At 39.3% G+C, this 230576-nt stretch overlaps 7 protein-coding genes and 3 gene segments (V, D, J or C); 5 read left to right on the top strand and 5 right to left on the bottom strand.

The window, feature by feature from the left end:
- The first annotated feature begins 2062 nt into the window (after positions 1-2062).
- LOC133396606 (potassium voltage-gated channel subfamily G member 3-like) lies at positions 2063-4350 on the top strand. Its single transcript, XM_061666629.1, has 2 exons — positions 2063-2634; positions 3723-4350. Exons 1-2 carry the CDS (start codon positions 2063-2065, stop codon positions 4348-4350), a joined length of 1200 nt encoding a protein of 399 aa, XP_061522613.1.
- Positions 4351-31564: 27214 nt separating this feature from the next.
- On the top strand, positions 31565-74107 carry tgfbr1b (transforming growth factor, beta receptor 1 b). Its single transcript, XM_061666107.1, has 9 exons — positions 31565-31661; positions 53852-54103; positions 58490-58759; positions 60430-60660; positions 62731-62898; positions 64994-65150; positions 66602-66726; positions 66973-67103; positions 68225-74107. The coding sequence occupies exons 1-9, from the start codon at positions 31598-31600 to the stop codon at positions 68348-68350; spliced, it is 1524 nt and encodes a 507-aa protein (XP_061522091.1). The 5' UTR covers positions 31565-31597; the 3' UTR covers positions 68351-74107.
- Positions 74108-77034: 2927 nt separating this feature from the next.
- Positions 77035-86899, top strand: lancl2 (LanC lantibiotic synthetase component C-like 2 (bacterial)). The gene is made up of 10 exons (XM_061666944.1): positions 77035-77247; positions 78465-78668; positions 79011-79128; positions 79233-79440; positions 79535-79682; positions 80778-80924; positions 80989-81171; positions 83949-84125; positions 84445-84517; positions 85568-86899. The coding sequence occupies exons 2-10, from the start codon at positions 78504-78506 to the stop codon at positions 85642-85644; spliced, it is 1296 nt and encodes a 431-aa protein (XP_061522928.1). The 5' UTR covers positions 77035-77247; positions 78465-78503; the 3' UTR covers positions 85645-86899.
- A 695-nt stretch (positions 86900-87594) lies between these two features.
- Positions 87595-100364, bottom strand: vopp1b (VOPP1 WW domain binding protein b). The gene is made up of 6 exons (XM_061666776.1): positions 100326-100364; positions 98108-98460; positions 89799-89857; positions 89128-89205; positions 88499-88632; positions 87595-88099 (listed from the first exon to the last, which is right to left on the bottom strand). The coding sequence occupies exons 2-6, from the start codon at positions 98450-98452 to the stop codon at positions 87894-87896; spliced, it is 822 nt and encodes a 273-aa protein (XP_061522760.1). The 5' UTR covers positions 98453-98460; positions 100326-100364; the 3' UTR covers positions 87595-87893.
- Positions 100365-102486: 2122 nt separating this feature from the next.
- On the bottom strand, positions 102487-116939 carry stk17a (serine/threonine kinase 17a). Its single transcript, XM_061666244.1, is given in 8 exon segments — positions 102487-104479; positions 104606-104782; positions 105153-105201; positions 105274-105400; positions 105551-105698; positions 110988-111200; positions 116552-116640; positions 116642-116939. Coding segments are annotated over 8 exon segments (1245 nt in total). The 5' UTR covers positions 116732-116939; the 3' UTR covers positions 102487-104127.
- A 732-nt stretch (positions 116940-117671) lies between these two features.
- On the bottom strand, positions 117672-153533 carry reck (reversion-inducing-cysteine-rich protein with kazal motifs). Its single transcript, XM_061666562.1, has 21 exons — positions 153318-153533; positions 139064-139122; positions 135828-135902; positions 134713-134749; positions 134342-134427; positions 134202-134249; positions 133977-134010; positions 133567-133764; positions 132996-133260; positions 132575-132748; positions 132053-132265; positions 131510-131646; positions 130977-131120; positions 130696-130884; positions 129214-129336; positions 127914-128085; positions 125279-125468; positions 124033-124243; positions 123482-123555; positions 122447-122602; positions 117672-122323 (listed from the first exon to the last, which is right to left on the bottom strand). Exons 1-21 carry the CDS (start codon positions 153388-153390, stop codon positions 122102-122104), a joined length of 2880 nt encoding a protein of 959 aa, XP_061522546.1. The 5' UTR covers positions 153391-153533; the 3' UTR covers positions 117672-122101.
- Positions 153534-159865: 6332 nt separating this feature from the next.
- Positions 159866-164791, top strand: LOC133396483 (holocytochrome c-type synthase). Of its 2 annotated transcripts, none has more exons than XM_061666379.1 (7): positions 159866-159946; positions 160907-161025; positions 161247-161380; positions 162224-162372; positions 162708-162827; positions 162913-162999; positions 164201-164791. In XM_061666379.1, the coding sequence occupies exons 2-7, from the start codon at positions 160917-160919 to the stop codon at positions 164397-164399; spliced, it is 798 nt and encodes a 265-aa protein (XP_061522363.1). In that variant the 5' UTR covers positions 159866-159946; positions 160907-160916; the 3' UTR covers positions 164400-164791. The 2 variants fall into 2 exon arrangements, with proteins under 2 accessions (XP_061522363.1, XP_061522362.1); XM_061666378.1 differs by having other exon boundaries at positions 159886-159991.
- A 9743-nt stretch (positions 164792-174534) lies between these two features.
- On the bottom strand, positions 174535-175292 carry LOC133396539 (immunoglobulin kappa variable 1D-13-like). The segment is given in 2 exon segments: positions 174535-175043; positions 175214-175292. Coding segments are annotated over 2 exon segments (360 nt in total).
- A 910-nt stretch (positions 175293-176202) lies between these two features.
- Positions 176203-177821, top strand: LOC133396822 (Ig kappa-b4 chain C region-like). The segment is given in 3 exon segments: positions 176203-176241; positions 176360-176567; positions 177413-177821. Coding segments are annotated over 3 exon segments (573 nt in total).
- A 1673-nt stretch (positions 177822-179494) lies between these two features.
- LOC133396466 (Ig kappa chain V region 3547-like) lies at positions 179495-180899 on the bottom strand. The segment is given in 2 exon segments: positions 179495-180120; positions 180343-180899. Coding segments are annotated over 2 exon segments (351 nt in total).
- Positions 180900-230576: the final 49677 nt, after the last annotated feature.

The raw sequence follows: 230576 nt of genomic DNA, 5'->3' as shown, positions 1-230576 counted from the left end.
GATGTAATATAATGAAATAATGAAATAGACACAATCCATCATTAATTTGAGGGATCGTGAGGTCTGATGAGGGAGGAGGATGGAGAGGGTGAAACATGAGCATGGAGAGGGAGGACTGAAGAAGGGCGATGGACAGGAGAAGCCCAAGATGGACATGGAAGTGGATGAGGGAGGTGTAGGAGCACAAGTGCCTCACAACAGTCACAGAGTAGCATTTATGACAATTCATCTGCTCAAAGTGACAATTTTTCTTTTTGTGTGTGTGTGATTACCATGGGACACTCATCCTCTTCCTCTAAAAAACAGGAGCTAGGGGGAGATAGATGAGCTAGGGGAAGCTTGCTGGGATTCAGTCTTATAGATTCAATCGAAGTTCATCCGGTTGGCTGCTAGAGGAGTGAGAAGTTTTTTAAAAAAAAATCCCTGATGCACTTTTGTCAAGAGGTGAAGTTGTTTTGAGGTGAGTTTGAAAATAATCATCATCGTTGAAACTGGTCTGTAGATTCCCATCATTTAAACAGGTCATTTCATTATGTATTTGTTCATTGTACAGTATGTGTTTGTACCTGTACTCGTGAACACAACTTGGGCCAACGATTGTATCTTTTCCATTTTGCTCACTGGTTATCATTCAATTCAGTTGTATTAGCGCTGACCTAATTATTTGAACCTGAATGTTTGGTTGTACTACAATGTTTACGACACCTGTAGAGTATCAGTACCAGTACTGTGGTCGTATACATCCATACAGTTGTAGTTTTTAACATTCCTTCTCTGTTTGAATACTTTCATAAAGGCAAAGAAAAGAGATATTCAATCTGCATTCAAAGTAGGAATAATGGGCATCATAATTGATTAATAGGTGAATTGTGGGCAATTGTGTGGAAGTGATTGTTGATTGTTTCATAAAGCAATGGAGGCAAAATGGAATTCATTATTTGGCTGCAACCACTGTTGATGCGGTTTCAACTAGTTTGCATGATGTCAGCTATATGGGACTTCTGCTACTGCTAACTCCTGTGGCCAGGATTATTTTTGCTCAATACGAAAACAGTTCCAAATATTAAGAGATTCAAAGACTGTCCTATTACCTTCAAATTCAGAAACATCTTTTATCCTTGTCGTCAAGTTGACCCCAGCAACTTTAAACCTCCAGAAATAGATTATAATTCAAATTGTTGCCAAAGTTAACATGTCAGATACTTTGTTTGTTGGCTATGTAAATAGCCCATGAAATAAAATAACCCCTAACCACCGACTCCCCTGTACATCCAGAATACCTGTTATGTGACGATTGAGAAATATGCACATCACCAGAAAATCTCAATGATTGACCTAAAATTGGGACCAGATATTTTTTTAGTCTTCTAATGTATTTATATTATACCTGTTTGTGCTATCTAAAACCCGTTTCTGTTATCAAGATGTATTCAGGGCTTAATTTGACCCCAGTAAAAAAAAAAAAAAGAACACAAGGTTTGAAGGATTTCAAGGCAGCACAGTGCACTGGTGGTTAGCATGTCTGCCTTACAGTTCTGAGGTTCGGGTTCGACTCTTGGCTCCCACCTTCCTGTGTGGAGTTTGTATATTCTCCCAGTGCTTGTGTGGCTTTTTTGGGCACTCCAGCTTCCTCCCACATGATAGAAACATGCATGGAAGACTCCAAATTGGCCACGCGTGTAAATGCAAGTATGAATGGCGGTTTGTTTATTTGTCAATGATTGCGATTGACTGGTAACAAGCTGAGGGTGTACGCTACCTGTCGGTCAAAGTCAGCTGGGATAGACTCCAGCTCACCCGCAACTCTGTATTTGTTTCTTATTTAAGTTTTTCTTCTTGTTCAAGCAAAAAAGAAGAATACTGACGGAGCAAATAATGGAGAAGAGTTCCAACAAGAAGCACACAACAGAATTGTTCCTGTGTGAGATAAAAGAAGGTCTGACAGATATGTTTTTATAGTTTTTTAAGAGCGAAGGACAACATTGGAACAGTGTGTCCAAAACAAATTGTATCAAGTATCAAGGACTAGAGGACACAGTTTGGACTCAGCATTTGACAGAAGATGAAGTTCGGAAGCAGTTTTTGCACCCTGAATGTTGGCGGTCGCAGGTTTCCCTTCTCGGTGGAGCTGATGAAGCACCTCCCACTGAGCAGACTCAGCCGCCTGTATCGATGTGTGTCAGAGAGCGAGTTGCTAGAGCTGTGTGATGACTACGACCGTGACAGAAACGAGTTTTTTTTCGACAGGCACTCTGAGGCCTTCAGCTTCATCATGCTGTACCTGCAGCATGGCAAGTTGCGCTTTGTCCCACACATGTGTGAACTGTCGTTCTATAACGAGATGCTCTACTGGGGCCTCGAGAGCGCCGACCTGCAACTGTGCTGCCAGCGGCGGCTGGATGAACGTCTGTCTGACTGCTTTGTCCACTTCTTCCCGGAAGAGGAGCCACAAGACCCTGAGGAACCGCCAGACCATTGGCTGGAGAAGATGAGGAGGACGTTTGAGGAGCCCACATCCTCGGTGGCGGCACAAATCCTGGCCTCTGTGTCTGTGCTGTTTGTTCTTATCTCTATGGTGATGTTGTGTGCCAGCACCTTGCCAGAGTGGAAAGCCGAGACACTGGATGAACACAGGTAGTCTTATAATACCAGAGTGGGACAGATACTGATCATTTGCACCACACTGTCACGTCAAGGTGAAATAAAATTTTGAATGAGGGAAAAATCTAAGAAATATTTGTGCTACATACACCCATGAACCCGCCATTTGTATGGCTGGGTCACGATCCACATCGAAAATCCACAAAAAAAGACCCCATTTTTACAAAGTTTTACCCTTCCCACATGCTTTAAACATATTTATTATACAAACTTCTCACTCTTTCAGTTATTTGAGTTATTTTTAACTCTTAACTCAAAGACAAACTCTCTTGCTCCCGCAATTCTCCAAGCTGTTTTGTTATTACTCCCTGTTGACGTTTACTGTAAAACTGACACAAAACAAAAGGTAATTAAACACACTATGTTTAAACACCAAAATGTTCAACTGAAACATGGAATTTCGTGCTAACAAATGCCATAGAGAGGCTAACGGAAATGAACATCGATGTTACGGTAATGATAAACCTTCAAACAACACATGCAATGCTCACAGGCCTTATTTTATCTGCTCTGTGTGTGTGTGTCTATTACTGGAGTCGGCAGGAGTACGTTCTCCTTCTCTGCCTCTTCCTGCTCTTCTTCTTCTGTTATGCTGCATTATCTTTCCGTAGACCTCAGTGTTGCTCTGCATGTTGCGACACAATGCACGACACTGAATGCACACAACTCTTTAAGTTCGAACTTGCCTGTATGTATACGGTAAATACCCATAGAAAAGTATTATCGCCTTTTCATCTGCAATATAATGGGGGTGCGAACAGTAAACCGCAATATAGTGGGGGTAACTGTCGTCTGTTCTCTCGCTAGCATGATTTGCCATATTGATTCCACCTCAGAACACTCAAAACAGTGCAAATCAGATTTAACTGAATAAAGCAATTACACTTTACAGTTTCCATCGCCAAAAGAACGGAAGTAAACGGAAGTTAAACCAAGGACCCCTTTATACAGTACTTATATGGTTTCCCAGGATGAGTTTATCTGTTTGATTTTGCATTGATCTTGCTTGCTCATTCTGATTTGAACCTTTGTCTCTTCTCTCTCTGATGGGTTATTTCCAGGATCATTGAGGCGGTATGCATTGGTTGGTTCACCGCCGAGTGCATTGTCCGCTTCATCGTGTCTCGAGACAAATGTGAGTTTGTGCGGCGTCCTCTGAACATCATTGACCTGCTGGCTATCACTCCTTATTACATCTCGGTTACCGCGACGGTGCTGACGGGAGAGAACTCTCAGCTGCAGCGAGCTGGCGTGACGCTGCGGGTGCTGCGCATCATGAGAATCTTCTGGGTGATCAAGCTGGCACGCCACTTCCTGGGCCTGCAAACCCTCGGCCTGACGCTGAGACGATGTTATCGCGAGATGGTCATGCTTCTGGTGTTCATCTTTGTTGCCATGGCCATCTTTAGTGCGCTGGCCCAGCTTTTAGAAGGAGGTAACCAAGACTATACTAGCATCCCTGCTGCCAGCTGGTGGGTCATCATCTCCATGACTACAGTAGGCTATGGAGACATGTACCCAGTGACTATGGCAGGTCGCATACTGGGCGGTGTCTGTGTCGTGAGTGGAATTGTGCTTCTCGCCCTGCCGATCACCTTCATTTACCACAGCTTTGTGCAGTGCTACCATGAGCTGAAGGTGCGTTCGGCACGCTGCATCCGCAGTTCGTCGACTGATTTCATTGACTGACGGACACATCATAGGAACACTACAGGAGGAAATATTATCCAAAGGACTGAGAGCAACTGGACATGCGTCAGGTGAATGCAGGTACCATAGATTATTAACCAATTTTTGAACTGCAGGAAAGGCTTCCATGTATGTGAAGTTTTTCAGTCCCTCACAGTTCAAACAGTCTAGTAGATTACAATAAGAGCCTGTTAACACGACAGTGCACAGTTTTGTGTTTTTACTGAAACCTGTATCAATTGGGGCATTTTTTACATGGCAGCATCTCTTAGGGATCAGAATGTTTAAATACCAGTTGTCAAAGCTCACGTTTCGAAAAATGGCACCATCATCATATCAATGTAAACATTGAAACATTGAAAATGTTCTGCATACACAAGTACATCAAAACCCTATTTGGGTTTGTGCTTTTAAGACTTCTCCAGCAAAGTGTACTACTTTACAACTTCACGCATCACATACAACAAATTCTAACTTGCATGTACAAATTAAGCCAATGAATATTAGTGAAACTATGCTATTGCGAGAACAAACAGTTGCATTGTTTCTCGCTCTTGTTTCTAAGTGACTTTGCAAACAACTTGTATGCCATATTATATTATATTATAATATATTCCAGCGTTTACAGTCATTTTTGTAAGGTTGTTATCTATTAACTTTTTAAAAACCCACTGGAAAAAAAAAATTGTACCCTAAAAACAACTAGACTTGGAACTGTAAACCACAAAGGCAGCACATTGCTGATTTATTCTTTGATTCATGTACTATATTAGTCTTAAGTAACGGTTATTCATCTTTTTATTTTCTATATTGTATATCCTGTCAGGGAAAAGTAGGGTGGAGCTGGAGAATCTCAGCTGGCTGAGATTGACTACTCCCTGGTTGCCAGTTGATCACAGGGAAAATGTGAAAAACACAGTGGGAATTGTTATCACAACAGCTGCATGAAAGTCAGCTATGTGAACTATTACACTACCAATACCATTAGTAACCTTTAGATCGTCAACATTGTAAAAACAAAGAATGTTTTTGAAATGGTGCTTTTTGTTGTCCCCACTCATTGCTTTCATTACTTCGCTACACAAGAAGGACAGTTATTCAATATCCTTGATAGTCAGTTTAAGGTCCAACTACTAGTATGCTTTTGTCCTCAAATGTAAGATAATTTGGCACACTAGTAGAACATCTGTGTCTTACTCGTACCATTTTTCCACTATTGTCTGCCACTACTGTATGATATTTCTGCACATTAGTAGGACAACTTTGTCATACTTGTAGAACAACTGCATGTTACTTACTAGTGAGGCAACACTGTGCACTACTTGACATTTGCGTGCTACTAGAACTACTAGTGAAGCGTTTGGATCTTCACTAGTAGAATTGTTTTAATGTTACTAATATTCCTATAGCATTTGCTTGATGTCATTGATTTTGAAGTCATTGGAGCATTTATTTGACAACCTAATAGGCCAAAAGTGGCACTAGTAGTGGAAAAAAAGATACCAGTTGTTGTAATAGTCATTCAACTCGTGTGCTGAATCGTCTTACTTGGAGAAGAACAGAGTTACAGTATATCAAGGATATAGAATCAATTCTCAAGGCTTAAAAATCTAGTCAATTGACAGCGGTGTGTTTTGCTCTACCTTTGACTGGTATGAATTATCTATGACTTCGGCCCCCCAACGAAAGGGGGGCTGACAGCTCCTGCAAACACACCTTTCCAATTCACATTCAAAATGCAGCACACCGCTGTTGTATAACAAATCCAAATCCGCCTTGGTGCAGTCTTTGAACTGCCTTGCTTCACTCTGCATAAAAAAAAAAAAGAAACGGGCACTTTCCTACAGCAGAAGAGCATCAGACTGTTGCTTTCTCAGGTACCAAACTAAGCTAACCTCCCTGATCTGGTTTTCTATGGTTGTGATCATGACTTGTTTCTCCATTTCTGTGAACTCTAAAATGCCTGAAACCTTTAATAAGAGGATAAACGTTATTAGACCTGGCTGGACCTGTGTTTGAGGTGACTTAGACTGTAGTCTTTTCTCGATAGCAATTTACACTCACATCACTTATGAACAATTTAGAGTCTTCAGTTAACCTAACACGTACAACAACCATTGAAGGGTTTGTGTAACATAAAACATTACGCATCACACGCAAACAGTGCATTTTGATCACAAATGACAAATACTGTACGTGGCGGTCATTCGGTCGGAGGCTAGCCAGCGAGCAGCGAACACAAGAAAATAACAGCAGTGTACTTCTGATCTCAGTGCTCCTTGTGTTTATATGGTTGCCACATAAACAGCAACTTTTCCAGGGAACCTACCTTTGGTTGCAGAATGCAGCATTACTTAATTTCAGCCTACTTCTCCCTTTGCACTTCAGAATGAGTCTGCAGTGATTCAATCCAGAACTCTCTGGAACACCAGGAGTTAAGCAGACGGTCTATAACTGAATACGTTGGACAGTTTGGACAGTATCGATAGTTGCCATGGAAACAGCATACTCAGACACGGGAAGATGAAGTGGCGGAAATGTCAGGCTCCTCGAGCTGCTGGAGTGTGAATGTCGATTATCTGACTCTTGTCCATCAAAAAAGTGTTGCGGGGCTTAAATCAAATCCCAACTATGCAGTTCGATCTTTTAAACCTTCGACCTACACTCAAGTGCAAATAAAAGCGCTTTGATTAATTTCCTGAAATAACAAATTCAAGGTCGTTTTAAACAAGGATATCTATAAATGTATTTGAGCTGTGTTAATCCATGTTGTTCACTGAATTTTTATTGATTTATTCCCAACAGTCTATTCTCTTCATTTTGTAGCATTTCTGGGGTTTTTTTGCGCACTACTTCCAGTACATGTGGATTTTATATCTTTTTTTTTGTCCAGTCAGATTTCAGCCTCTGTGTGCTGCCTTGTCAATCTAATCTGCCCAGGGCCTTCAGAATCAGTAGTGCTAGCCGATATAATTTAAACAATACAAACAATGGGACTGATTTCAAATTCATCCTCACAGGGCCAGAGCGCTGGCCCACGATGATGTCAGCATTTTCATATCCTCTGAATGGTTGGTCAGAAAAAGCGTGTTCCAGTCAACTTCAACTATTAAAACATGCCAATAGCAATCTACACACATTAATACTTTCAATAATCTGCATCTTTGGTAAGTATGATTGATTGATTGAAAGGTTTTATGCTTTTGTCATGTTATTAGATAAATATTGTTTCTGAACTTCTCCAGATGATGTACGTGGCACATGCTGTTATCTTGCATTTTTGTACAGTATTGATAGTTTGTATAACTGCGAGGTGATTCTTGATTGTTGAAGTCCCTTCTCAAGGCCCAGGTACCAAATGCACAGCCTGCCACTGGTCTTAATTCATTTTGTAAGCAGTGCTTTATAATAAGAATAATAATATATGATTGTTATTATTATTATAAGATTGAATGCAGTATTTACTGAAGTTAATATAGAATCATGCAGTGTGTCTTGTATAAAAGACTTTTCTAGCTTCTTTGTTTGGAAACTCAGCTTCATCGGCAGACAGCACCAATTGTAATCCCGCACACCAGATGGTCTGCTTCCCAAATATCCATCTGGGAAAATAACTTATACAGTTTGGAAAAGGGCACTCGGTGAAACTTGGGGAGGTGATCTCAGAAAAGTATTCTGTCTCTCACATCCATAGCAGGACAATTAAAGCTGAACAGATTGCTGGTGGAAAACATTTTTACCAGAATTTTACCAAAAATGTTTAGGAAAAAAACAGTATAGTCTAACAAAACCCCCAAGAAGTTAAACAAAAGTCTCTCAGCATAGACTTAAGTCTACACGTTTAGAATTATTTTTTTTAAATTATTACAAAGGTATCTGACAAAGAAGAAAATGTGATAATGACCAACCAACTAGAAATGTAAGTTATTGCTAAGAAGGACAGCAGGACACTTTTTGCTGTCCCCGCTGCTCAGTGCAATATGGCTATGTGACAATAATAATTTAACAAAATAACGGTATGTACACCGGAAAGTGTAAATGTGAGTGAAAACTTGAGGAGGACTCGCATTTTATTCTTCTTATTTTTTAAATATTAAATTACGTTTAACCTTATATAACAACTAAGAATGTTAAATTGTTGCAGAAAACTGCCTTAACAGTAAATAAAGATTGTATGATGGGACAATGGTGGTCCACTCGAGTGGAATATTTCCATTGCCATTATTTCATGGGTAAATTCTAAAACCAGACAAATTGGAGCTTGGTGATGATATAGAATATGTTGTGTGAATGTGAGTGTTGTTTTTGCATTTTAATATGATTAGTTTTTAACTTCAATATTGGTTATAACCTCTTGTACAATTAATAAAGCTTTTATAATGGCGACAGTTTGACAGAAGATGAATGAAAGCAACCGAGAATGTGATATTATTCGTAAGTCATTCGAGAGTGTGAAGTTGTCATATCAACACTGTCACACGTTACAAAATATTCCTAAGGCAGGACAACAGACAGGAAAGGCGTGAAGGATCAGATCGACAGAGATTCTTTTCACATATGAGTCACAAATTATTTGTCCTCTCTGATACAAGTTGTGTGGGGGAAGAGGGGGGGTTGCATAATTTAACCATGCTTGATAGTTGAATTCAATTTATTTATTTATTTATTTATTTATTTTCCTTGTACTTGTTTGGGCTGGAGTGAAAAGCAATGTAACATAAATTTTCTCCTTTGCTCTTAGCAGTTTTTAAAAAAAGACCTTGAATACCCACTCACATTCTTCACAGCTTCATCATGTCACTTCTCCTCCTCCTCCTCCTCCTCCTGTGTCTGTTAATTCTGCAGGCTGTCAATTTGTCGCAACAAGAAGACGACAGAGGAAATACTGTACATCTGTAAATGCATCAAAAAGATGTGTTGGTCAGTAATAATCATCCATCCATCCATTTTCTGGAAGTCCCGACTTGCAGAGACTCTTCCAGGTAAACTGTAATTGTGATGTCCTCAAGGAGTTTTCCAAACTCCTTCCAAGGGATACCTTTGTTTAGTTTGTACACATGTAAATTTACTGAAACACCCTGTATTCATTATTGCCTGCACAGTCCTCCAAATAAGAGGGAGTTCTTTATTTATTACTGCCAGTTGAAGTTTACTTTAAAACTGACACATAAAACGAAAGAGAACTAACCATTGCATATTTAAACACCAAAATATTGACTCAAACAACATAATTTCATTCAACAAAAGTCCCCTTGCTGAATGCTAATGTTCAATGCAAAATGTTACAGATTGGCTAACAGAATTAGCATAGATGTTATGGTAAATATAAACCGTCAAACAACTGCTACTTCGCCACAGATGGAGCAGCAACACATGCAAACACAGCAAGCAGTAATACAGGCATATATTCTCTCTGCTCTGTGGAAACAATGACTACTACTGGAGCTTAGTAGGGCACCTTCTCTGCCTCTTCTTCTTACTGAGAATTATGCTGTCGTTTTCTAGTATATCTCAGTGTTGTCTGGCATGTTGCGTCACATTTTGGTATTATACATAAGGCTTGTAACTCTAAATTCAGACTGTTCTGTATGCAGTGGACTTCCGATAATCCGCGACGAATTGATGCTTGTAACAATTGACATGAATTTTCTGCAAATATTGGGGGATAGGTCCCCACAAAAAAGATTACGCGAATAGGTGAATCTGCGAATGCCAAAACACAAATATGCAAGGGTCCTCTGCTTGGTGACCATATCGGTACGTATGCACATTGTCTGTCAGGCCTCTTCACGGGGTGAGTAGTTGTACTTTCCTTATACAGTGGTCAGATTTTCTTCCCAATAAAATGCCATCCATTTTCTGAGCCGCTTCTCCTCACTCGGGTCGCGGGCGTGCTGGAGCCTATCCCAGCTATCATCGGGCAGGAGGCGGGGTACACCCTGAACTGGTTGCCAGCCAATTGCAGGGCACATACAAACAAACAACCATTTGCACTCGCATTCACACCTACGGGCAATGTGGGAGGAAACTGGAGTCCAATAAAATGTCACTTGCAAGGTTTGTTCAGTTCATAAAGGTTTGATGATGGTGACCATTTGACCATTTAATGAATTAGTTTGACACTTTTCACTTTTGTTTTTGAACAAAAATTTGGAAGTCAACCAGCGTCACGGAACAAATTGTGTTCCACTTTGCTGTCGCACGAGTGTTTTTTGCCTCTGCGACTGCGGAGTTTAAAAAACATGCAGAAACCATCAAGAAGACCGTAAATTTTTTTCACCAACCAACAGAACACTGACTCTTGGTACTCTTGGCCACAGTGATGAAAATAAACCTTTGCTATTTTTCTTTCCGAAAAGACGATGTTTATCTTTGGTCTGTATTTAATCATCATAAATCAAAATAATCGTGTTATTTCCTTGTTTGAAAATGTATGGACTTGGAGCGCTGCCACTTGCAATCTGTTTCTCAACATTGTCCTTGAGCTCTTTAACTGAGCCTGTTGCTATGGTTTCATCTAAGGATGCACAGACACCATTTTTTTCTTAGATCGAGTACTAGTACTTAGATTTGAGTACACACTGATACCAAGTACTTGGATCATGTGACCTCTGTCATACGTATGAGAAACCCTCACCTTTTTAACAATGTTTTCAGTGGTCTGATGGGACGCCAGTCCACCTGAAGGGGGATCTGATTGTACAAGGTGCTCTACAGCACCACCATGGGCCTGAGCATTGGAGGGGCCCTTTCCTGCCTTGTAGCGCTCTACTTTGCTGCCCAGCCGAGCAACAAGTGATTCTACACAACTGGTTGCACTCTGATTGGATGGCACAATTGGCTTCTAATGGAAAGTCGGGGATTTCACGTAAAACGTTCAGCGCAACTTTTTGCACAGTAACATTTTTTTATTCAGAGATTATATTTTCAGGACAACCAATAAAGTTTCTTTTGTCAAAGCGTCGCTCGTTTTTACTTAACAGCTGTTTAAGTGCACAATGACAAGGTCTCACATCAGGTATAGTAATTGCATGCCCGTCCTGTTCCAAATGAGATTTTGAGCATCTATACAATATTGTATACAGTAGATGATTTGTGGAAGTGGGAAAAAAACATGTCATTCTACTAGTTTGCTGAATTTTCTTACTAATGAGGACAACATTTTTTTTACTAATACATGGACCTTAAGCTGGATATCAAGGTTATTGGAAAAAAATGCAGATAAGTGCACCTAATATAGGGACCAGTGCATACTGTATATGGAAGAATGCAAATCAACTTGCTGACCTTATTAGGCAAACCGTCACTTTTTCAAGCATCAATAAATGAGCTGATCCGATAACAAATTGATGAACAGACACCCAATTAAATAATATCACGCTAAATGAATGGAATATGGGAGAGGAAAAAAATAATTGTACTACTACATGATGATCAAGGAGTAATAAACTATAAACAACATGATTTCCTGACAACACTGTGTTATATTTAAACATTAATCCCATGATGATAGGGATGTGAGTTAAGAAGTGGATTTAATGATGTATAAGTAGAGGCATGAAAATATTTCAAAGCACCTGATTGGTTGATGTGAGGGTCAAAACACATATGTTAACACCGATCAAACTGCAGTGTTTGGATCCAGTCTTAACACTCGGATCGTAGTGGAATCGAATACAAATCAAATTTGCACCGACTCTTTGCCAGTTGATCCTCTCTTTATGAATTCTGAGCCTCCTAATTAATGTTTCTGAGCAGCTTCATATTGATGGATTAAATAGGATTTGCTGTTCTATCACTTATATAATGAGAACACTGAACCTATAGCGCTCCCTGGGTGCACCAGTCCAATATTGGTCCATTTGGACCTGCATTTTTTTCCTTCAATCTCCTGTTTGGCGAAGGAGAACTGAGCGTGTTTGAATCTTTCCTTTGACATCACATACTGCTTAAATTCACATTCATGGAAACATCAGACTGAGAAAGAAATAATTACTGCCGTCCAGACTTCATAACAGGCAATGACTATGAGGAACAGGGACTCTTAAACGGGTAACCGAATTTTTGTTTATACCATATACAGTGGTACCTCAATGTACTGAGTTTTTTATTCAGATACGAGCCTTTGCTTTTTTGCAATCATGGTGGCAGCAAACTTTACAACAAGCAGCAGTTTGGCAGAAAGTGAACAATTCTTCAAAAAGAGGCCAAGTGTTTACATCAAGCTGTTTCTTGCCATTCGCAGTTGAGGTTTACTGTAAAATTAAACATAAAGCAAGGAAAATTACATGTATGTTTAACCGAAGCACATTAACTTTGTCTTAAATAAGTCCACTCGCTAAAAGCTCACGCACAATGCAAAACGCCATAGACAGGCTAATGACACTATTATCAATGTAGCGGTAATTATAAACATTTTGCAACTTATTTTTGAACACAAGTGGTAGCAAAAAATGCAGACATAGCATAAAACAACACTTACAGGCATATATTCTTTATCATCAGCAAAAATCAACAATATTATTGAAGCGTAATCGAGACAGTCTTCTTCTGTGTATCATCTAAATCCTGTCCTATGTCTATGAATTATATTGCCCCCTGGTGGCCAAAGCCTGCACAGTAGAAGGAGCAGCACAATGGCCATTAAATTATCATGATGCACAAACTATTTAATTCTTAACATTATGTTCAATTATGTTATTATTGTATGTTCTTCAGTAAATACTGTTGAGTGCTATTTTTCCTTGTTAACATTACAAACGTTTTGTTGTGTTTTAGGGGTATCTGGAAGGGATATATGGGATTTACATTCATATCAATGAGGAGCAGTGTAAGAGATAAGAGTATTAGTGAGGCACAATGTGTAGTCACAAAAATTAAAGTCAAGGCACCACTGTATAGATATACAGATATACATATAGTTGCAGAAAAAAAGGGTATGAACCCTTTTGAAGTACGTGGATTTCTGCATAGATTAGTTATACAAAACGTGATCTGATCTTCATCTAAGTCACAACACTAGACAAACACATTCTTATTAAGCTAATACTGTACCAACCATGATGTTTCTATTGAACATTTTATATTTTTATTAGACACACCCTTTAAATACTCATAGTGAAGGTTGTCTGACCACCACCCCTCCTCCAGCCCAGTCAAATTATACTTGTGCAAGACATCAACCCCCCACTTTGTCCTGTGTATAAATGAGCCATTAATTTTGTCTCCATGACAACATAATTATGCCATCATCATTATTCATTTTGTTTTGTAAAAGAGCTTTGAGTAATGAAAGTAGAGTAGATGTGCCTATATAGCATTTTAATATCTATGGAAAGCCGTTTAAGCATTTATTAACATCCTTGATATCCATCTGAAAGTCCATTTAATAGTACGCTTGACAAGTCACTGCACTAGTTGAACAACTACGACGCACAAGCAGAATGATTGTATTACGAGCAATATTTTTTCCTTTAAACTAGTGACATTTTTGGCATTTAGTGCTATATCAAATATATCGGATATTGAATACTTTATGGAAAGTCTGTAATACCAAATAGCTCTTAATCACCCCCTAAAAGGGCTTTTTTTTCCTCCCACTTGATGACCAAATTACATATAAAATATTCAACAGATAAAATATGTTTTTATTGGTATGACTTTGTTGATGCCTTCTTTTTATTTGTTAAAACATTTTCTTAATCACAGGCATATTTAAAATAGTAGTAATTTTGCTGTGAAGTTGTGTCTCTCAACATACATGCAACCCTGTTACAAAGACTTTTTTGGCCATCTGGAGGAAGAGAAAAAAAAGTGCACTACGTGACTCAGCAGAAATTGCTCCGACCATGGGTGGACTTAATATAAGTCCTTGCCTCTATTTTTTCCACGCTGTTTTTTTTTCCATATTATGAGATGGACTGTGTCACTCTAACCAATGCAACCCTTTTACTCATATTATCAGAAAAAAATCATGTTGCTGTAAAACGTACTTGTTATTATATAGCCAATAATTGGAAATGGTTTATACGGCAATATTTTGTAAATAAAGTACACTGTATGTATCTGTAACAGTGTAATACTGTAACTCTTTTTTTTAAATGCACCATTGCTGGGTTGCGCTGTACGAATCAAAACCATCAAAACATTTTCTTGGTGGTTTGTTACCAATTTCTCTCATAAAAACATGGCCAAAAATGGTGCCTAAATTTTCCTGCAATTCTGCAATGATGCCTATAGTTTCAAACAATTAGCCCGTCAAACTGCAGTGCCATTACAAGATTGCTGGTGGTTCCTGAGGTGATATGCATATCAATGGGTCATGCTTCTTTTATGCAGGGCTGTGCAGATGGCACAACATGACGTAATCATCGAATAAAAGGTCACAGAATGAGACACTGAATTTAAAATGTGCTGCAAAAAGTTATATTTTGAGGAGTATAGTGATCATTTTTACACACAAATAGCATGCTCTTTGTGTTGTCAACTCTGCCTGCTGTGCAAAGCCTGGACATTTCAGAAGATAGGTGGAATAGCAGGTTGCAATAAAAAGGGAGCAAGTGTGCGCTCGGAATAGCGACACCCTGTGGTGACTCAGTGTCAACGCAGTCAACACTGATTTAGGTCAAAGTCAATCCAGTCATCGTGACGTACAAGAAGTACCTCTCAGTTTCTAAAAGGTTGGTGACTTTTTGTTTTTTAGTTAGTTATCAAGTCGAACTGTCAATCTGTTATCATGTTAGTTAATATTATCTTCCATTATCCATTCTGACTGCTGAATGCCGATGATCATTTTTTTAAACAGTACCTGACACAGCTTTCTGTTTATGTAATTTATACTGTAAACTGAATATACCTTTTGGTAAATTGCGCACATTTTTTAAAAATTTATTTAACAAGAAAGGCAAATGAGAGCAGATTCTCATTTACAATGCTGACTTGGCTGCAGACAGCAGAGTAAAACAAGGCAAAAATAAAAGCAAGTACAAACAAATGATATTCAGAGCATCACTCCAAGCTTTTCCTCTACCAGTTGCTGTGGTGGTGAAACAATGTTGGATCCACAGTGGCTTGTTTTAACTCATCATAAAAATGTGGCGCTGTTTGTGAAAATAACAAACGTGATTTATGAAGCTTCAAGTCAATAAACAGCTTCATTCATTAGTCAGTGCATTTAATTGCTCGCTCCATCAGTGTCATTTGTCACGTCCATTGAGAGTCCAAGACTCATGACACAGAATCTTTTAGGTGGTTTAATGTGGACAAAAACTATGCACTCTATGTCACGATTGCCGTTCTTGATGCAGATTACAGCTGTCATTCAAGAGAGAGAAACAGTTAAGTATCTTTCACCTTGCAGTGTGACTTGAGTTCGACACAGGACACATGACAATGAAGCAGTCACCATGACAACAGAGAATCCAATGGTGATGATAGGGTGATGCTCTCGGATGCTTGAAAATGGACGTGGAAGGGCAAATTTTTTTCACATTGTCACTAAAGATGTTTAAGGATATTTTAAATGATTTTTTTTTAAAAAGGAATCAAGAAACATGAATTTCTCTTTTTATATATTAGAAGCGAGATTAAGTCAGAGAGGGGGGATAGGATCCAACTCCCATTGAGCCTGAACATGATAAGCATTATAGAAATCGAAGGATGGACGCAAGATTATATTTACATATAATCTTGGTCTATGTATTTTAGAATATACTGCAATACAGTTTGTCCAACTGACATTTATGACCACAAGATGGAGATAAAATACCATAGCGTTGGCGTAGAGAGTGGACATTTAATAACAGGTGAAAACTAAAATGAAATTTTTAATAATAGTATTTTGGGTTTTAATTGGCTGAAGCAAACAAAGGCAGGTGAAATAAATATAATAATTACAAATATATATATATATATATATATATATATATATATATATATATATATATACATGCAGTTTCTTTGTTTGTTTGTGTCAACTTTGCGCTCACTCTTTATTTATTTTTATAAATGGTAAAGGGAATTCATGTCTAACAGTAAGATAAAAATGGAATTTACATTTTATATGGAATGAATGGAGAACTTGGTGCAGCTCTGTAACAGGTGTCATTGCACTCCTGAGTGATGAATTAATCCTTCCAAGAAAACCTTGATTTAATGACCCGCCAATGACTCCAGCGCTTGCAAAATGTCAGCAGAGCACACATGGAAACTATAGCAATAGTGAATCCTGCTATATTGCCTGGATTTAAGCTTTTTTTTATGTGCTTTTACAGTGCAGGCAAGTAGTCGAGTTGTTAGCACATCTGCCTCACAGGTCTGAGGTTCAATTTTTACAATAAATATCAACTCTGGCACTAGCGAACGTCACAGCAAGCAGCACTTTGGCAGATAGTGAACAATTCTTCAAAAAAAGTGGCCAAGTGCTTATTTCAAGTTGTTTATTGCCAAGTCTACTTTAAAATTACACATAAAACAAATAGAATTAAACATTGTGTATTTCACCAAAGCACAATAACTTTGTCTTATGAAAATATGAAAATAAATAATGGCATTTCCATTCATTTCAATGGGGAATGATGATTTGAGAGCATTGTCACTGAAAAAAATAAGCCCAATAGACCTGCTGTCCTGTGACAGCTTGAGATCTTTATATAAAGAAACCGTGTGAAAACCATCCATCCATCATCTGGCCGCTTTTCCTGAGCAGAGTCACGTGGAACTGGCGCCTTATCCCAGAGTGCATCAGAGAGGTGGTACTCACCCAGGACAGATGGCCTCCATTCACGCTCATCTTCACACCTACAAGCAATTTCGATTGTCCAGTTAATTAAACATACATGTTAGTTGGACTGTGGACATTACATTTTCATGAGAACATTTTGATGATGACTGTCTGCAGTCATTTGTGAGGCAGCACCCGTGCAATTAACTGCATTGTTGGCGTATTGTTGCCTGGCTGTGGCATATACAGTACATGCAGCCTACCATGATCCAATAAAACTAGTTGGTAAATGGTTGCTGCAGATGATAACTTATGATGTTTGATTTACAGTGAACCCCCGCTATATCGATATTGATCATTAGTTGGTATCTCTTCTTGCATCTCTTCTACAGAGGGCACCTCCACAACGGGGCTTCAATCCCTCATACAAACGTCAATGTTTTATATGTCACAATGCCAATAGAAAGCCATTACACTTAGCATTCACCTATCAGAGCTGCCTCGCTGTGCAGCCGCACATATTGCACATGCCAGAAACCACCACTGCCCTCACAGGGGTTCACTGTATCAGGATCAATATGTACATTGGTGTAAAAATGCCGAATGCAACCTATGGTGGAGTGAGTCATTGGTAATCACAACCACCCATGGGCAAAACCATTTGATTATCATGAGAGGGAAAAAAAACAAAAAAAACTTGGCAGTATTTGAGTAGTTCTTTAAACACACACCTTTAAGTCTATAGCCTCTTCTACACATCGATGCCTCAAAGTTTTCACAGCAGAGGCAACTCTGGCATTATACCCTTTACACTCAGATTGAATGGTTCCATTCAAACAGAACAACTACCCTGAAAAAAGTGGAAAATGAAGACTTTTGCAGTCAGTTTAAAAGGAGATCACGTCTCCGTTGTTGATATCTATGATCAATTCCTATGACAACAGAAAAATAAACTGTGTTTAGGTAGCAGCAGAAACACAATATGTAGCGGGTAGCCTCATCGATTATTTAAAGTTACAGTCACGCAAACGGAATATTCAGGATCTAAGGGTGATTAATAGCTCTGCGCTGTTTGCGTTCCAGTCAGGGCACACACACGCAGTCAAAGTTCAGTAGTCAGTGGTCAGGGCCAGCAAGATCTTTTTCTGTTGACATGAACACTATCAGATGGACTGACCCACATTTACAATCCAAAAACTGCTTTTTGTTTTATGCATTTGTAGTAATACATTCTCATCACTCAATTCTTTTTATTTCATAGTGTTTCTCTTAGCTGCACTGCTTCTAGCACATGTGCAGTATGTGGATGTTGTTGTTGTTGTTGTTGTTTGTTTTTGTTTGTTTTTTGACCAATCAGAATCAGTATTGCTAGCTGATGTGATTTCAATTCTATTAGCAATGGGAGTGTTTCTTTCCCAATCGGATTTCAAATTCATCACCACAAGGCCAGCAAACTGGCCTTCGTCCTCTGATTGGTTGGTCAGAGCACGCCAAGTTTGATGAGCAAAACTCACCAGTCTTTATCTGCACACATTAACACATTTAATAATTGGCATCTCCAGTGAATATAATAAAAAATAAAACATGTTGACATGTTTTTGTTTTTGTCATGTTATTAGATTAATATTGATTTTGAATTGCTCCCGGTGATGTACTTGGCACAGTTGCGTGCTGATTTCTTTTGTTTTTGAAAGTTTCTATCGTTTCTATCAGTGCGACGTTAGTGATTGCCACCGTCCATTGTTAGGACTGAATCAGCTGCCCTTCTTATACATCTTTTGTGCAAGATGTGTTCTTTCAGACAGAGTCTGAATCATCAGACGGCAGGTCGGCGTTAAAGTCAATGACAAGTGCAGCAGTGAGCAGCCAAACAGGAAAATGTATTCAATATGAACCTCACTGAGTTCTGCTACAGTTAAAGGCCTCGAGACTGTGAAAAAAAGGCCCGGTGGAGCCGTTGGCTTTATCAGACAACGTACTCAAATGTTCCTATAGAAATGAAAAGATGGACTGATTTACCCTTACCAACTGTTCAGGTCAATTTTGACCTGTTTTGATATTTAAAAGCCAACTAAATACAATAGTTGTCATTCTTTCTTGGCCCAAAAATTGACCCAGAACATACTACGTCTGCATGGAAAATGAACAGTTCAGTGTGTAAGGGTTAATCCATTAATTCTTCCAGCTGCTACCAGTTGTTCAAATGGCTGACACTTTCGCGATAGAATTTCTCTTAGGATGCATAAAAAAAGATGGCTCAAACTAAAACCAAATCACACCTTATAAATCATTCTGAGCTTATGAAACAGAACAAATTGGTCGACTTTCCAACTCTTGAATCATAAATAAGTGATTAATCTAGCGTGATGAAGGCCATAAAAATGAGCAATCCAAGAAATTCCCTCTGAGGATCATTAATATCTTTCATAAAGATGCTTAAGCCAAAGCCAAGTGATGATTCATCTGTCGCTAAAATACTATTGTCTATTAAACTACTAACTATAGTAGCACCCTCACTATATTTTACTTATTTAGTATCACACAGATTTCCAGAGATTTTTTTAGTTATTAGACAATGATGTCTTTCGATTTATTATTTTTAATCTGCTAGACAGACAAGTTTCTCAATGTCTTTGATGACTCATGATATGACACGTAGGTATTGTTTTGCAGTTTTGCTTACTGTAGATACTTTACACACCAATAAAACTAAATTATTCTGTCACATATTTAAACCCATTTCAATAAACAACAAAAACAATACTCTGACTATTTTTAAGGGTCAGCTCACACATTTGTGGTGGAGTTGTGGTGAACAGGTTTCACCCACAGTGGAGAGGTTCCGGGTTAGTCTTGGCTGGTCCTCCTGTGTGGAGTTTGTATGTTCTCTCCTGCTTATGTGTTCCCCCCCCCCCAAGTTTTCTTGCTCCCGCATTCCAAATACATACATGTTAGTTTAAATGAAGAATATAAATTGTCCATTGGTGTGATTATGAATGGTTGCTGCAACTGGCTGGTGACCAGTCAAGGGTGTAAGGACAAGTGGTTAGAAAACATGAATGGATGGATAACATAACTTTTTCTTCAATTAAAAAACAAAAACAAAATTAAATATATCCATAAAATAAATTTCAACAATAAATTAAGGAAGCACAATGTTGCATCTGTTAATAGTTGTATTATTGGCTGTGTTGATTGCATTATCAGAAATAAACACATATGTTAAATACTGTATATGCTACTGTTTTTTTTTTTTTAACTTAATTGTAATGAATAATCTTGGGAGCCCTTTTTTTGTCTTGAGCACCTGCACCCAGAAATGTCCTGTGCATGTGTGTGAATTTCAACTACCGTAATTTCTCATGTATAATGCGCATTCCCCCCCCCCCCCCCAAAAAAAATTTTTTTTTTGTCAAAAATCAATAGTGTGCATTATACATAGGAAAAGAGGAAAATGGAAAAAAACTTTCCCATTTTATAAATGTATACCACCATCTAGAGGTTATAAAAAAGCTGTAAACTTGATTTCGAAAATACCACCACCCCTAGAGGTTATGAGAAAGATGTACACTTTCATTCTCATATGCCACCGCCACCTCGTTGATATAAAAAAGGTGTAGCATACAATTTCATTCCAGTTCCAGAACTGTGAGGCAGACGCGCTAACCAGTCATGTTGTCTTTAAAGATTTGTACCCATCTTACAAATCCTGCTTGGGTAGTCAAACATATGAGCACAACTGTGTGTTATCTCATTTCCTAAATTAAAGTAGGGCTGTGAACTTTCAAAATAAGAGCAAGTAAATAAAAAGAAAGTATTACATGTTCAAATAAAGTGCTTCACTTTAGGATTATTCTTTGAAAAAAACCTTTAAAAATACAGGTACTACTTCATGTTTCTATCTTATGGGTAGAAGCAAAATCATGCATTGTAAAAATGCATTATACATAGGTAGAATGAATTCCAGAATTTTGAGGTCAACTTTGGGGGTGCGTATTGTACATGGGTGTGCATTATACATGAGACATAACTGTAGATACTGTATTTATCGTTAGAGAAAATATTTTCTGATGGCAGAGTCCCTGGATATAGAGAAACCACATCAAATAGAAACTCTATCGGGAAAATATTTGCCGCAAAAGTTGAAAGAGCTCGTGCCAAAAAGGTAACAATACTGAACAAGACCAAAAATGTGGAATGTGAAAATTATTTCCCTCAATGCATCCACATGGTCTCTAACATGCAGATGAGTTAGTGGTGTCCTCAATCTGTTTTATTCAAATTTAGCACTTCCAATCAAAGCAAGTCAAGCAACAAGCAGAAATGGAGTGAGTCCACACCAATGTAATAAACATAGAAAAGCAACCACGCTAATCTTGCCCTTCAGCATTTCCCTCCCACCAGCCAAAACATGCATGTTAAGTTCATTACAGACTCTAAATTGCTAGTATGTGTGTATGTTATTTTTAATATTTGTCCCAAGTTGTGATGAGGGGGTTTAGGAGGCGATGCCTTGAGTTGTACTGTTCAACTTTTCTGTATGGGTTAGTGCTTTTGTGTATTTTGTTTCTCATAGGTTTTAGTAATGAAGTGATCAGTTTACTTATTAAACCCAGTTTCACTATTGGTATGCGAAGAATTATGTTTGAATTACTGTAAATGTTTTAACGGTGCATGTTACAATGGGTTAAATTTGTTGTTTTTTTCATCGAGTACAGTACATTTGTTAAGTATTTTACTTTTAAGTACAATACATTTGCATGTAATCTTTTACTGTCTGTTATCAAACTTTTTTAGGTACTTATTTCTGTTTTCCTATATTTAAGCAGTGCTAATCTTCTAACTGTGACAAATTTTAGATTGCTAACCATAAGACTTTTTAGGAATACAATCTCTTTTCTCATTTATTTAATGACCACCTAGGGCTGTACTGTATTTCAATATTGGTATGATGGTGGTACTTGGAGAATTAAGTATTATTTTAGGTGGCACTTGGTGTAAAAAGGGTTGATAACCACCGGTTTAATGAATATAGCCCTTAAGACTGCCCCATTAAAAACGAGAGAGAGAGGGGAGAGAGAAAGAGAGAGAGAGAGAGAGAGAGAGGAGAGAGAGAGAGAGTGAGCTGTAGAGAGACATCTGTGGATTTGACTTTCAGGCTCGTCAATGTTATGTGACCAACCAATTAATGCATTTTGTTGCAAACTCTTGCTTGGGGTTTAAGTACTGCTCACCCTCAATTTAGTGGTTTGACTTAGAGGATGAGTACAACCATCACCACCTTTGCAACCACTGTGCCGCTCTAATGACACTGTGTTGGATGAGCACTTTTGAAAATGGATAAGTGAATGGATGGCTATTTGTCAAGACAAATGTATCTTGTGCAAATGGAAAGGATTACCTTGTAAATAAAATATCTCCACTGAGAACCAACAGTCTTTTGATAAATCCAGCACTTTTACAGAAAAACATGAACTCTCATTATAGATGGAACTCATTTAAACATTAATGAAGCAAAGCCGTATGTGTACGCATTGACGTTTTGCTCACAGAATGACTGTATTTTGGAATCAAAGCTGAGGTCATTTGCATTTCCTACCCATGCTTCTTCACTATATACCTTTTTAAATTGCCACAGTATTGGAAAGCTATGGATAATTTATAAGGATAGCTTTTCCAATGACGACAGACTGATTTCTCCCACCATCGTCTCATTGCACGAAGCCACTTTTAGCTTTGGAGGAGAATTACATCTGGAGGCTGTTGCTCTGCCTCATTCTTCTGCCCCCCATGACCTCTATTTCTATTAAAATGAATCTCTGAATTCGACACACAACTTCATTGTGCTTTTTTCTTTCAGACCATGGAACCGTTGTTGCCTTCAAGTATGTTATTTGCTATAATATAATTCCTTCTAAGTTCCTCTTCAAAGGAAGTTGCACAGAGCCACCATCTTACTGATTCTTTTAGCAAATAAGATAATTAAATGACACAAATTACATATAATATCATTAGGTCATTATCAATATATATACCATTGTATGGTACGATCTGTTTATTTACTGTACTGTACGTATTCGTCTGCGTATATACTGTAAGTGTGCAAACACATACTGTATTGTCATGACTAGAAAAAGTTTTAAGATTCAAGCACTCTTCAAATAGTCTCTGCATGGCCCCGAAGCACGCAAAGCACTTTTACATTATGGCCTCAGCCATTCACCCATTTAATATTCCATCATTTGACAGACATGCAGTCGTTCTACTACCTGAGCTCAGACATTTTATTGCACTTGCTAAAAATATCGTACAAAAGGATATGTCAGTATGACATTGAAAATTAATTCAATAAGTGCAGAAAATTTGACATTTTCCTTGTTTCTCCACACTCCCCACACTCACATTCCCATTGTCCATTTTTTTGCATTTATAGAACCTCAAAAAAACTGTTACACAAGTATTATTTTTTTTAGATCATTGGCTCAGCTCTGTTCTTGTCGGTTCAAGTTTTGTTTTTGTCACCTTGAGCTCAACAGACTATGAATTATCAGTTAATGAACCACTATTATGCAGTTTGCAAAAGGTTCATTATCGGCAAAGCAACTCGTTTCCGGGAAATGGGGGCCAAACCACACGTGACAGTCACATTGACTGTGACTTTATCAAGAGTGAGATTTATCTGTAGTTTTATCGCCATGTTTGCACAAAGTATGCGGTCTCCTCAAGCTAAGGTCACAAAATTAAATAATTACATTGAAAAAGTGATCATTTGCAAAACTCCAGCCACACCACAAGATACCAGGATGGAGAATAATCCTTGAACTGGGTACAGTCTGAGAAGTTTGTAACCTCACTCCGTGCGTGTGTATACAGTGCATCTTGAAAAGTATTCACAGTGCTTCACTTTTTTCACATTTTGTTCTCCTACAGCCCTTCTGCAAAATTAATTAAATTCAATGCAAATGCGTTAAAAATAAATAACTAAGGAATCACATGTCCATTCTATCGTCGAGTGTCAGAGCAAAGAAGAGAGTCGAAGCAATTGTCTGTAGACCTACGAGACAGGATTGTCTCAAAAGACAGATCTGGGGAAGAGCATAGAAATATTCCAGCTTTTTTTTAGGGCGCCCCTGATCATAGTGGCTGTCATCATTTGTCAATGTAAGTTTGGGACTCTTCCTAGAGCTGTCTCATGAAAAAGACACTCCGCGTCCAACCAGATGGAGCAAAGAGGAATGAACAAAACTATCTATCTATAGGTGTGCCAAGCTTGTGGTATTATAGTCAAAATGACTTCGGGCTTTAATTTCTGCCAAAAGTGCAAGTATGAAACAAAAGCAGCAAATACTTATGTACAAACATAAAACAAAGATTTTGTATTTAAAACACCCACGTAGCTGTGCCTTAATATAGTTAGTTAAGCTTCATGCTATCAAACATTGAAAAACACCATAAACGGGCTAGTAAATAGTATTCGTGTTGCAGTGTTATAACCCTTTTAGCAACGGATATTTGAACACAATCGGTGGAGCAACACATTTGGAGAGAATATAACAGTTCTCACAGCCATATATTCTTTATCCTCTGCGAAAAACAACTGATATGACTGAAGCTTACCGAGTCAGTTTTGAAACTCTTCTTTGTGTGTATCTTTATGTGTAAAATATACTGCACCCAGATGTTCAAGACAGGCACACCAAAGGAGCAGCACAATGTCCATCGAATAGAGGCAAAAAAATGTGGCAAATTTTTTTTTATTCCTAACATTCTATTTAATTGCATCATAAATGTATGTTGTATAAAGTGCATTATTATACAGTGCCTGTTATGTTTCTTATTAAAACACATTACAAAAACTTGTTTTTTGGGAGGCTGGAATGGATTAAACAGTATTTTCATTTATTTCAATGGGGAAAGATGTTACAAGCGGGGTCACAGAAACTCGTTTCTTGTATTGTAACAATTTCTTGTTGGTTCATACCCGCATCCATCCTATTTTCTACACCGCTTATCCTCATTAGGGTCGCAGCTGAACTGGAGCCTATCCCAGCTGACTGGGCAAGAGGCAGGGTACACACCAGACTGGTTGAGACTGATTTGATTACCTTAACTTACATGTTTTTAGAAAGAAACCGGCAAAACCCACACAAACATGAGGAGAACATGCAAACTACACAGAAAGACTAGAGCTCCCTCCATGCTGCTCACACTGGTTCAATGTAATAATCTAATATTATATATATATATATATATATATATATATATATATATATATATATATATATATTTGTGCAACTGCCAAAATACTTTGCATGGAGACAAAAACATTGTCCCTATACAGTCAGCAACTGAGTAGAACTGGGAGTGACAAGCACTTGATGCAATGAGCCTTTATATCTTATCTAAGCACATCTCTTCATGAGTCAGTCAGCGTTCCTTACAATGTAACCATTTAGACAATCCAAGAAAGGAATAGACTTGCAGCAACACAATAGCACATATAAAATCCTCTGACAGAAACAATGCACAGGGTGCATGTAGTAGAAAGTAAGGTATGCTTATTTTCACATTAGTATAAGAAAAAGCACGACAGGTATATTAGCACCATAGTAAGCACATGCATTCAGCAACAGAAATTAACATGGAAGAGATGCTGTTTATCTGTCAAGGACATGCAGCACTGAAAATTCTATATGAAAGGAAAAATTTAATTTTAATTGTTTAAATTACTGTAGCCTGGGGTTGGCTTCAGGCAAGGACCATTTATTCTTTTTGTTGTTTTGTTTTGTTCTTGTTCTTTTGTCCACAGATTCGAACCCGTGACCCTCCGGCTCCCAAGTGAAAATCCTCACAGATGAGCTACTGCACCTTAATGAGAAAATATATTGTGATACATCATAGAGTAGCTCATGGAAATTAGTCTGGAAACCTTCAGACCTGTAGAAAAATGGATGGATAATTTAACTGGAGTGTAATCCAGTTTTAAAATTATAAAGCTTCGTTAGGAATCATGTCAGGAATTGCCCTCATAAGTGTAGCGTGTAGAACAGTGAAGAGAATGACAATTGGTACCTGGGAAAGCAGTCCAGACAGCGCTAAGGGACTGATAGGGTCATAGATCAGGGCAGGCAGGACCAAAAAAAGGAAAGGAAAACAACAAGCACAACAAGTAATGCAAGAGGCAAAGTCAAAAAGTCAGAAAATGTTGGCAAGATAAACTGACTAAAAGCAAAACACTGAATTTGCAGAACGCTACTTTTTGTGGTAATGTCTGTGGTTTCATGAGAAAAGACTTTGACTTTAGTAGTAATCGAAGGGAACACAGAGCACTGCTAAAACTGTCTTCAGAAATTGGGTGCTTTAATGCAATCCTAATATTACACTTCGGACTTCTGCGGTTCAGTTTATCTGTTGTTTGCCTTTAGCTTCAGTTTATCTTCCAGCTCCTCAGTCCAAGGTTCATACATTGGATTCCACCATCCTACACCCCATTAAACCCGACACTTTCTCTCTTCCACAAATTAAAATATCTGGAGGATTATACACGTTCAATATTAGGTAAAATATTGAAGCAATGCCTTTTGCATAGTAGCGTGCTGGTAGCAATACATTTTCTATAACTGTGAGATGTTTTTATTTATTTATTTTTTACTAGTAAGACACAGTTGTTCTACTAGTCCCCTAAATTGTCTTAAGAGTAAGGACAAAAAGCTCACTAAACTGGATATAAATGATATTGAATAAATGCTCAAATGGCTTTCCATACACTACTGCTCTTCCTGCCACTACTATAAAGACATTATGTGGTACTCCAGTACATATATAGTGTTATGGTCAACTATTATGTGCATTATAATGTGAATACACATAGTTATCTTGTAAAATTGTAAATGTGTTTTTTTTCCATCTGCAAATAAAGGTAATTGTAATAGTATCGTCTATCAAATAAAGCATACCTGTCTGAACATGGAGGATACCCTTTAAACAGATTTAATTAAACAAATGCAAACATCAGCACAGCATGTAATTACGACATTGTACAATACAGTGCTATGTATGTGACCATAAATCATGGCCATTGATAGATAAAGTAAATAGATATAGATAGATAGAGTATATACATGGTCAAATGTATATGATACATTTCCACAGTTTTATCAATGGGTTGAGAATTCTTAGTCTAGTTCAAGTCACTGTTGTATTCTTGAGTTTGATTATTGTGCTCTTTTTATGGTCTATTATTGTAAACCAGGTAACTGTTTGGGGTATTTTCTTTTGTTTAAGAATCAGTATTTTTCAATCAAGTTTTGTTTTTAATACACCAAATCATACTTGGGGGTTATCTCAGGTCAGTTTTCATATAGCTCAGGTCACGGAACACGTTCTTCCTACCAGGAGACCCATAAATGTACTATGAGCAAGCACTCCTCCTTTATAAACAACCTATATGAAATAAACAAACCTTGAGGAAAAACCTGACTCCTCGGGAGGGGGGTGGGGGGGTCAAACCTCACTGGAGAGCGGCAACTTGAGGAGAAGTCGGGAAAGCAATGGAATGTTTTTTGTTTTATTTTTAAAGTAAAAAATATCTGGGTTTTGCAATGTTGCTGGGATGAACGAGCATAATCTTAATATTTGTAATGTCCTAGGATTAAGGAATGGATTGTAATCAAATATGCTGTTCTTGATTATATTAAAATCACGAGTGTTTACGGCCTTCAGCTTTTATTGTGGTATACGTTACAGCCCAAGTGTTGCAGCATTTTATTTTTTTCTTTGCCTTTTGCTAATAAATATTATATCCTTGAGAATGCTCCCTTTCAACCTTTATAGTCCATTTCGTTTGGGTCAAATTAGACCCATTTTGACATTAGAAGGCAATAAAAGTGCCCTAAATGTCATTCACCGTGAAATGTAACAACTTTTCTTAAGGGACACATAATACACAAAAGAAATACTTAAACATGTCATTCTTTTGTACAGGTTTTCCAAAGTTTCTGTACACAGAGGCTGTTTGAAGGTTAGATTTGACCCGGGTCTACTAAAATGGATTTTAAATTCACCAGTGTGTGTTAAATCTGGGGAAATGATGGTAAATGGCAGTCTTGAAACTGTGAAACTGTACATGTCATAAACACGTGTATGTGTACTTTCTATAAAACAGTGGTAACAGTGTTCAAGAGTGAGCTTGTAACAGTCCAGTGAACTGTCTGTGTTCCTAGCACATTTGCACAAGTTTCTCTGTGCGACCCTGAACAGGATAAGTGGGACAGAGAATGGATGGATAGATGGAATTATTATGAGTATATTCTTGGCCCTGGTCAAAATTAACCCAGGACATACTATGTATGGAAAATGAACAGAATGTATGGGCTAAATCATGCCTCATTTGTAAGGAACATGCATTTAGGGATGAACAGCACAACTGAGCATGTGATGAGCCGTGTAATGTGCCAAATCTCCTCTGCCTATGCCAAACAGTTGTTTTCGTCCACAAGCATTTTCCCACTGCTTTCCCTTTTTCTTATCAATGGGAAGCTGTAAAGACTACCATCACGGCCCTTGTTGGCTTTTGGAGTGAAGATGTGGCATGATAGTGATTCTTTCTCCAGGGAACCCCATTTTCCATTGCACAATATCTATTCAGTTCTACATGGCTGTACAGTGAACCCCCTCTATGTTGTGGTTCGTCATTCGCAGCCCCACAAAATTGAAGATTTTTAAGCGATTGTCTTTTTTATGGGTTTTTGCAATACATAGGCAAGTCCAAATTTAGATTTGCACCACAACAGTGGAAGAGATGCACCATAATTTACAGCAAGGAGAATTGGAGGTCCTTTTTGTGTAATACAGAACTGAGTTTTGCTATTGTCATATGCATTGCCTGCAAAGGCCAGAGAGAATATATTGCTTTGAGTATTGTTGTATTCTCTTTTTGTATGTGTTGATACTCCGGTCACAGTTGTTTGAAGGTTTATAATTACTGTAACATCCATGCTAATTTTTTTTAGCCCATCTATGGCGTTTGACATTATATATTAGCATTAAGCTAGTAGATTTTACTCAGACAAAATTATGGTTTGGTGGAAATTTTTGGTATTTAAATATACAATTTTAAAATGTATTTTGTTTTATGTGTCAGTTTCACAGTAAACTTCAACTAAGATTGACAAATAAATAGCTTGAAGGATGCAAACTTCGCCTCTTATTTGGAGAATTTTGCAAGTGAGTCTTTTTGTTTCCTCAAAGTGATGGTATACAATACGCTCTACTTTCTTGATGTAGGTGCTAAGTACGACTTTAAAAAGTGTGTTTTAATAAGTTTAAATGTGTTTTAAGCTTGTGGAAAACTACTTCATCTCTACAAGTAGAGCTCAGTGCTGCCAGGCATGCTGTGACACAGGTTTGTAATACGCTGAAGGTGCGCAACTCTAAATTTGGACTTGCCTGTACTGTAAACAAAAGGGGAAAAAAACATTAATAATGATCACTTAAAAAGTCATGACATAGAAGAATGAACCACGATATAGCAGGGGAACACGAAAATTGCATTATGTTGGTACAAGAGAACATATTCATGACGGCAATGCAGAGAATGTATTGCAAGATGCAATGCAAGAATTTTAAGATATTTTACAAAGGAAACTAAAAATACATTGGGGAGAGCTAGCAATGCCCTGCTGATTTTTGTTAATAATAATGAAATAGGTGGTTAGGTTTAGTTTGGTCATTCTTTCAAACCTCCTTTTTATATTATGTAGGTCTTTTGTTGTTTTGAGTATAGATGGATGCAATGATACCGCATGACCGTGTGCAAGCCTCCATGAGTTTGTGAGCACGTGTATGTGCATGCGCAACGTGCACTGCAAGGTTCTGCTGGACATCAAATAATGGCCCACCATCAATCTCTGTCACATTGTCCACAGAGAGTGTGCAAACAGTGCGAAGGTGGTGATGTGGGGGGATGGGGCAGGGGTTCTGTGACACCCCCAGACTACAGATGGGATGGGAGTATATGTGAGTGAACAAAGGGAGGGTTACAACCTTTAGGACAATACGAGGGATCTCTTTGTTTGAGGATACTATCAGCTATGAAGTGTGTGTGCGTGCGTGCGTGTGTGTGTGTGTGTGTGTGTGTGTGTGTGTGTGTGTGTGTGTGTGTGTGTGCGTGTGTGCATTTTTAGAGACTGACATATGGACAACTCACAAGGGTGCAGCCACAGCATGTCATTGACAAAATCTAATCAAAAGAGAGCAGCAGGAAGAATATTATGTGTTTGTTGATATTATCGGAACAATATGTTCCCTCATTCAGAGCCACTGTGACACTGTCTTCAAAATTAAGTGAATGTCACCATCTATCCCAACTTTAACAGTGGCATGCAGAGCTTTTTTTGTTGTTTCAGTTTTGGTTAATACTTTGTTTTAAAGATTGTCAGCTCACACACACACACACACACACACACACACACACACACACACACACACATATATATATATATATATATATATATATATATATATATATATTTTTTTTTTTTTTTTACATACAAATCTGAGAGTCGCGCACCTACAGTGTAGTACCACGTCGTGCCCCAACATGCCGCGGGCAGCACTGAGATCTATAAAGTATGCAGCATAATTAGCAGCATGAAGAAGAGGCAGAGAGAGTCCCCAACTGAGCTCCAGTACTAATCATTGTACCCACAAAGCAACAAGACTATATGCCTGTGGGTAGTTATATACTTTGTTTGGATATGTTGCTGCTCCGTTTATGTTAAAGTAGCATTTTTTTCCAGGTTTATAATTTGAGTGACATCTATGCTAATTTCCGTTAGCTCTTCTATGGTATTTTGCATTATATGTTTGGGATTTTTGTTGGATTAAATTATATGATTTGGTTGAAGATTTTAGTAGTTAAATATACAATGTTTAATTATCTTGTATTCTGTTTTTTTTGTGTGTCAGTTTTACAGTCAACTTCAACTAGGAGTGACAAATAGCTTGAAACAAGCACACTTTACCTCTTATTTTGACAACTGTGTGAGCGAGAGCGTGAGAAAAGTCCCCAAACAATACTTTAAACTTAAAAAAAGGGTTTTAATAAGTTTGGTTGTGAAGCATTTGGGAGAGGGTACAACGATGCAAAAATGTTTTTAAATGCACTCTATATTGTAGATTTTCGACATAACACTAGTTCACTGTCTGTAACGTCAGTCAAAACAGTAGTAAAAGTAAAATTATTGACTTCTGATAGCTAAACAATTTCATTTTATACATTTGTTTTATATATTTTTATTACAGTACACTAGTGCAGTACTGAATACATTATTGAATAGTAACTGTTTACAGTGGTGGAAGAGCGTTTGTCAATGGGCGGGGGTGTTCAGGGCCCTTCTACCAATCAGCTTCAGCCTTCTGATTTTGTAGGCGGGACCAGCAGCTCCGTGAGCCACTCAGCGCTCACCATTCGCAGCGCGTGGAGAAGTTAGCAGCAGTCGGCTGCCACTCTGGTCCGTAGCCACGATGGATACAATACCTTGCGCTTTGTTCCTCCTGCTTTTTGTAACAAGGATACAGGAAAATAATGGTAACTACTCTAAACGTACTATATCCAACGGTGCTGGGTGTTTTCCAAGTGTTTCCACTTAGTTACACTGTTGGCGGCAACGGGTTTGGCCGGAAAATGTCTTTGTTTAAGAAACCCGAAGAAGCGGAGTGTGTCAAACTAAGATGGCGCGGGGTCGCTGGCTAGCCTGCTGCTGCCTGTCTGTGGAATGTTTATTGTCTGGCTAAAAAATAAATAAACAACGAGGAGCTAAAAGTCAGCCGTGCCTTTAAGGGTCAACGAGAAAAGCTCATGGTGGAAGTTGCTCTTTCCTCTGTAAGCTTTTACCTGCTCCCCCTATTGGTTTTCGGCTGTCCGAAGAAGTACGCCCGTAGTGTGTCCAGTTCCTCAATCGCAAAGTTGCTTGCATCGCTGTGGTGGATGTTTGCTTATTTGTCAAGCTTTGGTTGTTCATTTACACTGTGGGGGAACGTGTTCTTTGTTGCTGCCTGTGGCAAATATTTGAACAAATTATCGCAGGGATGAATGTCATCGCCCCTCCGCCCTAACCCACTCAAAGTTTACCGTTATAGTTCCATTGTTCTGGGTCACATTTGGTGGAAATGCACTTGTTGAAATTCCCGACTATTTTCTTAATTTAGTTGTTTCGAGTCAGTTATCTGTCGTCTAAACACGTGGAAGTTTGAGTGGAAGATTTGGAGCTTGTGTGTGTGTGATCAATAACCACAATTTACCCGCGGATATGTTGATTAAACTTAGTGTTTCTAATTCTGACTTATTTGGTGTGAACGTATAATTTGTTTTACGTGGAAGACCACTGCGGGGGCAAATCGTCAAATCATGATAATAATTTCTTTACACCGTTACTTCATCCGCCCAGTTTACATATGCATCTACTCAGTAATGTGCTTATTACTATAATAATACTACTCATGACGCCTTTACTGCTGTGGAATTTTGTGGTGCCGCGCTAGTGTTGCTCCGCGTGTCTTTTCCATGGAAACAGGCTGTGATTGCAATTGAACATTGAACGCCTCATGCACAATACAATTAATAAAGATAAAACGTTTGGAAAAAGCCCTAGTCGTGCTTAGTTGGGGAGGTAACTCCAATCAAATGAGTATTCAACAGTTATATGCGATCCATCATTGATTTAGTCGCACCTGCAATTGTTACCGTGCAACACACCCATTTGCAGTACATTGGTGGTTGGTTGGTTTCATTAGTTAATGTGTATCCAAAAAAAGAGGTCCTATCTTAGGAACATCCGATTGTGAGCTTTTCTATTGACTCAAGCGTTTTCTTTGTGTCTCTTCCCTTTGTGTAGAGCGCATGGGAGCCTGATCATGAGTGGAGGGTGCATGCTTTTCACGCACAGCATCCATGGGGGCTGATCACAACCTCCCCATGCCAAAAGCGGAGCGGTGTCCTCATATAACACCCTGCTGCCTCTGAATTGGGGCGGTTATCGAATCGATACCTTGGCTTTGGGATACACGGAAAGGGAGCAAATTCCACATTCTTTGTCCTGCAATAGGATTGTCATGGCATGGGTCCATTATACGGGTGGGGGGGCTGCATCCTTTACATTAGTAAGAGACCAACGTTTTTACATGTTAAATGCATATACTGAATTAAATTAATAACTGTATACGTTATCATACATTTAAACACAATTTCTATGCCTTTTAGTGTTCCTATAAAGAAAGAAAAACATGCCCCAGCGGCTAACACGCCTGTTAACAGCAACATAAAGGCTTATGATTGTCTTTATGCTTCTGTGCGGGGATTTATACACACACACGAGCAAAACAACCACACACATCCAAACACTGGCAGTGGGTTAAATTAGGTGGTGCCACTATTGCAGCATTTCATCCAAGTAGCTGCCACCTAGCTACACCTGTGTCCTTATGCCCTGTCACCCTCCTTTCCTCAGCCACCCACCCCCCAGGCTCATTTGTCTGTTCAACATCACATGATCCTCCCCTCGCCCCCTTTTCAGAATAATAAATAACAGTCCATGACGAGTGAGGATGTTGGGAGCTCCGTTTTGAAGGGTATCTTGGCTTCTGAGTTGTTACTGCTTGTGAGATTCAATGTACAGTATGGTGGAACCTCCAAACTTGAACCAAATTCCTTCTGTGGCCCTGGTTGAAGTTTAAATTTCAAAAAACTATAAATGAGTGTATAAAGTGAGTGTATAAATGATGAATGGGATTTTAATCGTGCAAAAGTGCACTGGCAGCTGTGTCTATCCTTGACCACATGTTATTAACGGTTGTTGACTATATTAAGTTAGCTAACATCGATACCTTGTGTTGGCCGTTGTGGACGTGCTGTTGTGGTGCGTTAGGTGTGAAATGTTCATCAACTTTGGAAATGTTCTTTTACACACTCCATCCTTTTTAAATTATTTCTGCACAGAGTGGTGTGTACTGTATGTCTGCAGGAACATTAGTCCTTGTGGAAAAAATGATCCCTGCAAAGCTCATAGTATGAAAAGTGAATCAAATTATTCAAGTCATGAGAAAAATTGTTTCTGCCCTATCTAGCATTACGTGTAGTGTAGGGGATTGTATCTTTCAAGCACGTGTACCAAGGAAGTAGTTACACTGTTGTTTTAGTACATTGAACTCTGGCAGTGACAGCTTGTCTTCATTGTGTGAATCGGATGAATACTGTAATCTAAAGACAACCAGATGGTAATTTTACATCTATTTATCAAGATAATTATCTGATTGAGATGGTTTCTCATGTTTCTGTTGTTATGGTTATGACCAAATGGCTGGGAATCCACAAAGAACAACTAATGATGAACACACATTAATTGGAGTTGAAATATAGTAGTCACTATTATATGTAGCCGTATGACTGTGGCTCAACAGTATTTCGACACCTAGTGGTTAATAGATGATGAAAAGGTCTAGGAGTGCGTGGACTTTAATATCTGTTCTTATTTTTACATGTGTAATGTAATGTGTGAAACCACACAATTTGGAATTAGGATACAGATGATGGGGATTTAACCCAACCTCTGCATATTTTTATTACACTCATAGGGTCTGTCATACAAAACGTCACAAACGGTTTGAGTCAATAAGCTGTTAGAGTCTTGACAGCACAGGATGGCAGTTCGTAGCCCACCAAAATTATTCATTCACTTACTCATGAATTTGACTCATATAATTGCAATGAAAGGGATACATCACAGTATGATTTTAAAAAAAGCAAGTTCTTGTGCCACAATTGTAAGCTGTTACTGTATTAGATACAGTATATGAACATTATTATTTTTGGTTGCACTGCATTCGATGTCAAGCCCGCTAACATTTCTGCGTGAATGTATGAGCTGATATCTCGCTCCCACTGTTGAAGAGCATATTTCTGAACTGAACATGCCACTTTAATTTTCCCAAGTTTGGGAGTCTTTGGAGTCTGTATTAAGGAATTGACATGGGCTTAAGTTAAGTCGAGGCCACCTGCCAGATGTTCCCCTGTTAATGGTTCAAATGTAGCTCTTCCCTCCAAGAACTTGCATGGAAACAAAAGCAGTGACTGTGGACTTGTCACAACTGTGAACATCAAACCAAATATTTTGCCAGGTGAAATTCCTTACAGCATGATGATTACAGCACACACAAAGCTTATGGATGCCATTGTAACATTCAGTCATAGCCTCATACAATGCAGGTTTTGGGTTTTAGAATTCTGCAAACAATGAATGCATCACTGTAATATTAGGTGGCAGAATCAGTGTACCCGTGTACCACATACTTCACATATGAACTGCTTATAGAAAAAACAGTATTCATCGAGTATTTGCGCCCCAAATACCAAAATTATCTCAGTTGTCAATAATGCCTGCATCTTCTAGGTTATGTTATATTCACCCAAGTTAATCATGAGTGTGCCATCGAAAAATTCTACACTAGTTTGACTGAACTCTAGATGCGCTGGTTGGTTTGTGCAGTATTGAACCTTTGGATGTCAACTTTCCTCACTTCTCTTAAGCATACAGCAGGGGTTTTCATGCCCCAAATTGAGGCAGAGGTGGTACTATTAGGACACATTTGCAACCACATTTGCAGTTGGAAAGAAATCCCTTGCAGCTCTTCTTCGACAGTTGAAGGAGTGAATTCCAATTGTTTCTGATACAGTGCCGCTCTGTCAGCGTGGTGTAATACTGCAGTTGCAGTTAAAATTATGTTTGTCAGATAACGGTTTTCATGATGTCAGAGCTCCTCGGGGCTGAGTCTGCCACCTCTACATTTGATACGCAGGAAAAATCCTGGCAAATAGTAAAAGGCACTTGTGTAAGCTGTTCATTTTTACTTACGTGGGCTGTTAATTCACTGGAATGGATACAAATGTTGCATATCTGTCAATCTGACTGCAATGTAAACAGACAGATTTGATCTGTCCATGGGCGTTGCTGATGGGGGTGATGGGGTGACATGTCTCCCCCACTTTTAGAATATGTTCCCTCTGCCACCCCCTCCACACACACTTTTATCGGCATTAAAACAATGAATGCAAAAAACAAACCTCACGGCTTATTTTCTTCTCTGAATAAGTGCTTTGCACATTATGGAACACATATTATTTGTTATCCAGTTCTCAGATGTTGATAGCAGTTGTCATTAAATGTTTTGGTAGGCCCCAGAGGATTTTCAGAGTTTAAATCAGACCCCGGCACTCTAAGGTTTGGAATGAGTGGGTCAGTGTTTGACACAAAATGTCAGAAAATAGGCAATAATGCTAATAGGTTTCCCAAGACAGTTGATGAACATGAATGTCTTGTTTTGCTTAAAACACAAAGATAATTTATTTGTTTTAAGGGAGGAGTTTTTACATTCAAGAAATCAGAGCATTTTGACTTTTTAAAATAAGTAATAAAGTTGTTCAGAATGTGTGTAATAAGCTTGGTGGCAATAATGATGTTTTACTGTATTTTTGTGGGTTTTTTTTTGTGTTTAGTTTTGCCATTGGGCATTTAATTATCTGTCTACTTATACTTTACTGTCATTGTGTTTTCAACTCAAACAGAATGTGACAGTTTTGTTATTTAGTTCTCTAGTAGCCAATATGAAGATGAGCAGTTGAATGCAAGCAGATAATTTGCTCATTAAAAGTTGGCCTACTCCTGAATGATTTGTTCCTCCCACTTCTGAAATGATGGTTATGCTCCTGTACCTACCTGTCAAAGGAAAACAGATGTCATCGAAATTAAGTAAATTCCATTAATATGATCAAAATACGTTACATTTTAAGTACACAGTGTTCGTAAAATTCAGTCCAATCCAACGAAATGATATTGCAGTGCAATACGTTTATTACGTATTATTTTTCATTACAAGCATAATTTCTTAGGTGGGAATACAAGATCAAAGATAAAAAAAAGGAGGGTAGCGCTAAATAGAATTGCTAAACATTGTCCTATGTTTATCAGTTTGTGGGACAAAGTTGTAACTGTGCCTTTGCAACTAGGAAGATTCTTTCCCCCCATATGGCCACATTGGGAACCTGTACACATTCTGATTAGGAGAACAATAAGTCATAATAAGTGTTCAACTGCCGCATACTGTATTGGAGTGTTTATCAGTTGCAACTTGTTGCTGATATTTTACCATTCCAATGTTCATACATACGTGTTTCATTTTCCTCTTAATACAGACCCTCTAAAAAGTAAACGAGAGAATCTCCTGAAACGATATTTAGTTTACTTTAATACAACACAATGCACTGTCCTTCCTCCTGCCTGTCACTGTCATATTGTTCTGTGGGCTGCCACCGTCAGTACGAGCAGCAGAGAAATGCAAAGCATTCATGTGACCCTGGATGTCCGTTGTCCTGGCTCAAGGAACCACAACTAATTTGAGAGGTTGTAGCTGTGCCACCAGCCATTTGATTCAGAGGCACCAAAGCGTTAATGAGTAATACCCTCACTCTGCTCTTTTTATGACAAAAAAAAGGGTGAGAATAGTAGTATTCCTTGTTGATATATTAGGAAAGGCGGCAGTAATATTTTATAGTATAGGGATGGGGGGGAAAAAATTGAATAACTCAGCTAAGTCGACTTCAAAAATAGGTCGACACCAAATCGGTCGACACTAAATCAAAGCTCCCCCGGGAGAAAAATAAAACACATTTGCACCGCCGATCCCATGTATTAGAGATATAGTTAACAGCAAACGTGCTTTTCAGTAGACTTTACACTCATTTTATCGGCCTTATCGGTATCGGCCGATATTTAGCATTTTATGCTGATCGGCTGATCTGCTTTAATGTCATTATTCGCCGAATAATGACGTCATTGATCGGCTCCGGAAAAGACATTTACTCCGCGTCGCCGCATGCACAGTATATTTGAATCCAAAAGCTAGTTTATTTTTAGCCTTGTCACGTGTTTTGACGTAGTATTAGAAATATCTGACGGCCAATAAAGTTATTTTTTTTTAAAAAACATGTCGGCGTTGTGGGACACGTAATGCCCGGATCAAACACATTTGAGAAGACACATTTGCTCTTTCACGATTGCACTGTCTGACTACTGCAATAATATATTGTATTCCGATACCACCGCATCCCGTTTTTTACGATCACTGGGCTTTATCTTGTCAACTCAAATGCGGCCGGATACACTCGTTACCGTGGCGACGACAACAAGAGTGAAGCGAGCCAACTGTATTATAAGGACAAAATGGGGGAAAACGTGTTGGTGGTCACCAGTGCTCAGGAGATGACGTTTGTTGAAGGCTTGCTTGAGGTATGTTCACATACTTTCAATACGATACGGCTCACAAGCAGTCAATATAATGTTATGTAGCCTAGCAAGATAGCGGTAGCACGAACGGTGGACGTAAACATGCCGCCGTTCTGTCGAGGGTTACTTCCTGTCTGTCACTATGCCTCACTGGCATAAATAGAGGAACAAAGATACATTATTAATTGAAAATTTTTATTTTTTTGAGCAATTAAGTACACAAGTATATACAGTAAATGAACAGGTCATTTAAATAGACACATTCCTCCATCTTGTGATCGGTTATCGTTTTTTTAAACTCGGTGATCGGCCTCAAAAATCCTGATTGTGTAAAGCCTACTTTTCAGTGGTGTACAATTCTGCTATTCTCAATAATTATGCCATCACGTTGTGTAATAATTGGTAGTAGTAGCTGGTTAAAACAAACCCCCGTCAGACAAATGACACTAAAGAATTTTATAAGTAAAAATAAGCTGCCCTTGAGCAAACTGAGCATTAGTATGCTTACAGAGAATACCACCCTGCTGTTTGGGATAAAAATCCGGCCTGAGTCTGTGACTCCCTGCCTTATAGAAGACAAATCGAGGTCTTCATTATCAAAGTGAATTCACTCTTCTTTTTTAAAATTGTATTTCCCATTGTGACAAAGTCAGTGTTGCTGCTTGTCATTGTGCTGTTTATCCACAGCTTGTAGACAAGCTCACAGACACCACAAAGCCCGTCTGTAAAAGTCATTTGCTTAGACTGATGAGTCAACATATCTCATTGGCAGCGGACACTCATTTGTAAATCTGTCTGAAAATGCTGGACTACTACAGATAGCTTCCTTTTATGTTTGCTTATTACTAGTTGTATTCTGAATTCAGCTCACCAAATCACATCAAACAAAAACTAACAAGGAATTTATGCAATATACAACTATGGGAAAAGGAAAACAAGTCTTGAGGATTTGTCTTTCTAAAAATAAAAATGTTGCATCCATCCATTGTGCTGATTTATTTTTACACATTTTATTAAATATTGTATTGTAACAATATTTCAATTCATGTCAAGTGAAAGTAGGGTTAGACACACACCCTCGGCAGGACCTCAAGGGTGCATGGGAGTTTGGCCAACCAGTCTACATGTGTGTTGTGGACTTGGAAAAGGCGTTCGACCGTGTGCCTTGGGGAGTCCTGTGGGAGGTACTTCGGGAGTATGGAGTACCGAACCCCCTTATGTGGGCTGTTCGGTCCCTGTACGACCAGTATCAGAGTTTGTTCCGCATTACTGGCAGTAAGTCAGATTTGTTTCCGGTTTCCACCAAGACTGTCCTGTGTCACCGATTCTGTTCATAACTTTTATGGACAGAATTTCTAGGTGCAGCCCTAGTGCAGTAGAGGGGGTCCGTTTTGGTGGCTTCAGTATTGCATCTCTGCTTTTTGCAGATGATGTGGTTCTGTTGGCTTCATCAAGCCATGATCTCCAGCTCTCACTGGAGCGATTGTGACCTCCAAATCTTAGACCATTGTCCTCGGTCGGAAAAGGGTGGAGTGCCCTCTCCGTGTCGGGGATGAGATTCTGGCCCAAGTGGAGGTGTTCAAATATCTTGGGGTCTTGTTCACGAGTGAGGGAATAATGGAATGGGAGATCGATAGATGGACCGGTGCAGCGTCTGCAGTATGCAGACTTTGTATCCGTCCGTTGTGGTGAAGAAGGAGCTAAGCCGAAAGGTGATGCTCTCAATGTACCGGTCGATCTACGTTCCTGCCCTCACAGATGGTCACGAGCTTTGGGTCGTGACCGAAAGAACAAGATCCCGGATACGAGCGGCCGAAAGGAGTTTCCTCCGCAAGGTGTCCGAGCTCTCCCTTAGGGTGAGAAGCTTGGTCAGCCGGGAAGGGCTCAGAGTAGAGCCGCTGCTCCTCCTCATTGGCTCGGGCATCTGATTAGGATGCCTCCTGGACGCCTCCCTGGTGAGGTGTTCCGGGCATGTCCCATTGGATGGAGACCCCGGGGACAACCCAGGACATGCTGGAGAGACTATGTCTCCCAGCTGGCCTGGGAACACCTCAGGACCCCCCCGGAAGAGCTGGAGGAAGTGGCTGGGAGAGGGAAGTCTGGACTTCCCTGCTAAGGCTACTGCCCCCACGACCCAACCTTGGATTAGCGGAAGAAAATGGATGGATGGATGAAAGTGGGGTTTAAAACTAAATTAAAAAGGGACTACCATGCAGAAATGCAGAGAGGTGGCAATAACCAAGGCAGACTGTGAGGACATCACTGTGTGTTCACATCACATGAACATGAATTTTCACAACATTGCAGAAAGAGCACAACAGTCTACTGGAATGGCAATCACTATTACAACACACTAACTCCAGATATTGAAGGTCATCTTTAATATGGATATTTCCTGTGCATATTTTTCAATATTTTCTTCTCTTGCTGTGAGTCTACTCACTACCTTTCAAACAACATCGGTAATAACCCATTTCCAACATTAAAATAAAATGTAGATACATTTATTTAGTATTTTTTTGTGGGTAAAAATTATTTGCCCCGCAATTCTATTTTGATTCAGCAAATCATCTGAATCGATTCACCTCCTAGCCAATGGAGGGGTTCTTTGCATGTGAGTCGCGTTGTTTTGGCGGAAGCCGCACTAGACCAAACAACGCCAAAATGACGACTAAGCAAGCAGCCGTGGCAGTGTGAAGCGAGCAACAGAAATAAATATTTCAAAATTGTCAACATTTTCTCTTATTTGTGTATTTGTACTTCTTACTGAATCAATATCAGAGCATTTAAATCAATATTGAATCGAATTGCAACCTAAAGAATCAATATCGAGTTGAATTACAACCTAAAGACTTGAATTGTGAGGTTCTTAACAATGCCCAGGCCTAGTCCAATGGGTAACAAGTGACAATTGGAGGGTGTTGGAACGTTACCATCGGAGCAAAAACCATCAACACATTGAGTTATTTGCTGATCAAACTACAGCTGGTTAAAATTTTCTTTTGAGCTTAAATACAAACTGCAGAGCCCTTTTAAACAATGTTGCTTGCTGAAGTTGGTGAAACAACACATGACAACGTCAACAGCTGTTCACATAGAATTTGGAGACAGAAACATCAGCTCAAATTGCCCCAATACATGATGGATGTGGAAAAAAGGTTGCATTGTGTTAATCAGTTCACACATCACTCACATCAATAATAAATTACGCACTCAGTCTTGCTCCATGATGTGTAAATTGACGTGTGAGGCTATCACCTTCATCAGAGCCACAGCCACAGAAATTGTAGCAATATTTTCTGGTTGTGGTGTTGGTTTTGGTACTGTATCACATGATGCAGTTGACATACATAAATATGTATTCATTGTGCTTGCGAGGGCTACGAGATTGAATTCAAGAAGACTCAAGTGAGTGACTTCCCTGACATGTCACAATCATATCTTAGTTTTTGTCCGCTGAAAGTTGATATAGTAGAAATTATTGACTCAGATGGCTTATGTTGGGGCAGTGGTTCCCATAAGTAGTTATGCACACTATTGTAATAAAATTTGATAATATTTTGCATTAACGACTTTGCAATACAGTCAGTATTGCTACATTCTAGTAGTATATTATAGTGATATTACTGTGGATGGTAGCAAAGCCCTATCGCTTACTACTGGTAGCTGTACCTCCTCCGCCTGGCTGGCCCTGCACTTCAAATTTTCCATTTTTTTCATTCTGCTAGGATTACCTTATTTAACAACTGATAATTAAAATGTATTGATCAATTTAATTTAATTTAATTTGCATTTTAGAATCAATTACTTCCCCAACCTCTACAGTTAACTTTTTTTATGTCAGTGTGTGAAAAATATGTCTATTCACTCTGGAATGGAAATTACTGTTACTACCTTTTTTTTTTCTTCCCTTGGGAAGGAGGTATCTATTTGAGGGAAGCATCTATTTGTCTTAAGTGGATTATTCACCCTGCAGCTAATTGGGGCACAGTGGCCTCTAAAGGTCTTTTATTCTAGCCAATTGCGTCCGACTTGACTGACCACAGGAACATTTGGAAAAAAGAAAATTACACAAATTTCTCCCCCATGAGGCTCAGCAAAGCCATAAATTAAGCCCCCTTTCTTTGTGATACCATGAAATGAATTAGGCACGCATTGAATCTGTGGCTGACACAATATAGCCTTGGTTACCCTCTCTGCTGGTGTGTATGAATGTCATTGTAGATGTCAAACCTACTATGTGCAATCACCTGTTTTACAAATGTGAAGAGGGGAAAAAAATATTGGGAATTGTGAGATTAGTTATGGAAATGTTTTTGACTTGTGTGCCGGTGCGGGCGTGTGTTCGTACGGGCATACAGCTGTCAGGGTGTTCGCTGTTTAACCTTTAGATCAAACTCCTACATATTCATCAGACCAGCGTTTCAGACAGATGTACGGCCTAATTCGGCTCCCATTCTCAATTTCTATAGGTGTCCTTACCCATGTCTTTGTTCAGAAAAAAAACTCACATAAAGCTGGTGTAGTTTTATCTGTAATGGTAAAGGAGGTGCAACTCACCACACGGTTTTCCAAAGAACGTGTTGCAAAATGTGTAGCTGCAGGCAATCATTACAAATGTTCAGAAGTGCACATGTTAAAAAGCACAAAACAAATTAAATATTCCATTGCAACTTTAATAGGCTAGGATTTGTGTCAATATTTTGTTATTAAAAATTTTTTTTCAGGAGGTGGAGACATGTAAGAGTGACTGCTGAGGCTGCTGAAATATAAGAATGAGAACTTTGTTTTGCAGTTGTTTGTGCGTTGAGTCATCGCAAATGTCAACTGTCAATCGTCAACTGCTGGTACAACATACATATAACTGTTTTCAATCACTCCTGCATGACCTTGTGAATGGGGATTGGAAAACATCATCAGTACTTGTAAATTTTCACAGAAAAAAACTACAGTGGATTCTGTACTTCAGAAGGAGTTCAGTTCCTACAAATTCGTAAGTCGATTGTTTATGTACAAAAAGAGACCAATACCTTAACTAGACTCCTGTGGTTGTTTTCTACTCTGAAGGAGATTAATTGCCATGTGACGACATATTCTTACCCCGCTGTGTAGGTGAGTTAATTGCGAGCCGTTAAAAATGCAAATGTCACAAGCCCCCAAAAACTGGGAGTTAAATTAGCCCCCAGTGTTAAGAACCTGCAATTGCGATTTCCAGTTACCTGGTGTCAAGGACAGTATCTGGTCCTCTGGTCCTGTTATAATGTGAGACACAATTTAGTTTACACCACCCTACTCAGATTTGGCTCCAGCAAGGACAAATAATTCAGCGGGTAGATAGCTGGTCTCACCTTCCTGCCCCACATAAGCAAGCACACATTTAAGGCCTCTTTATACTCACTATATGCATTGCATCACGTGACCGACAAATTGCCCCGCGCAGCACGTCTGTGTAGCTTGCCGCGCACCCGACAAATATAGTTGCTGCGCGTCGAACACAGCAGAGATCATGTCTTGTGATTGGTCCGTTTTAGTCACATGCTGTGATGACGTACCAGCGTGCCCATTGGTTCTACATACCATCTACGTCACCGCCTTCTCGATCGATTTTGCAGCATAATTAAACGCATCATCTGGTCTAGGTTCATTTGTTCTGTCGCGGTTGCCATTGTTGTTGCTTTGTTCCTTTTTACTGAAAGGAAAGTAAAAACGGCTACCGGAAATGGCAAAAAAAAAATGCAGCGGAAACTCCACCCTGTAGTGTCCTATCCAATACCAGCCTTAGCGACACCCCTGACTTGGAGGAGAACTACAGCACACTTTCAAAACAGTGCGCGTGGGTTGCGCTCGAGTATAGGGGCAAACTACGCGTGGGACAGCCGCAGTGACGTCAGCGCGGTCACCGTCCACGCGAGTAGAAAGAAGCCTTTAGCGAGAGCACATCTGGTGTAGACAAAGAGCAGGCCATAATGGAATGGTGGAATAGAGGCTGGGAGGACACGGTTTGTGGGGCCTTGACCTATGGAAATGACTCTTAAAGGTGAAAGGTCTTGCTGGAAGAAAGGGGAGGGGGGGGTGCATGAGGTTGGTTACACACTCATTCACTCCATTGATTGATCTCAGGAATGACATCCCCATCTCATTCTTGAGCTGGGGGTAGGGCAACAAGCTTGCAGGAACTACTAAAATACACACATCATGGATGTAGAGACTCCTCCTGTGTCAAATGCAACAAGGGGAAAACATTAATCAGATGTGTTGAGCAAAAACCGAATGGATGTTCAACACGCAACGCATTGGCATTTACAGCAGTAATCGTAATCTCACGTAATCACAATTATTTGGATCAATACAGAGATCACCTTTGTGTTGAGCTCCAGGACAATTTGTTTTTGTTCTACAGGAAATGAGGTACATTGCTTTCAAAGCCCTCTGGGCTACGTGGCTGCAATGTGAGCTTTGTGAGAGTACAGCAGGGAATGGTGTTAAATTTAGGATAGGTGTTTGAAATGTCATACATTGTACTTCTTGCAGGTCCCAGGGAAAAAAAGCATTGAACATTTAGAATTCGTTTTAAGTACCTCCTGTCAAAATGGGGCTTTTAAGTTTTAGAAGCTTGAAAGAGGACTTTGTTCCTCTTACACATCTTTCCTTGCTATTCTCTCGAGAACTTATTTTCTTCTTCAAAACAAACTACTGGCTTATTTGAAAAGATACGGATCTCTTCAAAGTCGGTCACCGTGCCGCCCCAAAAGGATTTCACCCCCATGAAATTTACAGTACTTAAAATGACTGACGGTTATGTATTAAAGTAATGACAACTCATCGTTTCCCAGTAAACTGTACTTACTCCTTTTTGTCTCTTAAAGTTGATTACATAGTCATTGTGACATCCGTTCACTGCTGTTCTTCCCCAAATTCTCATGTCTAATAGGCAACAACCAGTACCGCCAAGTCAAAAATATATATGGCCTCAAAACCTTTTACATGAGGTAAAATACAGTGAACTTGGCTCTGAAGGGGGAAAAAAGTCATGGAGTTTTTAGGAATTGTTTGTTATCTCAGGGAAGAAGGTTGGTTTTGCTTGGTAGAGGCAGCAGTAATTGCCACAGGAAGTCTGAGCCTGAAGCGATTCTTGCCAGATGTACTGTAAATGATGATTCCCACGAGTCACTAAATGAGTGACTAAAATAAGAGGAGACAACATCTGTTTGCCATGGAAAAAAATGTAGTATATACAACATGATCAGTTTTTATTTTGGTAGCTATGCCAAAAAATAAGAGTAACTTTTGTGTATGCTGGTTTCAGTTAGCAGTCAAGTCTGTCTGTCATTACATATCATATAGTCTATATTGTGGTTGACTGTTACAGGTATTTGGAATTTGAATTGATTTTAAAAAATGGATAACGGTAATATATTGATACTATTCACCAGTCAAATATCGGGCCGATGAATAAAAACAGCACCAATAATGACATAAAATTCTGTTTTCATATTCACACAGCACATCCAATCAATGTAATGAATGAAAATCATCCACACATTCCTGAGCTTCAGACGTTTTTCTGCCGGGAGGCCTGAAATCGGGTCATTAAAATTTCTCGGGCTTATATACGTCACTAGCAAAGATCCACGCCTACCTCTCCGCTTCCGAGCCATCACTGTCAACATAACATGTGGTCTCACAAGTAGTGAGGGTTGGGTCTTCTACATGGAGGCAACCAATCATAGGAAAGGGGGCGGTCTTAGACAAATATGGTCAAAGTGGATACAAAATTGGGTCACACAGAAGTAGCTGTCAGAGGACCCTTATCTGGACACTAGTATGACAAAACCAAGGTGTTTGACACTTTTATACTAAGTCCATGTTAGAAAGTCATTCTATGGAGGTATATATATGTGTGAGTCTATCTCTCTCTCTCACTCTCTCTCTCTCTCTGTCTCTGTCTCTCTCAATATATATATATATCCAGCCATTTTCTGAGCCGCTTCTCCTCACTCGGGTCACGGGCGTGCTGGAGCCTATCCCAGCTATCATCGGGCAGGAGGCGGGGTACACCCTGAACTGGTTGCCAGCCAATCGCAGGGCACATACAAACAAACAACCATTCCCACTCACATTCACACCTACGGGCAATTTAGAGTCTCCGATTCATGCATGTTTTTGGGATGTGGGAGGAAACCGGAGTGCCCGGAGAAAACCCACGCAGGCACTGGGAGAACATGCAAACTCCACACAGGCGGGGCCGGGGATTGAGAGAGAGAGAGAGAGAGAGACAGATATATATATATATATATATATATATATATATATATATATATATATATATATATATATATATATATGAGAATTTTGTTTCCAAGGTACTTAAAGGGTGTCCACAAATTTGGTGGCCACTAGAGGTTGGGAGACCTGCTGCTTGTTATCTGTATGATTGGTCATCATTAACACAAGTCAGTGAATAGTGTGCTTCTTCACACAATAGAATAAAAAATGTTATCACTCATGTCTTGTTGACCTGAAGCAATTGGTAATGAAACTGCGCCCCCTACTAATTGTAAAGAGACTTTAAAAAAAAAAAAATCTAATACACAATTTCTCAGAAACAAAAGCAGCCTAGGGAGCAATGTTACAGGCTTTTAGTCCATGTTTTGTTTGTTTAGTCTGCCTCTTTTAACTTGCGTCGTTCAAAGCTTAGATTAAGTCAACTGTATTGTAACTGAGACTGGCCTTGTCTGTCTGGCATTTCAAATTTCTGTAAGGAATTAAACTTTGGAACTGGAGGGTCACTGTTCAACTCCTGCTGTGGACAAAAAAAAGCAACTGTGGACTAAAAAAATGCCAGATAGATCTTGAAGGGATGCTCGTCTCAAGGTACCCTTGAGCAAGGCATCGATCCCCCCACCTCAAGTGGTACAGCATTGTTAAATGCCACTTCACTTGCATGCCCGTTTTTTGTGTGATGAGTGTAAATGAAATTTCCCCATGAGGGAGGATATTCAGTAAAATCAATTACAAAATTAAATGATCCACTATTATATGTGCGTGCTCAGATTGAGATGCTTAATGATCAGATTGTTGGTGTCATTACATCCACATAAATATAGAAATTAGTGTACACCTGCAAAGTCGGGTTTGGGCATTTGAAAATTTGCATATTTGCAGGTTTTTTTGGAGCCTATCCTCTATTCTTCACTCTTTTTGTGCAGGCCAAAGCTATTAGATTATTACTTTGGCACCATATGGTGGAATCTTGCTGCTGCTGTTAGGTTTAATTCATTGCTTCTGTCTTTTTAAGTTTGAGTTTTAAATGTCCTGTTTAGTTGGCAGCCCTTGAATGCACATTGTCCACAGTCAAAAGTGAAACTTGAGAGTATATTTCTACTTCTCTACCGATGCAGCTAGAAATAACCCCGTCTACTTTGCCGGTAGAATTTGCCTGTATTTCCTAACATTTATTAGTGTGTGTAAATGCCAAAAGGTGAGTTCAATGACATGATAAGATTTTTGTGAAGTGCTAGTGGGCATACATTTGTTTGGCCATGGTGTGATGTCACGTCAGTTTGTGCTAGAGTGTCATTTAGTCTAGAATGCTAGGGAAAACTATTGATGTGAAGGTAGTATGTTTGCCTTTGATAATTTATCCACTCAAACAGAATTGTTTTAGGCAACACAGTTTCATGATTGTGTACATGCTACAAAGCATGTTGATGCTTTATGATCCTCTCCATTTGTGGCATATACTGTATACATGATTACTAAACCACTTTCAGGGGGCGTCAGTGATTTCAGAATTTTCGCTGTTTGCTGCAGGGCTCTGTCACCCACGAGTAGCGGGGGTCTCTGTATCTAAAACTGAGTAATTGAGGTTAGGCTGGCAATATTATAATTTGATTGGTGGTGTAGTGTTTCCAGTACTAACAACCAATTATAAAGTTTAAAGACATTGATTAAGGAATTTTTTTAGAATGCCAATCGCTAATTGTTACAATTTGATAATAGAACAATCGTGCTCGAACAGTCATGAGCACTGAGTACACACAAAGAATTCGACCATATGACCAGTACAAGCTCAAGACTCATCCAACATAGCTCACGTGGATCATAAATGTTTGCTGTTCATTTTAAATATCAGCATATCACTACTGTATCAGTATGACCGTATCACTTCTCAAAATTTGACCCATTGCATAGACAGTATTTGCTTTCACCATTTTGCTGCTGTGTTTGTTTTACACAGAACTGTGTGAGCTGGAAGCATTCACAGGTGATTCTTACTTGGCATTATGTGGAAGTTATTTTGTTGTCTAGACTGGTGTCTGGGCATGTTTGTGTCTCTTTTGATTCGACAGACAGTATTCTCTGTTCTGAGTTTGAGTCAAAATAGATCAGTGTCATCTGGTTTTCATTTAGCTGTCTGATGTCTTCATTCTTTTTCCGACCCGCCCAAAACATGCAGCACATGGGCACACAAACACTTCAAAACTCTGCCTGTCTGGAATTCACCCTCAACACAAGTTCATTTCCAGGAGAAGGAAGTCTGCTGGTGATGAAATCATTCCTTGACTACCAACATGTTTCTTTTTATACACATTTTCTTATACCAACATTTTGCAGATGTTTCACCAGAATTCCACCGGTGTACTCTTTATACTGTTCATGTTCATGTGTCTGGTGGGTTAATTATTTAAAGATGTTGTCTGAGTAAATGTGTTGTTTTGCCTTAACTTAGCCAGCCATGACTGAAGTATCATTGAGCTGCTGTCTTCTCTGTGGTGGGGGGAAAGACACTTTAATGATAATGAATAAATGAGTACATCCATCCATCCATTTTCTGAGCCGCTTCTCCTCACTTGGCTCGTGGGCGTGCTGGAGCCTATCCCAGCTATCATCGAGCAGGAGGCAACCTAAACCGGTTGCCAGCCAATCGCTGGGCATAAATGAGTACATGTCTACATTAATTCAGTACGAGCAATAAGAGACTGGTCGGTATTGTGCATTACAGATAGGGCACGTCTGATATGGATTTATTTTTTAGGCCACTTCCAGTATTTGGCAGAAAAAAAATCTGATAACTGTTTAATCGGCCAATGAATATAATTTTTTTAAAAATAATTAATTGACTTATATTTTGGTTCCCTTAATCCTTTCAATGGCAAAAATATGAATTACGGGCAGAGCATTTGACTCTTTTTTTACGATATTTTGTCCTTCAGTATTTCTTTAACTTCACCACAGGAATTTCCAAGTTTCAAAACATGCAAAAAAAGCATTAACTGACGAATTTATCTATAGTCTTAGGGTATTAAAGTATGGAGTATAAGCAACATAATGAGTGAAGTTACTGACAAGCATTATTTATCCATGATGCTCTTTAACATTAAATCATATTTCTTCTGCTCCATTTTTTTCTTTGCAATGAAGTGTTGAGTTCAAAATAAAAACCAGAGATGTCTTTCTGAGATGTCAAAACATTTCATCTTGGACAGAGTTGCATTTTAAATATATGTACAGTTAAACTGAAACGGGAGCCAATCTTCAAAAGTTTCTGCAGCACGAACGTAACACGATAATCCACCACTGTTGTTGTAAAATCTAACAATCTACTGAATCTAGCTTTTACTGATTTTAAGTTCCAGTGCAGCCCCTCGAATAGACTTTCCCTGCTTTAGTAGTTTGGTGTTTTCATCAGTGGTGGTAGTAGTGTGCCTTCTACTGCTTGGTTTGTCACGAACAGACCATGTTTTAAGAAACCCGCCACTGTTAATGTAAATTGCACTCCGCAGTGGAGCAGTTTGACAGCCATAAAGCGTCTCAAACTGGTGCTGAACTGCAGCTGGGGGCAGAAAAAAACGTCTTGCCAGTTAGCAATTTTGCATTAATGCTCCAATGTCAATTGGTGAGCCATGGGCAAGGTAATGATATGCTTATACAACTCTTAAATATGATGGCCCCATGTCTGTCCGAAATGCTACCTGAAACTAAATAGAAACAAAAGATTTGTATAGTGACTTTTGGGACACCCGTATACTTTGCATGAGGTTGTTAAATTTGTATTTGAGACTGAAGACTGAAAGCACGAAAACACTGTGCAGTATAATATGGCAGTGTGAAAGGGAGAGCTAGTGTTAGCCTGTGTTTATTTCTGTCATGCTATTGTATCATCTATTCATTCTCCATGACTAATCTGAAAGGTTGAAGTTCTACCAGTGTGGTTGCGTTGGTCACTCCATCACATTAAGCATGTCCAAGCCGATCCCACGTGTTCATTTGGGCTGAGGGCTGGACTCACATCAAATCATACCATCTTCTCCACTTCCACATTCTGGAGGTGCCCTGCGACAAGCCTGGCTATGTGGGGGAGAGTGTTAACATTCTGGAGGTTCGAGTTACATCCCAGATTCGCATTGGAATATCATAGCCACTCGCATCACACGCAGGTAGCTAGGGGTGGGAATTTCTTTCCTCCTCATGAAGTGATTTGATCACAATTCAGAGGGCTATGATTCGGTTAGATTACAGATTATCAAATCATATTTCCATGAGTCAAACTAATTACAAACACTTTTACTTCTACTATCATTTATTTAAACAAAATTGAAGAAATGTTTGAATTAGAATGTAACATTTACCAACAGATGTTTCTAAGCATTGCAGTGATGGTGTGCAAATCAATTCACCAACATATTACTCACAAAAATCACACTCGCAGCCACTGATGTGTGAGGTGGTCACCTTCATCAGCACCAACTTGAGGCAAAGTTTTCTCTGACTTAAACATTTATTCATTGTGCTAATAAGAGGGGCTTAGAGGAGGAGCTGCGTTCACCAAAACATGAGCGAGTACTTTGCATGACCTCTTAATCATATCAGTTTTATTTACCTGAAATTAATTGAGTTCTTCATTCATATGGCTTCTTAAGTTGTTGTAATTATGCACTTTTTTGTAATGATGTGTCCATATGTTAATGTATTGTAAATTATTTTTGTCAATTATTAAATTGTCAACAGATGCTCTCATGCTGCTGTGGTCATGCTGTTGCTGCTGTCATGCTGCTGCTTTTCTCTCAGGTATCTCGTGACTTGACTGTCACATACATGCGTGAGAATGCATCAGTCCCTTCCTCACAGGGTTTAGCACTTCCTTCCCACCAATAGATAAAATGCAACTGCTCTATTATTTTTTTGAATTGTCTATACTTTATGTTGTTCTTTCTTCATTTTCTCTGCCCCCTCTTAAACCTCATACTGGTATGCTGTTGTTGTTTTTCATCCTACAACCTGTATCGTTTTATACAGCAAACATATATTTAAAAAGTATTTTAGTGTTAATTATTCATAAACGTAAGCCATTTAATTGTGTTTTGTTTTGAAAATATAATGAATTAGCCAGCCAATGTTAAATATTTTTGGGGGGCAAACATAAGTCAATCCTAGTCTTGACTGTGTTTCACTGTGAAATAAAGGGACTTTAATCTTGCCAAGTTAATGTTCAGCACTCACAAACATGTTGAAGTTTCTGCTGCGAAAAGGTCTAATTGTTGTAGGTGGGGATGGATCTATCCTGCGGGATCTGTGTTTTAAATTTATTGTGAGCTTTTTTTTAAATTTTGTGTTTTTTATTTTTTAATTATTTGAACAAGAGAGTCAGGGTAGGCGGCATGGTGGACGATTGGTTGGAGCATCTGCCTCACAGTTCTGAGGACCGGGGTTCAATTCCCGGCCCCGCCTGTGTGGAGTTTGCATTTTCTCCCCGTGCCTGTGTGGGTTTTCTCCGGGAACTCCCGTTTCCTTCCACATCCCAAAAACATGCATCGTAGGTTAATTGAAGACTCTAAATTTGCCATAGGTGTGAATGTGAGTGCGAATGGTTGTTTGTTTGTATGTGCCCTGTGATTGGCTGGCAACCAGTTCAGGGTGTACCCCGCCTCCTGCCCGATGATGGCTGGGATAGGCTCCAGTACTCTTGCGACCCTTCTAAGGATAAGCGGCTCAGAAAATGGATGGATGGAGTCAGGGTAAGTGTGTGCTAGGGAAATTTAAAATAAACACTCTTAAATGACTTTTATTTTAACTACAATACGCCTTAACGGCCTCATATAATTTCTTGCTCTTGGATGACTGAAAACAAGCAAAGCAGATACTGTCGGGTCCTAGTACTTTTAAAAATGAGTTTAGTACACTACAGATGACAAAGAACAACTGTGTGTGTGTGTGTGTGTGTGTGTGTGTGTGTGTGTGTGTCTGTGTGATGGTGAAGTAATAGCAAAAATTCCCAAAATGTGTGGCTTATGTAAGTGCAATTATGACATGGAGTTGCCATGCCCAAATGTCGTGCAGTGCTCAATGCTAGAAAACATGTTTTCATCACAGAACATTCATGCAACCTTTTAATGTCTGTATCCTGTGCTCAGGGCAAGTTGTTCAAATGTGACATCTTATTTTGGAATATAATGCCGTGTTACACTGCCTACTTTGCCACAGCTGATTGAATTGTTCCGACACTTATGTTTTCGCCTAAGAAGAAGGCATCCCTGCATTGGTGGTGGCCGTAGTAGTGAGACTAGAGGAAGTTACCCTCGGCCTTTAGGTTTGTAGGCCGAAGTGGCTGGCAGACTCCCAATTTTCCCACCATGACTTGCTGTTGGTGGAAGCCACTATATACCAGCAGAGAACCACGCAACACACATTCCCATTTGTATTATTGATTATTGTTGTTGTTGAAGTAGTCTTAAAATTAAACGTTTTATGGTATTAATAGCACATTGTTTATTTAATCTTATACTTGCCCTTTAACAAAGTTGAAATGTTACTTTAAAATTGCCTGTACGGTTAATATGGGTTTTGATGGTGAACAGAATGAAATAGGTCAATTACGATTCATTTCCATTATTTTTAACATCTGTAGTTTTAAAATCCGAACGCTATGTTGGTGAACCAGCCTCCTGGAGCACATATTGTGTCCGAATGTTTAAGGTAATACTGTTGCATCCACTTTTATGGAAAGGGTTTCTAACTTTCTACAAAGTTCTGCAAAGGCTTCGTGTGAATTTTTACACTGTTGATGTGATTTTGAGTGAGTCAAATATTTGTGCAAAAAGGACAAGGTGTCTTAGTACTCTTCGATTTAGTTAATAGGTTTCCAACATCGTCTCAACATAGAAAAGGATTAAATACGTGTGCATTCTAAAGATGGTATACATTTAAAAATGATTGTTGTCTTTGAATAGTTAAAACATACAGTAAGCCAGTGTGGCTTTCTTGATTTATTCTGTTCATCATTTAGTGTCAAAGTACAATGCAAAGGCATTTTTTTCTGTTCCAAACGATTAATTCTTTCCCTTCAGGGTCAAAGTGAAAATGTGTTTTCTATTGAGACATAGTTTTGATTAAGTTGTATCTCATTTGTAACTTGGCACCCATTTCTTCCCTCTTCTCTCCATAGCCCTCCAATGTCACTGTGAGCGCTGCAGTGCCAACTCAAGCTGTACAACAGATGGCGTCTGTTTCGTCAATATCCGCAAGACAGGCAACCGGTTGACGACGGAGCTGCGCCATTGTGTTCCCGAAAAAGAACTGTTCCCGCGGGATCGACCCTTCATCTGTGCCCCATCCTTCAAGCATGACACAGTCCTTTATCCGATTTGTTGTACCACAGATTATTGCAACAAGGACCCTGACCTCACCGTTATCCCTGGTGAGACCACACATAATTCTTTGAATATTTTCAATAGGAATTTGAATTGTCCGTTTGTTCCCAGAAGACTTTGACGGAGCATTAAATGAAATTTTTTCAGGGGACTTTAAATTAAATCATCAATATTAACAGATACTAACAATTGCGAAAAAGTATATAAACAAGAAAAAAGTTAATTGACACTGCTGGCTTTGTTTCTGCTTAGAACACGATTCCCCTTAATTCACTGTAACGTCTGGTCGATACTGTATACTAGGGCTACACAATATTGGAAAAAAATTATGTGAATTTTTTTTTTTAAACCCACGATATAAATTGCAACGTGAAATAATACAGGATCAGTGTTGGGGAAGTTCATCTTCTATGTGAACTAGTCCAAAGTTTATTTCATCATTCCAAAAATTAACAGGTTCAGTTCATAATTGAAAACTTTGAACTAAGTTCACCGATCCAAAAAGGAACTTGTTCATAGTTATTTTTTATACCAACACAGTATGACAGGACCGACGGTGAAAGGACATTGATAACTTTGCATTCCTTGTAGCTCTGGCTGACTATATTCACAAAATAATTTATTCTCTTCTTATAATACAAAATAAAATAAATTCAATGTTATCATTATTATGTGTTTGTACAGTGTTTTAACTAAAGCAGTCTGATACAAATATTGTTTTCTAGTAATCAATTTTTACAATTATGTACTTTATTACAAAAATAACATATTTACTCCCATTTGTACATTTGTCCCTGAACACACCTCACACACTCATGCAGATGCCGCGTGCTTGCCTAGTTTCATTCTGAAGAGCGAAATGAAGCAGATCTACATTCATTTAATCTGTTGAGCATGTCTAAACAGGCTGGTCTCTTTTAATACGACAGTTGACTCACTGTATATTACAGTACACCAACATCGCAGCAGACCATACAATGTGACCTCTTGCCAAACAAAAGGTGCCGCAGACATCTGCTCATCACAATTCAATACAGAGCTGAGATTTACTCATGTCTGATCTCACAGCTACATGATATGACGATATCATGTTTGGGGTGTAATTTTCACCAAAATTTTGTTTGTTTGTTTGAAGCCACCTTTACCGTACTTAAACCCAACTATTTTTTTTTATTTAATTTCTTTAGTCTCCTGATAGATAAAGTATATTTATACTGTATTTATAAACAGCTATAAGACTACTGGCCAAACAGACTGCACTTAAACACAACTCAAGAATACATTGTGTGCGGGGAATATTAGCATTGTTTATTTTTATTTTATATCGTAAGACTACAGAAATGTATGTGTTTAACGTGATCGTTTACATAGACGCAATGACGCAAGCAATCATAAAGTTAATTTTCCATATGTCCCCTTTGAGTGAAAAAAAGTTACATTCAAGGTGCCTGTATAGAAGAGAAAATAGCAGTATTTTCTCTGAAGGAAACATAGGCAAAGTGCAGAGATAATTCTCACCCTCCTAGGTATAATAGTCAAATTGCACCTCAGAGTTTATTCATGCAGAGGAAAGTCCGCATCTCCACATGGTCTTGAGTGAGGCTTGCTCTCTTCTGAAAGCAAATATTCCTTGCTGCAGAACAAGAGATTCACTCTGAGAGTGGAGAGTGGATCTTTTGCAGGAAAGGGAGATCTTGCCGGCTTTGACAGTGTGGGAAAAAACACTTTCAGTCCACCTTCTGAGAGTTTGGGGTATTGCTGGCTAATGCAAAGTACTTCTCTACTTCATTTCTGATCTTTTGTATTCTTTGGTGTTTTGGAATGCTACGTCCTCCCGAACTAAACTGAGTGAGATAGGAGGTCATCAAGGGCTGATTTATATTTTGCTTGATACACTAGCCTCCCTCTCCCTCTGTTCTTCTATAGGGTGACAGCCATGTATCTCAGTCCCCATGGCCAATTTGATGGGAAGAACTTAAATTGTGATTTGAACCCTTGTGTCATCTTCAGCTCAGATAAACCTTCGTAATCTTGGCCAGATGGAAGCTGGAAGAACAGATACGTTGTTTTGTTCTGCTGCTACGGCTTTCAGACTGCCATCTCTCGGCACTGGACAGGAAGGGTTTTCCTGGGCTTGTTTCAAAACTGCTGTGCTTTATGGACTTTTGCAGCTCTTTGACCACCTGAGGAAGACTGTCCATTAACATGAACTGTAGCAGATTCAGAAGGCTGCAACCCTCAGACATGCTTTTCAAGTAGCACCCACTGATCTGGCTTCAAATCCAAATAGTGTTTTCCCCTTGGAGTTATCTCAGGATCAGACAGAGGCGCAGTGGCATTGACTGGCCAGTTCTTTTGCTGCTGTTTTATTTTGAGTTTCGTGTTAGCTTCTTTTAAAGTTGCTGCTGGGCGATTGATAAAAGCTGGGTGATCAATAAAATAGACTAATTCTAGTTTAGTTGTCAGGATGATTTTTAGCGACTTTTACAACTTTTACAGCACCTCTAACGACTATCTCTTTTAAAAGTGACTAAAAAAAATAGTTTAATTTCCACTAACAAAGGAACAACATGAGCTGAATCATTTTCGTGCTATTTTCTGTCTCCCAAAAAAAAAAAAAAAAAAAGAGAGAGCCCGCAATCACGAAGTCAATCTCACTTGAACATCGCCAAAGCCACGATGCCCGTTTAGATGTGGCGAAAGCAGTAATTTAGTGACACAAGCTTGTGACCCGAGGTATATGCTTCCAGGCCTCAGATATTTTGCCGATGTGGCCTTGCCTCACCTGTACAACTCTGCAACTGAACAATTCACTTGCATTAAAGAGTACGCTTGGTTCTGCAACTACTTTTCATCAGTTGCCAACTGTTTGCAACTATTTTGTCTGCGATTCCACGTCGATTCGCAAGTGGATGACGTTGCGCAAGTGTGCGGGGGGCCACAACGGGAGGCAAAAGCACAGATAGATACTTCCATTTACCACAAGGGAAATTCACTGTTCCATTTTCCCAATGAAAACAACACAACAAACGGCAAACAGGCATGCTGAAAAACTAATATTAAAGATATGAAGAATATTAACATAGTAAATACGAAATGTAGTATCTAATGATATTAAAGATGTGAAAAATATAAACATCGTTTATACAAGGTTTTTTTAAAATGCAGAAATGAATTATAAGTCACAATTCCAGTGCGGTCTGAAGGTACGGAATAAGGTGCATGGTGATCAGTGTGCAAGATGTTGACAGTACAATACAAAGACAAGGGAAATATTAAATAAATATTAGCGTTTGCCTTCCAGGGTGGAATTGAAAAGTTGCAAGGCATGGGTGAGGAAGGAGTTCATCAGTCTGTCAGTGGAGCAGGGCAGTGAGGCATGTTAAGCATCTTCGTTTCTGCCAGAGATGTCAGGCTAGCCAACTCTGGGCCCACGACAGAGCCCACCTTCCAGTCGAGAAGTGGTCCCCTGAATGACAGCTGCCCCTAACATTACGCCAACAATAATTACACTACAAACAGGTGAAAAATAACGAACAAACGAAAATACAACAAAAATGACACAAAGTTGCATAAAGTTACCTACAACAAAGTTTCATATGCACAACACACGAACAACTGCAAATTAGTTCAATCTGGAAAAAGTGTGATCTGCAAAATGTCATTTTAACGGCTGTTCTAAGCACATTACAAAGTAAAATACAAAACAGAGACTATATGACATCTAATTATCACCTATTCCGGACCATCAAAAGAAACGTGACTGACCACTGTGCATATGGAGCAGCGCGGTCGACTGGGCTCGCAAAACTACCGTTACTAGCAGGGCGGCCACCTGCGTCGCCACCCGGGGAGTTCGTCATCCATTTTGCAGAGTATAATTTGCATGGGTATTATACATGGGTGCGCATTACACATGAGAAATTAGGGTATATGTCAGGCTGGTAATGTTGTATTGGTGAGTCAGTATCGAAGAAGTACTGATAGTGCTTACAGTCCACAGAAAAAGTGAAGCACTGTGAATACTAATTCGGATGCACTGTATAGCCATGGGGAGCTTTCATTTACGTTAATTTCCATAGATGATAAAGACAATCTTGTTACCTCAGAGACCACATTTGTGTGTATGCAAGTGCACACACACACTCTTGTTCTCTTGCACTCATATATCAGGCTAACAGATGGGAGACCGTGGCTGTATATTTCTTGCCCTATTAGCTTGTTGGCCTAAGGCTGTCACTGTTAAGTCTGCCACTTTCTCAGCTTTTACTATGCTCCAAAGCCTTTCCAAAGGGTTTTCAACCTCACATGACCTTTCCTACATTTTCTTTTGCAGTTGTCACTTAGCACATACCGTAAACAGGACACAGTTTAAGATAGTTTCTTCAATGTTTTAATGTTCCGTGTCTATGTGTGTTCTCTTTTCCCTGCAGTCCCCACTGCAAAGACTCCATCTCTGGGACCTGTAGCTCTTGCTGCGGTGATTGCTGGACCAGTGTGTGTATTCTGCTTGCTGCTCGTTTTGGCCTTCTATGCCTGCCATAGCCACCGGGGGCTGGGGGCCGGCGGGGCAGGAGCCCACCATCACCACCACCACCGGGTACCCAATGAGGAGGATCCCTCCATGGACCACCCATTCATCACAGTTGGAACAACATTGAAGGACCTAATCTATGATATGACCACCTCAGGTTCAGGATCAGGTATGTTAATACTGACCAACTAATTTTGTTCGTCCATGTGTGTTAAAAGTGTGTGTCTCCCTGTCTGTCTGTCTTTCTCTCTGTCTGTCCGTTTTCTTGAAGAAGAAAAAAAACGTACACCTTAATTATTGTGCACCAAACAAGCTGACCAAGATCACTTGAAAAGGTGGTCTTGGTCTGCTTGCGAGTGCAGTGTGGTGCAGTTCGGTTAATTTCAGCTCAAGTGTGAATAATACATGGACCAAAGTGTTAAAATAACATCTCTTTGCAGCATCTCTCTGCAGATGTGTTTTTAATTCTTGTTTTATACCAAATCAAATAACTGTTACCAAAGGCATATTTTCAATGCAGAGCAGGTCTTAAGGGTGATGCTCCTTTTTATATTATCCTGTTATGTACCGTGAATCAGGGATTTTGATTGATTTGGAGTTCTACCTTAATATCACATTAAAGCAAGAAAATACAATTGATTCACTGAAGGTAATGCCACACTAGAGGTTGAGTTAGCATTTTTTTTGGCCGCTTAATCAGGCAAATGTCCGACAATAAATTGCACTGTCAGCAACAATGGCCGTCAAATGATGAAGTAGTTACTGATGTGGGGCAAAAAGAGCATTATTTAAACTAACTTTCATTCCTCATTGTCTGTGCATTCACAGCATAACACATATCCTCATTGTGGAAATGATAAGCATTAATGGTGAAACGTTCACTTTTTTGTGCTTTGTGGCCTTTCGTTACATAATGTTTTATATATATATATATATATTTTGCTTCTGTGTACAATTTCAGGATGAGTCTAAACTGCACTCTTAACGGGTAAACTTTTTAATCAACTGTTCAATGTTTCAGTACTTTTTGAAAAACCTTCGGTTCTCTAACAAGGAGCTGAACGGCGAAATTCACAACAGGTGTTTGATCCATGAATCGACAAATACAGTTCCACTCCTATGCCTTTCTGTGACTCTTCCAGTTTCTCTGTATCTCTGTTGCAACCTGCTGATGACACTCTAAGCTCAGTTCCCTCTGAAGAGAGAGAACATCTTGTTTGAAGTTTCACAATGGCGAGGTACTCTTGAGCAATAGTCAGCTGTTGCTTTGGTCTCATGATGTCAAAATGTGAACAGCACGATGACAAGAACTGTTTAAATACCAATTGTACATGAACCAAGATTTTTCTGGGTATAGATAGCCTTAAGTGTCTTATTTTTGTTCCATATCTGTCTGTATTTTCCACAACTCAAGCTACAGTAATTTAGAGCATAGTTACAAATATTTATGCTTTCTCTGTGTATAGGCATGGCTCATGTACTCATCTGTTCTGGCTTCAGTCATCGCTCTGTGGCAACTTGTGCCTCCTGCCAAGAGAGCACTTGGATCCAGTCCTTCTAGTTATTTACACCATATTGGAAGATGTGTAATTGTGCGTGTTACTGGTGCAATGTGTAAATGGGAGGTGTGGAATACCAATGTGGGCTTTTTTAATTACTTTTCTCAGTCAGTCTATATGTTTGTTTGGGGCCTCTTAGCATCAGCAGAGGATTTTAAATCAATTCTCATGTTTTGTTTCCTTCTCAGCAGATTGCCAAATTTATGATTGCACCAAGAGAGCTAGACAAGCTTTACTACAGTTTAATTTAAAATTGAATGGCCATCTTCTTTATCTTCAGGGCTGCCACTTCTTGTCCAGAGAACCATTGCCAGGACCATCATCCTCCAGGAGAGCATAGGGAAGGGGCGTTTCGGGGAGGTGTGGCGAGGGAAATGGCGTGGTGAGGAAGTGGCTGTAAAGATATTCTCCTCCCGGGAGGAACGGTCTTGGTTCCGAGAGGCTGAAATCTACCAGACCGTGATGCTGCGACATGAGAGCATTTTGGGCTTTATCGCCGCAGACAACAAAGGTGAGCTATTCTAACAGCGCTTGTATGCTAGTCTGACGGGGCTTATGTGTGGAATATCAAATTCAGCATACCAGCTACATCCGAGGTAGATGTACAAGAACAATATTACCATTTCAGAGAGGAATGAAAATGTTGAACATATGATAGGGTACTCAAAGCGTAGCAATCAATTCAAGGTGCCTTATAATAGATTTTTCTGACAATGTGTTCATCTGCAAATACGTGCGTTGGCAGCTTGAATACAGGTGAGTTTTGAGATTTCAGCGTACAAAGGGAACCGTTGCTTAAGGTGAAGTCGTGCAGGCGGTTCTTCGGTGAGTAGACAGATTGTAGACAGTGTGGAGGAGTAAAACTCCCCAGTGAAGACGCAGCAGACATTAACACACTGTTTAACAACAGCAAAACACACATGCACAAACAGTACACACAGACTAATAATGCAACAATACATCTTCTCCTGTGTGTTGTTTTCTGATTCCAAAATTCCGAAACAAGGATGACAGGCCACACATAAACACAGGTCTACATTTAAAGTAAGATGTGCAGTGCAGTGCAGTGCAGTCTAATAATGGGTTATTATTCCCTCAACTGCCTATCCATGTAAAAAAGGCCTTGTGAGCCTCTGAAAGAGAAGAGAGAAAACATTTTATATCCCGAAGGTTGAGTATTTAAGTACTCTGTTATGGACCAAAGTAAAAAAAATGTGCATTCAGTGTTATATGCACATTAGATTTGGTGCACGCTGGCATTTTTTACCCAGTAAAAAACAAGCATACGGATGTATCACGTGTCAAATTTTACAGGCAAAAAATGCTTTCTGCTGGGTAGCCAAGTCAGAAGATAGCCTTAGGATACGTGCCAGCTAGTCTCCCGGGTCTTGTGTTTAATCGCATCATTTGTGTATCACACTGTTAGACAGTAATGTTTCTATTCCCAGGATAAGCACAATAGAGCATCCAAAGAGAACAAGTGTTTTCGGGAAAACTGGCCGTCCTCTCATTTGTTTACGTTATTCCCCACCTACATATAATGTAATACAATTACATGTGTTATGGTATTATAAGATTAAATGTAAATATGAATCTAAAGTAAAATAATGTGGATTAAAAGGTTTACACCAGCATACAACCTTTATCAACTGTTTCATGCAGTTTTTTAACAGCCACAAAGTGTACAAATAAGTTCATCCGCTATCAGTATGTTAAAACAAAACAAAGAACGTGCTTTTTAAACACTCTCTTAACTTTAATGACGCATGATGAGAGAGTTATAGTCCGATCTCATTTTTCAATATTAGCTGTCACAAGTGGCTAATTTAAATTTGCCCCTGTAAAATATAAACACCATCAAATGATCTACCCTTGACAGCAAGTGGCAATGGTAGCTCGACAGTTACTTTGACCTTAGGAGTTGACCACTTTTTCTGAACTTCACCTTCATAATCTTCTTTATTTGTTAGTCCTGTCAACCTGTGGCTGCAGTAAACATCTGCCTCAATATATTTGTCTATAATATATATTTAATATTTTGGGTGTCATTGCACTCAAATGCTCCATTCATCTTCTGATGTTTATTGGGAGTCGGCAAACAACGTTTGTTGTGCATTACCGCCACATGTATGTTACTGCTTTGAGTTCATACTTTGATGGTGGTTGAACTAAGATCTAGTGAGGAATGCTTAAGTCTTGAAAACTCCAAAACTTTACTTGCATTCCAATTTGGCAGACCTTTAAGGCAGTGGTGTTTAAACTGAGGTTGATACTATGATTTTTAAGTTGAAATGTTCAAAAATATAATAATTAATATGGCATTTAGGGGTGCACAGGGTAGTTATGTATTGTTGGTGTTAGGATTATGAGAGGAAACAATTCTCCCCTGTTAAGGGTCTCTTTACCCAAGTTGGAATTTTGAGGTATCACTGTTTTTAAAAGTTGACTTTAGCTTGAGTAATTGTCACAAGACTTGTAAACTAATTAACTAAAAAGAACACAAACACACATTTGCTGTTACTTTTAATTGTGTTTTGTACTAGATTTAATCAATCCCACATTTTGTTTTTCCTGTCCGTAGATAATGGGACATGGACTCAGCTGTGGCTTGTGTCAGACTACCATGAGCACGGCTCGCTGTTTGACTACCTTAACCGCTACACTGTCACCGTTGAAGGAATGATCAAGCTATCCCTGTCCACAGCCAGTGGCTTGGCCCACCTCCACATGGAAATCGTTGGCACACAAGGTGAGGGGAACTCTGAATATTAAAAAAAGTATTCGTACCTTTCATAAAACTCGACTAGACTATTTAAAATACCTGGAATAGAATTTCCTCATACAGATGGATGCCAAAATGAACGATAATGAATGATAATGATCATGAATCTTTTCAATAAAGCAAGGCTGGTGAGTTCTTTTGTACACCTTCCATTAAGCCTGGAGCGAGAAAACGAAAATAACACAAAATAACATCACTTTTTAACCATTACCCATGTCGAAAAACTGCACAAGCTTCTACACGCACGCACGCACATGCACACGCGCTCACAACTCGTGAAAGTAATCTTGAACTTGTCTGAGGCTAAAAGACAGAAACTGAAGAGCCACTCTAACAGTTAAAGACCTTTTTTTTTTATACTTTACCACATCTAGCGTCGTGGGTGCAATGGTTGATGGAGCAAGATCCCAAAATTCTTCATTTTAAAAAGGAGAACCAAGTGAAAAAGAAAATAATCTTTCTGATTTTGGTTTTTAAATATTAAGATAAGCCTCAAAAGCATCTGGCGCTCTCCAAGTCTTTAAATTAGCTAACTACGGTAACAAATGAACAGCACATTTTACACCATGTTGTTATTTATTTAACACCAACCCTAAAAGGCTGAAGCTGCCTTTGAAAATTATGTACAGCATTAGTTTTCATTAGAGCATATTTGTATTGCTAGTTTGGAACATTCAGCTCTGTTTAATATGATGCCAAGGAAAACCAACACAAGCGAATTGGTTTGCAGTATTGTTGCTCCCCCATCACTCTGGGAAGAGTTTTAAGGCCATTTCCAATCTATTTGGGAGTCCATCATTCTACACTGAGAAGGATAATTTCCGTGTGGAAAACATTCAAGACAGTTGCCAATCTTTCCAGGGGTGGATGTCGCAGCAGTTTAAGTTCACTCCAAGGTCAGACTGTGCAATGCAAGGCCCAGCACTTAAATTAAGAGCTACCTGTTGGACTCAGAATGTTAAACACTGTACACATTTGCCAGGAGGATATCGTAAAGCAGTGGTAACAGCATGCGGACAACAACTTCAGGGTCAAAAGGAAGTACAGCGAAGAACAACAGGGGTTTCTAACATTGTTTGTCCACATGAAAACACTTAATCAGCTCTTAAAGTACAGGTAGTGATTAAACAATATGAAAATTCTAATTGGAAATATCATGACCAAAATTTATCGATTATCGGTGTTGTCATGATATGACTAAGATAAACAAATGCACACTGCGAAAACATTGAAAATTGTTTTATTTTGAGTAGAAGAAAAGGAAAAAAAAGAAGCCCTTATGCACTATAAAATAAACTGATAAAAAAACAGAAACACCACAAGTGATCACACACAATAACAGCCCCCAAAATGTACTTAAAATTACTAAGATGAGAGTGATATACTTAATAGTGGTGGGACTCTGTTAAAACACAAATCTGATTAATTACAGGCTTTATTCGGTATTCTACTTTTGATTAAAAATAATAATAATAATTTGACACAAGAACAATGTCTTACTATTCAATTACATTTAGGTCAAGGAATAGACATAATTCAACTAAATTCAATCAAAAAAGTTCATTTTCCATCAGGCTACTCCATCCACAAACAGGATTGTGCTGGCAAAGTGCAATTCTCTTATTCCCAAATTCAAGTTGGTGATATTTGAGTTTTCAATAACTTTTGGTCAACTCAAGAACTACCTATTTCAACTTGAGGCTCAAGATGAGCTTTGTCTGCTACTCAAGGGTTAAGGCCTAAAGAGCTTTGCTGCATTTGTCGCCATAAAATATACTTCACTTGTAATACTGTTAAAAAGTAATCGAAAAGGAATTTTTAAAAATAAAAGCCTCCGCCTGTCTCGATAACCCCCGCCACCCTGATATCCAGTCTACATAAAATGGGCTTCCTGATTTAAACAGTGTACTGCTCAGCTCCATGATATTTTGCCAAGACTGTTACTTGTAAATAGGCAGAAATATAAATATTAGGACATGCTCTGAATTTCCAGTGAGCTGTATTTCCTAATTCTGGGTCTGAGCGAGTGATAGCTATGTCTTGGATTTATGATTCTCCCCAGGTAAGCCAGCGATTGCTCACCGAGATCTGAAGTCAAAGAACATTCTGGTGAAGAAGAACGGAACCTGCTGCATTGCAGATTTAGGTCTGGCTGTTCGGCATGACTCAGCTACGGACACAATTGACATCGCTCCAAATCATAGAGTTGGAACCAAAAGGTAAAGAGCTGCTGCATAGGCAACCACTTATCTAGTAAGTGGCTGTCAGATCAGTGGTGATACACGTGACATGTTTGTTGATCCATCTTTACCTGTGGAGGTTCTCTTTAACTTTCAACATTAACTAAAAGCCTTCTATGAAAACCTGAAGAGGCGATTGTTTTTGTGACTTTGGTTTTGTCTTGAATCATTTTCACTTTGCAGTACCTAATCAGCATTGCCACATGTCAGTCATCCATTACTGTTGTCAGTCCTCCCAGTCCAGATGGTGGACTTTGTGTCAGTCAGAGCGCAAAGCATTGGAGACGCCAGACAATTGAAAGATGAGGTCACTTAGGCTCTTAGACATTCAGCTCATGACTGATTCACAAATATGGTATAATTATCTGAGCCTCTTTTGGATGTATTTCAGTAGTCCAAAACCTCCATACATAAACCTCCAAGCCTTGGATTGTTTGGACTACACAACAAGTTAAGGCCTTGGTTTATTCTTACGCAAACCAAACAACATTTTTTCATAGAATTTTTTTTTTGCATTCCTTAATCATACAAGTAATCATCAGCTGCCACCTGAGGCTAACTTTGTAATCAAAGTGTACAGTGAACCCCTGCCTATTCACGTTTTACTATTCACAAAATTACCCTTTGCATTTTTTTTTCTGTGGAACAGATCCAACCAGTTCTATATCGACACCATTATTTTAAGAAGTATATATTTGTAGTTTCCAACATAGCCTGCGAGCAATGAGAACCTTTGCACAAGTAATTGTTTATTTGACATTGTTTTGCACAAAGGAAAATATTTGCTTTTTCATGTAATCCAATGCATGTGTGCACCATCTTTATGCCCTGTGATTAAATATGAGGACTAGTAAGTTCCTCTTGGGAACTACTAAAGCGTGTTCTACAATGTTTATTTGGAAGCCCAACAAACTTACTATTTCTGAAAAGCTCTTTAAATGTATTTATAATGTATTATGCTGTTTACAGTCCAGGGGAAATTCAATTTATACTCTGCTGTAGATTTTGTCATGCACCACACAGAGACCCAGATCACACATGCAGGTATGCAAGGAGAGATGTCAGAAAAACAGACTGCCATTCCTCCAACATGTAGTTGCTATTTTTCTTTATTAAAAATATTTTTTTTATTTTTTTTTATTTTTTTGTGGGGTGGCTGAAACAGATTTGTGGCTTTGCTGCATGTGTAAATTAAGTTACAAGCTTGGTCACAGAATGAATTAAGGATACCAATGCATTGTTGGTATCCAGCTCTTTGTTTCTGATAGCCTTCACCAATTTCTCGGGTCAGACTGGATATGTCAAATTATTTTCATCAATTCCCAACAAATAACTGTACAGTTTCTAAAAATGACTTAGTATTGGTGCCACCAATATAGAACAATAGAGGCTACATGACATTCATAACAGACCAGTTTTGTTCTTTTCAGATACATGGCTCCGGAAGTACTGGACGACTCCATAAACATGAAACATTTTGAATCTTTTAAGCGAGCTGACATCTACGCCATGGGATTGGTCTTCTGGGAGATTGCCAGTCGTTGCTCCATGGGAGGTGAGGATGCAGTGTGGGGTTTACTTGAATGACTGGAAGATTGACAGATTGATTGCATGAGTGATTGATAAATGGAACAAAAGAGTACAGTTGTATATAGAATTGACACCCCTATTATTAGGGACACGGCGGAAAAGTATAGCAGGTAAACCATATGGAGGGAAAGGCATGTAATTTGACCTTTTTTTTAATATATATATATATATATATATATATATATATATATATATATATATTGTTTTTCAGGAATCCATGAGGACTACCAGCTGCCCTACTATGACCTGGTTCAGTCAGATCCGTCAGTGGAGGAGATGAGAAAGGTTGTTTGTGAGCAGAAGCTTCGCCCTAACATTCCCAATCGCTGGCAGAGCTGTGAGGTAATAAAAGTGCTATTTTTGCACTATATTTTTTAACTAAAGATGAAATAGTGGATGAAAATTAGAGATACATTTTAAGCCATTTTACTACATTTGTGTATGTTGTGAAACCTGTTATGCAGAACAAAACCTGTTCCAGGATTCTGGTTGAACTCTCAGATTTACAAATGTATTTTCCCATACAATAAACCAATACATAGAGTATTAAAAATTGGTTTCAGAGTAAAACTGTCCCTATCTTAAAACCATTATTAACTGAAGAGGCAAGGTTTTAAGTCACCTTTTAAAATTTGAAACTGTCATACAAGTACAACTTTTGACAATTTCTCAATAGTACATCCTTTAAGGTATTCATATTGGCAGTTCCACTGTATCTGTTTTCACTAAGGCTTTCGTGACAATGTACAACTTGAATGTAGTATTTTATGCTTGACAGAAAAATACACTTGCAAACACTTGATGTTTGGGTAAATGTCTATTAACAGTGTCACATAAATAGACAATCATAATGGTGATTCTGATTCTAGGCAAAACTGGCTCACTTAAATGTTTTCATATTTATTCCCCCATCTGACTTTTAAGACCAGTCTATTAGACTTTACACCGATCTGATCGGCGTTATCGGTATCGGCCGATAATTAGCATTTTATGCTGATCGGCTTTCATGTCACAAGTCGCCGAATTGATCGGCTCCGCACAAGACATTTAACTCTGCGTCTGTGTCGCGTATGAATCCAAAAGCTAGTTCATTTTTAGCCTTGTCACGTGTCTTGTTGCGCAGTACTGTAACTATCTGACGGCCAATAAAGTTTTTTCAATCTTGTCGGTGAAAAAACACGTCGGTGTGGGACTATTTTGCGCTGTCTCAGAGAAACAACACGCAAGTTATTTGCAGTCTGTGCACAACTGAAGTACGTCGTGGGGAACGTCATCTAAATGCTTCAACTCAAATTTGATCGAGCGCCTGAAGAATGTACACAAGGAACATGCCTTGGCTGAGCGTTGGCTCATATCTCTAAAAATTCGTAAGTTGAGGCAAGTTGAGGTACCACTACATGTGTGACTACACCGTTGTCGTGTCGTAATGAAGTTAAGTTTTGTGTTGGCTGTCCTCTCCGCAGGCGCTGCGCGTCATGGCTAAGATCATGAGAGAGTGCTGGTATGCAAACGGCGCTGCTCGGCTCACGGCGCTGCGGATCAAGAAGACCTTGTCCCAGCTCAGCCAACAGGAGGGAATCAAGATGTAGACGGCAAACTACCAAACACACTTCTGACTGGCATCCATATCATTCGCATCGTTATCATCCACATTGTTATTCATTCATTTTTCTCCCCTCTCCTCTGGATTGGAAGGGAAGCTCAGACGATATTTCCCCAGTGGTCTCGTTTTCTCACCCTTAACTGAATGGTGAGTTCTCCATTTACAAATGAAGACACCTGAATCCATTGATGGATGGATGGATGAGTGGGTGGATAAATGGCAGAATCTGATGACGGCAGTGCCTGAGGGCCATAAGAGTGGCATTAAAGGAAGCCTTCGCTTATTTTCCTCCATGCTCCTTTACTCATTAAAGGAAGACTCTTCAAGACCCATTAGGGCAACGGGAGTCCATCCCAGTCTGGTCTTCATTGCTCAGACACCCTCAGGTAGATTAAACAGCAGACAGTCAGCTGGTCTCACCTGAGAAACCGCTGAGCTGCCTTACATATTCATCATCTCTGCCTCATTTGTATATTAGCATCTCATTATTCACTTCACTGGGCTATAAGCTACTCGCCTCATTCAACATTTTCTCTGATGTGATTTGTCACATTAGCCCAATCCACATGGACAATTTACAAACACAAACACATTCTTTGAAGAATGTCATGATACAAAGTGCTCCCACAACACTAATGCATTCTAGTCTGGGGTTAACCATCTTTAGTTTGACTTTACAGTGAGAAATACACAGGACAGGTAGTCATTTGTATTGGCCTAGTTCATGGAAACTACTATGAAATGCAGAAAGTCCTTCATGAGTCATTCTTAAGCATTTTTGTTGTACTGGGAGCAGCAAAATGAAGTCATTGTTTGCCTGAGCTAGTCGAAAATTTGCTTTGAAGTTCAGCCTTGATGAAAAGTATTTTAGCATAATTATTATTCATCATACAATAGACGGTGGATGTGAGTAGCACTGGGGACTGAAGCATGGACCAGAGTATTACGACACCCTGTTTGTCATCGCTTCACCAATTTTGCACCTGGTTTTTATTTTCTTACTCATGTATTATTTCCCCCGTCTCCACCTGTATTATGGCGATGGAAAGGTCAGTTTAATTTATTGTTTTTTTTGTCTTTTCTTTGGAGTGGCAGGGCATCTTTTTTTTCTTTTGAAAAGTTAAAACTGGACATGATGACCTTGTTTAGTTTTGGCAAACATGCTGCATCATATGCAATTTACAGTATATAAATGTGTCTATTTTCTATTCTCTGCTAAAATTACAAACAACAACAACAATCAGCCGCCATCATGCCTTCCAGTCCAGCTGTTACCGGAAAGTGCCAGTGCTTTAAAAAACAAAAAACAAACTCCTCTTGCCGGTTGGTGTGCATTTGTTTCTTGCATGTACGCAGCTATGTGTGCGCGTGTGTGTGTGTGCGTGTGTGTGCGCGCGTGTGTGTGTGTGTCAGAGGAGGCCGAGCATACACTAGCTCGTACTATGCACACCCAAAAAGTCCAGAAGGAAAGGAAAGATATGTAACACAGCGCACAACGCCGATAACAACCCAGCCTCAACCCTCTGGTGCCATTTCATGACCTGCCCTTTGAACACGTGAACACACAAACACCTCAGCAAACAACTCTTTGGATTTCTTGTCCTCCTGGTGTAGACCGTCGGTGTCTGGAAACTGACCATCAGTGATGATCTTTTTGTTTGGGGGCAATCAGCGTCACAAAAGCTTTCAAACACTTACAGGAATGACAGATGTTGGCCCTGTGAATACAATCTGTTGGATTTCTAAATTTCATGTTAAATTCCTGTTTGTGCAGCCCTGTAAAGTGGTCTTTTAAAAAGTCTTTCTTCATGCAACAACATAGTCATTCAAAAGCCCAGTTGTTGGGGACCCCCCAGAACCGACACAGCTTTAGGGACCAACACACAGGAACTTCTGTCTACATATGCGAGAGGTCATCAAAACTGTCGACAAGAAAAGTAGTTGCTCAAAGGTTGTTCACCATTTCCATCAAGTTTATCCCCTAAACTGACAAAATCAAGAATTTCAATCCTATGGAAAGCTGAGCATTGAATCAATATTCTTCATATCCATCTTAAGCTCCGTGTACACGTGTGCTCTATGTCCTCACTATAGGACACGTACATGTTACCAGTGAGGCAAAACTGCATTAGTTGACATCTGTGCGCTACTAGTGAAACATTAGATATTAACTACACTGAAGTAGAATTTTGAAGTGTTACTCGTAGCACGTAGTTGCCAGTAACATGTAGTTGTCCTACTCGTGAGAACAAAGAATACTAGTACGTGGACCTAAAGATGGATATGAACGATATCGAATAAATGCTCAAACAGCATTCCATAGAGCCTCCTTCTTTAAGTTTCAGCAGTTGAAATAAGATTCACAAGGACTAACGGGTCTAACCCAACCCCCAAAATGATTAAATAACTAATTAAGAGGTGTGTCCATATCATCTAATTTTTGCCTGCAATATCTGCAATCGGGTCACTTTGCCTCAAGGAAATATTTGCATATTGGAAGGGCGGGGAAACCATAACAAATCATCAAAAATATCAAATCCAAACAAAAACATATTGAGCATTTTATTTTGGGTCACACCTCATGCATGTATTTCAGTAGAAAATGAAATATCCACGTTCACTTGAGTATTTAGAGATCTACTCAATGCAGTATTTTACAACAATCCTCAAATACATCCCTATGAGGTTTTCTAAGTTTGTCAGCCTGGCATTTGGATTAATTTCAAGGCTGTAATAACATTTTCAAAGCGGGTGTTCGTAAACTGTACAGCCAAAATCACATGTAGCACCTGGTTTCACCGTCATGTTTGTTCTGTTGCCAATATTACTCTACTGTACATTTAAATCATCGGATATGTTTGCCTTTGCTATTTGTGTCAAAGCCATTGTAATACAGAGACCAAAACATTGAATTCAATGCAGCTTGTTACATGGGCAATAGAAAATCCACATCTATTTGTGTTCACTTTGATTCCCTTGGTGTTTAACTGCGTGGCAATTTGTCTACGGTGTTTTTCTTAATAGCTTTGTGATGTATTGACGTGCTGCTTATTTCTCCGACTCGCTTTCCCTTTTAAAGGCGATAGCTGCCATTGGATGTAAATATCCTCACATCGCTTAGAATCGAGTCTTCTGTTCCACGTCGTCAATGCGAATCACGCCTGTTTTGTTTGTTTAGGTTGGGAAAACCACCGTGCCAATTCACCATGACCACTGAATCCGAGCAGCTTGTTCATATGAGCATTTATTTTATAGATGCAACGATAAGTAAGCCGTGAATGAAAATTTAAGTAAATGTATATTTTTCAAGAACAACTATGGATTGGTTCTATTCTTAAATAACATATCTGAAGATATCTAATCTGACGTAATCCCCTTGTTGGTTGGTGTAGGGATTGGTAAAGCCTCGTCTTTAATGTGCTGTGTGAAACGGAGTTGTGTAAAAAATGCCTTCTCAAATTAGATTTTGATGATGTCTGCTCACGTCAAATTCATACCTGTCCTAGTTGATTTTGAAGGAACATTCGACAAGGTTAAATAGCAAGTGAAGTGGTCGTTTATCCAGGGCGTTAAATAAAATAAAAAGACTGAAACTCCTTTCGTGTTACAAGAAATGAATAGGATATTAAATGAACAAGATTACTGACTAGAGTGATGGATTGTTCTGTCTAGGCCTTGGAGGACAAAGTGATTGGTGGTGTTGGTGGAATAAGAGCAAAACCTAGGGTGGGACTGTCGCTGTGTGTCTTGTAGGTTCCATTAGCAACGTCATTTCTCTGGGATCTGTATTAAAAGAAAAAAAAAGAAAATACTCTACTGCACCTCTGGAATGTCAACTCAGACAACCCTCATTCTTGTCTTAAAAGTCACCAGCAGCCTTGTACTTTTTCTTTTTCTTTTCAAAGCCCAAGGTGACTTAAATGTACAAAAAAAAACCATTTTTTTTAATGCTTTGTTACCTTTGTCTTGTCATTCCATGTGCTCTATTCTCATAGCTACAAAGGCCACACTTCACTGCAGCTTGCAGCTCAAGCTCAGGTTTCACTTGACTGAAAGTACTAGATTTCATTTGTATTTCATTTTGGTGTATGCTTGAAACAACCACGTTCATACAAACAGGGGTAGTACACTTCGAAACACTAACCTTATACTCACTTTTGTTGTTTTGGTGAACAATCAAAAGCCAGGATGGAACTTCCAAATTGTCAGTTCATTATTGGAACATAAACACTACTTACAAAGACAGTTGGAGATACAGTGAATCCTTGCATATTTGCTGTTCGGCACTCACAAATTCCAATTTTATATTTATTTTTTTCCCCCAAAATGTATTTTTTCTTTCCAATTACAATACATTGTCAATTATTTGTGGATTTTTGCTGTTCCTAGCAGGGCTCTGTCTTAAACCCCCTCGAATTGTGGGGGTCCAATGTAAATATTAGTCATTAACCTTTGTTTCAAGCATACATTGGCGTGACTTTTTAAAGTGACTTTTTGGTTGTGATAAAATTGATTCAGTTCTCAACACATTTAAAAAGGCTGAAAATACATACAGTACATGTACTGTATGACTTTTAGAGACGAGTGGCCGTTTTCCTGCTCTGTGTGTTGGAGAGCTAAAAAAATAAAAAATAAAAAATAGGGACACCGCAAACAATGCCAGCAGCTCTACCACCTCAGGCCATAAACAGCTGTGAATATATCGACTAAGCATCCGAGAGTGTCCAATCGGAGCACAAAACCTGCGTCACAACCCAAAGGTCACGACAGCAGCTTGTGAGCATGCAAATATCGACAACACAGGTCGTCTTCTCTCTTTTTTATGCAAAAACTGCGAGAGCATCGTCCGCACAGGTTCATCGATTTAGTGTCTATGCTTATGTGAGCCACACACTGTGAAAAGGACCAACGTTGCTCCGAAAACGGTCCAGGCAACGATCAAGTTGTAGCCCTACACTCAACTACGGGGATCTAAATATTACCTGACAAAAAGGCTTGGGTCAATAAAGTGCTCAGAAAGGCTGCAGTGAAGCTGTTGTGGCATTAGAAGTAGCAGAAAGCTTTTTTTAAATATTTTTCTTCATTGACTTTTCAAATGCCAAGACTACACGTGATTGTCCCTTTTGCTTTACAGTATATAGAAGTCATCCTGAAGCTGAACATCATCATAATCATAATTAAGCTAACAAAAAGATCGCTTTTTAAAAGAAAATACCTCCACTTTAAAGACCAATGTGTTTTACCTCACTGTAAATATAGTCTCTATTTGTTTACTCCCATTTGTTTTTATTTCTATGAAATGCTTAAGAAATTAAAGAGAAGTTTTGTTTTCTTTCTTCTATGGTACCTTTTTTGGTCACGCGGCATCGTGTTGTGTTTGTGTAGAGTCCAAACATTGACGAAACGATTCCTCATTGCCATTCATGCTCTGTATATGACCTGTTTTGCTAGTGTTGTGCTACATGAACTGTACAGTCAAACGTGCTTTACAGATGTCAAGCCCCATTCTGAGCTCTGCTACAAATGCCTTGTTCAATATGCGCTGTCTTAAAAACAAACAAAAAAAAGTCAGAGGTGTTTGAGGTGCCCTCCTCACCGCGTGACCCCTCTTGGATTTCTGAACATATTATCTTGACTTTTTTTATATAGTGTGTACAGATGATTGAGAGATCATAGGAACTAGAAGGCTGAAACATGTTAACTTTTAACATAGCTGGAGTAGAAAATGGTGTGAATAAAGAATGTTTCACTACAATATTGTGTTTTTATTTGTGTGCAATATATTAGCTGAAATATTCAGTGTTTGACATTTTATTATACCACCTGCCATGCACACAAAACATTTAGAAATCTGAAAGTTTCTTATGTCAAACAGAACTGAATTTTATACACAAATTAAGCTGACCATTCATTGATATATTATATATTCTATGGACTGAAGAGAAGGAAGTTGAACTTTTTGGAAGGTGTGTGTCGTTACATCTGGTGTAAATGTAACAACATTTAAGAAAAAACATCCTAACAACAGTCAAATATGGTGAGGGTCTGGGGTTACTTGTTACTGCAGGACCTGGATGACTTGCTGTGATTGATGGAACCATGAATTTTGCTCTTTACCAGAAAATTCTGAAGGAGAATGTTCAGCCATCAGTTTTTGACCTCACGCTGAAACGCACTTGGGTTCTGCAACAGGACAAGGATCCGAAACCCACCACCAAGTCAACTTCTGAATGGCTTAAAAAAAAAAAAGAAAGGTTTTGTAGTGGCTTAATCAAAGTCCAGACTTGAACCCAATTGAAATGCTGTGGCTTGACCTTGAAAAGGCAGTTCGTGCTCGAGAAGCCTCCAATGTTGCTGAATTAAAACAATCCTGCAAGGAAGAGCGGGTCGAAATATCTCCACAGAGATGTGAAAGACTTATTGCCAGCTCTTGGTCTGGAACGTATTCCCACGATAAACGGGCGGTTACTTTACAAACCAAGTTTAAAGTCAAGGTCCCTTAATTGGAACTCTTTAATACCTTACGCTTTATAGTTGTGCAGCCTGAAGTGCATTAGTTTGTTCCACTTCCTCTGTGTGACCCTCAGCAGAGTAGAGCCGCATCGGGGCCAACATCATCCATACACCGCCATCCATCACCAACATTCTGTCTTCAGCCTTGACAAGCCATTCTTCAGTGTCCCTCCCTGCCTCACAACTAACATTGCACAGTCTCCATCTCCTCCCAGAGGCGCAGTTTGTGTTGCAGTGCAAGTCACGGATAATATCATCATTACCCACAAACATTGGGGAGAATTCAAATATGTTTGGCTTTGCAGGCTGGGGAAAGAGAACGCGATATTCATTTCTTGATCGGGGCAGTAAATTTATTCAAAGAAACTTGGTTGAGCTGTGTTTCAACTTTCTCTCTGGGGAAATCTGTCCACCCACTGCAGCACAAGAGACTCACAATAAATGTGCGGCTCGATGTGGGATCTTATACCTTAGAAGGCGACGTAGCTCCACGGCCACTCTTGCGGGGTCATGCAGCAGCAAACAAGCACTGCAGTCAATCTTCCACTGCATCCATTTCTCTCATTCACTATCGACTCGTAATTCCCACGGTATCTGCTATTATTCACAAAAGCAGGGATGAGGAAAATGAATGGAACAAAGGGGAATGTAGAGCACGTAGTCCTGTTATTAACACAAAAGAGTAGAAAATGTGCTTTTGATAAATTTGCCTTTCTCTGTCATGATATTTGATGGTGAGCTTGGTCAGGGGAAAAAGGAATCATTATGGTGGCCAAAATATTGACACTTTGGCTACAATTTAGACATTTTCACTAAGGGGTGTACTCACTTTTGTTACCATTGTTATAGACCTTAATGGCGGTTGAGTTACTTTAAGGGTACAGTAAATGTATGACGGGAAAGTAGTTAGATGCACCCCGATCAGTTAATGAACAATGAAGAGGTTGGACTCCAGCTCATCAGTGAGTTTTCATGCTTGAAAGAGATTTGAACAATCGTGTACTCCCAACATCGTGCGAACAGATTGGCGTAGCCACTCTGTTCCACCATGTCTTGTGTGTCCCAGTACACAAAGCAAATTGCATAGAGGCACGCTTGGGTTGGTTCAGTCAAATGCCTTTAGGTTCAGATACCACAGCATGCCGACTGAGTTAACGAGATCCAGGAGGATTTTAAAAAGTGAGGTTGAATTTCAACCTTGTGGTGGATGGGACACATACTTTATTTCCAGGGAAACTTTAGCCAGTTGTACGCAAGCCCCCTCTAGTGGTATGTGAAAGAATCACTCAATAGAATGTTCAAACTGTGCATACATAATATGAGTGGCTGTAATTTTTATTACTTGGTCGACTGGTTAGAGCGCCTGCCTCACAGTTCTGAGGACTGGGGTTCAATCCCCGGCCCCGCCTGTGTGGAGTTTGCAATCACAGTTAGTGGCCACTAGAGGGTACTGCAGCTCAAGAAATCATTCCTCACTTTAACTTCACACCAATTCAAATATTGCTCGTCGATTGTCAAAAAGTTGGACAGTGATGCTTCTGCATAATTTAAGCAGGCTACAGTTGTGTATTCTACTCAAATGTTAACATTCATGTTCATATTGCAGTAAGTCAAGGAAGTACAAAGTACAGACATTTGTTTTCAAATGTAAGGAGCAAGAGGTCATCAGAAAGTTGTATTGATACCTTAAAAAAAATCTACTCAAGTACAGTAACGAAGTATTTGTACTTCAGTACTTCCCACCACTGTTTAAAAGGCAATTTATGATATCCCTTGTTTTTTTTTTTTACTTGCAATTAGAATGATTTACTTGAAAATGTATTAGATCACGTGACATTATTTAGAAGGCCTAATGTTCTGGCAAGTGATGCTGTGGTTCACGTGACTGCCGTGTTGCAGAATACAAAAACAAAAAAAAATCGTGGTGGAGAAAGGGAGCGGGAGTAGATTTGCAATGATGCCTAATCCCAACAGCACAGCATCAGACACCAACACCATCTGCCACCATCCACAGTCGGCTGCGCTGGGCTGCTGGGTACTGCCGGGTACTGACTGCTACAGGGATGACTTGAGTGTCGATAGGGGGAGGGGGGTTAGATCTTCACCCGCAGTGTGTGTAAGGGGGGAGGGGTGGGGGGGTTGTCCTTTATTTGTCGAGCAGCATCCGCAGCAGGATGCTGAGGGGCTGCAGTTGATGGAGTCTTCTCGTCCCTCCTGATCGCCCTGACTGCAGCTTCCAGCTTCCATTCACTCACAAAGGGATAAGTTGGGCTCTGGGAGGCACTATTTGGGGGGCAGGAGGCTGCCAAAGGAGGATCATCCCCATCCACACAAACTCCGGGGACTCCATAGCCTACTCATCGCATCCCGGTAATGTGCAATTTTGTCTCAAAATGCCCTTTAAGCCTTTGTGTTTGAAAAGTCAATGTATTGAGGATTGCATGCTGCTACAGGGGTGACAAATCACATTGTTATGGTTTCACACAATGTGCTGTGTAATGGCATTCATCATATACACAACATGTTGATGGATAGCCAGTTTTTCAATCAAAGGGATTTGGGAACAAAAACAAATACTTGCAATATCTCAATGTTTTTAAAAGTAAAGACAAGAAACATGAAGTAGATGCAGATTTTCTTTAACGGGCGACATATAATTATGTGGTGGCCCAGATCTGACCCCCAGACCTCGAGTTTGAAACCACTGCAGAACAAAACATCGGCATTTGATCTTGTTTAACAATATAAAATAAAAGATTACAACTGGGGTGTAAGTCTATATGGCAACTGTACAACGTGTGCAAAATGACATTGGGGAAGCCCCAGAAAAGCGGATTTTAAAATCCAATTTGGGTGATTGTACACTTTTGAGACTTTCACCACAGTTTTGAACAATTCATAACTACATTGGGATGCTTATACAATCCATTGGTTCTTCGAGGTTTTTAAAAAATATATATATATTTCTGCTTTGACTTGCGATCACACACTTGCGATACGAGTGCTTTATGGTGGCAGTAAACTCAATTCAACTCACTTAACAGTAAGCAGCGGTTGGGTAAAAAGTGAAGGTTTCATCTAAAAAAAAAAGAGGTTTCAAGTTGTTTAGTTCAAATTTACTGTCAAACATAAAGCAAAGACAATTTCGCGTCGTATTTGCGTTTGCTTGTTTGGGGCGGCACGCTAGCTCAATGCTAATGCTGAATGGAAATTGCCATTGACATGCTAACGTTACAGTCGATAGTTGCGATTTTTTTTTCCTTCAGGCAACGGATATTTTAACGCATAGGGTGGAACAACATATGTGGACTGATAATACAGTCACAGGCATATATATTTTGCACCCTCTACGAAAAATTGCTAATTTTAAAGCAACTTTCTGAATAGTAGAAGAAGTCTATTTATCTTCATTTGTCTGCATGACTGCATTATACAGTACTTCCCCATGGTGGCCAAGGTGGGTACAAGCACAAACTGTTAATGTTTTTTTTTTTTTTTTTTTTTAATGTATTACGTTGTTTAAAAAAAAAATCAAGTACAATACAATAAAGTGCTAGTTTTCAGTTCTTTATTTTGAATGTTTCTAGCGTGTCGGTGGATTTTGCCCCTACGGAGCCGCCGTCGAGATGGGAGACAACATGTCAAAGCGTCTGAAGCTCATTTCGGTGACAGAAGCAGAGATGGAGGAACGCTCTTTTCCCAACCCGTACACTGACTGGGACCAAGGAGTTCTCACCTCCAATTCTGGAGCAGAAGTGGATTACAATAACCCGTTTGACGAAGAAGGAAAGGTGGGCTGGTGTGTCGTTTTGTGGAATTTTATGACATTGTATACGTGTGGTGCATGCTAGCATAAACAAGGGCTGGCTAATGTGGACATTGTCAGACGTATTTTTTAAATCCTGCATTTAAGTGCAGTTTTAATGTTCAAAGTGCATAACGTTACAGTGACTTATAATAGTAGTAATAATAATATTAAATATACACGCCCAGTCAGAAGTCTAGGACATGGTTTTGCATTTAATAGCAGTAGAAAGTGCGTCCTCTTACTGTATTTGCACACTTCATTCTTGACATGATACACACTTATGTACTTAGTCTTACTTATATATTGTATTCTATCTCCCCCACAGGTGAGCTCAGCATTCCAAAGGAAGGTCCAGAGTAAGATGAAAGATCTGCTTCAGCAGATGGAAGAGGGCCTGAAAACCGCCGACCCCCATGACTTCTCGACTTACACTGGCTGGACAGGTCTGTCAAATGTGAAGATGTAACGCTCTGTCAGGGTAATAATCAACAATGAGCTCCAATGAACAAGTCAATCCAAAATTCCCTCTTTTTCTTCTCCCATCTAGGGATTGCTTTACTGTACTTGCAGCTGTATCGTGGCTCCAATGAAGTTGCACACCTGCAAAGGGCATTGGACTATGTGAAGAGATCAATGAGGATTCTGAATGGCCGAAAAGTGACTTTCCTTTGTGGAGATGCCGGGCCACTCGCTGTGGGTGCAGTGGTCCACCACAAGCTGGGCAACAGAGCTGACAGCAATGACTGTCTTTCTAGGTGAGTGTTTCTAACTGCGATGTATATTTTTTAAATTAATTACACAGTTTTCCTAACTTACTTTCCTGAAATTAAAAAGACTTTTTCTCTTCAGGCTCCTCCAGCTGCAGCGATCAGTGCTCAGTCCAGATTCTGAGATGCCGGACGAGCTGCTGTATGGACGAGCTGGTTACCTGTACGCTCTGCTGTATGTTAACAAAGAAATAGGAGGTGACACTGTGGATGAAGCCACAGTTACAAAAGTGAGGCACATGCATGCAGTCTTCCCCCCCAATTTTCAGATACAGTTCACGGATTTCCTACTTGCTTTCCCCATTAGTTAAGTCAAAGCCAGAATTGATCATGTACTCAGGTTGAAAGGGCTGAGGGTGTAGATGCTAGTAGTGACTGAGGTAAAAATAACATTTTGATTTGAAGCAGCAGTTTATTGTAGCAGTGCCGTACCGTCGAAGGCAAAGCTCTCGATTTACCGGTCGATCTACGTTCCTCTCCTCACCTATGGTCACTAGCTGTGGGTCATGACCGAAAGAACAAAATGAGTTTCCTCCGCAGGGTGTCCGGGCTCTCCCTTAGAGATAGGGTGAGCTCGGTCATCCCGGAGGATCTCAGAGGAGAGCCGCTGCTCCTCCACATCGAGAGGAGCCAGATGAGGTGGCTGGGGCATCTGATTCAGATGCCTCCCGGACGTCTCCCCAGTGAGGTGTTCCGGCCACATCCCACCGGGAGGAGACCCCAGGGACGACCCAGAACACGCTGGAGAGACTACGTCTTTCGGCTGGCCTGGGAACGCCTCGGGATCCCCCTGGAAGAGCTGGATGAAGTGGCTGGGGAGAGGGAAGTCTGGACGTCCCTGCTAAAGCTACTGCCCCTGCGACCCGACCTGGATAAGTGGTAGAAAATGGATGGATGCAGTACCATCGACCATTATTTGTGCTCATAAATCCCGCCTGGGCACCACAGCTCATTGCCTTAATCAAACTGTGCTCCAGGGTGCAGTTAGGAAATGTTGTTGCCTTTTTATTTTTCTTGGTGTTCTGGGAGTCTGCAGTTATGTTTGATAGTCACTTTGTTGGTTGTCTGCGAGCATTTCGCTTCCTGGCCTTGTTAAATAATTTGATTAACATTAAAATGATGAGGATTTATCGGGAGTAACATTGTTTAATCTTCCCAAAATTAGCTCATAAGTGTCTGTCGCTTGAAATGTGCATCTCTATTGCAATGGTAATTTTTAATTCACACTTAATTGTTACTGCCACCGTACTTTATTTTTTTACAATTTACTAACAGTCAAAATGTGTCTTTACCCGCTTCTTTGCACTTTTCCTTCTCCATCCCAGGTAGTGACCGCCATTATTATTTCTGGGAAGAATCTGTCAGCAGAGCATAAGAAGACGGAACGCTGCCCTCTGCTCTATGAATGGCACAAGAAGCAGTACGTTGGTGCCGCCCATGGCCTGGCTGGAATCTTTTACATGCTCATGCAGGTAAACCAGGACTGAAGAAGTCCTGTTTCAAGTAGCCAGTTAAAAAGTATCTCTCTCGCTTCAGCCAGGGGCAAGGGTCCATCCAGACGTGCTGTCCGAGTTGGTTCGGCCCAGTATCGACTATATTCGCCACAAGAAATTTCGTTCTGGTAACTTTCCATCGTCGCTGAGCAATGAAAGCGACCGACTGGTTCATTGGTGCCACGGCGCACCTGGCGTCATCCACATGCTCATAATGGCTTACAAGGTAAGAAAGATATGGAAAATCCAGTGATGACACTCAAACACACTCTGGCTTGAACATAAGGTTGAATTTTCAAAGTTAGAAAATGTCATGAGAATGTTTACTGTATTTGTGCGAATTAACAGGAATTTATTGAAATAATGGAATGGAATAATTTATCAAGTTGAAGGTTGGCTCTCAATAGGGAACTTATATATAGTTGGAGAAAATATATTTTGGTATAATCCTGACTAAAACAACTCAATTTCATGAAAGTACAGTTGAATATGAAGAGCCAAATATCTGAAAGCATTTAGCAAAAATTACAGGTTTGGCTATAGAAGCATATGGGAAGATTGTTTTTCTTTACATATTTAATTGGACTTTTTGGAGTGATAGGGGAGCTCTATTCATTTCACATTTTAAATGGATGGGGTGCATTTTCATTCATTTTTTTAATAAATTAGGTTGGGGATAGGCTTATTTAACTCAACATTCATTATTTGTTCTTCAATGACAGATTTGATTGTTCAATCAAATATTTAAAAGTTTATAATGTTCTACTTAAAACAAATCTGTTGAAATTTCATGCTTTTCAATTGTATTAGTGTGCATTGATGTATGCTTATGACGAAGCAAAATGTTTATATTTATGCTTGAATGTGATAATTTTCAATTAGATTATCCTCAACTCCCAGTTAATTCCCATTATTCCCATGGAGAGTTTCCTATTTGGAATATTTCGGCAATTCTCCATTTTCAGTTTACTGGAAATTTTCCAACTCTTTGCAAACCGAATTGAACATGGAGTCTAATCCCATCTACTGGCTTGATTGTCTGTGATCGATCTGTTCATAAAACACGCATTTAAGCTTGAAGTCGAGGGTGCAGACTAAAATAGGATATGTGCAAAGGATCTGTGTCACGCTCACTATATTTCATTTTAATAGCCTGACTTTACACACGCACACACATACTGTAGCTATAAATTGTTGAATTCCCTCCCTTCTTTCTCAGGGAGCTGCTTGGCACCTAATGTGCCATTAGCTCTCTCACTGCAGTCACGGATCCACAAAGTCTTGCATCGCACAAACCTCAGTGAGCGCCACACAAAGCTCATCTCTGTCTCACCATTATGACTCCTTAAAGAGGAATCTATTGTGGAAAATGTCCTTTCTGTTTGCTTGTATGCAAATAGTTGGGTGTTTCTGCCCACCCATCAAGTGTGAAATTAAGATAGCATGTAAATCTTTTATGAGCAGTCTATTTCTGACACTGTGTCTGTGTGCTGTAGTTTTTGGATGCCCCGACATAGCGGGGCAGTTCTTGACCCTCGAGATATCATGACAAAAGCATGTCAGTCACGTTATGACATCTGGGGAACTTTTTTAAGGTAGATACTGAGCCAGCAATTGTATTTAGGGTTTCCAAACATTGGGATGCAGAGCAAATTTTATGTGAAAATAAAGAGCTTTGAATTTTGTGATTTTGCTTGGGTAGCGTTACTCTTCCCTATAATTGCATCAACGCAGCCTGCTGAGATGAATCTGGAAAGTGCAACCCCAATTCCAATGAAGTTTTGTGGGTGTTGTTGATAAATGTCTTTTGCTTTGCATAGTAGAGTTTCAAGTTGCACTTATGGATGTAGCGCCGAACTATATTTACTGACATTGGTTTTCTGAAGTGTGCCTCAGCCCATGTGGTGATATCCTTCACACATTGATGTCGGTTTTTGATTTTTGATGATCCCCCTGAGGGATCGAAGGTCACGGGCATTCAGTGTTGGTTTTCGGCCTTGCCGGTTACATGCAGTGATTTCTCCAGATTCTCTGAACCTTTTGATGATATTATGGACCGTAGATGATGAAATCCCGAAATTCCTTGCAATTGTACGTTGAGGAACCTTGTCCTTAAACTGTTTGACTCTTTTCTCACGCACGTGTTCACAAAGAGGTGAACCTCCCCCCATCTTTGCTTGTGAATGACTGAGCAGTTCAGGGAAGCTCCTTTTATACCCAATCATGGCACCCACCTGTTCCCAATTAGCCTGTTCACCTGTGGGATGTTCCAAACAGGTGTTTGATGAGCATTCCTCAACTTTCTCAGTCTTTTTTACCACCTGTTTTGCAGCCATAAAATTTAAGTTTATGATTATTAGTTAAAAACAACAAAGTTTATCAGTTTGAACATTAAATATATTGTCTTTGTAGTGTATTCAATTAAATATAGGTTGAACATGATTTGCAAATCATTGTATTCTGTTTTTATTTATGTTTAACACAACGTCCCAACTTCATTGGAATTGGGGTTGTAATTAAATATTGACAGGATGGCAATGAAATAGCTTTTAACCTCTTTGCCGAGTTCTTGGTCATCAATACATCGTTTAATTTCTCACCAGTGTTTATGTTTGCCAGTTTAATTTCACCATCCGTTTTTGTGATGACATTTTGAAGAAATTTGATGAAAATACTTTTCGTGTTTGTGGCCTTCTCAAACAGACTGTGTGGGTTTGGTTGGCAATAGAAAAAGAAGTAGGCCACATACCTAATTTTATAATACTGTATAATGAATATTTTTAAGGGTTGGACCTTCCACTGCGTTACGGCTATGAAAGGATGTGCTTTGGTGATCAGAACTTCAAGCCATTGTCACAGTCTAATTTTGATGGGTTTGATTGACGAGTAGGGCTTTTGATAATGTTTTCCCATTTGTGTCTATAATTTGACCTTTTAAATATTGAATAATATGCATTTAACAGCAACATATTAGGCTGTAAACTGGGGCTTGTGTCTTCCCAGGTGTTTAAAGAGGAGAAGTACCTGAAGGAAGCGGTCGAATGTGGCGAGGTGATCTGGCAGAGGGGTCTTCTCCGAAAAGGTTATGGCATCTGCCATGGTACCGCCGGCAACGGCTATGCCTTCCTCTCCCTGTACAAGCTCACCCAGGAGAAGAAGTACCTGTACCGTGCCTGCGAGGTAATGAAGGCCGGAAGCTGCTTTTAAAGTGGCCTACTATGGAGGAACCACCAAATCAAACTACTTATTGCATCATCTCCATGTAGTAGTAGTATTTAAAAAAAATTAATAAAAAAGTGGCCAAACTGAAGTAAAAGACCATGTAAGATAAATGAGCTTGAGCTGTTTTCCAATCATGTGGAAGTTTTTTTTGATATTGTACTGTACTCCCTCGTCGTGCTTGGTTATGATAATAAGGCACATACGTCAGTGGCATTCAAATAACCTTGTGTCGAAGTGACCATTTGAACCAATTTGTTCTGTTTCGTTCATGATTCAGTTTGCCGAATGGTGTTTGGACTATGGGACCCACGGATGTCGTATCCCCGATAGACCCAACTCGCTCTTTGAAGGTATCTAAAATCAAGACCTCTTATTTCAATTGTCACCTTCACCAGCGTTTTCATCTGATCTTAGTGACTGATAATATCATTCTGAACAGAATGACTTCAGCTTGTTGATTACATTTTACATGACTGCAAACGGATGGATATTTGTTTAGTATGATATTCAAGACAGCAAGCAAGTTCGATTTTTTTCTTAGCATATCCAGCTCCTGTTCTTATTGCACAAGAGAGAAGCTGTAAATGAGAGAGTGAAATTCAGGATGCATCGCCCACACAAACAGTTTGCCCACGTGGTCACAATGAATTCTCCAGAGCTGTTCTGGCCACGCATTGCAAACATGACTCATCGAAGTCAGTTTACCTTTCTGTCTAACTGATTCAAATATTTTTATAGCTCCTTTGGGAAAATAGATATACAGTGCTGTGAAAAAGTATTGGCCCTCTTCTCAAATTCTTATATTTTTGCATGGTTTCCCCACTTTAATGTTGGCCCATCCAGTTATTACATTTTGGGGGTTATTACTTTTTGACACAGGGCCAGGTAAATTTGAATAGCCCCCCCCCCACACACACACACCTCAATAAATCAAATCACCTTTTAAAAACAGCATTTTAAGTTCACTTTGGTTAAATTTGTCTGATATTTACATTTGTTTGATGATCTTAAACATTAAAGTGGGCAAACTATGCAAAAATCTAAGAATTTGAGAAGGGGGCCAAAACTTTTTCACACCACTGTGCACTACTCACAAAAAGCGATGGATAATTTCAGGATAATGCTAAATGCATAATAACCTTTACAGTCAAACTTAATTTGACCTCCTCTAAACCTGTTCTCTAACAAGGAGCTGAACGGCAAGATTCATCAATTAATTTCACCTCTAAAAGTCATAGTGCATTCTAGGTCCATTGTGATGTATAAGGCAAACTAATGCAACTCTGGACCTCACTTTAAATTAAATTTTGAAGCAAGGAGATTTGTATCACATGCCACACTGCAAATGTGAAAGTTGAAAGTACATCGCTGAGAGGAATGAATCCCGTTTCACCCGTCAGGTATGGCTGGGACCATCCACTACCTGTCAGAAATGGCCGCACCCGAAGCTTCCTGTTTCCCTGCCTTTGAACATTGATCTGCTGGAGCGAAGAAGGGCATCACGTTTTGAGCAGATATCATCTTATTTGCTTCCTGTAATTTCAAAACCCCAAAGTGTTAGGAGCGTATTTTGGGACCAAACTACATACATGAAATGCTGTTGGGAGTATTTGGCCACACTAGTAGGACAATTCAGCGCACTGGTAGAACAACTGTCTTATGAGTAATGTTTTTCCCACTACTATTTCAACTGTGAAACCGTACTAGTAAACTACTGTGCTGCACTAGTTACACTACTTGGTCCAACTAGTAGGCACCCACTAGTAGCCTACAAGTAGCACCACAATGCCTACGGTTGTCCTACTAGTATACAGAATTGTCATATCTTAGAAGAAGGCGGTAGTGGAAAGAACATGGTAAGATGTAGTCATTCTACTAGTACACCTTAGTTGTTCTACTAGTGTGCAAAATTATCTTACTAGTGAGAACAAAGAGTATACTAGTACATGGGCCTGAAGCTGAATATCAAAGTTATGGAATGAATGCTGAAATGGCTTTCCATAGACATCACTGTCACACATGCTTTCAAAAAAAATATATGGCCAAGAAACACAACACATGTACTGTATGTGTGATGTATAGTATTTGTATTCACCTGCATGCTCAAGTGGTTCGTCCATGTCCTGTCAATGTGAAAATGTTTTTTGTGTGTGTGTGTCAAACTGGAGGATGTTTTTGTGTTTAGTAAGAAGCAAAACACATTCATGCATGTTTGAAGATAACCCAAAAATTAAATAACTGCTGAAATGGTAGCAAAAACATTGCATTGACAGACTGGTATATTCATGATTTATCCAAATTCCAAAGCAACTTTTTACAGCAAGTACCAACTCCAAGAAATATTTGGCTCTGCAAGTAGACCATAATGTCCATGATACAATTAAAATGTACTGAACAAAAGTTACCTAAATAATTGCACTATATGTACTGCTGCTAACACAAAAGTCATTGAGGCCGACAGCATATGAATTCCTAATTCTTTTACTTTCCTGAATGTCCCTTCTCCCTCAGTTTTTATCCAAAATGTCTTTGTGTCCTATTTGTCCAGCCAAAGTGTGTTATGGTTTGATTATGTTGTATAAATTGTGGGGAAATGTATGTACCACTTGTTTTGCAGTATATTTTACAAAAAAAAAGAACAAACAAAAAATCCACTGGCTCAGGTGTGTTTACTGTGGTTTATAAATGAGCTGGTGAAAATGAACATTTTTTGTAGTTTGGAAAGAAAACAAACTAGGGACCTAACCACTACCCTGTGGTACACCTAACTGAGGTGGTGTTTGTCTGTATTCGGACATCTTGTCCAGTAGGAATGGACTACAAAGAAGAAAGGCAACCATTCCAGGAGTAGATTTCCTACACACGTTGGACTTTAGGAAATTGTGAAAAGAACGCTAACTACTAATATATATATTAAATCATGGTGGTAGCAGAGGTCAAGTCATATTGGTACATTATTCCTGGCTAACGCTTTTCTAGTTGTGGACTTTGTTCATCTTTATGACTGATAACCTGAAAATAGGCGGCACGGTGGCCGACTGGTTAGGGCGTCAGCCTCACAGTTCTGAGGACCCGGGTTCAATCCCCGGCCCCGCCTGTGTGGAGTTTGCTTGTTCTCCCCGTGCCAGCGTGGGTTTTCTCCGGGCACTCCGGTTTCCTCCCACATCCCAAAAACATGCATTAATTGGAGACTCTAAATTGCCTGTAGGCATGACTGTGAGTGCGAATGGTTGTTTGTTTCTATGTGCCCTGCGATTGGCTGGCAACCAGTTCAGGGTGTACCCCGCCTCCTGCCCGATGACAGCTGGGATAGGTTCCAGCACGCCCGCGACCCTAGTGAGGAGAAGCGGCTCAGAAAATGGATGGATGGATGGAATCTGAAAATACTTTTTAAAAAAAAGAAAAAAAAAAAATGCATTGACACAAATAATATCCCACTTTTTATTACATGGCACGTTTCAATGGCATTAAACATTGTGCAGTTGAGAGAAAAAAGGAAGCTGGTGACAGTGAATCCACCTGATCCACTTGAATGATGAAGAAAATAAGTGGTGAATGCAAATGAATGTGTGCATGTGGATCTAGATTTGGACTGCTGTGCCTGTTTTTTTTTTTTTTGGTCTTTTCTACAGGACAACAAACAGAGTGTCACTGTTCTCACAAAATAGTTAAGGTTCAAACAAATGGTGCACTTCCTTCTTCTTCTCCTTATTGTGCTTGCAGATGTTACTTCTTGTCGCTGTTGTGGAAAATTTGTTCATAGGACGGTGGCGGGTGGTTGCAGTAAGATGGCGGTGGAGGGTAGGAGGCCAGCATCATGTGGGTGGAGCCGGGCTGTGGCGGATATGTGGGGTGCGTCGTGGTAAGCGTTGGGTCCCCACCCGTCATCCCGTTCACGCCGAAGCCGTGCATGCTTCCCGGCTGCTGGGAAACTACACAGAGGACAGATCCATTAAGAGGAAGATGAGGCAGAGAAGTCCATTAATAGCACTTGTTCCCACAGGGCAAAGACAATATATGCCTGTGAGTATTGTTGTATGCTCTGCTTGTATGTGTTGCTGCTCCGTGTGCTGTAAAGTAGCAGTTGTTTGAATGTTTAATGTTTCAGCTCATCTATGGCGTTTTGCATAATATGTAAGCATTATTATTATTATGTAAGCACTTTTGTTCGAAGAAATTATATGGTTTGGGTGAACATTTTGGTGTTTAAATATACAATGTTTCATCATCTTTTGTTACAGTATCAGTTGCCGTGAATTCATAGTGAGAGATAAACGTTGCATACAACATGTTGTTCTTCTTAGGAATCAACGTTACTCAATACTATTTACCCGGTGTGGTGACAGGGTTTCTGGTGAAAGATACGTTGAAGGTAGGCTCATCTCTAAGAGACGAAGGATACATCCTTCTCCGGATGAAGAAGCCAGCACCGCAGCAGAACAGCACCCCCATCATCAGCAGCACCCTGAGAGCAAACAATGTCAATTGTGAGAACACTCTTGCCCGTAAATGTAGTTGTCAGACACAATCCTCTTTTTATCATACATTTAAATGCAACAGTAATCACTTGTTGTATCCCGATAACCCAGGTGAAATGAATCCATGCATAACATTTATTTGCATTTCACAGAGAGGGAAATAATATTTTATTCCGACTTTATGAGCAACAGTCTACTACCCAGACCGTCCTTACACTTTAAATCTGTGTTGTACGCCAGGAGGCCCTTTATACGCTCAAAACAGGGGGTTGTTAATGCTGAGTGACTGTATTTACAGTATATTGGAAGTAGTGGCAGCATAAAAGAATTCTCGGTTATCGCACCTACGCCTGAAGACACCTTACGATACCCGTAAGAGAGATGAAGTGACTCAGCAGAGGGAACCCAACCCCAGATAAGCGGAAGGTGGATGGAGATCGAGAACGAAGATTTGCTTCTTGTTCTGATGGCAGAGTACTCACCAGAAGTACCACAGTCTCTGGATGGACAGAGCTCTGACACAGCAGCGAGTCCCGCAGCAGTCCTCGTACGAGCGACATCTGGATTGACGGCGGCACATACAGTTAGCATCCAGTGAGTTCATCTGTGCAATGCCGTTCGGTGAAAACACAGAGCAGCGACCCAAGCAGGAGGGAATTCTTGACTGATCCGCTTTAACAACAGTCAACTGGAAACCGCGTTACATTGGAAAGTAACTGGTAATAGGAAAAGAGTAGAACGCTTCGATAAGCTTGAACAGCGTAACACGCACACAGTTTTTGTGACTTTCGGCTTGTCCCAACATAAAGTAATGACACTTGATATTTTTTGATATTCAATTATTTCTTTACATTCTCTTTTATTGTGCTTTTATACAATGCAATACTGTGCTATTAAAATGTAACAAAAAACGTGTTTGTTGCATGTGTTGCTGCTCTATGTGTTGAACTAGCATTTGTTTGAAGGTTGAACATTTCCGGAAAACAAACTCACTTGTAAATGAGTTTATCATTTAATGCTGCCTGAAATGATGTCTACTGAGGTGCGATATGCTGACACATGCATCACACATGATGTGCCAAAACATTTATCATTGGCTTACTATCAGCATGCATGCATTCCAGTGAATTGGGTAGCGTATAGTGATACTTACATGAAGTATATTGGGTATCCACCCTCAAAATACCAGCAGTACTTTTTGGCCTCTACAGCCTGTAAAAATAAATAAAACAAAAACACATAACACACGCTGCAACAATATGTGTTTGTTTTGCCATTAAATATTACCTCCAAATTCTCTGTCTGGTAATTTACCAATTAAAATGGATTACCTACTTTTTTAGTCAACAATATGTACGCCACTTTTGCAGCGCATGAGGAAACTCACACACCGAAGCAGAGCTAATTTCACAAGACACATTATATTTTAAAGTATGTACATCTGCTGACTTTAGCTTCAGTTGATATTGAATGTTGACGCTATTAAACTTTCATTTGGTTTCTCTTTTCTAAAAGGGGGCATAGTATGAACAACAGCTCCCAGGTGGTTGGTTATAAAACACTTGTGACCTTTGTTTTTTGTTTTGTTTTATTTTTTAAACGGGTGTTTACAGTATACAACAAGTGCCAATATAGAGTTGTGTGCCTTTAGTGGAGTGCTACATTCTGCTGCAACATAGGGGACCACACTGAGGTCTATTGGAAGAGATGCTGTGTAGTTAAGGGCAAGAACAAGAGGCAGAGAGGGTCCGCAAGTCCAACTGAGCTCTGGTAATAGTCGCTGTTCCTACAGAGCAGAGAGAATCTAAGGCAGGGGTGTCAAACTCATTTTTCTCGCGGGCCACATCGCAGTTATGGTTCCACTCGGAGGGCCGTTACGGCTGCAAACCCATGTGATTGCCTCATATTATTACATATACACACACATTAATGGATAATTACTTTTGAAATCAGAAGCCAGTAAAAACAGTTTGCTCAACTACAGTATGAATCAATTTTATTTTAAAAAATGGGGTTGGTAACAAAAAATGCTTGCAATATCTCAATATTTTTAAAAGTTAAGCCAATTTGCAATTTTGGTATTTTAGCAAGAAACACAAAGTCGATGCACACTCTCGCAGGCCACATAAAATGACGTAGCGGGCCGGATCTGGCCCCCGGGCCACCAGTTTGACATCAGTGATCTAAGGTTTTCCTGTGAGCAGTGGCGTCGCTAGGCCTATTTTAGGGGGGCTAAAAAATGTCTTTAGCCCCTCCGAAATGATTTGGCTGTTTGCGGTTGGGCCACTTTTATTGTGTCTTAAGCAGCCCCTAAATGCCGACACGTATAGTGTTTATCCAGAATGGAAAATTTCGATCCACGCTGAGGGCTAATTAGAAATCTGAATTTGTTATAGCGCCATTGTATCTTGTGCAGTGTCCGCTGGCAGTATGTCAGAATACCCTTCTGTATACAATTTCATTGTCTAATTTGTGATGAATTTTAGTCCCGTCCAAAGAGAGGAATGATCCCCCTGCAACCTCTGAATGCTCCCTTCGCCGTCATGAGAAGGCAACAGTGCTGCCGCCGGCTGTCTGCTTAATTAACTGCCTTTGAAATGATCTCCCTGTACACACACGAGACTGCCGGCTTTATCAGATCTGCAAGAAGAAGCTGAGAGTACTGAGAGGACAGACCTGGGCAAAGTATCACGCAAGGGCTGCGTTCGGCCCATGCGCAGTCCTTGGGAGGTCATGATGAGGTCAAACTAAAAGTTAGGCGATGTTTTTATTACTATTTTCAGGCCTCGTTGAGTGCTCTGGGGTTATAAGTAGCACAGTGGAAGGAGTTTTGTGGACCACTGTTGCTGTGGAATATAATCGTCTCACTTTGTAAAACGCAGCCTCATTCCACGCAGTCTGTGATAAGACAAAAATCTGGTGGGACCTTGGGTAGTAATTTACATGCTGCAGCTTTGTGGTTTCAGCCACGTCAGTTTGTTGAATGTCTCCAGTAGGTTTACCAATACAAGTGAACGCTCATTTATCGCACGGGGATATGTTCCAGAGCCACCCACGAAGGCTGCTTGCTTCAAGCGGTTTATTTGTCACTCCCTTTTAAACTTTACTGAAGAACTGACACATAAAACAAAGGCAAATTAAACAAAGGACATTTCTACTTCTTGCTGTTAATTACACTGACCGACATGTTGCGTGGTACTCCACTCAAGGCACGCAACTCTGAATTCTGACTTGTCGGTCGGTATAAGGTAAAAAAAAAAAAACGATGAACCGAGATATAGCAAGGGTTAACTGCCTATGCCGCTGGTAAAGTCTGGGAGGAGATACACGCTAGGGGTTGAACAGACTAGTCACCTAGTTGACAACTTCAATGACCTTTAAAGTTGAAATCGACTAATCTCAAACTTCCTGTTGGATCGTCACTTCCTGTTACGGGTCACGGACGTTCTTTATCGAAGCTTCTTTGTCTCCTGGCAAATTATTCATTAGTTTCCACTGAAACGCAGTTTCCAGTTAGATCGCGCGTATCAGCCAAGAATTCACCCCTTGTTGGATCGCAACTCTGCGTCGTTAAGGAATTTCCGCTAGCTCCCGAAGCTGCAAGCCTTTCCAGCCTCTCCAGGGTAGCAGCACCACACCAGCGAAAAACAAACATCCAGCGTCCAACCAAACCCCTGATGGACCCTCGTTATACTGTACTGTTCAGCGTCTTGAGCTGTTCGCTGGAGGAGGTAGCAGCGAGCCTCGTCAAGCTAGCTGGTAAGTTTAGTGTTCTCATTTTTTTCGTTTGTGCATAATGATGACGGGAATGCTAAATAATAAGGCATAATTAATAGTAACAGTAATAGTAATGCTTTCGTGAATGTTGATTATTCCGTTAAATGTCAAAAATGACCTGCAGCTTGGGCAAGATTAATCCTGTAATTATAAAACGGTGCTCCATTTTTTCCCCAATACATCATTTTGAAAATTTTAAATGCGCCTGAATGCGCTTGTATCCGTTTTCAATGTTTGGACCGAATTGTTATCCGTTTACCAGCAATGGCCATCATCCAGCTCTGTTCATTGTCTTCCTCCAATTAGACAGAGTGAGGAAAATGCCTCTCTCTGTGCTCCCGTGGGACAAAAATGACTCTTACACAACCAGCAAATGTGCTCTGCTGCTTTAAAAGCTGCTGGGAGGTTTGAGCCAGAGGACATTGGATGGGGGATGAATAGTTCAAATGGTTCTACACTGAACATTAGGCCCTGAGAAGCACAAGTGTGTGTGGGGCAATCCGGCTGCTTCGCCTTTGTAGTCGCCGCTTGTGAAAGGCGTGCGATCAATAATGAAGCTCCCTCACAGACATTCGTAAGCACTGCATTTCTCTGATACTAGGCCCCCCTACCTTGCACTATCAAAGGAGGAAAATTTAATGATGGAACACATTTCATAATATACAGTATGCAGTAAGGCATTGTATGTACCCTTTGTACTGAAGACAATCCATCATAGCCAAAGAGTAGTTTTCTTAGTAACTTCCACATCATATTTCAAAGCCATCCCTCTCATTAAATTTTAGTTTTTTTTTTTTTTTTTTTTTTTTTTAAATGATATTTGACTTTATATCGCACATCTCTCATGCTTGATTCCTCTCATCCGGTACAAGCTTGTCCCATCCATCTTGCACCCATTCACCCCGTCTTATTGATCCATGCTGGCCTCAGCCATTAGTAAGCCAACAAGAGACATTTCATTGTCAGAGTGAGCTGAAACGAAACTTCACAATCAGAAACAGATTTGAAACAAAGGGGAAAATGAAATCTGTGGCCAGTCAGCCGATCTACTATGCTCGAAGTAGTGTGTATTCTATTCATAGGATGTTCAAATTGAAACACAGAATGGTTGAAAAATAAAATCAACTGTAAAGTACATTATAAAGTTGGAAGCTCAGAAAATGTGGAACTTGATTTCCGTTAGCCTGTCTATGGTATTTCACATTATATGTGAGCATTAAGCTTGCTGACTTTCGTCATTGTATCGTTTGTATGTTTTTTTTTTTTTAAACACATTTCAGTGTTAAAATAAACTGCTTAATTCTCTTTTGTTTTTGTGTCACTTTTACAGTAAACTTCAACTGGGCTTGACAAATAAACCTAGAAGATAACCAAGAAGCAAAAACTTTTTTCTTCTTATTAGTAGAACTACGGGACCGAAAAGGTTTTCATTTTCTCAAAGCGATGTTATACTATAGTTTCCATTTTCCAACAGGCGCAAAGGAATAATTTCAAAAGTGTGATTTATTGTATTTAAAGCATGTACCGGTATATCTATATTGTAGATTTCCACCTATAATTGGTGAGACTGGAACATATCCCCCGCAATAAACAGGACCTGTGTCTGTAGAGTATGAATGAGATTGCTATAAAAACAATATTGACCAGTCTGGTGTTTAAATGTGATCGAAATACACCTCTGCTCCCCCTTCCCTGAGAAAAGATGCTCCGTGTCGGTTCGCCCACTGCACTAAAGTAATAAGGGGAAAAAAGAAAAATCTGCAGCCACTAATCTACTGTGAATACAAATTCCCATAGCAGTTTCTGTGTCGTAAATCCAATTTATACTTTCCAAGCGCTGTCAATGTTGCAGGGTTTTTAGAACTGCATTAGTCATAAATTTTGTCGCTCGAATGACTGTTGAAAGAGAAATGAGCCGAGTCCCGCTTGGGCGGTCTGCAGACTACATGGTTGGGCCGCTGCACAAAGCATGACAGAACCTTCGAAAATGTGTACATAAAACATGATGAACATTCTTTTCTATTTATATATCTCATAACTATAGAGTATATGCGGAACATATACACCGACCAGCCACCAACTTAGGACCAGTTGACGCATGCTTTTACACTTGCATGCAACTAAGTGAGGTAATCAAAATATTACAAACAGCTCTCAGCTCTCTGCTGTACAGTTCCACGACATTGCAAACTACAACCACAATAACGAATATTTTTTTAATTGATTCCTCTCTAGCAATATATAGCAATATAAATCAAAATTTAACTTTATGCCTTTGTGAAGCCAGAATATTTTATCATTTTGTTGCGGCTGGCCAGTGTAAATATAAATAACAGACAAACAACACTGACCATATGGTCTCCTAATGGGTTCGTCAAGTTCCTAAATATAGGCACAGAAAGTAAGTCATACTTACAAAGCAGGAGAGCGACTGTCTATTCATTTCAAGTCTAAAACGATTATGGGTTACTTGTCTCAGTAACCCATAATTTAGACATTTCCTATTCTAAACCTTGGACATTTCCTAATCTAAAGTCACCTGCATCATGTCAAACTATTCTAATAGGGACAGGCCTTTGACTAAATTTCGTTGCATGACTTTGAGAATTAATCATGCAACGATTATACTGTATAACCTATAAACATTTTTGGAGTACAGCAGGACCTTGAATTACAAATTTAACTCATTACATGACCAAGATGGTAACTCAATGTATTTGTATTCCAAACAATTGTTTGTAGTCAAACAATTGCCAAAGAAAATCAAATAAAACTATGAATGAGCGACAGGCAAATCTGCCAGAGAGTACCACTCTGAATAGCATTTCCATAAGAATACGAAAAAGAGTCTTTTGACAACGAACACGTTGACGGTGTCGGTGTTTAGCCGGAATCTGCATTCTCAGCATAGGAGGGAAAAAGCGGGATTACCTCCGAAGTCAAAGTACCCTTGACATCAGCACTGCAGAGTACGAGCAGAACAAGGCATGACATGGCTCGCAGGCCACATCCGGCCTGTCCACACGTCTCTGACCGACCCTCATGAGATTGTCATGTACGTCAAAATAAAACGTCAGCGTTGTGCTCTAATTTTGAAAGTGTCTCTCTATGCGTTGCCTCGGGGGTGCAGTCAACAACGGTTTATCGTGAGGGATACAGTCCAGCACCAACCACAATGTGAAAATCCGCAATGTACAGACATGTTTTAAACTTAATTAAACACACTTTTTTAATGACTGTTCTCACTTTCACGGTTCTCCAAATAAGAGGCACAGTGTGCTTGCGTCAAGCTGTTTGCCACTGCCGGTTGAAGTTTACTGTAAAACTAACACATTAAACAAAACCTAATGAAACAGTGTATATTTAAACACAAAACTGTTCAAGAAAACCAAACAATTCCTACTTAAGGTCTCCTAGTTTAATGTTAAAGTACATTACGAAATGCCATAGACAGGCTAATGGAAATGGGCATGGATGTTACTGTAATTACAAACCTTCAAACATCTGCTACTTTAAAAACACATGCAGCAGCAACACATACAAACACAGCTTTAGATTAATAAACAATTGGTCATTGAAATGTATTAATCGATACAGAATGGTGCATCACGATGCATCTCAGAATACATTATTTTACTGTTTTACCATTACAAAATGTAATGATCGTTACTACCGTGTTTTGTGTCTGGAAGTCTGGTGCACAATTAAACATTGTAAGACAAACGCACAACAAACAGAAGGTGCAACGTAGAAGAAGTTGTGTTTCTTTTTTGAGTTGCAAACCTGAAACGTTCCCATTCTCTTTTTTCCCCCCGAATTCATCAAAAACATAATCCTTGAATCCAAATGGACAATAATAATCTTTAGCACTCCCTCCATGTTACTTGCTTCATGAAGTGGCCTCTGCACTCAAGTGGCCTCAGGAATACCTCCGAAAATCGGCAACTCAAGTCTGACTCGAGTCAAGTCATGTGACTCGAGTCCCCCACCTCTGGTTTCAACGCTGATCAAAGTGAACAGAGCAGTGTTGAAGGGCTTGACTCTGACCACACTGCCTGTATACATTTAAAATGGATGAGCTCAGTCAGCTGAGTGATGATGAAATAATCATGATTCAAGTTAATAATAAATGTACATGAGTGTCAGTGGTGGGCTATAAGGGAAAATGGGGATCGTGAGCACAGTGTTAGCTTCAGAACAAACTTTATGGCTCATTGCGCTGTTTTCTATCCATTTTTCGATACAGCTTATCCTCATTAGGGTCACAGGTGAGATGAAGCCTATCCCACCTGTTTTGGGCAAGAGGCGGTGTACACCCCGGACTGGTCGGCAGCCAAATGTAGGGCAACTTCCTCATTCACACTCACATTTACACCTATGGACAAGAGTATCCAAGGAACCCAACATGAATGTTTTTGGAATGTGGGAGGTAGCCAGATTACTCGGACAAAACGTACACAAGCATGGGAAGCAGCTTTATCTTAAAGGTACAGTGAACCGCCGCACGTCACGAACCCTGTGAATAATTGACCCCCCGAAAAAGAAGGTTTACCACCTAATATGGCCTAAAGATGGCTGAAAAGAACTACTTTTGTCTAAATGAGACTTCTCAAGTTACTTCAACAGTTCAATAAATAAATACATTAAAATGCAAGTGGGCTGGCAACCAGTCCAGGGTGTACCTCACCATTGCCAAAAGTCAACTGGAATCGGGGCCAAGCCCTTCTGTAAATAGTGAAACTCTGCAAGTATCAACGCCCACCCCCAAAATTTTCTAATTGCCTATAAATGCCGTACTATGGTGACAAAGCACTTTTTTATATTAGACAAGGATATGGCCTGACAACATGAAGAATGCGTGAAAATGAAGGAAAAACTCAACGAAGCTCGTCCTCTCAGTTAAACATACAGTAGTTGCTTGGCTCCAAGAAGGCACCAGATGGTGGCAAAGCAATATTTTCATGTTAGACATGGTTTTGGCCTCAGCCAAAAAACAAAAAGCAAATAGGTGAAGGGTAGGTTGCCAAGCATGACTGCACATAGGCCAATTTGCAAATGCCAAACCGCTAATTTTCGTGGGTTCATCATAAATTCCTTTTCAAATGTCAAGAGATTATTAGGAACATTGCTGGCATCTAAAAAGAATGAAATATATTATTTTGCCATACACAGGCCCAATAACATAATGTGAGGATATGGGGATGGTAGATCACAGGTAACATATAATCATCTTTGCATCTTGCTCATGCAACCTCTCACCTTTAAGCACTTTTTTTTTCGTGACGTTCTCCTCAGTTTCAGGCTTGTGCTTCTGTGACAAAACGGTGGAAAGAAGCGGACTGCCTATCTAAAAGTTGGGATGTGTTTCAAGTCAATTGCTTTTAGCGATTATTTTTGCATGCCGATTTGACAAAAACATGTCAAACATCCCACTGATGTTGTAGCCTGACCTCTATGTATGCTGTCATTATTATTTAAAGGGAGCTTAAGTTAAATTGTTGTTATTCTGGTAAGAGGTTGAGCTTGCATCGCTCTAACACTACATATCACAGGAAGAATAAACGTTTTTTGTTTTTTTTGTTTTTTGGTCATGACATATAAAAGGGTTGTCCTCCATATGTCATTACAAAAACGGACAACGTCTGTCAACCCAGGATAAAAATAACAGCGGCGCGCTTCACTCACCTCTAGAAATAGCCAGAATGTCAAGGCTAAATCGGTCCGTGGATTCCTCATAATATCTTCGCCGGTCAGAAGTAAACGCTCCACTTGGAAAAGGGCCGACGTGGAGGAGAGACGCTCCTTTATGGCCGTGTCGCTTTCATTCCCAGCTCCCGGAGAGCCACGGGGATCACATCCAGCCGACTCCACCGCCGCAGGAAGCCACGGCAGCCTCGCCTCGGCGGTGAGACGGAAGCTAGCTAAGTGGCAAACTGGAGCAGCGGCAACGCTAGCTGTCGGTGACGTTACGCCCCTTTCGGACCATCCGTCCACCGAGCTCACACCTTTCACTTTCACCACTGAGTCCATTTTCAACCCTGAAATGAATTGAAACCACCGTTGATCCGTCCCAGAACCCCGTTGTTAATTGACGGACATATATAATTGTAATTGCCCTGAAAAATAAAATAAAATAAAAATACCGTCAATAGCCATTTTCCATAAAAAAAACAGGGGTGGTCTCGTCCAATTTTTTGTTAATTCGTTAATTTTTAAGATTTAAATATTGTAATTAATTTTCAAAATCCGTAAATAAGTGAGAGTGCTTAACCACAAATATGTGGGCTTGCACTCTTTTTTTTCTCACTCCTTCCTAGTACTGTATTGGGACAAGCGACTGCTACCGATACTGTATCGACGTGCAGTATCGGTGCTGATACCACTACACCGATACTACTTTAGCAACCTGACATTTACGGTAACCTCCGTGTAGGTGTAGTAGTAGCCGTGTCACCCGTGTGAGGATAAGTTAAACACGGATGACTAACATTTGCAAGCAGACTGCAAATCACACTCAAGCACAATGGATGACGAATTTCGCTCGCGCGGCGACGGAGGCAGGTCGTCAGGCGAGCGCCAATGTTTCCCCAGCCAAGGCAACTTGTGGTATTCTCAGAAAGCAGTCTTGTATTTCATTTTACACACTTTATTTTGTCGTTAAAATACAGAGGTAACATGGCATCCGTATTCCCACTTGTTTCGATCCACCAGACTCGACATTTTTCTTCGTCTCTTATGTACTGTATGTCCTCCTTTTACATAGTACCCTGTATTGCTCAAACTGCGATACCACATAACTGAATTGCCACGTGCTACAGGCTACATCGAAGTGAAATGTGTGGCAAGCCTGTGAGAAGAAAAATGGGGAGAACATGCAAACTCCACACAGGCGGGGCCGGGGATTGAACCCCGGTCCTCAGAACTGTGAGGCAGACGATTTAACCAGTCATTCACCATGCCGCCTGTTTTTAGACAATGTTTGATTTAAAAAAAAAAAAACATTTTCATCACAATTGCAAGACGTAATAGTAACAAGTATAAGTACTCAGTACCCTAATTGTACTCAAATTGAAAAAAAGTGGTATCGGTGCAATAATAACACATATACTGTATGTAAATTCATGACTGTATTCTCTCTGTGTCTATTTTTTTTATGATACTGAATAAGATCATTCAGATCACAAGACAGAAGGAGGCGTTTTTTGTTTTTTTTGTCCATGCTGTTTTGAATTTTGCATGGGAATGGCAGATGGTGCCTACAAGAATGGAAAATAGCACTGACCTATAAAGAACTATTTAAAATTTGATCTTGTGCCCAACAGTGAGCACAAAAAATGAATACAGCATGTAACGTAGCGCTAGACTTATCTTTAAAAAGTTATTATTATTATGATAGTAGTCCCCATGGGTTACTGTACATATAATTTGGGCTCAGTCCACATATCCCCCTGTACCAGTCACTTGCATAAATATTTCCATAAATTTAGAAACTCTTTATTAATCATTGATTCATTATTATTATATTTCTATGTCAAAAGAAGAACCGTAGTTATTCTTAATTAGATCGTCTTCATTGACCCCAAGCCTTCTCGTTACTAAAATATACTTTAACAACCATTTTAATGTAGAATGGTGAACTAAATAGTCATAAAAGACCAACAAATACCCAGAGTTTATACTTAATTAAAACAAACTCTGATGCACCTTTTATTATACTGTACTTTATTTTGATCAAGTGTAAAAGCCATAAAACAACCTCTTGCGTGCATAAAAACAAGTGGACCAAGACTATGGAAAGCCGAAAAACATGAATATACACAGTAATTTTAAAAGCGTAGCATCAGGGGAATTCTGAATATATAACAGCTATCGCATGTTATAGGGAGTAAAAATGAATACTTACTGGGTAACTTTTGGTCCAATGATAATTGCCTGAGTGAACGCTAATGACACAAAAACTGATGTGTGATGCAAAACACACCTTGTCGTCATCGTTTTCTATTTTGGACTGTACCACATGACAAGTGTGAACACACCCTTAGTAGGAAAACTAGCACATTGATTTCCTGACATCTTCACACAATAATTTTACTTGAGTGGCAAAAAAAACAAAAAAAACTGTTGCAAAAGGTAAAAATAGCTCGCTTTAGTGTTTGTATGACTTTGTGTCCCTCATAAAATATATATTTTCAACTAAGTGGGTGATACATTAACAAATACAGTCCGTCTCTAAATGTTTGGTTCTGGACCACCTCCGCAATAGGTGAAATCTGCAACGTGTCGGCCACCGGTTTAAAAAAAAAAAAAAAAAAAAATATTATTTCTACATATTTTAAAGCTGTATGAACCTCTCCAGACTCTTATTCATCTCCCCCACACTCCTATTAACCTCTACCATATTCTTATAAACACCATACTCTTAAACACCATTTAAACTCTGAAACATACAGTAATGCACAGTAGTACTGTAGCCTACGTATATGTTATTCCTTGTAATATGTGTTTAAATGTTTGTTTGTTTTTATTTACAATTGTAATGTTTTAGGCTAGGAAGTGTTTATTTTACCACCCAAAAAATAAAGCATGCAGTCAAAATCCCGTGATATGGCGAATTATGCACGAAATGAAGATGAGAAAAAATCGGAAATAGTTGAACTGCGATACAGTGAAGGAACTTTGTAATCACAATGGTAATCACCGGTAATCAATTCAATATTTAAACCTCAAAGACAGAATTTTCTATACCCTCTCCCCATAATACCAGAAGATATACTGTACTCCGAAACCTAACAAGGCACCTTGCTATCTCAAAGTTTTGCAGAGCATATAAATTATTTTTATCATCTGTCTCCTCCTGTTAACTGCTCCCCTCAAGATAAGGGAGAGGTTGCTTGTATAACATTTTGAAAGACAGATGTATAGAAGGGTTCCATTCATCGTCTTGTTGCAAAAAGAAAGAAAGAAAAAAAATCATTACATGGTTGTCTTTGACTCCGTGACATTCAAAACATCCTTTTTGAAGCCTCACCGCTGAGCTTATAGGGCTTGAAGATCCAAAATAGTGCTACCAACTAATTAATTTTATATTTAATAAATGTATCCAAAGCCTTGAATATTTCCTCTTGTTAAGACAGAAAACAGTCCTCTGATAAGAACGTCCCCTCTCATATGCTTGCATTGATCTTAATAGGTATTTGTATAATATTATTTTTTAAATTTCAAAATTGTTAAACATTTAAATGTGATTAAATATATAGTATATATCTATTTCCATTTGCTATATCCTGCCATTAGAGTCGTGGGTGAGCTGGAGCCTATCCCAGTCATGGTCACAGCCATTAAATATCTTGTCTTTGTAGTGTATTCAATTAAATAAAGGTTGAACGTGATTTGAAAATCACTGTATTCTGTTTATATTTATGTTTAACACAACGTCCCAACTTCATTGGAATTGGGGTTGTATATAATTTATCAATTTATTTTTAGGTTTTATTTTTCACATTTTGTTTCTATTTTTTAATTAAACATAAATATTTTACTCTTATTATGATTACCATCCTAATTATTTTTTATTATTATTCAAATTTCTGTAACACCTGAATTTCCACTGTGGGGATCAATAAAGGATATCTTATTTAATTCCGTTTGAGCACATACTGGTTATGCTCACTTTTGCTGCCCCCCAATGGCGACTGTGCTCAGGTGTCTTCAACGCTTCAAATCTGTTTAGCGTAGTTGTTTTCAAATGGTATGAATGCGTAATTGTTATTATCACTCACTCAAGCTATATTAGCGAGACAACAATCCCATTATTATAAGTGTATTTGTAAAGGCAGAACTTTTGTATCTTGTAATGGTTCCAATTAGATAGGGCCTGCCTTTGTGGCATAACTTGTTTAATAGAAAACAACTTCAGCAAATTCGGATGAATCAAACTAGTTATCCATCGTCGCTATCTAACGTGCACTGCTTACACTAACAACATGGTTGTGAACAGAGAGGACCTAGTTTACAAGAGCAGTCAGTGTTAAAGGAGCCAGGTGGAAGCCAACACTGGAGCCAGGTGGAAGCCAATCAGGGAGTGAATTGCGTTGAATCTTGCCTAACAGATGGTACCCAACTCCCAACACATTTGCCATGTTTATTTGTAGTATAAGACATTTTTGTACAACAATTGTTTCAAGACCGTCATTCCCAAAACTATAAAGTCAACATGTACAACTTGAACAAATGAATATTTATAGTGCTGCTAAAACAAATGACAGAGCCCTTGAAGGTTGTATCCTATGTTGAACATTTCACAAATACCTGACATGTATATTTAACAGTATTGTATTCTTAAATTATATAAACAAACATCATGTACAAAAATAAGTTGAAAGGTGAATGTAGTATACTGGACACAAAACCCTAAAAATACTTTCTTCAATCATGGCACCAAAAAAATAAAATAAAATAACACAATGCGCCTGAGTGAGATAATAGTATCAATCAACCAAATTATAGAAGAAACAAAGTTTTTCGTCAGTTTTAGTGTGAAAGCAAATCATACATTTACATAAGGGCTATTTGAAGTGGCATTTTTTTAGCTTATATTCTTAGTTTATTAACCGGTGGCATAGTGTTTTTGTGTGTGTGTGTGTGTGTGTGTGTGTGTGTGTGTGGGGGGGGGAGTATTTGTCAGACAAAAAAAAAAAAAAAAAAGTACATCCATGAGCCCACCAACCAAGGCAAATGACCATGCACATTTTTTAAATTCCTATGTGTTATGCAATTGTAATTTAAATTCAAATGTTATTAAACTATAAATATGTCTACAGTTTGGCCTACAGAGAGGGCCAACACCTTTCTTTTCGCCCTTGCAAAATTCCTTAGGCATTTTTGGATTCCGTTTATTTACATATTATAACTAAGACATTTTTTCCATCTCTTTTTTAAGTGTTTTTTTTATTTTAAAAAAATCCATAATGTGTGTCTTTTGCTGCTGTTCAAATGTCATATTTGAACAGCATTTCCTAAATATTCACACTAAAGCTAAAAAGTTATGTTGGTGCTTCTTTTTCAATTAAATTGTACAGGTTCTCAAAAATCATATTCATAAAACTTATTCAGGGCTGTATTCACTACCTACATTAATTGTAGTATTTCTTAAGCTTTTAATCATCATCTTTCTTTGTAGATGTGTTTTTCCCAACTCTTTTTTTTTTTCCTGGCAAGATGATACATTTAAAATCTAAAATGAGAAGAAACAATGCTTAACTTGTTGTTTCTGTTTCTCAAAAATGGTTTTAGTGTAGGTCAAATCGGTGAATAATTGGTGAACACCTGCTCTTAAAAAGATCACTACAAAAGAAAGATCCTCACTTCAACAGCCAACAGGTTCAGGGGTTAAAGGTCATCTACTCGTGGTTTGGAGTATAATTGCAGATACATTTATCAGTCGCCACTTCAATAAAGAACTTAACAATGACAAGTTGTGTGTGAAACGTTATACAAACTTGACACATACATAGGAAACAATTTACAACTGATGGGGTAAATGTTGCTCGTGATGGAGTGAAGAGATGTAAACAGGGCTACTTAGGTCAAAAAGTGATTGATTTATGACCGTCTCACCAACACCCAATAAAGTAATACAATGAAAGCCCCGGATTGAATGGCTCAATCACATTTTTGAGCCCCGTTTACCTCTTATGGGTGGAGTTTCAGTAGATGAACTCCCCGGGGACCTCCTGCAGGACACTGAAGGGCTCCTCAAACTTGAAGCGTTTGGAGTTGGCCTTCTTCTCTGTGACCAGGGCCTCCTTCTCGGCGGCGGAGGACTGGCGGCATTGGCCCAGGGTGTAGGCGGCCATGACGATGAGGTCCTCAGTCACGGGACCTTCATCTTCCTCCTCAACGCTGTCTGTACAAGTAGTAGCAGTGCAACTCTCTGGGCTACTGCTGGATGCACCCTGGACTTCCAGTGGGGGGCGTTCATCGCATGTCGCCGTTTCCTGAGGATCTTCGGGCTGGAGCCACGGGTGTTGGAGACACTGCTCGGCTGTGGCTCGGACCCTGAACACAGACGCATATGAAAAGCCGTTTCAGCATGTAGTCGATATCCTTGATAACTATCTTAACAAGTCATACCTTCACGCAATAGAAACACAATTAACATAGCAGAAAGAGGTTTGGACTGACTGTGGCTGTTTACAGAGCAGAGTCTGGATGAAGGACACGGCCTGGTCCAGCTCCTGCAGCTCCTCCTCATCATAGCTAACGTTCATCTGGGAGATGTTCAGAAAGGTCTCCTGCTTGTCTTTGCCCAGGAAGGGAGAGAGGCCTGTCAGCATCACATAGGCCAAAACACCTATACTCCTGAACATGTAAGAAGAACAATAGCTGAGACCATCTTGGCACAGGAGAGAAATTCAACAATGTCCCGGAACAGACTGTGTTCAACCTTTCAAGTTCCACTTACATTTCAAAGATGATATTAAACCACCATTAAACCATTAGACCACGCATTATAATGTAGTGCAGTTCAACACCACTGCAAGTTCCAAAAACAACAATAACCTGAGACATCAATTACCATTAAAAACTGAATATCTTGTGTAGACTCGTCAGTGAAACATATTTAAGCTTCACGTAACACATAATAAGATAAAAATCTTTCATAATGACTCAAAACAAAAAACAACCATCTCGATACACAGAATGTGTCATGATAGATTTTTTTTCTTACCACATATCTGTTGCTGTGTTTATAGGCTCATAATTTAGAATCTCTGGTGCTGTAAGAAAAGTAAAAGAGGTTACTTCGCAAATAAGATCATTATAGGGTTAATATCATATCACACACTCACCAACGTACTCAGGAGTTCCCATAATCTCTCTGAGCTCTTGGTGGCTGCTGACGATACGGGACAGACCGAAGTCCACTATCTTAATGTCACCCAGAGGAGAGCTGCTGGTCAGAAGGATGTTCTGAGGCTGATGAATCCCCAAACATGATAGTAATGTTAGTGCCTTTGTTGTACCATTTTGTTAAAAATAGCCGCATATGTGTTATGATTTCTCATCAACTCTTGTCTTGAGTTAGGGTTTTTTAATGCAATGGTCGATAAACATGAATTCACAAACCTTCAGGTCAAGATGGACAACATTTCTTTGATGTAAGAAGGCGACTCCTTGTAGGATCTGTCTCATGAGCCTCTTCACGTCGTTCTCGCTGAAGGACTCGTCCTCTTGATCTGACACACACTGGTTGAAGATCTCCCCTCCAGCAGCACTGGTTGGTAGAAACATACACAGACGGATAAAAGTCACACACATCTTCTTCCAGGAAAGGTCATGAATTCAGATCACAATCCACCCACGCGTATAATTGTGTGTACGTGTAGGCAAAAATAGAGCACTGCCAAATATAGCGAAGTCATTAGGAACGGCAAAACCAAGCGCACTCTTACCACGACATGACAAAACTTGGTTGTAAATATCAGCTTGATACAGTACATATTACACAGTCGTCAAGACGTTACATCAGGCCCCGTTAATTTCCTAATGTTGTGATAATCACAAATAGACAATGAGTGAAAAGAAAAGAGGGGGAAATTAGTCAGAAATAGACAAAGCATCCCCTTGAGGTGCTTTTGAAGTAGGCTTAATCTCAGAGGAAGGTGGAGGTTTGAGGAAGAGGAAGCCTCACTGAGCATATTTGGATTTCTTCAAGGTCAGATGATGGATTTAGACCCAACAAGAGAACACTGGTTATGCGACGTATAGGCTAAATACGGAGGATATTGATGACATAACAGGTGACAATGAAGAAGCCTTTTGGATTTAGGTTGAAACCTCTCCAACAAACAAGAGTCCTGTTGCCTCGATTCAGCCTTTGCAAATTTCCATGACTTGGATGACTGAGAAACTGCACACAGACATTCACACCTATGGGCAATTTAAAGTCCTCAATTAACTTCCCATGCATGGTAGAAAACCCACGCAAACACTGTGAGAACACAACCATGCAGTGTGAGACTCCTCTCTCATCAACTCCGGCATCTCTCTGCCACACTTTTAAATAGGACGAAGACCTCATTAATTCCTCAACTGGAAGGAATACTCCCAACCGAGCACAATCAAAGCACCAAATTCTCAAAACGTGCTGCTGCATGCTCGCTTTCTCAACAGAAGTAAAATGCTGAACTACGAATTACTCAATTAAAGTGATTATATTTTGAACAAACTATTTGAATGGATGCCCCCGGTGAGTTTACAAGCTAACCTACTGTAACAAAAGCAAGCAAAAAAGCTGACTGGCCCAATGGCCGTGTGTTGCTCCTGATGCCTGACAGAGGCTTTGAAGTGCAGTGCGAGGTCACGTTCATACACGCCGGAGGCCGCGCAGAGTTTGATTGGAGAGTTGCTAATTTGATTCATGAAATTGGTGTCATTACAAAGCAGTGGGAGTGGGAATAGATTGAGATAGTTCGGGGGTGGGCACATCTGACCTAAATAATGATTATAACTGACCTACAACCATGCAATAAACACAAACACGCATGAAAACAATGGACATGCAAGGACTGGCAGATTTTCTTTTCTTTTTTTTTTTTTTTTTTTTACATTTATGTGCATGGCAGTACAGAGGAAGGCGCTAAAGATCATGTGAATGCCTCAGAGTGCCCCACATCCTGCACTCATCATGTAACTGTAGTCATGTCCGTGCTTGTGGTTACAGATGAAGCGGTCTTTAGAAATACAAACTCAAGACAGAGACACTCATTTGCCCAAATACACCAAATCTGACGTCACTGCTGATACAGTGCGGTTAACCTTACAGCGCCCAGGGTAGGAGTTGAAGGCCCCTATTGAGCCAATCTAAATTAATAAGTGTTCCCATACTGGAAAAGACGCTGTATTTATGAAATAAATTCACGTTTTGTTTTGTTTTAAATGTGGATTTGGTTGATTTGGGTGCACTTTCCCCACAATTGACAGAGGAGATATTATTGCAAGTCAAATACAATGAATGGATGGAAAGCAAGAATAGAGAAAACATACAATAGAATAACTTTATTTTGGAGGGATAGAAAGGGATGAAAACAGGTTACGTTATTTGTTATGGGGATTTTTTTTAACAAAACAATGTGAGATTGACGAGTGTCTTGAAACAGTTTGTGTTTCACTATATTGTTTGTATCAATACACAGTGGATTTAAAAAGTCCATACACCCCTATTCAGATGCCAGGTTTCAGACATTCTTGTAGGTGTTTCCTGACATAATTATTTGCTTTCTATCAGAAGCCTAAAAGTTTGTGTTTGAGCCAAACAAGCATTTTGGAATTATGGACAAAAATATTGGACCGTAAAACAGTTTCCCACAAGCCTACTAAAACAGCTGAAATTTATTTGGGGTTAATCAGAGGCACTTTAAGTGGTGACAGTTTTGTGCTGACTCCTATTTAACAACAGTTTTAATGTCGTTGGTTGTTTCTGCCACATCATAAAAGGCCATTTCCTCGTTATAAGAGGGTGTGCACACTTGTGCAAATACATTATCTCAATTATTGATTTTTACTTCCCTTCTCAAAAAGGTTTGAAAAAAAAATGTAGTTGTGCTGCTTAGGTAACATTAATGATGGAAAAGGTTTTGAAATTTTTTTTTTTTTGGTCTAATTTATATATCAACAAAACCCTTCCATTTGAAAAGCAGTTTGTAAACTTCTTAAATCTACTATATTTGTTTCACTGTGTGCACATTGTCCAAAATCTCCGATTAATACATTTACTGTCTGTGTAAATGTTGCACTGACTGATTTAAGGGTTATAGTCTTTCAATCTGTGGAATAGAGTTAAACAGTATTCAGTGGAAAACTAATAGAGAATATTGACAAGTTGATCTGAACTGTCGGGCCTCTGTTTTTCCCCTCACGTGATCTTTCTGTGTCTCTGGGCGAGGGGCCACGCTATTGCATGTCACGTGCGCTTGTCAGGCTCAACCGTTGTAATGAGAACTGGAGTTCAGCCAGCATGGATCTCAATTTTCAATCCTTCTAGATTATTCTCTCTTCGTTTGACTCTCCTCTCTGTACTGGTAATTCCCTAGCACTGGGCTGCAGGAAATTATCCAATTTCACTTATAATTTTGTCAGAAAATGAATATTTACTACAACTAATGTAGCTTTGTTTATCTATCTATGTCAGTGACCTATAGTGACATGCAAAACAATTAAAGGCTATTATTCCACTAGATGTTTTTATCATCATTATTTAGGTATATAAACTGATTATGACATCTTAGTTTGATGGTAAAATATGTGCCTTGGCTCAATATATGTTGGGAAACACTGCTCTATACTAAAGCACAGGCAACTTTATTTGTTTCCTTTACAGAATTTTAGTTTTTTTCTGCTCAACATTCTCCTGATTTTTGTATTTATTTATATGTCACCCATTTTTGCTTGCTCAAACCAACTCCGTCAACTCTGCACTGCATCCTCTGTCATCATCTTTTGCCCTATCGTTCCATCCATGTTCTGTACACTGCTTAAGATATCCATCAATTGTTCAGCAAATACAGGTCAGGCAGTCCGTATGCCCCTCACAAAGAATTAAAACATTCTGCTCTACTTCCCCTGGACGGGAAAACATAGGGGGTGGGCAAAGAATAAAAAAGGAAAGGGGATGGGAGGGCATTTCTGTGGACTCAATGGTGTTGACACAAGCTGTCAATCTCAGAGGTTGCCTCTTTCAACACTGACCACTGTACAGGGCAACAACTTTTGCATTCAAAGTTCAAAAAGAAGCCAGATAAATTTTATTGTGACAGGATTCGATGAATAGGTAAAGTTTTCAGATAAAACAAAGTTTAAAGAAATATGCGCTCAATATACAAGATGAATGAAATGGAGGGATGTGTTTGTCACAAATTTGACATGTTTTCCATTAAATATTTAGCACTTTTCTGGAGACAAATGCCTATAAATTCAATGTTTATGCAAATAGTCAACGTCAAAGCCTGAGGAATAACATTGACATGAACAGCGGGGAAGCATGCCTGTGAATATCAATGATGTTGTGTCATACATACAGTATGTAGAGGTCATAAAAGACAGATCCCTTGTAGGTCAATACCATCTACTTTTGTAGATGCACTCAGTGTTTTGAATGCCCCTCAACCCCCATTTGTGTGTGTGTATTGTCAACTGTCACAATACTAAGAGACAAAATCAAATCTGAGATGAGAAGGGAGAGAAAAAAAGAGACAAAGTGAGACAGACCTTCTTCGCCATAGACGACACCATGAACTGATGCACGGACAACACACACACACACACACACACACACTCACACACACACACACACACACACACACACACACACACACTCTATGGGAACCAGGTCAAGCATGGCCTCAATATGTCCAGTGGGATGAGATCATTGACAACTGGTGCATCTACTACACTCAGAAATATGCAGATGCTGTGTATGTGTGTGTGCGTGCGTGCGTGTGTTGATGGTTGATGCTGGAAGCAGACCAAGCACATCATTGAAATAACTAGCGGTAGGTGGACCATTCAAATCTAGCCCAGTTAATATTGTTTAGATTTGTAAGACCACAACACTCAAGCTAAACTACACAACATTGAGTGAGTATACCCTGTTTGAAAGGTATGGTTTTTTTTATTGATTGTTTCTCAGTGAACACAAGCAAAAACTTTTAAAATGTTAGGTTGTGTCAGGGTTTTTACTAGGATTCACGGTTACACTCTTTCCGGCATCACGTGACATGTCGGGAATAGTGATGGTGAAGAACAAAGTCACACTTCCAATCAAAGCACGATGCAACCCCAAAAATCGGAAGAAATGTGGCGCTGGGAGATGGCAGTAAAAGCGACTTCCCTATTAATATTATTCTGTGTGTTGAAAGGCATGCTCCAATATTGTGAGCTAATTAGTTGTTAAGTTGATTGTTGGGCTCATTATACACACATTATTTAAGAATTATATTCAGTGAATTTAATTTTTAGCCATGTAAATCACTCACTGGGAGTCCCTGGAGCCCCGGGCTGACTTAGAGTAAGCGACTGCTACATTCCAATTTTTTAAGTGTGATCTTTTACAGTAGACTGTACAGGCGTGATGTTGAATAATCATTTTCTGATTAATATACAGTCTAGTATTGTCAGAAAAATGACACACGTTGTTTTGGCCGCTTTTAATTTCAGTGTGCATGTTTTTCTTTTGCCATGCACTCTTCAGTCAACCAATGCCACCGGGTGGGTCAGATTATTTTATAATGAGGTACAGTGCACCAAACAACAAAAGTGCATGACTGGCATACTGTATGCAAATGTTTTCATTGATCTGGGCTGTTGAGCCTACCTGGGTTTACTCTGCCCGGGAACAAATGGGCGGTCAAATGTGTGACGCGAACAGGAAAAAGAATCATAGTACTTCTGTTCTTAAAAAAAGTGTCACGATAATAAAATGGTGTCATATTTTCACTTCTCACAACACATGCATTGTCAGATTGCTTTTTTTGTTGTTGTTGTTCTGAACGAATTGGATACTTACAATTCCAGGACCAGCACCATCTCAGAGGCCATTTCATAGACCTGGTGAAGACTAACCACTCGCTGACTGTCTGTGGCCAGCTCAAGCACGGCAATCTCGTGGATGATCTCCATACGGCAGTCCCGCCCTTTTCGCCGCTTCCTCATGAACTTTGCGGCGTATTCTTGACCTGTACATTTCTTCACGCACTTTCGGACCACGGCGAATTTGCCCCTGAAGACAAAAAGACAATTCTGTAAATATTTATATGAGGACATTTTTATCTCCCATGGTAGAGCATCAGGTACCAATAAAGTTGCTGTAATGTGCTGGGAGTTGCACACTTAATGATAACTTTGACTTTTTAATATGATGTGAATAAATATTTGTTAGTCTTCTCCATGTACTGTTAATATATACATGTATTTTTTCTCTTTTAATACATTGACAACACAACGTTGCAATATTGTGTTGAGAAAATACTGCAATCCTCACCCTAGTAGAGATCCCTTAAAAAGCAAGCTTGAGTCATAAAGACAGACAGGAAATTGTATTTTATTTTGTTATCCGTAGCAGGAGAAAACACTCATCAAAGTTCTGTTAATCTGCTGTTTGCCAGTAAGACTAAAACTTGCAATCTATACAATGTAGGAAAGCCAATACTGTCTGTACTTGTACTCATAAAAATACTCCTATGCTACAACACAGACACCACTTAACCAGCCTGACATATTCCTTCCAGGTAAAAGATACTTTAAGGTAAACACGGATGACAGCTCTTTTAGCCTACTGCAAATTGTGTTCTGCAAAACGGGTGATACATTTCACCCAAGTTTCTTGAGCCCCGTCGCCCGCACCACTTCGTTTGGTGTCGACGGTAAACGTTCAATGTATGTACTTGTACTCGTAGGCGGTCTGAAACACGACGAACCAGATGAGACCGAGGAGGCTCCAGGCTTGGCACTGTTCGCCGTCAAGTTCATCTGTATCTTAATGCAAGTCTTTTAAAGTTGTTGGCATATAGCATTGAGCCCACCCCAAAAAATGAATGACATGAAAAGTTAAATGTGCTTTTAATGCATGTTCTTTGGTTCTACATATGGCAGGGTGACACGTACGCATCGAAAATCACCTCCCGCTAACCCTGAAGTAAAAGTTGAAATTTCTATCACTCCAGTGATGGTAGGCAGTGGTGCGTTTTTGCTGTGGTGACAACTGGAAACAGCAGATACACTGCTGAGTGGTTTGGGAGACCAGGCCTGCTCTTTAGAAACCATACTGGATGACCACAGCCCGTTCCGAAGCCGTGTCAGCACATTTCCAAAGCCGACAACCTCGCTAAAAGGCTACACCCTGAAAACTTCTGTGTGCATGTGTGTGGTATCGAAGCTGAAATAAAATGGGTCGCAGTAGATAATGATGAAGAGTACACATAGCAACTTTTATATTTTTTCCTGAGGGGAAATGTGCACTCTGCTATATTTTACAATGTCAGCGCCACACAAAGAGAGCATGGCACTTGATAAAGCCTTTGCTTCGTGAGCACGGCCGTGAGCACAAAACCCCCACATGGCACTGTTGCACAGCCCGCCCGCCCCAGGGTACGCTAACATGAAACCATAAACGATAACATGGTAAAAATGTGATGTTCAATGTTTCGGTACTTTTTGAACTTGCTGTTCTAACAGGTGTTTGATCCAGAAGTGGACCAATCCATTTCCTGGTCCAATTACAATTGCTTTTTAAAACAGTCCTCTTCACCACGCTGTTCACATTTTGAGGTCATGAGACCAAGACGACACACACCTAACAACAAAAACAAAAAGTACTGAAACACTGAATAGTTGGACATATGCATTCAAAATTTATCAACATGTTATTCTATTGTGTACAGACTCGTAGCTGCAGAGTCAATGTTGTGTTTAAAACGTACTGAAAACAGCAGTTCGATTCCAAACTGCTATGAATGCCTAAATAATCAAAATGCGTGTACAGTGTTTTGGAAAAGTGCTCTTCATATAATGATGATGATTATTATTATTGAATTGTAGATTGTGTCTTGTATTGGTAGTGTGTTTGGGGCAGACGAGGCGTGGGTGCAATCACTCAAAAGCTTAGTCTACTAGTACCAGATGAGCTAATACGAGCATGGCCCTCCTGTCACGCAGTCCCACAAAGGAAAAAAAGCTTTGTATCTTAACCATATGGAATTCCATCGTCGCTTCACATTTGCAGGCTCTACCCAAATGAGCTCGGCCACGAGCCATCTGGGATTCCACTGCAGGGGCATATTGAGAGTATTATCTTAAACTACATGCTCAGCCCAGCTCGGAAGCCATCTGGTGGGGTTCATACGGAAGGCTTTCTGACACATGCACGGCTGGTGAGGTCTACTGGTGGAAGCGCAGAAAATGTGACCTCAATGATTATTGAATTAACAGTCAGTGGTCTACATATGACGGTGGACAAAAATGTCAATCCGGCATGGAATGTCAATCAATATCAGGAGCAGAAGCTATACAATCTCGCATTCAAAACAATGCAAGCATTGCTATGTAAAAATGGGCTGTATAAAAAGATGCTTAAAGATGTTACACAAAGGACATACGCATATGAAAGCAGATATTTCCCTTTCCTGTCCTCCGCTAACCTGCGCTCACACTGCTATTTAAACAGGTGTATCATTACTTCATTGTACAACGCTGCATTGTTTATTTCTATTGTACAAGATGAATGAAAATTCGGCCAGTAGAGTCAGATCGTACACTGCAAGATGGGAAAAGAGGAAAGACCAGCCATTGCAGCACATGCAATGGAAATCAGATTCATATTTTTGATATTGGTCCCAAAAAACGATCCCATCACCCTATTAGTTGACTGAAATATTAAAACATATCAGGTTTCAACCACACGGGGTTTAAATGAGTTTTGGTATCTACCATACCTGTTCAGTGTCTAATCTTGAATTTAGTTTCATTTGAAAAGTAAAAAATTTATTCAGCAGAAGGTCATACATCTAACCTCAGTTTGATATTTGACAACTAGCTTTACACTTGGGATGTCCATCCAGTGTGTTCGTCAGGAAACTACTGACCACACACGTAAATTGCCATATTTGTTGTTGTTTCTTGTTTTCCAAAAATGTTCAAGAATGAATGAAAAAAAATGAACGCTATGTCATGGTAATATCCTTTTAAAAGGTGAATGTACTGACAATGTACAATGGAACCTCGGTTTTCATGATTAATCTGTTCCAAAAAGTCTGACTAAAACCGAACTGTACCAAAACTGAAGCAATATTTCCCATTGGAAAGAATGTAAATCCAATTAATCAGTTACTAACAGCCCAAAATATGAACAAAAATACATTGCATACAGAGCAACTATAGTTTAACATACAGAAAACATGTGAAATATATATAAATTACTCATGAAATACGTAGACAAATAAACAACTTTTTTTTTAACCTTAAAGACTTGATGGCATATGAATGGCGAGCAAACAATAAGGTTGCACGTATGCGCATGGTATGTTTTGTGTGGGAAATCAGTGACGCAGGTAGGCGAATGAGTTTGGGACGGACCATTTTCAACTGTAAAAAAAATAATAATACATTTGTTTTAAATTTAAAAATAGCGAAAAATATTACGACATACAAAAAACCCAAAAGCTGGTAAATGTCGGTCTTTTTTTCACTTTGAACTTGTGTCAGATGACTTGCTGACTACAATGCTGTAGTATGCCGAGTGGTATGGTACTGCAGATCAATGTAACCGTTCTGATGTTGATCTGGTAGCTAAGCTGAGTCACAATGTCAGGTCATACAATGCAAAGCCACACACACGCACACGCACACACACACACACACACACACACGCGTGCGTTCAATCAGTCATACAGCTATTCGAGGAGGAAACTGGTGGCTGATTTAACTTTGATTCAGCCAAGAAATCTTATCTGAGAGGTTGAACCGAGGTTAACAAAAGAGTCAATTCATACCGACAATGTGACTCAAGCCAATCTTTCCGTGACTATTCCTTATAAAAGCATATTCTACGCAAAGATGAATAAGCCTTGTGACTTCATTAATGATCATTTCACTTCACTACAGCCCCACTAAACTGTAATCCAACAGGCTGAGATTTTTTTTTTTTTTTTTGATTTGGCGACAGACCACCCAGAGTGAACAATGGAAACATACTGAAGTCAATCAATACGTCCAGGATTTAACCTCTTCTGAAGTTCTTTGAGTACTTTGCTGAACAAAAAAACGCAATTCAATGGCGGAAAGGTGAAAAAAAAAAGAACTGATGACTGATGCCAACCTGTAGCGATATTTGGAAATACCAATGGGACTCACACAGGTTAAGTGTGCTTCAACACATACAATCTTGTACAGTCACACTAAAAGACATTGCTCGGCAAGATGATAATCATGTGATTTGGGGAGAGAACGCGGCTGGAAAATGAACAGAGGCCCGCAGAGTTATAAAGATCAGATGATAAATATGTTGGTTTTCAGTAAGGGTTGACATGGTTTGGCATGAATGTTGTTTTCCAGTGCTTGTGCAGCTGTTGCACTTGTAGGAGGTACTCCTGCAGACATGACAAAATAATGTTAGCTCGTCAAAAAGTCTTATCAGATTTTGAAAGTAACTGCCCCCAAAAATACAATAAAAAAAAAAATTCTCCATTGGCTCGTGACACTGATTCAAACCTTGAAGTGAGGCAGCGGTGTTAACCACGTGATCACTTTGCTGCCATATTTGCCAATATTTATAGTCCAACGTGTGTTAAGGTGAATTACAGTGGAACCCTAGGTTCAACACGATACATGCTAATTTGGTCGTATTTCACAACTATTTTCCCCAAATAAATGAGTTCCAGGGTCAAAGAGTTACAATTAGAATAATAAACAAAGACAATTTTTCAGAGTAACATTTGAACATTCTTAAATGTCATATACAGTAAATATAAAGATTTATATATTGTGATGAATAATATTTTGATTACTAAAAAACTCACAGACCACCACATGGTCCACCGACTCCCTACTGGTTGAGAATCGACCTGTATAAGCTTAGTAGAATAAATGCCCATGATGGCAATCCGAACAGCGCACGTTGTAGTGACTTACACAGGCTAGCTGGCTTTTTCCACAATAGTGCTAAATCTATCCCAAAATGTTGAAAAGCAATTTCTCGCTCTTCGTTAGCTCTTTGTGAAACCTTCTGCGTGCGAGATACGTTCTACTCAAATCCTATGCATCTCCTCGGGACTGAGCCACCCCTGTCCATAAAACATAGTGACGCCCCTGCTTGAGCCTAAAGTATGATTCAATCCAGAAGATAAGACATTTAAAAATATATCATTTTCATGGGTTTCATATTGGCCAAATGTGGCCACGGTGCAATTAAAAATAAATAATAAAATAAAATAAAATAAATAAAAAGGTCTACTTTGATACAATATTGATATAGTTACAAGAGTTAAGCAAAATAAGATAAAACTCCCCACCCAATTGGGAAGTTTCATTACATGAGCATAAACACAGCATTTTTTATTTTATTAGATACAGTCGTACCTTCCGAGCTCTTTGCCGGGGATAATGGTGAAATGGTCGGTGAAAGGTTCGCTCTTGATGGTGGTTGTAATTTCGGTCAACAAGCCCTCCCACGATGCTCCGGTTCGGTTCGGCCGGCGGGCTGTGCTGGTATTCGGCCTTACCGACCGTCTCCGCCGCACTTGGACATTCGGGGATCATGACGTCTTTAAAAAAAAACAAAAAAACACCAACCGAATACGTTATTTTTTAAAGAAGTTCCTGTTTGAACTCCGGTGAAGTCACGCCTGTCAGCTAACCTTACTAAATAAACAACACACGACAAAAAGGCACGTAAACATTCGTCAAAGGGTAAAATGGCGGTTAAGAATGCAAATTAAACGTAATGTTTAGTCAAAAAAAAAAAACAACAAAAAAAACGCTTGTGAGCGGCTCATCGTGCCGAAGTTATCGGTCTGTGCTCAGCTTTCCGTTTGTCAGCGGTTCACAGGCGAAAGCGAGAGCTTGCGGCAACCATGGGAACCACTTGATTGACACCTCAACTAACCAATTAGGTAAAGCGAAGGAGGACGTACCAATAGACAGCTCCACTAAATATCGACTTCTGAACAGTCGTTTAAAATGTGCACCCCCCTCCCCCCCAACCATCCACCTGCTTTATTTAAGGTCTGAAAACTGGACCATTTTAAATTTTTTACATATGCTCTTAATAACAATACAGAATAATTTAAAAAATATGTTGGTTTTACTCGCACATGTACCTATGTACCCATGTACCTTTTTATTGACTCGCGAATAATATTTTAATGTAATCGTAATGATGACCGATGTGTATAAATCCATTTTGATTATTGTAAGAACAATGCAATAAATGTATCTCCCCAAACCTGCAAATATATATATATATATATATATATATATATATATATATATATATATATATATATATATATATAAATCTACTGAAAATCCAGTTCAAGGTTTTCCAATATGAGTCATGCTGCAAAATAAAAATCATGAGGCATTTTAGGATGTATTTCTTTCCTTTTTAACTAAAATAACAATAATAATAATAATAATAATAATACGTACTGCACACAGACGCAGACGCACATAAAGAGCAAAAACAGTTTGGTTGTCTCATTGCTTTTATATATTTCATGAAAAATATGAATTATGTGAAGTTTGTTCTACATTTCTTTAAATTATTATCATTTTTACATAATCAAATACACTGAAAATAAACACGAAACAATGTGTACATAAGCAGTCAATTTGGTAAGAGAACATATTGGTACAAAAAATAATAATAATAATGTTATGGCTGATGGACCCTGTTCAATATAAACAGCAGAGGGCCCTCTTGCTAAACAATAAAACTCAATATGACCTAAGGTAGAAGACGTTGGCTCTGTCCAAGGTTCTTCGCAAAATGCCCATTTCAAGCACATGCAAACAATACGAAATAAGATACAAAGTAATTAAACCACAGATTAAAAAAATAATAATAAAAAATTTAAACAGAGCCATGCTGTTCTTCCACACTAGATTCATTTCAGTCTTCACATCTTAACTGCAACATTTATAGTTTTTCAGTCCTGAAAAAGAACTGTTTCCCATGTAGGGAAAACAAAGGCATGGACAAACATTTAAAAACATTTTTTTTTTTTCAAAACTAACATAACCAATGTTGGCACGAACAAACAATAACCATTAGGTCATAAAAACGACAATAATAATAATAGATACATACATAGAATAATATGTAGGAGCCAGGTGAGCTTTCCCTGTTATGAAGGAGTAATAAAAACATTTATACTACTTTAAAAATTCAGTGGAAACATTAGGACAATAAATTCGCAATTTTGTGATAAATAAGTCTTAATATTACATGACTAAAGTTGTAATAGTCATGTGGGAATCTTTTACAGTCATGCTTTCAAATTATGATTTGATTCCAGTAAATTTACAACTTGATTCTAAAATATATGACTTTTGACTGACTGTATTCTCATAACAGTGCTAAATTATACTCATAAATTTAAAAAAAATTTCCCCATGTAATTTTACTTTACGCATCCCATTGTGGCCCTAATATTCCTTTGCACCCTGAACTAATCTGCATAGCACAGTAATACTGGTAAAGACGTGTGGTGTACAGGCAGTTAGAAAATACATGAAGAAAATCACTTCATTAGTGTCATCATGCACAAAAATAACATCTATTTATTCAAAAACATGGCACCCATGGTAGTTATCTGAAACATTTTTCATATATTGTACTTATCAAATATAGAGACATTTCTTAACAAAAAATATATTGCATTAGCTACATAAAGATATTGCATTAGTAATAATACTTCATAAGACACTATTATGCAAGGCATACAATGGAAATCTCTACCCAGAGAGGAGTATGGGTAGCTGATTGTCTTGTAATTAAATGGCTTCTAGTTTATACGGTAAATGTACAAATAGGTGAAATCCCTTTTAATACTTTAAACTTAAGAACTACTGGCCTCACACAAAAGATGGGATGGATATTGAGGATATCAGAGTCGTTTGAGCATTTATTCAATATTAAGTATATTGAATAAATGTTCAAATGGGTTTATGGAAAGCTGTTTGAGCATTCATTTACTGTAATTTCCTTGATATTCACCTTAAGATCATACTAGTAGGCCAAAATTGGCACTAGTAGTGGGAAGAACATTACTAGTAAGAAACGCTGTCGTTCTACTTGAATTGTCTTAATTGTGAGGACAAAGAGCATACTCGTACATTGACCTTAAGATGGACATCAGCGATATTGAATAAACCCTCAAACGACTTCCCATACATAAAAATATTGCATTAAAGGTCATACTGTACAACCCTCAAATTAGGGACGATAAAATTCACCACTAAAACCATGATTATATTGCTTCATTCCATCTATGGATTGAGGGTCGCTTTACATGTGATATAAGGATGACATCATATATATATATATATATATATATATATATATATATATATATATATTTTTTTTTTTTTTTCATTTTTCAAACCATAACCCACATTAGTGTCTTCTTAATATTGCAAGCCTTCATATTCCCAAACATAATGGCTGGAGCCATCTAATCATCATCCCATGCTCAAGTCCTTATGTTCCTACTTTCAGTTCCTATGAAGTTGTGGGCCAAGGGTGAGCATAACAATAATAATTAAATCGATTAAATGATCAAATTTGTGGATATTAAAGCAACTGGAGCGAAATTCTGTGCACTACCTGAGTCAGTCTCAACTAGTTTGTGCTCGAAACAAGTACAACGGGAAGATCAGCAACATCCACACAGATGCCAACAAGGGAAATCCACAAGGTAGCATTATTCTGCTCAATATGACACTGGCGTGGAAACAGGAGTTCAGATCATTCAGAAAGAGTGTGAGAGAGAGAGAGAGAGAGAGAGAGAGAGAGAGAGAGAAAGAGAGAGAGAGAGAGAGAGAGAGAGAGAGCGAGAGATTCGTTCTATTATTCCGATAGCCTAAAATAGAAAGTCTGTCAAACACTGATCTCTAGTCTGGAGTGGCCATAATAATAAGACAGTGACTGCATACCTGACTAAATGAAGCTCCTCACACCTCAACATTGTTACTTGTCACCAAGATGCCACAGGATAGCGCCAAAGCAATACTTTTATATGAGACAGGGCCTTGGCCTAAACACAAAAACAGCAAATAGGTGAGTTTTCGGCAAATAAAAGAATAGGTTAAAAAAAATTGAGAATAGATGAATTCACAGATAACAAATTGTGAATATGTGGTGGAACACTGTCATAGTAATAAATTAGTTTAATATAATGAGACATTTTTTTTTTTTACTTTATGTTTGAACCACGACTGACCAGATGGCACAAAACACTGTTACCCTCTTTAGTTAATCTTGAATCTAAATGTAATACTGTATACACCAAGAAAATGTGTGCCCTTTGGAATTCTCAGTTATTGGGTGTGGCAAAACCGACCCAAGCCTGTAAAAGGAATTACAAGCCTGTAAATGGAATTACTCAAAGATTTTACGTCACGAAGGCTCAGATCCCAAATAAAATTAGTAAACACCTGAAACCTGAAGTCATCCAAGGGATGGAAAGAGTGGCCACACAAAATATTGACACTTTGGCCACAATTTGGACATTTTCATGTGGGGTTTACTCACTTTTGTTGCCACTATTGTATAAAAGTTAAAGATGCAAAAATAATGGCTGTCCATATCTCAGCATATCCCCCCAAATCTGACAGATTATGACTATTTGATTATTTAGAAAGAACCCATATTTCCAGTAAATTTGAATTAATTATCTTCAATTCTCATGGAAAGGATGCACCTGAATATGTTTTTAAATTCCTTAGCTAATTTCCCATTTCTTATTAATGATAATTATTCTTTTTATTGGTCAAAAAGTTACCATTGTCCATCACCTTGATTCTGCATTCCACATACTGTTTTATAACCTTCTAACCGATTGGGTGATTTGTGATCTGTACATCTCTTAGATTGTCTTTGGTAGTAAAAATGAAATAACGTGTGAAGCATGCTTGCACTACACTGAACAAGACCTGCGAAATATCGATCCATCTCTTGTCTATACCACTTACCCTGGTCAGGGTCACAAGGAAGCTGTTATGGTAAATTGTACTACACCCTGAACTTGGTCAATTGCAATTGTGAATTAAAATGTCAAGTGGGAATTTCTCCCACACCAGCTGCATGAAAGTGAACTATGTGAACTACGAAACTACCAATGGTACCGCTAACACTGCAGAGGCAGGAGGTTCAAACGCTGATCGAGGTATACTGTACCTCACGTTTTGATTGATAGCTGGCAGTATACTGTACAACAAAATAGTATTTAAAATAGTATTTGTGGGCAAGAGACACACCCACATGGCGAACACACAAAAAAAGGGCTCGATAGACCCTAATGGCTAATACAATTCTGACCAAACAAATTTCAGAGAAGAGCTTGCTGCTGGGATTTAACACTGATCATTTGAAGCAAGAGGCTTCATAAACATACACGAACACACACAAATGCACACATTCACATAAACTCCAATACTGTATACAGTGTTACCCCACTATTTGCGGGGGATAAATCGAGCCCTGCCGCAAATAGCAAAAAATCTGCAAGTGACGGCCCCTCGATTAAGGCTTATAATGTCCTATGCGTGCCACAAAATGGTGGCAAAGCACTACTTTTTTTTAGACAGGGCAACGCCTTGTCTAAATGAAGCTCCTTTCCTCCCTTCAACATAATTCCTTGGCACCAAAATGCCACATCCGGTGATTCGCAAATAAGCGGGGCAACACTGTGCTCATAAAAACACTTACAGACACCATACTACAGGAAATAAAGTGAGGATCTCATCCAGTCATAATACTGTATGTACAAAGCTTTTCCACCTTGATTGTTTGAAACGCTGGCGAGTCAATTTTTATGATTGTCCAAAGGCACCGCTATGGCTTCCTTCTGAAAGATGGCCATAGAATTGATCATAACACAAGGAAAGGGAGGGCATACTGAGTATTTACAACTGTTGAGGGCTTGAGGCTGCAGCCAAAAAGAGACCCAGGAGAAAGCACAAGGCGGGGTGCAGGGGCGATAGCCGAGTTCCCCCGGAGGAGTTGACGGAAGACGTCTTGGTCTCAGAGACAACGAGAGCAGAGAGGGGAATGTGAGAGACGAGTGTTGGACTGGCGTAGTTGATGAGGGAATCTATCTTCTCGGCTTCCTTACTGCAGGCTTCAATCTGGAAAATGCACATTCAACATGCAAACATCAACACTGACAACTCAAAAAGTAACTTGACAGGCAACGTTTTAAGTAACAAATGAATCATGAATTAAACCGATAGTGTGTGTATGTGTGTTACCTGCAGAGGCGTTGGATGCTGGTCGACTGGCGCAATGAGGATCACCAGCTCGTGACCAATACTGAGGTAGCCAAAGACATCACACTGTGGGACGGAGACGTGAAGTCGCAGCATTTGAAGGACATCGTGGACTGACACTGGCTGGTTCTTATTTAGCTGTAACAACAATTATCAGGTCAAACAACACTCTGAACAGACTGAAAGACAGATAAAGATAATCCATCCATCCATTTTCTGAGCCGCTTCTCCTCACTTGGGTCGCGGGCGTGCTGGAGCCTATCCCAGCTGTCATCGGGCAGGAGATGGGGTACACCCTGAACTGGTTGCCAGCCAATCCCAGGGCACATACAAACAAACAACCATTTGCACTCACAGTCACACGCACTGGCAATTTTAGAGTCTCCAATTAATGCATGTTTTTGGGATGTGGGAGGAAACCGGAGTGCCCGGAGAAAACCCACGCAGGCACGGGGAGAACACGCAAACTCCACACAGGCGGGGCCGGGGATTGAACCCGGGTCCTCAGAACTGTGAGGCTGACGCTCTAACCAGTCGGCCACCGTGCCGCCACAAAGACAATCATTCAAATATATTCTGAATAATCCAACAAAAACAAAATAACTTACAATATCCTCTAATGTATTCTGAAATGCCAATAAGTGTATTAACAAACATATACAGCAAAAAGTTAAGCAAGGTTTATAACTACAGTGATACGGACCAAGCCCTGCCAGGAATATGGAAAATCCTAGAAGAATTGACGGTCCAAAACAGATTCACAATCGCGTAGCATGGATTCCAGAAGATGGCGGCAAAGTAATCTAAAGGGTGAGGCTCATAATACATCAACACCATGCTTCTAGCATGTTCATAATCATGAACCCATGTTACATAAACGACGGCATTAAGTAGTTCCATTATTTAACACAAACAAACCACCTAACCACGAGGCTCATCTATAGCATTAGCTAGATTACATACAGGGAATAACAGCAAAGTAGATGACACGGGCTATGGACTGTAGAGCATCCAAACCTTAGAGAAAATGTTCATTTGTTCCTTGTTCCAGAGGACTTGCAGCAGACTGGCACAGATTGGGCAGCAGGCTCCTGAGAAATTATAAATTAAGGCTTGTCATGATGTGTTCTTCACTCTTATCATGTATATGGTCGTTTGCAACATGCAACTCTGGCGAACATGCAAATTCGCTTCTTCGCTGATTCGCTCAAGTTGAAAAATTTCGATTCGAGCCACAAATTCGTGTGGCGATGCGTCACGACAGTCGATCAGTGTCGAGGATATACTGTGTTTGTTGAGCAGAACAACGAAGGACAAAATTGTTTGTGGGCACCCGAAACTTTTTGATAACTACCAATAGCGGGACCGTACGAAAAAGAGCAAGCCGGGAGAATGATGGGTGAGGAAGTTGCGGTATCTGGTAAGTATATTTATGTTACTTGTTTACAGCAGTCGGTTGTACTTTACTGTAGCCAAAGTTTGAAGACAACCACCAGCTGAATTGGCCAGAATCCCACCATGACTGGTTCTTTTGTAGCCCCAGGGTGTGAAAGAGTTGAATGACTCACCTGGGGGTGTGAGAGGCTGGCAGCCCGCTGTAGACAAACGTGGACAGGAAATTAGACTGCAGGCAGAGTCAGTTGCCATGTCAGACATGGCCCCCACAGCCTGACAGTGTCCCTCGTAGTCAAGAGCCACCCGGTCTGAGTAGGCCTCACACACCGTATTATAGGTCTCGCCATTGTGCCCACAAACTTGCTGCCGACTCTTGCAGGCTTCCTGAAAACAAACACCTCAAATTAACTCACTGGTCATACCATTACATACTACCTGCAGGCAAAACTCCTACTATCAGTTCGTGCCCTCAAGCTTTCTTGGCTTATGCAGCAGGACACCGTCCCAGAGCATACTAGCAAATCCGTCTCTGGATGGCCCAAAACATCCAAAATTAAGGTTTTGCAGTGGCCAAGTCTAAGCTTTCAATCCAATAGTGAAGCTGTGGTATGACCTCAGACGGGCAGTTCATGATCCAAAACACTCCAATAGAGTTAAAACAATTCCACAAAGAAGAGCTATAGGAAAGACTCATTACCAGTTATCGCAAACACTTTCAGTAATTGCTGACAAGGCTTGAACAACCAGTTTTGGTTCCGGGGACACTTACTTTTTCACAAAGGGACAGATAGGTTTGAATTTTTCGTCCTCAATAAATAGAATTGTCATTTAGAAACTACAGTTCATATCTACTTTGGTAGTTGTTGTGAGATAATAAAATAGGTTGGATGTTCAGAAATGTGATTTCCATGTTTTCCATGCACCAAACGTCATTCTCAGCCAAGCCAAAACCCTTCTAAGATGCCTAAGTTAGGCATCTTAGACTCTGTTTCAATATGAAACGGTGATTTATTTAATGATTTTATGTACTTGTTGATATGTTTTGTCTATTTTTCAAGTCACCTGCCAAGGGACTGTGAATGTAAATTAGCTGTATGTTAACTTCAGCACATTTACACAAGTATTGTGCTGGTGTTCATTATTGTGCATTGTCCCTTTTAAATAAATTAATCATGAAAAAAAAGTTTTACATTTTATTTATCTATCGTAGATTCAACATTTATCGCAATGCACTTTCCATATTGAGCAGGTCTAGAACCAGACTCTTAACATATCAAAGAAACGCAATTGAAAACCAGCATAAAATCACCCCCAAAAAAGGATATCACAGAATCCCTACTGATTCTTGGTAAGCTACCAAATAATTTAAATTTGTATTTCTTAGTACAAGAAAAAAAAGTCTTGAGTTTCTTCCCTCACCTGACAGTGACCCATATAGGCAAGGGTTTTCCCGGCTTGTTGCAGTTGGCACAGACTGGGGTGAATGAGACCGTCAGTATCGCAGACTGGCTCCACACTGTTCTTGTCGCAACCCAACTGCCGGCCGATGCATTCATACTGCAGGCAGTCCGACATTTCGCTCAGGCAAACTTGATATTTTGGGATGCACCTAGAAACACACAGGTTTAATTTGATATCAGGAATGACAGCATTCATGAAGAGAAATACTAAGACAAACTAATACTGTGCTTAAATTATCACACACATTCTGTAATGTAAGATTGAGAATTTCCATATTGAACATGAGGACAATTAACTGTGAATTGAAAAAAGGTCTTTAAACCCAGTGCATCTAATTTTGAATTTTTATTGTTTATTATCCTAAAGAAGGAATTAAATCCATCCATCCATTTTCTGAGCCGCTTCTCCTCACTAGGGTCGCGGGCGTGCTGGAGCCTATCCCAGCTGTCATCGGGCAGGAGGCGGGGTACACCCTGAACTGGTTGCCAGCCAATCGCAGGGCACTTACAAACAAACAACCAGTCGCACTCACAGTCACACCTATGGGCAATCTAGAGTCTCCAATCAATGCATGTTTTTGGGATGTGGGAGGAAACCGGAGTGCCCGGAGAAAATTCACGCAGGCACAGGGAGAACATGCAAACTCCACACAGGCGGGGCCGGGGATTGAACCCGGGTCCTCAGAACTGTGAGCCTGACGCTCTAACCAGTTGTCCACCGTGCTGCCGAATTAAATCCAATTTAATTAATTCATTAAATTCAATTCAATTAAATCTAAATCAGATGAACTTCTCAGTATAACTCTATTCAGGGGTTGCCACAGGGAATCATCCTCTTTCTCTGCATCTTCTGCTGTTATTCCAGCCATCTGCAAGTCTTCCCTCACCAAATCCATAAATCTCCTCTTTGGACTTCCTCTTTGCCTCCTACCTGGAGGCTCCATTTCCAGCATAATTCCACCGATATATACGTGTCCGAACCATTTCCATCTGGCCTCACTTGCTTTGTTTCCAAACCTTCCAGTCTGTATTGTTCCTCTGAAGAGTTCATTTCTGATCATATCCATCCTCGTCACTCCCAAAGAGAATCTCAACCTCTTCACCACAGCCATTTCCTTTCTCTTTTCAAAATCCACTACTATCTGTTTTCTAAATTCCTTTCCTTAACACCAAACCTGCCCATCACCTCATCATCACCTCTGTTTCCTTCACAAACATCCCCATTGAGGTCTGCTCCAATCATCACTCTCGGCCCGCTAGGAATACACTCCATAACCTCATCCAACTCACTCCATTAACCTCTCTTACTCCAAACAGTCAGATCCCACCTGTGGGTCATAACCATCCACAACATTCATCATCACATCTTCAATTTCTAGCTTCATTGTCATCACCCTATCTGACTGTTATCCTGGAATATTCTTCCTTCAGAGTCACCCGTACTCTATTCCTCTTCCTATCCATAGCATGATAAAGAAATTTGAATCCTCCTCTGATGCCTCTAGCCTTGCTGCCCTTCCATCTGGTCTGCTGCACATACTGTACAAAGTGTCTACCCTTCTCCTCTTCATCATACCACCCAGGGTTTATGTCTAGATTCAACATTCCATAAATCTAAACCATCAACAATATGATTCGTACTGTTTACCCATAACCTGAAAATACAGCCACATGATGGAATTAGTACACACGTTCTATGGAAAACATTTTTGCACAACAGCATCATCCTAGTTCCTATGGCAACGTGCAAAGAAACCTTCTATGCAACCACAGAAACCATCAACAAATTTATGAGCAGATGAGAGGTGTTTTTTCTTCTGTGCAGTGCTTACACTCAAAGTGAAAGAAAGCTGCTTGGAGCAGCGTGTGCTTGTGTATGTGCATGTTGGTGAGCTTCAATCAAATCGACTCTTCACTGCCTGCTTGTTCCTTTGAACGGTGCGCCAGGAAAAAGACTTTAGGCAATTTATTTCTAGGGGATCACAGACATCATGGGGTGTGAATGAAAGTGGTAAACCGGCATGAGGGTGTGTGAATTAGTATGAAGAATGTTTTCCATACCACATTGATGGTTATACTGAAAATCATCAGCTTTGAGCTGTGTGGATTTCTTAACGTTCCACAACATTTCCACTGTCCCGGTGTTTCTTTGTTTCTGTTTTTTTGTTTGTTTGTTTAGTTTTTTTCCCTGGCTACCCAGAACCTTTGTTTGCCTATTTTTGAAAATAATCTTTGGGAGATTACCCAGCATGTTTTCCTTGCCCTGCCGGTTTCCCTGCACTCATATCCACCTGCCTTTTGCCAGTTTGAAAAGCATATTGTCATACTGATGTTAATACTTGCTATCTATGCAAATACAACAATTCGGAAAGTGGCGAATTACGATGAAACAAAGTACCACAAAAGGTGAACTTTAAAAATGACTTGCATCAAATATGCTGCGGGGTTTGCCCACATGAAACTCGAAAACTATTGAACGAAAAATGCCATAAATGTCTTAATAATAGGTTTATCTGGAACTGTGGGGTTGACTCTATTTGTCAATGTCATGAGTTGCTGAATTTTAGCTCAGAATAGACAGCAGCTGTACCAACCTCTGGTTTCTCTGGCAGGGTTTACTGGCACAGGGGTTAGTGAAACGGCACTGGCCAAACACAAACTGATGGTCCTTGAAACCCATACAGCGTGCCACACATGCACTTGGATATGTGCGGCCGTTGGAAGCACACACTGGGATGAAGTGATCTGGACAGTTACATGGAAGACCTGAGGAAAGGCAGGGGTGACGGGGGAGGCAAGAAACGAGTTAGTCTTGACTGGAAACTGTAGATTGGGTTTTGCTAATAAGGACAAGCTCTATAGAAAATGGAATTTTCACTGTTAAATTAAAAATGCCATAAGATTAATCAGTTATCCGGTAACTTTTAATAGTTTGTTTAACATTAAGTTAATATTTGCCATCTATGTGATAGCCTGTAGGTTCTTGCCTCTAAGTTCAAGGATCCATATGTTAGACCTCACACACCATGAATGAACAAATCTAGAAAAATTTGTTGAGGTTACTCACATTCTAAATTCATGCATTGACAAAATGTTATCATAGCTGTCTGAATAGATAATTTCAAGTTCAGGCTTGGTTTGTTTTCCCAGATGCAACTGTATTTACAGAATGAGGGATACAGTTGACCACAACAGGGTGCTGGACAGAAAGCTAACATTCTTTTATTGATGAGAACATTGTGTTTTTGTCTTCTTAACTGGGACAAAGTATCAATATTACGATGCAACATCTGACATCTATATTCGATACTGTCCGTCGTCCAAGTATGTAAGTTGATGATGAAGAAACACTTCCACATTGTTGAACACAGGTATGTGTCGGCCGAAAAGGGACAAACGGCATCATGGTGGCAAAGCCTTTCGAGATAAATGTTGTAATAACCCAGTGAATTTTTAGTAACCATATCTCCAGCTGCCGCAAGTGAGTGAAGATGTGTAATGAGGACTACCTTATGTAGTCTACAATGAACTGAGAAACACGAGGAAGGCCTGCTACAGATCTTGAGTCAATATTTTGGACAGGAGAACTGGCTGGACATCAACCAAACATATCCTTTATGTTTTTGATTGTGCGGGATATTAGAGTACCCAACATAAACCAGGAGGAGAACAAACAAACTCCATGGAGAAAGTCTCGAACACAAACGATTCCTTCCTCTGGTTCCCTGAAATTTAACTCTGTCCTATTGTACCACAGCTTCATTATATTTGCCATTATAACTCAATATACCAATACACAATATTGAGAAGGATGATGACAAACAGAAGTCGAACATTATGTATGATCAGTGTATAATTAAACATCCAGACACCCTCTCATACAAGCAGACAGACCAGTAAAATGTAGGCGGTCTTCATCTGAGCTTTCAATGTTGAGACATTCTCTGTCAGAACAGATGGGGTGGCCACCGAAGCAGAAGCAGGTGTCACAGTCTAGCCTGAAAGATACCCCGTGATCTGGTGAAGACAGAAATCACACACACACACACACACACGCACGCACACATTCACACACATCACACACAAACAATTTGAAAAATTGAAGAGCACATGATGTTTCTACTGTACAATGGCATTCACAATGGAACATGGAAAAATAAAAATGAATATGAGTTGAATGAGTGGCATTAAGAAAAAACGTGATGGGAATTCTACTTTTTAATTCGGTGATGGGCTATTTAAATCGTGTGTAACACAAATTTGAAGAAGAACAAATCTCACAAGCGGAAACAGCTTGTTGAACATGCCATTTAAAGATTTGTGATGGTGTGACATCAAAAGCCAGTGAACCCAGATACAAGAGAACGCGGGCAGGAACGCTAACGACTATAATTCAAACCAAAAGTAAAATTTAAACAATGGCTGGCATACAATAACTAAATGCAAAAACACGAAACAATGGTCAGGAACCACAACCGTGCCACAGAAAAATAAACAACTTGGTTTTACCATGACAGTTTGGATTGCAGCATATTTTATTTTAGAAAATACAGTATCACACACACCGTACCGTAACCTCGGTCAATTCCCAACAGCAAACGCCCTTTCATCTGGATCATTACTGCTTAAAACTAAAGTTATGTCTAGAATTGCTGAATTGTTTGTGGTCTACAGCAGCGGTCCCCAACCACTGGGGCGGTCCGTGGGGCATGTCCCCTCAGCCAAGCCCTTGATATGTCGAGTATTTATGTGGCAATTTGGTCCTACCTGGCATGCAGAGAAATGGCTGACAGTTGAGCTCACAGCTGATTTGCTGTCACATTTCTGTCGGGCCAATTATGTACTACTCGTGCACTCACTGTAGTAGTCTCGCCATGCTGCACTATTTGCATATCTGTTGTTGACCAATACTGGCCATTCATGCCAGAGTAGCATCTCCCCCATTTGCACACTGACTGAGGAGGATCTGCAACATTCTGCACAACCAACATTGTCACAGACTTTACACTTTAAACTCCATACACTCCTTGAAGTCTCGGCACCCTTTGCACAATGGTCATTGCGCCGGACTATTGCGAGATTTGTCATTCGAACTGCTCTAAATGCATGAGGACTCTGCATCTTTTTGCACAATTGTCAAAAAAATAAATTGTATCGGCATTACCAGATAACTAGCAACCCTTTATTGCTCAGTGACTGTTTTTCTCAATGTCTTTATGTCTCAAAAGTGTTCTGACAATTGACTGTCTGTTGTCGTACTAGAGACAGACAAATTCCTTGTGGGGTTTTTTGGACATACTTGGCAAAGATGATTCTGATTCTGATATTTAAAAAAGAACCCCCCACAAACACAAAGATTTAGACAGCAGAACTTACTTTTTTTCTGTCCTCCAACAATGCAAGGCTTGCTGGTGTCCACACAAGGCATCTCCACACAGTTCTCCAGGCGCCCACTTGAACCACAAGTGCAGACTTCATAGCACCCGGCCGGACCAGTGCGAGTCGGCACCTGTAAACGTGTGTCCTGTTGCACCAGAAAATCCGAAGCCTCGCCGAGTTTACAGCCTGAAAACAGACAACAAACTCAGAGACACACAATTCTGCGGAACATCAGAATCAGAATATTTCAGAGTATTTATGTGGTAATTTGGTCCTACCTGGCACGCAGAGAAATGGCTGACAGTTGAGCTCATCAAGGCAACCCTTTCTGTTGACCTGGCATAAGTGGTTGCTCGGGCAAGGGTTAGGGTTGCATGGATGGATGACCTCTTCAACAACACTATTTCCCAGGGAACTTGGGGCTGATGGAGGAGACAAAATTTCATATTAAATAATTCATTGATAAAATTACATTGTATGCGTGCCGAGAAGACCATTCCTAATGAGATAATTAGGGCTTAATGCTAATGGACAATGGACTTAATGTTGGCGCGTATTATAAACATGAAACTTGTCCACATAATAGACAGGAAAGCATCAATGATGTGGTAATGGTGTCATCACATTACTCCATTATCCGGTCATATTGCTGGGACTGTCAAGATTGTCATCAGATGCCTATATTGCTCACAGACCCTAGGTGGCATATTTCATCCTGATCTATCCAGCCGTCCATTTTCTATACATTGTTGTCATTAGTCAACCTTGATCCGAGAAGTCTTCATCCCTGTACTGTGAATTTTTCACTTACTGAGGTATCTGTGGAGGGGGATGCAGCGTTCAGGGTCGTCAATGGGCGACAACAGCTCACATATCCTCTCAGGAGTTTGTTCCTCGTTAAAATGTTTTCTGTCCCCACATTGGGTCAGGATTTCCACACAATCCGACCTAAACCCAACAAAAAATGTGATCATGGAAGTTGTACACATTTCCGCTCCATTCCAGTGTCAACAACGCACAAGAGTATTACAACATGGACACAGGATGAAGTAGTTACACCAGGATTAGAGAACAATACAAAAGAAAGCATGAGGTTATTTATTGTCTGCTGCAGCCCTCTTGGCGCTGATTTGTTATAAACGGCTTCTCAACTTTACAACAGCGATCTGTTTTATTGTTGCTGTCAGCCTTTTCGCAAGCAGAATGTGTCTCCTTATTGGGGTCAACAGGCTTCTGATTTAAACATACAATAGAGAGCAGAAATAAGATATCCTTCACACCGTATGGCCGAGTGGTCTGTAGAATGCAGCACTGTGGCAGTTGGAAGTACCTTACCCTGTACTGGTAGACTTACTTGCATATGACGCTCCCTCTGGACTTGCTATGACACGGTTTGATCTGCAGGGAGCAAGCAACCGCCTTCCACATATCCGGCAGACACTTCCTGATGTCCAGAACAGGAATGTTCATAAAAGGCATTTTGATTGTTCCATTGGACCACAGCTTGATGTCATTCATAGCTCCTTGGTCTGACTGCATGTTACAGCTGCGAAACAGCTCTGTGGGCCTGTGGACAGAGATAATAGGAGGCGTCCGTTGGTCTAAACAGAGTGAGCTAATTGATGCTTCAAAGCAAGTAGCTTCTATTTCGCAATTTGGGGTGTGTTCCATCAAGCTTTGTTTATCTTAATTGTAAATAAATAAACTCTAGTTTCCCCTTCCACCAGTGTGGCTGTAATCTGACTCTGAGAAGGTGGATATTAACCGCACATTTTACCACCATAACGTAAAATAATATGAGGGGGGGGAATATTGATTTTTACTTTCAGGAAATGCCTGTGATCAAAAGGCCAAGTACAAAAACAGTGAGTCTAACCTATTGTTGAAGTTGGTGCAATAGGAGAGATCCTTGCACCCCAACTGGCAGGGCTCTCTTACATCAGCCAGGCAGTTGATCAGCTCAGTCTCCACTGGGTTGTACTCACACAGCTTGTCAAAGTCTTGCCACGTTTGGCTGCCCCAGTTTGTGCTAATCTCTTGACACATGTCCCTGTCAGAGCAAAGAGATGTGAATTAATACAAGGGCAGTGACCCTACCCTCGTCCATAGTACCATATTGCTTCTGTCAAGATATTCTGCTGTTTTGTTTTCCAGGCTAAATAGATTCTTGTTAATATCTTTTGCATTGACATTTTGCATTTGTACTTTGTCTGGTTGCAATTCTAAACTTTTAAAGTTTGAATATACAGTTTATGTTGATATGTAAAGCCCATTATGTGGTGAGCAAGCGGCAGTACCTGCAGAGTGAGGTGTTGGCCTTGGAGCAGCAGTGCAGTTTGGCACAGTCCATTTTAGCAGGATGTGGCACTTCTTTTTCAGTTGGGGATGGGGGATGGGCACTTCCCAGAAAGCACTGCCACATGGGATCTTGGGGGAGAGGTTGGGAGCCACACTCATCGATCAAACCCTCCATGATCTCATGCTCTGTGCTCAAGGTACGGAGGATTCGCCGACAAGCCACCTGGCAGTGGGTAGCCTCCGCCCGGTCACAGCAGTACAGACCTGGAGACGACTGGCTTGGTTAGTCAGACGGTAGCAACAAATTAATGTAGACATCTATCAATATATCTGTAATCTAACTGGAGAAGAATAAGTTGAAATACCATCATCATTTACATAACCTCTAATGGTCAATTTCCAGATGGTTTCCTGTATCGGTTTAATGAGTAGGATATCAGATACATTCTCAAGACAACAAAGTACATCCTAACAATGTAACATACCATGCAGGTTTTACAACATGTAAAATTGGCAGTAAGTAATCTCGCGGAAGAGACTATCCCCTTTATTTGTACAGCTGGAACTTACTGTCTATAGGGCTGCGTATTGGGTAGGACTTGGTGAAATTAGCGACACAGCTGAGGAGTTGAGCACTGTGGCTCTGACAGTACTCTTTGACGGCGTTGATTTGAGACACGGTGGGGGTTGAGTCGGTCCTGAAGATGGCCTGACAGTACTCTCTACAGGTGGTGTGACGCCCCGCATAGCTGCAGCACGTGGAGCCCACTAGATGACAGCACACAAACATAATGTAGCACTCCGTATTTAAAGAAAATAACACTACTCACAAAAAGTGAGGACGAGTGAACAGAATTTGTGAAAATATATTTTTTTTGTGCTTTTACAGTTAGAGAGAATATCTTCTGGTTAAAGGAAGGGCAATTGTGTCTTCCTGTTAATAGTGTAGTGGCCTCATCACTGTCCAGCTAGTAACTTACTTTCATTTTTGGTGATGCAGCTGTGTAAAGGATTCTGCAACAAGAAAAATACTGTTGACAATCTGTTGAGACTATTAACCGACTGTTTCATTCCTCAACATAGGTGAGAGAATAACATCAATTCTGAGCAAAATAAGACTTAATTACTCCGTCATGTGATTGTTATTTCTATGTTGATGACGTTTGCATCTATTTTGTGCATCTGTGTATGAAACCTCGACTTACCTCTGTGACTTTTTTGCATACTTTTGTTAGGTCATTTTTGGATGATGCCTGTGGAGAGAACCAAAAGCGGAAAACAACACAGGATAACAATATATCTTGAACACAAAGTCTGGACATGATTTATTTACAATTCTACATACCTGTCTGCATTCCCTCCGGCACTCCGATGAGATAGCCAGCTCACAACAACCAAGCCCTACCCAGCTGTCTGACTTTCTTGATACTCCTGAAAACAAATCAAACCATACAATAAACTCAGTGTCTAATGATGAAATATTCCTGATTTAAATAACTGATCTACTTTTTTGCACAGTGTAAAAGATTACAGACAGATTCTCTTTACCAAGAAGATTTTCTATGTAAATACACATAAAGCAAAGCCCAAAACATATATGGACCAAATTTTGAGTAAAAGTAAATTTTTATTTGGTGAATGGGTATTTTTAGCCAAAGTGGCAAAGGATTGTAAATGCTGTCTTGACAATTTGTCCTAAATGCTATATTATCTTACCTGGAAGTGTAGAGTTGATGCAAACCCACAGCTCATTCTAAAGGAAATACAAAGATTAGACAATTAGTATTGCAATTTCATGCAATAGAGTGTTTTACCTCTGAGTGTGTTTCACAGGATTTGATAGGACTGTCATGTACACCTGTTACTTTCAAAAATGTAATACAAGATGTCACTTTAATTTTATATCAAACTTTATGGTTAATTTAATTGTTACTTCTGATAACACTGTGTTACAGTATGTCTTTTTCTTAGGTGTGCGGCGGGCCTAAGACGCATGTTTTGGGGATGTGGGGGGAAACTGAGAAAACACACACAAGCAGGGGTTAGTTATCATTTTTAATACATGTAATGATTTAACCAAGGTCAATTGTCAGGGAAAAGTAAGGGTCAATACTGCTGGTCAGAATCTGGCTGCCTTGTGAAAAAGGTAAGGAGCCTTCCCTGACAGGGTGATGATGTTGTCCAATAGACACTTTTGGCATTAAGTTTCCATTTGTATGTGAGGAGTTTCTTACCAAAACGCTATAAATCCATTTGCATTATTCTGAGGAGAAATGGCTTTATTGTACCCAGACCTTCAAATTTTAGAAAAACAACTTATTGCCTCAGTCTGACTATGTTCAAGCAAAGATGATAGAGTTTGTACACAAAAAATGGCATGGCAAGATCGATTTTTATTTTGGCCTTTATCTAATTTTGGAAAAGAGCTTATCATGGACATGTACTGGATAATTAATGCTGCTGGCTGTTTCTTTCCTGATTGAAAGCCTTATCTTGCTATTCTGCGGCCGACCTTAACACAGAGTGTGTCCATTCTGGTGTACCGCTTAACTTGTTAAAGGATGTGTTGTGACATGTAGTAGTGGAATAGAGCCATCGGAGCTTGTATAAACAGACTTAAGAATCATTCTTTCTCCTTGAGTCATCACCGACAGGCTGTACATCACCACCCATACTGTCGCCATCATCTATCATGTTCTTGTGAAATTATAAATGCAAACTCTTCTGTGCTAACACTGCAGTTTTGCTTACCTTTTGGCTTTGATGTGTGTGTGTTTTTTTTCAGTGAACTTTATTGATTGGGTTTTGTGTCACACAGGGATTGGACTCACCATTGACTCTGGACAGTAACTTGGCAATCTCTGCAGGAGATGTTTCAAACGAGACTCACTCTTTATAGTGGCGAGCTGCAGGAAAAGAAAATGGTAAGTAAAAAAAAAAAAGAAAATCTATCTATCTATCGATCTATCTATCGATCTATCTATCGATCTATCTATCTATCTATCTATCTATCTATCTATCTATCTATCTATCTATCTATCTATCTATCTATCTATCTATCTATCTATCTATCTATCTATCTATCAAAAAAATTGGTCTGACCTCAATGTGACACACACTTACAGTATGTCATCAAATTCACTTTACATGCAGTAGCATTTAGACAATGACAGTTATGATTTTGCTGTGAACCAAAATGGAATCGAAATAAAATGCATCAGTAAGCATGCCGTTCTTTTGACGTGAAACATGGCAGAGAGACAGAGGAAACAACGACATGCGAGGCTCAGTCAGAAGAGGCACAACACCACTGGTCTCACATTCAATCTATGTCCACCTTCAAGCCTCTGTCTGCCTAAAAAGGTCCATCTTTCAGCCGACAAGAATGCCACGTCTAATGTGAGAAAACATGTTGCCGATTTCTGCCTGCTAGCCCGATTCTGCAGTTTAACAAATATATAAAGAAAGTAAATCGAAGACCTTTTCTTGGTGCTGAATTTTCCTTCATCTATGTTGTTTTACAAAGAATGTATCATTGTTTTAGTTAAATTGATATTATTGGGCAATATTTGAAGTTGCACATTCATAATTTATATTTTTGTCTCTTTGACATTCAAGCACAGATGAAAAAAAAAATCTGAAGTTACAAGTTACTCAGTTCTTACTGAGTTCTTACTCTCACGCAAGTAAATATGTGGAGGACTACTTTTGCTTGAGTAATATTATTATTAAATACTTAAGTACTCTCACTTGAGTACAAGTTTTGGCGACTCTACCCACATCACATATGTACTGCATCTAGATGGGAAAATCGTGATGATGTGAATCTCAGCCCAGACATATGTTCACGTCACCAATAATTTTAAATCCAAGATTGAACACACATACAAACTTCACCATTTAAGTGTTATGATACATACTGTGTACTGTAGAGGGGAATAGCCTGGAAGAATGCAGGCACTGCCAAAAGTGAAAACTGCCAAAAGTTTCACACATTCATCTCATATTGGTCATAAGCTAGTTCCTTTCCAAGAATAGCAGTTCTTTGAAATGACATGAGGTGAAAACACTGCTTATGGTGATTAAGAATACAAGAAAATAATAAAAGCATGAAGATGGTAATGTAATAATCATGTGTCACCCTTGTCGCTTTGTTTGAAACGTGGCAAATAGCTGTTTTGTTTTGAAAGTAAATCTGACTCTCTTTAGCGGGAAACAGAAATGAGAAGAGGTGTGTTCTCTGTATTCAGTACACAATCTACTGTATGATGTCACATTTTGCAGTCAAAGCAATCTGTTTTTACTGCAGGTTGATTTTGTTATATTAACAATTACTACCTGAAAAAACTAAAACAGTAGATGCATTTTGACATCTTTGTAATGTAAGCTTATTTGTTTACAATTCCAAAAGTCCAATGCTGTATAATGTGGTGAATCTGAGGACTTAAACTACTCTCCACCAGATAAAAAGCAAAACACAAAGCAGCACAGTGATGTATTTGTCTATTATTAAGCGACAGCATCTTCATTATGCCACAAAGTTGCAGAAGCACGGAACAAAGAGGCCATAGCATTGAGGTACATTTCAAGATGGCTTATTCCATTAGAGTGGATAGAGCGAGCCATAGTGAACAGTGCATGTCTAAGGGAAATACATTATTCGGACGATAATGCTGCGTGCCATAAAAGGCTGGTAATCAGCAGGTTTTCATTTTATTAAGTCAAAATCAGTTGAGTCTGATGAAGAATTCTTTATCCTTTTTTTGTTTCCCGCTAAATTAGACTAACTTGTTTAGGGGCTGTTTACACGAGACTATTATTTTGCTTACAATAATTCCCCAAATAAGTGTATTTTAATACACCACTATTATTTACCAGTTTGATTACTTTGGCAAGTCTTGGTTCGCATAGAAGATGAACAGTTAGGTTATCCATATGACCTTTTGAGGAAAAGCAGATGGTGCACAAATGCATAGTGTTTCTTTTGTAAGTGCCATCCCCAACTACTGCTCTGGCATGCTGATTAGTCCAAAAGTATTGGAACAATGAGACCAGGTCATCAGCATTTGACACTGTAGGCTTTGCCGTTTTTGGAAGCATGTCATTCCTTTGCCATGGTTCACCGATTGACATTGGAGCAGCATTGCAAAATTGCCGCCTGGCAATCATTTTTATATTTTTAATTTGTCCCGACTCGAGTTCACTCCAGTTCAGTCCTACGGATACTGGCTTTGCACCAACGCCTGCTCTCAAAGTTCCGGTTTTTCATTAGTGGTAGTAGTAGCAGACCTTGCGCTGCGTGGTTTGTGAGGAACAGGTCCTGTTTTGAGAAACTTGCCCTGAATAACGTAAACTGTACTATGCGTTGGAGCAGTGTAATGGCTATAAAGCTACTCAAACTGACAATGAACAAGCTAGCTAAGGTTCTGTTCACATATTATTGAATTAAAAACAGGAACCAAATTGGGATCGGCCCTTAGATTCATTCATTAATGTAATTATATTCTAAATATAGCTAAATGGGTGTAACCAGACTAAAGGGAGCTTTCATTAGATGTAAAATGGAACTGGTGATTATAATGTGTGCCTGGCACTACGTCCCACCCCACTCCAACTTTTACGAACATTTTGAGGTGGCTGCACTTGTAAAAGACTATCGTCATTCTTTCTCCATCTTTTTGATCCTCATCTATTTCTTTCTCCTTTTTCCCTTTTGTGGTATTTGCTAAAACATGCAAGAAACCACCTCCTCAACACTTCCACTTCAAAAGCATGAATTAGACTCAGCCTGTTTGCTGGTTGCGGGAAAAAAAAGCTTTCTTTGCTCTTCATTTCTCCATGTCCTGTTTTGTTAAGGAGGCCACGGTGGCGGCCTCAGAGTGGGACATTGTGTCACCTGCTCCTAATTGAAGCAGGGTGACAGAGAACTTTTACTCTGCACTTCAAAGAGCAAAAAAAATAAATAAAATAAAAACAACTTTACACCACCACTCCCCTTCAAAAATCTCTATTCATGGGCCAACAAACGGGCTAAGGAATGGATTGGTGTATGACTGTGTGTTCATACCTGATCACAAGCTTCTTTACAAGGGGAGAACTCGGCAGCATGGTGGCAACAGGAGGGATCTGCAAGCATATACACAGACTTAATACAGTATATAGAATAAGATAATGCTGACAGTGGAACTGGAGTTCAGTGCAGATGAGAAATTTTTGTGAGTAGGATTTTTCCTAGACATTTTCAGCTCAAGGCCCAAATTAGAAATGCAATTGATCTTTACTAAAATACATCATGTATTACCATAACAATGATGAGCATATGATAAAAAACTAATGATAAAGAACAAAACAGACAACATATTGAGTGCTTGATTGACAGATTGAGTTTTTCAATGAGGCTTTGACCTTTGCACAAACACAGCACATGGGCGAGTTTTTCAGTGAACAACGAATGACGAAACATGAATATGTGGGGCTTCACTGTATAATGAACAGCTTGGGCTCCAATACCACAACTAATCTCCAAACATGTTGAGCAGTGATTATTAATTTTCACAAATTGTTTCATTAAAATAACTATCCATCCATCCATCCATCCATTTTCTGAGCCGCTTCTCCTCACTAGGGTCGCGGGCGTGCTGGAGCCTATCCCAGCTATCATCGGGCAGGAGGCGGGGTACACCCTGAACTGGTTGCCAGCCAGTCGCAGGGCGCATAAAAACAAACAACCACTCGCACTCACATTCACACCTACGGGCAATTTAGAGTCTCCAATTCATGCATGTTTTTGGGATGTGGGAGGAAACCGGAGTTGCCCCGAGAAAACCTACGCTGGCACGGGGAGAAGATGCAAACTCCACACAGACGGGGCCTGGGATTGAACCCCGGTCCTCAGAACTGTGAGGCTGACGCTCTAACGAGTAGTCCACCATGCCGCCTAAAATAACTATAAATTAAATATTTCTATGTTGTTCTAAATATAATACACATGAACAAAAGTGCCTTTGCCCAAAGAAAATCTGAGCCTGCTTGACAATATATAAATTACAACAATAGCTTACATCCTTTTACTCTGACAATCAATGACCCAATAAAAATACACCCATCTATCATCCATCGTGACATACAGTACATTTTGGGTCTTGACCATTAGTTGCAGCGGCACGGTGACAACTGGTTAGAGTGTCTGCCTCACAGTTCTGAGGACCGGGGTTCGAGTTTGCATGTTCTTCCGTGCCTGTGTGGGTTTTCTCCCGGTACTCCGGTTTCCTCCCACATCCCAAAAGACACGCACGCTAGGTTCATTGAAGTCTCTAAATTGCCCGTAGGTGTGAATGTGAGTGTGAATGGTTGTTTGTTTATATGTGCCCTGCAATTGGCGGGCAATCAGTTCAGGGTGTACCCCGCCCCCTGCCCGTTGATAGCTGGGCGATGCTCCAGCACTCCCGTGACCCTTGTGAGGATAAGCGGCTCAGAAAATGGATGGATGGATGAACCATTGGTTGCTCCGAAATCATGCCCCATTGGTCGTGATTGGCAGCTAAAGTCTCCTCCTCAAGAAAATGGGCGGGTTTACGACACCCACATCCCCATTGTGTGTGACGCCCCTGACATCTACTATGACTACTACTTATAATAATAATAAATTGATTTGGTAGCGCTTTTCTAGATATGCAAAGACACAAATAATGACTTCTACAATTTCTCTTTGTAACGTGGTGGGGAATAAATATAATCAGTTTCAGAAGCAAAAATGGTTTTCTCCACTTTCTACTCGAGGTCCCATTTGTGAACAAACAGTACGACATTAATGATTATTAAGAAAATGGTTTAAAACTGTCATCTTACTGTAGTACAGATTGCTCTTAGTTTTGTTCTGGATGTGGAGATGTGATTTGCTGCTCTAAGTTCATTAGCATATCTATTCTAGTGGCATACAGGGCCAAGTGCCACCCCAGAATCCTGAAAAATCACAAACTATTAGCATTATTACCTTTAAAAGAAAAGCTCTGATGTAGGATTCTTTTCCAAAATAACTATATACGGTATATAAACAATTTACAAATGTATACTTGCTTGATGGTTTGGTTTTAGCATGTGACCAGTTGAGAATCACTGGGCCACAACATAGGGACTCACAGCGATTCAATGTGTTCATGCCATCTTTAAAAAAGAAACTATTGAGTCAAAAAATGGGAGAAACAAACAAACAGAAGGAAGAGAGGGTGTGTTTTGTAGCAAGAGAGGTCCAAACCACAGAGTGGCTCAGGGTTCCAGTAAATGTCTTGGCTCCATTTGCTCTCGACAAACTTCTCCCGCCTGCTCAATGTGGCCAAACACTTTAACGCAATAGTGATGTTGGACTAGACTGGACATTTAGCTGCTCTTGTGCGGTTACTCATGTTGACAGCTGAAACTCTTACCAGACCAAAACTCAGAAAACAGGCAACAGTGTGTCCACTGAAGCTGTAGGTTATAGTAAAAAAAAAAAAAAAAAAAAAACATCTTTAGACACAACAAACCTTAAGAACTCGTGTAATATATATATATATATATATATATATATATATATATATATATATATATATATATATATATATAATTAGGATTTATCTTGGTCTCCTTTTTTTTGTTACAAAAACCTGGCATTTGAACAGGGTGTGTCGACTTTTTATATCCACTGTAGATTCAAACTGAAATTTCACCCAAAGGCCCAATATCCCTAACTTTTTGTGAATAGTGTATCCATCCATCCATTTTCTGAGCCGCTTCTCCTCACTAGGGTCACGGGCGTGCTGGAGCCTATCCCAGCTATCATTGGACAGGAGGTGGGGTACACCCTGAACTGGTTGCCAGCCAATCGCAGGGCACATACAAACAAACAACCACTCGCACTCACATTCACACCTATGGGCAATTTAGAGTCTCCAATTCATGCATGTTTTTGGGATGTGGGAGGAAACCGGAGTGCCGGGAGAAAACCCACGCACGGGGAGAACATGTAAACGCCACACAGGCGGGGCCTGGGATTGAACCCCGGTCCTCAGAACTGTGAGGCAGACGCTCTAACCAGTCGTTCACTGTGCCGCCATGAATAGTGTATAGAAAATATATTTTTTTTGTTGTTGTGACAAGGTACAATCCAATTCTCGAGAGTTTACAAAGTAAGCATGAGAGTAAAAAGTGTGGGACACAACTTGGACACACATACTTTTCCATATAAGGGGCTTCATTGTCTAGCTCCAGTAACCATCATCTGTTAGCTACCAAGCCTTTTGTTCCTCTTTCATTTAAAGTGACCACCAATGCTGGCAGGCATTAAAAGACATAAAAGAAAGTGAGCGTACTTGACAGGCAAGACATTGACAGAAACCATCACACCCACTTGTCAGTGTATCCATGTGTATGGATAAGCACTCTTGTGGCTCCATTTATGTGTGTTGGAGAGAGAGGGAAAAAACTGTTGGTGTGTCCTCAGCTGCTTGACACAGGGGTTTCTGGATTCCATCAGCAGGTCCAGTTGTCTTTGATGCTTTAAGGAGCAGCAGTCTTCCACTGTATAAAATTTGTGTATACAGTGTGTGACTTAGAGAGAAGGTGCATGGTGCTCCAAACTGGCCTCTTTAGCAACTGGCTTGAAAGGTGTTTGCAGCTGTTTCAAATACTATTGTACAATGAAAATGTTGTAAAATCAGGTGTGTGGCAGATGCATTTTAAACATATTTGAACACAAAAAAATTAAGTGCAAGTATGAAGTGTGTAGAAAATTAATAATGCAGTGTCTGTGTGTGCAAGGATGTGCCTCTAAGAGGCGGGGCCTGGTGAGGTGTCTCGTGATGATGGTGAGTCTGGGTGTGAGTGTCTGTGTTATAGCAGCAGGTTCAGCATGATTGTGCTCACTGTTCTGCAGCCTCTAGTTCCATGCATGTGAGGGAATTACAGTAAGTGTACTATAAAACCCCATAAAAAAGATCACTTACAAAAAACTAACTTCGCTCCTCTTAAAACGAATCAAAAGCTATAGTTTTCTTTAGATAGCATTTTCAGCTCATACCAAATGTTTCGTGTCACATGACTATGTCGATCATGAATCCCTTTCTGCCTCCGCTAGTACATCGCCAAGAAAGTAAAGACGACCATTGCTCAAGAAAACTGTTAATGATGGCAAGAAGTCGAAATTTTCAGTGGGAAAATGTTTTTTCTGTGCTCATTTATAGTTACAGGTAGGATGGACAGCTGCTTTACAGTCTGGTTTTGTATTTTGGCAGGAAATAGAACAGAAGCAAAAAAACAAGCAAGGGCAGAAGATAGAAATAAGTATAAATGGAAGGAAAAACGACAATAAGATTGGTTTGAAGGAAAGAAATTAGAAGTGAAAAAGAAGAAGGAACAATAGCCAAAATAGTATATATAGTATATATATACTATTAAATATATATATACTATTACTAATATATATATACTATTACTAAAGTAAATAGTATAATAGTATATAAAATATATTTTTACTTTATGTTAAATAATGTGCATTTTTTTACAAAGTAAAAGTAATACTTTTAATTGAGATCATATCAAAATTTAAGGCTTGAACTACCAGTATAGCTGTAACAAATTAGAGAATTTCTATGAACTTGGTTCAAAGTATAATGATTTTCGGTGAAGTATTTTGAAAATGTTAATTTGTTCTTGTGTAGAAACTGAAAGGTGCTTGTGGCTAAACTTGTCTAAGGACTGGTTTCATGGGAAGTGAGATTTTTGTTCTATTGTGTCTGAATGTAGAATTTGACACTTATGTATACGTATAGTGCAACAAAACCCGTTACAGAGGTTTTTTTTTCCCAATGGAATGCGTTTTTACTGTACTGAATTAAGTGACTCAGTTTTTGGACAACTTCTGCTCTTTCAGTAACCTCGACAGTGATATTCTGACCGTGCTGTTCCTGACACCAAATAACTTTTTGAGGCCACAACTGCGTGTAAATAACTGATGGTCGAAACAACGGCAAGTGACATCTATTGGCGAGAGGGGAAAGGATGATGGATGGCATTCAGTCATGTAAAATATGAGGCCTCTCGCTCGGTACTAATGAGCACTGGCCCCATTCTGGTCCAGCATACATAAGAACAAGTACCCCCCTTCAGCGACACTGTTACATTCATGGTTAGTGCAATGAAGGCCACTGGTTGTGGCCAACTTCCCACTGTAATGCTGCCATTCATTTCCCAAATGAAGTAAAGGTTTACTGAAATATAGGATAAAGTAACTTTTATGATTTCCAAAAGTCCCAATTTTAACTTCCCATGGAAATTTACCAGCAATTTTCCACCCCTTTGCGACCCTACTCCCATCATCAGGCACACCACATTCTCAAGGCTGAGAGTGGCTATTCTGTGTGCTGGATATTATTTAGCTGTAGTTATATTATATTAATATCTGCATAACACCTTAATTCGCAGATTAATGATTACGGTATATCATCATAATCTTTTAACATCTCTGCAGTTGAAACGTGGCACAACATTAACATTATTTGTTTTTCAGCAACTGCTGCCCAAATTGAGTTGAATTGAAGACAAATAAAACCCATTCTCTCTCCTCAGCCAATGTATCTCAGTGTACTGCATCACTCAAGCACTTATTCCGGTGTTTCACAGCTATGTTTCGCAATTGCTTTAGCGTTACTTCTCCATCTTGTCCTGTTTATTACTCCTGGTCCTCCTTTCGTGGTAACGATACTTGTCAGAAGTGGAGCTTATTCACTGCCATGGAGGCAATGATTAGCGACTTAGAGGAGCAGCTCTGCACCGTGTGTAGCCGCGCTAGTTAGCCAGCCGCAACTAGTAACTAGCTAGAGTGGCGCAAGATGTCGTAGTGTCAAGCATTCCCCAATAATACTCAAGCAGCGGGGAAAATAGGGAGGATGGGTGACTGTTCGACACGAAAGCACTGTTCTTCCACTCGGAAGTGGTTAAAAAAAAACGAGACGTGCTGAAAGCCATTTTTACACAGAGCCAGACATGATGAAATCATCAACAAGCATTATTGCGATTGGTCGGTAGTCTAAATCTATACCTTCAGCCAAATTCATATCGTCTACCGAATATTCACTATACACCATGCACCCATCGCTGTGGCAAATGATTTGACAATTTAGACATATTCCAGCATCCACGACAAGTCACAGACTATCACCTTTTACCCTCAACCGTCCCTCCATGTTGTCTCACCACCATCCAGTTTTGTCCACAGTGAACATTAACAGGGATGATTCTGGTTCGCACAATACCACCAGCGGTACCAGAAAAGCTATCCTAACACTCTGCTTCCTGCATTTCTAAGATCTGCAGCAGACTCTCGGAGGGAAGATTTTAATGGATGGGGGTCCAAGGTCACTTCCTGTGCATTGATTAATTGCGAATGGCCATTAGGAGCTGTGCAATAATGTTATCAACAGAGTTTGGAAGAATAAGAGAAGAAACTTGAACAATTGTTAAACAATTGTTGAACAATTCAGTCACCTTAACCTGCTGATGGTGGCATTGATGTGCCATTGTTTGTGAAACTTGGCAAGATCCTCAACAGTCCTCATTTTAACACTGCTACATTATATTTTTGACTCATAATTTCACAAATGTATTCTGGTAATATTACGACCTTTTCTCCATAATATTATGACTTAATCTTGTCTTTTCTCCATAATATTCCGACTTAATTTTGCAGTATAATTTTTTATTTTACTGTAGTCAAATCACTCAGTACAAAAAAAGATCTACCGACAAATGTTATCTGAAGGTATTTTACAACAAAATCATATACCTCCAGACAGCGAAATACAACTACAAAACAAATTCACAGAGAAGCTGTCGGATCACATGTGTGAGGTACTCACCAAGTACGCATATTATATTGTTTTTGGGACATTCCTGCAGCTCTGTGTCAAGCAAGATCGATTGTATGCAAAAACAAAAAGAAAAAACGTATTTAAAAAAGTCCGACTTTTAAAAGATCATTCTTTTCTAAAACATACATTTGGACAGCTGGACCTGCGACATGGTTGAATGTAAGAAAATGGATGGAGCATTTATTGTAAAGAGCTGAGAGAATGAACAAAATACAAGAAACCTGAAGCAACAAAGCAGCAGTGAAGACACCAGCAGGAGAGAGTATTCATTTGTTCTCATCAGTGTAAAGGGTAATCTGCCACCTTATGATTCCATTACTGAATAACAATACATCTTCAAGCATCTTGAAAGGATGCATATTATTTTTCTATACATTATATTTCTCATTGTGTGGGTATAATACTTTCAAACCATCTTTGTCATATTTCAAAAATGTATCTACTGTATTGCACTTGCAGAATCCCTGAGGTTGAGTAAAATAAAAAGCTGCCATAGTGGTTACATAATTTACATCTAACCAAAATCCAGCCGTTATGTGCAATGAGCAATATTGACACAAAACTTCTGATGACAGGCTTACACATCTTACAAACGGACTGGACTGGTCACCAGCCAATTTTAGGGACCATATTGACACCCATTAACACTCGCATTCACACCTGTGGACAGGTAAGGAGTCTTCAATTAACCTAACATGCATATTTTTGGAATGTGTGAGAAAACCCATGCAAAAATGGGGAAAACATACAGGAGGGCCTGAGCTGAGATTGATACCCAAAACATCTCGACTGTGAGGCAGACATAATAACTACTAAACCAGCGTGCAGCCTTATTTAAAGATTGATTATTTGACTTTATGTGTAAATTCTGACTGGTTTGCGTATGCATTAGATGCATTTCAGAATCTATTATTTCTCACGGCAGCACGTTGGGCGACTGGTTAGAGCGTCTGCCTCACAGCTCTGAGGACCGGGGTTCAATCCCCGGCCCCATCTGTGTGGAGTTTGCATGTTCTCCCCGTGCCTGCGTGGGTTTTCTCCGGGCGCTCCGGTTTCCTCCCACATCCCAAAAACATGCATGGTAGGTTAATTGACAACTCTAAATTGCCCGTTGGTGTGAATGTGAGTGTGAATAGTTGTTTGTTTGTATGTGCCCTGCGATCGGCTGGCAACCAGTTCAGGGTGTACCCCGCCTCCTGCCCGATGATAGCTGGGATAGGCTCCAGCACGCCCGTGACCCTAGTGAGGAGAAGTGGCTCAGAAAATGGATGGATGGATGGATGAATGGATTATTTCTCCCACCCTGTCATTAGAGGTGAGCTCATAGCCACAGCAAGATGTATAGCAGGATAGAGAAGTATTATAGAGGGGGGAAAAGAGGAGAGGAGAGCAGTCACTGGGCACGGAATCAAGTTTTCTGTTTACAGTAACAACAGGCATCCAGTGTCAAGATTGATGTGCCACATATCACACCAGTATGAATAAGAGTCATCCTCTGACCACAGCCCATTCATGCCACAGCATGACATCATTATTGCACCAAACATGGAAGCAATGGCTCTAAATTGTAAAGATACGACATCTTGTTCTAAAACATCGAAATCAACTGAACTGTCAGTGTTGTTGATTTATTTATTTTTTTATTGCAGAATATTACGTCCGGCATCTCCTCAATAACAAAACTTCAATACAAATTACATTCTCTGTGGTTCTGTTTGGATCATGCCTCTGTGAGTCACAACTAGTCAAGTCTACAGCCAACCAGCTGTAGACAGTTAAATATCAATAGAAAAGAAAGACATGTCCACAATAACAACACAACGCCATATTTTCTATGAGAATAGCTGTTTGAACAATGCTGAGATAATATGTGAGAACATGATAACAGGGCTTTACAGGAAATAAGCAGAAGATGCAATTTAATTCAAATGACAGTTGTTCATCTTTAATTTAGCGATTACTTATAGGGTTAGTGGAGATAATTAAAACTAAGTGCATATTTATTATTATTACTATCATTATTATCATTATTATTAGTTACCATTATTATGATAAAATCTATCCCGTTCATTGCACCCGTACTCAGCCACTGCCGTTCCCAAACCCGGGTAAAAATGGAAAAAAAAAAGAAAGGGCATTGGGTGTAAAAGCTGGTGACCCCTGACCTCTGTATACTATAAGAAGGCATAAAAATAGATTGCTTAAAAAAATCTGCGATAAAGCCGGGGTTAACTCTATTTTTGTCAACTCATTTACTTTGCGAATTCAACACGAAAGAGGTCTCGGAAGAAAGGTTGTTCGTGGTTGCTGCTAGTCTCTAACTGTTACTGAGCCGGATGGGTGAGACGTGGCAGGCCATGATTGCCGCGGAAACCTGGTCAGATTTTTAAAGTATCAAAACATTTGCCACGGCAGTCACGCGGTGCAAATAGTAGTAAAACGGAGTTATCGCAACAAAACTTGGCTTTGGGTAAAAGGGAGAACAAAGCTACTCGGCATCCACAATTCATCAGTAGAAAGCCTTGACAGAATGTGAAAAACGTGTCAGACCTATTCACTGCCAGACATTTTCAGAGCAGAGTTCCCCATATAGTCAGCCATTTTGGAGCATTTTGCAGAGTCAAGGATATTGTGTTCTGTGGCAATGTAAGCACCAAATTCACAAAAAGAAAGAGTAGATTCTCTTCTTTCACCAGGATAAACGTTTGTTTCTACCTGTTAACGCTCTTTGGTAATCAGTGGTAGAACATAGGGTTGATTTCACCCAAAACAAAACCGTGTTTCTGACCAACAAGCAAGCGAAAACAAGCTTTTTTTTTCTAAAAAAAAACGTCAAGCAGAGCAGTGATTTGATGTAAATATTTTTTGCTTTTGCACCACCTCAAATATAAAATGAAAACAAGACTGAGAAAGGGCTTTTGGTGGCAAAATAATAATTTATTTACAGATAACTAAAACGCGCCATGAGCGATGCTGACTCAATGCATGGTATGAGGTGAACGTCAGTCTGATGTTTCATTCTGGTTTCAAGCATCTTATGGAATTATTTGCTTTGCTTTAATGAATGTAAATGTACTGAGTGTACATGAGGAGAGCTCAGCTGCCAAAGCGTCAAAGGATTTACTTTTTTGCTTTTACTCTCAACAAGGGGTGTTAAGAGTAGAATGTAAGAAGAAAACTGAATATACTGCAAGTTACATAACATACATAAATTCCATTCAAAGCAGTCAAATCACAGCAGTTTTGAAATATCTTTGTCCAGTACGACGATACACGTCACATTGTCAGTGGCTATCAGCGTGAAGGCAGAGTATTTTGCTGTATTTACATTTCATAGTGGTTAGCTTCTTTTTACACATGTGAAATAAGTAATAATGCTAAAAATAAAGTGTCCTATCTACCAATAGGAATCACTTAATGCGTCACGTTTGTCATTAAAGTTAAAGCAAAGAGAGACTTGCGCTCAACTATGACATTTGACTGAGGTTGACTTGACACTGAACACATGCACAAAAACGAGTCAAAAGGGGAGAGAAAAAACATTTGTAGAGTTTTGTGAAAGGTTTATGTACAGATGAAGATATTGCACACAGATATTACAACAGTGCCGCTATCTGCCACTGTTTTGACTGAAGTACGTATTGCATGCATTTGCAGGCATAACACACATGGGCATTTCATCTGTTCAGTAATTACAACTTAAATGGAAAGATAACACTGTAAAATCCAAAAACAATGTTCCATTTTCATGGTCCAAACCAGAGCAGTACTTTCATGAACGGCCGACATTTAACAACAACAAAAATATGTTCTCAGTTAAAAATGGCCTGATCTCAATGGCTAAGGAAAACTCGCACAAGAGAGGAACACATGCAAACTCAAATGTTGAAATTTGCAAAGCATTCTAATTATCTGATTACCACGGTTTCACAGCAGCTTTGGTACAGTGTCTGAATGAACTCAAAATAAAATAAAAAGAATGATAAGCCACTTGAGCAGCAAAAAAACAGAAATTGTACTTTGAGAATGCTAATGGCGATATCGTAGCACTGAAGTCCTAAATCAGGATTCAATAGTTTTATTTCAGTATTTTGTTGGACGAGCACACAAATCATATATACGATACTCTAAATAATAAGTATCAAACTCAAAGGTATGCCCTTTGCATCACTTTATGTGGGCTACTAATGCAAATAAAGAGTCCCTACATTATCTTTCTTGCTAAATGGGTTTGTAATATATATATATATATAAGTATATAAATATAATATAAGTAATTCGGTTAATCGTTTCAGCCTTACTTTGAACAGATATTACAAGGATGTTTTTTTTTGTTTGTTTTTTTTACCAAATCCCTTCTGAACATAAGCAATAGTTGTATACTTAAATATTTGCGTGTCACAATTTTAAATTGACTTCTGATTTCAAATTCGATTTGTTCTTAACATAAAACCAAACAATGTAATAATATGATGGGGTGACTATAGACTTGTATGGTTTTCTTATTATGGCTCTCTGAGGTAAACCATAAGTACTACGTTGCCCACTACGAAATTGAGTTTGATATCCCTGCTCTAAATAGACATGGAGAAACTACAGAATCAACAATAGGAAAGAAATGCATCATATTAAAAGTCACATATGGTCAGATTACTTTAAATTGGTCAAGTAGATCTTTTACTGCTACAATATATAGGCGGTGAAAGGTAATTTTGGAAGTTGAGTGTTTATTTTTCTTCCCTCTCCAGCAGCATGTTGCTGTCGTGTTTATACAGTACCGTATATTTATCTTTCACCAAAGCCAAGTGGTGGGCACTGGTCAGGCAACAACAATATCCATCCATTTTCTATACCGCTTGTCCTCGTTAGGGTCACGAGTGAGCTGTAGCCTATCCGAGCTGACTTTGGGTCAGAGGCTGGGTACACCCTGAACAATCAACTGCATTACACATATAGATTAACAACCATTCACACTAAAATCCACACCTATGGACAATTTAGAGTTTGCAATTAATCTCACATGCAGCTATTGGGAATGTGGGAGGAACCTGCAGTACCCGTAGAACACCCATGCTTGCACCGAATATGCAAACTCCGCACAGGAGGGACCAGAGCAGAGATTGGAACCTCTTGACTGGGAGGCCAGACGTGCTAACCACTAGGTCACCGTACTGCGCAAAAGCAACATTTCATACTCAATTCCACAATCACCGAACTGAAAGATAGCCAAGAAATTCAAGTGCAAACCGCCACTTCAATCTAATGTTCTCAAAACTATAATTTTGTTTGCGGGATTGGAGCCCATTCCTGATTACAGTGGACACGGAAAATAAAAAGGGCAGCCGTTCACTGCTCTCCTTCCCCCCCCCCCCCCCCCCCCTTTTCCACCTCCTTCTCCACCCCTTCTGCTTTGAGGAGTCAAATTGGTTCCAGATGCATTCTCTCACGGCTTGCCTCCACAACAAAATAACATGAAAGACATGACGCAGAAAACGTTTCACCGAACTCACTCCAGGCAAAAATGCAAGGAATTTTGACATAAATTGAGGAAGAGTGACGTTACGTTATTGCCTTTCGCAAAGCTTGCTGATCACTTTCCTGTATGATGACGTAAATTCTACCATTTAGAGCCTTGTAGAAAGCTTCTGGGCCCTCTATTGACTATTGCTAGGCCTCTCTATATTGTAGACAATGTGCACCCCAAATGAGGATCTAAGAGCTGTGTTACGTTCATGTTTCGGGCAGATGTGAGTGGGGGGGAAAAAAGAGATTCAAAGTGATAGCCAGAGCAAATCCACATCCTTAACCCATGTGGACTTGCACATCAAAAGACCTACATGTTCTAATAATGTAGATGGGACCCTTAAAACACAAGCATGCAGTTTGGCCCCACATTTGAATAAAATGGCAACACAAAAAAAGGTGTTTCGGGAGACACCTTCCCAAATGGTTTCAAATGTGATAACAAACAAACAAAAAACAATGCCAGACTGTGGTTGACTCAGCCCATGGAATAAGTTGGGTTACATTTAAAGCCACAACCCCAATATACAACTCAGTGTTTGTCTGCTTTGACAAGTAAAAGTGAATTAACCTACTTAACAATTTAAAAGGACAGAATAATAGTCAATTGAATACAATTACATATTCATATTTTTGTATTTTGTTGAGACTGGTATAAATTGCAAAATAATGCATTTTTGTGGGTCTAATACAGTGATATTAGGAATGACAAATTGAATGACTAATCTTTTTTATTCGGTAAGGCTCTTTTCACTTTCTACCCAAGCCGACTACGTCAAACATCCCGTTACTGTATGCTGGCTATTGTGCAAACATGATTAAAAATAAGATCAGCGTAAAGTGATGGATCAGTGAATTTCAAAGTGTGGTACTCGAGAATCACTGAATCAAATGTTCAAACTCTGCATAATGTTAGTGTCTTCAACTTTTTTTTTTTAATACAGTACAGTATAATTGTTAGGTAGAATTCAGTATTCACCACATTTAGATTTAATGCAGTTAGAACTGTTTAATTACAATGAGTTTTACAATTTTGCTTTTATGTGCAATACATATTAATTGCGTCATTATTTAAGTATTTTTTTAAGGTTCTTATATTTAAGCACAGTGTTATTGTTCAAACTGTGCATAATGTTGCAGCGACTTGTGTTTTTTTTTTTTTTTTTTCCGGGGGGGAGGGTGAACACTTGGGCCTATTACACCTCTGTATTTTTAAAATTTTTATTATTATTATTATTATTTTTGTGGTGGTACTTAGTGTAAAAACGTACTGCGCATCACTATTATCGATCATTCCTCGTTATTCTGTTTGGAGAGGAATTTACGTGTTCGGGAAACAGGATGATAATGCTCGAATTAAAGCGTCATGCTGCATTTAACGCCCCGTTTTGGGGCGCTAATACTCAAATGTTCGCGTTTGTGTATCGTATATGAATTCTTCCACCGGGGCGCCATTCGCCAGTATTTAAACGGTTCCGTTATTCGAAGTGCTTTGAACACACGTATAACTTTACAGCGGCAAATTTAATCTCGTAATGCACTGCATTTCCTCTTCGAACACGGTTAAATCCCACCCCGAGATGAAATTTGGGTGTAAAACAAGGACAAACCGAACGGGCCAACGGGATGTCAGCTGTCACTAAAATCCACAACAACTACAACTTTGGGAAAGAAAAGAAAAAAAGAAGTGAACACTCGTGCTGGAAACGCACCATTTTTCTCTCTCTCTCTCTCTCTCTCTCTATCTATCTATCTATCTCTATCTCCTGACGGAATGTCAGGAGATAGGCGGAGAAGGGGGGAATAATTTCACAAATGACTTTTGGTCGCGTTGAGTAGAAGTCACCGTACGCAAACACAGAGAGAGGGAGTAAAGAAAAGAGAAACGAGACTCACCCTGGGCTCGGAGCGGCGGGAGGTCAAAGTTTGCGGCGAAGAGGAAGCCGATGATCTGCAAACACACACGCATCTTATTGAGATCCTAAAGTGCATCGTCGTGGACGAGAAGACATGGAGAACGCTGAAGCTGTGACATGGTCCATGAACCTCTCTTTCTTTCTCTCGCTCCCTCTCAGAAACCCTTTCTCCCCCCCATTCTCTCTCTTTCCCTCTCTCTCTCTCTCTCTCTCTCTCACTAACTCTGGAACATGCGTAGAAGAAGAAGGACCACATTCCCCCCCCCCCACATGGGCAAATATTAATTAGAATCCATCCTTACCAGGGGTCGAACTTTTCGTAATACCTTTCCCATCTGTACAACATACGTTAGCATTCTTTAAAAAAAAAAAAAAAAAAAAGTCAAGTGAAGTGTGGAGGTGGCAAAACCACTCTGTCTGGGCTTAGATAGAAATTGTGATTTCCTAGGAATCTTTTAGAAGTGACCATTTGAAAATGTAAATTCTTGTATAGGTGTACAGAAATAAAGTGTAGCATATTGAAATGAGTCTGTTTCCTACCTTGTAAAATGTATGTTGATAATTATTTGTTTAAAAATAATTAATGCGGGTGTATTTCACATTGATGCATATTGTTCATGTTTACAAATAGCATATAATTAAATGGAATTTCAGCAAATTTGCCATTCAGAAGTGTGTTTCAAATCAGTGACCTTTCAAATAAGGCCATGCATGGGGAAAATCTTGCTTGGAGTAGAAAGTTCAGATAACTGTTTTCAAATGTTGGGAATAAGGGTAAAATAAAAGTTGTGCAAAGATTAAATAACACGATCAAGTAAAGTACAGACACCCCAAAAATCTCTATGTACGGCTAATTTTGGACATGAGGCCTCCATTTGTGAGAAATCAGCATCTCATAAGAAAGGCGAGTCCCTGTAAAGATGAACTAAAAGCATCATTTGAATTTTCACTCACCGAGACAGCACTTCACCGCCAAACCACTGAATTACACTTGTCAATTAGTGTGCGTATCCGTGCATGTGTGTTTATAGTTTTATAGTGTTGTATGCCCTTCAGTATCACTCATGAAATATTTTTTTAGGGGAAAGCATTCCGACAATTCCTGTAAAATAATATTACAGTTAAAATAAGTATGCAGCGTCTTAATGATAAGATTGCTTACCATGTTTAAATACAACATTTATTGCTACAATCTGAGCAAACAAACATTAAAATAATCCCCAAATCCTGGTATATGAATGAATAGAAGACAATATATGACAGGGAGCGTGAGGTGGGGGGTCATGGGTTTCCAAGTGTGTCGCCTCATTGTCCCCCTTAATACCCATGTCGGCTGAGCCAAGGGGCTTTTTGTGCCAAATAGATTTAGCAGCAGGGAAATCTGTGTCCAATGAGACACCCCCTTTTGTAAGGGGTCAAAGGTTGTAGCGAGGAGGATCTCAGGGGCTGCGAGTAGACTACATCATGTCAACAAGCATGAATAGTGAGGGGCCCAGGAAAGAGTTGAGGAAAGTCGCTCATGCGTTCATAGAGATGTTCTAAGTCTGTTTAGGACTGATTGATTTTAAAATGTAGTTTGTACCAAAGCTATGGTCTTTGAATATTGTAGCTTATTGAGCAGCGCCCAGGTTGCCCGTTACCATTGTTGTGGTGCAAATTATTAAACAATAGCTTCACCAAGCAAATCCCAACATCAATGTTTCTCCGAGTAAACAATCGTGGGAGGAAAAAAAAAAAAAGCCTGCGGAAGAGAGAGTCTCTTGTTTGCTCGTGAATGTACAATACAAATCCTGATGCCAGTTGCACCATCGGTCTCTTTCTGCCCAACTGGCCCGCAGATTAAACATAAAGCTTCATTGTCCCGGCAGATGTGCTTCAACAGCATGAAGGATTCAGGGCTGTTTTGTTTTGTTTCCTCATCAGGCCTGTTGGTGAATCCACTAATCCGATTTTCATTTTCAACCATCACGCAGATTTGTGACGTAAAAGTGAATTTGGTATGTTATGGTATGCCCCACCTCCTGCCCGATGATAGCTGGGATAGGCTCGAGCACTCCCGCGACCCTTGTGAGGATAAGCGGCTCAGAAAATGGATGGATGGATGTTATGGTATAGTGACAGAACAGCACGCGGCTAGCATACGGTCTGTGACAGTTTTTCGATGTCAGTGGGGTTTTATGTTTTTAAATAAATATAATTTTATTTAAAAATATATTTATTATGGCGGCACGGTGGGCGACTGGTTAGAGCGTCAGCCTCACAGTTCTTCAATCCCCGGCCTCGCCTGTGTGGAGTTTGCATGTTCTCTCCGTGCCTGCGTGGGTTTTCTCTGGGCACTCCGGTTTCCTCCCACATCCCAAAAACATGCATTAACTCTAAATTGCCCGTAGGTGTGAATGTGAGTGCGAATGGTTCTTTGTTTGTATGTGCCCTGCGATTGGCTGGCAACCAGTTCAGGGTGTACCCCGCCTCCTGCCCGATGATAGCTGGGATAGGCTCCAGCACGCCCGCGACCCTAGTGAGGAGAAGCGGCTCAGAAAATGGATGGATGGATGAATATATTTATTATTGTTTTTTTTGTGTTTGATTTTTGTTTCAGGTCTGGTTGTTGTTTTAATGTGCACTATCAATAAAGTTGAGTTTAGTTGAGTAGTAAGTTCATACTTACATTTGTCAGCAATAATTACATACACTGTGGAACAATTCAAGTGATAAAAGATATTATATAAAGTATTTCGCAGATGATTCCTGGCTCGTGCTGGGATCCTTGGAGAACTGCACACACATGCTAACCAGAGGTACCCTGACTGCTGCTGGATGAAATCCAGTGTTGGACCATATGCTGGTGCAGTGGGACCTGGTTTTCTTCTCATGCATGACAATACTCAGTTCCATTTGATAATATTAATCTGTTTGATTGCGGGTACAATGCTATAATTCGACACCAAAAATTTGAGGGTTGCCATGATGTTGTGTGTTCATCCGTTAAATGCCCTTTATTAGTCATTCTTATAACTGTCATCCTGTCTCATTGTGGCTAGTAAAGGCATGTTTGAGCAACAGGAAACATCGCAAGCTTTTCATGACAGACGCTGTATCTGACATGTCAGATTCCCATTCCTACATGGCAGCAACGTTTTGTTGATGTTCCACAAGGCAGCAATTAATGGCCTTTCAGCATCTGTCAGAATGTGGAAAAAAAACAAAAAAAAAACAACTCACCCACTCAAGAGTGAATGCCAAAGCAGGTGAAGGGAAAAGCTGCATTTACCAAAGCAAACACCTGTCATGTTCACACTGAGTGTACAGTCGTGTTCGTGCATTTGGAGCTGCATAGTTTTACACACGCACACACACACACACACACACACACACACGCATGCACACTCGCAGAACTGTCTTCACTGCCTCGCACTGCTGGCTTTTTGTTGTGGCACAAGAGAGGGCGGAAGACAGACATGGACAAAAAAGGAGTCTGTCAGTGCTTGGGTGTCAAATAAGATGGATGACAAAGAGGAACATATGGTCTGCTGTTGTTTTCTTACCAAATCCTCCTTTTATTGTTGGGCTGTTAGCTTTATTTCCAAATGTTTGGGCTGAGTTTGGGTTGACATAACAGAGAGAGAACATGACACACATTGTTAGTGGATCTAGTATCAAAGAAAATGACACGAGCCACCTGTGGTCCGGCAGACTTGAGCACGAATGGCCAGCATGCGGCAACATTGTGCGTTTTTATAACAATGCACATGGCAATGGAAAGCCATTGGAGCATTTATTCAAGATCAGGCTCCGTGTGCTACTATGCTCTTTGTTCCCACTAGTAATATAATTGAGAGCAATACTAGAACCATTAGGGGGCACTAGGAGAAATTTTTTTAAACTACTAGTGCCAGTTTTGGCCTACGAGGATGCATTTAAGCCTTCCTAGTAAACCACTGTACTGCACTAGGAACAAAATTAAAAGTCAAAGTAAATTTGGTTTGAGGTAACACTAAAATGTATTAACAATTTTAAACAAAAGAAAATATGTGACTAATTTTTATTCAATGTTTTTATATTTTTAAAAATGTTAAAAATAATAAGTGTTACATCTTGTAACATTGACGATTACTTGCAATTTTAGATTTAAAAAAGTGAGAATTTTTAAAAACTTTTTTCAAATAGAAAGTGTGAAATTGAAAGAAAATGTATTTAAGATTTTCAATAATAATAATAAAAAAAAATTGGGCTTTTTTTTACATTTAAAACAATTTTAAATAAAAAGTGTGATATCTTGTGAGATTCCACTTTTTTAGTCATAGTGTAATGTTGTCTCTCATCTTTTTCACACTTTCTCCTAACCTTTTGGTTGTACCTTTTGGTCTGTCCAAAAGAAGAAGAAAAACAAAATCTTCCCTGGACTTGCCTCTTCTTTGCCAATGTCGCTGTGTTGGTATTGGCTAGGTTACATGTACGGGGTCTATACATAGCAAGCACAGAACTGATACTACAGAGCCTGGAGTGCCAAACAAATGCGTTTAGTGCTTGCTTGCAGCCAAAATGTGGTCGCAGGGCTGCAGCACTCAAGCTGTAATTTTGAGCTACATTTGGATCATGACCACTGCAGAAAAAAAAGACCATTGTATATTCACTTAGCAATTTATATAGGGTTTATTAACTTAGCAGTATATGGTTTATTAATGTCGTCGTCCCCCAGATTTTTATTGCATTGATTTGGGTTCCACAAAGTCTTTTCAGTTAATCTGAAGAATTATTCGACCAGGGGCCACCAACCTTTTTGAAACCGAGAGCTGCTTCTTGGGTACTGATTAATGCGAATGAATGGCTATCAGTTTCATACATAATGCATGCACACAATTCTCAGAAATACTCGTCAATGTTACATTTATACCAGTCAATATTGCATTTATGCCTTGTATTAGTGTTAAAATATCCTTTTGGAAAGGACTAATTGCTACCATCAAAAGTAGAAAACACATTTCACAAATTTAAAAGTACAACCTCAATTCCAATGAAGTTGGAACGTTGTGTTAAACATAAATAAAAACAGATTACAATGATTCACAAATCATGTTGGACCTATATTTAATTGAATACACTACAAAGACAACATATTTATTGTTAAAATTGATAAACTTTATTGTTTTTAGCAAATAATCATTAACTTAGAATTTTATGGCTGCAACACGTTCCAAAACAGCTGGGACAGGGGGCAAAAAAGACTGAGAAAGTTGAGGAATTTTTGGGATGTGGGAGGAAACCAGAGTGCCTCCTCTCTGGCTCATCATCATCAAAAGGTTCAGAGAATCTGGAGAAATCACTGCATGTAAGCGGCAAGGCTGAAAACCAATATTCCCTCAGGTGGCACTGCATCAAAAACCGACATCAATGTGTTAAAGATATCACCACATGGGCTCAGGGACACTTCAGAAAACCAATGACAGTAAATACACTTTGGCGCTACATCCATAAGTGCAACTTGAAACTCTACTATGCAAAGCAAAAGACATTTATCAACAACACCCAGAAACGACGCCGACTTCTCTGGGCCCGAGCTCATCTAAGATGGACTGACGCAAAGTGGAAAAGTGTTCTGTGGTCCGACGAGTCCACATTACAAATTGTTTTTGGAAATTGTGGACATCATGTCCTCCGGGCCAAAGAGGAAAAGAACCATCCGGACTGTTATGGACGCAAAGTTCGAAAGCCAGCATCTGTGATGGTATGGGGCTGTGTTAGTGCCAACGGCATGGATAACTTATACATCTGTGAAGGCACCATTAATGCTGAAAGGTACATACAGGTTTTGGAGAAACATATGCTGCCATCCAAGCGACGTCTTTTTCATGGACGCCCCTGCTTATTGCAGCAAGAAAAATGCCAAACCACATTCTGCATGTGTTACAACAGCGTAACTTCGTTGTAAAAGAGTGCGGGTACTAGACTGGCCTGCCTGCAGTCCAGACCTGTCTCCCATTGAAAATGTGTGGCGCATTATGAAGCGTAAAATACGACAACGGACACACCGGACTGTTGTACAGCTGAAGCTGTACATCAAGAAAGAATGGGAAAGAATTCCACCTACAAAGCTTCAACAATTAGTGTCCTCAGTTCCCAAACGTTTATTGAATGTTGTTAAAAGAAAAGGTGATGTAACACAGTGGTAAACATGACCCTGTCCCAGCTTTTTTTGGAACGTGTTGCATCCATAAAATTCTAAGTTAATGATTATTTGCTAAAAACAATAAAGTTGATCAGTTTCAACATTAAATATCTTGTCTTTGTAGTGTATTAAATTAAATATAGGTCGAACATGATTTGTATTGTATTCTGTTTTTATTTATGTTTAACACAACGTCCCAACTTCATTGGAATTGGGGTTGTATATATTTTACATAATAAATGTTATCCTCCAACAGAAAGAGGCGGTAATGTATCAAAACGCTGTTTGAGAGTCAGACAAACATGACGAAGAAGAGGCTGGTCACGTTGAGTCTGCGTAATGATGTCATTGTATACGTAGTCATTGACGTAGCCTCACATCATATAACCCTGTAGTACCCTGTTCGTTGACATTGGAGGCTGAACGTGGACAGAAATACTTAAGTGAGTCGCTAATTTTATGTTGTGAAGTCATACTCCAACTTATATGTGAGTAACCCCTGTAGCCAGCTTTTGTCCACTGTATATCTTTGTTTTACGTAGGGATATTCGTTAATTTACGAACTTTAGCCAATATTAGCAGTGCTACTAGCTTGTCTGTGCGTTAGCTGCTCAACATCTAAATGAAGTCAGTCTGCTATTTCTTAGTTGAAGTAATCACCCATTGGATTTTCCAAATGAATCGCAGATATGTGGGCTAAAAATACGAGTGTAGCTTCCAAAATGCTAATGTTAGCACAGAGGTTATTTAAATGTCCATGTCAATGTATCATCTCATCATTATTATTACGTTGTTTTAATGTCATGAGGTTAATTATGACACAAATGCACACGTGGTAATTACCCTTGAGGTAAAACGATGTTTTTATATTTACAGTGATGTTTTCCTGTCAGACACAAACGCAGTGGTGTGAAGTAACGAAGTATAACTACTTAGTCTACTTAGTTCACCTTTTATTCCCTATATTTGAAAATTGTTACATTTACCTTTTAATCAGAGCAGCAAGTAAAGGGAAGTCAAAGGAGTACTTCAATCTTGACTCACGTATCTGTACTTGTAGAGGGCGTGAGTACTTTTGCCACTGCTGCATAAACAAGGCAAGTTAATAAAAGAGGATTTTCCTCCTTGTGTAGATGTGATCACAAACATAAAAAACAGAAATAAGCACTGATGTTACGGTAATTGTGTGCTGCCCGGCATGTTGCAAAATAACGTGGCACTACACAGAAAGTGTGCAACTCTAAATACAGATTTTCGGAAGTATTAAAAAGACGTTAACAACACAGAAGTGTTCTCACATAGTATTAAATGAATGATGGAGTGTGATATAGTGGGGAAAGACTGTATTTATTGTCTGCGTGTGTGTGTGTGTTTGTTTGTTTGTTTGTTTGTTGCCACATCAGATGAGACAAGATGGGGGCCTCCATCTCAACACCTGCTACTCCTACAGTTCGGGCAGAGGCAATGATTGCTACGCCTCCTCAAGGCTGTCCTATGCACAGAGAAAATCAGCCTGTTAAAGGTGATAATGCATAACATAACACCATGGAAACGCTGGGAACATAATCTGATACGTGTCACTTTTTAAAAGTTGTATCTCCCCCGTCAGAGTGTCACATGCATCAAGCTCAGCCAGTTACAGATAGGTACAGGTTGATAGGTCAGGCCTCATATACTGTACCCTGCATTGTGTTGTGAAGTCATATCATTCTGTCTTAATCCGGTGCTCTGTTCTGCTTGCAGCGTCTCCGCCTTCGGAGTGTCCGATGCACAAGGCAGAAGCCGGCCCAGTTCACCAGGATCGGGCCTATGAATTTGTGGAGTGTCCCATGAAAGCTGCAGCAAGCCTGAATAATGACATCGACCCAGCAAATATGGTACAATAAATATGTGTTAGTGCTTTTATTTGTTGAGATTGCATGAAAATGTACGTTAGAACAGTTAGTGCAAGGAATTTTTTTTCACTAATAACAATGAACATTGCGCTATATTAAACTAAACCTTCAGTCTCCATCTATTCTGTAATGCTAACCCTCAGCTGTAGCCTATCAGTTTATAAAATATACATTTTAAGGGAAAATATTCTAAAAATTATATAAAAATACAGTGTTTGACTATTTGTGGCAGGGCTCGGTCCCTATCCCTGCGAATACCAATAAGCCATGATTTATTGGCTCCCTGCATAGCAAAAAGTTTAGAATTGCCTAGAGAGATGCTACATGGTGGCGGCAACATACTATTTTTATCTAAAAGCATCTCCAACTCGCTGTAGTGTAGTTCCTTGTCCCACACGATAGCAAAGCACCACTTTTGTCTAAATGAAACTCCTATTCACGTCAAGACAATTTCTGGCTCCAAAAGTGCCACAAGATGGCGATGAAGTAATACTTTTATTGATTTGGCATGAGCACAAAAACAGCAAATGAGATTTTCCACTGGGAGGGAAGCCTTTATTTGACCAAACAATTTTTAGCGGGTCGCACTATGTTAAGGCAGTAGTAAGTATAATTACAATAAATGTTGGAATGGAAAACACTCCTAGGCCATAAATATAAAAGCATCAAACAGGAGAACAGTATCAAAAGGTATGACGTCCAAGCCACAGAGGTTGAGGAAGTTCGGTAGTTTGCTTAATTGCATTTTAAACCTAGTGTTTGCGTTTGACACTAGTATTATATCATGAATGCTGTATGTCGATTTCTTCCGTGACACGTCCTCAGATGCCTCCTCCGAACCAAGTGCCTGCTCCAGACCAGCCCTTCAAGTTATCTCTCACCAGAGAAGAATCTACAATTCCCCGCCAAGGCACAGAAAAGCACTGGGTGTACCCTTCTGAACAGATGTTCTGGAACGCCATGTTGAGGAAGGGGTCAGTGTTTTTGTGATGAATAGCGAAATGCAGCCTGTGTTGTGATGCTACATTAACCATTTGACGAGGAATTATGCTATTGTTCAGAGCAGAGTTTCCCAACTTTTGTTGAGCCAGAGCACACCACCCCCAAAAAATGCTGCAAAAAGTATATACAGTCGCTCTGCTACGTGTGAACAAAAAATATTAAAACGACAAAATGTGGTAGATCATTGCCTTTCTTTTAATGAAACCAGTGTATAAAGTATTAGTTTTGGACATCTTAGAAACTATGGGATGTTTCGATATGAGTGTTTACCTGGTTTAAGTCTCCTGTGTATTAAATTTACACTCAGGTGGCGCTGGCGTGATGACGATCTTGCCGCTGATGACATGGGCAACATAATCAAAATCCACAACAAGAACAATGAACAAGCCTGGCAGGAGATCCTGAAGTGGGAAGCCCTGCATGCAGGGTGAGGCACAAATCAATAGATGGCAACAGACGATTTTCCTGCCAAATTTCTGTCCAAATCAATTTTCTACCAAATATTCCACCAGTGAATGTCCATGTGGTCCAACATTGAAGAGGTTCGGTGGTAAAGCCAAAGAGTACTCGCCGAGGGCTCGCTTCCGCCATTGGATGGGGTAAGGCGATCACTCGCTGTGATGTACATATGATATGACTTTGCCATGTGTTTGTATTGTTGTAGACTAAAAATGACATTAGCATTTGTTATTGCTGAAAAAAAAAAAAGGCGCACTTTTTCCATATTAGGAGTGTCAAAGACATTTTTAATCTGGGTGACAGTGGCATAATTGTTGCCCTCAGAGGGCCAGTTTTAAAACAAAATACAGTACATGTGTTCTACTCGTCATATACCTCTGCATTTGATTGATTTTTAGCAACTATTGTACAATTTCTTCCAAAATTAGTTTAGTAACTGAAACCGTCTGTTGTGCAAACGAATTTATTCATTCCTTGGAATAAGTAGGTCCATTCTCACATTACTTTATTATAGCATAAATAATAAATTATTTCGTGTAGCATAGATAAACATCGCAGTCTGACAAATTGACAAAATATTATATTGTATTTATTACTGATCCTGTCTCTTCGCAAAGAAGGCATACCAATTTATCTCCTTTAATCATAACATAGATAATATTTGCATCATTTCTTGTTAATTGGAGAACAACTACATGTTACTAGTGAAGCAAAACTGTTCACTAATTGACATCTGCTTGCTACCTGTAAGTGTGAAGAGAGTGAAGCACTAGTAGTGCTAGTCGCACACAGTCAACTAATGAACATTTTTGCCTCACTAGTACCATGTAATTGTCCTACTAATATGCCCGAGTTATCCTATATAGAGGATGGAGTGTACTAGTAATTGGAACCTTAAGCCTGATATCAAGGATATTGAACCTACTAGTGCGTGACACATGCCTGCGACTTCGACCATAGTAGTGCTACTAGTGCAGTACAGTAGTTTACTAGTAAGGATTAATTGCATACCAGTAGACCAAAAGTGGCACTAGTAGTAGTCATTCATTCGGATACATGTCATTTCCATTATATTTAGTGGGGAAAGCTGATTTGAGATGGGGTAGCACTGTAGTGTGTGGCACTGAGAGGAAGTAGAACACGCGACATTATGTTCACTTGCACAATCTCGTGAGATCAAACACAAGAGGTGTGCCGATTTATTTCGGCCTTGTTCTGCTTTGATAATCTTATTAAGAATGGGTTCATTATTTCAGGCTAGTCGAGAAATGACACTTAAGTACTAATAAACAGAAGACTGAGTGCCACGTTTGCCCCTCTGATGCCTTGTCTCTCTCGCAGCTACGAGCTGCCCTTTGACCGTCACGACTGGATCGTCGACCGCTGCGGAAAGGAGGTGCGCTACGTCATCGACTATTATGACGGAGAGCTCAACAAAGACACGTACCAATTCTCCATCCTGGATGTACGCCCGGCCTTCGACTCTTTGGATGCCGTATGGGATCGCATGAAAGTGGCCTGGTGGCGCTGGACCTCCTGAAGATGAACTACACATACAGACACGCGCTTTTCTCATTTCATCTCTTTGCGGGTTTTGTGGTGCTGTGTGAAGAGAGTCTGCTTTTTGCAGTTAATCGTGACTTGTAAGAAACTTGAATTAAGCCAATTATATAATATACAATTATATAGAGCTTGATTTTTAGTCCACTGTTGTATTTTAACAGGATATTTTGCTTAATTTATGGATTTTTTTTTTTTTTTTTTAACATATTACCTCAAAATGTCACAAAAAAACAATTACATTAATGGTTCTGCAATAAATAAAAAATTTCAAGTAACTCCCATAGTGTTCTAGGTTGGAGACCACTCATTTACATTAATGAATGTACTGTATTACTGTTACTAAATAAAGATATATAGTCCACAAATGTATTTGAGAAAAGATTAATGACTGTTATAGCAACAGGTTTTCCTTTAAGGAACTTAACATCTTTACTTTATATTTGGACAGGTACTGCTTTCCAATCAACAAACTATTACAGAGAATATGCCGTAAACATACTTGCACATGTTGAAATTCAATTCTTGTATGTTCCCCTATTGTCCTCGGTATTGAATCATGTTGTAAAGTAAATTCTTTAGACTTCCCTTAATACTAAGCGCAATTGAGTCAGATGTAGTAGTAATTCTTGCATAGTAATCTGTAACAGCCTCGTGGATGCAGTTTCAAAGGTGAACAAAAGAGGGAAGTGTTCCACCAAGAATGATTTCTTAATTTGAAGTCAAGGGACACACTAAAACGCAACATTCACAAAAGAGTGCATAGCTCTTTAATGGCCTTTAATCGTTCCTATACAGTCCCCTCCAAAGATATTGAAATGCCAAGGTCAATTGTGTTGTTTTTGTTGTATACTGAAGACATTTGAGTTTCAGATCAAAAGAATATGAGACAATAGTACAGAATTCCAGATTTTGTGGTATTTACATCTAGATGGGTTAAAACAACTCAGGGCAGCACCTTTTGTTTGAAGCCACCCACTTTTCAAGTGAGTAAAAGTACTGGAACAGACATTCATTCATTCATTCATGTTCTGTTCCGCTTCTCCTCACGTGGGTCGCAGGCGGGCTGGAGCCTATCCCAGCTATCTCGGGCGAGAGGCGGTGTACACCCTGAACTGGTTGCCAGCCAATCGCAGGGCACATAGAAACAAACAAACAACCATTCACACTCACATTCATACCTACGGGCAATTTAGAGTCTTCAATTAACCTACCCTGCATGTTTTTGGGATGTGGGAGGAAACCCATGCAGGTACGGGAAGAACATGCAAACTCCACACAGGCGGGGCCAGGATTTGAACCCCGGTCCTCAGAACTGTGAGGCAGATGTGTTAACCAGTCGTCCGCCGGAACAGACATTATTAACTTAAAGTGAATCATAGTTAATATTTGGTGGCATGACCCTTACTTACAATAACTGCATCAAGCCTACGACCCATTGACTTCACCAGACTGTTGCGTTCTTCATTTGAAATGCTTTTCCAGGCCTTTACTGCAGCTTCTTTCAGTTCTTGTTTGTTTCTTGGGGTTTCTCCCTTCAGTCTCCTCTTCAGGAGGTAAAATGCATGCTCTATTGAGTTAAGGTCCGGTGATTGACTTGGTTAGTCTAAGACCTTGCACTTCCCCCCCCCCCCCCCCCCCCCCCCCTTATGAAGTCCTTTGTTATGTTGGCAATGTGCTTTGGGTCATTGTCTTGTTACATGATGAAGCTTCTCGCGATTAGTTTGGATGCATTTTTCTGTAAATTTGCCAGACAAAATGGTTTTGTAGTTTAGTAATGTAAATAAATATGTTTTTAAAAACACTGACGCTACATAGAGCAATTGCACAGAATACAAGGACACCAAGTCAGGAATTGACTGGATAGAAACTGAACTGAAACACAGAATTGAAAGACAACAGGATAAGAATAACATCCATCCATTCATCCATTTTCTGAGCCGCTTCTCCTCACTAGGGTCGCGGGGGTGCTGGAGCCTATCCCAGCTGTCATCGGGCAGGAGGCGGGGTACACCCTGAACTGGTTGACAGCCAATCGCAGGGCACATACAAACAAACAACCATTCACACTCACACCTATGGGCAATTTAGAGTCTCCAATTAATACATGTTTTTGGGATGTGGGAGGAAACCGGAGTGGCTGGAGAAAACCCACGCAGGCACGGGGAGAACATGCAAACTCCACACAGGCGGGGCCGGGGATTGAACCCGGGTCCTCAGAACTGTGAGGCTGATCCTCTAACCAGTCATCCGCTGTGCCGCCAAGAATAACATTGAAGACAAAACAACCATAGAAAAACAAAAGATTACAAATAGACCTACTTTCAATTGATTTCACGTGAAAATGTATTCTTTCATTGTTAGAGGAGAGCAAATTGTGCAGAAAGTAATGAAATGTTGAACAGTTAGACACGTGCATTCAAAAGTTCATAGGTGAAATTAAGTTCAACTATAAAAGTTATACAAATTGCACAAAGACTGATTTAAAAAAACGGTCAATGATGGAAGCAATTGTAAGGCGTGCCACAGGATATATTCATGCAGCGGAGAAAAAACATGCAGACTAAAGTCCTTCAAATCCTGGTTAACTTTAAAAGACACATTTTGTAGGCCTCAAAAATGCGACATGCCCGGGGAAATAAAAAAGACGTCCAACCATCTTAGCCCCCTACCAAGGTGAAACTTTTTTGATCCTTGCTTGTGCTGTTGACTATAAAATCACCTTTCTCCACAGGAGGTTATGCCCTTCTATAGCATTTCCCATCTTCACAGCAAAGCTACTTGCAAGGCCATGGGAAGCCTGCCCATGGATGCCTGCGGCCCGATTGGGTTTATACTTCCTTTTTTTTGTGCAGACCACAACAAAATAAGATGCTATATGTGCTCATTTGTGAGCCTCAGTGTTGCTGGCAGGCACAGTTTAAGCCTTGAACCAAGCAAGCAAGCTGTGTTTACTGAACAAATGTTTATCATGAAAGTGAAAGCCACCCCCAAACGTATCAAAATTGGCTTTTATGAAAAATGAGCCACTAGGAATCAAAATAGGTTTTTACTGTTTTCCCTTTCTATTTTTTAAAAATAAATATTTTTACATTTTGTAAATAATGTACTCTTGAGTAATCATATCCATGCCGCACATCCTTTTTAACAAACCTCCCTTCACGTAGAATCAGGTTCGAAGGGTTTCAAGGAATTCAATCTGAGACTTAGGAAAGCGGCCCTTAGGAAAATGCAGGGAAATGTAAGTCCTGAATCTAAAAAAAATAAAAATGTCCATGACGAACCAACGATAAATATTCTGTCCTGAATCTCATGACAATGCCCATGACAGACCAAAGCTACAGAAAGAAGAAACAGAGCTGAGGTCTTGAATCTTAGATTAGCTCCCTTGGCTAGCAGAATGAGAGAATTTTCTTTGTGGCTATAAAAAAAAAATAATAATAAAAAAAAAATAGTGTTGTATGCTTCACTGTATTTTGTCCTGATCTTGGAACTGAAGTATTCATTTATACTTTTTTTTTTTTCAGTGTCCGATGACACGAATACGAAAGTAAAGACAAGCTCCCATCTGAATACGTCTCACCTGTTCATTGAGCTGAGGTACAGCAACACATTTCATATACTTTCAGATTCCGTGGTTATTTCTGCTTTATTTATCTATTTTGTGTTATCCTCCAGTGGCTTTTGTGGAATAACTGCCAATGGGCACATATGGCCATGTTGAATTGATGATCAGCTGTGGGTAACTTCTGTAGGTGGACGGACCAGCAACCTAATACCCAGTCAAGGCAGCAGACGTAACACGTCTTCAGGCTGTTGCACTGCATTACCGTCTGTGGAGAATCGGATATCACTGGATTCCTGCATGTGTGTCTGCTGTACTGTTGGTCTTCTTAAATGTAAGTCTTAAATGCACGGTACACATTCAAGAATAATACTTTTTTTTTCTTGTCTTACTGTGTAATTGGCAGCAGAAGGAAGTAACAAAGTACACAATATTATTTTTATTTAAATTTTTTTTTTTTTTTTTTTTAAATTCACACTTCAATCTTGTGCCTGGGGTTTCATTCAGTCCTGTTTGCATCATTCAGATCTTCTGTAGGCCATGGGATGACCAAAAAGTAAGTTTACTCATTTATTACCCACACTATTTATTTGGTAATTGGCAAGTCTTCCATGGGCAATAATAAGAATCAAATCGAGGCTGTATCACAAACATTGTCAGTGTTTCACCTCCACACTGTCATACGAAGGCCTCTCACCTATCCAATGTGTGTCCTCCTTGGAGCCATACGTGTTGCCTTAAACACTTGTGTGCCAGCATGATTTCCCATGTGTGTAGAAGCAGACCGCATAGCTACACAACACACAGCAGATGTCCAAACCCTCCAGCATTCTGCACAAAAGTCAGATATTTTATAATATCTATTCTCTGCATTCGCCATTTCCATCCCAAATAATTTCAAGCACCATACAAGCCACTGACTGGCCATCTTATCTCTATCTTAATCCAGCGTTATGAAGAGCAGCATCAGGAATCATTTCCTCAGCTGCTGCTCTGTTTGCACTTTTGCATCGATTCAATGTGTCTGTGGTTTTATTAACTAATGGTGTATTCAGGGCAATAGCTGTCATTTCAAGATTTGTACAGATATGACCCAGGTGGAGTGGAGTGGCCCACATGCACTCGAAGCTTAATCAGAGACATTATGGATTGTAGAGGCTTTCCTAAATGAAGCTATTACATTCACCTGTGCGACGCTGCTAAAGAGATGAGTTGCGGCTTTTTGTTTCTGTTCAAAACCCGGTTAAGAAACTTGCAAAATCTGCTCGCATTAATACATTTAATAATCAGCATCTGGTGTGAGTAAGATGGATTTTATTGACATTTGTAATGTTTTTGTTTGTCACGCTATTAGATAAATATTGATTGAACTGCTCCAGATAATGTACGTGACACACTTGTTTGCTGTTATATTGCTTTTCTATGATGTTTTCAATAATAAGGACGAGAAGTGGATTAAATTGGGTAAATCCCCCCCTTAAAGCCCAGGTACTAAATGCATGGCGTACCACTGCCAAACCCTTTTAAATAAAATGCAATAGTCAATATTCACATTTGCACAAATCTGCATATTGGCTGATTTTCTTTAAAAAAAAAAATTAATTAACATTTTTTTTTTGTAGAATAATAATATAAAAAAAAATGAAATCACCTATAACCTGTTTTTGAGCTGTGGCTGAAGCCATATATCATACAAAAATATTTCTTTGGTGCCATCTGATGGTATCTTGATGCCATGTTGAACTAGTGGGAGGATCATAAATTTAGTCAGGCCATACATAACCTTGTTTAAAAGAAAGAATTGCTTTGCTGCCATCTTATATATATTATTTTGAAAGGAATTTTCAGCGAAACATAAGAATGGTTGTTCAGGGTTCTGATCTCTCAACATTGTTTTGTTTGGTGAAATCCAACATCTGTTAGCGGTTCATTTAGAAGGCACAAAATTGATATTCATTGCCAAAAACCTGGCAGTGTTCTAGCTAATTTGTGCATGTACGTACACCACTATCTCCTGAGATGCATTTAACTTCACACCCTGTGGTCATATTTTGCTATAAGGGTAAACTGTCGTACTGAAACATGACTATAAACACCAAGAGACTATGTTTGTGTTTAATTGAGGCCTTCTTTTCAAGTACCCTGAGGCAATTTGTTTTTTCTTCCTGGCTGAGGAGAAAGATCATACAACGCTGCACCTGCTGATAGAATATTAAGGAGGTCTGAGGATGACCAATACACTGTTGGTCAAGTTTGTTTCTGTGTTTGTGTCCGCTGCATGGGCTGCATGCCGCACATTAAGAGAGAAAGTGTATGAAGTAGTTCTGCACTAATTTCAATGGGAGAGGACATTGAGCCTGTTGTGACCCTCAAAAAAGGTCCAGAAGGCTTCAAAATACTGTTTTATTTTATGTTTATCCTTGGGGTGTTGTTTATTGTCCAAAAGTGTGTGCAAATAGACATTTTTACTGTCGGAACAGCCCAGCGGGGGGAAGGGCTAAAAAGCCCTATGCAGACTGCCATTTGCATAGAGCAAGTCCAAGGTTTATTTGTCTCTGGTGTGACATTTGCCAAACTGAGTAAATGTGGGGTGGGTGGAGGACGGCGAAGTATGATTGAAGTGTCCGGGGATGAGGAGAAATCCCAGCACGTGCGACGTCTTCAGCTGTAAGGATGTATTATCTCACAGACTGCAGTGACATCGGCATATTAGATGACGAGAACAGGTGGAAACGAAAACCTAATGAGCAAAACAAGACATGAACATAGGTCACAAGAAAACGTGAAACAAAACCAAATATATTCAAAACCACAAAAACAGGGATCATGACAACTACTGCTTTAGCGTCAGTTATTGATTGACTTTGTCGCTGCCCCCTGCATTGGCAGTAAAATAACCCCTTTCCCGTGTTTGTCACATGAATCCGCATATAGTGGATTAACAGCTTGAAGTTCTTTTGAGAAGAATTGTTCACTATCTGCCAAAAATCTGCTTGTTGTGAAGTGAGTTGCAACCATAGAGTGGCCGCATGTATCTCAAAGTTTTGCTCACAAGTCAAAGCAAACAAATCAGATGAATGACGGCTCTAATCTTGAAAAGCATTCGAGTCGAGTCCCTCCTTTCTCAAGGTACCTCTGTACTCGATTTTCGCTATTCGAGGCAGGGCTCGGACCCTCTATAGCTCGCTGTTCACGATATTTCGCTCATTAGGTTGTCGACACAACTTGTCTTATTACAGGAAAATAAGTGCAGCTTTTGTCACATTATAAACACTGCGTCAAAAGCACGTTGTCATTGGTTAATTAGCTTCACACTTTTACTAATACAGAACACAAACATTCCGAAAGTAGCGATACAAGGAGACGGTGTGCTTTTTTTTCTTCCTGGGCAACCCCCACACACCATCACCAGTCTTGGCAGCGATCGAGAATGGCTTTGACACAGAAGTAGACATCTCAATCAGGGCAGAGAGCTTCATCACACATCTCCTCGGGGATATAATCAGTCCTTCTCCAATTTGGCATAAGCTGCTTATCGTGCTACCGGGAGCAATGACCAACGACTTTTATGGTCTGGGCCACTGACAAATGGAAAGATATTCCCCATCTGCCGACGAGTGTCTTTTCACAATCGCGCTGATAAACAGTTGTGAGCATCAGGGTTGAGGCCCTTTATAATTACTTCTCCAGTGATCATTCTATTTCACCTGGTATAATGGATCAATATCGCAAGATGGCGCCTTGATGACTTACAAAGTCGCTTAATCTCACTTGATGCTACCTCCAATATGGGAGCAATGTAGGAGGTCTTTATGTGGAAGAACAATGGGCTAGAGAAACCCACTACAACTTCACTCCCACATGAAAATATAGTTGCGATAACTCGCCATTTGTGTCCGCCTCGTTGCTTGTGTGATTTAGTAATTTCCCCATTGAAAAGAATTAAAATGGCATTAATTCATTCCAGCCTCCTAAAAATGTTTTTTTTTTCATAAATAGCAATCTATAATATTGTACTTTACAAAAACAAAGTAACGACATCATTAAATAAAATGTAAAGATTTAAACAGTTTTTGTCACAATGCAATTGACATGGTGCTGCTCCTTCCGCATATTACAGACAAGTCGACATATAACTTTACACGGTGACAGTCCTCAGTCAGTTGCTGTTATACAAAACACACACACCTGAAACTGAAATTAAAGTTAAACATGGTGCTTAGTTAGTTTTTATGCATCTAAAATTTTAGCTTATTGAAGATAGTAAGAAACTATGAAATCATGTCAAATGTCTGCTTCAGTACCAATTCAGGAGCTTGATGCTGGTTGTGCTTGACGACCAGTCATGCTTGTCATCCAGAATGTCTTCTGCTTTCTGCCCCTGCCACATTCTGCAGGCCACTTTGACTTCTCTCTAAGCCCGTGGAGGTTTTTATACGCCTTTGAATCACCGTGTGTACCTTCCACTGCCGTGATAGCCGAGACAGTAGTAATTAGCCACGTCTTTTGCCTGGACACCATTGATGATCAGAGTGTAGTCAGAGCCAGATCGTGTGCCGCTGAATCGAGATGGTGTGCCAGAGAAGCAACTGGATTCATTGTATTTTCTCCCCGTGCCTGCGTGGGTTTTCTCCGGGCACTCCGGTTTCCTCCCACATCCCAAAAACATGCATTGATTGGAGACTCTAAATTGCCCGTAGGTGTGACTGTGAGTGCGAATGGTTGTTTGTTTGTGTGTGCCCTGCGATTGGCTGGCAACCAGTTCAGGGTGTACCCCGCCTCCTGCCCGATGACAGCTGGGATAGGCTCCAGCACGCCCGTGACCCGAGTGAGGAGAAGCGGCTCAGAAAATGGATGGATGGATGGATGGATGGATGGATGGATGGATTATATCCACACATTTATGGTGACATGTACATAAACTGTAGTCTGCACTTGAAGACACAAAATATTAAAACTCATTCACTGCCATTGACGGCTGTTGAATTCAAATATCCATGTTAACATGGAGGACTGGAAAGAATATGATTAGTATCTTAAAATAGTTTTCAAATAGTTTAAAATCTTTAAATTAAAAGTAATACAATACAAATATAGTTTGCTCTCAATTCAATTTAGTTGGTTTAATTAAAAACAATGACACTGTATATAGATCTGGTGCTTTCATATTTATAGTAAACTTATTGTGATATAAACCAGAAAAGTAATTTGGACTCAAAATAAAATCAACACTTCAATATACGAATACAATTATAAACTATGGATTTATTCATTCATTCATCTTCCATTCCGCTTATCCTCACTCGAGTCGCGGGCGTGCTGGAGCCTATCCCAGCTATCTTCGGGCGACTATGGAATTATAATTTCAAAAATATATTTTGCTCTTGAGTAAATGATAAAGAATAATGAGCACATTTACAATGACATAATATACAATACGTTGCAAAAATAAAAAGAATTATAACTTTTATGGGAAAATATTTTTATTTTACATATATTTTTACATTTACATATTTGCAATTTTATACTATGTTATTGTTATCTTAATATAGTTTACTCTTTAATAATAAAAAAGTATTAAACAAAAAAGAAAAGCACAGCAAAGCAAAGCACATTTATTTATATAGCGCATTTCATACACAAGGTAACTCAACCTTTACATGATTAAAAGCATTTAAAAATAAAAACAAAATAGCTTATAAACATTTAAAACAGAGAAAAAATTTAAATAAAAGATACAAATATTAAAATTTAAATTAATAAAATGTGACAAAGTCTGCACTAATAATTACACACATAAATGTAATTAAAAATTATATATATATATATATATATATATATATATATATATATATATATATATATATATATATATATATATATATATATATGTAAGAATAATGACCTCACTTATAATGACATCTTGATAAAGGTTTCTCTTTAATGAGATGAAAAAATATACATTAACAACAGATTTGTATACAAATACAAATTAAAAACATTTTACTCTCAAAGACTATGTTCACTAAAATGTAATGAAGTTTAAAATAATGACATATAGATTTGATGCTTTAATATTTACATATTTTGTAAAATATACATCAAGTTTGCACTCAAAATTAAATTAATAAAATGATAAATGTATAATTTTATAAATACAGTTTCACACTTGAGTGAAAGAAAAACATTAATAACTACACACGTATAAGAACCTAATATTGTTCACTGCTTAATAAAAGTAACAAAAATAAGGATGATACACAGATTTATAAAAATAGAAATATTTAAATTAATTAATTTATAAATACATACAGTTTGCTCTCAAATTAGGTTAATGTAATGTTTACAAATAATATAATTACATCATAAGTAAAGATATACTATATAGTTTGCACTTTAATGAATTGTTTCAATGACAATAACCACACATTCATTGTGACACATAAATGTAGTTTATTATGTCGGTTAAATAAAATTAATACATAATTTAAGTAAAATAAATAAATAAATAAATAGATTTTGTCCCTGAGAAAAAGAAATAATAACCACTCATTCAAATAAAAAAACACAAATATTGAAAATAGAAAGAATAATATTAATATAATGTTGTCAGTCAGCTTGAGTGATTCATTAGCTTGATGACCAGTCATGCTCATCATTCAGTGTGTCTTCTGCTTTCCCCTTGCCACATTCTGCAGGCCGCTTTCACTTCGCTCAAAGTCGAAAGAGGTTTTTGTACGGCTCTGAATCACCGTGTGTACCTTCCACTGCCGTGATAGCCGAGACAGTAGTAATCAGCCACGTCTTCTGCCTGGACACCACTGATGGTCAGAGTGTAGTCAGAGCCAGATCGTGTGCCGCTGAATCGAGATGGCGTGCCAGAGAAGCGACTGGATGCATCGTAGATGAGCAGTTTGGGAGCCTGCCCAGGTTTCACTTGGTACCAACTGAGATCTCTACCAATGTTTGAACTCCCTGTGGCGCCAATGGTCAACGTCCCTCCAAGAGAGACGGACTTCATTCTGTCCGTCTGCCTCAGAAAATCAGCGGCAGAAGATCCTGAAATGAAACGGTGATGAATGAGAGAAAACCTCCACCGTGACGTGACACAAGTTTCATACTGTTATTTTCTCCTACATCTTTTGGAATTGACTGCTGGAACACCTGATAGAATGTGAAACACCACACGCACATATTCTGCTCAGACACCAAGTTTCAAAGAGTCTCACCCGGAATCAGCAGAGCCCAAAGGACGAGCGCGAGTACGGGCGACCGCATCCTGACTCGGTTTACAAGAGGAGTTTGTGTGAAAAGATTCGTGCAGACTTATGAATAAGCGGCTGAGCGGCGAAGCGCAGAAGCTCATGCAAATAAAGCTGCAAGCGCACCTGTCTTTGTGAAAGTGAGAGGTCATCGCTTCCTGTTTTTTGACTCTGGACTCTTCCACACCTGTCTGAGGGCATTACTGTATTTAAGTTAACATATTTAGTGCCCTTTTCTCATTTGAAACAGGATGGTTGGAGCTGCAATTTTAACCCAGAACCTTTCGAGCTGAGAGGCAGACATGCTAACCACAAGGAAAAAAACCGAGGACCAAAACAAACCGAGGACCTCAAAATGTTGCCCAAACAAAAAAGGCTTTCATCAGATGGGGAAAAAAGGAAGGTTTCAGACTTCTCAAGTCAATTTCCAATTTTCATCCTGACAGAGAATGTATTTTACCTGCTAAGGAGTTGACTTGCGAAGTTAAGAACCCCACAAAACCATCCATCTATCCATCCATCGTTTTCTATAACACTCATCCTCATTCATCAGCGGCAAGAAGTGGACAGTTTCAGACTTTCCAAGTGAATCCCCAGACTCAAATCTGAGGGAGCATGCATTTTATCTGTTAAAGAGGAGACTTGAAGGGAGTAAGGCCTCATAAACAATCCATCGCTTGAGGCGGATGTGAAGTGTTTAGATTTGTCAAGTCAATGTCCAGACTTAAAACCAACACGGCATGCATTTTACCCATTAAAGAGGAGAGTTAAAGGGAGTAACATCCAAAACAATCCATCCATTCATTCTCTATTCTCCTCATTACTGAGGCGGGTGACACACATTTCCACCTATGGTCAATTTATTGGCTTCAATAAACCTAACATGAATGTTTTTGGGATGGGTTTATGTGAAAAGAGTGGTGCAGACATAAAGAAACTGCAAAGCGCAGAAGCTCATGCAAATTAAATCTGTGAGTGCACCTGCCTTTGTGAAAGTGAGAGGGCCCCCGCTTCCTGTTTTTTGGACTCTTGTACTCGTCCACATCAGTGAGGGCATCAGTATGCTTTATTATTGTATTTAGCAGAAATGTATGTATGTTGTGACTCTTGGAGTCTTCCACATCTGTATCGAGTGGTAACAATCCCAAAAGGACTCATGCAGTGGCCTCGACTGACTGGACATGCATTTGTGGAAAGAAACCGTCAGCGACACCAGTGGAGCTTTGCTCGTTGACAGTCAACGAGGTTTTTGTACGGCCTTTTCACCGTTTTGCATCACTGTGGTGGAGTTTCGGCGGAGGAACCAAACTCGTCCTCGGCTGTAAGTAACAGACTTTTCATTACTATTGCTATTATCATATATTGTTTTGCACCAAAAAAATATTTTCAATCATTATTATATCGTTCGCTCTTTTCGACGTTTAAAAACGCCCACATCTCTCAACTAATTCATACCATTCTAAGGTCAAAATTTTCCGGTCATTCAGGACATCCGTGCTTTCATTTTTCACACTCCTCAATTGTTTATTTTGCCCGCAATTCAGTATTTTTCCAGATAAAAAAAACATTCATATTAATGGAAATATGTCATAAATTCACCGCAAGTTAAACATTTCTCAACGGATTTAAACCATCCAACGCCGAATTGTGAAGCTCATTCGGGAGTTTTGTGCTACTCACACAAAAATCGACATTCTATATTATATTAGCTGCTAACGGCTAGTTTAAATTTTTTGGTGGTGGGCTGGTTGCCATAGCTAGCATGAGCCAGCTAACATTATCTTGCTTAAAACAATCAAACTAACAAACAAATTATCATTATTTTCAATTTTTACAAAACACAAATGCTCAGATGCGTCTCTTAAGTATGGGGTAAAAACAAAAATCAACATGCTAATATTACCTACTAATGGTTTCTCAATGTTTGGCTATGGATACAATGGAACGATGTATTATTATTATTGTTGTTATTTTGCATTTGGGCGCATGTTTGTTGAGCGCATGGGCGCATGTTTGTTGAGCCCCTCCCATGTAAAATCAACTAACAAAAAGTGTTTAAAACGGTGTGTCTATATAGATTAACATGCCCGAACCATGACCTAAGAGCCATTGAAAGAATGTCTCATAGAAAAAACTGGTCCTGTCCTGTTCTGTCCCCCCACACAGCGGGTGAGGTGCGTCGGCCCACCCTGACCGTCTTCCCTCCCTCCAAAGAGCAGCTGCAGACGGGCAAAGCCACAGCCGTGTGCGTGGCCAGCGGGGGCTTCCCCACTTCCTGGAACCTGAGCTGGAAGGTGGGCGGCACCCCCGAAACGTCGGGGGTGTCGGACAGCCCCCTGGGAGAGGCGGGCGTGGACGGCCTCTACAGCTGGACCAGCACCTTGAGCCTCCCTGCAGACCAGTGGAGAAAGGCCCAATCGGTGAGCTGCCAGGCCAGCCTAGGCGGACAGAACCCTGTCACACAAACCCTGCCGGACCCGGGACGCTGCTGAGAGTAGAGCCTGAGTCTGACTCCAAACCCGAGCCTACATTGTTGCAAAGTTGAAGCATTATGAAATAAAATGTATGAATATCACCAGTCTGTGTGGCAGCTGCTTACTGGACAAGGGAACACAAAAGATGAACTCCTCACTGCTCACTTTGAGGGCGAATTGTGATATGTAGCCGAGATATAGTTTGTGCTTGAATAAAATTTACTAAAATGGATTATATCCACACATTTATGGTGACATGTACATATACTGTAGTCTGCACTTGAAGAGACAAAATACTAAAACTCATTCACTGCCATTGACGGCTGTTGAATTCAAATATCCATGTTAACATGGAGGACTGGAAAGAATATGATGAGTATCTTAAAATAGTTTTCAAATAGTTTAAAATCTTTAAATTAAAAGTAATACAAAACAAATATAGTTTGCTCTCAATTCAATTTTGTTAGTTTAATTAAAAACAATGACACTGTATATAGAGCTGGTGCTTTCATATTTATAGTAAACTTATTGTGATATAAACCGGAAATGTAATTTGGACTCAAAATTAAATCAACACTTTAATAAACGAATATAATTATAAACTATGGATTTATTCATTCATTCATCTTCCGTTCCGCTTATCCTCACTAGAGTCGCGGGCGTGCTGGAGCCTATCCCAGCTATCTTCGGGCGACTATGGAATTATAATTTCAAAAATATATTTGGTTTTTGAGTAAAAGATAAAGAATAATGAGCACATTTACAATGACATAATATACTGTATGGTGCTAAAATAAAAACAATTATAATAATCACATTTATGGGAAAATATTTGTATTTTACATATATTTTTACATATACATATATTTTGCACTTTTATACTATGTTATTGTTATCTTAATATAGTTTACTCTTTAATAATAAAAATGTATTAAACAAAAAAGAAAAGCACAGCAAAGCAAAGCACATTTATTTATATAGCGCATTTCATACACAAGGTAACTCAATGTGCTTCACATGATTAAAAGCATTTTAAAACAAAAACAAAATAGCTTATAAACATTTAAAACAGAGAAAAAAATTAAAAGATACAAATATTAAATTTTGAATTAATAAAATGTGTTGTGACAAAGTCTGCACTAATAATTACACACATAAATGTAATTAAAAATGATACATATATATATATATATATGTATATATATATATATATATATAAGAATAATGACCTCATTTATAATGACATCTTGATAAAGTTTTCTCTTTAATGAGATGAAAAAATATACATTAACAACAGATTTGTGAGAAAATACAAATCTTGAAACTAAAAAATTAAAAAAAATTCCTCCCAAAGACTATGTTCACTAAAATGTAATTAAGTTTAAAATAATGACATATAGATTTTTAATATTTACATATTTTGTAAAATATACATCAAGTTTGCACTCAAAATTAAATTAATATAAACATAGCAATCATAAATGTATAATTTTATAAATAAAGTTTCACACTTGAGTGAAAGAAAAACATTAATAACTACACACTTATAAGATCCTAATATTGTTCACTGCTTAATAAAAAATAATAATAATGATGATACACAGATTTATAAAAATAGAAATATTTAAATTAATTAATTAATAAATACGTACAGTTTGCTCTCAAAATTAGGTTAATTTAATGTTTACAAATAATATAATTACATCATAAGTAAAGATATACTATATAGTTTGCACTTTAATGAATTATTTCAATGACAATAACCACACATTCATTGTGACACATAAATGTAGTTTATTATGTTGGTTAAATAAAATTAATACATAATTCAAGTAAAATAAATAAATAAAGAAACATATTTTGTCCCTGAGAAAAATAAATAATAACCACTCATTCATATACAAAAATACAAATATTGAAAATAGAAATAATAATATAAATATAATGTTGTCAGTCAGCTTGAGTGATTCATTAGCTTGACGACCAGTCATGCTCATCATTCAGTGTGTCTTCTGCTTTCCCCTTGCCACATTCTGCAGGCCGCTTTCACTTCGCTCAAAGTCGAAAGAGGTTTTTGTACGGCTCTGAATCACCGTGTGTACCTTCCACTGCCGTGATAGCCGAGACAGTAGTAATCAGCCACGTCTTCTGCCTGGACACCACTGATGGTCAGAGTGTAGTCAGAGCCAGATTGTGTGCCGCTGAATCGAGATGGCGTGCCAGAGAAGCGAGTGGATACATGGTAGATGAGCAGTTTGGGAGCCTGCCCAGGTTTCACTTGGTACCAACTGAGATCGCTACCAATGTCTGAACTCCCTGTGGCGCCAATGGTCAACGTCCCTCCAAGAGAGACGGACTTCATTCTGTCCGTCTGCCTCAGAAACTCAGCGGCAGAAGATCCTGAAATGAAACGGTGATGAATGAGAGTAAACCTCCACTGTGAAGTGACACCATGTGTAGAGACTATGGCAATAGTTTAATACTGAGATAAAAAGTTAGAGAAAAACTAGTAGAGTCCTGTTATTATCTCCTACATCCTTGGAATTGACTGCGACACCTGATAGAACATGAAACATGATAAGCACTTATTCGGCTCCGACACCAAGTTTCAAAAAGTCTCACCTTTGATCAGCAGGACGAGCAACAGTGCGGGTGACCACATCCTGACTCGGGTTGCAAGTGGAGTTTGTGTGACAAGAGTTGTGCAGACTTATGAAGAATTGGCGGAGCAGCGAAGCGCAGAAACTCATGCAAATAAGCGAGTGCACCTGTCTTTGTGAAAGGTCACCACTTCCTCTTTTTTGGACCCCCCCTCCAAAAAAAGGTTTAATTGTCTCTAGATGCCACAAGATGCGGGCAAAGCACTACTTCTCTGTTAGACAGGGAGATGGACTATCTAAATGCAGTTCTTCCCATCTGTTCCAGGACCTTTTGGTCTACTTCACTTTGTCAGGCAGTTCCTTTTCAAGTGATTTCTTCATTGAGAACAGGTGTGGCAGTCTTATTTTTTCTCCCTTAATAATAAAAACGTTAATTTAAAACTGCATTTTGGGTTTACTTGTGTTGACTTTGACGAATATTTAAATGTGTTTGATGATGGGAAACATCAACAACAAGCGTGACAAACATGCAAAAAAATAAGAACTCGGGAAGGGAGCGAACACTTATTCACACTACTGTATATACCCATGAATATTGTTGTAATATTGAGCATGAAATTAGATTTTCAATACAAACATGGCATACATCTAGAATTCCACTGTTTATATGCAGTCCGCTTGGCTTTTATCTTGTCAGAGCAGACTACTGCACAATCAAGCCGCATTACCTTGTGAAAGTGTCTCGACAATAGCAATATTCACTTCAATTTTACATGCTGCAAATATTCGGTGATTCCCCACACCAACAAAGACAGACTCACCGCTGAGCAGATCCTTCAAAGTGCTTCAGGACATGAGAGGAAATGGCAAAAGCACTTGCCCCTTATGCTAATCAAAGTGGATCTATTTAGTATTCTCTCCAGGAGCTCGGTAGACCCCCCACCACCACCTTTAAATTCACAACAACACAAAGAAACTCTGATTGTGCACCCTATGTCTAATTCTCTGAAAACTTTGAACTCCAAATGAAACCCTGCATCATCTCACCATGCTATGAGTAATTTCACAAATGCATAGACATAGCAGAATACCAAGGTAGAATATTAGATGAGATAGATTTCTTGCTTGCTTATTCATTGTAGAACGCCTCTGTTTTTGTGAAAAAGACCATGTGAATATTAAAAGGAAAATAGAACAAAAGGTATGTGATACAAACTGGAAAATGGTTTTCTATAACAGACAACCATCATAGAAGGAGAACAGTCTCACAACCAAGTGATTTAGTGTTAACAAGTGTTACTGCAACATCGATGCTAGTTTCGTTAGCCTGTCTATAGAATTTTGAATTGTATTTTAGCATGAAGCTAGCGGACTTCCATAAACAAATCTCTTTATTTTATGTGGGTTTAAACTTTAACTGGGAATGGTAATAAACGGCTTGAAGCAAGCTTGGTCTCTTTTTGGAAGAATTGTTCACATCTGCTACTTGTTGTCAAGTTCCCATTTTGTGTTTGTAACTTAAATCTTTGCTCGCAAATCAAGACAACAACAACAACAACAAAAACCTGCCGAGCGACAGCTTGTAACTCGGAAAACTCACGAGTCGGATTACTCATAAATCGATGTACGGAAATTAGCATTATAAACCTTGAAAGAACTAACAGTTTAACACACAACAGCAACGCATACAAACTGAGCGTGCTGCCTCTTCTTCCTGCTCTTAATTACACTGCATCTCTTCCACTAGACCTCAGTGCTGCCCGGCATGTTGTGGCACAAGGTGGTACTACACCAGTCGACATAGCTTTGTTTCATTTTTGACATATTGTCTCTCAAAAATCTTAATTTAGCGTTTAGCCCATTGAGGTTAAATGAATTTATGGAATAAGTACCATTTCATGTCCACTCCCTCAGGTTTTAATAACCTCTTGTCTCGTCGTGCCACCACCACGCAGATTTGGAATTGCCGTGAACGTAACGAAAAGAGCACAAGTTCATTTGAATGCGCCGACAATCACATCTTTTGCTGCGGAGGATGCTGTGAATCGAATGCATTTGTGGTCCTCAGCCAACTTCCAGTGGGGTCAATCAGAGAAGACCGACGCAGGGTCATGTTCACGCACGGCTGGCTCAGGCTTTCATTAATATTATTTTCCTGTCGAGGCGTGTCGCTGGCTTATTGCTCTCTTGCACGCTTCACATTTCGATGAGGGTTACCTTTATGCTTTAAGATATATTTTTTTGACAATGAATTATTCATTTTGAATGGAGTACTCTGATATGCACAGGAAAGCCTGGGTGGAAAATGAAGCTGGGCTGTTAGATGGCAATCATAAGGTTTGCTTTGTTATACACCTGCAATGTTTGGCTTGTGGTCGTGATGTGGTTACGGTCAAGAGACTACTTCAGCCTCACTTTGAATTAACAGATATTAATTGAACTCAATTCAATTAAAGTCAAACGCCCTATAGGCTGTAAGATTTGGAATTGAGACTTGTGAGTGCGCTTTTAAGAGATTAACACCAAGAGTGTGTTTCATTTTTCGTTGACTTGTTTATTGTGTTCTGTGTTTGTGGTGCTGATCCACTCCTCCTAACTCAATTTACTCGTGTTTCAAATCAATATTCCCACATTGAAATGACTTAATATGCCATTCATTTGTCTCACCGCCCCCCCCCCCCAAATATTTTAAAAACCCTTTTTAAACAACCACATACTGTATGCAGCTTTACCTTAATAAAGTATGTGTAGCTTAATGCTAACAAACAGTACAAAATGCCATGGGCAGGATAATGAATAGCATCAGTGTCGCAGTGCTATAACCCTTTAAGCAACAGATGTTTTAACACCAACATATGTAGACAGACAATATATTAATACATACTGTCATATAGTTTTATCCTTTGTGAAAAAGAAATAATATTACTGAGTCAGTTGTGAAACTCCTCTTCGTGTGTGTCTCTATGTTTGTATTAAACTCCCCCCAGGTGGCCAACATGCACACACACAGAAGGAATAGCACAAAGTACATTGAATTGAAGCAAAAACATTCAATTTAATTATGTCAAGAATGTATGTTTTTTTCAAGGTACTTTATTACAGAGTGCTATTTTTCTTAATAAAAACACATTACCCCCCAAAAAAGTATTTTTTTTCCATGTTTTTTAAAAATTCTTTTTATTAATTTCAATGGGAAAAGATGATTTCAGATACGAATGTTTTGAGTCACAAAGCATCTAAAGGCACCGCTGTACTTTAAAAAGTGTGTTTTAACAAGTTTACATGCGTATTACGTGTGTGGGAGGGGTAAAAAAATATTTTAAATGTCGCTATATGTCTATATGTCTTTATCCCGGACACACACACACAACACATTTTCACCTTTAAAAAGTGTGTTTTAACAAGTTTACATGCGTTTAACGTGTGTGGGAGGGGTAAAAAAATATTTGAAATATCTATATACGTCTATATGTCTTTATCCCGGACACACACACAACACATTTTCACCTATCACGTGTGAATCTGGAATGTATCCCCGCAATAACGGGTTCACTGTACACTGCATAAACACAACATATAGACACCCGAAGTTATTTGTGGAGTAGTCTCTTCCTCCTTGACACTGTAAAGCTCAAGCAAGTCAGTGCTGGCCTGAGCCCAAATGCCTTTTGACACACTGCCAACATGTTTGACCCTTGATTCAGGCCAAAATCCAAGCCAATTAAAGTTATGTGCAGCCACAGGAAGCAAAAAATCCTGCCGGTAGAGGTGGCTGTTGTCCTGTGTAGGGGCTGTAATTGGCCAGTGAGTGTGAGAGGCGTGGGCGGTCCGTGTCTGACATTCTATAGAAACACACAAGTTAATGAAAGTGGAGAGTGAGAGAGAGCCAAAGATTATGCGAACATTGGATTTAATTGGACTTCTTTAAATAGCACTGGAGCACACACAGATGTGCTTTGTGCATATTTCTCAGTCTGATGATGGTCTGGCTCACTAAAACCCTCACGGATGTGGATCAGTAATCATCTGTTTGACATCCTTTGTTTGTCATCACACATATTATAACTTGAAATATAATAAGCAATGAAATGTAGTGTGGAATAATCCAAAGTTTTAGTCTTGGTATTGTTTTTCTCAAGCACTCAGCAAACTGGGTGTTTTTTAATGCACTTATTATTGTTTTTTTTTTTTTTTTTTTACTACAACAGCTTTTTAACCATGAAGGCTGATGTTATCGACCTATTAAATATAGTTTTAAACATATAGCAGTTATGACCTGCAAATCTTGCAAATAACAACTGAGATCAGGGCATGCATTCACACATTTTTGATTCGATCATAGGAATAAATGTGATCGTTGTGAACATTAATTCCAGGTATAATGGCTGAAGATGAACCTTATTAAATCTTCCTCATCTACCTTAACCATTGATGACCAATACAAAAAATTTACATTTTATATTTCCTTCCAGCACTAACCTCGTCCTAACCCTTTCAGCAGTAATCCGAACCCTAACCCAGAACCCACGCCCTAAAATCAATAGTTTTTCAAATATGAGCCTCTATCAAATGGTTGAGATGTCACTTAATGTTAGAAAAAAAGAAAGAAAAAAGAGGATAATAAAATAACAAATGGACAAAGGTTTGGGGAGATTGGAGTCACTAGATTTGTTTTTTTTCAATGCATGAAAATACTGCAGAAAATAAGAAATATTGCCTTAGATTTTTTTTTACTTTCATCTCATCTGTGTAGAATGCAACAGCACACCTCTATTTGAGTTCTTCAACAACAAACATGTTACAAATCATTAATTTAAAACCATAGTCTACCAAACTGCTGAGCTGGAACCTACTGTCTTTAAGACTATCGTAACCCTAACCCTAAGTACAGTAAATGCAACCTCGTGCTTTTCTTATTTTTCCTCAGCACAAACGCAGCCTTTACTGTTCTGTATTATCACTGCATTTTCTAACATCACTTCCGCAGAAGGTTGGTGTGTATTTGCTATGTTTGAAAGGGGACTCTTTTCATGGTCATCTTTATGTGTGTGTGTGTGTGTGTGTGTGTGTGTCTGTGTGTGCGTCTGTGTACGTGACTGCAAGTATATTGTGTTAGGTTTCTGCCATTTAGGAAGCAACGACTGGTGGCTTAAGGTCGATCAATTCTGTCTCTTCCTTTTCCTCTAATCAGCCAAAAGGCGTAGCTTTAATTGAAGCAGCAAAGAGGCTCTTGCAGCTGGTGGACATTTAATGTTTCTAGTCATCACAGTTTCTCTCCATTTTGTCTTTTATCACGTCATGCTTGAGTCTGTCCATGTTGTGTTGATTTGCAGATGGTTATATATTCCCGCAAAGTAGACACAATTTACAATATCTGTAATGTACTGGATTTTTTGATCAATCATGTTCAATCTGTTCTTTTTTTTTTTTTTTTTTTTTTATCATGACGTCCTCCATTAAGTGAGGTCAGTAAGACTGAAATAAATGGGTTGTCAGTGACCTCCCATGTCAAATTTATAGCAGTCCTTGAATATGTTTCCTATACTGTATTCTCTTGTAAATGGTTATTCCAGCTAGAGTGACATTTAGCTATTTTAAAAGCAGTACTTTCCAAAGCAAGTCATAAAGTCTTAACATATTAGCTTCAATGATAGCAGCAACAAATGTCTTTTTTTTAACTCTAAAATGAAAATATATATAACAAAATAAAAATGTTGCACAATTTTCCCCTGCGTAGTCGCGGTCCGCCATTCGCAAGTTTGCAGATTGTTTTGGGGAAACTCACATATTTTGTTTTTGAATGATGATGAGCTGACGCTGAAATGAGTTGAGGAAAGCTTCATTTAGACAAAAGTAGTCATTTGCTGGCATCTTGTGGCATCTATATGCAACTACAGTACAGTATAATTGGTTTTGGGGGGGATCAATCTGCTCTATGCGGAATGTCACGTGACCAAACCAGGAAAAAGAGGTTTGCGGACTTCCTGTGTATGATGTGATAATGAGCATGACTAAGGGTTGATGACATCATGATGATACTTCGAAGCCGAACTTGCTAAAATTGTCTTTTCTTTATGACTGGTGTGTGTGGACAAAAGTGACATACATGTATGTCATTTATTTATACAAATGTGATTCATGATATATGTAAACACGAATGAAAGCTAAACATCGAATATTTTCATCTTTGGTGCCTCTGTGGTGACTTCTTGTGTTAACTAAAAGACATTTTAGATGTTTAAAGTTCCTACAGGTGCTTTTTCCTGCTCCCATTCTGCCATTTACCTGTGCCGGGAGGAAGTGCTTTCACCTGGTTTACCGAATACAGAAGTAGGTTGCGTGTGTACCGGATTAGTTGCAGATTTTCATATTAGCTGTTTTTGTGCTGTAACCTATCGACTAATACAAAGATTACAGGGTTGGTGCCTCCCTAACTAATGTTACCTTCAAATAATAGCTACACTAGCTACTGTTGTCATCGCATCAATGTGCCCATATTGTCTTCTTTACAGTGGAAACTCAAATACCAGTGTTTGTACAATATGACCCAAACGTTTTCAGGAAAAATGCGTCTCTCAAGTCTCACCAAAACACCGACTGCCCTTGTGCATAACCTCCAGATATTTTGCAACACATCAGCAAACCTTGCGAGACTTCATTTCAGTGAACAAGCGTGTATTTCTTTTTCTTTTGTGATGCCAGCACAGAAGGGGTGATGGCACAGGAGGAAAAAAATGTGACAATGAGAATAAAATAGAATGGAAAATGGAATTTATGCTGAATACCCACTGAAAGGCTCTACTCTTCCCCTCTTTTTCTCCTTTTCCATTGGCAGAAACAGTTACTACCACAGACTACTTCTAATTTAATATGGGTGAAGTAAACCACTGCTGGTCACTCAAGAGTGGTAATTTACCCTGAAAAGTACACTGTGTTTCTACAAAAAGCTTCACCTCCACAAGCGGTAATCCTCCCTGCACTTGGGCCACTGGATTCATATTAAATTTATAAGTGAGGAGACAGTTCATTATTATATTTTTGTAATAGTTTTTTACTGTCAGTAGTTAAATTCTTTTTATACTTGTATGACATTTAAGAATGTTAAACTATTACTTAAATCAATGCCTGTGGTGAGAAAGGGAACCCTTAGCGTTTGCCCTATATGATAGAAGACCCCATCAGATTTATAAATGTTGTTGTGACTTTTGACTCGTCTCATCAGTGGTTGTCACTGCGAGTCACTCGGATGATTTGTATAGCACAGCTTTTACGCTGGATGCCCTTCTTGACACAACCCACCCATTTTTTATCTTTATTGGGACCAGCAGTGACGGGGAATTGGGACACTGGCCAGGAATTGAACCCACACCATTTACATGAAAGGCAACAATGCGTACCGCTCGCTACACTACTAGTGCTTCACCAGATTTACAAATATAAAATTAAAATCATCCAATTTTACCCACTAAAAAGTAATTTGATCATGTACATTGTTGCACATGATTAAATTGTGTTGCACGTTTAATTAAATTGTGGGAAACTGATGCGATTGTCCCCTTTTCTAAAAAACAAAAAAATAATAATGAAATAAAATGCCATTAACCCACCCCCCTCCCCCCAAATAAATCACTACAATTTATGTGTTGTCAGGTTTTTCATAAAGGAAAATAACACAGTATTGTTTAAAATCATAATGAATCAATAAAAGAGATTGTATAGAAATAAAACTGTTTTTCTGGGGTTTAATTAACTGTACGCATCCTGTGGTATACGTGTGTTGGATGTGTGTCTTTCATGGGTGTGACCTAGTGAGTGCCAGCTGGAGTCGGATCAGTTGGGAAGGTTATTTTGTATATGTTGGTTTAACAATTTGTCCTTTTTTTCAAGAAACGGCTGGAAGAGGTTCCACTGTACTATCATATACTGTATGCGGACCAGGCTGGGCATCTCTGCTAGAGTTTGCAGTGCTTGGACAAACTGTTGCTGGCTCATAACAACAACAACAAAAATAATCAGTAAAAAAAAAAAAATCTGTCATAACACCAACTCTTTATCAGATAACAGTTGCTTGTTTACTGCTGTCAATTTGTATTTACCGGTAGTGGATTAAAAGTGAAATATATCTCACAAATCACAACTCTTGGGGGAACTTCTCAATAAAGAAACACTATCATTCCTGACTGCTACTTTAATTGAAATGATTTAAATTAACTTGGATGTTTTTTTTCAGTACTGACACTATGAACGAATTATGTTTAGCATGTTCCTGGGTTTAACCCCCCCACCTCTATATCTTACTTATGGCTGATGATGGAAAAGGACTGATAGTCTTCTCTTAATCCTGCTTCAGGCTTCAAGCCTTTCTGAGTAGCAGGAGAAAAGGATTTAATGTCGGCTGAATCTATTTCCTTGAGGGCTTCTTACACTCTGAGGGGTATTTTGTAGGTGTCAAGTGCCTAAAATTCAGTTAATGGAAGGAAAAAACACCCAGTGGCTTTTCCCAAGACCACGTAGGTGTTAATATTTTCTTCATATATGGCACTCTTGTTGTATTACGGGCAGATGATCCCAGTGCACCACTGTCTTTATTTTATAAAGATGTGGTGACTGTGACAGGTAATGTTGTCATTGTAGGGTGGTTTGTCTTACCGTAGCTAGTTACCTGCAACCCGAAAATGCACCTTGCCTTCGGATAGTCCACTGGCGTGGCCCCCTTAGAGAGCCTCGTTGTCAGCCACGAGTGTGCGCATGTCACACAGAAAAAGACGGAATAGCGATTAGGTGGAAATCATTATTTTACAAAGTCTGACTTGACAGCCAGCCCGTGGACAGGGGTTTCACCCGGGCGTGGTCGCTTTAGAGCGCCTCGTTGTCACGGCATGGAAGAGCCCCGTGACAACCCAGCGGGTTATATTCCACCCACAGGATGCTTTAATCAGAAATATGTTTGCTTAAAGCATATAATATGTTGAAAAAGGTAAAAAGAAATGAGTAAAATCTGTAGAATAACAACAGTCAAATACTGATGAATATAAATAAATACGAAGTTTCTGTGAATGGCACGCGATTAAATAAGGATCAAATCAGAATAACAAATTAAGCACTGGCTTAATATTTCCAACATGCGCTGAAACTAAAGACGATGTAAAAAAAAAAAAGCATCATCTTAAGGTTAAGCAGTGACTCTGTCCCTCAGGATTTAGGGTCTGGATGCTTGTCTAACAGAAGAAAGAAAAGAAGAAAATTGGAAATTGGGCTTTGGGAGAGACTGGACACCTTCCCAAATGCTGTCAATCTATCTGTATCAGAAATAAAAGTATATGTGGGAACAAAGACAGCCTGTCAATCTTAAACCTTTTAAGATTCAGTAAGATAACATTATCAACCATTTAGTTTCACTTGAACAATTCTCCCCTCAAACTGCCCCTGCTCCTCGGGTCTTACCGAGGAGTTAATTCTGCCGATGTTACTGTCTGAGCCTGCAAAAGTTCACGTCTGCACTTTCTACCTTCCACTGCCATTATGTCCCATTAAGCCCACAAAGTCCACAGGTTTTCCGTGGGTTATTGATCAACTTCAGTGCCTGTCGGCTACCGTTCTTGGAGAAAACCGCAAAATGTGCTCGGACGCTGTGCTTTCATTAGACAACGCCCCAGACAAATAGCAAGGAAGAGGTAAAGGGCATCAAGTCTAACATTCTGATAATTAAGCTTGATGGTTCTCTGCCAGCCTGTTCGCTGTCCTTCGAGTCGATTTATTAGGGAGGCTGTGTGTCTGATTCTTGACCAGTCAAGCACCAGGAAGGTGTTGAGAACATGTTGTCAACAGAAGAACAGAAGAAATACATCTTTCTTTTTTCAGGGTAATTCATAGTAAATGCCAAAAGATTTTTGAATTGTACTAAATTAATTTGACCCCGGTATTGATTACAAGCAGATACAGCTCCAACACATAGGCTACTTACAGTACACGATATCACAGTAAATAGTGAGACACTTTGATTTTCTGGACCTTTGCTTCAAGAAATGGAATATTTTTTGGACCATTTTTAATTTTGGTTGAATACCCCTGGCACATGGAATTTGATCAAATGGTACAGCAGTTTTTTTGGTTGTTATTTTGACTTTACAGCAAAGAGGTTCTCAGCTTCAAACTTGATCTGTGACCTTTTTTCCTCTACTTGAGTGGGTTACCATGCATTTTTTGGATCTTCACGTGAATGGGCCTGTAATTGTCAGCTCCACAATTGATTAGCAGTATGTTCACGAGCCCTACGTCAAGATGAATTAGGCTCCAGGTCCTTGCAACCCTGCACTGGAGAAGCGGTATCGGAAATGGATGGATTGATTGATGGAGTTGACTTGAATGAAATGGGCCGAAGCAAGCCAATAAGGACTGCGCCTTAATGAGATTGAAATCCTTAGGAAAAACTGTATCTGTGCCTGTTTCTTCATTTTTTTCACTAACAAGCAGTCTACTACCATACATCCGTCAAAGTTGACCCATGGGTTGGTACATGAATTTACCAATAGCCCCGTTTACATTGCATTTCCTGGAAAATTGCCGCATCAGATCCTTAATAGTGGAGCCAACATTTATCCGCCTGTGCCTTTCGGACAGAATTCACCAAGCAGGACAATTGCTGCGTCTGTCATGGAGGTTGGGGGTTGGAGACCATCTCTGCCGCTTCTTGCTTCTTAAATATGCTGCATATCTTCCAGTAGACCACATGTTGTGGTACTATGTGGTACTATACTAAAGGCGCGGAACACTTCATTCAGATTTCCCGTATTGTGTAAAAACTAGCGATGGGAATTAATAGGAATTTAGCAATTCAGATTTCAATAATGATACTGCTTATTACTCCGATTTCTTATCGATTCTTTTTTCAATTCTCCTTGGGTGAAGGAAAAAAATGGGTTTGTTAGCTTTAACTCCTGAATATCTTTAACTTCGGACTGAAGATACAGCACATCCAGTAAGCACTTATAATCTGTCATATATCGATAAACAAATGGAGGCAATTTACATCTCAAAGTATGTCAGGAGACCAAAAAGCTTTATGCAGTTTTTGCATACCTTACAAGATGTTAGAGTGCCCGAGAAAATTTTAAGCCCAACCAATACAACGACTTTAACTGACAATAGCTAAAGGAGAGCTTTTAACTTTCATCGTGTCTGTCAGGATATCAGGTCTTTGTTAATCCACCATGTATAGTATTATTTAAAAAAAAAAAAAAAAAAAAGATTTCCACTGGAAAAATTTCCCACATATGACACTTTGGCTACTAACATTTGGGAATATTTTGCAGTGCTCCTTTTATGTTCAACGTGATCGGAAACTAATTTGGACATAAAACAAATTTTCTGTTATATAGGAGCATATTTGACCTGGTTTTGCAAAAATATCACCTGCAGGATTATAGAAACCCACTTTTTAGAAACTACAACTTTATACAATCACAACCCACACTCATATAATATAAGGGCACCCATCCTTGTAGTGCATTCCGATAAAAGTCATAACTTAAAAACAAGTTGTACGCTTGTAAAGAAGTGTGAACATGGGAGAGACAAGCTTCAAAATGTAAAGTGTAACACTTACAACCCCCCCCCCCCTCCCCCCCCCCCCCCCACACACACACACATCATTTCATAAGGGTACATTGCTTTTTGATGTTTTCATGTCACTGCAGGGCTTAATCCTCCCTGTTGTCTCAATATCAAATGGAGAAAGGATGAAATAATAGAGCAACACGGGAGAAGGGGGAGGGGCGGCATATCCCTGAAAAGCATCCTCGAGGGAAATAGCCCAACCCCAACCCCTGTAAAACCCACAAGAAGATTATTAAAACCCACCCCCTATTCATATTGACCCATATTGACCCCCTCATCCCTCCACCACTCGATACATTTACTTCCCATACATCATAATACTCATATACCTAACAAAAGCCGAGGCACAAGACAAATACAAATGGTTCGTTATTAGCTACGCATTTCATGGAAACAACGCGGTGCTGCACTACAAAATATTCGAGCTGTGCTGTCTTTTGTGTCCCAATAGGTACATTTCAGGAGCTGTAATAAAGTGATGTAACTGCTGTTTAGGACAGACATAGTATTTCTCTATTACCCTGCTGCAGTACAACTAGTAAAATAATAAGTTATTATGATTAATTGCATATTAAACCAGTTGAGCACTTCTCAGTATTTGGGTGTGACACAAGTTTATAGCTTTTAAGGTGCAAACAGTATCTCTTACAGAGGCAAAACAGAATGGGTTCTCAGTTATACAACCTTGTTCATTTTATATAGTAAATGTTTGAGTTTGCAAAGAAAAATTCAGATACTGCTAATTCTATTGGAAACAATCTAATGTTCCTTTCTCTTCCCTTTCTGTAATTTTCTGTGATTTGGAACAGAATGAGCAGTGTTTCCCATGTACTTGTGTGTCAGGAAATATAATGTATGAAAAATATATTGTGCTTTATTTATACACATTGCTGTTATTCAAAAGACAAGTACACGTGTAGTCCTCAAAGTGTATGTAGCATCAACGTAGCTTATTTCAAGATTTAACTGATCAATGGATACAAAATATTTCTTGTAATAGCAAAGAAGGAGATGCAGTATAGTTTTCAGGTCAGGGGTAACTCCACCATGCCTCAAGGATCGCAAGGGAGGCCTTGATTACAATTAGAAACATTGTTTGCATGCCAATAAAGGAGCCTCAGGGCTCACAGCATATGTGTGTGCGTATGTGTAGGTTGCTACACTATATGAGACTCAAAGAAATCAATTGATGGTGTAATTTAGATGAATTCAGTAAATACTTGATGATTAAATTCACATTTAGGTTCACCCAAGTAGCCTCAAGCTGTGGTTCAGGCGAGCATTTTTCATGACATTTATATGTAACTCAAGAACGAATAAACGGTTGCAGTTTATTAAGCTTGAGTTTTTAAAGAGAAGTGTTCCAAAGCAAAATTTGGGTACGAAAAATGTATGCATGTATATATCTACACAGAATGTAAAGTATACATATACATTGGTACCTTACGACGTTTTGTTCCATGACCAAGGATGTATGCCCTTAAGGGGCGCGGCCTATTGAGTGACATCAGCAGCCAGTCGCAAGTGTTCTCATTTTGTATTTGTTCATTTAACAGTTTGTCCCATTCAAAACAGCTTAAATTGCCTGGGAGAAAATTTATCCTTGGCTCAGTAAAGGTTGTGAAGCACTGCAATATGGCATAATAATAATAATAATAATAATAATAATAATTCCAGTAAACAGTCCTGCCTGATTGGATTGTGCTCTGCAGTGGTTTGCAGCTAAAGAAGAGTTGTTTCAGAGTGCTTTCCAGTCATTAGCTGTGACTTTCCCGGTTTGAATCTCTCCACGTTTTAGATTGGTGGAAAAGCCTCCAAGTCACAGCGTACCAGGCGGGTTATTTTATGCTCCAGACTGATTTCATACTAAAATGTGTGTTTGAGAGTGTTTCAGTTACAAGTATAGGTACTTTCTCTGAATTATTTCCATTTATTTGTTACATTCTGAGGATTGTGGCGCTGCTGTGAAACACAAGGAACCTGAACATATGGTCAGGTTGTTATTTCCAAATAGTTGTTCATATAATATGCCGAAAAACTATTGTCACAGAATGCCTGTGTCAAAAAAAACAAAAACAAAAAACAACATTTCTATTATTGCATCCCCCTGGCAGTATCCCATTGCCTTCATGATCTTCTCTCCAATAGCCCTGCATTTTACATGCCAGTTGGTCTAGACACACAAAAAAACGTTAAAAATAGGGATAATCATGACTACTTTCAGACAGCATTTTGTGAAAATGCCCATGTTAGAAAGTAATAGCAGTACCACCCACACATAATCTCCTTTGCACACCTGGCAAATTGTTTTGTAAAGTACCTGTGACTACGGGATTGTCCATTTCATACACAAATTGTCAGATACAATCGTCAATTATGTCGAATACCTGCATTTAAATCTCAGACTCAGATGTGGTAGCAGCAGTGGTGGGAAGTGACATAGTACAAATTACTCTCTGTACTTAAGTAGATGTTTTTAGGTATCTGTACTTACTTTCTGTACTTATTCTTCTTCTAATCTTGAAAACACATACCTGTACTTTATGTACCTTATTTTCTCAAATAGACTCACGTTGATCACATTTGAGTTTAATTTAACCAATACTAGTGTTGCTGCTTCCTTAATCATCATTTTAATTTAAGGTTTGCCCACTTGTCCCAATTAAATTAGGAAAAGAAATTCATGAAATATGGAGCGAAAAAAATAAAATCACAATCATGTGTTTCGCGATATTAAACTTTGAATGGGGTTAAATTGACCCCCAAAATAATAGGAGGGTTAAGGCAACTGAGATGCTCGACAATATGGCGGCATGAGAATCAATTTTATAGCTGATAAGGTGCCCCGGCTTTTGATGAAACAACGGGCACATTTAGTTTACCCACTTTAACTGGGCCACTGAGGCTTTCTATTGCTCCCAGGCTGTTGATCAGTAGTGGTCACTAGGCGCATTGGAGAACAGCCACCATAGCAACAGAGCTATTTGAAATCAATGGGGTCATAACTGTGGCGTAAATAGACAGAAAATTGGGCTCCTAGCTTGAGGCCAGAGGATACCGCGGCTTGCATCAATAACTGCTACCCTTGAGTGGACCCACCAAGCTTGAGCTCCAAATTGAATTCCATGGAACGATAGATGGGAAAATGAAAACATTGATAAACCTCAATGAGCTGAATGAAAGCCTCACTGGGGTTTTTTCCCCCAACAATCAATGGCATGCAAGGAGAATATGATGATGCCAAGACATTGAAGTCTGTGTACTGTACACTGTGTTCTATTTCGTAAGGTAAGAGATGACAAACTGGCAGCTAGAAGATGACGGATCATTGCATTTGTGAGTGGCAGCAGTAATTCTCTGTTCCCACAGAGCAATTGGACCTCCTGGACTCTCTAAACACAGGAATGCGGGAATAGAACATTATTGGGTATTTGGAACTGTGGAGCTTTACTTCTAAAAAAATAATAATAATAATTTTAAAAAATACTATTGTCTGGACTTTGGAGAACTCAAAGATAACTACAGCCGTGACAGTCGAGGCACCTAGTGATAAATATGATTTTAAAATATCCTGACCAGTCCTATAATAACTATTATAACTATTATGTGCCCGTAAGATTTTGTTTGTCACTGAAATAGCTCAAAAGAAATGCGCACAAAGGTCTTTTGGAAAAACTTTAGTAAAACATTTATTCATCTCTGTGGCTTGTTGGAATATACTTTCTTTGATGATGTTTTGCTATCCTGTAATTTGCTGCTATAATAATGATCTGTTCAAATATTTTCCACTATGTAAATAACTGCAGAAAAGGCCACGCTCCAAAATGTGTAACGTTGTTTTGCAGTCAAAGTTGAATTGACCCCCCCCCACCCCCCAAAAAACAAGTCCATTTTCCTCAAAGAAAGACAAAATTAGTCTGTTTTTTCCCCCCAGAAGTTATGGAACCTTGTTACTTGGTATTCGTCTGGCATTTTCTATCTGATACTCAGTTTACGTTGCAAAGCATTCTAAAAGGAACTTTATCTGTCACCACGATTTCTACTGGTTGTAATCCATCAATCCATCCATTTTCAACACCGCTTATCCTGGTTAAGGTCGCGGGACGCCGGAGCCTATCCCAGCTGACTTCGGGCGAAAGGCGGACTACACCCTGAACTGGTCAGTCGCAGGGCACATATAGACACGGACAACCATTCGCACTCACATTCACACCGTCACTGAGTGGGAACTGAACCCACGCTGCCTGCACCAAAGTCAAGCGAGTGTACCACAACACCATCAGTGACTACTGGTTGTAATCATTATCATCAAAACATTGTGAAAAAAATCCCAAATGCAACATTGGAAGAAATCAAATGTTCTCAAAGCACACCAGTCCTTGTTATTGCCACTTTATACAGTCACGTGACAGGATCAACAAAGGGCTTCATTTGCACAAACATTGCTAGCCAGACCTAAAATGTTCCGTGACAATTTGCATACTAGTGTACATAGTCATTCCATATGCTATTCCTGTGTCAGAAATGGACTAAATATGTTTGATGGAAAAGGAATTGTCAGTCAGCAACACCCTTTGATATTCTGACGACACTTGACCTGTAATTAGAGACGAAAACAGAGACCATGTTTACTAGTGTCCTTCAGTGTGCTACATCTCATTTTCTGGCAAAACACTCATATGCTTTTCCATCAGCATATGAGTGAACATATGAGAGTTCAGTCCAACAAACAGCCCCTTCCCCACAAAAATAAATTACAATCATACCACACTGGTATACCCAAAAAAAAACAGGTCTCATGGTATTGCAGGAGGGATCTTGGCATCAGGACAGAAAGACACAAGAGAATGTTGTCAGAGTGAAGGACAGGGAGCAAAAGAAACAGCATAAATGAGTGAGGAAGAAAGAGTAGTAAGCGCTCGGCAGTAATAAAGCAGTGTGACTCTGCAGCCAACACCAATAATAGCAGAGCGTAACACCAAAATATTATAAGGGCATCACTCACTATCACCCTGAATATCTGCTGCCTCCATAACACACACGAACACACATTCAGAGCCCTATGGCTCTTTGCTACATGACAGAGCTCTCTGTAATCATGTTGACTGACAACCTTATTGCCAAGCAATGTACCCATCACTCTACATGTCAAAAGGTTACCCGTCTGACTTGACTTGATCTGTTTTAATGGATGTAGTTCATGACAATGATGACCGTCTTCATTCATCTCTCAAAGTTGCTTTATTTTTCATTTTATTCCCTGAAAAGCCTTTACAGTGTATACAATAAGGAATTTGGGGAATTTTATGTATAAACCTTTGAAGGGTTAATTCAATGGGGTCTGCAGGTGAAAGGCTTCTTAAAAACCATTTATATATATATATATATATATATATATATATATATATGTATATATATATGTATCATGTTGATTTTTTTTAAACGTTCAAATTTGGCAGGGTTGTTAATAACAGTCTTCTCTTTGTGTGTCTAACTCAGACGTCATATTTATTTTTATGTGCAGCCGTAGTGTAATCCTGGCATACATTACATAGATTCTGAAACCTGAAATGTGTTCACTTCCATTTTGCACCCCTGCAGATTCAAAGATTCTGACTTCTAAGTGCAAAGATAAGCAGCAATGTGTGTGTGTGTATGTGTGCGTGCGCACGCGCATGTGCATGCGTGTGTCTGCATGTTCTTTTGGTGTAGCTAGATGGAATAACTAGAGTATCATGAAAGGGAAGCACATGGGTCGTGATCTTTATTTCTGAACATCACCATCAGGCACGTGTCAGATGGACTATTAAACCAGAGCCTAAACACATACACACACATCAGAATCCACACGTGCATAAAAATACACATGAGGTGTGTAAATGGCCCATATTCTGCTGTTCTGTCCTATGAGGTCTTCTTAAGTGGGTGATTATGTGTAAATGCTCATGTAATGATGTGTTACCTTGCATTAATGTCCCTATCGAGCACTGGATGGATTCAACAGAGCGTCTCCCCTAAGACACCATAATGGACAAGCCTTCATTGGTCGTCGGAAACAGAAGGGTAATGTGAATGAAGCGCAGTAGGGGGATGAATCGTGTTGGGAAAGCAATTATTTTTGGTAAAAATATTCTGAATAAGCCGCAAGATTGTTTTATCAACCCTGTGGTGTGATTTCCTTTTCTGGTTTTATTGACCATTAAATTTGTTGCTGAAAGTGGAATATTTTGAGCATTTAAGGCATTTTAATGCAGTGGTGCAGTTAGCTATGGAGGGTTATAGTGTCATGTTGTGATATAACAAGTGCAACTTTTGTATAGCTCGGACATTTGGGACTGAGCTACTGCCCACTATTATGAAAAGCTTTGGTAAGACAAAAGAAACAAAAGAAAAGAAAATAATCCACGGTGAGAAAAATAAAGAGAACATTTCAACAAATGTGTCCTTGCTCAAATCCAATTTGAATTCACAAAAGATGATTGAGCAATTCTGTATCATACGTCATGTGGGTGCAGCAGGATAATGTCGAGCAAAATCACACCTTGGGTCAGCACTGCAGCAGAAATTCTTTCTTTTGAAGTAGAGTAAACGTATGCTACATCAATAGAAGAAACTTTTGAAGTCTGTTGACTATTAAAGTTCTAAAATAGTTCACAAATAATGGACAAGGAAAAAGAGAACACATTTTTAATTGCTTTGAATGCATACAGAAAATGTATTAAAGTCCTACAAGAGCAAAGGCAATGGATTGTTCTCTTTTTCTCTTTTCTTACCATTTCTCATTGGATTATTTTAGATTCATGGCCTAGAAGTGCTCCATATATACAGTGTATTACATGGTTAGTAATAGAGACTACTCTGTGTTCCATCTCTGGGAATGTGCATGCCATCAAGGATCCCCTGTATATACAGTTGCAACAAAATGCAAACCCTTTGAAATGACCAGGATTTCGGCATTTATTAGTCATAATGTGTTCTTCGTCAAAGTCAAAACAATACATAAACACTGTCTTCTTAAGCAAATACCGCACAAACATTTCTGTATTTCCCTGTTTTTATTCAACACGACATGTAAACATTCAAAGTGCAGGGTGGAAAAAGTATGTGAATCTTTGGATTCAATAACTGGTCGACCCTCCTTTGGCAGCAGTAACCTCAACCGGTTGTAATTGCAGATCAGCTCTGCACAATGGTAAATTTTGGACCATTCATCTTTACAAAACTGTTTCAGTTCAGTAATATTCGTGGGATGTCTGTTGAGAATTTCTTGCTGGATTTCATGCCGCAGCCTCACATTCTGGTTGAGGCCTCTTTAGAAGGCGTATTTTCCTTTGTTGGAGTCATTCTGTTTATTATTTCACCAATTTATTTCTGTCCTTTGGGTCGTTGTGCTGTTTCATCTCCCATCCTATATTGAGTTTCAATTGCAAGATAGATGGTGTTAAGTTCTCCTGAAAAATGTCTTGATAAACTTGAGAATTCATTTTCCCATAGATGATAGCTATCAGTCCAGGCTCTAAGATAACAAAGCAGCCCCACACCTTGTTGCTCCCTCCACTGTGGGTAACACTTTAGATTAGATTTGATGTTGGTGTGGTGTACTTTTTGTGGTGTGTTCCTTCCAAACAACTTAGCTTTCGTTTCATCTTTCCACAAATAGTTTGCCAGTAGTGCTCTAGAATTCTTTCACCTCATTGAGCATTCTGCGCTGTGGTCTTGCTATCATCTTTACATTATGGCCACTCCTAGGGAGAACGGTGCAGAACTTTCTCCATTTATAGACAATCTCTCTTTCCATGGACTGATGAGCTTTTAGATTCACGCAAGTTAACAATTCTCAAGCACAGGTCTTCTGAGAGCTCTTATGTGTGAAGCATAGCTCACATCTGGTAATTCTCAAAACTGAAAATTGGTGTGTGTTTATTATTGGACAGGGCAGCTGTAACCAACACCTCCAAGCTCATCACAGTGATCGAACTCCAGGTTGGGTGACTCCTGTCTCCGATTAGCTCTTGGAGAAGTCGTCTTTGTACAGTGTTTAATAGCAGTCTGGCAATGAGCTGCCTCTTACAGGTCAGTTTTAGTACTATGATGGACATCTGCTTTTAGGGTAGGAAATTCACAATTGCCATTGGAAATATCGTTATGGGTGTTGTGTGCTGTGTTGGTCATCTCTAGTACACCACACACTATTAGAGCAAAAAGCGCACACATGCCAATTTATTTTCCTCTTCATGTGTAGGGCCTCTCACATTTTAGAGATTGGTTAAGATGTTAAAAATCGGCTACTAGGCTTCAGTGTGTATGCACATTTGTGTGTGTGGCATGGAAAAGCATGTACACAAGGAAGTATGCCAGAGATGAGATACCACCTGTGTGCGTCTCAGAGCCATATGGCTTCTTGTGTAGCTTGATGATTGGGCCAGCAAGTGCAGGTTACAAAGAGTTGCAGTGAGATCCAGAGATTAACTGGAACATGTGAAGTATGAGAGCCATCTGCTCATCGGTAACCAATCTCCACCCCCTCGGTTTTTGTGCGCAGGAAGGCAAGAGTGCGGGCATTGCAGATGGTGCACACAAATGAATTAGCATTCTTCCCCTAAATATATTTTAGTTTTCTTTTTTGTCTGTTTTTCTGGTTTATGCCAAGATTGGTTGTATACACACACACACACACACACACACATTATACATACTGTATATAATCGAAGATAAGCATAACCTGCATTTTGATCTCACAGCAGACAACTTTAATTGAATCATTATTTAAGTAAAAAAACATATTTTCCTATATTTAAGCGCAGTGTTAATGTTCATACTGTGTATAATGTTAAAGTGGCTTACAATAATATATATTTTTTTCGGGATAATGCCTTGTTTATGATGAACATGCCTACTACTCTATTGTATTTTAATGTTGGTCATGATGGTGGTACTTGGAGAGCTATGTATTTTTTGAGGCAGTACATGGTATAAAAAGTTTGAAGCTTTGTTTTCATTTTGTGGATTAAATTGTATTGGTGTCCCAAATCATTCAAACCTGGATCAACATTGTTTAAAACACATCATTCACAGGAACTTGTTATCAAGCATACTGAAAGGTCAGGCGTTCATAACCTGGGCATGCCCTTAAACTGGTTAGGTAGCTACTCCTCGTTTCTGTATGAACTTCTGTTTTACTTCTTTCATTGAACTCATCCCAATTTTCATTTTCTTGAGCAATTATTGTGCAAAGGGAAACGTAGGACACACTATTCTTTCTTCAATAGAATTTAAAATCCACTACCTGCTTTTGGTTGGAGGAACTTCACGTTTTCTTTTCAACACCAAATGTGACTGATGGAATTATTCATCAAGGTTGATCTTTCATTGGGATGTCAGACACTGAAAAAGAAATAGATGTTCTGTTCATACATTTCTCGGTAAGCCTTTGCAGCAGTCTTACATTTGTGAAAGGTTGAAAAACAGTTACAAAAAGGCTTTAATTACAAATTATTGCTGAATCTCTCAGAACCTTGAAATACTTGTTTAATTTGTTGAATCTCCCTCATAGTTTTGACAGAAGGGACATTTTCCAGCTTTCTCTCAAGCTTTCTGAACATGTTCCTGATTACTGTAAATGCCGCTGTCTGACATACATTCTACCTTGTGCTTATTTTTGTCTGATAGGTAATGCTGAGAGTTGCCTCTTTTTCGTTCATATTGCAATATCGTCTGTACCACAACCCTTTTATGATCATATAATTAGCACTATTTTGTACTTTGAAATACTCCATATATTTGTTCTATACCATATAGTGTTCTAGGGCTGGAGTCAATCCCAAACCGTTAATGATACTATACAGTCATTCAGGCTAGTTATGAATAGGACACTACGGTGGCTTCACTTCCAAATGGTAAATGTTCTAAAATGCCCTTAGAAGGTTTCTTTAAAGAATCCATCCATGTTCTATACTGCTTTGTCCACAAGGGTTGCGGGTGTGCTGGAGTCTATCGCAGCTGACTTAGGGCGAGAGGCGGGATATATCTACCTTATTCTCACGACCATAGGGCGCACCGTATTAAAAGGCGCAGTCTCAGTTACGGGGTCTATTTCTGCATTTAATACATACATAAGGCGCACCGTATTATTGGGCGCAGGCATAGTAAAACATACGCTAGCTTAAAACATACGGTAGCATGTATGCACGCTAAAACAATGTTTTTAAAAAGGCAGCCAGGTCCGCTTTTCCTCGGTGTAAGCAGTGTGTCCGCAGTAAATGCTAAAAAATAAAATAATAAAATAAATAAAATAATTGTTTTTTTTAAAAACGTCAAGCGGAGCGCTCATCACACAACATTTATAGATGGAAGGAACACATCAGAAATGACTGACTGTCCACTCTGTCGTTTTCCTAACAAACTGACTGATATTCCATCATACTACACAGGACACACTCGCTTGGCTTGCCAACTTTGACTTAGAACTACAGTTTCATCCTGCGCAATGTCTTACAAAAGAAGGTTATTAATATTATGGTCCTTTTTGCAGCGCAAGCGACACCTCTAACTATTGCTTAGCAGTCGAGGCAGTGCTTATTATATAATTACACCTTTCACTATTATTCTTGGTAGTGTGTTGGATGAGTGGTTAGCATATCAGCCTCACTGTTCTGAGGTTCGGAATTTGAATCTCAACTTCGGCCTTCCTGGCTGGTGTTTGCATGTTCTCCATGGGTTTTGTCCAGGTTTTTCCCACATTCCAAAACCAGAACAATTTAAGTATAAATAGTTCAAAAACACACCCAGTTACTCAGACAATATTTGCTTTGCGACAGTGTACCATTATTACTTGTCTAGGACATATGGGACTTATTTTACGTTTGTCATGGGTGTGTGTTCCGGTTGTTGTTTTCCCCCTGTCTCGTACACACCTGCTCCTGAGAGCATCTTCACCGCCTGTGCCTTGTTCACCCTAATTACCCCTCGCATTTAACCTTGTGTCTCATTCTTTCTGGTCACCAGTTCGTTGTACCTTGTCGTCGCGTTCCAGCTTTCCTTGTTTCCACGTCACAGACTCACAGTAAGACAAGACCCTGTTCCGATTATCGACCTCGCCTTTTTGCCTCACGTTTTTTGGATACTCTTGCCTTTTTTGGATTGCCTGCCTGTGTACCGACCTCTGCCCGTTTATTAAACCTCTCTTTTTGAAACTGTCCATTTTTTTCTGTCCTATCCTCTGTTCCGTTCATGACAATGTTATGAGTTCCAGGATTGCCACTGGTATATTTCATCACCAGTAGGAAGTATTATTTTACTTTTTAAATGCTTATTTCTATTATGTAGTGTGTATGTTTCCACTATGATGTCTGCGGGCGTGTGTGTGTGTCTCATTTGTGTAGAACTTTAATGCATCACAATAAAAATGATGCCTAGTATTTTGGCTTTCACACTTTGTCACATGAGAAAGGAAATCAAATATTGGTAAAAGCTATAAGTAATAACTGCTGATACACAGGATAGAGCCAAAGACAAGCGTTCATTCCTTGGAAGCTTCTTTCTGTGACCTCGATACAAGACAGTCAGTCGCATTGATAGGAAAGTGAGTAACTAAAGCACATATCACTTGCTTTCCAATGTCAATCTGTGTTGCCAAACTCCATTGGGAGAAGAGTGTAAACATTATTTTATCCGGAAAAGCTTACAGCAGGTTTTTGTTCCTGTTTTAATCAAGACGTTATCTCCAGCTCTAATAAAACTGCTGCTATTGCAAAACCCACACTAATCTCTTTGAGGGGCCCCAATAGTTTATTACAACTAAGCCTAACTTCATCGACATGGTTAGTTTGTTCATTATTTGACCAGCCACAATCTTTTATTTGTATGAACAAATAAAAAAATCAGCTCCATCCCAAAATTAGTAATTATGCTATATGTCTAACAGAAACACAATACAATTTATCTTTCCAGTGCAACATAACATAACACAATATATAATAATTATAACATATCATGCTACATGAGCACATCTACCGGTTAGCGAGGAAACAAAAACAGCATTTTCCAGTTGTGTGTGCACTCTTGCTGGTTCGGAGAACTCATAACCTGCTCATAGTAATTAAAAACACACAGGATGTCGAATGAGCTAAGTAAAGGAGAAAAGACTGGGACAATATCAGGACAAGCTTAACGTCAAGACCAAGAAGGTGTCGTATTTGCAGAAAATTAAAGTACTGAAAGGGCATCATAAATATCAACACCCCCCAGTACCATACTATACATGCATACTCTGACTGGTCATTACATTATGACCACAAGGACAATCTAATGGGATCCATTGCAAGAGCTTTTTTAGACTTGGCTTTTGGCTGACATTGTCAGGGATGTATAGAGAGTCTCCTAAATATATTATAAACTACTGAACTATAGAAAATACATGTCATTTTTCAAAATGCATACAAGATTTTTTTTTGCCTTCCTGCTGTAAATCCTCACCAATTTATATCCCAACTGATGGTTTTGTCTTTAAAAATGATTTCCAGAAGACAGAAGGAAGTCATCTATGTTTTAGCATTCTTAAACCCAAAAATAAAACCTCTGGATTTGTCTTTTAATGCTCAACGATTCAGACCTTTTCCAAACATGTGCGAACTTTTGTCACTGAGGTGAGAAGCCATGCTGAAGTAGGCGGCAGAAAAGAGCATGAATTTATTAAACCCACGCAAAGCATTCAAAGCGCGTCAGCAAGTAATGAATTGTCAACGAGCAATAAATAACCTTTGTGTGTTTTGTGTTTCAGGCAGAACTACCGGTTGTGGGGGTGGAAGGAAGTCCTGATGAGACAAGAAGGAAGACAGAAACACTAAAGTAAGTCTTAATGGGAATCTTATTTGTTTGGGAGGTTTCAGCACTTCTCCACCGTGGTACCAATTAACGCATCGAAGCTAACCCTAAACAAGGTTGGAGTCCGATGACAGCGGTTTTCAAAAGTCAAACCAGTTATTTAAAATAATACCTGGAAAATGTAAATCTAACTTGTGGTCATCAAAATACTATTTGTGCCTCCTGTAGCACACAGGTTTTGCTCAAGATGTCAGTCTCAATCGCTGACTGGATTTTCATTCAATTTAACCCGACTCATTTATTTTGATACTTTGACGACAAGGCCTGACCTTATTTTTTCATGTAAGCATGTCTTTTTTCCCTTTATATGTCATGAAACGTGGTGGATTGAAATGATTGAGCATCATATAAATGTTGTCAAAATGCTTCCATGTGCAAAAAAATGCTTGCTGTTTTTGAACCTGGAGTGACAATTCTACAGTTTGTTTACTGAAGATCAATTTCCATTCATCATTAAACAACACCAATTTTCTTCCCTACATTAATTTTTTTGTTTACATACTACCTAAGCCTAACCCTAAGCTGTATTTGTAATGACCCATATTTCCTTAATCAAACCGAATTACAGATACATTTACTTCCATGGTCTTTTATTAACACAAAATGGAGATTTATGGCAAAAAAATATAAATAACAGTATTTATTGATAGTAGTAGCCCCGTATCAATCATTCAAAAAAATAAATGTGATAGTCTTAATAACATAGGTGAACGTATTTCACTTTAATCACAAGATCACAATGATTTTTCGATTAAGGTTATACAATATAAGACTTTATAACCTTTTATCGATATTTCCTATCTTTCTTTAATCATTAAATAACGTTTGTAGATACAATTTGTTACAACCTCTTAAAGTGGTGGACAATCTTTGCATAGTAGTCTCAGTCTACAGTGATGATGAATGGCCTTGAGTCTGCATCTCTCAGCTCTTTGCACTGTGCAATTTAGTGCTGAACGAGTATGAGCAATTTCTGAAGATGATGATAGACTGCAGTGATCGTGAAACGGGAGCCAATAAACTGCAAGAGTCACACTCATGCACTTCACCAACTACACAACATTCTGAGCACCTGAATTGAAATCCGAGAACCTAAGGGGAAACATCAGGAGTAAGCCATCATTTTCATGACCTTTCCGGATATTCAACAATGGTAAAAGCATGGTTACATTTTGTGTCTGGAAGAAGTTAACACCTTTGCAAAGATGTTGAATTTGTTCAGGACATTTACCTCCTGTCTTATTATTTTTTTTTATAGAACAGCTAGGTATCTATTTCATTATATTTATTTGTATTACTTCATATTTCCATCACAGCATATTTTCTCCTTCTCATAAAAATGTCAGATCAGTTGACACATCCCTGCTGTCATGGAAACCTGACCGTACAATTGATTTCCAGATCCTTTTACACTAATACACTTGACTGCAAAAGTAGACGCTAGCACTGAACTCATCGCGGAGTAAACGACCAACTGAACTGACGCATTGCCCAATCAGTCCACGTTTTGTTTGTGGACTTGGAAAAAGCATTCAACCGGTGTTCTCTGGGGGTACTCCAGTAGTTTGGGTTCTGGTCCCTGCTACTTATGGTCCGTGTACTATTGAAGTAGCAGCTTGTCTCACATTGCCAGCAGTAAGTCTGACTTGTTCTCTGTAGATGTTGGATTGCCCAAGGCTGCCCTTCTACACCGGTCTGTTCATTAACTTTATGGACCGAATGTTTAGCCCAGCCAAGGTGAAGATGGTGACCCATTTGGGAGCCTGAAGCTCTAATTTCAACTTCTGTATGTGTGGATAATGCAGATCTGGTTTTGGGTTTATGTAACTGGGACGTTCAACATCTGATGTGGCGGATTGCAGTTGAGTGCTAAGCAGCAGATATTAGAATCAGCACTTTGAAATCTGACGCAGTGGTTCTTAAAGGTTTTTCCCTTCTCCTTATGCCAAACCAGTTGTAACCAATCTGGGGTTTTAAATTAACTCAACACGTTGATTACAATGTCGGCATTGGCCAAGCCTTACTGTCATGGCTGCAAAGAGTGCAAAATGCTGCTGCTGTCTTGATGGCTGGGTCATGCAAACGAGAGAAGATTCCCCCTGTTCATATTGCTCTCCACTGGCTGTCTGGCTTTTAAAAATCCTCCATCTAAGGCTTGGTACACACAAGCTCAAATCTATAAAAAAAATAAAAATAAAAAATAAATAAATAAAATATATTTTTTTCATCTGTGACAGACGTCACGCACAAAGGTAAAAAAAAGGATTTAACAGTTTGGGACATATTGTGTGTGGTGTGCTCTGATAATCTCAACACAGAACACCACACACACACAACATTTCTGTTCCAGCACTGATCTCGAAATCTTGGATGATCACACGTGATCTTATACAAACAAAGAAGAACAACTACTTCCGCATATGCGACGGTGTTTACTGAGTTTTTCCGAAGGTTTCCGGAGCTGGAAGCTTTATGTAAAATGTCCTCAAAAAAACGACTCTCTTTGAAAATACTACTTGCCCTCTGGGGAATACAATTATATATATATATATATATATATATATATATATATATAATTTTTCTGTCATGCTAAATTGTCAAAACAGACAGCAAAAGTTTTTTTTTTTTTTACTTTATGATTTAAGTACATTTCAGAATCAGTACTTCTTTAACTTTCCCTTTAGTAAAAGTAATTGAATCAGTACTTGTACTTTTACCAGAGTCATTTTTTTACACAAGTATCTGTATTCTACTTAAAAAGTACTGAGTGTGTGTGTAGTACTTTTGCCACCTCTGTTAAAAACAATTCAAACCCATTTAATCAAAGCAAAGGTATATACTGTTATGGTCATGAAGAATTAATTAATGAATTAATTAATTCATGGAGTGAATACTCCATGAATTAATAATAATATCAGTTGGCTTTGTGAATTTACATGTGGCTAAAGTGTGAGAATTGACTCTTTCAGTTAATCTCTAGGATTCCCCATTTTGTAGAATCTGTGGTTGTTGAGGTGAATTTTATCCTGTCCACTTCCTATAGAGCCATTTTTGGTTAGTTATTAGTAGTGCTGTCAAGATATAAAAAAATAAATACAAAATGATGATGACAAAAGCAGAAATTGGATGGATGGATGCATAGATGATTCCCACCAAAGGCCATGCCTATGCTCGGGACAAGAGAGATCCTTCTCCTCTTTGTGGTTTATTTCCACATTTCCACTGGCACCACTGATGGCACCAGGAGCACTCTCTGTGGGGTACAAAAGGAAATTATACATATCGCCATATTACGAAACATAATTAGACTAGATAAGAATTTAAGCCTCTTCACAATTACAACGTTGTATGTCAGGACTTTCTTCTCCGCACTCTCCACATTTGAAAAATCACCTGTAGAATTAAACACCACATCAAGACAAAAAAAAGAAAAAATACATGGAAAAGCTATCTGATACAAGGAGATTTAAGTAAATATATTCTACCTCCGTCTTTGATCATTTTCTGAGCTATGTGCAGGCAATGTGCATGCCTACACCTTATTCCCAAGTGAGACTAACGTAAGGACTTCACGCTCAAGGAGCTTCCCAGGTCTCAGTTTGTCCCGCAAGTCAGGTGTAAATGGTTAATGGATTCGACATATGTTAGTGCCTTGTTACTTAGCATGGTTAACAGTAGAAACAACTTCAAAATGTAAATTAGTGTTTTTAATTGGATTTATTAGATTACAGCAGCATGGAAAAAGTCACTTTTGGCCCCACAACTTTGGCCTGTACTCCTGATGGCAATTGTACATTTCTGTAGGTGATATGCAGCTATATATGAGGGCTTTGTGTCACCTCTGATCTGCAGCAAATTGAAGAAAATTCAACTCCAAATTGGAAGAAAAAAAACAAACACTTAAAAGAGGGACACCGGTGAATGCATGACCACTAAAACAGTAAGGACAGACCACAGTGCTGTAGCTTTTGTGCTCACAATGTTTCATGGGTTAAGTGAACATTTAAAACACCCCTAATGTATCTTGTACAAATGTACACTCTACAGGGAGCTGTTGAATAACTGCACTGCTGTGTAATTACTCTCATATCTTTTCAAATCCTTCTGATTGTCCCTATCGTCAGACCTCCCCATGTTATAGTCTACCTGTCACAACTCTCACACCAAAAAAATGGGCATATTGTTGCTTTTTGGGGAATTTGTTCTTCAACCACCCCTAATTTACCACGAGAGAGAAAATTATGAAAAAGAGGAACATGCAGAGGCTTGAAAGGGCCTCTGGTATCTGTCCATCAAACAGCAGGTATTCCCAGCAGGTGTTGGCCGGTGCATCAGCCACGTTATCATCTGTTATCTTGTCTTAACAGCAGTACTACTGCTGGGCTTAGGAAGGGGTGGGGGTGTCAGTTGAAAGGAACAAACCCCACCCCCCTCTGGGCAGGACATAGTGGATCCGGCATCACTGCAAGGCACTAGACCTACTGCAGTTAGACATGGCCCCCGGTTGGTGGCAGAAGGACTTAATTACCTATTAGTGATTCATTTGGGACTCACCGCAGAGAGTTGCCATATAGAGAAAGAGAAAACATCTGAGCAGAAAGCTGGGGGATGGCGTGAGGATTAGCTTAACCATCACACAGTCAAAGACGATTCCACAAAAACAGGATATTTCACAAGGTATGGAAGCCTTCTGTACTGCAAGTACAGTGGGGTATGTAGTTCGGACACATGCGCAGAAGGTGAAACTGCAATGTAGAGATGCATTTAAAAAAGAAAAATCTTATTCAAAGACACTTTAAAGACATTGTAACTGGATTTTAACACCAAAAATGCAAGCATAGAAAATACCATACATATTGCAGTATCTGTTTGATTTGTGGGTGGGAGGTTGTGCTCAAAATATGGCATGTCAGAGCTCCCTGGCTCTGAAAAGAAGTTGTTGCTCTACATAAAGATGGCCAAAGATGGATGTGGACATGAAATAAAATTACAGTTTAACCTTCTTCCACCTCGGCCCTACTTTTGTCTCTCTGACCACACATCCTTTCAAACTGAAATGAAGGAGAATGAAGATGGTAGTGTTTACTTGACCTCAGTTATTCAGGGCCTAGAGTGATCAGACTGAAAGAGAAATTGGAATTAATAATGTAGACGGACTCTAATATGTTTACTCGGCTCCAATGATGGCTTCAATAAAATATGAAGAGTACAGTACGCCATTAGGCTATACATTGTGAGCGACATACTAATCCTCACTACTCTTATTTGCCAGCCAAATCCATTAAAGGCTGTAGGCTGTGGTGGCGTTCTGGTCACCTCTCACCAAATAGAAAAGGGGGTTTGGGTCACAGCATCTATCATTTTCTATTTGGAAAAGGTTTCACCTTCCCTTGACATCTTGACTAAGAACACACAAATGGATCTGATTCAACAAAGTGGCAAATGAATGAGAAAAGTATAATATGTACCCCTACCCCTTATTTCTTTTTGGTCCAACCTCGGGTCATCTCACGAAAACCTTCTATTTCAATCTTAAGATCTCCCTTTCAAGCACCCTTTGTGGAAGATGACTACTAAAATTGCAAAAATATAAAATGTGAAAAATAGAAATTGTACTAAGCTTGGATGACCAACGCAAAGTTTGATTAATTATACATGCTATAAAAGTTGTTTGGCAAAACAGACCAGTTTGTATTGATTTTTTGTCCTTTTTTTGTTGCCATCATTCATATAGTACAGTATATACTTTGTGACAAGTAGTTAAAAAATATTGAAGTAAATCAGAACAGGCATTTTTATATTGCTGCAGACAATTTTAATATCTGTGTGAGCGTGGTGACCTCCTCCTACTCTCCTTGAAACTATCCATCCATTCATTTTCTGAGCCACTTCTCCTCACTAGGGTCGCGGGCGTGCTGGAGCCTATCCCAGCTGTCATCGGGCAGGAGGCGGGGTACACCCTGAACTGGTTGCCAGGCAATCGCAGGGCACATAGAAACAAACAACCATTCGCACTCACAGTCTCACCTACGGGCAATTTAGAGTCTCCAATTCATGCGTGTTTTTTGGGATGTGGGAGGAAACCGGAGTGCCTGGAGAAAACCCACGCAGGCACGGGGAGAACATGCAAACTCCACACGGGCGGGGCCGGGGATTGAACCCGGGTCCTCAAAACTGTGAGGCTGACGCTCTAACCAGTCGTCCACCGTGCCGCCTCCTTGAAACTAAAACAAAAAAAATGTAAAAAGTTATTTAAAGCTAAAATCTCATCAACATAGCACTGATTGATTAATGCGACATGCATCCCTTGCCAATATGAAAGCCAAGAGTCCGCAGATATAGTACATACATACAGCAGTCGTGGCTGCAAATACGAATGAGTTTCATTTTGTGTCTGATTATAGTTGGGAGATACATGGATCATAAATACGTTCCAGGTTTCATCAAAGACTGTATAGTATTGCAAATCTTTGTGTTGCTATGTATTCTGTAAGTAAATTGTTCCAGGGAGGGATGTGGCAAGATTTTGTAGTTATGAAGGATAGCCTTGTTGGCAATAGTTAAAGAAATGAGTAGGGTGCTTCTCTAGTTAAGCAACGATTTGGTGAGAATTGGATTTTGCAAGTTTGGATGGCTTATTGCTGTCCAGAAGGAGTGAACAGTTTGGCAAATCCAAATTGCTCGGAGATCATCTGTTCCGCTTAAAGAACATTGTCTGTGTCAACTGATCCCATTTTAAGCATTTTCCTTTAGAGTTGTGTGTTTGTTGTGGATTATCTTATATTGTATTAGTTGTAAATATTGATTTGGGTCCAAAATTTAGAGTTGAAGATGCCTCAGGCCGAGAGGAAAGTGGTGACAATTCAAGGGTCCGATGACTGACAGAGGCTCAAGCCGATGACCTACAAGGGCCACCTACTTACATATTGAAGCAGTACTGCAAATTTTTACTCTCTCTCGCCACTCTCATTAGAACTACAACGTTGTATACTGCACATAACCGATTAATAAATGGGGAATCAAATAGGGATTCCTTATGAGTGAAATGAACCAAATGTAATGTGGGATTTACTGCATTAGCAAATATATATTATATCAATTTAAATCCAGCAGTAATTGACGTCTTTTTACATTACTACTATTTGTACTTTGTTGTAATAAAAACGTTTTCATGTGTTATTCCTTCAACGTTCTGTGTCTGCTTTGGGGCCCGACCATGTCTCTAATCATAACTTCTCATCGGCCTTTAACCAGGAACTAGCCTCCTAATTCGGAGGGTAGTTTGTTCGTTAACTATCAAGCAAATAGGCAGACAAACCGGAATAAAAACGCTCACTGACCACACCGGGCAACAACAATAACAACACACCATTGTTGTCCACCAGGGAACACACCCACCAAGGCATAAATCGAGGGACTCTAAACCTAAAATTTTGAACTGAAGAAGCCTTTTGAATTCAAGGTGAAAAGTCTTCAAAAAACAAGAACAGTCCACTTGACTTGATTAAACATTTATGGATTACCATGACCTGAATGACTGAGAATCTACTCTGACATCCTTTTAACTGTAGATGGATTGATCACGTGAGGGGAAATTACAGCATTCCCGGGTATATTAACTGAATCTGATAAATAAAAAAGGACAGTCACTCTGATTGATGACTCTGATTAATAGCTGATTGGCTGTGTAAATCTTCACAAAGGTCATGTCTCACCTGCTACCCTGTGGCCTTTAAGTACTCTGCACTCAGTCACAGTTAGAGTAACACGACCGTGCTGTTTCATTCAATTTAACCCAGCCATAATTATGGAGGCCATTGGCAAATATTGAAAACAAAAATAATAATAATGATAAAAACAATCATTAAAAGGAAATTATTTGTTTATTCTGAAGAAAGAGTATACACATAATGTATTATGGCAAGAGTCAGTGTTGACTGCAAAGCTAGAAATTGAAGGGGTGATGATGCATGTTGTCAGTGGTCATGCCCCACAGGTGGGATATGAGTTGGAAGAGAACGACAAGTTCTTGAGGGAGTTTGGATGTGGTTATTCAGAGTATTCATAAAGGGAAGAGTGCTGATTGGAGGAGAACTCAGTGGACATGTTGGTAAAGAGAAAAGAGGTGATGAGAAGGTGATGGATAGATTTGTTTTTTAGGACAGGAATTCTGGAAGGGCAGATGGTGGTGCATTTTGTAAAGATGAAGGAAAATGGCTACGGCGAACACTTTATTTCTGAAAGAGAGAGGAACACCGATGGGCTACAATATATTCTAAGTAGGCAACGCAACCTGAGAGAGATTGGACTGTAAAATTGTACAGAGAGCGTTGCCAGACAGCCTCCAATGCTAGTGTGTAAGATGACTGTGGTGGAAGTTAAGGAGGACTGTCGTTAGTACTTTCAAAGGAGTTGAGAAAAGCTCTGCGTTGTCTTAAGGAACTAGCGAATGATTGTGTTTGATACAACTGATTTGGAAGGTGATTGGTGTATCATTTGAACAGAAAGAAGAAGATAGAGACTTGGTAGTGAAACGAGAAGCTTCAGTTGCGTGCACAGAAAAAGTCTGGCAAAGAAGAGATGGGATAGACCATATTAACAGACATTTTATTGTACCAGTATGCGCTGTCTAAAATATATAAATATAACAATTTGAACAACAACAACAGCTTTAGATACTCAATTACTATTAAAGTAAGTACAATAAATGAAGCTTCTAAATGAACCCAATCAAGGCAGAGGAGTTGTAAATTGTTGCTTCAAAATGCTGTAATTACCACATAGCACTCAAGCCAATTAGGTGGTTATAATTGCTTTTGCTTGCTTTTTACTGTGTCTCAAGGTATTTCATTTGCATCAGATGTGACTGTGAAAAGCAACGGAATCCTCCCTCTATATGTTGGAAATCTGTACAGTTGAAAACACCAACACAATAGCTGAAGGTTATGACACCAATAAAAACAAGCAATATACTGACATCATAATACGACCTTTTGATTTCATCAATCAAACTGAAATGTCTGTCATATACATGTTATACCGGAAATGGTCGCTTTATTGGTGCAGCCGGATTTGCACAAGCTAAAGGATGTTTGGAAGTGATGATTGTTGTCAGGGAGTGATGGTGACTCAAAGCTTTTGTTACTGTAAGCAATATATTCAAGTACAGTCTTTTTATTGTATTCTATGGACAGAAGATAAACATTCACCAGTTTCCACAGTAGTTTGTCTTTCACATTTGCAAAAAAAAAAGTATGTGAACCCGTTGGAATGATCTGGATTTCTGCAAAGATTGATTGATTCTTCATCTGAGTGACAGCAATACAGTACGCAAACCGTTTTCTTAATATAATAGCACACAACACTAATGTTTCCAAACTTTTACTGAACACGACATAACATCACAGTGCAGGGTGGAAAAAGTACAGCATGTGAACCTTTTAGATTTAATCTTTGGTTGACCCTCCTTTGGCAGCAATAATAGCAACCAAACATTTCCCGCAGTTGCGTATCAGACCTGCACAACGGTCAGGGGGAATTTTGGAACATTCCTCCTTCCGTTGAGCAATATTCTTTGAATGTCTGGTGTGAATCGCTCTCTCGAGGGCATGCCATAGCATCTCAATCAGGTTGAGGTCAAAACTTTGACTGGGCCACTGCAGAAGACTTTTTTTTTTTTTTTTTTTCCATTGATGACATTCTGTTGTTGATTTTCTTCTGCCCTTAGGGTCATAGTCCCGTTGCATCACTCACCCTCTGTTGCGGTTCAGTTGGCAAGTCCTCCTATGAAATGCCTTGGTAAACTTGGGAATTAAGTTTTCTGTGAATGATAGTGATTGTCCCAAACCATTGATGCCACCTCCCCCATAGGTTTTGATGGTGGTGTTCCTGTATATATATGTTGTGTGTTCATTCCAGACAACTGAATTTTGGTTTTATCTGTCCACAGCAGTGTATATGTGTAAAAGTAAATGCTGTTGTCAGTCAATACAACTTGAAAATCCTATTGCCTCATTACCAGAAACCCCATGGACAAACAGCCAGAGGCCTCTTAATCCAGGTATATCTCTATGGCCATGTGTTGTGTCATTCAGTCTGACATTTGTAACTGATATCTTGCAATTCAATGAATGTTATCTATAGTTGGTGTGAAAATAGTCAAAGAATTTTCCATTGTATGTGACCCAGACCGAGAGACATTGTACAAAGATACCCAAGATTAAGAAAGAAGATTAGGTTTGTAATCTGCGCCATCTGTGTCAGAGACATGTTAACCCTTCTTTGTTTGGCTATTATTACATTCTTAAGGTATAGGCATCAATTGCATGTTTGTCCAATCTCCAGTTCGTGGCACTATGAATACATAATGTTTATGTATTACACTGCTGCCAGGTAAAAAAACTGAAACTGTTAGCCTGCTGCCCCCCAAAAACACAGTAAAATGCCAGAAATATTAAAACACGTGTAACCTAAAGCTTTTTATCATCTTTTAGGTAAAATATGGTGGCGAAGTGGATAGAAGTAAACCCTGATGGCTAGAGCAAGGAAAAGAAAAAAGAAAAAAAATCAGAGCGGAAGCAACTGTCGTTGTAATTGCGATTCTTTTGCTGCCAACTCTGTTTTACAATGCCGTCCCAGGGAAATGTAGCTAATGTGTTGCTGAATAATTTAAGAGCAATTGTGCTTGAGGACATATTGGTTCATGCGTCTTATCATGGCCTACCCTTCACCCTGACGGTATTACCAAACCCCTGTGGATTTTTTTTTTTTAAACCTCTGTTCTCCTTACCTCATTGTGGTGGCTAGACAACATGTGAATCTAAGGAAAGTTATTTGCTCTACTGTGATTTGTGATTGTAGACAGAAAAATTCAGTTAGGTTTTCTACGCCTAGAAGCCACTTATCCAACCCACAAGAGAGGGCAAATTGACTACAAGTTCATCTTTGCACAGAATGCTTACAAGTACACAAAACAATCATCATACATTAAGGCCATGCCTTTCGCTGCTGCACTTTCACCTTTTCTTCCATATTTCACACAGAACACACATCGTGCCCTAATATTATTCCATTGCCTGGTGAGCTGTCAGTTTCATACACATTTGTAGTTTGTATTTCTTAGCATAAGGTAGTCTAATTTCTAAATAATAAGAATGCTAGCTTGTTTTCTAAGGAATAAAAAGCATCTTTTGCTCATGAGAGATGGATCAAAACCTAATAGAATATTGTTGGCATCAGTAGTATGGTGTTGGACTGGTTTACCTCATATTTAGAAAATAGAACCTTTCTTGTCATGATTGGAGAAGCCTCCTCCTTCTTTGCCCCTCTTGTTTGTGGGGTCCCTCAAGGATCAATTTTGGGCCCCCTCCTATTTACTATAAAGCGTAAATTGGAAAACCTATGTGGATGATACTCAACTGTATGTCCCACTGAATCCTGACTCTAGCAATATGTCACTGGATGTCCCAAAACCTTTTAAAGCTGAACGACTCCATGTCTGAGGTCATTATAATTATACCCTCTGGCCATACTCCCAGCAGTATAAGTAACTCTTCTAGTATAGGTGTCTTATCAATAAATGTGAAAGCGGAAAAACAGAACCTGGGAGTCACTTTCAACTCAGAGCTGACATTTGATCCTCAAGTGACCAAAGTGATGCAGTCCTTCTTTGTACACCTCAGACAGCTAATGATTATCAGATCATTTCCCTCCCCTGTAGATTTGGAAAAGGTCATCCACGCTTTTATCATTTCCAGACTCGACTATTGTAATGCACTCTATGCTGGTATTTGTAAACTTAACCTTCACAGACTCCAACTAATCTAGAACTCTGCTGCCAGGTTTTTAACTCGGGACGAGTACTTTAGCCTACTTGAGCTTTGCATATCGTTTGGCTTTGAGATGTCTTCCATCGCTTCAAATTGGTTCTTTTGCTCTGAAACTTCTTTCAGCCTAAGTTGCCAAGTTATTGGCTGAGAAAGTCAATGTGGGGATGGTTATTATGTAAATTAGGTGTTCTACATTTCTGCCCCAATGTTGCATAGCAGTGCCGAACAGCGCGCTCATAGACACATTTTCAGAAATAGGCAGATAACAAAAGATTTATGGAGTTGTTTAATTTCACACTTGATGGGTGGCCAGGCACCCCTGAGATCCAAGTATTTGTATGCAAACAAAAAAAAGTACATTTTCCATGATATGTCCAATTTAATAAAATATCTCTGACACAGTCAAAATGAGAATCTAGAATTATGGTACGCTCATCCTCGTCGAGCAGTTATCTTGAAATCAATCGTTTTTGGGGTGCCGGTCCTAATGAGAGCTAGTGGGTGGCTCATAGTCTAAATTTCATTTTCACATGAAAATAAAAGCAAATGTCTCTGTGATGTCACACTTGTATGCAAAAATCTTGCTTCCAGAAATCTTTTCTGAGATAGGCATCTTACAGAAAATGTACTTGTGTAGGTTCACACCTGATTGATAGGCAGGCATTCCAAATACTTGTATACAAGCAATCAAAAAGTCACTCTTCCATAATCTACTCCCTTTAAAAAATATTTTCAAGGCTAATAAAAATATATTATTTCATTAGTCGAAAGTTCTGGCTGCAGACTTTATGGTTCTCGTGGACTTTGGCAGTTTAGATTCATATAGGGCCCATTCTCCAATTTTACCTGATCTATTAGCTTGACCTCACCTTACAATGTAGCCAGCATGTGCTGCCTCCAAAAGTCTGCTTAACTCATTAAAAACCATTGAATGTATAATTAATGCTCAATTATGCAAATGTTATTACATTTTCACATCCCTTACTGAGTAAAATTAAATACATCATATTGAAACTTGAATTATTTACAAGCCCTGGGATGAAGTTTCACATTCAGGACAAAAAGAGATGCACTGAAAGAAATGCAAGGTGGTGAGGTGAACTATGGTACATTTAATCTTAACCAAACTGATTCAGATCATTATGATAACAATATTACATTGCATGTACACTAACACAGACTAACATGTTGAGAAATTCATGCATTTTCATTACTGCTTGACATTATTAGGGTTACTGGTACAGGAGTTACTTGTCTTTTGGTTGCAGCCCAAATACTGTTATGAAAAGCGAAAGTCTGCAAATCCAAAATGACCCTTGAACACTCTTTAAACACATTCTAAACACAAACACATAAATACAGTTGTGTAAAAAAATAAAATAAAAAAAAATAAAAAAAAAAGAGAGAGAGAGAGACCAAAAAAAATAACTGATATAGCACAAGATTACTGGAACTGTTTTTGGAATGTGGAAAAAAAACGGAGTAGCTGGAAGAAATCTCTTCAAGGACGCGGAGAACCTACAAACTACAGCAAACTACAGAATATCCAGAATACAAAGAATACAATTTTACACTCTTTTGGGAAGCGTGACATGGTTTCCATACTGTCAATTAGTATGAAATCACTGACTGGATCATTATGTTAGTTCATCTATTTAACATAAAAACATTGTTTTTTACCTGTTGTAACTAATTGGTCTCCTTCATGTAGAAGCAGAAATATCTTCAGGCTGATTAAAGAGCATGTTGTCTTTATAGCCAATGATATAAACACGTTATGGCTTGTTCAGCCCCACAAGGCCTGGAGGAATCTACAACCCATCACCATGGCAACAGTTGGAAAGTGTAAAATGATCTATCAGATCCAATTAAGAGAATGAAATAGGATTAGATTTTAATAGATTTGATTGCATTAAGGATAGATCGGGTTGATTACATTTTTAGCTTTAGAAGGACAGGACGATTGCGCTCCAGACAATTGGCAGGGTGGTGGGACTCATCTTGTCATCTTGAAAAGGAGAAGCAGCTATATTGTGCAATTTCTCTCATAATAATCAATTACCAGATCGAAAAATACATGGCACTGACTCAAAAATGTCTGAAATGTTTATTTCACATGGGCCGAACACTTGTAAATGTGTAAATCATATCGTTCGACATACCAGTAAGCACAAGCAACATCACCTTCATCCATGCATTTTCCATAACCGCTTACCTATCCTGTTAATGGTCGTGGGGAGGTGGAGCCTATCCCAGCTGACTTTGGGCAAAAGGCAGAGTACACCCTGGACTGGTCATCAGTCAATCGCAGGCCTGATAGAGACGGACAACCATTTACAGTCGCATTCACACCGTGATTGAGTGGGAGCTATATACCTACTGGGGGCGTGCCTTTCGCGCCCTCCTTCACGCGCACCCTTCCCCCTTTAACGTCCGCATGCTGTCCTCAGTCATGCCGCTTTTCCTCCATATAAGCAGCGTGTCGGCAGGAAATGCTCCCAGTCAGTCAAGCGAAGCGCTCATCAAAGTCACACAACAACATTTACAGATTTTGGAACTCGGTGCACACATAAGGCGCGTCACATTATAAGGCGCCCCGTCCATTTTGGAGAAAATTTAAGACTTTTAAGTGCGCCTTATGGTACATACACTACCACAAACACTTACCAGCTACCATGAATAAATGTATTAAAATTCAGTTTATTGTCGCAGTGATAGTTCCCTTTTTCCTTGTCCACCTGTAAACAACTCATGTCCACAATTTCAGTTATTAATACTGTGGTTCACAAATACTAACAGCAGCATAACTATCCTAACTGAGTGGAACTCCTTGAAGTGGCTTGCCTGCTTCACCCTCACAGTGAGTCACCACCTTTCACCTCACATCCTGACACCCACCATGATAAAGCTCACTGGCACCCATTAAGACAGGGGGCTGTAATTGTCTAATGTTCACATGAGCGCGTACACGCACACAGGACAAATTACAGGCCATGATGAACCACTAAATGGCTTTGATGGAAAGGTGTGGGAGAGTCACCTCATTTTCTCTTGTGGAGCATAAAGGGCTCCTCGGTGAATTTCAGCAGCCCACCAGGTCAAAAAGCTATCTATCCCACCTTCACACTGCTATTAATCTGACTGATCTTTTAGTTACCTCCTCTCACTTGTTCTACCTCTCCATCTGCCGAATGTCACAGTCTCTTTTCTTTTTTTTCTATATTATTTACTCATGCCCGTCAGCACCAAAAGAAAAACTATTACAATAAATAAATTGACACCACACTTTTAAAATTCATGTAAACTCATTCTGTGTTCGACTTTTTCAAAGTCACATTAACTCATGAAAACTAGGCGAAGGAAACCCAATTTCCTGTCACGCTTACATTGTTTGACTATTGGTGGCAGAAAAATGTCCAAAAATGTCCAACTTAACTTTACATTAAGAATCCAGATTTAAAAAAAATATATATTTTGGCTACACAAACCTTTTGCACCAAGCTGATTGACGATCGGCGCTAGAAAAATGGATTCCTCCAAACCCTCAGTCCCAAAGTCCCAAATGTGAGTCAAGCCTTGCTACCGCATAATCCATTTCAGAAGCAGGATTCATAAGACCCTGCATGTTGTGAAAGTGTCTAACTCCCCAGCCCCATTCATAACACCACCTCTCTTATATTTGTTTAGAATTTCTGGGGATTCTCCATTCTAACCGTTTTTCCGCCACATAATGCTGCGCTGAAAGATGCATTTCATATTGGAGGCAGGGGAGCAACCTCGCCTCCAAGAGTGTCATCATTATCCTATTACTGCAGGTGCTTCAATGAAGTAGACAACGTTCAGCTTAATGATTGGTTTCCGTTTCAGCTCTCTCGTGCCACAAAAATACTACAAAGATGTAACTGGTAAAACAGAGCCACCTGCATAATGCGGTGACCAGATGTACCTCAGACCAACAAGCACTCCAAACCTGTTAGACCACATGTAGTGATTCATTATACGTTTAATTCTCTTTTCTTTTATATTTCAGTTTTACACGAATCTTCAACTAAGAGTGACAAACTACTTGAACCAAGCACTCTTCGCTTCTTATTTGGAGAACCGTGCAAGCGAGACAGTGAGAATTAGGCTAGTTAATGTTTTAAAACTCGGACGAAGATGATGTAAATAGGTAAAGTCAACTTGCAGTTGAAATATTGATTGATTGATCTAGATCATGGGGACTTAAAAAGCAGAAAGGAAACAGAGATAGCAGCACCATAGAGGAAGGTGAACCAGGGAGCATTAAGGACTCCAGAAACAGATTCAGAGAAGCAAGATATTCCCCATTTAAGAGAATTTATTTATTTTAATTTTGTTTTTTTGCTGCAGCTACAAGAGTGATTTGTGGCTAATGCATTGTCTTGAAACAGCCGAAAACCACAAGCTCCTGGTGTTCAAAAACAATTATCTGTCTAATTAGAAAAAAAAACCCACTAAATTACGATGTATTATTTATGTGTTTATTTATTTGGCTTTTTTTTGTTAATCAGTTTACAACTTTAGCAAAACTATGTTTTGATAGCGTGTCCAGGGATATTTTTCTTCTCAGTTTGAGCATGATGCAAGTTAAAAAGAGGGAACTATTTATCATGCAAGTTTTTTTTTTCATTTTTGCCAAGTTATAAAAATGGGTATTATATATAATTGACAGTAAAAACCTTTTTTTTTTACTTTTATACTTAAGTCCATTTCAGAGTCTATACTTTTTTACTTCAACAAAATGAGTTGAATCAGTACTTCCTTCACGACGGTTTTCTCTTGCCACCCCCGGTTTATCTTGCTGCAGTTACACCTAACTGCAGCAGAGGGAGCTCTGACTGTAGCAACAGCTGGCGCTCCAGTGGTGCATTTCTGCAAATTTAATTGTCTGAAGCTGCAACCAGCAAGCATGTGTGAACGCTCACGTGTGCGTGACTATATGGAAATCTTGACTTGGAACTGTGTGTGTGTGTGTGTGTGTGTGTGTGTGTGTGTGAGTGTGTGTGTGTGTGTGCGTGTGCGTGTGCGTGTGCGTGTGTTTATGAGAGAGAGAGCTTGCTTTATACTTCAGCCAGTTTCCATGACGATAATAACCATCACCATTCCGCTTAGATTTCCCTGCATGTGTTCTTATATTGATACAAGGTTATACCCATTAGTGCAAATAAAGTTGGGCAATGAAGTATAATTTTATGCGCTGTGCGATATGGGTAAAAAAATGATATGTGAAATTATATTATATCTACCGCTGCCCTTGTGTGTTTTAACCCGGAAGGCTTGTTTGAAGTCATAAAATGCATCAAATAGGAATGCACTGTCACTTGAGGCATATGCTTGCCAGAATAAGGGGATGTTTCTTCTCACATAAACGGTAAATCACAATTATAGATCATACATTATGCGTGGCTTTTACCCATTCTGTTAAAATGAAAAAATAGCTACTTTGAAAACAAAGTATTCACATTTCCGTTTGATATTTATTAAAGATTGTAGAGGGTGAACGATTAATCTAACTAATCTATTAGCAAAATAATTTTTGGTAATCGTTTAGAGACCTTGTTTAACTCGTCCAAATCGACAATTGTACTTTGATAGTCGATTAATCGTTTGGAGCCATGGACGTAAAATTATCCAGATCCTCTGATTTCAGCCTCTCAACAATAAATATTCTCAGATTTCTGTAGTCCTCCACGAAAGCGGACTGATTATCTTTGTTTAATCAAAATTAGACATTTGCAAACATCATCTTTTACTTTGGAAAACAGTTATCAACATTTTTGCCAATTTTCTGGGATGTTACGGAACACACCAGTAACTGAATCAGAATCAATTTATGTTTGTGCATTTTCGGAACTATCAGTTTGACAGTTTTTATAGTGAAGGATAAATGAATTTTTATATAGAATGAACCCCGCTATATTGCGGTTAATTTTTCGCGCCCTGGGTAAATCCCCAACTAAACTCCAGTAATAGTCACCGTTGTTCCCACAGAGCAGAGAGAATGTATGCCTGTGAGTATTGCTGTATGCTCTGTTTGTATGTTTTGTTGCACAGTGTGTGTTAACTTAGCAGTTGTTTGAAAGTTTGCAATCAACATCTTTACCCATATCTGCTAGGCCGTTTATGATGCTTCACATGATATTGGTAGGATTAAGACTTCTGTTATTACAGTACGTATATGATTTGGTTGAACATTCTGGTGAATGAGTTTTGTGTGTTTTAATAGGTTTAAATATAGGTATGTTTAAAGGTTTCAGGACAACAACAACAAAAACGTTTTTCATTCCGTATCATGGCTTTCCACCTGTAGCGGGTGGGTCTGGAATGTACCCCTCATCCAAAAACTGGTTCACTGTACTAGTTTTTCTCACATTGCTTCTACCGGATACGAGACATACAGCTTGGTAATATCTTGCATGATTGAAGCAGCATATGCTTAGCCTTATGTCCCTGACAAGCAATCTAAAAAAAACAAACAAAAAAAAACAAGACAGGGCTGTCAATAACAATGCACACTTACTGTACGCATCGGTGTGAGCGTGTCTATACAAACACAAAGGGAACATGTAAAGGAAGAGGAAAATATGTTAAAAATGGAAAGTGGAAAAGAAAAAAAGTCTCACACACACACACACAGTGGCAGCAAAGGTCTTCCAGCACATCACAGGGTCAGCGGCACACATCGGCATGGATTATCACACTGTCACACTCCGCCTCACGCAAACGGATAACAAGCTGCAGACAGATGTCCACCGGAGAGGAGGGGCGGAGGCAGCCAAAAAGAAGTGTGGAGGAAAGGAAGACCAAAATTTAAAAAAAATACACATGCGCACTGTACACATTTAAACTCCCAGGATATATTTGTATTGTTTTTTTTTTATAATGACAGTGTGTGTCCATGCATTTGATTATCATGACCAAAACCAAGATATGAAGACGAATACATGATGAGATTAATATAAAAAAAAAATTCATACTGTTCAGGTAAAATTTCAACCGTTTTGACATTTGACATGAATAAAAAATTTCCTAAATGTCATTATTTCACCCTGAAATTAGATGACTTTTCATAAAGCGACCCAAAATGCACACAAAAGAAAATATTTGAGAATGTCGTTCTTTTGTACAGGTGCTACAATGGTTGTGTACACTAAGTAATCAAATTTGACCTGCTTTCTACAGAATGGAAACCAGCTTTGCTCAGTTTCCTGCAGAAACATGCACCTGTTGTTCTTTGACCGGTGATGGGGGAAACTCGAAACAGTGTAAGGAAAACCCACGTAACAGTGATCAAACATACGAAACATTAGGAACGGAACTTGTACAGAGCTCAGCGGGTGCCTTGACACAGGTGAAATCTGCACCGATGAAAAAATACCTGCAATGTACTGTAGCAAATAAAGATACACTTTTCTTTTTCCTCTGAAACATTGATGAAGGATTAATCGTACATTTATTACTGTGAGGCTGGTTATCAATACATTTGGAAATGATAGACAATTATTAGGAGCTTATTCTTGGTCTGGGTAAAAAAAAAAGTACCCTGAACCCATAACTGTGTGCACCGGAAAATGAACAGTATGCTAGGAGTAGGGCCCATTCTCACCTTATATAATTCTGAACAGGTTCTCCTAAATTGACACATTTATTAGACCACCACCTATGGGTGTCGGAGACCAGCCAACATCACCAAGTGACTAAATTCTCATTTTCCAATTCAGTCAGCTCTCGACATTTTACCATTTTCATACCGGTTTCTGGACTCAATTCATCTTTTTAGACCCGGTTTTAAGCCGACTCACTGGGCTTCACTGAGAAGTCAGAAATTAATCAAGTGACCATTCAACAATTAACACCACAGGAATTATGTGTGATTTTCAATAAAACCTGTCAGCCTCAGATAAAAAGCCACTTTTAACAATGCAGATGCACATCGTAATGCTTGTACAAATAAACACAGACGTTTGGGAAATGTCGGCACTCTACACACTCATTAACCATGCCCATACTGTACACACCCACACGCAGCCCTGGCTTTTATCAAGTAAATAATAATGTTGCCAGATGCGGAGCTGTCTCGAAGGTGAACTCATGGGAATGAAGAGGCACCTGCCATGAATGCTGCTGCAGTACTGTATACAAGATTGCAACCCATGCCATGTCTTGCACATACCTGCACCTATTGATACATTGTTATTGACATTCTACGGTGACAAATTCACCTTGAGAATCTACCTTTTTCTTTTACTCTGGATAACACCATCGTACACGAAAATGGCAATTGTAATCTGGTCAGTGAAGTAAAAGTAAACATCACCAGGAACACTTATTACCTGCAGCATCTGCTGGTTGCCAGGCAACCTCACCGTGACAACAAGACTTCTCGAAAGCTGCTCACCAGTGACCATGAAAGTCAATTGTTAACCTCATAAAACATCTCACATAGGAGCCGCGCTTTGTTCTTTTGGCTCCTTTTATGATTATGACATGGTTGTGTGTAATCGAGATTAAACCGTGAAAAGAGCGGTTGTTCTACAAAGGCAGAGCAGATGGTGAGAGTGACCTATTGTGGATCATTTCTAAATCAACAGCACACAGGAATCAAAGTATCTCTATGGAGCCTTGGAGCACAAAATACCAAAACATTCACTTGTACAATTACCTGCAAAACCAATATAGAAATAATAAAGAGCTCCCTCACCCACCACCCAAAAAAATCAACTAAAATGACACAAAATAAATAAAATGTTGTTTCAAACATGACAAAATGACTGAATGAAATTTGCATCAAACCTAATGGAGGACACTGTACTTTACTGTTTTCACTCCATACATCAAATTAAAAGCATTATAATAATTGTTTCTCCAATCACAAATGTTATTAATTAATGTATACTGCAGATAATTGGAGATCAATCCATGTAATACGAGTTTGAATTAGCTCTGAATTAATTACACAAATTGAATGCCGCACTCCATCAGGCCAATCAGTACAGAGTGCTTAATGCTCAGTTTTTCACAAGTCTGATCAGATAAGGATCAGACAAGTGCTGCGAGAACGATAACAAAACACTTTTAAAGCAGATATGTCATAACTGAAGTGTCATATAAAGGCTAGGAGGCTGAAACTGAGCAGCAAGAAGGATCAATCTTATTAGACTGCAGGGGAGCAAGCTGATTGGTGTCAGCCAAAAGCACAATCCTCTGTCAGTGCACCAGTTGAGCAACATTTTCACATCAACCGTACTGTGCAATTTTAGCTCAACAGTACTTAACTGTGGACTGTGTTTTTGGTTACAGTTCAGTTTATCGTACAATAAAAGCGGTGAACATGTTATGCTTAAAATAATTTCGGAATACTAAAAAAAAAAAAAAAAAAAAAGCATGGTTAATTTTAGGGTTTCTTAGTTTTAAGGTCACAGTTAAGAACATAAAATGTGTGATCAGGGAACAAAATGCAAAACATAAAATGGCGACATGAATCTTTTCCATTTAAGAGCTTTGAACTACATGATAAACTCAACGCTACAAACTCTAAAAGTGAATTATCCAATAAATGTCAAATTTGTAAATAAATGAATGTATACTTCAAAATAACAAACTAACATTTAATATACAGTGTTTCCTGTCTACATCGCGGTTCACCTATTGTGGATTCAGTGCATTGGGGATTTCTTTTCAGAATCAGAATCAGAATCAGAATCATCTTTATTTGCCAAGTATGTCCAAAACACACAAGGAATTTGTCTCCGGTAGTTGGAGCCGCTCTAGTACAACAGACAGTCAATTTACAGAACACTTTCATATTCATATCGCACATAATTCAGCATATGGCGGGATTTTGAGTGTATGCTGATTTTTTTTGTGGTAAGAAACACTTCATAGCCTGAAATATTAAAACTGTAGGGGGAAAAAAAACAACAAAAGAAAATTCATGAAAACACATTAGAAGAAATAAACTGTACGTAGTGTACAGTACTACTGTGTGTTACTGTATGTTGTATGTAAGAGTTGAAAAGGTGTTTAAGAGTGTAGAAAATGTTTATAAGAGTATGGTAGTGGTTAATAGGAATGTGGGGAAGATGCAGGGGGTGGTCCGTAACCTAACCCCGTGATAAACAAGAGATAACTGAATTTAGAATTTTTTTGAAGTTTTTTAAAGTCGATACTATTGTGATGAAAGTCAAGTAGATGTCAACGTCTTTTCTTTTTTTCCTCCCAGTAATTAACAAAAACCACAGGAGGAGGGAATGCTTTGCAATAATGAATATTCACTGACACTGGACAGCTCCCACACAGAATTTACGTACAACAGCAAGTACATCAACAACAAGCAGCAACTCAGCTGTTATAGTTTACATAACATATGTTAGAACATAAAAGCATCAACGAGGCTCGCCTGCTGTCGCATGTCGGTATTTCCAGCCAGTAAAAGAATCCTCTTACTCAGTTTGGTTGCTACAGGGACAGCCAGCTAACATTTACGCAACTGGGCCAAATGGGAAAATCTGTCCCTGTTATGAGCCCACCACAGTAGCAGGTTCTGCATGGTGGACAATTGGCATTTGGCGTGAGGTTGACTAATTCCCCACTCTCCTTACACTTTGATAGTGCTGGCCGCTAGGTTGTTCCAAAACCTTGCCGAAGCCTGGCTTTGTTTTCCCATTTACTGTTTGTCCTCACTTACCAAAGCTGTGCATGCAGAACGAAAAGACAATTGAAATCAGTTAAGGTGATGGACTCATTTCATTCAGCGCTTTCATTCTGCCTCCTCCTTCAAGCAGGGTGAAACCATGACATCAGGCACTCGTCAGTCACACTCCAAACGTCATTGTGGAGTACTAAAGTCGACAAATCGACTAGTAGTGTGTACAACCCCTAGAGTGAATCCTGGTTCATCGCAGGGCATACGATCCAGACCCATCTGCAAAAGGTGTGAAATCTGTGAACGAGAGACCGTAGTAAAAACATTTGAATCATTTCACCCCTTCCACATGCTTTAAACAGATTATTACTTCAAATTCTGACTTACTTGTACACTGTAAAAACCCGTAAAAAACATCACTTAAAAAACTATGAACCGTGATGTCGCAGGGGAACAATGTAAAACAAATGTATAACTGCTTGCACAGCTGCACTGATATTCATGTCTGTGTGATGCCATGTTAAATAAGTAATACGTTTGAACTGCCAAAAGCATGTACTGTATTGGGCCATGACGTCCCGCTAGCCAGAGGCTGAGCGGCTCTACATTTGTTTACAGTGTAGACGTGTGGCTGGAGTGCGAGTAAGTAACACTCCTTCTCTGTTACCTAATGTGTGAAATTCTGCCCATTCATCAAGTCAGACGTCGCTAAGGGTGTGGATCTAAATCTCCATTTGTTATGATCATCACAAATGTGTTGGATGGGGTTGAGGTCAGGGCAAGTCAACCACACCAAACATCTCCAATAATTCTATTATACACGTTTTTGTCACACTTCAAATGGGATTAATAAAGTATCTATCTAGCTATCTACCTATCTAACAAGGGGTGTTAACAGTTGACTACGTAGACTACAGTTTTGCTTTTTGACCCATTAGACTGAGTTCTAGCTTTTTCTCATTTCTCTCAGGCCTTGTTTATCTTGCCATCGCTCTATGTGATCAGATTGCCGTCACTCTCGATACACAAGATCTTTAAGGTTGGATCCACACCTCTATTGTCAGTTCCAATACACACCTTGAAAAGTCTTTGTTAAGTCAAGTTTCACAGCTTCCCTGTACTGTAGTTGCCAAGAGTCTCTGGACTTCAAGGTTTATGGTCAACAGGAGAAAGTGATACAGAGGAGTTTTTGTTGCTGTGTTATCAACCCACCTCTGTGTATTGAATAACAAGTAGCATTTGGGCCTGAAATGAAAACCGTGGCTGAACGCAAGAATCACTGACATGATCAGCAGACTAGATTCAAATTAGGAAATAGTAATTGCAAATGATTCATCTTCTTCTGACTGGACTCCCTAAAAAGAGCATCATGCAGCTGTAAGCTCATTCAGAATGCTGCAGCTCGGGTTCTGACCAGAACAAAGAGGTCAGAGCATATTACTCCAATTCTAAAGTCTTTGCACTGGATTCCAGTCAGTTTTAGAATAGATTTCCAAGTTCTGCTACTGGTCTATAAATCACTTAACGGTTTAGGTCCTGAATACATAAATGAAATGCTAATGGCATATAAACCCAGTAGGGCTCTGAGATCGACAAACTCAGGTCAAATAGTGGAGCACAGAGTCCAAAGCAAACATGGTGAAGCGGCGGTTAGCTATTATGCTGCACACAAATGGAATAAGTTGCCAACAGAAGTGACGTCAGCCCCAAGGGTGCATGATTTTAAGTCCAGGTTAAAAGCTCTTCTTTTTTTCACATGCTTTCTTGTGCATTTCCTCTTTTAAATGATATTTATTGCACTATACGCTGTTTTCATTGTATTTTTTATTTTATTTAATTTTTTTCTCTTTGTTTTAAATGTTTATACGCTGTTTTTTTGTTTGTTTTTAAATTATTTTAATCATGTAAAGCACAGAGATATCTTGTGTATGAAACGCGCTGTATAAATAAACTTGCTTTTCTTTGCTTTGCTTCAGCAATTCCCTTTGAATGGCACTTGATTGTATTTATGGCAAGCTCTGAGTTATTTTGTCTGTCAACGAATTTAAGTGAAAATACAATCTGTGTTGAACAATAGGGGGAAAAAAAACACTTAGGTTTGAGACTTTTTGTGGTGTTTTAAAATGAGCTCCAGCTGAGCAGCCATCATTACGTGGAGTATCAAACAAAGACTAAGCTTTTGAGTTCAACGTATCACTTGAATAAATTAACAATCTTGTGCACAAAGCCATGAAGAGAAGAAGAAGCTGCCTGACGTCTGTGTAATTTCATCATAAAAAGGTGAACCTGAGAAGAACTTGTTGAGAGAAAAAAATAAGTTAAGGACATCCTTAATTAGTTTGACGTTCCTTTCCCTGAAGGTGTGAGGCTTTTATTGGGGTCAGCGACACTGATTTATTCTGTCTGATCCATACGTGTGTTTGTGGCTACTGAGAACAAAATCCATTGTTGTTACTAAATTAGTTACAGTATCTGCAAGGTTGAAATGGAAAGTTTCTCATCACATGCTGACCAAAATGTTGATAAATAACTAATTAGTGATTTTTTGTATTCCTTTTTTTTTTTTTTTTTTTTTTTTTTTTTTTTTTTGGTAATGGCAAATGGCGGCACGGTGGACGACTGGTTAGAGCGTCTGCCTCACAGTTCTGAGGACCGGGGTTCAAATCCCGGCCCCGGCTGTGTGGAGTTTGCATGTTCTCCCCGTGCCTGTATGGGTTTTCTCCAGGCACTCCGGTTTCCTCCCACAACCCAAAAACATGCATGGTAGGTTAATTGACAAATATAAATTGCCCCTAGGTGTGAATGTGAGTGCGAACGGTTGTTTGTTTCTATGTGCCCTGCGATGGGCTGGCAACCAGTTCAGGGTGTACCCCGCCTCCTGCCCGATGATAGCTGGGATAGGCTCCAGCACGCCCGCGACCCTAGTGAGGAGAAGCGGCTCGGAAAATGGACACCCTTTCTGCTTAAAATTTGATTCATCCAATGCCAATAATGCCACCAAATCAGTGTACTACAAGACTCACTTCGAATGAGTTTAGGTTAAGGTTAAGGTTAAGTGTGATAGCAACACTTTGTATTTCTCCAGTCCCCCAGGTGCAAGGTAATATGATTTCAGGCAGAAATCACATTATTCCATTATTCCATTATTCTGCATTTCCATCAAACAGTGGGGCTCACTCTTCTCATGGGGTTCCATCTCAAGTGAAACAATCAAATGCTGCAGAATTATACCCCGCCCCTTAAAAAAAAAAATTCATTTGGATC

This window comes from Phycodurus eques, chromosome 21 (assembly GCF_024500275.1).
Source record: "Phycodurus eques isolate BA_2022a chromosome 21, UOR_Pequ_1.1, whole genome shotgun sequence".
In the NCBI taxonomy this organism is placed as follows: Eukaryota; Metazoa; Chordata; class Actinopteri; order Syngnathiformes; family Syngnathidae; genus Phycodurus; species Phycodurus eques.
Note: the sequence above shows the minus strand (reverse complement) of the source record. Positions and strands in the feature narration are given on the sequence as shown.

What these genes read in the sequence shown, in the direction of transcription:
- LOC133396483 (XM_061666379.1), top strand. Translation starts at nt 160,917, where the DNA reads ATGGGGGCCTCCATCTCAACACCTGCTACTCCTACAGTTCGGGCAGAG. An exon ending in AACGCCATGTTGAGGAAGGG is followed by an intron (nt 162,373 to 162,707) that starts GTCAGTGTTTTT and finishes ATTTACACTCAG; the next exon opens with GTGGCGCTGGCGTGATGACG. An exon ending in TGGGAAGCCCTGCATGCAGG is followed by an intron (nt 162,828 to 162,912) that starts GTGAGGCACAAA and finishes ATATTCCACCAG; the next exon opens with TGAATGTCCATGTGGTCCAA.
- lancl2 (XM_061666944.1), top strand. Translation starts at nt 78,504, where the DNA reads ATGGGAGACAACATGTCAAAGCGTCTGAAGCTCATTTCGGTGACAGAA. An exon ending in CGTTTGACGAAGAAGGAAAG is followed by an intron (nt 78,669 to 79,010) that starts GTGGGCTGGTGT and finishes TCTCCCCCACAG; the next exon opens with GTGAGCTCAGCATTCCAAAG. An exon ending in ACCCAACTCGCTCTTTGAAG is followed by an intron (nt 84,518 to 85,567) that starts GTATCTAAAATC and finishes TTCACCCGTCAG; the next exon opens with GTATGGCTGGGACCATCCAC.
- reck (XM_061666562.1), bottom strand. Translation starts at nt 153,390, where the DNA reads ATGCGTGTGTGTTTGCAGATCATCGGCTTCCTCTTCGCCGCAAACTTT. An exon ending in GCCATTTCTCTGCGTGCCAG is followed by an intron (nt 130,885 to 130,976) that starts GTAGGACCAAAT and finishes GTCTGTTTTCAG; the next exon opens with GCTGTAAACTCGGCGAGGCT. An exon ending in AGCATCCAACGCCTCTGCAG is followed by an intron (nt 122,324 to 122,446) that starts GTAACACACATA and finishes TGCATTTTCCAG; the next exon opens with ATTGAAGCCTGCAGTAAGGA.
- vopp1b (XM_061666776.1), bottom strand. Translation starts at nt 98,452, where the DNA reads ATGGACTCAGTGGTGAAAGTGAAAGGTGTGAGCTCGGTGGACGGATGG. An exon ending in CATTCTGGCTATTTCTAGAG is followed by an intron (nt 89,858 to 98,107) that starts GTGAGTGAAGCG and finishes TTATTTTTACAG; the next exon opens with GCTGTAGAGGCCAAAAAGTA. An exon ending in AAACCCTGTCACCACACCGG is followed by an intron (nt 88,100 to 88,498) that starts GTAAATAGTATT and finishes TCCTCTGTGTAG; the next exon opens with TTTCCCAGCAGCCGGGAAGC.
- LOC133396606 (XM_061666629.1), top strand. Translation starts at nt 2,063, where the DNA reads ATGAAGTTCGGAAGCAGTTTTTGCACCCTGAATGTTGGCGGTCGCAGG. An exon ending in GAGACACTGGATGAACACAG is followed by an intron (nt 2,635 to 3,722) that starts GTAGTCTTATAA and finishes GGTTATTTCCAG; the next exon opens with GATCATTGAGGCGGTATGCA.
- tgfbr1b (XM_061666107.1), top strand. Translation starts at nt 31,598, where the DNA reads ATGGATACAATACCTTGCGCTTTGTTCCTCCTGCTTTTTGTAACAAGG. An exon ending in AAGGATACAGGAAAATAATG is followed by an intron (nt 31,662 to 53,851) that starts GTAACTACTCTA and finishes TTCTCTCCATAG; the next exon opens with CCCTCCAATGTCACTGTGAG. An exon ending in TATCGCCGCAGACAACAAAG is followed by an intron (nt 60,661 to 62,730) that starts GTGAGCTATTCT and finishes TCCTGTCCGTAG; the next exon opens with ATAATGGGACATGGACTCAG.